Here is a 284,805-nt window from a genome sequence, read left to right on the forward strand (position 1 = left end):
TGCTGAAAGCCTTTTCTTAACAGAAGTTTCTTTTTTCATTTTCTTTATTTCTTTTTTTTCTTTTGCCAAACTAGTATTTCTAGAGGGATCATATTCCCCCAGGCTAACAGTTATGTCTGTCATCTTTACCTAAATTAGCCTGAACTTCACCTCTAGTAGGCACTTGAAATACTAAGGCCCTCCCTCAGCTTACTCTCTTGCCTTCCCAACCACAGTCATCTTTCTTTAGAACCAAACAGCTTAAAACACAGATGGATCCATTCATCAGTTAACAGCCTGACTACTCAGCAAGCTGACGCTGCCATTTTTTGAGGGTTTTTGTTTTTAATGTTTGTTTATTTATTTATCATTTTTTTGGTAGTTGAAAGGCATATTTTACAGAGAAAAGGAGAGCCAGGGAGAGAGAGGCCTTCTCTCCAAGTGGCCACAGGGCCCATCTCCCATGTGGGTGCAGGTGCCAAAGGACTTGGACCATTATCTGCTGCTTTCCCATGGTATACGCAGAGAGCCAGATTGAAAGCAGGAGCAGCTGGGACCTAAACTGACGCCCATGTGGGATGCCAGTGCTGACAGGTGGAGGATTAGCCTGCTACTGCCATTTTTAAATAAGCAAAATTTTGATTGTTTAGAGGATAAGAAAGGAGATGGCAAAGCACATCACCTTGTGCTCCTTGGTCAGGCTCCTAAGCATCCTGGGCACCTGCGGTGGTGACATAGCAGGGGAGGCTGAGCTAGTTAGTCACTCAGCAGTGTCTGTTGTGGCACAGCTAGCAAGCTGCACAAGCCAGTCCTTGCCCTCAAGGAGGTCAGAGTCTGCTGAAGTGGCAATGAAAACCTGGTGGGCATCAGAGTCAGCCCCAGTGCCTGTTAAATGTGCTTTGTCGGGGCTGGTACTCAAGAGAACTGGCATATTTCATAAAGGTTGTCTTGATCACTCGCCTACAGAGGAGCTTATTCTAGATCTGGATTCTCACATTTTAATATCAGCAGAGGCACTCGGAGAGCTTACTCAAGCATGAACTGTGGTCTCCACCTCCCAAGTGCTTGGTGGAGTAGATTGTGAGAGGGGGTGAGGTGTGTGCAAGCACTGCATTTCTAACACACATCAGGTGGTCCTTGCGAGAAGCCTGCACTTCACATTTGGTTTCTCCTGTGAGAGGCTTTCAGGTAATGTCTGAAACCCAGGAACTGTGGTGTGGGAGAATAACTACCCAGTTAGACCTATGGTGGTGCTGACAAGTACTCAGGTGCCCACGTGCTTGGGTTGGAGTTGCTGTTCACTGCATTACCTGATCGTCAGTCTTTGTGGCAAACTTCCCATTGTTTAGGAATGAACTTAGCCTTCACACACACTCAGATTTCCATGTGTTCTCCCAATGCTTGGGTCATTTCTTTTTTGTCCTTAAGCCAATTGCAAAAGTTCTGTTGGCAGACTGTGAGATCTATCCCTGATGAATCCAGTCACAATTTGTAGTAGACCTTTCACTGAAACCCAGTTTCTTCTTTTTTAAACTGGTGACAAAATTTATTTGGCAGAAAACCTGATGTGACGTGATGAGAGACTATAGACCTAGTTTATTTCACGTGGTATGACTGTGCTTACATTCTCTGTAAAGGATCTGATTATCAGACCTCACTGTGTCGTGTAATACACATAATCACTACATTTCTAAAATATCTGCATTTGGGCTGGGAGTTGAGCCCTTAGGCTAACAGGTTAGGGTACTCTCATCCCACCTTAGAGTACCTGAGTTCCATTCTTGGATTTGCTCCTGACTCCTGACATCCATGCTGCTGTGTGCATCAGAGGATGGCTTACCTGCTTGGTTCCCTTCCACCCCTGTGGGAGACCTGAGTGAAGTACTGGCTCCTGGGTTTAGCCTCACCTGCCATTATAAGTATTTGGGAAATTCCCATAGCAAATGGGAATGCTCTCTCTCTCTCTCTGTCTCTACAATTTATTTAGTTTTATTGGAAAGGAAGATGTACAGAGAGAACAGGTCCCAAGGCTTTGGACTATTCTCAACTGCTTTCCCAGGCCACAGGTAGGATGCTGGTCAGGAAGTGGAGCAGCTGGGAAACAAACTGATGTCTACATGGGATCTGCCATGAGCAAGGCAAGTGCCCATATGGGATTCCGGTGGATCTAGGCGAAGATCTAGCCACTAGGCTATCATACTGGGCACTTGAATAAAAAAAAAAAATTTTTTTAAAGATTTATTTTTTTATTATTTTTTTATTGGAAAGGCAGATATACAGAGAGGAGAGACAGAGAGGAAGATCTTCCGTCCGATGATTCACTCCCTAAGTGAGCGCAACGGGCCGATACTATGCCGATCTGAAGCCAGGAGCCTCTTCCGGGTCTCCCACGCGGGTGCAGGGTCCCAAAGCTCTGGGCCGTCCTCAACTGCTTTCCCGGGCCACAGGCAGGGAGCTGGATGGGAAGCGGGACTGCTGGGATTAGAACCGGCACCCATATGGGAATTTTTAAAAAAAAGATTTATTTATTTATTGGAAAGTCAGATATACAGAGAGGAGGAGAGACAGAGAGGAAGATCTTCCATCTGATGATTTCACTCCCCAAGTGAGCGCAATGGCCGATGCTATTCCGATCTGATACTTCTTCCGGGTATCCCACATGGGTGCAGGGTCCCAAGGCTTTGGGCCGTCCTTGACTGCTTTCCCGGGCCACAGGCAGGGAGCTGGATGGGAAGTGGAGCTGCCGGGATTAGAACCAGCGCCCATATGGGATCCTGACGCATTCAAGGCAGGACTTTAGCCGCTGGGCCACACTGCCGGGCCCACTTGAATAAATAAATCTTAAAAAGAAAAAGAAAAGATGGGCTTGAAAGGTGAGGACTTAGTCATTGAGCCTTGGAGCTGAGCCCAAAATATAATTTTTAATGGGACTGCACAGTGCCACAAGCAGGGAGATGGATGGAAAGTGGAGCAGATGGGACTCAAACTGGGCCCCCTATGAGATGCAGCATACCATAGCAGGCAGTGGCTTTAACATGCTGTGCCACAGAATTACAGATCTTTACCTTGATAATCTTTTGGAGTTTGCTGACTCTGGGCTGGTGTATCCTTTTTCATTATGATAAGAACAGCTGCCTGCAGTGTTGAAAAATATCCAGCACTACTTGCTTTCTATCATTTCAATGGCATGATCCCCACCTCCATACAAAGCAGGGTTGATCCAAAGGGTGCAAGGAAATCTTGGTGATAAAAAGTCTAGATTTACTTTTGGGCCTCCCTGAGGAACCTAGAAAATATTCAGAGTCTCTAAATGATCCTCTGCCACTTTGTGCATCAGCGTTTGATTCTCTCCCTGGCAATTGCTATTCCATCACTCCCTCTAGTTTCTCTGTAACTCCGAGATTGACATGTAACAGGGACTGAGCAACTATCTGTGAATGCCAGTTCAAATTAGCTCCAGCGCGTCTGAATGTCCCAGAGTTTAATGAAGCTGGAGAAACGTGGTCATGCAGTGCCAACTTGGCGTCTCAGAGCCTAGACCTTTGTTGTTCAGGCTGAGGTGGAGTGTAGGGGAGTTTGTTTTCAGTCTCCAAGGATAAAGGACAAAATTTGGACTTCAGGGCCTGCAAAGAGAAGCTGGGAATCCCATTACTTTGGGTTAGAAGCCCTAAGGTGTGCTGCACTTAAGTAGGAAGGATTAAGAGGAAGTAGATTACACAAACTAGTTGAATCAGAATCCACATCAGTTTGGATTGAGAGCTCTGCCAGTATTTTCAGATCCTGGCAGAAACTGTCATAAATCCTCCAGAGCAAAACAACACCCTAGACCTCAATTATAAAAGTACTTCTACAAACAAGTCTTCAAATACAATGTCTCCACACAACTGAAAGAAACTTGGAACAAGAAGAGACAACACAACGGGAATGAGAACCAAGAAAAGGAACAGATGATAAAAAGATCTGGGTGCTCCAAATGCTAGAATGATTGTGATTACTTTGTTCAAGTAGTTTAAGTCAAAAGATAAAATTCTGATTCATTTGAGAATTGGAAACCACACAAACCATATAATAGTTAAGTAGTTTCCAAAATGTTTATAAAATTTGAGTATAAGTCAGAGAAATTCTAGAACAGAAAAATGCAGTCATTGAAACTAGGAAGCCGATGGATGGCTTTAGCTACGAATTACACAAAACTGAAGATTGACTTAGAAGCTGAATCAGAAGAAAACTACCCATATTAATTCCTGAACAGTCAAAAATATTGACAGGTTAAGACACACATAATACGGAAATATTTATCCGGAGGTTATGACACTGATGTCTTGCTTCAGAGGACTGAGACCTGATTTCCAACTCCATTCTCACCTCCAGCTTCCTGCCCTGCGAACCCGGGGAGATGGGGTGATGACTCAAGTAACTGGGTTGTTGCCACCCACATGGGAAAGCTGCAGAGCTTCTGGCTTCCAGCTGTTGTGGACATTTGGGAGCACTTTCAAAAAAGGGTGATAAAATGAGGAAATTTATGAATGCAATTAGAATCCTGAAAGGAGAGGGAAATCCAATGAAGAGGTAATTTTGATGATTTAATAGAGACTTTAGAAAAACTGAGGTGTAGGTTTATAGAAGTTCTGTGAACTTTAAACAGGTAAGTACAAGGAATGTACACTGACATATATCATAGTGAAATTGTAGAAAAAGTCTTAAAAGTAGGTAGAGAGATTGATTCACAAAAGACCAAAACAGGAAAAAAAAAAACAATAATTAACCAACTTCTCAACAAAAATATTTGAACACAATGGAGTGGAAAGTGTGAAAGTTCCAAAGTTTTGAAACTTGTCTATTAACCTGGAATTCAGTATGAATCTTCAGAAGTGGCAAGGAAATAAAGGCACTTTCAGACAAAAGCAAAGAGGTTTCATCACCAGGTCATGGTAAATTGAACTTAATTTTTTTAAAGATTTATTTTTATTGGAAAGTCAGATATACAGAAAGCAGGAGACAGAGAGAGAAAGAGCTTCCATCTGTTCATTGACTCCCCAAGCAGCTGCAATGGCCAGAGATGCTCCAATCCAAAGCCAGGAGCCAGGAGCTTCTTCTGGATCTCCATGCAGGTGCAGGGTTCCAAGGCTTTAGGCTGTCCTCCACTACTTTCCCAGGCCACAAGCAGGGAGCTGGAAGGGAAGTGGGGCTGTCGGGGGTACGAACCCGCACCCATATGGGATCTTGGGGCATGCAAGGTGAGGACTTTAGCCACTACACTTCCACCAGATCCAAAATGAGCTTAAATTTTTTTTAAAAGATTTATTTATTTTTATTGGAAAGGCAGATGTACAGAGAGGAGGAGAGACTGCTTTCCCAGGCCACAAGCAGGGAGCTGGATGTTAAACAGGGCCGTCAGGATTAGAACCAGAACCCATATTTGATCCCGGTACGTGCAATGTGAGGACTTTAACCACTACGATATTGCACCGGTCCCCCTGACTTAAACTTTTTTTTTTTTTAAAGATTTATTTTTATTATTTTTTCATTGGAAAGGCGGATATACAGAGAGGAGAGACAGAGAGGAAGATCTTCCGTCCGATGATTCGAGCGCAATGGGCCGATACTATGCCGATCCGAAACCAGGAGCCTCTTCCGGGTCTCCCACGCGGGTGCAGGGTCCCAAAGCCTTGGGCTGTCCTCGACTGCTTTCCCAGGCCACAGGCAGGGAGCTGGAAGGGAAGCGGGGCTGCCGGGATTAGAACCGGCGCCCATATGGGATCCCGGGCGTGCAAGGCGAGGACCTTTAACCACTTGTGCCACCGCGCCGGGCCCTGACTTAAACTTTTAACAATAGTTTTAAAACCTGCATGGGAGACCCGGAAGAGCTCCTCCTGACTTCGGATTGGCTCAGCTCTAGTCGTTGCGGTCACTTGGGGAATGAATTATGAGACGAAAGGTCTTCCTTTCTGTTTCTTCTTCTCTCTGTATGTCTGCCTTTCCAATAAAAATAAATAAATCTTAAAAAAATAGAGTCCCATAGTACAACACAATAGTAGATAAGTCAGGTTATTACTAAAAATGAGAAATAAATATAAAACATGGTAAAATGTGTATGTAAGGTAAAACATAACAGTAATTACATTAAACATAAATGTACAAAATGTCCCAACTAAAAAGCAAGGATATCAAACAATAGAAAACAAAGTCCAACTATTTTTTCTTTTTTAAAAGATTCATTTATTTATTTGAAAGAAAGAGACTCACAGTAGGAGAGAGAGATCTTCCATCTACTGGTTCACTCCCAGATGGCCAGGCACAAGCCAGGAGCTGGAGGTTCCTTCCACCTGGGTCACCACCTGTTGTTTCCCCAGGCCATTAGCTGGGGGGTAGATTAAAGTAGAGCAGCTGGGACATGAACCAGCACCAAATGGAGTGCCAGCATCACAGGTCGTGATTTAACTTGCTACGTACACTACAGTGCTGGCCCATCCACTATTTGCTATTTACAAGAGATATGTATCTAATACATAAGGAGAGATGTGCTGAAAATAATAAATAAATAAGTAACAGGCTGATGTCATGGCACAGCCCCTACTTGGAATGCCAATATTACGTATCAGAATGCTAGTTCAAGTCCTGATTGCCTGCTTCCAATCCACCTTTCTGCAAATAAACATTGAAAGGCAACGTATGATGGTCCGAATACTTGGATTCCTGCTATCAGTGTGGGAAACCCAGATGGTCATCCTGGTTCCTAACTTCGTTCTGGCCCAGCTCTGGCTGCTGTGGACATTGGAGAGTGACCCAGCAGATGGAAGATTTCTCTGTCTCTGTCACATTGCCTATCAATGCAGCATAAATCTGATCCAATTTGTAAATTGCTGTTTATCTTTTACTCTGCCTAATTTATGAACTAAAAATGTTCATGTATGAATAGGAATATTTGATACTTGGGTTTCAGGCATCCGCAGGGGATTTTGAAATATGTTCTCTCTCTGAAAATACAAAGGTACTGCTGCACCTTTTAGCATATAGTAGAGAAAAAAGAAAAGTTAGACACCAATGAATTAAGTATCACCTTGACAATCTAGAAAGGGGTCTTTGCCATTTCTCTGCCCTCCCAAGGCCCGTGCTCCAATGTCTGACCATCACCAGTTTGCTCTTTTCCAGCAGTCCAGGAACTCCTTGGGTTCAGAAATTAGATTTTATTCTTTACATAATCCCAGTGTGCAGCTGATATTTGAACAAGCTGAACTCATCAACAGCATCTTAGGGTTGTTGGAAACCAAGCATCTAGGACTCAAGAGTTTGCTGAGCTACGCAGACAAGAAGCAGAGGGAGGTCCGCTGAGCTGGAATTGGTGCACAGCTCCGCTGTCGTTGGTGCTCCAGCAGCCGCCAGGCTGCAGGGGGTGTCGTGGGCCAGGAGGCTGGCCCTATCTGCTTAGGTGTCCCTGTTTGTTTACAAGAAAGTAGAAATTTGGATTTGATGTGAAATCTCCGTTTTGAGAGTATCGGCAATGAATTAATTGAGAGTGAATGCCAAACTAAACGGCACGGTCCCCTGCCTGCCAGGGTGCAACCTCGCTTAAATTTCACACCTCAGGAGCATGGAGGATGTTTTTTATCTCAATGTCCGGCTCAAGAGCAGCCTCTTCTGCCAAGCATATTTTTGCCTGAAAAAAAAAAAAGGTCCCGGCTGCTTTTCCTAATTGGATTTCTGAGTCCTATCTGTAAGGAGTTTGCAGGGCTTTTTTAAGCTTCTTTGTAGTCGGTTGTTTACCCCAGCTGAATCAGACATGTGCTCCCAGAGCTTTTTTTCTTTTTTTCTCCTCCTTTTGTTGTAACATTCTTAATGATGCATTCTGACTTTTTCACTCTGTTTTCTACACATTTGTCACCACTTCTGCCTTTGGATCTTCATGCTGGAAAATCTGAGGCTTACATGGAAGATTGATTTTTAATGCCCCTTGCGTTGTTTTTCTGCTATAACATTTGCATGCAATTATGACATTTTAAAAATAGGAGACCAGGGGGTTTGCAAAAAGAATCTTCTGGGCGGATGAGCAAATGGAAAGGCCGGCCTTTAATTTTGTTAACATCCCAATTACATCGTGGTAACCCTTGTGAAGATTTCTGTCCCTTGTAATGCAACACCTGGTTTTTGTTCCAGGGACAGCGACCAAGCCTGGCTCACTCCACTGTTTCCCAACCATGGGAATTGATTGGGAGGCTCATGGTTTCTGCTGGCCGGCAGAGGTCACTATTTCAAAGTTAGAGGGAAAATTGTCTACAGTCCACAGTATCTCTTCACTAGGGGGTGAGTTCAGAGTTCTTAATACTGGTAGTAGTTTTTTGAATTTTCTGTACTTTCAAAATTTGCTACAAGATGAGCTATTTTTGTATATTGTAAGGAATTGATGGCTTGGATAGACTTGATAGTCACTTCAGGAATGTGAAGAGGCATCATTTATCAAGCACCTATTGTGTGCTTGGCTCCGTGCTTCATACTCCATGTGTATTATTTTAAATAGGCATTTCCTGTTCAGGGTTGTTGTGAAGTTAACCAGAGGAGCCTCAGGGAAGGAAATGACCTGCCCAGGGTCACACTGTTGCTGAATCTGAAGTCACCCATAGGTAGGTAGGTCAGGCTTTAAGACCAACTTCTTAGGTTTCTTGAGCGTATTTTTTTTTTCCCAAAGAAGGTCTATTGTCAGAGAAGAATGTGTTTTTGGAGCAAAACCTTCTTTTTTAAAAATGTTTTTAATTTATTGATTTTATTTGAAAGGCAGAGTTGCAAGGGTATGGGAACAGGGAGTGAAGAGACAGAGTCAGAGAGAAAGAGAGAGAGAGATTTCCATTCACTGGTTCACTCCTCAGATGGTCTCAATGACCAGGGCTGACCTGGGTTGAAGCTAGGATCAAGGAGCTTCTTCCAAATATCCCACTCTAGTCAACAGTTCAAGTACTTGGACCATCCTGTTACTTCCTCAGGTGCATCAGCAGAGAGATGGATAGGAAATGGAGTAGCCAGGACTTGAACTAGTGCCCATATGGGATATTGGTGCAGGTGACAACTTGATACACCACAACGTTGGTGCCCTGTCTTCATCTTTGAAATGGGAGCTGTGGTGTTCTGTCAGCCTTTGCAGCTTGCTGCTTCTCCCATGAGACAAATGTCAGCATACAGTGTCTCCAGAAATACCCTGTCTCGTGAATAAAGTTTATAGAACTGGAAGTCTCCTAACCTTGGAAAGAAATGGACTGTTTGTGAATGAAAAGATGAACAGATTTTAGTGGACTTTAATTCTGGGTAGATGTTTGGCATACACTCCCACATGCTCTTACAGGTGCCTGGTTCAAGTTCTGGCTCCTCGGCTTCTGGTCCAGCTTCCTGCATATATGCATCCTGGAAGGCAGTGGAAGATGGCCTGAATGCTCAGGCCCCTGACACTTCCATGGGAAACCCGGATGGAGCTCCTGGCTCCTGACTTTGATCTGGTACAGCCCTGGCTATTGTGAACAATTTGGGGAACAAAATAGTGGATGAAGATCTTCTCTCTCATTCTCTCTCCTTGCTTTCAAATAAAATGAAGAACAACAAAAAGATTTTTTAAATATTTTATTTATTTTTATTGGAAAGTTAGATTTACAGAGAGAGAAAGATTTTCCGTCTCCTGGTTCACTCCCCAAGTGGCCGCAATGGCCAGAGCTGAGCCGATCTAAAGCCAGCAGACAGGAAACTTCTCCAGGTCTCCCACGCGGGTGCAGGTCGCAAGGCTTCGAGTCATCCTCCACTGCTTTCCCAGGCTACAGGCAGGGAACTGGAAGAGAAGCAGAGCAGCCAGGACATGAACTGGCACCCACATGGGATTCTAGCGCTTGCAAAGCAAGGACTTTAGCCACTAGGCTATTGCACTAGGCCTAGCAAAAAATATTTTCAGAAGAATCCTCAGGATTCTCCATAAATCTGGGAAATTCTGCCTGTGTCTATTCCTGAGTAAGAAGGGGTCGCTATCTCACATGAGAGCAGGAAGGAAAGGTTTTATGGCTCTGGGGCTTCCACAGCACAATGTTGATTCTGAAGTCTCAAAGTTTGGCCTGGTGGACTTCTTCCCACTATTATTTTTTTAAATGTGGTGTTCTGTGGGTTAATGTTAATCACGATGAAACTAGCTAATTTTTTGTGGTTCACAAACTCAGCAACATTACCTAGGAACAGCAGTGGCTCCCATAGCAGTAGGGGTGCTGTGTGTGGAGCAGGTGACTATAAACCACTCCCTGTACTCGGGTTTTCAAAAAGGCAATGCGCTGTGGTTAAAAGGTTTCACGGTCAGGTGCTGAGACTTTCAATCGGTGACTGCTTACTGAACATCTTGTGTGTGCCATGCTGGGTGGTGTTGTGGGCCAGGAGTAGCTGTCCCCAAGACAAATGAGTGTCCCATCCCAGCAAGTGGTGCTGGACCAGGACTCTGAGGGCACTGTGGGGGTGGCAAGTGCCCGGAAGAACAGGTGCAGAGGGAAGTGTGGACAGTACCCTTGGGCAGCACAGTACCCCGCATGAATGATGCTGCGTCAGAGGCCTGAATGCTGTGATGGAGAGAGGGTTGCAGCTTCCTCAAAGGAGAGAGTCCACAAGGAGCAAGGACAACAGGGTAGACCTGAGGCCTGCTAAGTTCAAGGGTATCAAGATGTAGGTCAGCCAGGCACACAGGGGGAGGGGAGAGTACCGTGAGGTCTGACATGGGCGGGGGTTTGTGGCCTGATCCAACTCCACTCACACTCTGAGTCAGCAGTAGCCATTGGAAAGCCCTGAGCAACACAGGTCGACTGCTGTTACAAATTAAAGCTGCTTGTTCCATAGGAAAGGGACGGGGCAGGGAGAGGGGGTAGCAGGAGACTGAGGAGGCTGCTACTGGTCACTGACCCCCGGGTGAGAGAGAGTGGCAGTTGAGACCCCAGCAGTAGCAGTGTGAGACGTTGTACAAAGCATGTCAGAGATCAAATAGTGCAAGACCAAGTTTTGAAAGATTCATTTCCAGCTTATCCATGAGCCTGGCTGTGCTCTTCCATTGCTGGGAACACTTCCTGTGTAGAGCTTCAGATGACTCAGTGTGTCTGAACAGCACTGCACAGTTGACAAGACGTTGGGTTGCATTGCAAGAGCTTATTTATTTTATAAGAAACACTTCAATAAAGGTTGAATCATCAATGATTCCATTTCTTCTTCCGCATATCTGGTGCCTTCAGCCTTATGGACCTGTTTGTTTTTTGACCCCTGTGATCAATTCAGTCTAAGTTCAAATCCACAGGCTACTTACTGAGCAGGTTGCATGCACTTGGGAACCCCTGCCTTTGAAGAGGTGGCTAGGCAGCACAGAGGGGAAGAAGAACTCTGAGGGCCATGCCTATGGGCCGACCCAAGGAGCGGGAGCAGCAGGGGCCAAGCTGGAGTTTGGTTGGCGGGCTGCATGGAATGGAGGCTACTCAGAGACCTGGGGGAGGGGAGTGGCCAGCCAGGAAAGTACTCCAGGAGAAAGGGACAGTGTTAGGGCATGGCCCAGTTCAGCTGGAGACCAGGTGAGGAGGCTCTGTGGGAAGATTGTGCTTGTTACGGTCAAGCAGGCCTCCAGCTGAACCCCGAATCTGCCAGTGCTTAGCTCTAAGCTCTGGAACCTCGGGTGAGTCTGTTGACCTCTGGCTCTCCTTTCTCTGTATCTGTAGGAGACAGCAGTGCCCTCGTCATAGGATTACTGTCTAGAGTGAATGTGTATAGGTGTGTGTTTCCTGCAGTGGTGGCACAGGGTGTGGCACTGTGTGTCTCAGGGACTCAGGGCCTCATCTCCAGCAGGTGTAACCAGGATTGTCCCTCACAATGCTTACAATTCTTAACACCTCACTGTCCTTACTGGCAGCATTTAATGTGCATTTTATATGAAGCTGATTCTGTTTTCCCAAGGACAGCAATTTGTGAAAACCAAGTGTGTGTAGAGCAGCACTTGTGCAGTGATGAGCGTAGGGCATAGGGCCTGGTGATTGGGACTTCTCTGCTTCTGGAAGCCACCATTAAGGATGAGTGCCTTATCCACCGGCGAGACGTGCCAAACTCCAAAGCTCCCGTCCTTTCAGATACCTGCTCTTGCTTCCCTGAACTCCTGTTGCCTGGGAGCCTCAGGTTTGTCTCCTAACTAAAGCTGCCTTCCAGTGCCCTAGCCTCACCCATACTATCTGCCTTGGCAGCCAGTCCAGGCCCATGGGCACCTCCTTGAGACGTCTACCTGTTCCTCCAGCACCTACTTTTGCCTCTCTCCTGGTCTGTTTTCTGCATGCTACCCAAATCGCTGCTTTCAGAACAGATCTGATCATGTCTGTCTTGAGCCTCAGCTCCTTGATTGCTACCAGGATTCAACCCTTTCCCCTTCTCCCCACCATCCCCTGGCAGGTATCTTGATTCCAGCAGTTTCAGAGCTCTTACACGTAACACTGCTTTGTAGCTGGAGAATGTTTCCTCGGCACCTCAGCGAGTACCTTCTCATGCCTTACATCCTAGCATAATCATCACCACCACCAGAAAGCCTTGCTTGACCCTGTAGATAGAATCAGGAGTCAAGTCCCCCTCTCCACTTCACTTCCTCTCACAGCGCAGAGCGGGTCTCCCCTGGTCTTACTTCTGTTTAAAGTAATGCCTGCACTTGTGCAGTGATGGAATACTCTGTGTCCACCACCAATGCAAGCTCCACAGAACTCTGCCCCCTGGGACAGTGCCCAGCATGTGATAGTATTCAGTCAGCTATGGTGGTCTGCAGACCTTAGGGACTGCTCCTTACATCTTAGCCACTGTCTGATGACTTCTGTGAGTGGGGAATTAGAGGAGGACCTGTCTTCCTTGCAGGAATCCCTTCATCTCCACTTTGTTAACCCATGCGTTCATTCATCTGTCATTTGCAGAGTAAGCACAGACACCAGGCCCTGTGCTCCATACTGGGGCAATAGCAGGCAAGGATCAATTCCTGCTCAAGGGTACTCAGATGGCTACAAGCAAGAGCAATGTGGTTGGGTCACTTACGCAAGAAGTCTACTTGGGATGCATTGAGGAGAATGGGATGGAAGGGCCACTCTTGAGCCAGGAGTTCTGGATGGGCAGCTGGCCCAGTGGTTCCATCTGGACTTGAGGAGGCCTCCAGGAGGCTGTAGCTGTGACTGTGGACGGGAGCAGTGAGGCAGATGCTTAGGAAGTGGGAATCAAAGGCCTAATATCTGATGGGTCAGGGTTAGGGAGAAAGGTGTGTCGTGTCACTTCTAAGGTCCAGGCAGGGCGGCATCAACACTCCTACCAGAAAATACACAGATTGAGTGGGAAAAAGGAGGAGAGACGGAATGAGCCTGATAGGTCTTGGCTTCCCTGGACATTTAATTTACCATTTCTAGAATGATTCTAACAACCTTTCTCTCTCTTGGTCTCTCTTTAAAAAATATTTATTACTTTTATTGGAAAGTCAGATATACAGAGAGGAGGAAAGGCAGAGAGGAAGATCTTCTGTCTGCTGGTCCATCCCCCAGGTGGCTACAACAGCTGGAGCTGTGCCAATCCGAAGCCAAGAGCCAGGAGCCTCCTCTGGGTCTCCCACGTGGGTGCAGGGTCCCAAGGTTTGGGACTGTCCCCTATTGCTTCCCCAGGCCATAAACAGGGAGCCAAATGGGAAGCAGGGCTGCCGGGATCCGAACTGATGCCCACATGGGATCTCGGTGCATGTAAGGCTAGGACCCTAGTCACTAGGCTACTATGCTGGGCTCTGACCAACCTCTTTTATGCAGAAGAGAATCCATCGACTTGACTCTTCTGTTTGTAGTGAGTGTACACACAATGACATTCACAGTGTGTATTAGGAGATGCACAGAGAGCCTTGTAAGTACCACAAGTCCTTCATGCCTTCTAGTCCAACTCCACTTCCTGATACTTCACCCCTGGCAGCCACGGACCAGTTTTCTCTGCAGTTTTGCCTGTTCTGGAACGTTGTTAGTGGGATCATGCTGCAGGTAGGTTTTTGAGTCCGATTTCTATTCTTTATCACAATTTGAGATTTAGCTGTGTTGTTAATGTATATCTGTAGGCAATTTCATTTCATTATTGATATCCCCTTGGGATTATCTTTGTTTGCTCAGGCTGACATGACAAAATACCATAGTTTGAATGGTTTAGATAACCAACATTTATTTGTCTCAGTTCTGGAGCTAGGAAACCCGAGCTCAGGATGCCAGCTGACCTGGCATCCAGGGAGGACCCCGGTGGCCATCCTCTGTGTCCTTTCATAGCAAAGAATGAGCAGCTAAATCTCCTCTCTGCCCTTGTAAGGAACCTGAGTCCATGAGGGGATCTGCCTTCAGGGCCCCCTCTAAAATCCTGCCAGAGGCTCTGCCGCTTCATTCCACTATTCTCAAGGCTCAGAATTTAGACGAACTACATAAACTGAACATGGGTTCTCTCAGAGAGATATTCGAATTTCCTATTTGAGGGGATTAAAAACTTTCACAAAACTTTGTTAAAAACTTTCACAAGCAGGTTCTTGCATAGATGTGGGTGTTAATTTCCATTGGATGAATGCTGATATTGCTGGGTTGCCTGGTGCTATGTTCAACTTTACAGAAAAAAAAAGTAAATTCTTCCAAAGCACTTGCAACTTTTGACATTTGTACCAGATGTGTTTCAGATTTTAAGTCGCTGCCCATCCTTGCCAACATTTGGTATTGTAAGTATTCACTTAAGTTACTTTCTTAGGTGTTATAGTGTCATTTCAGAGTGCTTGCAATTTATTCTTTCTAATAACTAACAATGTTGAGCATCTTCTCATGTGCTTGTTTCCACCTACATATTCTCTGTTTTAAAATGCTTCTTTATTTAGGGGCTGGCACTGTGGTGTAGTGGCTAAAGCTGTTGCCTGCAATGCCAGGATCCATATGGGTGCCAACTCACATCTCAGTCGCTCCACTTCCAATCCAGCTTCTTGCCAATGGTCTGGGAAAGAGAGTGGAAGATCGTCCAAGTACTTGGGCCTTTGCTGCCTACCTGGGAGATCAGAGAGAAGTTCCTGGCTCTTTGCTTTGGCCTTGCCTAGTCCCAGCCGCCATGGCCATTTGACAAGTAAGCCAACAGATGGAAGATTCTCTGTTTCTCATTTTGATGTTTAAATAAATAAGTAACTAAAAAGTTATTTTTTTCCTTAAGGTTTGCTTTTTACTTATTTTAGAAGGAGAGAGGGTCCATGTGCTGGTTCACTCTTCAAATTCCTACAACAGTGGGTGTGGTTGGACCCAGTCGAAGCCTAGAGAGTGGAACTCATCCAGTTTTCCCATGTGGGAGGCAGGAACCCAAAGTCACCACTGCTGCTCCTGGGGTCTTCATTGGCAGGAAGCTGAAATCAGATCCCAAAGCTGGGAACTGAACCAGGAACTATTTTTTTCACTTTAAAATAATTTTGCTTATTATCTTCTTACTAAGTTGTAAGAGCTTTATGTATTCTGAATACAAGTCATCTATTGAGTATATTTGGGAGTTTTCAAAATTTTATGGAAATGTGTTACGGAAAATACACATAAATATGAAAAATTTTTGTGTGAAAATACACTTAGTTTTCAATTCAGTTTTTCCATGAAAATCTTAAAGCATCCTTGTATAACTGGAAAATATTTTCTTCATGGTTTGTGGATTATCTTTCTATTTCTTAATAATCAATGTTTTTTTTGCAGAGCATAACTAAAAATATTTTTGCTAAAGTCCAGTTTGGCAATTTTTAAAATTTTATGAATTGTACTTTTGACAACATACTTAATTGTTCTCTGTCTTAAATCTTAGATCATGAAGACTTTCTTCTAGAAGTTATGCTTTTTTTTAAAAGATTTATTTAGGGCCCGGCGCGGTGGTGCAAGTGGTTAAGTCCTCGCCTTGCACACCTGGGATCCCATGTGGGCGCCGGTTCTAATCCCGGCAGCCCCGCTTCCCTTCCAGCTCCCTGCCTGTGGCCCGGGAAAGCAGTCGAGGACAGCCCAAAGCTTTGGGACCCTGCACCCACGTGGGAGACCTGGAAGAGGCTCCTGGCTTCAGATCGGCATAGCATTGGCCATTGCGCTCACTTGGGGAGTGAATCATCGGACGGAAGATCTTCCTCTCTGTCTCTCCTCTCTGTATATCCGCTTTTCCAATAAAAAAATAATAAAAATAAATCTTTAAAAAAAAAGATTTATTTAATTTTGTTGGTAAGTCAGATATATATAGAGAGAGAGGAGAAAAGACAGAGGAAAGTCTTCCATCCATTGATTCACTCCCCAAGCAGCCACAATGGCCGGGGCTGCTATGAGTACAGGGTCCTAAGACTTTGGGCTCCCAGGCCACAAGCAGGGAGCTGGATGGGAAGTGGAGTAGCCGGGATATGAATTGGTGCCCATGTGGGATGTCAACTGAGCCACCGTGCTAGGCCCACCACACTGTCTTGATTGTTATAGTTTCTTTTAAATTAATTTATTTTTATTGGAAAGGCCCTTAGTGAGAGAAGGAGACAGAAAGATTTGGAGGCACAAAAAGATTTTCCATCTTCTGGTTCACTCCCCAAGTGGCTGCGATTACTGGGGTTGAGCTTTTTCCAGGTCTCCCACACAGATGTAGGATCCCAAGGCTTTGGGCCTTCATCTACTGCTTTCTCAGGCCACAAACAGGGAGGTGGATGAGAAAGTGGAGCACCTGGGCTATGAACCAGTGCCCATAGGGGATCCCAGCACATGCAAGGCGAGGACTTCAGTCACTAGCCCACCATGCCATGCTCTTGGGAACCATCTTCCACTGTCTTCCCAAGTGAATTAGTAAAGAACCGTATCAGAAGACAGGCAGCCAGGACTCCAAATGGCACATGAGAGATTCAAGTGGAAGCCTGACCGGAAGATTGATTTATTTCAAAGGGGTATGCTTGTGTTTAGGGGAGGGAGAGAGAGAAAGAGAGTGAGAGAGTGGGAGAGAAAGAGAGAGAGAGAGAGAGAAAGTGAAAGAGAGGGAGAGAGAGAGTATATATATTGATATTCCACTTTCCAAATGGTTGCAACAGCAGGTCTGATTTAGCAAATTCATCACAGTGTCTCAAGAGTGATAGGGACCTAAGTATTTGGCCGCCATCTGATGCCTTTTTGGGAGCATTGTCAGGAAACTGGGTAAGAAATGAAGTGGCTGAGACTGCATCCAGCACTCTAAGATGCCAATGTCCCAGGCTGTGGTTTAAACTGCCATATCATAGTGCTTTCCTCTAGACTGCTATAGCTTGATAGTGAGTTTTAAAATCAGGTGATGAGTTCTCCAACTTCTTTCTTTCTTAGAATTGTTTTAGCCATTCTAATTCTATTGTTTTTCAAAATAATTGGTAAAATTGGTCTGCTGGGTTCTATCAAAATTCCAGAATTTTGAGAAGAATGTGTGGAGGTAGTACGGCAGGAAAAGCCATCGCCTGTGACACTGGCATTTCACATGGGCACCAGCTGAACCCACAGAACTCCATATCTGATCTAGCTCCCTACTAATGTGCCCGAGAAGCAGCAACTCTGCCTTTCAAACAAACAATTTTTTAAAACAAAAGAATAAACTGGAATCTATAGATTAATTTGGTGTAAACCAACATCTTATCAATACTAAGTTTTCCAAACTACGAAGATGGTATAACTTTTCACTTATTTAGGTCTTCTCTGATTTCCTTAATCATTTATATGTGGTTTTCAGTTTATAGATTCTACAGATATTTTGTTTGATTTATAGCCAAGTTGGTCATTTCTCAGTGTTTTCTAAATGATATTTAAAATTTTTAACTATTATTTATTGCTAGAAAGTGCAATGAATTTTTTTAAGTTTCCAGATGACTTCTATTATTCTTTTTTTTTAGATTTTTTAATTTATTTTTTATTACAAAGTCAGACATACAGAGAGGAGGAGAGACAGAGAGGAAGATCTTCTGTCTGTTGATTCACTCCCCAAGTGAGCACAACGGACGGTACTGCGCCGATCCGAAGCCGGGAACTCGGAACCTCCTCTAGGTCTCCCATGTGGGTGCAGGGTCCCAAAGCTTTGGGCATCCTCGACTGCTTTCCCAGGCCACAAGCAGGGAGCTGGATGGGAAGTGGAGCTGCCGGGATAGAACCGGCGCCCATATGGGATCCTGGCGCGTTCAAGGCGAGGGCTTTAGCTGTTAGGCCACGCCACTGAGCCCTACAATGAATTTTTGAATATTAAATTTGTGTCCTCTAAGCTCGATAAACTCATTTATTAGTTCTAGGAAATTTTTTGGGTGGATTCCATGAAATTTTCACATAGACAATCATATCATCAGACCATAAAGTTTTATTTCATCCTTTGCAGTCTGCGCGCCTTTTATGTTATTTCTTGCCAGGACTTCAGTATGCTATCGAACAGTTATGGTGAAAGTAGATATTCTTATCCTTAGAGAGGAGACATCCAGTCTGTGTTCTGAACTGGCAGTCCTCAAGGTTCTGTTTGTAAAGAAGCATGTTTGGTTTGTAAGATGAATAATAGGTATTTCATTAATAAATAGGTAATTAATCAAGGATCTTCAGTATAGCTCACTATCTGGTTGATTTTACCTTTTCTACCCCTTCTTTTTTTAAAAAAGATTTATTTTTATTATTTTTTTTATTGGAAAAGCGGATATACAGAGAGGAGAGACAGAGAGGAAGATCTTCTGTCCGATGATTCACTCCCTAAGTGAGCGCAATGGCCAATGCTGTGGCAATCCGAAGCCAGGAGCCTCTTCCGGGTCTCCCACGCGGGTGCAGGTTCCCAAAGCTTTGGGCCGTCCTCGACTGCTTTCCTGGGCCACAGGCAGGGAGCTGGAAGGGAAGCGGGGCTGCCAGGATAGAACTGGCGCCCATATGGGATCCCAGGTGTGCAAGGCGAGGACCTTTAACCACTTGCACCACCGCGCGGGGCCCTTCTACCCCTTCTTATTCCACTGTTTTAAATGGCTGTCCCAAAATCTTAACTTTCTGAGAAATCAGACTCTTTTCCAGCAGCTGAGTCACGTTGTATTCCCACAGCAATGTATGAACAATTCCAATTTCTTCACATCCTTTCCAACACTCATTTTTTTTCCCCTAATTATAGTCATCCTATTGGAGCTGAAGTAAAATCTTACTGTGGTTTTGATTTGGATTTCCCTAATGACTAATAATGTTGAGCATCTTTTCATGTGCTTATTGGCCAGTTGTATATCTTTTTGGAAAAAAAAAATGATTGTTCAAATCTATTACCCTTCTCTTTATAGGAACCATCATTCTTAATTTTTTAAAGATTTATTTTATTTGTATTGGTAAGTCAGATAACAGAGAGGAGGTAAGACAGACAGGAAGATCCTCTGTCCATTGATTCACTCCCCAGGTGGCTGCAACGGCTGGAGCTGTGCCAATCCAAAGCCAGGAGCCTGGAGCCTCATTTGGGTCTCCCATGCTGGTGCAGGGTCCCAAGGCTTTGGGCCAACCTTGACTGCTTTCCTAGGCCACAGGCAGGGAGATGGATGGGAAGCTGGGCTGCCGGGATTAGAGTTGATGCCCATAAGGAATCCTGGCGCATGCAAGGCAAAGACTTTAGCAGCAGCTAAAGTCTGCGTAGTAGACCTTTATTTAATATATATTTACATATATTTCCTCCAGTTCTGAATGTTGTTGGTTTACTCTCTTAATAGTGTTCCTTAATGCACAAAAGTTTTACCTTTTGATAAAGTCCAATTTAACTAATTTTTTTGGTTGCTCATGCTTTTTTGGTGTTGTTTTAAAGATCTGCCAAATCCAAGGTCGAAAACATTTTTCTTTATGTATTCTTGTAAGGGTTCAATGGTTTTGACTCTTATATTTAGGTTGTTAGTCTATTTTCAGTTACTCTTTGTATATGGTGTGAGACGGGGGCCAGTCCTGTCTTTCCCATCTCGGTACTATTTGTTGAAGAGATTATTCTTTATTCAATGAGTGAACATGACATTCTTACTGAAAATAGGGCATTGGCATATGCGAGGCAAGATACTCCTGATTGTGAAAACTTTGCAAATAACTTAATTTTGACCTTTTCTCAATTATAAAGTGAGCCTTATCACAGAGCCATTATCAGGGTCAAATGAGATTGTTTGGAGAATGTCAGCCATGGTACCTGGCACAGCTTCTCCTAGCGATTGTTAACCCTTCCTCTGATGCGAGAAACAGAGGCTGTGAAGCATCCACCACCTCTACTCCTTCTTCATGTCTCTGAGAGAGGAGACAGAGACGGACATTTTTGTCTCAGCCATTTGCTGGGCGTATGCTAATACGCCTGCACAAAGCTGGTAGGGAGGGGTCTTGTTAGGATAGGCAGGAACTTAGTTTAGAACTGCAGGCAAGCAAGTGAAGCTGTGGTCAATCTTTAATAATTCTCTATCAGTGCTTAGTAAACATTTACCCATGTTGACTTTGTGTAAGACTCTGGTCTCTTCTGGGTCTGGGAGATACAAAGGAAGAGGCTGGCACTGCTTTCCAAGTGCTCTCAGTCTAGAGACGGAGAAGCAGTTCAACAGGCAGTTCCAGAATAGTGTAGGAATTCTGAGACAGAACGAAGCAGAGAGGGCTGTGAGAATGTACAGGAAGCAACTAATTCTAGCCCGAGGATTCAGAGAAGGCTTATGGAAAAAGTAATACTCAAACTGAATATTTGATTATTCAGAGGAGAGAGCATGAGGAGGGACCAAGGGAGGAAAATGTGAGCATAGGAAACATATACAAGCTACGAATGCATAATGTATGTTCTGGGTTCTAGACAAAAACTGTTGAGTATGGCTGAGGGTGGGATGAGAAAGAAAGGTTTGATGATGTAGATGGGCACTGGGAGCTATTAGGGAGGGACGTGCCATGTTCAGGTCTATATTTCAGAGGATAATGGATAACTGGGAAGCGAAGGAGGATGGTGGCATAGAAGAGAACTGAAAAGAAATGTGATGACAGGCAGAAAGGGTACTGCTAGTAGGATTCTTAAAAAGATTTATTATTTTTATTGGAAAGGCAGATTTACAGAGAGAAGGAAAGACAGAGGGAAAGATCCTCCATCTGCTGATTTACTCCCCATCTGAAGCCAGGAACTTCTTCCAGGTCCCCCACGTGAGTGCAGGATCCCAAGGCTTTGGGCCATCCTCCACTGCTTCCCCAGGCCACAAGTGGGGAGCTAGATGGGAAGTGGAGCAGCCAGGACACAAACCAGCACCCATATGGGATCCTGGCAGGTGCGAGGTGAGGATTTTGCCACCATGCCATTGCACTGGGCCTGCTAATTGGATTTATGACAAATCATATATGGGGGTGTGGAAGATAAGTCTCAGACTGACTGACTTGGGGGACTTTGCCAAGGAGCCATTCACTCAGGTAAGGAGTAAGGAGCAATGTCAGAGAAGAAACAAATGGTGTTTGCTTTTGATGATGGATCCAGATAAGGCCACACAGTAGACAGACTGTATTTGGGTCTGGTGTGCAAAGGAGCGTTTGAATTGTAATGTGGGTTACTATGAAAGTACACAGCAGCATCTGGACTGGTTAAAGGGAGAAGAACGTTTGGTTTCATTTTATCTTGTACTTAGCAATTAAAACATGAGTGAATTTTGTGTAGAGACAAAGAAATATAAAGAAAATTAGAGTCCATAATCCCACTGCCCCAATAATTTACCCTGCTAAAGGCAGGGATGATTATCTATAGTGTTTAAAAAAAAATACAAACAGTTCAGAAGAGTGTAAAAAAGGAAGCTGCCAGATCTTCCCCTGGTCTTCTGCTCCTGTAACCACTGTTAACAATTCTTATTTCCTTCTAGGGATTCTGTTTACCCCCAAAGGATGTGCCATCTGTAGTATTTAAGATGTCGACTAGGGCTGGCCATGTGGCACAGCTGGATAAACCTCTGCCTGTAATGCTGAAATCCCACATGGGTCCCAATCTGAGTCTTGGCTGCTCTGCTTCTGATCCAGCTCATTGCTAATGTGCCTGGGAAGATAGTGGAGGATGACCCAAAGGCAGATGTACCTTCTTGGGAGACCCAGAGGAAGCTCTGGGCTCCTGGCTTTGGCCTGGTCCAGTCCTGGCTGCTGTGACCATTTGGAGAATGAACTAGTAGATGGAGGATGTCTCTCTGTCTCTATTCCTCTCTCTGCAACTCAGCCTTTCAAATAAGTAAATAAGTAAATAAATAAATAAATAATGTCTACTAGATTGAGCAGACTAACCAACTGCCTTGCCAGCTTCATGAATCCTTTGTGAGCTCACTCAGGGAAAGCAGGGCTCCTGCAGTCCCAGGTCAGGTGTAAGTGCTGGTCCAGGCAGTTGCTCAGCTGAAAGTCACCAGATGAGTTGTTGCTGCATTTGGAAATTTATAGAACTATCCTGAAGGCTAAGGGCCTCATTCTACCACAGTTTTCAGGGTCTGCACTACATGCTTAGCGCTCTCTCTCTCCTCTATTTCTCTCTCTCTCTCTTTCTCTCTCTGTTGCAGGAAGACAAGGCAAGAAACTTGCCTTCTGGCCAAAGATCTTATTTCTGGGGGGAGAAATTGAGGTGTGGAATGATGTTATGATATGCCTCAAGCACACTGGCAGCGGGGTTAGCATTGGAACTTGTGTGTGTGTGTGTGTGTGTGTGTGTGTGTGAAGGGGGATGGGAATGTGGCACCTGGGTGTGTGTTGGAGGAGTGGGTGGGCTAACTCTCTTTACTATTTCTTCCTTACAGCCCTAAGAGTGGCACCCATCTGTACCTCCAAAGGCAAGACCTTCGGGATGTCTAGTGAGGTCCCTGGCGGAGCTAAGGCATGGCTGGTGGACCTGTGGCCTATTAAGAGGCAGCCAGGTTGGTACTGGAGGGAGAGCCCTGGACCCGGGGCCAGGAAACCAGGTTCTGGTGCCAGCCTTGCCCCACCCCACCCCACTGCTGCAGGCCAGTCACATCCTGTCTGAGTGGAAGCCAGCATCTATGAGCAACTTCATTGGCCTTGCTACCACAAATGCTCTCTAACAAGACAGCATATTTAATAAGTCATAGGAATAAGGTTGGATGTTTTTACTTCCAAAATGCTATTTTCTCCCCCCTTACCCCCCCTCAAGATTCAAGGGATGCCGCTTGGGTCTCTTTATTTGTGTAGAATCCTGTGTAGGAAGAGGCTTTGTATAGATTTTCAAAGCTGAGACCAAGGCCATAGAGCCCAGACCGAGAGAAGCAGTCAGCAGGACCCTTTGCAGGCCAGCCCAGCAGCAAGCAGTACATGTGAGGGTGTATTTGTGTGCGTGCAGATCCGGTGGTGCCAGGGCATCCTTCCCGAGCGCTGGACCCCCATTCTCACTGGACTCCGGAGGAAACAGGTTTAGACAGGGAAACTGGGCCGCTGGGTAGCCCTACTGCCATATGGGTAGCACTGTGCTCAGGCCCCGCTGAGAACCCGCAGTCGGTGGGGTGGGTCCAGGCAGCAGAAGAACCGAGGGCATGAGTAGTCTTCATGTCCCAGAGCTGTAAAGATCTCCGGGAGCTCTCTCAAAATCCAAGATGGTTGCCCCTACTCCCCAGGCAGTCTTCGGTAACGTGTATCTGTCTTTCAGTTCTTGCGGCCCACTGATCCTGGAACTCCGCCCGTGGAAGACACCTAGCACAAGAGCTAAATTCTACCTCAGAAATGGGCGGCGGGGAGGCTCGGGCCCCTGGCCCGCGTTCCCGCCCATCCGCTAGGCAGCCCGTACGGGGCTCCGAGAGCGGAGCTACCGGTCGGCACACGTGCCCGGTGCCCCAGGCCTGCTCCCTCCGCGCCAACAGGAACATCGCCGCTTCGGGCTGACGGCGGAGAAACTTGGGAGTCCGCCACAGGCGACGGATCCCGCCTTGGACCGCAGGGGGAGGCCGTGGCACCGCCGAGCTGAGCCCCGTTCGCGGGACATCCAGGAGAGCTGGCCCCGACTGATGGTGGCCCGCGATTCGGGCCCGACGGTGGCGGGCAGCGCACGGCTCGGGCCGCCGGTCGCCTGTCAAATCCTCCACAGAGCCCCGCGCCGGCCCCGCCCAGGTCCACTGCCCGCGAGGAGGCCCCGCCCTCGCGCCGTGATTGGCCTCGGCGGGGCGGCCGCAGCGAGCCAGTGGTCGGGGTCGCTGTCCGGCAGCCGTGGGCCCGCCCCGCCGCCCGGGGTGCTGCCCGCGGTACTCGGCTGTGGCGGCGGCGGCGCGGCGGGGGTTGCGGCGCCAGTGGAGGCGCGCCGAGCCGTGCGTCCCGCGAACTGTAGCGGCTGCGGCGAGGTGAGGTGAGAAGGGGCGCGGCTCGCGACGTGGGAGAGGGGACGGTGGCGCGCCGTGACCGAGGCGCGGGGCCGGCGTCCGTGGGACGCTCGTGTCGGGTTTGGACGGCGCCGGGCGCGCTGAAGGAGCTAGGCGAGTTTGGGGGTGGCGGGAGGCAGGCTCTCGCTCCCTCCGAGGTGATGGAAGCCAGAGTTGCGGCGGAGGTGCGCGGGTGGCCGGCGCGGGGCTCGCGGGGTTCGCGCGGCCGGGCGGGTGAGTGGCGCGGCACGTGCGGCCGAGCGTCTGCGGGGGCGTGTGCCGTGCGTGGGAGCGGGCTTTTTTTTTTGCGCGTCCCTGGACTTCTGCGGGTTGCGCGCGCCGGCGGGCTCCTTCGCTCGGATGTGCTGCGCTGGTTTGTGAGTGTCTCGGGTGCGCGCCTTGCGTTCGCGTCTGGGAGTGAGCACGCATCTTCGGATTGCGGCTTTCGCGGTATAGGCGAGTCGCAAGTGAATCTCACCCGGGGTCCCCTGTATTACTATTCGGCCGGCGGACTCATCCTGCAGCCCGGCCCCATCAGGGGCCACCCTCTCCGCGGCTTCGCCAGGGCCCTCCTTGCTCAGAGAACCCTCCTCACCGCCATCTCCCTGTCGCACTGGACGACACTGGACCAGCGCCTTCCACGCTGCAGGCCTCAGTTTCGCTATTCGTCTAAAGAGGGCTAGGTCTGCGTTGGAGGACGCAGCGGCTTCGCGGGGATGTGCGGCGGCGGCGGGTGACAGGGGTTCTCTGCGTGCCTGGGGAGGCAGGTGGGTTTGAGCTGCTGTCGCACTAGGCGCGGTGGTAGCTTAGCCCGGTCCAGGAGTCGTCGAGGGGGCGGTGACCTCGCGGGATCCGCTTCCCGCGTTCTGATGCGTCTGTGCTGTCTTCCGCAGGAACCCCGCGCGACCCCTCCGCTCCTGAGCCATGCACTGCGAGGTGGCCGAGGCACTCTCGGACAAGAGGCCCAAGGAGGCCCCCGGCGCGCCCGGCCACGGGCCCTCCGGCCTCGGCGCGCACATGGCCTTCAGGGTGACCGCGAACGGCGGCGCCTGTGGGGATGGTGGCCCGCGGGATCTGTTGTCCCGGCCGCCTGCACCACCGCCGCGTGCCCACGACCTCTTCCGGGCCCGGAGCCCCCGAGACTACAGCGCGTCCAAAGTCGCTGTCTCCGCCGCCGGGAAGGGTGAGTCCGGCCCTGCCTGTGCGCCTGGTCTACGGGTGCAGGGAGATTCGGGCCGCAGGGCTTTGGGGGAACTTGGTTCGGTGTTCATTTCTCTCTGGCCGTTTGGAACTCGCCTGTCAGTCTGTAACTGCCCTAGGAAGCAACTAATTTAAACTCAAGAAGCCTGTTCTGGGGGAAATGTGTGTGTACGGAGGGCTCAGATTACACAGTTTTGCTTCTGTATGTTTTTGATGAAAGTTGTGTCAAAATTTTATTACATATTCCAGTGAGTAACAACTCGTGTGTCAGGTCTCGCTTTCTGAGCTGCTGAAGGCCTACTTTGAAGTGTTCCAATCTTCTTAAATAACAAAAACCAGAGGTCCTTCTGCAAGAACTCCCGTTACCTTTTGGGACCTTAGTTTTCCGTTGTGTCAGGTGAGGAATTGATTATGACTTTGGGATTCCTGATGGAACGTTTTTCTGACTCTGTCCCGCCTGGGCCAAAGCTCTGACTTTAGAAATGAGTTTTCTGTTCTGGTGTTGCGGCATCTCAGGGATTGGTCACCAGTTGTCTTGCAGAACCTAGTTTTACCCAGTGGGGCTGGAGCTCTGTTAGCCACGGGCCCCAGCACAGAGCAGGGGCTCAGGGTGGGCCGTGCTGCAGGGGCTCTCATGAGTGTGTGCTCGTCCTGTTACTGTTAATGATTATTGAGTCATCATTTATACGTTTCATGTTGACAGATAATTAACCAGAAAGGGAGAATTTGTCAGGGTGCTACGCTTCTCCCTCCTCTCCTTCCACCGGTAGAAACCAAGGCTTTCAGTTTTGGAAAGCTCTTGCTTTTCCCAGGCAAGAGCTACTGCTTAGTGTGGGGCCAAGCTGTTGTTAGAAATGAGGATACCTTGTGGTACACAGCCCCGGCTCCCCAGTTCCAGCACTGGGGAGATGCAGTGAACCACAGCTGGGTTTTTTTTTTTTTCCTTGTTGTTTTTTTAAAGAAAACACCTGACTTTGTAAGGTAGTTATTTCTTGTTGTTTTGTTTGAAATGTCATCCCCTTGTTCAAGAGATAGAGATCTTTTCAAGAAGCAAAGATAGGACAGAAACTCCTGCAGTGGGACACATGGTGGAAAGGATTGGCTGTGCCGCCTCCGCTGAGCCAGACCCGGTCCTGCTGTGCCCTGCGTTTAAGGCTGTCATTGTCCCCAGCACCCTGATGAAGGACTGTCCCAAACACGGCCTTTGCTCCATGCTGTGCCGAGACCTGTGGAAGGGATGACTTTGGGGACCAGCTTCCCACTTCCCTTCCCCCGTACTGTAGTTATTTTTATCCCCATCTAACGCACGACTACGATAAGAGATCTTCAAAGTCAGGATTGTTTCTGGAGAAGGCAGAGAATAAAAGCATGGGACAAACTGTTGCTTCTTTGTATTTTAGCTGGGCTCCCTGGTTAAGCTTTTTTTTTTTTTTTGAAAAAAAAAAAGGATTTACTTATTTTTATTGGAAAGGCAGATATGCAGAGAGGAGGACAGAGAGAAAGATCTTCCGTCCACTGATTCAATCCCCAAGCAGCTGCAATGGCTGGAGCTGCACTGATCCAAAGTCAGGGGCCTGGAGCCTCTTCCAGGCCTCCCATGCAGATGCAGGGTCTCAAGGCTTTGGGCTTTCCTCGACTGTTTCCCCAGGCCACAAGCAGGGAGCTGGATGGGAAGTGGGGTTGCCAGGATTGGAACTGGCGCCCATATTGTATCTCGGTGTGTTCAAGGCGAGGACCTTAGCCACTAGGCTACCTTGCCGGCCCCCCTGGTTAAGCTTTGGCCAAGGGATATTGAAACTGTTTCCTTCAGAATTGTGAGGCTGGTGATGAGGTGGGAGGGAGAAGTAAAGATGAGCAAACTGAGACCTGAGAATGGGGAGGGTGGGATATGTTGCACGTTAGGGGTGCCGCAGAGCAGAGCTCTGGCATAAACTGCCTTGGGGAGAAGAAAGTGGCTTAGGAACCTGGTTTGGCAAGGTCTCTGACCCAGCCTTGATGTGACTGTGGGCAGGATCCTTGCAGTCAAGGCAGCATGCAGTGAGACAAAACTGGTTTTCTCCTGCAGACCTCTGAAAAATGGCACCTTCTTGCTGCTCTTGCCCCCACCAGACTGTTCCCTAAACTATGCAGCCCTTTGAATGTTTGGTGTCTAACTCTGGGCTTATTGGAAACAGACAAATAGAAATACCAATTGAAAAATATTTATCGACTGTGCTGGATACTAGAAGACCTTGCCCACGATCATCCACAGGAACTTGGATGGGGGAGGGAGTTAATTCATTCCTTTGGAGCCTGTGTTCCCTCGTCTGTCAGTTGATCCTAGACTTAGAAAGACATCAGGAGCATTGGGGATAAAGAAGAGTGTGATGTGTGCCGTCAGTGCCTGGTGGTTCTTGGGATTGTTCTTGTCAGTACCTGATGCCATTGACCTGTGGTTTTTCATTTTCACAAGAGGTGTGGAAGGGTGACTGGAACAGGAGTTGGGGAAAATGCTTTAGATTCTAAAAAGACAGAAGGGGGTCACTTTGATTAACTTGTGGAAGGCACCGCGTCAGGGTCAGTGATGCTCGCTTAGGGTTAGGAGAGAGGGAAAAAAGTTTGCTTTGTGGGATGTTGAAGGTGAAGGGAGTTGTTTGCGGTGCACTGGCAAGGGCAAGTTGAGAGGGGTGGCAGGTCCTTTGTGGCTACCACTGACCAGTGACCAGGGAGAAGTCAGTAGTGTTGTCTGACTTGGGGCCAGGTGGCAGATGATCTACCTCTGCCTTCTGCGTCAGACAGTCCCTGAACCGATGGAGTGAGTTCTTGAATCCAACAGTCTCCCCGTGAATGTTTTTGGGCCCTGTGTGTTTCCAAACTGAATCGAGAGGCACTGGAGATGGTACGACGTCACGGACTAACATTGTCATCATTTACAATAAGAATCATGATCTGTTTATGGCAGGGGCCCATTTATCCAGATTCCAAACAGCTGGAAAGGTCAAATTGCCAGATGCCGCAGTTTTTTTTTTTTTTCCTTATTATTAAACACCCAACATTCTGCTTTTGTAAGTCCTGACAAGGAAAGAAGGTAAACATCTGGGCTTTCTACGGGCCGGCAGCTCTGTGGTGATGGCCCTGCCAGCTTGCTCTCCGCTCACAGGGCAGTGAGTGTGTGACTGCACACACCCAGCAACTGTGTCCTGCCCACCTGGCGGGCTCCTCTGAGGAGGCACCTAGAGACTGGCCGTGATGAGAGTGGTTCCTGTTGTATAGATCAAGGTGTGAAGGGTCAGGGAGCTGCTCTGAGAGATGGATGGTAAATGGTAGTTTCCAAGGCTTCTGGCTCCAAGCACTTAGTACTGGCTCCACAACTTGTATCTTGCGCTCCTAGCAGAGATCTTCTGAATATTCCCAGAGCATTTACAAACAGTTTTTCTGTTGGTGATTTTCCTGTCCCCAACCTATGGTAATTGGTAAGTAGTATCTCTGCTGAAATCTTTGCCATTTGGCCAGTTGGTTCTGTTTGTCCTGAGTTCATAGAGCAAGCCAGACAGTGAAGTTACTGAGATTCACTGAATCTTTTCCATCTTTTATCCCGAAGAAAGGTTGATTAGATAGGGTAAATAGGAACACTGGTGTTCATAAAAGCAGTGCCTGTTATGGTGGCTGTAGATACCAGAATGTAGTCAAATCTTGTAACTGTTAAAAAAAAAAGCTGTTACTTCAACAACAACAACGGAAAGCAACTGTTGACTCTGTAGGCAGCTGTCGGTGTGGAGGGTAAGGTGTGATGGTTTGGTGGTGTTACCTGGTACTGTGTGGGCATCCGTCGGCGTGGAGGGTAAGGTGTGATGGTTTGGTGGTGTTACCTGGTACTGTGTGGGCATCCGTCGGCGTGGAGGGTAAGGTGTGATGGTTTGGTGGTGTTACCTGGTACTGTGTGGGCATCCGTCGGCGTGGAGGGTAAGGTGTGATGGTTTGGTGGTGTTACCTGGTACTGTGTGGGCATCCGTCGGCGTGGAGGGTAAGGTGTGATGGTTTGGTGGTGTTACCTGGTACTGTGTGGGCATCCGTCGGCGTGGAGGGTAAGGTGTGATGGTTTGGTGGTGTTACCTGGTGCTGCTTCCCCTCAGGAAGAAGTCACAGTGATGTTCGACGAGAGGCTTGGCAGAGGCCAGTGCATCTGTAATAGAAAGGTATGATTTAGTTTTAAAGCATTTTCCCCCTCTGGCTCTGGTGGGCAATTTGCTTGCATTTCATCCATTTTAAAGTGCTGGTCCTCTGATCCGGAAATAATCAGATCCAAATTTTTTTTTTTTTTGGTATTTGAGGTTTCCAATAAGGGGGAGAAAAACCTGCAGGCCAAATGCCGGGCTCCATGAGAGAGAGACAAGTATGTGTGTGGCTGTACAAATGAGACAGGAACATGTTGCATCTACACTCAGGAGAATTGTATATGGATCTGACACTTCTTTTATAGATGGGTAGCGGAAATATAATTCCCAAAGATTCCGTCAGAGGTTTGTGCAGCTAGAATGTCTCTTCTTTGCTGCCTCCTCAGCTCTCTAGAAGCTGCTGCAATTTGGGGGACAACATGGAAAGGGGCAGCACATGCCATCGTCCCTTCATGGGGACCTTGTTGTTTTGTGTAGCTTACCTGTGCTGTGTGGCTGGGTTCAGGCCCCAGGATCCTCTCAGCTGTGCAACCGATGGATGGGCAGTGTTGCCTTGCCTGTGGTTTAAAAATGCAAATATCTTTAAATGCCGTGGTTTTCTCACACTTCTCCTTCTGGAAAAACCAGAGCCCACCCCATCTCGAGTTATTCATCTCCCTGCGTCTCATTTGCGTGAGAAGCTAAGTGAGCCAACACACTTATTTTTACAGTGCGTTAAAATCCCATTACAAGCATAAGTGCCCAATGAATCATTTAAAAAATATATTCTTATGTTCTTTGTTCTGAATGTTGCATAATTATCATCATTTTCTTTGGTTTTATTTCGTTAAGTTTGGCTAGCATCCTAGCAGACGGCAGGGGAAACCGAAGTTTGGAGGAGGGTTTTCAGTCCTTTTTTGGGTAGAATTGAAAAAAAAAAACCCAGCAAACAAATAAACAAACTTTATTTGGAAGTTGACCAGCAACTATGGCTAACTGTGACTTTTGCATAAAGAACATAATTTATTTCTCTCCCATCTCTCAGTGTTCTTGGAAGAGGATTTCTATTTTGAAGCTGTTTGTGGGGTATGTCAACAACCTCACCTTATGTAGATGATTATATTGAAAGTTAAATAGGAAGAATGTATGGTTTGTTATTTTCTTTTCCTAATATAGATTTGAGTTGCAATTAGTTTGGACCTAGAGGGTTGTGTTGTTTCTTTTGGTAGGTAGGGCACATTTTATTTTTGTGTTAAAAGAAACAAAGACATTTAGTTCCAGGGGGGAAGAAATGAAACAAACTCTGCCTTGGTCTTTGCAGCTTTCCCCCCCTGCACAGCTGTAATCCAGAGCGGCAGAAAGGACGGGCCTCCTGTCCTCAAAAAGTTGTGCTGCTGGCCTACACTGTGCTAATGACTCCAGCAGTTTAAAAAACAGACTTCTTGTTTATCAACAGTGTTGCCCAAATTAATAGTTTACAATGAAAAAAAAAAAAAACCTGCTTGTAGCATTGGAAGCAAAGTCCGGGGACTGACAGCTGAGTTACTGAGTAAGGAAAGCAGAAAAGGGGGGAAAACGGCTTTGCGGCTGCTTTGGTCTCCCAAAGCCTTATTTATAAGAAACTGAAAGAAAACAGAGGGCTGGGCTGGGGGTGGAGAGAGCACAGCTTCACCCAGTGGGCTCGCAGTTGAAAGTCACTCAAAGCATCTGGTTTCTTCTTCCCCATCTTCCCCTTGAACTCCAAAGGGTTATTCCTTCAGAAGGTTTCCGGCGGATCGAGGCGGATTGTGCTAGCAATGCTGGCTGTGTTTTTCAAGTCAGCGTTTGAGTCAGATGTACCGAGAGAGAGGAGACCTTCAGTTTGTGCGCTGAATAACGCATTTCCTGTTCTGCCTGGATTTATTTGGTGGTTACAGCCTGGCCTGCCTGGAGCAAACATATGTGCCCACTGCAGGATTTTGATGCATGTGGATCATGCCTGTTTGCTGGGAGCCTCGGTTTGCCATCTGTAAATTGGGAAGCTGCTGGGTGGGCTGACCCCTCATCCCTTCCTGCTCTGATTCTCCAGGATTTCACACTCACTGAGCTGGGAAGGATCCAGGGTGTAGAAAGAGGCTGCCTTCGCCTCTGGCCAGGTTATGGACTTGACCTTCCCCTTGGAATTGCCAAAGGTGAGCAGAAGGGATGGGAAGAGGGAGCCTCAGTGACCTTTGCAGACTACCGCCTTCATGCCAGGCTGGACACTTGACTTCTGTCCAGCGGCCAGAGGAAGAAAGGAGGCATTATGCTGGTTGGGGGAACTGAGGCTTGGGGAGGGGGGGCTAAGTGACTTGTACAGGATGGAGTGGGTTGTCTGAAGCGGAGCCTGCAGTTTGCTCGCAGGTCTGTTTGTCAGCCGAGGCAGGTCGGCCTGTGTAGACCATGTTGCCTTTGAAAGCCAATCTCAAAATCCAAGCAACCAGGAGGGTATGAGTATAGCTCTGCTGGGCGCCGCCGGGTGGGCCCCAACCACAGGGGAGGTGGCAGGGGTCACAGACAACCCAGACAGCTGTCTCCTGGAGCAGTCCCTCTTTCTGTCTTAGCTAACGGGACCAGACAGCACTTTATGGGGAGGCTGCCTGGGTTCAGACCGTGTTCCCAACTCTGCTGCTGAATTAGGGGAAGAGACTGGTTCTCAGCTTTGAGAAGAAGCTTCTGGGAGCTGGTTCTAGGCAAGGGTCCTCCCTGGACCCCACCCGGGAGAAGCTCCTTCTCAGAAGTATGGCTCTCTGTCCGCACTGCTTACTGCAGGTGGTAGTCCCCCGCTTTGAACCTTCCTCCTCGTTTGGGGAGATGCTTTGGCAAGGTCCAGGAGTGGCATCCTTTTTACTGCTTCTGAAGACCTCTGTAGGGTAAGAATGCCTCCTCTCCCTGTCAGAATGCCCAGCTGTAAATATATGCCTCTCCCGACCCCCAGCATGGCGGCTCTGGCTTCTACATGGCAGTTACTCGTTGTGAAGACCGTGGTGTAATGAAGAATGGTGGAAAGGGAGGATAGGCCAGGGTTCATGTTCAACTTGAGAGCTTTGTGTCAAGTGGGTCTTTTGTGTTCAGTGATGATGAGCCAGATCACCCCTGAAGGAAACAAAGATGTGCCCCTGGCCAGGTTGTGTCACACACATGTAGGAGAGCGAGTGTGTCCACGCTCAACGGAATCTTCCTCCTACTGACCAGGAGGCTGCAGGAGTTTCTGCTCCAAGGCATTTTTCCCATCGCGGGTGGACGCTGGGCCTGAGGAAACCCGTGGCAAAGTGTGAGGATGAGCCCCGTCGCAGCCTCTTCCTATTTGTGTCTTCTCAGCAACCAGATTACTCTTTTGGATGTTGTTGCTTTTGTTTTTAAATAACAGGTTTGCTGGAAAAAAAAGGTTTTAGCAAGAAACCAGGGAGTACTATAAACCTGACTTTAAAAATACAGATCCCGTTTGCTGTTGTAAGTCCTCCAGAGGGCCAGAGTTAGGGTTTATTTTGGAACGCCGCTGGACTCCATGAATTACTTCTCTGAGCGTTGGGTATTTAATACCTAGTACAAGTTTGTATAAGAGTTGATGATGTATTTTGCCGACTTTCCAACCCTGTAAATAAATTACACGTGCCGGCAGGGGCTGCCAGGATCCACTGTGTCAATTGAAGCTTAATTTTTATCCCAAACCACTTAATACTTTTGTCCAGCAAACAGAGAAAGTTCCTGAGTTTTGCTCAGCGGCTGGCACAGGAGCCGGCTGAGAGAGGCTGGGTTCAGAGGCTGGGTTCGGGCCTCCACGGATGCAATGAGTTGTGACACAGTTTTTGGTGGTTAAGTAGCTCCAGCCTGCTCAAGTGCAGCCTGCAAGGCAGAGAGTGATAATAGAATTTTAAGTGTATCGTAAAAATGAAACTCAGTTGCTTCCACTCTCCAAACCTGTCTCACTAACCCCCCCATCACCCCCTCTTTAGTGAAGACGGCTGTAATTGTGTGTTTAATCTCGAGACCGCCTGCGTATTTTATCTTATTTGAGTGCAAAGCCCAGGTAGTAATGCTGGCATTTCCAGTGTGAAACAAAATAGGGTTTCTAATTTGGAGACGCTATTAAATATTTCATGCTTCAACCAAACTCAATTCTTTTTTCCTATAATAAGTTTAAATATTAATTCTCTGGAATGTCAGATGCCTAAAGCTAGGCATTTAGCGATGTGCAGTTTCAAGTATCTCGAAGAAGGTTTATGAAACAGGATATTTCACTGGGAGGGATGAGTAGTATGTTTCAGAGATATCTGAATTCACAGCCACGTCTTCTGATTTACTTTTTAAAGGGAAAAGGTCATAAAATAAGTTGGTTTATGTGCTGAAGGATTAAGTGGCTTAGGCTGAAATAACAGCAGAGACTTAACTGTTTTTGCCCCCGTTATATTTTAACAATGCTTTTTGGGGAGGGAGGGAGGGTCATTTTCCCGCCTGCCTGTTTCCTCCCCTACAGTCCTCCCCCCAAACCAGATGGCTTTAATTCTAACCAAATCCCACGCTGAGGCCAATGATTGATCAAACAGTCATTTGTACTTACGTAGCGCTCTTTGTGAGAGTATCTCAACGCTGGAGCTCCTTGCTGGGACAGGCCCTTCATTGGGCCGTCAGATGCTTGATTTCAAACAGATCAAGGGGCTTGAGAGGCAGGGGTGCAAGGGTGGATGGAAAGCAAAGCTGCAAGGCCTGAGTCCTCAGGACTTCTTGTTTTATAACCACATCGACAGCAGGCTGATTCAAGTTGGAAGAATAGAACGACATCTCTGCACAGTCCACAGCAGACGTTATACTTTCAGTGTGTGCTCCTGAAGGAGATAGCTGAATATGGTTGGGATCTGCTGCTTTTAAGGGCTCTTTTAGAGGATCTTTGGTGTGGTGGTTAATGGGGAGAAGCCTGCATCCCCATTTGGAGTGCATGGGTTCAAGTCCCAGTTCTGCTTCTGGTTCCAGCTTCCCGCTGATGTACATCCTGGGAGGCGGCAGTGATTGGAGCGTTTGGGTCATTGTCACACACATGGGAGACAGGAGAGTGAGTTCTGAGCTTCTGGCTTTGGCCCCATCAAGCCCCACTTTTTTGGAAGTTTGTTTATGTATGTATGTATGTATGTCAGATAGACAGAGAGGAGGAGAGACAGAGAGAAAAATCTTCCGTCCGTTGATTCACTCTTCAAGTGGCTGTAACAGCCAGAGCTGAACCGATCCAAAGCCAGGAGCCTAGAGCCTCTTCTGGGTCTCCCACGCGGGTGCAGGTTCCCAAGACTTTGGGCAGTCCTTCACTGCTTTTGCCGGCCACAGGCAGGGACACGAACTAGCGTCCACATGGGAATTTTAGCTGCTAGGCTACTGTGCCAGGCCCATTTTTAAAAATTTATTTTGAAAGAGTGATAGGTGGTGAGGATATAGAGAGGAGGAAGATTGTCTGTTTGTTAGATTACTCCCTAAATGTCTGCAGTTGTCAAGTCTGGGTCAAATTGAAGCCTGGATCCAGGAATTCCACCCAGATCTTCCACATAGGCAGTAGGTACCCAGTACTTAGACCATCTTCTGTTGCTTTTCCAGGTGCAAAAGCAGGGAGCTGGATTGGAAATGGAGTGGCAGACTTAAACTGTGTTCATATGAAATGCAATTGTTGCAGGGGCAGCTTAAACTCCTGTTCCACAGCACTGACCCCCTAATCCCAACTGTTATGGGCATTTGGGACATGATTAGAGCATGGGAGATCTCTGTCTGTGTCTCTGTGACTTTCAGATAAATAAAACTAAGTGCAGCTTGCAACAACACACGCTTTCCAGGAGACCCTGATTTATTTTATAGTTAGCCCTGGGTACATGCTTTGAAACTCCTGAGAGGCTGGCATTGGGGCATAGCAGGTTAAGCTGGAGTCTGATGCTGGGATCCCATTTTCCTGCTGCTTCAAGCCTGTTGTTCCACTTGATCCAGCTCCTTGCTAATGCACTTGAGAAAGCAGTGCAAGATGGCACAAGTGCTTAGGCTCCTGCACCCACATGGGCGACCTTGATAAAGCAAGCTCTGGATCCTGGCTTTGGTCTGTCCAAACCCCAACCATTGTGGTCATCTGGGGAGCGAACCAGCTGATGAAATATCTGTGTGTGTGTGTGTGTGTCTCCCTCTGTAAGTTTGCCTTTCAAATAAATAAAAAAAAGCCAAAAACCAACCCATAAAACTTTGCTGTGGGTTGTAGCTTGACAACCACCTGGCCAATGGGAGACATTTGAGTGATCTGACCTAGCGTTCAGGCTTTCCCTGCAGGTCTGCCTTGCCTCTTGTTGGTGTTTACTTCACTGCTCTCTAGCAGCTGCTGATTCCCTTATTATATGCAACCCTAGACGAGGAGTTGTCTTGTTGTATGTCTGTTTCTGGAAAGCTGTGAGCTTCTTGTTTGTCATTGTGCCTCAAGTCTTTTTGGATAATCCACGTTTGTCCTCTGGATTCCAGCAAAAGGTATGATGTGAAGTGTGTCTGCGAGAGGCACCTTAGGGTGCTGACGGAGGCTGTGGACTCAGGCTACCAGGTTTGAACTGTGGCTTCATGTACTGATGTAGGGTGAGTTATAGAGATTTCTAGATTCTAATGTTTTTGTTTCTTTTATTTATTTTTTTTAGAAGCACAAGGACACAGAGAAAAGAACACTCTTCCACTCACTGTTGCACTCCCCAGATACCCACAGCAGCTGGGGCTATGCCAGGCTCAAGCCAGGAGCCAGGAGCTGCTTCTGGGTCCCTGCTGTGGGCTGCAGGAATCTGAGTACTGCAGCCATCATCTTCTGCCTCCCAGTGTGTGTGTTAGCAGGCAGCTGGATTGGAACTAGACCCAGGATTTGAGCCCAGATACTCCAGTATGGGATAGGATTGTCCCAAGAAGCATCTGAAATGCTGGGGCACAGGTCTGCCCCTTGATCTGACTGTTCTTATCTGTAGAATGGGGATAATAAGAGTAATGATCGCAAAAGTCTGTTATGAAGTTGGAATGAATTAAAACAAGTATGAATGAGGGTCTCACACAGTAACCTAGCAGCTAAGGTCTTCGCGTTGCACACACCGGGATCCCATATGGGTGCCGGTTTGTGTTCTGATGGTTCTGCTTCCCATCCAGCTCCTTGCTTGTGGCCTGGGAAAGCAGATGAGGACGGCCCAAAGCCTTGGGACCCTGCACCTGGAGGCTCTTGGCTCCTGGCTTCAGATCACGTTGCAGCATTTGAGGAGTAAATCAATGGATGGAGGGTCTTCCTCTCTGTCTCTCCTCCTCTCTGTATATCTTACTTTCATATATATATATATGGCAAGTATGGGTGTTTAATATATATATATGGCAAGTATGGGTGTTTAAAAGAGAAAGGGACATGATAAACGTGCAGTGTTGGAATTATAATGATTATTGTGACCACATGAACTTGAAGGGGTTTTCTCTCTCTCCACCATTCTGACTCTGCTTATTCTTTAAGAGGGTACTTACTTACCACCCTCCAGGAAGCCTTCTCTTTCTCTCCGTCCTTCCTTCTGCCATAGCACTGGTTGTACTATGGTGAATTTCTGTTTCCTTTATGTATCTTTGGGTAAGGGGTAGGGTGCCAGTCCCTGAACCCTGGCTCTTTGTGGATATCCAACCAGATTGGGAATGGGGCCTAACCCAGGCCCTGCTGTCATGGAGCCTGAAACCTGGGGAGGAGGCGCTGTTTGGTGGCCTTGTTTTCCCCATAAGAAAGAGATGATGGTGAGCTCTCCGTGTGTGTGGGGCACCACAGTTAGTGCTTCTAGGGTTTTGCATTCTGATACAGTCACATTCTATTGCTGTCACTGTCTTGGGGCTGTTCAAAATGAGGTTTCCTCATCTGTGTGGGCCTCCTTCCTCCATGTCTTTCTGGGAAGAGCTAGCGTTAGTTACAAATTTTCGGAGCGGCTGGGATGCAGACCAGGTGGAGGAGCCTGATAACTGTGCTGATGTGGCCAGCAGGTGGCCTCTGGACTGTGGTTTCTGACGCTTTTTGCTTGACCTCCTTTCAGGCGAAGCCCTAGGCACTGTGGTGTCTGCCTCTTTCTCTTTGTTTTTCTTTCCCTCTCCTCCTTCCTTCTTTCTTTCCTTCCTCTCTTGTAAAATTATTTATTTTTATTGAACAGTAGATTTACAGAGAGAATGGCAAACTGAGAGAAAGATCTTCCATCTGCTGCTTCACTCCCCAAGTGGCTGCAACAGCTAGAGCTGAGCCGACCTGAAGCTAGGAGGAAGGAGCTTGCTACATGTTTCCCACATGGATACAGGGTTCCAATGCTTTCGGATATCCTCTACTACTTTTCCAGGCCAAAAGCAGGGAGTTGGGTGTAAAGTGGAGCAGCTAAGACATGAACTGGTGCCCATATGGGATCCCAGCACATGCAAAGCGAGGACTTTAGCCACTAGGCTACTGTGCTGGGCCTTCTCTCTCTCTCTCTCTCTCTGTGTGTGTGTTTTAAGATTTGCCTGTTTTTGTTTGAAAGGCAGAGCTACGCAGAGAAAAGAGGAGACAAAGATCTTCCATTCGCTGATTCACTGCACTCCCCAAATGGCTGCAATGGCCAGAGCTGAGTCAATCTGAAACCAGGAGCCAGGAGCTTCTTCTGGGTCTCCTGTGGAGGTGCAGGTGTCCAAGGACTTGGGCCATTCTCTGCTGCATTCCCAGGTCATAAGCAGGGAGCTGGGTCACAGGTGGAGCAGCCAGGACTTGAACTAGCACCCATATAGTACAATGAGATTGCAGGTGGAGGATTAGCCAGTTATGCAGTTATGCTGGCGCCTTCTTCATCTGTGGTTTTAAGAGCAGATTGTGTGTGTGTGTGTGTGTGTGTGTGTGTGTGTGTGTGTGTGTGATGAGCAGATGTATGATGGTCTACACATGTGACCCAGATTTCTCCAGGTAGAGATGCTCAGACCATGCATTGGTTTGAGCTAGAGCCAGATGGTTGGGTGCTGGGGTAAAGATTAATGTCCATGTCTGAGATCCCCACTCTGGGACAGGCCAGTGCCTACGAACTGTATCAGCTCCCTGGCCTCTCTGGATACTGACATGGGCTTTAAAACTGTGAAGCTCTGCCCAAATCCTATTCTTCCGCCAAGCCCCATTTGAGCTGAGGAAAAGAGTAAGGTTCTGAGAGGCTGTCACTTGTGCAGTGAGAACTGGTTTGGATTCTGGATATAGCACTTGACCAGACCTTGGGCCAGTTCACTGAATTCTGAGCCTCTGTTTTCCTTGTTTGTGGAGACTAATCCTGCTTTGGAGGGCTGGGACTGGGATTGAAGTGAGAAAGCTGTCATGCATGCATAGCACAGGAATTAGCACACAGTAAGGATGTAACAGATGCATGTTGGTGTTGGTTGATTTGGGTGGCAGAGCTGGGACTAAGACCTAGAACTGATTGATGGTTTCTGTTAGGGCCCTACACTGTGACACCCTATTCTTCCATTCACTTTTCTTTCCCTTTTATTATAATTAGAGGAGTGAGAACTTTGGAGTCAGAAGAGGTTCACAATTCAGTGTTTGAAGATACCCATCTGACTGGCTAGCATCTTGTTCTCACCAAAGGCTTGGGGAACGAGTAGTGGTTCTTCCAGCGTGACTCAGAAGTGTCCTGGGCCTGCACAGCCCAAGCTGCTCACTCAAGCTGCTAGCATTTCTGTGTCCAGCCGCATGGTGAGGGGCCCAGACACACAGACCCTCCTGCCACCCTGGTTTGCTGGGTTGGGAGTTTCTCTGGCTTTTGGTGTCTTGCTGGATCACCTGGACTCTTCCAATCTTGGCTGGGTGTGGTTCCTGCTGTGCTGCCCTCATTTCTGGTGCCTGTCTGCTGAAGGGCAGTGACTTCCCTGTGTAGCATGTTCTATGCATAGATGTTGTGTGAGGCCATTTAATTCTCTTTTTGAGAGGTGGACATTATCACTATCGTTTTTCTCATGAGAAACATCCAGCCCAACAGGCTCAGGGATCCAGCCAATGAGCTAGAGTTGACAGGTGGGAGCTGCGGGTCTGACTGCTCTTCTGCACATCTTACCACCTTCTAGTTGTTCCATCAGGGCCTGAGGTCAGGCTGACTCCATTGTCACAGCTGAGAATCTGCTTCTTCTGCACAGACTTTTCATTGCCTTCCTCATCTTTTGGCTGCCCTGTTGCCCCTCTTTTTCCCCCAGGACAATGAGCTCCTTGAAAGCAGGAATGTGATGAATGCATCTCTGAGTTGCTAATAGAGCATGGTGCAGCCGATGGAATGAGCGCAGGACCCCAGCAGGACTCATCTGTCCATTGCCAGTCAAAGGCACAGCTCCCTGGGACAGTCTCCAGCATATTTTAGTTGAGTGACTCTCGATTTTGAGCCAGTTTCCCACTTGCAAAATGGAGAGCATGAATCCTTTCTGGGCAATTGTTAGGAAAATATAGAATGAGAAGATGTGTATGACAACTGTCCAGAAAGGTGAAAGGGCTGTACCCGCGTTTGGTTGGTGGTTAGTTGGTTCATCGGTTCATTGAGTATCTGCTGTGTTCCAGGCATTGGGTTTTGACCCTGGGACTAACAGAACCCTTGCCTGAACAAGTACCCTGGTGAGTAGGTGTTTGTGGGTTCCTTCCCAGGCTGACTGTGTCCCAGCCCTCCTCCGTGAGGTATCACCACCTTATCTTTGGCTCCTGACTCCTGCTGGACTCAGCCCAGTGACCTCAGACAGACTTCCTGAACTTTGGTGTGCTCCCAAGTAAGGTAGGGGAAGATGAGGACGTGGGGTTGGGAGAGGGCTCTGATGATGGACAGCTGCTGGGGCTCTGAGGACAGATGGAGTGGCTCAGCAGCACAGGACATTGGTGGTGGAGAATACAGGTGAGTTGGTCTGTGGCTGGGAACTGTCCTGGCCAGCCTCTTTCCTATACTTGTTGCCAGTTCCCACTTGTTTAATCTTTCTTCTTGGCGTTGATGTCCTCTCGTTGTCTTGGGTGACATAAGCCAAGAGCTAGTCCTCGGGATCTCTCCTTTCCATGCCTGTTCTGCCCATTCCCATTCTTTCATTGACTCTAGCTGCTGTATACTCAGAACGTTAAAACGGGGGCCCGGTGCAGTAGTCAAGTGACTAAGTCCTTGCCTTGCATGCATTGGGATCCCATATGGTCACTGGTTTGTGTCCTGGCTGCTCCACTTCACATCCGGCTCCCTGCTGGTGGCCTGGGAAAGTAGCAGCTGAGGACAGCCCAAAGCTTTGGGACCCTGCACCCATGTGGGAGACCCCGGGGAGGCTCCTAGCTCCTGGATGCTGGCTTCAGATCGGCTTAGCTTTGGCTGTTTTGCAACCACTTGGGTAGTGAAGCAGCAAACAGAAGATCTTTCTGTTTGTCCTTCTCTCTGTAAATCTACCTTTCCAATAAAAATAAATAAATCTTTAAAAAAGATAAGAACATTTAAGTGCTAATTTGCTAGGGAAAGATGGGGCCAGTCTATGGGAAATTGTTTGATTTAGGGGTCCATGGGGCTGTTTGGGGAGGGGTCTCTTCCTTTCCTCCTCTGTCTTGCAGCATCCGACAGCTAGCATTTTTGGAGCACTGCCAGGAACAGGGTCAGTCACCTTGCTTTTGTTTTTGAGGATCATCGTGTTCAGCCTTAAAACTACCCTGTGAATGTGGAAGTGTTCGTCCGTAAGTACACATAGGGCCATTTAAACAGAAATTTAATTATCATTAAAGCTTAAAAATCCAGACTCTGAGTCTTACCAGCTGTGTTTCAAATGCAGACACTCGGGGCCAGTGACTGCCCCGTTGGAAAGAACCGACAGGGGACTGACATGATCTATTGTTATGGGAAGTTGTACTGCACAGTGGTAGTCTAGAATGTCCTCCTTCTTCTTCTCTTTTAAAGATTGATTTTATTTTTATTTGAAAGGCAAAGTTAAAGAGAAAGGAGAGACAAAGAGATTTTCTACCCACGGTTCACTCCCCAAATGGCTGCTACTGCTGGAGTTGGAAGTCAGAAGCTTCTTCTGGGTCTCCCACGTAGGTGCAAGAACTCAAGGACTAAGTCACCTCCACTGCCTTGGCCAGCAGGGAGCTGGATCGGCAGTAGAGCCACCAGTACTAAAACCAATGCTTATGTGGAATTTTAGCATCAGAGATGCTTAGTCGGTTATGCCACCATGCCAGCTGTGAGAATGTCCTTCTTTAAAGTAGTCATTTGTTGCTCCCATTTCCAGTGGCTGTGTCAGGTGTCAGACTCTGTCTTGGGAAGCACATGGTTGAGAGAGCAGGCATCTGGATGTATTAAGCTTTGAGGGGGGGCTGGCCTCGTAGTTGTCAGTCTGGCAACCCTTTGGGGGATACAGACCTGAGCCCTAGGGTTTTGCTGTCGGGGGTTCTCAGGACTGCACTGATAAGAAGGGTCACAGTGGGCTTCCTTGAGAGGTTTTGTGTGGGTTCTGCTTACCCCACAGGGAAGCAGCCCAGGGCATGTGGAGGGTTCCTGCAAGCCTGTCCCTGGGGCTGGGAGTTCACGTGGGGCTTCCTGACTAATGGCTGAGTAGAGGCTTATTCCGCAGATTCCTGACTTAACAACAAATGCCTTGGTCCTGCTTTCTTTGGGAAGTGATGAATCCTTTCAAGATAATTTAATTCATGGGCCCAGCGCGGTAGCTTAGTAGCTAAATTCTCATGTTGCATGCTCCAGAATCCCATAGGGACACAGGTTTGTGTTGTGGTGGCCCCTCTCTGCTTGTGGCCTGGGAAAGAAGCTGAGGACAGTCCAAAGCCTTGGGACCCTGCACCCGCTTGGGAGACCCAGAAGAAGCTCCAGGCTCCTGGCTTTGGATCAGCTCAGCTCTAGCTGTTGCAGTCACTTGGGGAGTAAATCAGTGGACAAAAGATCTTCCTCTCTGTCTCTCCTCCTCTCTGTATATCTGACATTCCAATTAAAAAAAAGATATTTCAGTCATTAATTTTTACCACTTAAGTAACGATTATAATACATTATAATACTACTTCCTGTAGAGCATTTGGAAAAGAACAGAAAGATTGAACTAAAGTCCAGTGGTTACCACTGCTTTCATTTTGATATATTCGTTCATTCTTTTTTTCCGTGCTTACCTGTATTATATATATATATATTTCTATTTATATATTATCTGTATATTTGTTTCCATACCGTTGAGGTGGTTTTAAAATGAAGCATTTATGTATATTTTAAACCTGACGTTCTAAAATAGTAAATCTCCGTGTTATTAAAATTCTTTGAAAATAGTGAAAAACATCTTGAATTTGATCAAATTTGTTGAGTTATTTTGATTCAGTGACGCTGTGGTGAGTAGCTACCTGCAACCGCTTGCATTTATGTCTCTGGCGCACGTGACCAGGCTGGAGGGCAGTAGCGCTTACTACACGTTGCATGCAGGTCTTTTGGAGTTGCATGCGTTTTTGTAGCCGTGGCATTTCTGAATCCCTTCCCTAGTTTGAAAGTGAACCTGACATCTCGTTACCATCTTAGTTTGCATTTCCTTGATGATGAGCATGGGGGAACCTGTATGAGATGTGTGAATTCACAGTTCTCGTCTCCTCTGCAAGTTGGGTGTTGATGTTGAGGTCCGAATATTTTACTTGTAAAATTTTAAAAATCGAGATCTTCACAAATGCTCTTGCTTACAGAGTGTTGATGCTTTAAAACTCATCATATTTGTTGCCAATATTTTTATGAGTTTGCTGTTTGAAGGCTTGTGTGCCGATTTCAAAATTAAAAATGAAAAAATTTTGCATGGTTGTATTTGCAAAGGTGTTCTTCATCACTTCCTTGGTTGTTTTTCTGTTTGTCATTTTCCAAGTCCCTCTGTTTGCTGTAATGGTTAGTGGCCTGTTTTCATTCACCCTCTAGAATGTGGATTTAAAAGTCTAATGTGATAAGCTTCAACAGAGCCCTTTCCTGTCCCAGTGGCCTGGCCTCCTGAGGGGCAGCTGCTGAGACGCCCACCTCTAGGGGGCACCGCGGCTGTGGGCTTGCTGCCTTCAGCTCGCTTAGTTGTTCTCTTTCTCGCATTTCCTTCATCCATTTCAAAATCAAATGTTTTTTACTTTGAAAATAATGAAAGAAGTAGTAGCCACGCCTTCCACGTGCTTCCTCCCATGGCCCAGTTCTGCTGTCAGTGCATCATAATTCCTTTAATTCTCCCAACAACTCCGTAAAGGAGTCCCTGCTACTATCTCTGAGGAAGAGCCAGACCCCTGGGAGGAGAGTTATGTGTATCCAAGGTCACACAGCTGCTGTTCACAGCCTTGTTGGGCCTCTCTGGATGCCATGTCCGTGGCTGCTCCTATGGGAATGAATGGTCCTCACAGCTCCTGCCTGCTGATTAGGATGGATGAGGATTTAGTTCTTCAGCTCTTTTCCCACTCCTTTTAGCCACTTGCTTCACGCCTGCCTCCTTCCATCCCTCAGGTCCTGGTCGCCCTGGTATCCCAGTTCTCAGGTTAAAACCACTGCCCAGCTGGGAACTGTGTGCACCCAATTGGCTGTGTGAGACTGGCTCTGGGTCCAGGCTGAAAGGCAGGAGCCCAGAGGGAGGCCTGCCTGGAGCAGGTTGCTCTGAGACATGCTGCTCCTGCCAGGGTAGGGCAGTCGGAATGCATCCTCTCTGCACAGCTCAGGTGTGAGAGCTTGCACTAATCTAAGAGGGCTTCTCAGAGAGCAGGCACAGCCCCCTGGAGCTGCTGGAGGGAGCCACTGGAGATATGACAGTCAGAAGACCAGGTCAGAGCCCTTGCAGTAGACACAGCGAACTTCCTGACAACTGCGGGGCAGAGCCTGTCTGCCAAGGGACTTGACTTGTAGGGCTGTGGCTTCCAGACCCACCTGGCTATTAGGGCTTCTTTCCCTGCATGGGATGCAGTGGGGGTAGGAAGTGCTGCCAGCCTAGCTGATTCTCCCCGAGTAATTTACAGATTGGGGCCTGGAGAGCAGAGTAGGCACTGAGCATCCAAACCCCGGAACCCTGTTTTGGCATGGATAGCAAGAGGGAATAGGGACCTTACCTTCACCTTGCTGCAGAGTTCCCCCGTCCTGGCAGGCCCCAGCTGCGCAGAGGGAAGGAGCCTGGGTGTAAATGAAGCTTGGAGTCGAGATTATTAATCTGGATGGGACATCTTAATTACTACACCGAGACTGTTCTTGGGACTCTGAGTTCTTGGGACTAAAAGATGTTTTATGACCCAGGAATGATCCAGAGAGTTAAGAGAACTTCCAGACTTCAGGACACTGCCTGGGTGGGCAGTGGGGATAGTGAACAAATCTACAGATTGGTTTTAAAAGGACCATAGGGGGTGGAAGGATGGTAAAGTGATCTGGAGACTCATTTTTTGCAAAATAATGGTTATGCTGAAATTTGGTGTTGAATCAAGTCATGCATCATAGCAAAGTCTCCTTTTTGGTATGACTTTTTATTTTCCTGAGACTAAATATGATTGTTACCTTCATGCACTTGCTTTTACAGTGTGGGTCTCTCACTGTGGCTTCTAATTATGCCACCAGTGTTAAATGCCTTTCAGTCAATTTCCCAAATGCCCCCTCTCGATCTGTTAGGAGTACTTCCGTGCACAACTATCCCTGGTTCCAACCTTTGAAGCTATCCTATAGCCTGATTCACCATGTTTCACAAGCAGTGAGTGGCTTCAGCAGAAAAGGATGCTGCCCTGTAGTTCTCAGAATTTTTTTTTTTTCCGAAGGCTAGAGAACCAGTAGGTCTGCAGTTAGGAACTGAAGCCCAGAGCCTGCCACTGGGCTGTCGAGGGCAGACCCTACCAGGCCTAGCCAACAGCTGGCCTGGCTGCTGCTACTGGGGCTGTGGCTGACTTCTCTGATTTGACTCATGCCAGACTGGATATGCACGATTCCCCCTAGAAGTGGATACTTCTGCTTAGCGGAGCCTAGGTTATGTGCCTGCTTATGCCTTAGCTGCAGGAAAGGATGGGGACACGTACATTTTTATTGAGTAGCTAGCATGAGTCAGGCATTCCTCCAGATATTGGGGAAACAAGCAAATAGGCAAAAATATGTGTGCTCACAAAACCACATGGTCCAGACCAACGCAGGGAGGCAGGAACTCCATCCTGATCTCCCCACAGATGGCAGGTGCCCATGCTCTAGGCTCATCGGCTTCTGTTTTCCAGGTACATTAGCAGAAAGCTGGATCAGCAGCACCTGCACAGGCTGTCGGCAGCGCGAGCTATGGCTTAATGCACTGCATTACAGTCCTGGCTGATGTCTAATTTTCTTATTTTTTTCTTGAATGTCTATCTCTTCATCTGTTCTGTTTTCTGAAAATTTCCTTTGCCTTATCCCACATTTTATTTTTTACTCTAGATATTTTAGTTTGAAAAAGTACTTTGTTGGTCTCTAATTATTGTTTTTACTGCGTTCTCCCTCAAAACTTTTTAAAATTTATTTTTTTTTATTAGAAAGTAGATTTACAGAGAGGAAGATCTTCTGTCTACTGGTTCACTCCCCAAGTGGCTGCAACAGCTAGAGCTGATCTGATCCAAAGCCAGGAGCCTGGAGCCTGGAGCCTCTTTCAGGTCTCCCACATGGGTGTTGGGTCCCAAGGCTTTGGGCTGCCCTCCATTTCTTTCCTAGGCCACAAGCAGGGCTCTGGAAGGGAAGTTGAGCAGCAGATATGAACTGGTGCCCATACGGGATCCTAGCGCATGCAAGGCGAGGACTTTAGCCACTAAGCTACTGTGTCGGGCCCTCCTTAAAAAAAGCTTTTTTTGAGAGGTATTATCTTTTATTTATTTAAAAGGCAGGAAAAGAGATTGTCTACCTGATGGCTTATTCTGTAAGTGCCTGCCATAAACAGGGCTGAGTCAGTTTGAAGCCAGGAGCCAGGAATTCAATCCAGGTCTCCCTGGTGGGTCGCAGTGACCCAAGTGCCTGAACTTTCATCTGCCGCTTCCCAGGGTGTGCACAGGGGAAAGCTGGAATTAGGAGGGGAGTCAGGGACTGTTCCAACTGGTGCAAGCAAAAATTAGAGTGGGTGAGGGTTGGTTGGGCTTTGCCGTAGCATCAGTTGGCAGAGGCTGGCACTGGGGGCTTAATCTGTCAAATTAAACTCCAGACCCACCTGGAGAGTGCATAATCTAAGAGTGGGAGTGGCCTAGTAGGGAGAAAATGGGCACTTCCCTCTTGGGTTGCCACTCCCACTGGAGAGCACAAAAACCAGGACAGGGGCAGGAGTGGCTAGACAGAAAGGCACCTGCCAGTATGTATGTGGGCTGGATAATAGGGTTGGTTGGGTTGTACTAGGCTTCAGTGCCCATTGTCATGTATGAGAGCTGAATGGGATGTGGGACAGACTGAACAAGCCTGTGGTACATACTGGCAAGCATGGGAACCAGGGTAGGGGCAGGCCTGGTGGGGGTTATGGGGAGTTGCCCCAACTAGGCTGCAGTTCCCACTGGCTTGTGGGAGGGCTGAGTATGAAGTGGGCAGGATCAGGCTGGACTACAACACCCATTGGTTCACTTGGAAGATAGAGCTGGAAACAGAACTGACCCAGCAATTGCAACGACCAGCATGTACATAAGCTGATTGGGGCGACGGACTGTACCGGACCCTGTACTGGCAAGCACACACAAGAATCAGGTCTGGGATCACCTTAGATGAAGTTTCTTTGGAGAACCCTCCAACTGAGCTGCTGATCTCAGAACTCCAACTATGAAGGGACTATGTCAGCCAGTGGATTCTGAATAGATTTCATCGTGATTAGAAAGGCAAGATTGGCAGCAGTTCAGACCTGTTGAACTATCAAAACTGCTTGAGCAGGACCCTTGCAGCATGCCTTACATCGGGGACCTGGGATGGGTGGGAGGCTGGGGGGCGGGGGACTTTTCCCTTTGTTTCTCCCCTGACCCCAGATATAGGGGGAAAAATGATGATATTAGTGTGAAAACAGTGGTATTACCCACTTTCCTGTAGCCCTTGACCCTTTGTACCCTAATCAACTAAGTAAGATTATTTAAAAAAAAAAAAAAGTGGAGCCAGGGGTCCAGCACTATAGTCCAGTGGCTAAATCCTTGCCTTGTATCCACCAAGATCCCACATGGGCCCAGGTTTGTGTCTTGGCTGCTCCATTTCCCATCCAGCCCCCTGCTTGTGGCCTGGGAAAACTGTAGAAGACAGCCCAAAGCCTTGGGACCCTGTACCTGTGTGGGAGACCCAGAAGAAGCTCCCGGCTCCTAACTTCAGATGAGCTCTGCTTCAGCCATTGCGGCCATTTGGGAAGTGATTCAGCAGACAGAATATCTTCCTCTCTGTCCTGCTCTCTGAATATCTGCCTTTCCAATAAAAATAAATAAATATTCATTTATTTATTTATCTATTTACTTTAAATGTTTATTTAAAGATAAATATTTATTTAAAGATTTAAATATTTAAAGACTTATTTTTATTGGAAAGGCAGATATACAGAGAGGAGGAGAGACAGAGAGGAAGATCTTCCGTCTGATGATTCACTCCCCAATGGCCGGAGCTGCACCTATCTGCAGCCAGGAACCAGGAGCTTCTTCTGGGTCTCCCATGTGGATGCAGGGTTCCAAGGCGTTGGGCTGTCCTCAACTGCCCTCCCAGGTCACAGGCAGAGAGTTGGGTGAGAAGCAGGGCTGCTGGGGTTAGAACCAGTGCCCGTATGGGATCCTGGTATGTTCAAGGTGAGGACTTCAGCTGCTAGGCCGCCATCCCAGGCCAAATCTTTTTTAAAAAAATGGGGTTTACACCTAGGCGCTCTGATATAGGATGTAGTCATCCAAGTGACCACATCACTGCTGTGCCTAGCATCTGAAGCTGCTTTCCATGTTCCAGCTGTGGTGTGCATGGCCTGACTTGTCTGACCTATCTGTGAAGATCATTAGATTTTTTAGCCAGAATTTCTGTTTCCCCTCTCCCTTTGCTTGTGTTTCCCTTTTTCGCCTCCTGTCTGCTGAGACTCTGTGTTGCCCTTCCCAACCAAGGGTTTTGTTCATGTGTGGGCAGTAGCTCTGTGACCTTATGAGGACTAGTGACCCTGCCTTCCCTTCTGCAGCCTGAAGTCCAACATTATAAGTACTTCCTTCCTCTGGATCCTTGGGCCCTGGTCCCTGCTGTTCTCTCCGTTGGCCCCCACCCTGGTGAAAGCCAGTCTGTTTACACATGCCCATGGAGTGGAGCTGGAGGAAACACACTGTCCCCTACTGGCCTGGTCTGCACCTGGGGTCTTGGAGCTCTGGAGGAGCATGCCAGGCCTGGCCTCCCACTTTCCTGCCAGGTGTCAGCACAGGCCAACCTGCTGGCCTTGTCCTGGGACACTTGACTTCTGCAGTGACCTCATGCAGTGTGCATTTGGCCCACTGCAAGGGGCATTCTCCTTCCACAGCCTGCCGACAAAGTCAGCCTTCCTCAGTCTCCCCCCGCCCTACAACTGCTCCATGTCTCTGCTTCAGCATGCAGTCTCTCACTCCTGTTCTGTGCCCTCACCTGTCTACAGATAGTCTTGGCAGAGTAGCCTGTGGGCCTTCTAGCTTGCGTGGCTGCCTGCATCTCCTCTGTCCTCATGACAGCATTTGATACAGCGCCCCCACCTGGTCGCTCTGGCTGACTCCCTGCACTTGCCGCTTTATCCATGTGTCTGCCTCCTGGTGGCCTCTGGCAGCAGTCCTGACCCTGAACACAGTTTGCATTTCCACTGCCACCTGGCTTATGCCAATCCTGCACCTCTCTTCTAGTCAGTGCAAGAGCCTCCTTGTTGGCCTCGCTTGCCTCTCTGCTCCAGTATGTACCCAGTAGCTGGTGTGAATGCTATTTAAAACGTCAGTCAGGGTGGGTGTGTGGTGTAGTGGTTAAGATGCCGTTTGGCATGTCTGTGTCCCATATTAGAATTCTTGGATTTAAGTCCCAGCTCTGCTCCTGCTAATGTGCACCCTAGGAGGCAGCAAATTATGGCTCAAGTAGTTAGGTCCTTGCCGTCCATGTGGAAGATCCAAATTGAGTTCTGGCATTTCGCTTTGACTGGCCCAGCCCAGCTGTTGGCAGGGACTCGGGGAGTGAACCAACAGACAGAAGATTTGTCTGTCTGTCTGTCTACCTTTGAAATAAACAGTGGCAGTTGTGCCACATTGTCACTCCCTTTCTTGTCCCCTACCCTGTTCTGCAGGGCAGGTGGATGTCCACTCTTGTATGCTGCCCTCCCTACTGTCCCTGGGCCAAAGCTGACCCTCTGTGAGCTTGGTAAACCCATCCCCTTTGCACGGCCTGTTCCCTCGGCCTGGTATGATTGTCCAGCTCCCCTTCCCATGGTAGACTCTGCTTCATGGCAGGTGTCTGCTTCAGTGTGGCCTTCCAGAGAGGCCCTTTCTTTCTTTCTTTTTTCTTTTTTTTTTAAAGATTTATATATTTATTTATTTATTATTACAAAGTCAGATATACAGAGAGGAGGAGAGACAGAGAGGAAGATCTTTCGTCCAATGATTCACTCCCCAAGTGAGCGCAATGGCCGATGCTATGCCGATCCGAAGCCAGGATCCAGGAACTTCTTCCGTGCATCCCACATGGGTACAGGGTCCCAAAGCTTTGGGCCGTCCTCAACTGCTTTCCCAGGCCACAAGCAGGGAGCTGGATGGGAAGTGGAGCTGCCGGATTAGAACCAACACCCATATGGGATCCCAGCGCGTTCAAGGTGAGAACTTTAGCCGCTGGGCCATGCTGCCGGGCCCCCAGAGAGGCCCTTTCTAACCAAATGACCCCTTGTATGATTTTGCTCTGTGGGTTTTTTTTAATCCCAGTGTTTGTTATTACTCAGGACTTCCTTGAGATTCACCCTTCACTCTCAAGAATGAAAACTACATGAGAAGCAGGAGCTGGCTGCGGCTCAGCGCCGTGCCTGCAGCAGTCTGCTCTGTCCATAAGCTTTAGTTTTGCTGCTGACTAAGGCTGGTACACTAGAAATGGAGAGAGGGAGGATGCAGAAGCCACAATCATTGTGGTCCTGGATTCTCACAATATTCATGGCAGGGGCTGCTCCCTAGGCTCACTTGTTCTGTGAAGTAGGGATGGTAACCCATCCCGGGTTCCAGGGTGGCTCATGGGGCTGGGAAAGGACTTGAGCAAATTCTTCTAATGAAGAGTATGTTTGTGTAAGTCCTTTCGCCATCCAAATGTGGGGAAGCTATTGCGTGCTGCGATCCGCATCGTTCTCACCTTTGTATGGCTGGCATAGTCTTCTCTCCAGTGCTTGGCAGGTGAGGTAGCTGAGGAAGGATTTTCTGCAGTTCTTGGAGCTGGTGCAGCTTCTGGCTCAGTCTCCAGCTAGCTCTGGGGTCTCCTTTCTCTTTAGACCAAGGAGGGCAAAGTAGAAGTTGCTGTTCCTGGTTTCTTGCTTTTATTTGGTAACTTTTCGGGGGCAGGGAGGGCTGGATAGTGAAGGGAATGGGAAAAGGACTTAGGAATTACCCTTATTCATCACATACCCAAGCCTGGAGTGCAGGTGGTAGGCAGGGCACGAAGAGGCAGCGAGACATCAGGGAACAGGGTGTCTTTTTAAAAAGAGCTTAAAAAAACCCCCACTGTTTCTCAAATGCCCTTGATGGTAAGAACTGACCCACAGCTGAACTGGGGAGGCAGAAACTTAATTCAGGTCCCCCACTCTCACCACTGCCTCCCAGAATCTGCGTTAGCGGGCAGTTGCAGCCAGGAGCCAGAGTAAAGACTCGAACCCAGATTCCCTGATGGGGAACATAGGCATCTTCACCACCAGGCCAACCTTGCAGGGTGTCCTTTTGTTGCGTTCCCACTGAATCCACTAGAATCTTAGGAGGACTGGGTTGGTCTTAAGCATTATTTTATTAATTTGGAAGGTAGAGTTACAGAGAGAGGGGGAGATCTTTCATTCTTGTTCATTCTCCAGTGGTCACAGTAGTCGGAGCAGGGCCAGGCTGAAAACAGGAACTTGGAGTCTCCCACTTGGGTGCAGCGGTCCTAAGCACTTGGGCCATCCCGCACTGCTTTCCCAGGTGCATTAGCAGGGAGCTGGATGGGAAGTAGAGCAGAGAGGAGTCAGCCCAGCTGCTCATATGGCAGGCCGGCATTGTGGGTGGCAGTTCAGCCTGTTAGGCCAGAGCACCAGCCCCACTGCCTGTGACTTTTTACAGTTGTCGGGGGGTGGAGGGGTGTGAAGGGGGTCCTGTCACTCTGCTCTGTGTGCAGAGCCCTGTGCTAGACTGTGCCCTCCAGGGGCTTCTGATCAGGGTACAGACTGAAGCTGTTCTCTGTGGCCAGTGCTGCAGTGGGTGCTGATGTGCCGTACATGGAGACCCCAGGACCTGTGAGCTCAGGCTCAGCAGTGGGGTGGCCAGGGGCCCTTGAGTAGATGGTGAACAGGAAGAAATGCCTTCAAGGGCGTGGTCCCTGGCTCAGCAGCATCTGTCACCCGGGAGCTTGTTAGGATTGCCCAATCTCAGCCTCACCCCAGACTAGCGGCCTCAGAGTCTGCGGTTTAACAAGACCCCCAGGTGATTGGTGTGCACATCAAAGGATGAGCAGCACTGCTCTAGGCAACGTACTGTTTATCCCAAGGCTGGTGGGGGTGGCGCGCTGCTGTGTTGGGTAACCAGGAGGAATTTGGTATTGCAGGAGCAGAGATGTGGCCGAAATGAGGCTTGGAAGGAAGACTGGACTCAAAACTGTGCTCGGCTTTGAAGGATCTAGAGAGGATGAGAACAGGGCTGCTTTGTGGTACCTGCAACCTTGCGGGCTGCCAGGTCTGCTGTGGCCCTTGAAGGTCCTCAGTCTCTCCCTTCCCCATAGATGCACAGGGAAACTGAAGCCCAGAGACACTAGTTACTTGCTTAAGGCCACACAGCATATCAAATGAAGGATGAAGCTTAAAATCATGGCACTCTGACTCCACAGCCAGTGCTCTTAGAGAACTGTTTGTGATAAGGATGATTGCTAGTTTTGGAGAAGACATTTAGACTGGGCCTTTAAGATCCCTGCATCCCCACCAGTGCTTGCTTCCTGCTTTTGCAGGAGGCAGCAGGTGGTCTCAAGTAACTGGGTGCCTGCCATCCACAGAGATCCTGGCTTCAGCCTGACCCTGCCCTCAGCGTTGCAGGCATTTGGAGGTGAACCGGCAGATGGGAACACTCTGTCTCAATAATAAAGGAAGAAAAAAGAACAACTGCTGCTTTTCAGGGTGACAAGTGATTTCTGTTGGGCTAATGAGAGAGCTCATTTCCCTAGTGGTGATCTTCGTTTTACCAGACGAGAAGCTAAGGTTTCAGCAGGTAAAATCACCTGCCTAGGGAGCAGGGAGGCACAGAGCTGGGCTCTGAATCGTGTGTGACTGACTCCGGGTTCTCACCTGCCCATTGGGCTCAGCCCACCTGCAGGAAAGGCAGACCACAGTAATCTTTGACCTGGAGGCCGTGGGAAGCCACCGGAAGTCTGTGAGTAGGGGAGGGACATGGCCAGGCCACTTGGGGAGGGTCATTCTGCTGCAGCCACCTTTCTCCTGCCTGTGTGGCTTTAGAGGAGCAACTTGCTCCCCCTTAGCTGCCTCATCTGTTGGCGGTTCCCGCAGAGGCTCTTGAAGGCGCATTCCAAGTCGGACTTTGTGTATGCTGTGCTGTGACTGGGGAAGTACTGTTGGGTGGCTGGGCCCGTTTTCCTCTTGTCCAGTAATCAGATGGGAGTAGTTTCAGGCCTGGGCTGGGGGCTAATGGCTGTGTGCAGCCAGAGAAAGGTAGCTTAAGGAAGTTAGAAGGGGTAGCAATTGTGTGTTAAGTTGGGGGGGGCACTGACTAGCCCCTCCAGCTCGGCCACCAGGGCTGGCTCCACCCCACATATGATTCTGATTAGGGGGCCCGTGTAAAAGTTACCTAAACACCACTCTAATTACTCTGTTTAGGAACATTCACATGCGTGGGAGGGTGCCTGGCACTGGCTTCCCACATGTGCTGGGGGTCTGTGGGAGGCATACATTTTGCTCAAGTGTAACAAGGCACTGTGTTGGGGCTGGGGGAGTTCGACTGTCCTCGGCGCCTGCTTGGGCAGGAGAGCCTGCTTGGGCAGGAGAGCGCTGGAAATCTGTCCCCCCTGCGCAGTAGGTGTGATTGTCCCGTGAGGAGTGACACAGCCCCCAGAGGAGTTATCGATAGCAGAGTGCACAGTCTGGCGTCAGCAAGACTGGTTCTGTCACCGTGTGACCTTGGGCAAGTCCCTTCACCTTCCTGAGCCTCGGCTTGCAGTGAAGACAAAATAAGCATCGTAGGCGACAATGTGATGGGGGTGCCTAGGGCTGCTGGCTGCTGTCTCGCTCAGCCCAGTTCTGTTGTGTGACATGGAAGAGGATGTGGGGCTGCTTCTTTGGTTTGCAGTCAGCAGGGAAGACACAGTCTGATGGGATGTATGGGATTCTGAGTCCCCTGCTCCCAGCCACTTCCCAAGGTGGAGAGGGATAGTGTTTGGGGGGCTTGGGAGGGCCTAGGGTAGCACTTACTGCCCTTTGGAAGTTCTCATCCCAGCTGAATGGGTGGTCCTAATGGGGGATCTGCAGCTGGTGGAGTGTGGTGTGTGGGCAGCATGTCATTTGCAGGAAGTTAGGGCATACATAGAGGTCTCTAGTGACTTGTACTCTGCCCACCTGCTCTTCTGTCCCTGCCATCCTTGTGTATATCTGAGGGTGTGCCCATGTCCCTCCTGTCTACCCACCAGACTGGCCTTTTCAGCTGTAGAACTGTTCTCCATCCAGCCCCTTACCCGTCAGGCTGTCCTGTTTGTGTGAACACCCACCTGTTTTCCCATCCATTCACCTAGGTACTCATTAGCCAGACATTCACCAGCCCTACCATGTGTCCTGTTCCTACACTGCAGTGGGACACATGGAAATGGCTTGGAACTGCTCTCTCTGTGTGGGACCACTGGGTAGGGTGGCGTCCTATCTCCATGCCAAGAGAACCTCTCAATACCATAACCTTCCTTGAAAGATGAGTTAGTTCTGAACAAGCCTGTCATTACCATGTGTCTAGCTACCTGTCCACTTACCCATCTGCTGTGCACCTGCCTATCTATCTCACGACTCATCTGTATAGTCATAACCAGACACAGCACCATTGCACTCCCAGGAACCACTCAGTTGCCCTAGTACCCAGTCAGCTACCCAGCTAACTCCAGCTCATTCATTCATCTTCATCCCGTCAGCGGTTGTATTTTTCCTTCCGATTTTAGTATATGTGCTGCCGAAGCGAGACAGTGGCTATATTTTTAAGGTTGCAGTTTATGAGGCTCTGTTTCAGGTTTTGGCATACAAAATGGTGTTACAGATGATCTGATCAGTTAAGTCACTTGGACTTGATGTTTTGGTAAAGGTTTATTTATTTATTTGAAAGGTGGAGTTATAGAGAAAAGGAGAAAGGGAGAGAGGGAGGGAGAAAGATTTTCAAGTAGTGGTTCACCCTCCAGATGGCTGCAGTGACCAGCGCTGAGCCAGGTAGTCAGGAGCTTCAGCTGGCTCTCCTGTGTGGGTCATCTGCATCCTAGGCCATCAGCAGGAAGCAGGATGGGAAGTGGAGTATCTGGGACTTGAACTGGTGTTCATATGGGATGCCTGTGTCACAGGCAGAGGTTCTATTTGGTGTACCGTAACACTAGCCTCTGGACTTGATTTTACAAAGTCCCTTTCAGCATGCGTGAGACAGGAGTGTTACTCTGACTTGTTCTCAACAAAGAGTTCCTGAGTACCTGTGGTGCACCTGATGCCTGTCTAGATGTGGGATGCTCTGATGAACAAGGCAGCCTTTGCCCTTGTGGAGTTTACATTTTAGTAGAGGAGACAGAAGAAAGTCAGCAGATAAGTAAGGGGGTACCTCTGTATGCTAGATGTGAACTGGGCTCCCTGAGGGAGCTTCTGGTGTAGAGGGAGGCAAGACAGGTGTGGGTCAAGATGAACTCCCAGGTTCTGTGCCTGCGTGCTGTGACCCACACTGGACTTTTACTGATTAAAGGGCCAGCCATAGAGAACTATGTGGAGAAGGGAACCAGGGCTCAGTCTTGGAAGGTGGGCCTGGATGAAAGCCAGCTCACAGAACCAGGTTATGTGGCCAAGGGGCCTTCTGCTCCTGAGCTGCCTTCTCCGGTGGGAACTGAGTGCTGACCTCCTGCCAGTGTGCCTGCTCTGGGCCTCAGCTCCAGAACCGCAAAATGAAGGGTTTGTGAAATCTAACACAGTGATGAATTGTGAAATCCCATGGACCATGCCCTGATACCTGTGAACTTAATTAAGAGCTTATTTTATAGTGCCATTCTTGAAAATTCCATTTTGAGTACAAATCTTTGTCATGATTCTGTGAGAGAGGAAGTAGCACCATTTAACAGATGAGAAAACCTAGTCTTTTTTTGAAAAAAAAAAATATATATATAAAGTTACAGAGAAAGAAGGAGTGAATCGAAGAGGGAATGGTATCTTCCGTAAGCTGGTTCAGTCCCCCCACATGGCTGCAAATGGCTGGTTCAGGCCCCCAAATGGGGCCTGGCAGAGACTAGGAGCCAAGAGCTTCTTCCAGATCTCCCACATGGAGAGCACTTGGATCATCCTCCATTGCTTTTCCAGGTATAGCAGTATGGAGATGGATTGGAAGTGGAGTGGTCAAGATTTGAACTGGATGCTGGTGCTGCAGGCAGCAGCTTAACTCACTATGCTGGAGCACTAGTCCCACGAGTCTTCCTTCCTTTTGAGCTGCTTGCCTCCTTTGCTGTTTTTCTGAGTTCAGAGAGAGTCCCCTTGTCTAAAAGCACCAGCCAGAGAGGCACCCGTGCCAGGGCTATGTCACCACTGCCTTTGTCTAACTCCTCATTTAAGTTGGTGAATGCTCATTTTGCCATGTCTTTTTTTTAAAAAAAAGGTTTAGTTTATTTTTATTTATTTGAAAGGCAGAATTAACAGAGAGTGAGGAAGAGGAAGAGAGATCTTCTGTGTTCATTCCCTAGATGACTAGTGGCCAGGGCTGAGCCAGGCCGAAGCCAGGAACCAGGAGCTTCTTCTGGGTCTCCTGTGTGGATTTAGGGGCTCAAACACTTGGTACATCTTCTGCTGCTTTTCCCAGGCCATTAGCAGGAAGTTGTACTAGAAGTGGAGCAGCTGGGGCACAAACTGAGGCCAGTACTGTAGCCAGCTGCCTTACCTGCTGCTGTACCACAATACCGGCCCTCACTGATGTGTGTTTCTTTTTTAACAATTAATTAATTTTTAAATTAATTTTTATTCTTATGGCACTATTCCATAGGGTCTGGGATTGACCCCCTCAAATTCCCACCCCACTGACTGATTTTCCCCATCAGTCTGTTATTTAGGTGTACCCTGACATTGCTGGTAAGACAATGTCACACAGTCCAGCATCCCATTGTTTAGATATGTCCAACAGTTTCATTGGGCTGTTTTTCTTTTGTGGGAGAAAAATCAATACATGTTTAATAGTAGGAACTCTGTAAGAGGACATTTTGCCTTCCTGTTAAATGAGGGTCAAACCAGGTGATGGCAGCAGTGCTAAATGATGGAGCTGGGACACCGGATTGTTTGTCCCAGGTTCTACCTCATTTTCTCCTGTTTATGTTTTAGGGCCCTGGAAGTGGTATGGGAGGGAAGAAGGGGGCTGTGGGGATGAGGGAGGGAGAGGAAGGGAAGAAGAGGCACCTACCATCCCATCCTCACCTGTGTCCCCAATCCGAGGACAAGGATTGTGGAGAGTGCCTCTTTTGCACAAGCAGCTGCGTGGGTTCTCGGGTTGTCTGCAGTAGGGCTGACCGCCTGGACCAGCCAGGAGCATGCTGTGATTGAGCAGGTGCTGCTGAGCAGACTTTTGTTGAAGGGGCTCTGTGCTCACACTCGCACTTATGCAGCGGCCGGGCCCCAGCCTCTCTATTCACTATGGGGATTCAGAAATGTTCCCGACTAGACCTCAAGTTCCCGCTCGTGAAATTCCACAGGTCAGAGGCCACACGTGTTTTGATTTTCTTATTTGAGGTATTATGTGTTCAAGGTAGATTTATGCTACAACCTTTGTTTATTGACTTGTACTTTTCCCTGTGAACCTGATGGAACATGACAGACGATATTTACAGGGCACGTGTTTCTGATTAAATCATGGGAGACATTAAAGCCTGAAAATGAAAGCTCCTTTGAAAGGCCAGGTTCAGAGAGAAGGAGGTAGTCCCTGGTGGGGCTGTGGCAGTGGAGTCACCCCCTCAGCTGGCAGCAGAAGATGCTGATGGTGACAGGCAGTCCCAGGCTGGGATGCGACCCTTGGTTACTTCTTCCCAGCCTGGGATTGAGTCTGTAAGGCATGTGAAAGTGAGAAGCGAGAGCTCTTCTTACTGTGAATCCTCTAGGGAAGAGGAAAGGCACCCTCCCTTTTTAGAGCTCCTACTGTGTGCAGGGCTTTGACCTGAATGCTTTCGTACAGAGTACCCCTGGGGACTGACTGCTCCTGGAGGGGAAGTCACACTGGCATGGGGACAGGAAGTGACTGCGGGTCTGCAGGACACTGCTTGAATCCTTGGCCCGACCTTCAATGTTGACCTTTTCCAAGCTCCTGAGCCTCACTGTGGGACCTTGTCCCTTCATCTAGAAAATGGGCTCAAAAATAACATCTCTGCCTTGAGGTGTACTCCATGATACTTCAGCTAGTGCTAGTGTTATTAGACATGAGCAAGGTCACTGCCTGGAAGAGGCTTGCAGCTAAATGCAGACCTCCAGACTCAAGCCTTTCACGCTCTAGCTTAGAATGCCCTGGTAAGTTAGAGCTCGGTAGGTTAGAGCTTGGGCAGCTGATGGCCGGCAGGGGTGGCTTCCTGCAGACTTCCCGGGAGCAGAAACGGGAAAGCTCGCTGGGCAGGATTAGCCTAATCGGGGGGTCTTTCCGTGGAGGTCAATTAAAGGATTTGGAAAAATATAAAAAGTGGAAACAGCTTGGGATGGGTGGCTCCCCTTCCCCTCCTGCCTCTCCTTCCCTCCCTCCCTCCCTCCTTCTCCCTGTCTGCCTGCTGTTGCTGTAGAAGGATTCAGGGGTGCTGCCCTTTCTGGACACATGGAGGCAGGTGACCTAAGAATTAATGAAAACAAGAGTGGGCTTTTTCATATTTAAAATCTCTCTTTAGGGCTGTGAACTGGCTTGTTGGCTGTTTCGTAGGAACAGGGGTGGACAGTGGAGAGAGAAGCAGAGATTGTATCCCATTGCACTTCACAGATGGAAAAGCTTGCTTTTGGAAACATTAACTCTCTCTTGGAGAAGCTGGGCTGGGCATCACCTGCTGTTTCCCTGGAGACTTGACATTTACTTTTTAAGCCAGGAACCGGTGGGGTGGTGGAGACAGAATTAACTACGATTCATCCTTGAGCAGACTTCCTCTTCTGCCTGGGCATCAGGGCTCTCTTATGATACATAGCCAGTGTGGGTTTCAAGTAGGCCCAGTGGAGGTTTCAAACTGGGACCAAGACTATCAGGTTTGGTGCTGCCCTGTATCTTACTGACTGTGCTCACAGAGTGGTAAGGCCACTGAGCCTCTGAGGGCGTGATGAGCCCATTCAGCACCTCATTATACCAGCGGGGCTAGAATACCTTTGCAGTCTTGGGCAGGCAGAATTCCTTCATTCCTTTTTCACCCAATGTCATGTGCTGGGAGAGAGGGTGAGTTGGACTCCCTCCACCTCCAGCTACAAAATGGGGAGGGTAATCCCTGTGCTGCCTCTCCTGAGGCAGTACAAGTGGAAGCACTTGCAAAGCACAGACTGCAAGATAACAGCAGTGGCCACAGTGACCAAGGGTCACGGGGAAGTTTATAGACAATATGGGCCCTCCGCAACCTCATGATACTCTACTGGGCTGGGTGTTCTCCCACCACGAGGCGGTGCCCCAAGGGGAGGTGACTTGCTTAAGGGTTGGGAGCCACTGGGTCTGCAGAATCAGGTGCTAAATTGAGGTTTGTCCTGCTGCATGTCGGGCATGCTCCAGGGTCAGGGAGACCCGGAACCACTGGAGACAGATGACTTACAAGGCAGGATACTCTTCAGGCTCCCTCTGTCCCATATTAAGTTCCTTCTTCCCTGAAGTCTGTCTTTCTGCAGTTGCTTCCCTTTCCCACCTTCTTCACTGCAGTTTGTGCATGTGGGCTTAAGGTGGCATGGCCATGTCCTGTGAGTGCAGTGTCCTCTGGATTGAAAACTTTGCAAGAGCAAGGCAGGTGGTTATGCCTAATGTGTATGTACGTGGACAAGGCATTTTCTCTGTGTGTGCCTTGACTTTCCTCATCTGTAAAATGGAATTGCTAATTCTTGCTTTATTCCTGCTAAGAATTTATTAAGTAGGTTTAAAAATAGTGCTGATAGGGGATGCCATTGTGGCATAGCATGTCACCTACCAGAGTGGCATCCCATATGAGTGCCAGTTTGTCTCAGCTGCTACAGTTCTGATCCAGTTCATACTATTTACCTGGGGAGAGCAGCAAAGGATGTCCCAAGTGTTTGGGCCTCTGTCACCCACCCTAGATGAAGCTCCTGACTCCTGGGACATGAATGAGCAGATGGAAAATCTCTCTCTCTCTCTCTCTCTCTCTCTCTCTCTGCCTCACCCTCTCAAACTCTTTCAAATAAATCAGTGTATCTTAAAAAAATTAGTGCTGATGGTAAGTGGACAGGAACCAGTTACAAGCACTCTTCTGCAGATCATTGCTGTTAAGTGTGGTCTTTGGGGTCCTGGATGCCACTGAGTGCACTGCAGCCTTGGCAGTGAGAAGTCCTTTCTTCCCAGGAGGGAGTGGGCATTTTCTGAAGGCCTCTTGCTATGGTAAATGCACAAGTGATGCTGGGGGATAAGGTTGTTTCCTAAGTAGGTAATGCTGATTCTGAGAACACGCTAAATAAATCTCCCCCCCTCCTTATTGAAGAATGTTGCTCAGGGCTAGGCTTGATTAAAATCGGAAAATGTAAGAGGTTTAAATGTGTGTGGTTTTAGTTGTGGCAAGAGCAGGAGTGTTTTGCCCTGCTCTGCATCTCACTGACCAGACTTAGAGTCATGAGGCCCCTGAGGGTCCGAGGCAGTGGTAAGCACCTCCAGCACCCTGTGTCACTGTGGGAAAGGCCCTGGGGATCCTGGAGAGGCAGGATTCTGAGCTCCTTTCCTCACACTTAGATTGTTGGGGACTGTCTTTTACCCCCTCAGGATTCCTGAGTCCTGCCCCTCTATTCAGGGTGGAGAACTCAGGCTTTTGAATTGCGACGGGTGCCAGGGCTGGAATGGGCAACCCTTTTTGTGTATCTCCTCCCTCCTCCTGCTTCTCAGTCCTCATCTGTGGAATGGGGAGGAGTTGCTGCTTCAAAGGGTGGTGATTAGAAAGTGCATTAGTATAGTTACAAGTGGTGTGGGCAGTGATGGGTACAGGACACATGGGTGGCCAGTGTTGGCTGCCGTGAGGACACTGCCAGGAAGGGAGGTTACTTTTTTTTTTTTTTTTTAACCTGTGACACATACGCATCTTTGGAAAGTTACCTGCTTGTGCAGGTGAGGAGCCCTGGGTGTGGGTGTGGGTCAGCCTCCAGGTACGACTGACTTTGAAGCAACAGTATACTGGAACAGACAAGAGCTCTAAGGCAGCACTATGCAACAGGAGCACCCCAGAGAGGCGCTGCATGGTGGTGGTGCCATGGCCCCTGGGTAGGTGAGGACAGGATCTGAGGGCTGGGGAGGGGGTTGCAGGCTTCATCTTATGGCCCTACAGACAGCATTAACTAGCGTTCTCCATCATTCAGGTCCCCAGGCAGATGGTCCCTTGCTGATACAGTTGTCCCTCATTCATTGGGCTGGTTTGAGTTTCAGGCCAGACTTCCAGCTGGCTGCGACTCCTGCCAGGAGAGCAGCACTCTGCACTTGGGCCTCGCCAGGTGGTGTGGCCATTGGGGATACCTGAGGCCTGGGTTGTGAGTGCAGGGCAGAGCTGTGAGGAGAAAGCACTGGCCCCGCAGCCAGAGGGCTTGAACTCTGCAGTCTACCTCCTTGGTTGTTCTTCTGCAGCCAGGAAGTCCTGCCACACCCACCCCTGCCTCGGCCAGCGGCACGTAGCAGGGGAAGCCTTCTTCCTGGAAGCTGCGTGTCTGCCTTGCTCTCGGCATTCTGCGTATGAACTCCCACCCTGTTGAGTGTCCTCATCCCACCCTGCAGGCAAGGAGGGCAGCCTGGCGAGGGGAGCAGGGCTGAGCTTGGAGCCTGGCCTTGGACTCCTAGCCTCAGCCTTTCTCCACACTCCCGCACCTGCTGCCTTTGCTGGAGGGGAGCAGTGAGGCAGGGGGGATGCAGGTGGAGGTCAGCTGTGTGAGCAGGTGCAGGAAGGAAGGAAACTGGGCAGTCTGCCTTCCGAAAAGGCTTCTTCATTGCCAAGGAAGCTGTGCTTTCCGAGAGCAGTACTGGCTAAAGGTGGTGCAGTTCTTCATCTTTTCAAACACCGCATTTCCAGCAGCCTCCCTTCTGACCCAGGAGGCACAACATCCTGATAGTTAAGAGCCAGATCCCTGGAGCCAGACTCTAGTTTAAGATTGAACCTTGATTGTAGTGACTGCCTTTCTCTGTGCTTTCTTTTTCTTTCTTTCTTTTTAAAAATAATTATTTTTATTGGAAAGGCAGATTTTCAGAGAGTAGAGGACAGAAGAGGAGAGGGGAGAGAAAAAGAGAGAGAGAAAGAGAAAGAGATGTTCTCTTTGTGGTTCACTCCCCAAATGGCTGTAACAGCTAGAGCTGAGCCATTCTGAACCAGGAACTTCCTCTTGGTCTCCTATACGGGTACAAGGTCCCAAGGCTTTGGGCCATCCTTTGCTGCTTTCCCAGTCCATAAGCAGGAAGCTGGCTGGGAAGTGGAGCAGCTGGGACACGAACCAGCACACATATGGGATGCTGGTGCTTGCAGGACGAGTGTTAGCTAGTTGAACTATCTTCCTGGCCCCTCTGTGCTTTACTTCTGCATCCATAAAATAGGGCAATAGTGTGGCTTAGAACACATCATGGTGCTGGCACATCACACTGTCTCAGTGAGATGGGAAGGAGGAAACTGAGATGGAGGCTGATCCTGGAAGCTCTCAGTTCTAGACTTCCTTTGCAAGGGAGAGACAAACTGACCTGAGCCAGGAGTTGATGCTCTGCCTAACCCACATGAGATCCCACTCCACTGCAGTGGCTGTGATCCAAAAAGCAGATAGGAATGGGAAGTGAGGCAGCTGCTGTGGAGAGTGGTCTTCTGGTTCCTCACAGTGGTAACTGTCTAGTTACTCCTTGATCCGGCACCTGCATCCCAGGTGTATGTCCACAATAAATGAAAATATGTCCACACAAAATTTCTCATCATCACCCTAAATTGAAAACCACCCCAGATGTCCATCAGCTGATAAACAAAATGTGGCATAGCCACTGAATGGAACATTGCACAGCCATCAAAATAGCAAAATACCAACACTTGGTGTTGAACCATAGGAACATAATACTGTGTGAAAGAAGATAGTCACAGAGACCTGGCAAGGTAGCCTAGTGGCTAAAGTCTCATCTTGCAGGCTCTGGGATCCCCATATGGCTGTTGGTTTGTGTCTTGGCTGCCCCACTTTCCACCCAGCTCCCTGCTTGTGGGCTAGGAAATCAGTAAATGCTGGCCCAAAGCTTTGGGACCCTGCACCCGTGTGGGAGACCTGTAGGAGACTCTTGGCTTCAGATCAGCTCAGCTCTGGCTGTTGTGGCTACTTGGGGAGTGTATCAGTGGATGGAAGATCTTCCTCTCTGTTTCTTCTCCTCTTTGTATAACCAACTTTCCAATAAAAATAAATGTTTTTTAAAAAAGAAGAAGAAGATAGTCACAGATAGTCACCTGCTCTATGGTTTTATTATGTATTATCCTGAATAGGCAAATCTAGAGATCTATAGCAGATAAGCAGTTCCCAGGGGCTGGAAATAGGGAGACATGTGGAATGACTGTTATCAAGCATGGGGTTTTGGTAATGAAAACTGTCCTGGAATTTCAGGAGTGGGAAACTTTTTTTGTTCAAGGGCTGTTTGAATATTTATGATAGCATTTGTGCACCTTACAGAGTTATCCACTTGAAAATTGGTCTGCTATAGATTTATTAAATTTCAGGTCCTGCCTACATTTGCCTCGGCAGGGCCCAACCAGATAATTTCATGGAGCTTCTGTGGATTGTGGGCTGAGTGTTCCCCACCCCTGAATTAGATAATAGGGATGGGTGTACAGCTTGTAGATGTGATAAAGCCACTATAAAGGCTATACTTCAAGAGAGTGAATCTTGAGGCGAATAGATGTATAAGAAAATCATAAGTAAGAAACCAAAATACCCCCAAATCCCCTGCTTCTTCTGCCCCCTGCCCTTCCAGGACAGACACCTTACCATCCTGGGTTTCTAGCCCTGATAGGAGGGGCTGTCTCATCTTTGCTCAGGCTGGCTCTATCCCCTCCCATCCTGACGGCCTGTCTTGGGCTGGGATGTCAGCCAGCACTTGATAGGTGACATCATGGAAGAAACCCAGAGCTTCGGGGCCACAGAGCCTTGTCCTTCCATTCACACCCCCTTCCCTCGGGTCTCTGCTTCCTTACCTGGAATGGGAAAGAGGATGAGGGGCATAGACTGTGGGGCAGGACTGATGGGGTCGGGGGAAATGCGGGCAGACAGCAACCCTGGGTAAGGGCCGGCAGTGTCATGAGCACAAGTACCTGACGGCTTTGTGTTGCATGGCAGGTGTTCCAGAAGGTTGGATCAGTGGGCAGGGCTAAGGCCCTGTCTGACCAGGTGGCTGGACTCTGTCATCCCCTGATAGAGGCAGATCAGGGTGGAATCCCAGCTCTGGGTCAGAATATCTGGGTGTGAATCTCAGCTCTCCTGCTTCTGGCTGAGCAACCTTTGCAGGTCACTCAACATCTTGGTGCTTTAGTGTCCTCTGTAGGAGGCGGCTGCAGTTGTCTTGTTGTGGGCTGAGCTATGTCCCTTCCCCAGTTCCCCAGTGGAAGCTCTAACCACAGTGTGATGCTATTTGGAGATGGACCCTTTGGGAGGTGTTGAGGCCTAGATGATGTGAGGATGGGCATTCCACCCCACCCCTTGATGGGATGCAGGTCCTCAAGAAGAGACACCGGAGAGCTTGCCTTCTCTGTCCTCACCTCAGTCAGAAAGTGACTGTTTACAAGCCGGGAAGGGACCCCCTCCTCCAGATCTCCACCCTGCTGGCACTTTGATCTTGGGCTTCCAGCCTTGGGCGCTAGGAGTACTAAGGGAAAACACTTCTGTTGAAGCCGCCCAGTCTGTGGTATTCCACTGTGGCTGCCTGAGCAGACTGAGATAAGGCAGCAGACTGCTGGTGGGTGTGGCACAGGACACAACCTGGGTCAGCACATCTGATGTCGCTACTGATGTCTCCTTTGATCATCATGATGCTCTGCTTGAGCAGCTCAGTTCACTTGCTGAGTCCATTTTGTCCTCAGCAAATGGGGCTCAGGTGCTACCATGAAGGGATATGATAGGGGTCAGATGAGATCACATAGATCAGGGGGCTTGTGAACTGTGCAGTGGCGTGGTTGTGAAAGGGATGGAGCTGTCTGGGATGGAGGTGATGGCAGGAGACGAGGAACAGCATGAGCATCTCTGTGGTGGGCTGTAGGTCCCCAGGGTACCCTGGCTGGGAAGCTCTTTGCCTGATTTCCTCAGGAAGTGGCTGTGTCCTGGCAGCAGCCATCAGTCTACCTGTCCTCAGGTGGCAGAGACCGAATGGAGGTGCCTGACCCCACAGATGTCTTGTACCAGGGTGTGTCAGCAGGCCAGGACCCCTGGTAGTGGTCCACGTAGGAGGAAAAGAAGAGTGACCTTCTGAAGACAGCTCATTACCTATTGTTGCGGGTGCCTGCTCACCTGGCCTTTCAACTTTAGCAGATCCTGAGAGCAGGAACCCTGGGTCATAGAGAAGCCTCATTGGCTGCAGCCAAAAGCTGCATCAGGACACTGACATTACAGTCTGACTTGGCTCCCGCTGCAGCTACCTGACATCAGGGCTCGCGGAAGTCTCTCTCCACACCTCCCCACCCCCAGGGAGATTGCTGCCAGAGTGCCTCTGTGTCACGCTCTGGAGTTGCTGCTGGGGGACCCGGCCCATTGCCACTGTCCTCAGCCCCAGTGCGGATTATTGTCCTGCAGCAGTGGGGAGGGATGTATTCCCCGGATGCATTTAAGGGATTTTTCTGGTCAGTTATTTAATTGTGACCTGTTTGTTTGCTGTCTAGTCTGGGAGGGTGGAGAGGCCTCGGAATGTCAGTCTGGGCGGTGTGGAAGGCTCCTCAGGACAGAAGGGGGTGGATGTTGGGAGTTGGGGAGGTTTCCAGCTGGCGTAGGGGATTTGTCCCCACTCTGACAGACCCTTGTACTTTATAGACAGGTATTGGTTACAGGGGTTAGAACCACTGGCTCTGAGCCCAGTCCCTTTGCTGGGGGGCTGTGAGACCTCAGCACATTGCTTCACCTCTCTGCTGCTGCCTATACAGTTATAAATAGTGATGGCACCTACCACGTCATTCATGTTGGTGAGGACGCATGCAGAAGCATTGAGAGCAGTGCCTGGCAGAAACTGTGCTAAGTCCGTGGTAACTGCGTGTGCCAGAGATGTGCCCGGTGGGCGGGGCCTCCCTACGGAGCTGTTTTTCCTTCCTCGTCTGCTGTTGAGCTCCATCGGTGCATCCTGAGCCCTGAGCCTGGCCAAGCAGTTGGCTGAGGAAGAGCAATCCTGTGCCTGTTATAAGCCTTTGGTTAAGGGGTTCAGGACGGAAGAGGGTGGGATCTGGGTGGTGACACTGGACTGTGCTTTGGATGAAGAGAGGCACCTTAGAGTGTGCAGCAACTGAGGAGGTGACACAGTACACAGGAAGTTAAAGTGGGGCCCTCAGAAGCTGTGAGTGAACCTTGGAAGGTTTTGGGGAATGTGAGCTGTCCCACTCCACATTGAAGCAAAGAAAAAAACTGTTTTCTTTAGCAAGATGCTCACGGTGTCACTCTGAGGATGTCTGCCACGACGCTGTCTCCCCACTGCCTGGGTGACGTCCTGCCTCCTCTGAGCTCCTTTCCACCCTTAAGAAAGTCGTTGTGTTGCAGTATGCACTCATTCACACAGTGAGTGTAGACTTACCTGTGAACACTAGGCTGGTCAAAGGAGCTCCCTGTTGTGAGTGTTCTGTTCCTGTCCGAAGAGGGGTATCCCAAGGTCAAAAGGGGAAACTTCCGGAGTTAGAGGGCTGGGGCTGTTGTTGTGGCGTAGTGGATAAAGCTACCACCCACATTGCTGGCATCCCATATGGGCTGCGCTTTCGATCCCCCTTCCTGGGAAAGCACCTGGGAAAGCAGCGAAAGATGGGCCAAGTACTTGGGTCACTTCTCCCAGTGGGAGATCTAGAAGCAGCTCCAGTCTCTTAATTTCTGCCTGTTCCAGCTCTGGCCGTCGCGGCTGTTTGGGAAGTATACCAGCTGGTGGAAGATAGCTCTGTCTCTCTTCTTTTTGTGTAATGCTAACTTTCTTCTTCTTCTTCTTCTTTTTAAAGATTTGTTTATGTTTTATTGGAAAGGTAGATGTACAGAGAGGAGAGAAAGAGGATGATCTTGCGTCCGATGGTTCACTCCGCAAGTGGTTGCAACAGCTGGAGCTGAGCCAATCCGAAGCCAGGAACCTCCTCTGGGTCTCCCACTCGGGTGCAGGGTCCCAAAGTCTTGGGCCGTCCTTGACTACACTCCCAGGCCACAAGTAGAGAGCTGGATGGGAAGCAGAACTGCCAGGATTAGAACCAGCGCCCTTATGGGATCCCGAGCACATTCCAGGCGAGGACCTTAACCACTATGCTATCGCACCAGGCCCGTAATGCTAACTATCAAATATGTATCTTAAGTATTTATTTATTTGTGTTGGAAAGTCAGATTTTTCAGAGAAGAGAGACAGAGAGAAAGATTGTCTGTCTGCTGGTTCACAATCCAAGTAGCTACTACAATCAGAGTTGAGTTGATCCAAAGCCAGGAGCCAGGAGCTTCTTCAGGGTTTCCCATGCAGTTGCAGGGTCCCAAAGCCTTGGGCCATCTTCTACTTCTTTCCCAGGCCACAAGCAGGGAGTTTGATGGAAAGTGGGGCAGCCGAGGTATGAATTTGTACCCATATGGGATCCTGGCGTTTGCAAGGAGAGGATTAAGCCACTAGGCTATTGTGCTAGGCCCAATATATGAGTTTTTAAAAGATTTATTTATTTTTATTGGAAAGGCAGATTTACAGAGAGATAGTGATCTTCTGTGCACCGGCTCACTTCCCAAGTGGCTGCAATGGCCAGAACTGAGCCAGTCTGAAGCCAGAAGCCAGGAGCTTCTTCCAGGTCACCCAGGCAGTTGCAGGGTTCCAAGGCTTTGGGCTGCCCTCTACTGCTTTCTCAGATCACAAGCAGGAAGCTGGATGGGAAGTGAAGCAGCCATTACACGAACTGGTACTCATACGGGATTTTGGTGCATAGAAGGCAAAGATTAACTGCTGAGAGACATCATGCTGGGTGGGGACCTGATGTAGTAGCATAGTGGCTAAGGTCCTCACCTTGCATGTGTCAGGATTCCATATGGGCACCGGTTCCTATCCCAGCAGCCCTGCTTGTTGCCTGGGAAAGTAGCGGAGGATGGCCCAAAGCCTTGGGACTCTGCACCCCTGTGGGAGAACTGGAAGAGGCTCCTGGCTCTTGGCTCCTGGCTTCAGATCAGCTCAGCTCCAGTTGTTGACAGAAGATCTTCTCTGTCTCTTCTTCTTTCTGTAAATCTGACTTTTTAATAAAAATCAAATAAATCTTTTTTTTAAAAAAATGACAGGGTTGGGGAGTTCAGAGTGTTGCTCTGTTGCAGCTGTGGAAATCAGAGATGGATGAGTGAAGGAGGGAGGCCTCTGGGCGTCTGTCCGAAAGGGTGTCCAGGTGGCATGACCAGCTCTGGTCATGACATAGAGGTGGGAAGACACCCGACCTGTGTGAGGGGCAGCCCTGAGAGTTGCTGGGTGAACTGCAAGACCATTGCAGGCAGGAGATAAAAAGAAGCTGGAAGGGTTTGAATACCAGCTCAAGTCCTTGAAGTGTGGGAGGGGAACAGAGGAGGTGGGGTCTGGGCGATCCTGCAGTCTTAAAGCCTTTGCCACACTGTACAAAATGGCACCTGATGTGCTACTACTAGAGTTCTTGATCTGCTGGCCATCAGGTCTGAGAACTACTCATACTGATCTTGGGTGGAACCTGTAGGATGCCACATTGTTGCAATTCACTGAGCCAGAAATGAGTTCACTCCCAGCTCAGTACATGGGTAGTCTTGTCCCATAGCCTTTGTCTCCCTACACAAATGGTGCCTGATTTGGCTTTAATGCATGGAGTGGGCTGTGAAATCCACCCTGTTCCTGCACTGCCCATCTGAGACTTGCTGCTCTGTCTTTGCTCCTAGTCAAAGCAAACAGACCAGCAGGACCGGCAGTTCTTTGTCTGGGTTCCCTCCTGAGCTCCAGGTGAACACCCCTTCCTACCTTGTTAGTGGTGGAGTTCCAGCTGCTGGTGGAGTTCAAATTGCCGTTTGCTGAATGCCACTGGGTATCAGTCACTGGGTAGCAGACACTGTTGTGTCTGCTGCTTTCCTGTGTCTGTCATTCTCCAGGTGTCCCTGTGCTGTCATTCTGTCCTCTCCTGTTTCCTGGAATGCGTCCTCTCTGCTTCACACTGGCCAATGTTTCTCTGTTTGAATGTGTCGTTACCCTATTCCACCATCTTGATTCTCTGGTCTGGGCGATCTTATTTCTCTGTAGACATAGGGGCCATGGACACTGTGTAGTTGAGGTTTAGTCAGGTCAATTTTTATACACTGTGGCTCTTTGGAGAAGAGGGCAGAAAATCAAAGAGTCATCTTGGGAGAAGGGAGTCTCGGAGGGGGCTGGGCCAAGGGGGAGGAACGCCCTGCTTTTGCAGAAAGGTAACCTGTGATATGAAACCATCCTCAGAGACTGCTGCCTTAATGAAGGAGGCCTTATTTCTCCCCTGGTTTCTTTAAACCTTGGGTTTCAAGCAGCAATAGCGGCACATAATTTATTTCTCCTGGTGCTTGATCTGTGCTCCCAGGGGAAAGAGCAGGAAGGAATTAGTGAGCTCTATATTACAATTTAATTGCTTGAAGGAAAAATATTATTTTTTATTGTTAACCATTAGCTGCTTCTAGTTTTATTAAACCCAAGCCTGTGCCCAGCACTGCATTAGTCAGGGGAGCCTGCTGGCTCCCTGAGGGGAGGAAACCTGCTGGACTGTCCCACCTTGTAAATCCAGGCTTCCTGCTGGAATCCCAGCAGCCCCAGGGATTACTTGCATTTTCGGGCACCTCTGTACTCAGAGTGCAGCCGGCAGGCCGTGGGTTCTCTGTGCGTTCTCTCGGGATCAGTAGGTCAGAGGCCCGGGAGGGTGCAGGAAGACTCCTTGAGCAGAAAGGCTGGAGTCTCACAGATGAGTGACTTGGCTGCCTTCTTGGGTTTCTGTTTCACACACAGAGAGCTTTTATTTCCAGGGATAGATTCTTGGGCTGCCCATGTATGTATGTTAGCTGAGTGTTCAGTTATCCAGCAGGTGCTCCATAACGGTCAGTTTGTGGGTACCAGTGCTGAATGCTTCCTCAGGGGCCATCTCCTCTTCATTGTTTGGGTTCCAGGCTCTCAGCTTTTATCTACCAGAGCCTGACCCGAATTCACCCATATCCTGCCTACTTTGGGACCTCCAGGTACACAGGATCTGGGCAACAGGCCCAGTGATCCTGACTCATCTGCTGGGCTGGGCTATCACTCCTTAATGTTTAATGCTTGTTGCATGCCTGGCACTTGACTGCAGGTAGCTTCCAACTTTATGAACTCTGGTGGGCAGGGCAGCTGGGAGGCCTCAGAGTGGGGCTCTGAGAGGACCAGTAGAGGGTGTGAGCCTGGTGGGGTGACCCACAGGCCATCCGCCTCGAGCTAAGTTTTTATCTGGCCCAGTCCTGAAGTGAGGTTCCTTGCCCTCTGCCCATCATGTATCTCGTCCTTTCCTCTTCGCCTGCAGCTGGTATCCCACGTGTGTACTTGGCCTAGGAAGTCATCCTGTCCCTTTTACAGGCGGGAGCAGAGCTCGTAGGGCACAGGTGACCATGACCCTTTCCCTCCCGTGGCTGCAAAGCTGAGAGCAGAGGAACCGGGGGATGGCACTTCCCTCTACCCTCATAGACTGCTGTCTTGCGTTGTTCCCTTGTGTATGGAAGGCTTTTTATTTATTATTACTTTTATTCATTTGAGAGAAAGAGAATCAGAGAGCTTCCACCAATTAGTTCACTCCCCAAGTGCCCTGTAACTCAGAACTCAGTCTGGGTTTCCCTCGTGGGTAGCATGGACCCAATTATCCAGGGTGGGCACTGGAATCAGGCATAGAACTGGAACGCAAAGCCAAGCACTGCAGTATGGGATGTGGAATCTTCACTGAGTTAGCATGGTTTGGGGATGGCTCCCCCTGCAGCAGCCGCATCTCCCCCTCCCCCAACGCCGCTGCATATCCTTGGCTGCCCCTCTGCACCAGAACTATGTTCTCTACAGCACCTCACTTTCTAAGAACCCTGCAGCCTGAGTTTACTGTGATTGTGAAAACTTCACTTCTGCTGGTGAACACTTGTGATGTGTGCAGATCTCTGCCCAGTGTCCTGACTAACTCACTCCCTTCAACTCCCAGGCACCTGTCTGAGCCCCTGAGTGACCCACTCTGTGAGAGGCAGAACAGGGACCTGGTCAGCTCCTGCACAGCCTGGCTTTCCTCTTGGGTGATGCTGCTGCCTCATCAATGTCCCTGAAGTGTGAACTTGTTATGGAGCCCAAGATATCAGAATACTGAAGCTTTCCTGTCACCAATAAGAACACTGGGTCCCAGGCCACCCAGAAGGCAGAAGGGGGACAGGCTAGGCTCATCTGGTTTGTAGAAAGGGAGTGTGAGTTCTTTTTTTTTTTTTTAAGATTTACTTATTTTATTGGAAAGTCAGATATACATAAAGGAGGAGAGACAGAGAGGAAGATCTGTCTGATGATTCACTCTCCAATGAGTGAAGTGACTACAATGGCCAGTGCTGTGCCGATCCGAAGCCAAGAACCAGGAACTTCTTTTCAGTTCTCCCACGCAGGTGCAGGGTCTCAAGGCTTTGGGCCGTCCTCGACTGCTGTCCCAGGCCACAAGCAGGGAGCTGGATGGGAAGCAGAGCTGCCGAGATTAGAACCAGTGCCCATATGGGATCCCAGCACATTCAAGGCGAGGACCTTAACCATTACGCTATTACACCAGGCCTGAGTGTGTTTTAAATTGGAACCTGAGTCTAGAGGGCTAAGTGGTTTGGTGAGGAGAACAGCATGTTTAGAGCACCTACAGTGTATGGTCATCTCTCTGTGTCACCCCCTCCTCCCAGAACTCCTACCGCACAACCTACAGGCACCACACACTGTCTTCGTGCTGATACCCATGCACTCTGCCCAGAGTGCCTGCTGCCTTCCTCTGGCTAACCTGTGCTAGCCTTTGAGACTCATTTCAAGGCTACCCTAGAAAGCCCTACACTGACCTCCCCAGTTTGGCTCAGAGCCCCTTCTCCGGGTCCTGCCACACAGCACAGCGCTGGCCACCTGTATGTTAGTTGCCAGTTCTGCATCCTTCTCCCCCACCAGGCAGTATTTCTCAGGGCCTGGGAACACGTTTGTTCTGTCATCAGGCCTGGCGTGCGGCAGGTGCTCCAGGAGGACTTGCTTTGCTTGGTAGGCCTGTTACTACAGGTAAGGCGGTGATGTGGTCTCCAGGTGAGGAAGCTGCCTAGCATGAGGGTGGTGGAGCCTGACTTCCCTGACCATGGCTTCCTGTGATGAGCTCCTCTCCCCTCCCCATGCCACGGGTGACGCTGCTTTATGGTGCCCACACCCTTGGTGATCCTGATGTCTGTACTGATTGAGATCAGATTGCCTTTCTTCTCGCTGAGCTCATGCTGCTGAGGAAATGGAAATTTAGATTCATGGGTGGGGGTGACAGGCTGGATTGGGAAGGCTGATTCTGATGGGATGCTGTAGGACCAGCATTGGGTTGGGGAAGCTGAAGAAACGTGCTAGAAGCAGACATAGTTGTTCTGGCCTCTGGCCCCAACACCACCTCGAATAGTTGGCAGATGCTTGTCCCATGTCTGGGTGTCCAGAGGCTTTGCATGGTTTATGGCAGCAGGGAAGAGGGGTCAGCTTGGCCTGGCCTTTGGAGGTTAAGTTTTCCACAGTGGTAGCCTTTGGAGAAATAGTCCCCAACCTACCCCTCCTACGGCCCAGAAAGCCTGAGCTCAAGTCTTGGCTGGTCAGAAATGCCACTGCCCTGCTTGGCTTTGCTCCACTGTGAGAAGGGGCTTGTAGGAGTCTGAGCAGGACTCCAGGGAGGAGTCCATTGCTGAAGGGTTCCTGGAGCACACTGTGAACCGTGGTGGTCCCTGCTCTGCAAGTGGCACTGCACTCCTGGGGCTGCCGTGTGGCCCAGGTGCAGCACTGTGCACACTAGTGTGCTGTGCACCTCGGAGGGGCTTGTCTGAGAAAAGAGGGAAGTGGACAGACGGACAGAGTTGGCTTTAGTGCTATTTCCTGGGAGTTAACCCTGGGGCAGCCAGCCATAAGGGGCCAGTGAGGCCCAAGCAGCTCCAACCCAAGTCCAGGACAGGACCTGGTGAGATCCAGGGTTCTCTGGGTGGCAGTGCCTGTCCAGTGAACTGCATCTGCAGGGCTCTTGGGCAGGGATATGGTCCTAGCCTGGCAGGGAGAAAGGAAGCACAGGGTGGCATGATCATCAGCTGAACCTGGAACCAAGGATAGTCCCAGGCAGGGTTGTCTGAGGGTTATTACCCTCTTGTGGGGGTGACGTAAATGTTACTGTCTGTAGAGCCTATAGTAAGTGCTCTAATTGTTAGATTGTTTTAACTGTTGTTGTAAGTTCTTTGCATGATGACTGCATTCTTTCCACACTCACCTCAAGTATTTTGCATCCTGCTTATTGTTTTATGGTGGGTACTTTTATCCTTCAGGCCATGGGGAGCAATGAAGAGTTTTTAAGCATGAGTATGACATAGAACTGGTCTCCAGGATGATTAAACTGGCAATGGGCTTAAAGCCTCATATGTGGTGTGGTGAGCTCAGAAAAGAGTTTATTGTTTTATGGTATTTTTAAAAATAGCTTTTGCAAACCCTTTCCTCTTTAATTGGGGTAAAGAGAGGTTGGATAAGAATGACAAGAGAGCTGTGTTAAGAAGAAAGGAGGCAGTTTGGGGTACCAGTTGTCTACAAGGAAGAATTGCACAAGGGACTGCACTGGGGCCTAAGATTGCCAGACACCATCTCTAGGTCAGGCTGTGGGTGAGAAAACCCCCTACTTCATGCCCCGTATCCCCACTCGAGTATGGGCCCCGAGAGCTGCTGCTGTGTTGGGACTGGTTGTTGGGAATCATTTTTGTGTCTTCAGAGAGGCAGGCACCCGGGGTGTCATGGATGTTGAATCCGCCAATACTGTTGTGTGTGACTGGGATTGTGGTGGGGATCAAGATGGTTGGGTTGGCCATGAAAGGAATATAGATTCCATTTAAAGAAAGGGAAGTGGCATGACACAAAGCCATGCAGAGATGAAGCGCTCTTGTTTAGCATGTGTAGAGTCAGTGTATGTGGTTTGATGCTGGCTGCATGAATGCAGGGAGTGCCTGATGGAAAAGGCCTAGAAGTTCCTGGGAAGACAGGAGACCCCGGTTTGAGGGGAATGGGAGTAGGGAGGAGGATGGAAGAGGAGCTAGGTTTGGAGTAAAGTTCAGCGTTCTCAGCAGGGATTTCAGTTCCTCCCTTGTGTTGCACTTGGAATCCAGGGCCCAGGGGCTCTGGACCATCAGCAAAAGACTGGGTTTGGAACAGCACTGATTTGGACCTGTGCTGGTGGTAAAGGGGACAATGAAACAGGCAGGGTTGGGCCATAACAGGAGTCTGTGGGCAGTCCGTGATGAGGGGCTGGGTCTAGGCGCTGGGAACACCATGGTGGATACAATTGGTGGATGGGTCCTAATCTAGCTGGAGGTGGGGGGGCCTTGCCCAGGTAGGGGAGAGCTTTAGCAAAGTTTTGGAGGGCTTTGGGTAGAAGACAGTTGTGGGTGATGATAAATTGCGGATGCATGGCGATCCTATGCCTGGGCAGCATCAGAAGAGGGAATGAGAAACTGAGAGGTAGAAGCAGAAGTGCCCAGCCAGGAAAGCAGCAGAGGACCAGTGTGAGTCTGACTACAGTGCATGGCAAGGGCCCTGTGAGAGCTTGCCTGGAGGCTGAGGTCAGAGCAGGACCAGGTGCTACCTTGCTGGCCTCTGCTGCATTTCTGGACAGCTTCACTGGTGTGGGAACAGAAAAGATGCCTGTTCCTTCATCTACTTGTCTGCTTATGAACTACTAGGTAAGGGTCAGGACTGGATAGGGCACGTCCATAGCTCTCTGCCTTGGCAGGCAGCAGACCTAAACTGACAAACTTGGGGCCATTTCTTTTTTTTTTTTAATATTTATTTATTTTTATTGGAAAGTCAGCAATACAGAGAGGAGGAGAGACAGAAAGGTAGATCTTCCGTCTGATGATTCACTTCCAGAGTACCTGTAATGACTGGAGGTGAGCCAGTGTGAAGCCAAGAGCCAGGAGCTTCTTCTGGGTCTCCCACGCAGATGCAGGGTCCCAAAGTTTTGGGCCATTGTCCACTGCATTCCCAGGCCACAGGCAGGGAGCTGGATGGGAAGCAGGGCCCCAAGAAATGGCCCCAAGTTTGGGCCTGGCGCAATAGCCTAGCGATTAAAGTCTTCGCCTTTAAAGTGCCAGGATCCCATATGTGCACTGGTTTGAGTCTCGGCTGCTCTACTTCCTATCCGGTTCCCTACCCGTGGCCTGGGAAAGCAGTGGAAGATGGCGCAAACCTGTACCCACAAGGGACTCTGTACCCATGTGGGAGACCTGGAAGAAGCACCTAGCTGCTGGCTTCAGATAGGCTCTGTTCTGGCCATTGTGGCCATTTGTGGAGTGAACCAATAGATGAAAGATTATCCTGTCTTTTTTTCTCTCCATTAATGTAATGTTTCTTTCCAAGAAAAATAAATAAATCTTAAATAAAAATAAAAGCCTTAATGGTCTCAGTCCCACCCACCTTGCTGGGTGACTAAGGGAAAGAGACCCTGAACAGAGCAGGATGCGTCAGCTGCCCTGCCGGTTCTCGCCTGTTCTGTCTTGTCCATCTCATGATGGAGAAGTCGAGGTTGGGAAATGCTTACCGTGTTCGCGCCCTTCCTCTGTCAGGGGCCTGGCGGTCAGTGCAGGCAGAGGCCATTTGAGGTTTGGTTCTGGGAGATTGCTGTGTCTCCACAGAACTGGCTGAAGTGTGTCCTGCAACGTGGGTCTTCAGAGAGGGAGGGACTTTGGGGAAGACCCCCTGTTCCCCTGGTGACATGGGGAATACTGGATCCCAGGAAGGTAAGTACTTGCTATGGTTTTGTAGGTACGCTAGCCTGGTGTGCAGTGGGTGTTGGGGTAATACCTCCCTTCCTGGTGCTTTGCTTTGCACACAGGCCAAGGTGGGGCTGTGATGTTTGAGTCCTGTTGTTCTGGACAGTGTTGGATGCCGGCGACTCTGTAATGAATCAGTTCAAGCCTCAGGGTCTCAAGGAGTGCTCAGCTGAGGCGCCTAGGCTGCGGGTATCAGATAACGGCCTCAGAGGCAAACAGGGGAGAGGAGCCAGTGCAGGCTGTGAGGAAGCTTCATCCTGGATGAGATGGGCTTGTGCTGCCCTGGCAGGATGGGGACAGGTGTTTCATCCAGCAGGTGCAGCCCTGGGGTGCAAAGCAGTGGGCAGATGGAGGCCCCTGGGCAAGGCTGAAGGGCATGTGTGTATACAGGGGAGCAGACAAGCAAGTGAGGGCCAGGACAGGGCCCTGAATGTCAGGCTGAGCTCCTGGACTTCATCTGTAGGGGTTAGGAAATGCCTCCCAGTGCAGCCTGTGTGGCAGCCGTTCACTGACACCACCCTGCTAGCCCGGTTGCCTTTCCTGGGAGCCCAGAGAAGTGCAAGTTTGTCCTCCATTACATGGGAATTGGTGATGCTGGTGGCTGGGTGGTTTGAGGCTTCTCTTGGGCTTAATGCTGAGATTGAAGACTTGGGGAGCACTTACCCTTCCAGTTTTCTCAGCCAGGAAGGTGACTGTGTAGTGCAGTTGCAGGGGCAGCCTTGCTGAGGATTCCCTACCTCTATGACTACCAGCTTTGCATCCAGGACCACCACCCCTTCCAGCCAACTCCAGCCTGTGAAATATCTGCAGGGATGTAAGGGAGTAGCAGGAGGGGCAGGACTGCCAGCAGCTGCTCTCCTGTCCAGGCGAGTGGCCTTTGCTCCCCTCCTCTCTTGGTGGGAGCCCTTTATCCTGTCCCATGCCCTAGGCAGATTGCCTGCCATGCCTTCCTATCACAGCCCTTCGCATCCACACCTTCCTTGGTCTGCCTTCTTCAATCCCCTTTCCTGTACATTTCTTGGATCATCAGTCCCTGGCTTGCTGCTCCTGGTAGGATGAGATCAGGCTATGTATGGGAACCACCTCGGAACCAAGTTTAGGATCTGCAGATCTTGGCTGTTACCAGGAACAAGCACACTCCGGAGACAAGAGGCTATTCTCAGAGGGTGCAGGAACCCCTGTTTCCCTTGTCTAGGAGACCTGAGGGAAAGTCCTAAGACCCTCATGGCCTCCAGGACATTTTTCTGTTGGAGTGTTGGGGAGCATGCTATGGGTGTGATGGCCCACCCACAGCACAATAGGGCCTGCAATGCCAGTGACGGGGTCCTCTCTGAGTCCTGTGAACTGTGGGCCATGAGGATCCTTGGATGGATCCTTGGATGGATCCTTGGATGGATCCTAGTTCCTTTCACCACCTTCTTTGGAAAGAAGGTCAGCTACCTGAAAGCATGTTCACTGAGTCCAGCAGGTGTGTGCCAAGGTCTGCCAGCAAGCTACCGCCCGCTCACTTACATCCCACCCCACAGAGGGCCTTTACTGCTGCCCTGGGTGGTAGTGGTAGGGGGCAACTCATGCTGGGTTTATGGGGCCTGCAAACCAGCATCCTGCTTCTTCATGGACAGCCAGGAGCTCTGTTTGCTCTCCCCAGCTCCACTTGGGCTTCCCTCTGCTCTCTCCCCATAAAAGTACAGATGCAGAGGACTGCCGTGGGTCCACGTGACTGGGTGTGCAGACCTCGATGCTCTGCCACGCTGCCTCTCCTGCAGCAGGTGGGCACTCTGTCCTATCCTTTGTCTATGCCCATTCCCTCTGCCTTGGGTACCTCTCATTCTATTTTGCCTGAGTGCTTCCTACCAAGCTTTCACAATTCTGCTCAGATGTTATCTCTATGAAGTCTGCCCTGAGGCTTCCTTTCCTCTGGTTGGGCCTGTGTGCTTACCAGGAAGGGAAATCCCACTTCTATGTCTTCCTCGTGTCTATCCGATGAGTGTTTACATGAATGGACCAGCTCTGACCTCGGGCTGGTCTCTGAGTGTGTCCTGCTTGCCCCGTGCAGGTGATCTCTAAGGAGGCAGACCAAAGTGCTTGGTTACCCTTAAGTACACCAGCCGTGAAGCTGGCCCTGTCAGCTTGAACATCACCACTCTTATTTGGAGGGGGAGGGGGAACGTAGCTGGGAGGGGGCACGTAGCTGGTACCTGTGCCAGGCTCCTGCCAGCAGGTACCTCTGGAGGCCTCATGGTACTCACAAAGTGAATTCTCAGCTCTTTGGCAAGACCAGTCACTCAGCAGAAATTTGAAAATGGCATTTCCTTGACACTCTGTGGGTGCTGTAGGCCTGCTTGTGAGGAACTTACGGTTACCGCAAGTGCAAGACCAGGACAGAGGAATGTGTTATGGAGGCTCAGGGAAGGAAGCTGTTGTCCCAGTCATGGGAAGCCTGTGAAGATTTCATGAAGGAGGGGGCACTTAACCTGGACATTGAAGAAAAGGCACAGCTGGTGGTGAAAGGTAAGGAGAGCAGATAGGGTGGGGAGGGAGGCAGGTGCACAAGTGTGGAGCACACCGAGGCTCGTTTTGTGGTACAGCCGGTTAAACTGCAGCCTATGACACTGGTATTCCACATTGGATGGTTGGAATCCTGGCTGCTTCTCCTCCCATTCTGTTCCTTGCTAATGTGCCTCAGAAAGCAGTGGAAGATGTCCCAAGTGCTTGGATGCCTCCACCTGTGTGGGAGACCTAGATGGAGTTCCTGGGTCCTGGCTTCAGCCTTGCCCAGCCCCTGGGCCATTGTGGCCATTTCGGGAGTGAACCAGCTGGTGAAGGCATCTCTGTCTGTAATTCTGCTTTAAGCTAAATGTGGAGCCCTGGGAACACCTGGCAGTCCCTGGTGAGGGCCCGCTGACTGCCACCTAGCTGCACAGGACCCCTGAGCTGCCCCCTGCTTGCTCCCTTTCTCCTCTCCTATCTACCTCCCCTAGAGCCCTTTTGTAAGGACCAGCTGAAATAGGATTTGCATTCCTGGGCATAGGAGGGAGCAGCGGTAAAGAGGTATTTGCAGAGAGTCTGAGGAGAGTCTGCAGGAAAGCTTTCCTTGCCTGCTGCCCCTGACAGCTGGAGGGGGCTGGGGGACTGGCTCCTTCCAGGCTTAGTGGTTGGGGGGCTTTGGCTGCTGCTAGGATCACTTCCCCACAGGGCTCTGTCTTACTCTGTGACACAGCTGCCATCCCCCTGCCCCTGCGCTCAATTGTGGTGACTGACCTTTTCAAGGTAAAGCACCCACACTGGAGACCTGTACAATTGGAGCACTTACCTCCACTTACTGGGGACCTCGAGTTTGTGCTGAGAACACCTGTGATTACTCCAGTGACCTGGGACTCCACTGGCCACAACTCCTGCCTCCTTTGTGGCGAGGAGTTGCCGGGACGGTGCAGGGAGGACCCCAGGCAGGTGGGGGGTGATCCAGTGCTGGTGCTTCTTAGCTGTGCTGAACACATCCTCAGGCTGGCAGAAAACACAAGGCTACCTCTCCATGGAGCACCCTCTGGCAAGTTCCTTGACTCCAGGAAGTGTTGTGGGGGATCCAGCCCCAAAAGGGCAGCCACAGGGACTTTGGAGCTTCCAATTTTGGTGAAAACAGTGTTGGATGGCTGAGCCAGTGCTGGTGTCTTAGATTCTTGAAATGGCTGGGAGTAAGTCATTCATTAAAGAACTTTGTGAGAAGGTCCCCGGTAGAGGTGGGAGGGAACTACTCCATATTCCACGCTGCCCCCAGGGAGTGTCTGGGAGACCCAGGTGGGCAGGCATCCCCATGCAGGGTGTGTAAGGCCTTATGACTGGGAGCTGGTCTGGTTCTCCTGCCTGACTCTGGTTCTAGCTCCCCCTTTGCCTCTGTCCTAGGGAAATCTTCCCTTAGCTCCAGACAGTGCTCCAGGATTCCAGTCCAGGCTTTGTTCTTCACAAGCTGTGTGACTGCCACCAACTCACTTGGCCTCTCTGAGCCTGAGTGTCCTTACTGGTGTGGAGTAGCTCTCGGGAGCCCCCTGCCCAAAGCTTTGGGATCCTTTGTGTGTAGAGGCCACGAAAGCACCTCATACTCAGGAAATTTCGTCCTGTTGGCCTGCAGGATATGTTTGGGGCTCCCAGCATAATGGAGGCTGTAGTGCACTCACTGTCTGACCCTGCCTGCCGCCAGGCCACCCTGAGCCTTTCCCATACCCAGCATGTTCTCCTGCTTCTGCTGTAGCACTCAGAACCCAGCACAGGGGGTTCCCTCTTTGAACCCTTCCTAACTCTGTTTTAATTTATTTGAAAGGCAAAGAGAGAGAACAAGGGAGAGAAAGATGTTCTATCTGCTAGTTCAACCCCAGTGGCCTCTGCCATGGAACCTGTGTTCTTCAGGCATGGTGAGCTTCTTCCACTCTGTTCCTTCTAGGAGGGAAGAGACAATGTTGAGTGGATGAGAACGAAGCAGTGCCCTCCTTGGGGGGCCTGGGAGTCAGTGGAGTGGGCAGCGGAGCTGAGCCAGGGAGGGCAGCAGCTGGACATGAGGAAGAGGCTGTATGGTAACCCAGGAGTAGGCTACCTCCAGAAGGGGCTGCAAGCAAACCTGCCTGCCCAGCTTCCCCCTTCCCTGAGCCCCACAGTAAGCATTGCTGTCCTTCCTGGCCACACAGTGGGGACAGACTGGCAGAAGGGGCTCCCAGTCTGGTGAGGTATGGAAGAATCAATGACCTCAGTGGACAGCAGACCACTACCTGGACCCTGGGAGTGAGAAAGCAAGGATGATGGGTGAGAGAAGGGAGTTAGGTGAGGGTGGGGCAGGGTGAGGCAGAGGGCAGGTTCTGACAGAACCCCAGCCCCAGGGTCCAGAGTGGGTGGGGCCTTGGATCTGTCTGGGGGGGGGGGTCAGCAGGAGGCAGTTCCTGAGGCCCTAATCAGATCGAGCCTGTGGTGGGTGTCGAGTTGGGAGGTGGGGTGAGAGGGAGGGTCCCCAAAGCCTGGGGTCCAGCCCCTGGGGAGGGGATGAGAAAGGTCCTGCCTGTGTGAGTGGGTGATTGAATGTGAAGGAGGAGGATGAGCTGGGAGGGAAGTGACAGTTGTCTCAGGAAATAGCTTGTTGGAAGAAGGGGGAAGAAACACCAGGCCCTCAGCAGGGATCTCTGCAGCGCCGAGTAATTTTGGCTTCGGAGAGCCGGCCTGCTAATCAGATTGTAAAAATCAGGTACCGGGGTTTTTGCAGAAAATGAAGCAGATCAAAGCCAGGGTCGATTAGGCCCTGATTAAACATTGCCGAGAAGGGTCAGACTCATTACCGAGGAATGTACACAGGCCGGCAGCACTGACGGGGGATAATAACAGATCGCGCCGGCCGCGCAGACACCACGGCGCTCTGGGGACCCAGTGCTCCGCGGCAGCGGGCGGCCACAAGGAATGGCACGTCCGCGGGCCACGATGGGAACGAAGGTGCGGGGGCGGGGCAGCACGCGGGGTCAGCGCGGCTCTCGCCAGCTCTATGCAAACTCTTGGGCGGGCTGGACCGCACCCTGCGGCGTCCGCGGGCTGCACAGAGCCCTGCCTATGACCCCTGTTCACACCTTCAGCCCAGTCCAGGTCAGGTGTCTCCTCTGGGATGCTGCAGTCCCCATCTCTCTGGCTTGTCTCTCAGGCTCCCAGCTGCAAGTCCTGGGAGGCAGGGAGCCTCTTCATGTCCTCTGGGTCCAGGTCAGGGCAAAACATGGAGCTCAGGTGAGGCGGGGTTCCCATGAAGAGCAAGGTGGGACCAGACTCTAGTTGCTTGCCCTGCTTTCAGTCCCCAGACTTCTGGGAGGTGATCCTGGGGATGGGGACTGAAGTGCCAGAAGCCTGCAGGCTCAGTCACCTCACCCACCTGCTGCCCAGCTGAGTAGGGACAGATGGCTCCACCAAGCTGGTATAGCAGCTGTGTGAAGGAGATTTGTGGGAGGCAAGAACGGCCTTGACTTAACCATGGGCACTGGGGAGCCACTGAAAGTTCTAGGTTTGGGGAGGGGGAAGTAGCTACAGGAACTGAGCTGTGCTTCAGGAGGCAGGACAGGGACTTGTGTTTTCTCTAGTGAGGGCAGGTTGAGCATCAGCTGCCTTGACCTCTGCTTATCGCTTCCCCTAGCAGTGCACAATGCGACTTACCTGCAGAAGGCCCCAGGTGATGTGCCCTGGCCAGCTCTGGCCACAGAGAGGCCACATCGGCTCAGGAGCCAGAGGGGACAGGGAGACCTCTAGAGGCCTTTGGGCTTTCCAGGCTTTCCTAGGGCGGGGCGTGCTGAGATCTGAACTTGGTTTCTGCATTCCACAGCCATGCATGCGTGTGCGTGTCTCCCCCCCTTTCCCCCGTGTGGATCCTGGGATGCTCTGAGGCTCTGGCTGCCTGGGTCCCTCTAGTGAAGGGAGGAAGGGCTGAACCCCAGAGATATGGGAGGGGTCCATGCTGACCCAGGAGGGTCCTGGGAGAGGCATGGGGATGCACAGGTCTGACTGGGAACTTTACTAGAGTTTAAAAGGAAGTAACGCAGAAGTTCTAAATTTCACGCTGGAGTGTGGCCCCTTTCTCTGCCCTGCTCCTCTTTCTCCTCCAGACTGTGGATGTTTAGTCTGGGGAGAGGGTTCTGCTGCAAGTCGCAGTAGAGTGAGATGAATAAACTGAGCTTCCGAAAATTGCCCGTGCTCTGGCAGGGTCATCCAGAGGGGACTGTGTACAAAGCTCCTGTCTGTCTAGTTCAAGTCTTCACAGGACCCAAGTCCCTTCTGCAGCATCCCCAGCCAGTGAGCACGTGATGCGTGCTGCAGTGTCTCAGTCACTTATGTGTTCTGCAGTGTCTCAGAACACTTACGTGTTCACTGTCTCCTTGCCCCCCGCCACCAGGTGCCACACTTCGGATTGTAGTACTCACTGCTGTCGCTGCTCCTGCCCTGTGCGTGCCCTGTGCATGCCGGAAACATGAGACACTAAAGATGGTTCTGGCGAGCAGTGTATCGGGATGGTGCTGAATTAGAGGGAACATCTCATTGGACTCATGTGGTCAGTGGCACCCTCCTTATCCCATTACCATGGATAAGACCCATTGAAGTAGAGCACCCCATCCAGGTTCCCAGGGTGCTCTGCAGGAAAGCAGAGCAGCTGGGCCTGCGCCTTAGCTGCTGCAGTCTTTGATCTTGGTCACCTGTGCTCCATGGCAAGTCAAGAGGCCTCGGCTAAGGGGTTTGGGCTCTGGCAAGTCTACCTGCATGGTGTAAAATCACACCCACCCGATGGGAGGGCTCTCGTAAGAGTTCGTGGGTGTTAGTGCTCAGGTGGGTGCGTAGCTGTGGGTGAATGTTCGACATGTTTACCTGCAGCACAGCTAGGGGTGGAGAAGAGTGGGGAAGAGCAGTACTCTTCCACCTTGGTCTTTTTTTTTTGAGATTTTTTTAAAAGATGTATTTGTTTTTATTGGAAAGGCAGATTTACAGAGAAAAGGAGAGATAGGGTTCAGAAAGATCTTCTGTTGCTGGTTCACTCCCCAAGTGGCCACAACAATTGGAGCTGAGCCGATCTGAAGGCAGGGCCAAGAATTTCTTTCAGGTCTTCCACGCAGGTGCAGGGTTCCAATGCCTTGAGCCATCCCTCCACTGCCTTCCCAGGCAACTAGCAGGGAGCTGGGTGGGAAGTAGAGCAGCCAGGACATGAATTGGTGCCCATGTGGGATCCTGGTGCATTCAAGGTGAGGTCTTAGCCAATAGGCTATTATGTTGCCCTCATCCCCCTTTTTAAAGATTTATTTGTGGATCTCACAGAGAAAGATCTTCTTTTGTTGGTTCACTTCCTTAGTGGCTACAGTGACTGGAGCTTAGCTGATCTGAAAACCGGAACCAAGAACTTCTTCTAGATCTTCCACATAGGCACAGGGTCCCAAGGACTTCTCCTCTGCCTTCCCCTGCCACAAGCAAGGAGCTGGATGGGAATTGGAGAGCCTGGACACAAATCGGTATCCATATGGGTCCTGGTGCTTGTAGGGGGAAGATTAGCCAGTGCAGTCTTCCCCTCAGGGTCTTGGCAGGGCTTTTCCTTGGCCCTGGAATGCGTTCACTGCTTGCATGCTCATCTAGTATTGCACTTCATGTCTCAGTCTGTGCCTGTTGGGCAGGGGAGCCAACCCCAGTTCTGGCATGTGCTTCCGAGGAACACCTCTTCATATGCTTGCCAGTCTGGTGCTGTCCCTCACTAAGTGCTAAGTGCAGGCAGGGACTTCTGCTTTGCTCAGCACATTAGGTGCAGCCCTTTCTTTTTTTTCAGCCTCAGTCTTTCCATCTGTAAAGTGGCAGGGGAATTACTTCCTAGTTTGTGGTCTGATTTAGTGAGTTTTTGGTTAAATGACAGGTATTCCTAGATTAATAGCAGGCCAAAGGGCCTCTCCTGATTGGTGTGCCTCACCTCTGTCCCTGCAGTAACTGCTCAGGAAGAATCAACTCAAGCGGGAGACAGGCAAGTGATGCTAGCCACCCTGGAGAAGAGTTCCTGACTGTAGCCCCAGTGACGTGGGTTGCTGGGCCTTCTGCTTGTGTCCCAGCATCTCTTATGCATCCATGTTGGAAGTAACCCAGGGAAGGAAGGCCCCGGGCTGGTGAGGGCCCTTCGAAGAGAATGTAGGACCTGTGTCAGAGTCGCCTTTCATCACGCAGGGCAGCCTAGGGCCTGGTGCCAGGTGTCAACTGTTGGTGCCTGTTGGGGCTCCCTGACCACCTGTGCAGGGCTGGTGGTAGCTCTGTCTGGAATGGTCCCTGCCGTCACATGCTGGGAATTTATTCCATGCAACCCAGTGATTTTAAATGTCCTTTATTTTCCAAGAGCCCATATTAGTTGAAAGATTGAGAACACTTGCAAAATGTGCTAAGATGAAGTCTGCAAAGTAAAGTGGGTATGGGAGGAAGGCCATCAGAGAAGGGCCTGAGAGAAGGGACCTGACTGCCTGTGTCTATGTGGCTTATGCAGGAGGAGACAATGGGGCATCAGAGCACAAGGTGTGGGCCCCAGCTGCTGCTTCTCCTGTCAGCAACAAGCCTGCTTCTGGGCCTGTTTGGGAGAATATGAGGTGGAGGTAAGGTCCCTGGGGGCAGGTTGTTTCTGTACTTTAGGTCCCTGGAGCAGAGTGGAGCCGTGGCAAGGGTTTGCAGGATGAGTGGCCCCTACTACTGCCCTTGCTTGATAGTCTTTAAAAGGAAGCAACATCTGGAGCCAGGGAAGGTTCTGGAAATCTATCCACTGCTTTGTTAACACAGTGACTATGACAGTTCTTTCCTGGCTGCCTGTAACTATACACATTCACCCAGCTGGCTATATCCATTTCGCTCAGTTTCTTGTGAATTTTCCCAATTCTCTCTCTTGGGCCCAGGCCCCTCTCCTGGCTCTGACCAGCATAGTCTACCCCGTTTGGCATCATCTCTCAAGCCATGAGGCCAGAGGGGGCTGTTGCAACAGCCCAGACAGGAGAAGGCCTTATCCTGAGGCTCTGCCTCTAACTAGTTGTGCCCGCACGGGTTTTGCTGCCATCCTGGTTTTGCGGAGAAGGGCTTACCATGTGCCCCAACTCACATGCCTCACACTTGCAAGAGAGCCCTGCCCCATGGGGCTGTTACTCCCAGGGCAGTGGATGGGTACTGTCCCCCTGTTTAACTCAGTTTTACGGACATGGAGGGTTGTATGGGCACAAGGCTGGGAAGGGAATCTGCATACTGACCTCTGACTCTGGCGGGTGGTATAGTTGAGAATTCCTTATCAGAAGTGCTTAGATCTAAAAGTATTGCAGCATTGAGGCTTTGGAATAGATGCATGTGCATAATGAGTTATCTTGGAATGGGGATCCAGGGCTAAACATGCAGTTCATGTAGGTTTCCCTTATACCTTATGCACATAGCCTAAATGTAATTTCATATACTATCTGAAAGGATTTTGTACGTGAAACCAACCTTTCATGTTTGTGATGTCAGTGATTACTTGTGATCTGGATTTCAGGATTTTGGGTTAGAGACACTTGATGGGTGTTGGCAGTTAGACCTGAGGCCTAGGAAATGTTGATCCAGCCTGTCCAGGTGGAATACTCGGGCAGCAGCCACTGCAGGGTGGACGCATGGCATGTGACTGTGTTGGCGGATGTCTGCACCATCTTTAGGAATAGTTCTCCTGGGCTAAGCTCTGGTTCGTAGTGCATGGCATCCCACCTGCTCATGTGGACATAGCCTCTGATACTTGACTTCTGTTTAGGTTTTAGAGAGCATAGTAGCACCCAAGGGGATGATGGCTTTGGGTGTCACTTGCTCATCTCTCTGCAGGTATAGCAGGAGCAGTACACACAGACTCACCTGGACCTGCTCCCACCTGATTTTTCTTTTCTTTTCTTTTCTTTTCTTTTCTTTTCTTTTCTTTTCTTTTCTTTTCTTTTCTTTTCTTTTCTTTTCTCTTCTCTTCTCTTCTCTTCTCTTCTCGTCTTTTCTTTTCTTTGTTTTCTTTCCTTCCTTCCTTCCTTCCTTCCTTCCTTCCTTCCTTCCTTCCTTCCTTCCTTCCTTCCTTCCTTCTTTCCTTCCTTCCTCCCCCTCTCTCTCCCTCTCTGTTAAACAGATGTATTTATTTATTTGAAAGGCTGAGCCAGAGAAAGAGGTAAGGGAGAGATTTTCCAAGCACTTGGGTCATCTTTCATTGTATTCCAACTCACATTAGCAGGGAGCTGAATCCAAAGTGGAATAGCCAGGACCGAAACTGGTTCTCAAATGGGATGCTGGCTGCACAGGCAGAGGCTAAATGTGCTGTGCCATAGTGCTAATCTGCCAGTTTGTTTTCTGATGTTAGCTTTAAAATCTCACCTGATGTTGCAGGATGGTAACCCCTCTGTGTCCATGTTGCTCATAGTTCAGGAGCACTTTATCTGCTGTTATTTCATTGAATGCTCTTAAAAGGGGATTTATTGTCTCTGTTTTGCCAGAGAATGAAGTGGCTCAGTGACATTCAGTGTCTTAGCCAAGGTGACCCAGCGTTGTCAGAGCAGAGGCCTATGACTGTCCCCTCTTGCCTCAGTGTTCTTCTTGCCTCAGGCTGGCACTGGTGCTGTAGGTGGCAGGTGCCATGCTCAGGACATGGACAGTGTCTATTCTGTGCCAAAGAAAAGGGTTTGTGGAGGATAAGCTTTCTTTCTAAAATCTTGACATTAGAAAGTGTATCAGAGAGAGTGAGTCTAACACTCTCGTAATACTGTCCAAATACCCAAATGCCCACAGTGGCTGGGTGGCAGGGACCAAAGGCAGGAGCCTGGAAGTCAGTCTCACCGGAGTAGCTGAGACCCAGTCTTCTTGAGCCGTCTGTCACTGCTGCCTCCTGGGGGCCACATCAGCAGGAAGCTGGAGGCCCGAGCTGCAGCTGGGGAGGAAGCCCAGGACACAAACATCTCAATGGCTGGACTCAACAGCATCTCATTAGTACTTACCTGGAGGTGGGGATCCACTTCATCTTGGTGGGCCCTGTGTGTTCTCTTCTGTGAAATCTCGAGGGATAGTGGTGGAGGTGCAAATCTCCCTCTTTGCCTGTTCTTCAAGTGCTGCATTTGATGTGAAAAAGGATTCGCCTCTTATTAGCTGAGGCAGGAGATATGAGCTATGTCTGTGGAGCCTGTTTAGCAAGGCAAGGGGAGCCCTCTCTGAAGCCTTCACCCTGTGTGGAGGCTCAGTGTCCAGTGTGGGCCTGGGCACTAGACCCGGAGAATCCTGCCCCGTGGCTACCCTGGTTATTCCTATGTACTCTAGGGTGCTGTCATCTTCTGTGTCTTACTAAGCGAGAGTACCCTGTGTGCAGTGAGTGGGGGCTCCTGTGCGATGGCTGATTAAGGACATGGAATCACAGTGGTGCAGAGGCTTGCCTGGGAGGCCTGGCTTGGGTCTGGACTCTCATCATTGTGATGCAGAAGCTCGGCTCTGCCTCTCAGTAGCTGCCACTGGGCTCCATGTTGATGTGGGAAGTGGTTTTCAGAGGCCAGATCTCTGCGAGGGGCTGGGTAACATGCTGGTGGGGACAGGATCTGGGTCTCTTGGGTCGTCACTGCCGCGTTCTTGGCCTGCCCCTTGCCCAAGCATGCCAGTGCTGCTGCCCGGGCAGCAGGGGGCTGCAGGTCAGCCATTCAGCCTCACATCTGCTCTCGCTCCTGCTTTCATCTGAAACCAAACTCGGATCGTCCAGTAAACAAACAGTAAATCCAACAATACAATCTTCTCCAAATGCCTTGTAGTTATTTTAAGGCTGTTGGGGGGTTTATTTTAATTACAGGCCCAGCTCCCACAGTCATCCAAGCAGTTGCTGGGGGGGCATGCTTGGCTGCCATCACCCTCTTCTACCTCCTTGTGGACCCCTTCACCTCATCCCACGCCAGGAGCCCAGGTCTCCTGGGGGTACTGGAGGTTGAGAGGGAGATAGGAGGCTGCCTTCTCTTGTCCTGTGCAGTTGGCATGAGCTTAGGGTGGGACCTGGGCCCAGAGGGAAGGAGAAGCAGAAGGTGAGGGGTTATTTCCCAGGCTGTAGAGGGGTTGGGACTTGGCTTTACGTTTGCACCCTGAGAACTAGGACTGTGGGCTCACCCTGCTGGACAACAAAAATGGGCCAGAAGGCCCGGTGCGATAATCTAGTAGCTAAGGTCCTCGCTTTGGACACACTGGGATCTCATATGGGCGCTGCTTCTAATCTTGGCAGCTCTGCTTCCCATCCAGCTTCCTGCTTATGGCTTGGGAAAGCAGTCGAGGATGGCCCAAAGCCTTGGGACCCTGCACCCGTGTGGGAGACCTGGAAGAGGCTCCTGGCTCCTGGCTTTGGATTGGCGTAGCTCCATTTATTCCTGCCGCTTGGGGAGTGAGTCATAGGAAGGAAGATCTTCCTTTCTGACTCTACTCCTCTCTGTATATCTGACTTTCTAATAAAAAATGGATCAGAAAAAGCTCTTCACTTTCCAGGGTAAGGGGACTTAGGTCCCAAAAGGCGGCTCTCTTCCCCCACACTGGGTTTCTCTGCAGCTCTGCAGTCTCAGCCTTGGGGCTCCATGAAGGCAGGTCAAGGTTTATCCTCAGGCCACTGGCTTAGGTGCTGTGTCCTCAGCACATCTGTACAGCCCCCTTCCCAGTGGCGTCTTCTAGCTCCAGATACCAGCCTTTCCTCCTGTGTGTGAGTGCAGAAGGCTAGGGCTCAGCCCAGAGATCTAGCTTTCAGCATGGCACCAGGTGTGTGCTCAGACCTCACTATACCTTGGATTGGGTAGTGTGCCCAGCTGTGCCCCTTTTGGAACAGTGCCTTCCAGCCTGCTTGAGAATGGAAGCCCCATCTTTATTTTTGCAGCTCTTGGTGATACTGGGATCTCTCAGGGACTGTGGCCTCCAGCAGGGCTGACAGAGTGAGGGAGCTGATACGGAGTGCCTATTGACTGGGAAGTGTGGGCAAGACCAGGCTCACCTGCTCTGCACTGTCTGTATCCCACATGTTTCCCAAGATGACAGCAATGCCAAGAGAAGCCTTGTCCTTCAGGTCTACTTTCTTTTCTTTTCCTTCTTTCTTTGATTTCTTCCTTTCTTCCCATCCCCTTCCCCTTTCTCTTCTCCCCCCTTTCTTTTTTTTTAATTTCTTCCCCCTCCCTTCTTCCCTCTCTTTCTAACTTCCTTTTTTTTTTTCTTAATTGGAAAGACAGATTTACAAAGAGAAGAGACAGAAAGATCTTCGTCCACGGTTCATTTCCCAACTGACTGGAATGGCTGGAGCTGAATCAATCCAAAGCCAGGAGCTAGGAGCATCACATAGGTGCAGGGTCTTGAGACCTTGGGCTATCTTCCACTGCTTTCCCAGGCCACAAGCAGGGCTGGATGAAAAATGGGGCAGCCAGAACACGAACTGGCACCCATATGGAATCCCAGCGCATGCAAGGTGAGGATTTTAGCCATTGGATTATTGTGCCAGACTCCAGGATGCTTTTTGAGTGACAGGAATTTAGAGATTTTTGTTCTCATCATACCACTGGTGAGGTCGTCGTTATTTCTGTTTGTATTTGAGATGAGGCTCAGGAGGGAGCATGCAGTGTGGTAGCCTCATAGCACAGAGTTGGGAGGAGGACTGGGTAGGCAGTTGCTGAGGCAGTGATACGAGAGGAGAGAGAAGCCACAGCAGACCCCCGAGAGGACGTGAGAGCCAGAGAGAACAGAGGGTGCCCACGCCCAGCCCAATAGAGTGCGCCCAGGCCTTGGGAGGTGTCTCGTCTGAGCTTCTCTATTTATTTGGACATCATTGATATAAACTAATTTGTTTAGCAGGAACGATCATGCTTTTCCTCCAGCTGTGCATTCCGAGGCGATGGCAGGCTGGAGCAGTGGTGCTTTTGGAAACAGGCTTAGGTATCGGTGAGGCCAGGCTACCTCAGGCAGCCTCAGCCTGCCACTGCTGCTGTGTGGCTCTGGGTTGCCACCTAGGAGCACCACCCATTCTCCAGGGAGTCAACCTGTCAGGGTTGGGCAGCTTTGCTGGTTGGCAGTGCCCCAGCTCCTGCTGTCAGTGATGGACCCTTTTTAGTCTGCTATGCAGGGGATAGCCCAGCGGGCATTTGCAGGGGTGGAGCTGGGTAAGGCAGGAGAACTGGGGAGACGAAAGCCAGTCTCTGCTTCTCAAATGTCATGACGCATAGTCCTTGGGACCCTGCATAAAAGGTCTGACATTCCCATTCTTCAGATAGGGCCCAGAGAGGCTAGAGTGTCTGCATGGCAGGAAGTGGGATTTGAAGGCATATTTGTCCAAAGGTTGACTCCTTCTGGTCTTTAGCAAGAGTGAGAGTTGTAACTTCAAGGGCTTATCTGACTGCCCCTGAAAGAGAGGGAGAGGGAGGAAAGAGGGCATTCTGGGAGGTCAGGGTGCAGACATAGGAAACTGGAAAATTGGGAAAACTAGGACATTTTCAGGGGGTAGGGCACAGGCACAGGAAACTGGAAAATTGGGAGGCTTAGTTCAGGTGGAGTCTTCTTGAGGAAGGCAGCTGCCACAAGGCTGGCAGTAGGTTTCTCACTGTGTCCTTGTTGTGGCCAGACCTTGCCAGGCACAGGGACCTACTGGACCCCCTGCCCAGGGCAGTGGAGAGGACTGGGATCATTGCGGAGACTGGGATAGGGTTGGTGGGGCTGTGGTTGTAGATGCCTGGGAGTTGGGGCAGGGCTGTAGTTGTGCCCTAGTTGGGGAGGTTGGGCAGGTGAAGGAGGATGCCCCTTAGCCTGAAGGAGGGCAAGGACTCCATTGTGGGCATCTCTGCAGAGTCCCTCTTCCTCAAATGGAGCCATTGAGACCAACGCCTTGGGGACCTGTGGAATGGGCTGTCCCCACTGCCAGCTTCCCATAGACTTGACTGAAACCTCAAACCCCAAACCAGAGCAAATGGTGCTAATTTGCTGAATCCAAAACTGAGCTCAAGGATTAATTTTTTTCTTGAACCCAGTCTGTGATTTTTTTTAATTTGTCTTGAACATGAAGGACCATTCTGTTTAAGAAATCTTAAATCCTGCCCTACTTCCCTTTTTTCTCTTCTCCTGCCTCTCCCCTGTCCTCCTCCATCTTGCTCCCCTCCCCTGCCACTATGGCAGGAGACATTTCCCTTGCTGTTTCCCACCCCAGTCCTGTCAATTAAAAAAGAAAGAAAGAAACCTGAAATCCTAATTATGCCTCTCCACCCTCCTTCTACTCTGCCTGGGAATTCTTGGACAAGGTCCTGGTGGCTGCTGGCTCTAGACACGACTCTCTGGGCCAGGTAAAAAGAGGCAGTGATGGTTGGGCATGGCTATTTCATGGAGAGTCTATGGGAGGAGGTTTTGATGCAGGAGGTGGCAGGCCAGTAGGAGCCCTGATCAGAAGTAGCTAGAAGACTTGGGTGCAGGTGTGCATGTCCGCTATTCTGTGTCTGCGTGTAAGAGCTGTGCCACTTCAAACCCTGCTAAAATAAGGAGCAGCATTTCTCCTTGCCATTGAAGATGAGAAATCCCCTGGAAGTATCTTACTGTGCCTCAGGACCAGATGATCCCACCCTTCTGCACAGGGCCTGCTTTTCATCATCTCAGCCATCCCCCAGCAGACCTGGGATGGAGGTGGTACTCCCCCCAGCTGGCTTTGCCGAATCTGGGTTCGCTCCAAGTGGGACTGTGATTTACCCAGGTTAAGCCCTGTTTGGGGACTGAGCCTGGTACACACCCCAGCTTCAGGGTCAGAGAAGCAGTAAAGGCATGTGTGGGTGGAACCCTGGCTTCAGCATCAGCCCATGTTACTTGGACGGTGTGCCCACAGGCAGGTCACATAACCTCTCTGAGCTGCCCCTCTGAAAGCAGAATAGGACTCCAAGGGTTTGCGTTTCTTGTCTTTTTTTTCTTTTTCATGTTTGATGATATTTACATAGTTGACCAGGGTGTGAAGGGTCCAGGACTTGGGGAGTGTGAGTGAGATCATTGTTTCCAAGTCTTCCTCTCTTCCTCCTGTATCTGGGGGAAGGGGAGAAATTAGGGGGAAGCCATACCCAGCCTCCCCCCAGTCCCAGTACCTGGGAATGGGGAATGGCCACCTGATGCCATCAGGTCCCTGATGTGGGGTCTTCTCCGAGGATTCTGCTCAAGTGGTTTAGGTAGTACTGAAATGCTGTTGATCTCGCTGATCCAAGGATGAGGAAACCCTTCCAAGGTCCATTGGCTGACATAATCCGCCTTAGAGTCACCTTTTGCCCAGATATTTGCTGTCAATGCTTGGCTGGGGTAGTTGACTAATTTCTTCATTCTTCTTTCCTCTGCTGTGGTACTACATGTCTTCTGTAGGTCCCAATGGACTGCCACATCCTCCATGTGCATCTGAGTATGCTGTCTACTACTCCATCTAAGCCACTGAGGAGGCCCAGTTCTGATACATGTGTTCCACGGTCAGACCATAGCTCCTGCGATTCTCCCCATGGTTGGAGCTCTGAATCCAGTGGTTCAGTTGGGGGGATCCTGAAAAAAACCTCATCTGAAGTGATCTCAGATCTGGCTCTTGTATGTGCCAGGGGGTCTGGCACTGTGTGTCACCCACTTCAGCCTGTGCACACACTGGCAGTTGCAATTGCTGGGTTGATTCTGTCTCCAATCCCATCTCTTACATTAATCAGTGTATGCTGTGGCCTAGCCCAGCCCTGCCCACCACACACTCAACTCTCACATTCACTAGTGGGAGCTGCATCCTAGTTGGGATGACTTCTGATAACCCCTGCCAGACCCACCCCTAGTCCTGATTCCTCTGCTTGCCAATATGTGCAGCAGACTGGTCCAGTCTGTCCCACATCCCATTCAGCTCTTGTATACATCATTGGGCATTGACGTCTAGCTCAACCCAACCAACCCCACTATCCAGCCCACATTCATGCTGGTGGGTGCTACTGCGTGTCTGGCCAGGCCTTTCCCCAGCCCTGATTTTAATGCTCATTAGTGGGAGTTGCAGCCCTCAGAGAGGTGCCCACGGTTTCCCTAACAGGCCTAAAGTTTTACATTTACTCTGGTTCATGCTTGCCCCAGTGGAAATAGTCAGTTAGTCCAGCCTGGCTCTCCCTTGAAACCAGCTCACATCCAGACCAACTAGCAGGCCAACATCTGCAGGTGTTGTAGCTGTGCCTGGCCTGGTCTGCTCTTAGTTCTAGTACTCGTGCTCACCAGTGGGAACAGAGGCCCAGCAGGAAAACCCCCGCAGCTCCCCATTTGGACTCACACTGCATCCGCCACTCTACCCCCAGCTTTCATGTACGCTGATGGGTACTGCAGCCAAGTCTGACATGACCTGCCTCACTTCAGCATTAGCTGTCAGATGCCGTAGCCTGGCCCAGTCCAGCCTGCCCCCCAGTTCTAGCTCATGCTGTTGGGTATTGTAGCCCAGCCCAGCCCCCAGTGTATGGCCCGACTTGGCTTATCATGCCAGTGGGTGTCAAGGACTGGCCCAGACTGGCCTGCCCCCAGACCAGACCCATGCATGTGCCAGCAGATACTATGACCTGGCCTAGTCTGGGTTGCTCCTAGCCATGGTTCTTATGCCCTGCAGGGACTACATGCAGACAAAGGAGTTCCCCAAGCTCCTCTATCAGGTCTCATTCTAATGGCAGATCTCATGCACACCAGTGGGTCCTTGGCCCAGACGAACTTAGTTCACCTCCTGACCTGGCAGAACAGTGGCCCTGCCCAACTGGCTCATCCCTGTTCCAGTTCTTACTTTGGGTGTTAGAGCCCAGCTATACCTGATCCAGCTCTCATGTGGTTCAGCAGGTGCCAAGACCTAACCCAGCCTATCCTACACCCACTGGCTCTCATGAGCACCAGTGGGTTCTGGAATCCAGCTGAGTCTGGTGCACTCCAGACACAGTTCACACTTGTGCCGAGGGGTACTGCAGTGATGTCCAGCCCAGAATACCCACCCACCCCCCCCCGCCCCTGTTCTGGCTGTTGCATTCACCATTGGAAACACAATACAGCCAGGACATCCCCTTAGCTGGCCTAATCAGTCCTGTTCCCAGCCACAGGTCTTGTGCGTGCTAGTAGTTGCTCTGACCCACCTTGGCATAGCCTACCACTTGTCTCAGTCTTTGGCATTGGATGCTGTATCCTGGCCTGACATGTCCCGGCCTACCTCCAGTCCCAACTCTCATTGGCAGGTGCTGCAGCCTAGCCCTGCCCAGACTGCTCCCATCCTTGGCACATGTAAACCATTAGGTGTAATAGCCTAGCCCAGTGTGACTTGTGTTTCTGCTTGGCTCCTGCACATGCCAGAGAGGTAAGGTTGGTTTGACCCTGCCCAGTCTGCCCCTCTCCAGAACCAACATATACACTTGCCAACAAGTATATCTACTTTGCCTGGTCTGACCAACACCCAGGCCTGAATCAGATGCTCAGCAACAGGGAAGTTTCCCAAGTTCCTCCACCAGGCCCACTCTCAGGCCCAGGTCTCACATGTGCTGGTGGGTACTAGGCCCTTATTCAGCATATTTTACCCCCTCCATCCCGGCTTTGTATGAGGATGTTGTGGCCTGCCCACCCCACACTGTTTTTTTAGTGCGTCTGTGGGTGCTGCAGCCTGGGCCTGCCCAGCCAGTTGCCAAACCCAGTACCCATGAGTGTTGGTGGGTTCCATGGTCATCCTGGCTCAGCCTGTTGCCACACTTCCCGCTGCTGCTGCCGCCCTCCCCCCCCCCCGCCACTTCCCTTCCCGCCAGCTCTTAAGCAAATCAGTGGAAATTGTAGTTCCACAGGGGTGGGCTCACATATCCCCCACAGAATCTGCCCCCAGACTTGGTTCTCTCGCATGCTGGTAGTATCATGGCCCAACCTAACATTAACCTGTCCTCTAGGCTGATACTCACTGGCAGGTGCTACGATTTAGCCCTGCTAGACAGTCCCCCCGCCCTAGCTTTAGTAAGTGTTGGTTAGTGGTGGTTCACTGTGGTCTGTGCTAACTAGCCCAGCTGAGATCTCCCACGTGGGCAGGTACATTGATCTGACCTATAAATGTCCTGCAGCTTCCCCGCTCTGAACTGCTTGGTCTCAGCCCCCTCACTTACTTGCAAGGCTTTGTCGATGGGATTCCCTCAGAAGTCATTCCTTACCTGCAACATATTCCCTCAGCGGTCTGCCCTCCCATGCATCTTCTTACCCCCTTGCCTGACCAAACCATTCCCATGCATGTGATCTACCTGCCTGGACATGAGGCCTAGGTCTCCCCATGCCCCCGCTGGAAGCATCCCCTAATTCCCGCTCAAGCCTGTATCCCCAGGCTCCCATGAGTACAGTGCTGGGCCTTTGTACCCCACGGGCAGCCAGTCGCATTGTTTCTTGTATTTCTTAGGATTAAAAAGTCTGGTGTACCAGGGATACTTACAGTCATTGATGAATGAATGAAGGAACAAGCGCACACTGTAAAGTCAGGGCTAGGGAAGGAGACTGATTTATGAGGTTGTCCAGATCCTAACCTTGGCGCCTAGTCAAGCCAAGCTGAGGGCCCAAGAGAACCAACTGTGTCAGGTGAAATGTGGTAACTTCCAACCCTCACATGAGGCCACTGGCTGAGAGTGGGTCAGGGATACTGACTAACTTAGCAGTACTGTGGAGGGTGGCCTGTGCCTGCTGCTCATGGGTGGTGGGCAGGGAGGGTCCTGCAGGGTACTTTCTCTGGACATCTCCCTAGGAAACCGTGTGCCAGGCTTTGCTCTCCCCACACTGCTCAAGTACCCAGGTGCCCTCTGGGCCTCCATTTTTCTCTTCTGTGGAATGAAATGTGTGGATTGCTGCTGTTTCTCCTGAGGATAGTCAGCTTAACCCTAAGAGCATGCACATTGACCCCAGCCACACCACTGGAAGCTTCCTCACATACCTACTGGGGGTCTCTTCTTCCAGAGTGTGAGTGCTAAAAAGTAGACCTGGGCTGTGTCTGTTACTACATCCTTGCCAATGTCCTTCAGTGTGTGGAATATGGGGCTCCTGGCTGGGCTCTAGTACAGCATCAATCAAGACTTGACAGGCCTGCAACTCACACATTTACATATATTCCTGTCCTTGTGGTAGACAGGTGGAAGCCAGGGCAGAGTCCTAGGGTAACCTGGACCAATGCTGGGACTCAGTCCTTTCTGAAATGCTTCTGTGCAGGCCCAGCTCCTGGGGTGTTGTGCCCAGCAATTCTCTTTCTACTGAAAGGGTTGATGTGAGATCTGAGTTTTCAGGTGTTACTTCTGCTGTTGAACTGTGTACTGCCCTTGGGTGGTGCTGACCCCATCCTCATCTTAGCTGGTCTTAGCCACAGCTTCATGTAGAGGAACTGGGCTGTGCCATCTTTCCTTTGTTCCTACCTTCATTCTCATGCTAGCCTTTACCATGTGCCAGGCATGTGCTGGGCACAATGGGCAAGTAGAGTTGGGGGGCATCTTTATTTGTATTCTAGAGAAAAATAGGCCTGTGTGGTTCAACTCATCCATCATCTTTCTGTCCATCCGACAAATGCTCGCCAGTGCTTTTCATTCCCAGGCTCTGAGCTGGGTGCCTGAGAACAGGTTCTTTCCCTTCACTGGAAGACAGTCTCACTGTAGGAGGATAAGCATGAGAAACTTGAGGAGTGGTGGGTGCCCAGAGGCAGGAGCTGTTGAGAGGAGACTCAAGGAAGGCTCCCTGAAGGAGGTGACTTGCCTGAGACTACATAGCTGAAGATGTAAGAGTCAGAGCATGAAGCCAGGTCTTCCCTGCATGGGTCTGCCCCTCTGAAAAGCTCTTTGGCTCATTCTTTCAACACACTATAACTAGAAACATGAATTTATTTGTTTTTTCTCTCTCTGGGGCTGAGTTTTCCCTGGGCAAGTGGCTCCGATGTTAATCCAGGCCCTTTCAGAGCCGTTTTATCATCACTATCTCTAAAGCATGCCAATGTTCCTCTAACAACAACAAAAGGCTGTGGGGATGGTGTGGACAGGGGGTTAAGGACATATAGCACTTATGGTCCCAAATTGAGTGTGAGCCCAAGGAGACAAGAGGCTCCTGAGGACCCAGACTGGAACGAGGTTTCCATGAGCACTGGCGCCACGATGGCCTTTACAGGCAGCAGACTGTGGGGAACAGGGAGTGCTTGCCAGCTCAGGGGATCACGCCCCTAACACTGCTGTGACCTGGCTGCATGGGGCTTGGGGGAACCTCGCACTGTCTTGGCCTGGGTCGGGTGAGGAGCACCGAAAGCAGTACCAGCAGAGGGCCTGTGAAGAGATTGCTTGCTGCCATGGGCTGCTCGATTGAGCAGTTACCATCCTGCCATGCAGCCAACCATAAGCTGGGTGCTGCAGAACCTAGAAAGTGGAGAGGAACCCAAGATTTGCCTGGGGTGGTAGAAGAAGGGGGGCAGGTGGGACACCCTAAGGGCGTGCCAGAGGAGTGCCAGAGGCTGCAGACAGACTTCACAGCGTTCTGCCAACAGCAAATGTCAAAGCCAAATTGGGCTTGACTGAGTAGAGAGGCCTTCATGATGGGCCAGCTCCTCATTCTGTGGCTGGACATACACTTAGTCTCCTCCAAGGCTTGCAGTCCAGTGATCTAACGTTAGGGGATGTTGTGACCACAGAAGAAGCACAGGGTAAGAGCTCTGGACTGTGAGATAGGAGGAGATTAGGGAAGGCTTCATGGAGTTGTTGTTGTCAGAACCAGGCCTCCAAGGATGTGGAGGAGTTCATAGTCAGGAAGGTAGGAGGGCATTGCAAGCAGAGTTGGCACAGGTAGATGGAATGGTCCTGTTTTGCAGGTTTTCGGGAGATAGCGTTAAGTTTGCTCAAGGCAGTGGTGGCTAGCTAGCTCTTTGCCTCATTCCTCCTCAGTGTTCTACATTCCAGGGATCACAAGGCCCCAGGAAGGATTAGGGTGTGTCCTGGGCACCCTAATGGTGGAAAGGTCTGGCCGGGTGGGTGCAGGGTGGCCTTGAGTTGGCTGCAGTCCCATTATACCTTGTACATGGGCCAGGTATAGCTGACCAGGCTGTAGTTGACAGGAACATTAGGAATTTCCTCTTACTACAGTGTGGGGGGAGTCTGAATAGACCCACATTCTGGTCTTGCAAAGGAGTGAGATATTTATTAAAGATCTATTTGTTTTTATTTGAAAAGCAGGAGAGAGAGAGAGATATCTTCCATCTTCTCGTTCACTCTGCAAAGGACCACAATGGCCAGAGCTGATCCGAAACCAGGACCCTGGAGCTTCTTCCAGGTTTCATATGTGAGTGTAGGAGCTCAAGGACTTGGGCCATCTTTTGCTGCTTTCCTAGGCACATTATCAGGGAGCTGGATCAGAAGTGGAGCAGCCAGGACTTAAACTGGAGCCCAAGTGGGGTGCTGGCATGGCAGGTAGAGACCTAACCTACTAGGCCATGGCACTGGCCCCCGGAGCGAAATATTTAAAAAGTTAGAAGCTGAGAGGCAGGGGAAGGAGCTTGGGAGCTGGGTGGATCTGGCTTCAAATCCCTTGCCTTTGCCTCAGCAGTCTTTGCAAACTGAAGCAAACCATTTCATTTTCCCAAGCCTCAATTTCCTCATCTCTAAAGATTTGTGAAGACGCATTATATTTAAAGTACATGCATTATGTTTATTTATATTTAAATATAAATGCATTCTAGTTTACATAGTTACAGAGTAAAGATATGTTCTATTTCCTATACCACACATGAAATTCTGCCTGTCTGCCTAAATGTTCCCCATGGAAGGTCTCCAGGCTGTCTCAGAATTCATCTCTTGATAGGGCACTTGCTATTGTCAAAGATTGTTCCTTTTCTTTTTAATTAAAAATTTAAGGGAGTCAGCATAGTAGTGCAGTGGATTAAATTACAACCTGTAACAACAACATCCATATATATATATATTGTTGTTGTTGTTATTATTATTTAATTGGAAAGGCAGATTTACAGAGAAAAGGAGAGGTACAGAGAAAGATCTTCCATCTGCTACTTCACTCCTTGGCCAGTGCTGAAGTCAATCCGAAACCAGGAGCCAAGAGCTTCTTCTGGGTCTCCCACATGGGTGCAGGGTCCCAAGAACTTGGGCCATCCTCTGGTGCTTTCCCAGGCCATAAGCAGAGAGCTGGATTGGAGGTAGAGCAACGGGGACATGAACTGGCACCCATATGGGATGCCATCACTAGCAGGTGGAGGATTAGCTTGTGAGCCACTGTACTGGACTCTGACCTTTTACATTTAACAAAGAACCAGTAAACGCATCCTATGGGTCAGGTGATATCCTGGGTGCTGAAGAGCATGGATGAGCAGACCCTCTGGGAGGAACATGGTTGGGAGACAGACATGTGAGCAAGTACTATGGCTGTAGTGTGGCACCCTGCCCACAGGAATTTATACAACTGCTGGAGTGCTGCTGGGAGATCACAGAGGCCCAGCCAGAGCAGTCTGAACCTCATCACAGAACTCGACACTTACTACGTTGGGACTCCTGGCTGGTGTCTGCAGGGGCTGAAGAAGGCATTCCCAGGGAAAGAACTGCTGAAATGTGGAATCTATATGTTGAATGAAGCACTTGCTGCATTCTGGGATCTGAAGCAGGAAGAGATGTAGGCCTCATCTCTGAATCAGTCACAGTCCCGTGGGGAAAGCTGCAAAGACATCAAAGATGACTTGTTAATAAATCAGTGGGATCCAGAAAGGTGGTATCTAATTGGAGTTTGTGGGAGCAGCCTTGGTTTCTGGGGACATATTGTTCAGAAGGTTGTTGTTTGGAAGCCTCACACAGTCTGAATTATTCTGCTGGCCAGTGCTGTGTGACTTGGGGAAGCTGCCTGCCCAGGCTGGACCTTGCTTGGGGAGCACTTGGGTTCCTGCAGCTGAGCTGCTCTGGGCCCAAGATGGTTTAATATTGAATCCAATGGATTTATTCAGTACTGCAATAGGAATCCTGCCTGGGCTGTGGGTGCAGAGCCACTTTTGTTTTATGCTTTGGGTCATTTAGATAAAGGCTGATAAAAAATCAGACCAGGAATCTGTGTGTGTTGCCATGGAGTCTGTAGAGCTTCACCCACGGCTAGTCTGACAAGGCAGTGCTGGCTGGCCTTGGCTCACTGCACCCTACCCATGTCTGAACAATCTCCCAGAAGGTTGTCTTTTAACATGTGATCCATTCAGTAGATGATCCACTCCATTGCCAGACTTGTGCTGGGAGGACATAATGAGGAGTCAAGCTGGCCCCTACTTTCAGGAAGCTCCTGGTTGGATGCATTCCCAGGCAGTGATTCAGGTTGGAAGGCTGGGCCTGAGGAAGGCATGAGGGCTGTAGAACTGGCCACCCTGGCAGTCTGTGAGGCCTGTGTGGCCAGGAATGGGTCTGGCGTGTCCTTTGTAGCACCACAACACTTTATTATTATTATTATTAATTACATTGCATTATGTGACACAGTTTTATAGGCACTGGGAGTTCCCCCACCCCTCCCCAAACAGTCCCCCCTTGGTGGATTTGGATTCCTCCACCTTGTTGCATTACCACAGTTCAAGTTCAGTTGAGATTCTTTCATTGCAAGCATATACCAAGCATAGAGTCTAGCATCTTATTGTTCAGATAAGTTCAACAGCTTCTTGGGGAGACCTTCTCTGGTCTGAAGATAGAGCTGGCAAGGTATCATCCCGATCAATTAAAAGCCATAACATAACATCAGCAATAATTTATAATGTTATGGAATTAATTGACGTAGTATTGAGTAACCAATATGTTAAAAAAATGCAAGTTCTCAACCACACCCTGTGACTTCCTCACTGACATTTCAATTTTAGTTTATATACAACTGGCTTTTATGCACCTTAAAATGGCTCTGGATTACTATTCAGCTGTCTCGTGTCTGTTTCCATTATAGTATTTAGCATTTTATGGTGTTGAAGCATAATTTTGCTGAACCTGGCTGTTTTTCGGGCAGTCTAGACTGGCTTATAACTCTAACAAGACATATGTCAACAGTTTAGGTCACAGCACCTATTTATAAAGTGGTGTCTAGTCAGTGTTTGCTTGCATTGTGTCACTATAACTGAAGCACCTGAAACAGGCCACTTATGAAGGGAGAGAGTTTAGTGTGATTCAAGGCTTTGGAAGTTGCCAGTCTAAGATCCAGTGGCCCTGTTGTCCTATACATCAAGAGTTTTGTAGGTGGAGGGGACATGCACAAAGGAAGCATTGCAGGGCCAAGCTGGAAATAAAAGACCGGGGAGCATGCTCACCTGTCTCCATGTGGGCTGTCTTTAGAGAGTCACCTTAATTCCATCATGGGGCTCTGCCCCCAACAACCCTGCCCCGTTCCCAAGGATACCACCTGCAGACACTGTAATAGGATCAAGCTTCTTTACCTTGTAAGTACCATCAGTCCATGACTTTGGGACTTAAATGTCTGCATGTGTGAGAGCCAATTCCTGTTCAGACTGAAGCAGCGTTTGTGAAATGAAAGATTAGGAAGTGTTTAACCTAGTCTCAGTGTGCAGGTGGAGAGGGTCAAGTCATCCTTTAGCCTTACCTGGTGGGAAGAACTCTTTCCTCCCTCCTTCTCTTCCTGCCTTTCCTCCCTTTACCCATTTCCCACCTCTTCTCTCACAGCACCTGCTGGGATCCAGGCCCTGTGCTGGTGGCTGGATCTGCAAAGGGTGGTTTGTGCCCTCAAGGAGAACAACCCTTTCTTGCACCTCTGTGTCCATGCTGCTCACCTGCAAGCCCCTTCAGTCTGGAGTCAGGTCAAGAGGATATGCTCAGAGGAGGTGTAAAAAAGGGCTAAAGAAAGGGCTGCTTTAGGGCATAGCAAGTAGAGCTATAGCCTGTGATGCTGGCATCCCATGGGTGCCAGTTCATGTCCTAGCTGCTGTACTTCTGATTCAGCTCCCTGCAGATGGCTGGGGTGTTTGGGTGTGTGCAACCCACATGGGAGACCTGGAAAAAGCGCCTGGCTCCTGGCTGTAGCTTGGCACAGTGCTGATTGTTGTGGCCATCTGAGAGAATGAGCCAACAGATGGAAGATTCTTTCTCCCTTTCTCTAACTCTGAGGGCTGCAGAAACCCTGAGAAAGACTGAATTTGTCATGGGAGATCCCTGGGTTATGCAACCAGCCAAATGACTTCCTCTGACCTATGCCTCAGTTTGCTCATTCCTTTTTTTCAAGATTTGTTTATTTGTATTGTGGCCTGGGAAAGCAGTTGAGGATGACCCAAAGCACTGGGACCCTGCACCTGTGTGGGAGACCTGGAGGAGGTTCCTGGCTCCTGGCTCCGGATTGGTGCAGCTCCGGCCGTTGCGCTCACATAGGGAGTGAATCCTTGGATGAAAGATCTTCCTCTCTGTCTCTCTTCCTCTCTGTATATCCAACTTTACAGTAAAAATAAATAAACCTTTAAAAAAAGAAAGAGGGAGAGACAGAAAGACCCTATTCACTGGTTCTCTCACTAAATAGCTACAAATGTCAGAGCTTAGCTAGTCCAAAGCTAGGAACCAGGAGCTTCTTCTGGGTGTCCCACATGGGTACGGGGTTCCAAGGTTTTGGGCTATTCTCCAGGCGATAAGCAGGGAGCAGGATGGGAAGCGGAGCAGCTGGGAGATGGACTGGTGCCCAGAGGGGATCCTGGCACTTGCAAGCAGAGGATTAGCTTGTTGAGCCTCAATGCTGGCACCAGTTTCCTCATTGCTAATGAGGGGTGCCTCAGGGACTTTTGGGAGGGTCAGAGGAGAGAGCAGGTAGGAGAGTACCTTGGAAAATAAGTGCAGTGTGCCTTTTGAAAGCTAGTGGGACCTGTTACTGGTCCTATTTTTATAATTGAGGGATCCCTAGAGCACTCATGGAAATCGCATATATGAAAAAACATGCATGGGTTACACAATGTCTGCCCCCACATAACCTTATCTTTTCATTCCATTTTCCAGAAACTTTTGAATTGCCCTCATGTGTAGGGTGAGCAGTACAGTAAATGTTCCTTAGGCATGTGAGAGGAAGGTGACATTTTTTTGTGGATGAAGGCAGAACTGCCATCTGGGCCGAGACTGCAGAGGGGTGAGGTTACTGAGAGTGGAGGTGTTGGGTGAGTGGCAGAGTCTGATTTAGTCTCTTCTGCCTTGCAGGATCTCCACCCTGGCATGGACATCATCCAATGGGGAGGCATGGAGTAACCAAATATTGAGTCTCCAAGGCACCACTATATTGCTGTGAAGGGCTCAGAGTGTGCAATGATTTCCTTCATCTAGGACCTGCTGGGCCTCAGCGCCTCTCTGTGCTATTGTTGGCAGTTTTGAAGAAAGATGCTGAGATTTTAAGTCTGCTACATTTGGGTTTGGATCCTCAGACATGACTAGGGGGAAGGAGGAAGGTGGGAGGAGAAGATGATGGGGTTGGAGAGGAGGCAGGCCTTTTTTTTAGCAATGGGTTATTCATTGTTTCATTTAGTTTTCTTTCGTCATTTTAGTGTGACATTCTCCGGTTTGCCTTTGGTTTTGGTAGGTGTTATTCCTCTTTGTCAGCAGGACATCTTACAGTAACATTTGTAGGGCAAGTCTGGTAGAGACAAAGACTACCTGTGTCACCTACTAGAATGCCAGCTCTGGGAGTGAGGGGGCTACCTATTCTCAGGGCATAGGATGGTTCCTGGCACCTGGTAGATGCTTAATAACTTTGTGTTGAATGAATGCAAGTATAAACTGCTTAGAACTTGGCCTGCAGGTAGAGAATGCTCAGGTGACTGCCCTTGATATGTGCATGACGATGCAAGGGCTGTTGTCAACTTCCCAAATTTAGAGAATCCATTTGTCCTTTTGCTAAGTTGTTTAATGAGCACCACCACATGTTAGGTATTGGACAACAGCCAATAGCACCCCACACTCCGACCCTGTCCTTTGGACAGGAAACACCAGACAGGCTTCCAGAAGGAGGTGTGGAGAGACACTTCAGGCTTGGAGCCAGCAGGAATGGTGGGGTGTGAATAGTCACCATGGTAGAAGGAGGGTGTGACCTGGCCTCTGCTGTTGCAGGGGTTAGGGTGTAGCCAATACACGCTGCCTTCCCTTGGAATGGGTGCTGGGCAGACTCCCGACCTCTCTGGCCGGACACAGTGAAGAGCAGGTTCCAGCTGCCTCCCTGATCAGTTGGACTAGGAGCAGCTGGGGAAGGCGGCCTGCGTGGGGGCCTCCCAGCTCTTGTGCTGTTCCCCTCACTTCTTCAAGAGTTGTCTGGAGCCACATCAGAGGAGCCTTTCCCAATGTGCAAGCCATAAATCCTGGCTCCTTGTAAAGGCACCGCCTGGGGCCGCCTGGACCAGAGGGAGCCACAGCTCTGCCTCCCTGTATGTTGTCCCTCTGACCCCGAGAGTGCTCCATGGAGCTGGGGCAGCTGGTGCTTCTTGAGTTAGCCCTGTGTCAGAAATGAGCCAGTGACACTCATGCTTCCAGTGGTTCCATCAGCATTCCAGGAAGCAGCTGCTTGGCCTGCAGGACAGATGAGAAAACTGAGGCATACAGCAGTGAAGGCCAGAGGGGTGGGGACACATTATGCCGATGGCTCACCTCTGGACTAGAGAGGGACATCCCAGCTAGTGGAGCAGGTAGAACCTGAGCTGTCCAGTGGTACTGTTGTCCTTGGGCTGTGTGTGTGTGTGTGTGTGTGTAAGAGAGAGAGATTTGGCAGTATATGAAAAGTTAAATGGCACTGTCCGGTGCCAGGCACCCAGGAACCATTACTTGCTGCCTGTGCCCCTTCCCTGGTCCTAGAAGCTCCCAAGCCCCCAGAGGGGGTTTGATTTGGTTCGCTATAACCCAGTGCTCACTGATGCCTTCCTATTAGAGACCTAGAGAAAAACCAGACAGGTCCCAGCCTTGGGACCTGTTACCTGGCTGTGGGAGGCAGGTTAAGGAAGCAAGCAAGATGTGTGGTGCTATGACCTGCACACATACAGTGGTGGTAGTGGTTGTGGAGCAGAATGGAGAGAGGGGAGAGGCATTTGGGAGGTGAAGAGGCAGTTTCTTGGCCCTGGGTTACCAGTGAAACAACGTTCAGACCCTGGTTCTGATACTTACCAGCTGTGTGACCTTGAACAGGTGCTTGCTTTTTTGGTTTCTCAGTTTTCCTCATCTGTAAAATGATAGGGCCCTGTGATATTTGCTTTACGGGGCAAGTGGAAATAGGTTCTGAAAAGGGGTTAGAACAATTTCAGCACATACAGGGATATTCCAAGTAGCTTGCGGAAAAATGGCATTAAGAGATAAATTTATTCTGGTTCAAAAACATTTGTAAATCTGGAGTGGATGTTTCACATAGAAGTTAAGATCAGTGACTCATATTGGAGTGTCTATGTTTGATACCTGGCTCTAATTTTGACTTCAGCTCCCTGCTAACGCACATCCTAGGGGGCAGTGGTGATGGCTCAAGTACCTGAGACCTTGGCAAGTAGGGGAAGCCCTGGATTGAGTTTCTAGCAGCTGGTCTGGGCCAGCCATGGCTGGGGTGAATATTTGTGGAGTAAGCCATTGGTTGGGAATGCTCTCTCTCTGTGTCTCTCAAATAAATTGTTTATCTAAAAATCCATGCATAGGTTTTCCATAATATACATTTTCCATAGACTGAAACCCCATGTGTGCATGGATTTCAAAATCTGTTTGCATCAAAATGAATGTCTTTTAATTCCATCCTCTGCGAACTGATTCCCCCTCGTCCTAGTGCTAGGGGAACCTTGGCTCTGTCAGGGTTGGTGATTGATGATATTGGTGAGTGGGACTGGGGTGGAGTGCTCTGAGGGTGGGGAGGGGGACAGCTGTGGGGTGGGTGTGGAAGAAGGACCAGTTCAGCCTGGCTGGGGTCTGAGGCACCCACGTGGTGTGTGGCAGCTGACAGAGTTGTAGAAGCCATTCAAGGTTGGCCAGGCATCCCAGCTACCTCCATAGCAGAGGCTGATGGCCCCACATGTGATAGGTCAGTCTTCAGAACCCACAGGTTGATTCCTCTGGCTGCATCGTGTCCCACGGCAGGAATTGGGCGCACAGTGCTCATCATCATCATGATAATGGCAGTGATAACAACTACCATTTGTGCCGGGGTTTACATGCTGCAGAGCGCGTTCCCATCCATTACCTCATTGAGAACACATGGTTCCAATAGGCGGCGGAGGATGCCTCTCTCTGGGGTCCTGTGGGGCCCGTCTCTGCAAGTCTGTTTCAAATAATAATGACGCTGCGCATTTTTATAGCGCTTTGTACTCTGCAGTGTGCCCTCCTGGCTGCGCACTCGCTTGGCCCTTGCCCGGACTCCTCACGTGGCCAATGCAGCCAGGAGGGAGTGTCCCTTTTCATCAGTGGAGATCGGAGATTGCCCGAGAAGCCCAGCACCTTGCCTGCATCTCCCTGTCTCTGAGGCTGAGATTGAGGGGGTTTTCATTGTTAAACTCAGTTTCATAATTACACACTTCCCTGGATAGGAAGCTCACTATCTGTGTTGAGTGGAGGCCTGTCACCCCCATCCACCACTCTCTGTCCCTCCCTACACTGGTGTTAACTCTGGCCTGGAGACGTTGGGACAGCGTGTCATCTCCTCTGTGTGCACCGGGCTGTCATGCATGTGATCAAGTGGTACCCAGCTTGTCCTCATCTTCAGTGTTTGTTCCACTGCCCCTGCCATCTTGTCCCGTGTTCAGGTACATCCCTCAGGCTGCCCCAGAGAGCAGGCAGCCCAGAGACGACCAGTCATGGGCAGAAGGGGCCTTGGCGGCTGTCTGGAGGTCTGGGTTCTGCTTGACCCTAGTAAGCAGCCCCTTCTCCAGGCCTACTGGAGACATGGGTTTAAAGGTCCCTGGGAAGGCCAGCAAGCCAATCATGTCTTTCCCAGTCCGTCCCCTTTAAGATGATTCCAGTTACCTGGGCCTGTGTGGAATGGTCTAGAGGAGCCTGGTACACTGGGTATTTGGGAAGGCCTCTATGTTGGGCAGGTGTTCCTAATGAAAGTGCTTTAGGCCTTTAAAAAAGATTTTGTTTAAAATATACAACTGGGTGAACATGCTTGGCCTGCTTGTCTTGCGCCCTGCTTGTCATTCTACTCTGCACATGCTGCCCACCTCTGGAGCCCCCAAAGAGCTGTGAACATGTCTCACTCACACCTTCTGTTGCTTGTGTCCTGTGACCCAAGTGGTGCACCTATGTATTCACATTGTTTAATCTGGCAGCCTTGTTGGGGTCATTGCCCAAGCACCATTTAAGGGATGGATGGGGGAGGGACTCAAACCAGTGTCTGCCCTTGTAGAGACTCCAGCTAATGGAGAGGCCTCAGCTGGGGGATGGTGCTGTGATTTGCAGAGACCCATTGCTCTCTTTGTAGTGTCTACTCTTCATTCCCGTTAACCTGAGCCCTTTTGCAGTCCAGGTGGCCAAGATGAGAGGGAGGAATGTCCTTGCCAGGCTCCGACTCAGGGATTCCAGTCTCCATGCAGCCTCTGGGCAACCCTTCTCCCTTTCTTATCCAGGCCCACCAAGGTCTTCCTGTTCCCCATCCCAGGCCAGTCATCGAGATTTCTCCTTCCTCTATCCCTGCTCTGTTTGGCGGTGCCTGCACATGTGCTTGTGTGTGGGGTGTGGACCTTGGACTGTAGTTCCTTTTCTGATACTTACTTGGGCATTTTTGGACAGTTACTGGGACAGTCTGGGAAGCTTCTGAAGGTGAAAGGCCTGGCACACGGTCAGTGCAGAATGGACAACTGCTTCTTACTGCACCCAAGAGAAACCAGCTGCTGCCTTGCTGAAAAGAGAGGGTGGCTGGGGTTTGGGATGAAGTGAGCTCCAAGGAGCTTGCCAGAGTTCTGCAAGATGCAGATGAGGCAGGTCGTCCTTGGCCTTTCCCAAGCAAGGCTGCCTTTTGGGATGTCCCCTGAGCTTGAGGTTCTGAAAGAGGGGTGAAGTTTCTTGTGTGCTGGTGAAATAGCTCCTTGGCTTAGGGAATGTCTGGGAAGGGCTTGCCAATGTGGTGAGCTTTTGAGCCTATCTGGACCTTTGTGATCAGGTCACTGAAGTCCTCACTTAAAATAGAGAGGAGAGCCACTGCCACCAAGGGAGGGAAGTATCCCATGACCATGGGCAGAAGGACACAGGGTTGGGGCCTTCGTGTTTCAGGTGCCTGAATGGTTAAAGGTCAGTAGCTGACCTCGCCTCAGCCCTGATTCCATCCTGGGCTGTTTTGAGCACTTCTTCTTAGGCATCCCCACGGAAACCTTCAGAGGTGGACCTTCTGACAGTGCCCTCTACAGGGGAACAGAGAGCTCAGGGCTCCAAGGGCTAGTGCTGGCTGTGGTAGTTGGAGGAGTGAGGCAGACCTCTGGAGACTTGGAACAAATCAGTGCAGAAGGGCTGAGCATGCCCAGAGCTTCGGCTCAGCAGTGCCCCTGGAGGTTGGAGGGAACATGGCTCCTAGGGACCCAGAATACCAAGTGGGGACCCAGGCCAGGATGATTCTCCAGGTTGAGAGAAGAGATGGCAAGAGGAGGATCCTGAATGGCTCAGGAGGGGTGTGGATGGAGGGTCCATGAAAGGAGCAGCCTAAAGCAGTAGCTTCTTCACTGCATTAGGAAGTTGGAGCCAGGTTTTTCTGGGTACTTTGTATGGAAAGAGATAGGAGACAAGCGCCCAGGGTGTCTTCAACGAGGCAGACAGCCCCTCTTATGAGGGGTTGAGAGCTGCAGCAGACAGGGAGGCTGCCAGGCTTCATGATGAGGCCCAGCACTGACTGATATCAGAGCAGTCACTGCCAGGCCAGATTCAAGAGGCGGGGACATTTGTCAAGATGGGGGCCGTCTTCAAGCCACCGCCTTTTAGCCCATATCCTGATTGTCACTTGGAGGGCTCCGAGTGCTTCTGAGGACTGCAAGGTGGAATTGTGCAGGTGCTGGATGTCAGCTCCTTGGGCAAGAGCCAATGCCGTGTAGCACAGCTTCAACTTTCTGACCTAATAGCACACATTTCAACTATTGGCACATTACTCAAACCCAAGCTCTAGGGTGTTCATCTACATCAAGGCCATCAAGAGTTTAGGTACTTCATATTCAAATCCTGTGTATATGTTGTGGTCCAGCTACCAGCCCATTCCAGTGTGTCCACCCAGGCTTCTGTTCTTCACCCAGAGTTGGCCACATGCTCGTGCCGGGTGCAGGATGGTATTGGGAAGGTGCTTGAGTTCAGCAGAGGAGAAGGATCAGAGCTATGTCTGCTGTGTCTCAGGTGTGGCAGTATAACACCACCATCCCTCATCCCTCATCTCTCTGATTCTGTCGCCCTCTTTCTTCCAGCACCTCCCAGACCTCTGCTGTTCTTGGGCTCCATGCACAGCTCTAGTCAGTCACATAAATCCAGAGCATGGGTCAATAGGTGGGCATGCACCTGCTGCTGCTCCAGAAGTCTGCTCTTGTGTCCTGCCCCCTAAGCTAGTGCCACACAGCTGGATCTCCAGCCCTTTGGTGGTTGGGTTTCAGGTGGGCATGCTCTCTGACCTTTCAGCAACAGCCGTACCTGTGCCAGGTCCGCGCCTTCTCTCTGAGTGCCAACACCAGCTGTTATCAGCCTCACACCCTATTCCTCGCCTTCACCGTCTCCTGCTAGCCCCCTCCGACCTCGTTCTCAACCACTGAAGGTTTAATTGTTGCAAATGGAATCCGTGTTCTACAGAAGTCCAATAAATCTGCAGTCTGTCTTCCTGGTAATCCATCACAGATTGCAAATCGCACGAGGAGAAGTCTGTAAGATATGTTCTTCATGTCTAGTATGTTGGGTTATTTTCATGTCTTGTGGTTTGAATTTGGCCACTGTCATTTTAGAGGAATTTCCTGCCATCTGCATCCAATTGAATTTTCTCACAGATTTGTGCTTGCTTGTAAATACTAGGGGCTGGCAGAAAGGGGAGCTTTGTTCCTGGTGACATCCCAGAAAACCTTACTGCGGCCTCACTGGCAGGGCCTGGCTGCAGAGGAGGTGCAGCTTCTGAGGCATCCTATGTTTCCCTGCAGGGCTGGTGTGGCCTTGTGTGCTCACACCGGCACTGCTTCCCTCTGCCTCTCATGAGGCATGTGTGTGTTCCTTTGCCCAGCTCTGGCTCTTTCTTTGTTGCTAGGAGCAAGAAGACAGACTGAGAGCCAGCCTTTGTCCCCTGCATGTTCAGGGGCCAGGGATATATTCTGGGCTGACGTCCCTGGAGTGATGGAGCAAGGCACCCACTGGCCCTGGGCTTAGGTATTACTCCCACTGTGACTCATGATGTGATCTCAGACAAAGCCACTTACTTCAGGGTCTCTGTCTGAAAGGAAATCCTGGGACTCCTGGTCCCCTGCTCAGCAGCAGCCATGAGGACCATGCTAGGCGGCTGACAACTGGACTGCAATCATGAGGTTCCTGTGATCTGTTTGCTCTGCCAGGTCCTCTGCTGGACATGGGGACCAACAGGATGATACCTTCATCCCTGAGGACCTTGGAGCTGTGGCCCAGTGTCACTAGGGATGGTGTCCATGGCTACCAGTGGCATGGGAGAAGAGGCACCTCTAGGATAATGAGAATGAAAATTCTATATGCTGGGCACTGTTCTATATGCATATTTGGTTTAATTTTGATTTTTTAAAGATTTATTTTTATTATTTTTTTATTGGAAAGGTGGATATACAGAGAGGAGAGACAGAGAGGAAGATCTTCCGTCCGATGATTCACTCCCTAAGTGAGCGCAACGGCCGATGCTATGCCGATCCGAAGCCAGGAGCCTCTTCCGGGTCTCCCACACAGGTGCAGGGTCCCAAGGCTTTGGGCCGTCCTCTACTGCTTTCCGGGGCCACAGGCAGGGAGCTGGAAGGGAAGCGGGGCTGCCGGGATAGAACCGGCACCCATATGGGATCCCAGGTGTGCAAGGCGAGGACCTTAACCACTTGCACCACCACGCCGGGCCCTAATTTTGATTTTTATTATTTTTAGAGATTTACTTATATGAAAAAGCAGAACCAAAGAGAGAGTAAAGGAGATCTTTTAACTGCTAGTTTATTCCCTAAATGCCTACAACAGCCAGGACTGGGCCAGGTCAAAGCCAGGTGCTAGGAACTTCATCTGGGTCTGCATGTGGCAGGGGCCCAGGTAATTGGACATCTTCCTCTGCTTTTCCAGGGATAGGACAGGTAGCTAGATGGGGAGTGGTTCAGTTGAGACTTGAACTGACACTCCTATGAGACTTGAACTGGCAATCCCATGTGGAATACTGGATGAAAATATAGGTTTAATTCACTGTGCCATATGCTGGCCCCACACTGCTTTTTAATGCGCTCAGTCCTCACAAGGGGACCATATGAAATATGTGCTCCTGTTATCCCTCAGTGTATGGATGAGGAAAGTGAGGCACAGTGAGGTTTCTTGGGCAGTTAAGCTTATGAATAAGTACATTTTTCCTGATAGGAGATAAAAAATGAATTGAATGCTGCTGGTCTAGAGCTGTAATGGTCAGACTTCAGTGTGGAAAGGGTTAATATACAGGTGCCTACCCTACCCTTTCCTTGTGGGGCTAGAGGAGGTTTCAAACCTGGTGACTGGTGAGGAGAAAATGCCAGGCTACACTTCTCTCTCCAGAGGCAGGTGAGCCAGTTTTGGCCTCATATTCTGCAACTGAAAAATAAGGACAGCTCCTTTGCCCAGTCAGCCTTTGGGGTGTGTGAGTGGCACACTGGGCCCTGCCTCTTCAGCTCACTGGCATGGCACCTGCTGTCCACCTGTTCCTGCCTCTCTTTTGCTGAGTCATTCCCACACCCACATAAGTAAGCCAGACTAGAAGCCAAAACAAACCTCTCACCCACGTCCCCTTCCGGAGACCGCCTCTTTCCCATCCCTTGAGTCAGAGTCGGCTGTGATCTTTGTCCCACTTCTCTCCACTGTTCTCTAGGCGTGCTTGGCTCTCACACCCACAGCTGTGCTGATGCTGTCCCTGAGAGGGTCACCAAGGCTGGGGCTGTCTCCACTTCTCTGTGTGCCAGTGCCTTTGCACCAAGCTCACCCCGCTCCTGGGGGGTACAGCCTCATCACTCTGTTCTCCCAACATCATACCTGTGTTTCTTCCCGGACCTCTCTTCCCACTACCACCACACACCACTTCCTGTTTCTGCCTGCTCACTGGCCTTTCTCACCCTCCTGACAGTGCCCTCCAGCCTATGCTTTGAGCAATAACCATTACTGCTGATTCTCAGCCCCATATGTCCAGCCAGGTGTTCCTGAGGGCTCAGGCATGTCCCTGTATGCACATGTCCAGCTAGTAACCCCAGAGAGCAGGTGTTCAGAACCAAGCTGGAGCTTCTGGCCCCAGTCCTGCTCCTCCCACCATAACTGGCAGGATTGTGGTTGCTGTCCCCTGTTCTCTAACTGCATCAGTTGCTTGTTATCTCCCTTGGAAGACAATGCTCCACAAAGCAGGCACTTTTTCTGTATAGTTCACTGCTCCATCTCTAGTACTTAGAACCCTGCCTGGCATGAAGGAGTAAGTGGAATGGAAGATGAACAAGAGGATGGATGGTTGAGCATGCGAGGGTCTTAGGAGTACAGATGCCAGGCTCCCCTGTGCAGGCGACTGGCATTGTGGTTGTTCTGAGGGGTCTTGTGTGTGTTGATCTCAGACCCACGCCAAGTAGCTTTGGCCCTGTCCTTCATGGGATGCCTCTTCTATGTGCCCCATGACAGGTAGCAGTGCCCTGACTGGGGGTACCCTGGTGTACTTTAAATCCAGTGATCCTATCACTCCCTGTTTCACAGAGCCTGTTCCTGGTGGAGAGCTTACCCCTGGGATTTTCCTTTCTTCCCTGGGCTGTTGTTGGCAGGTAGGCAGGCTAGAGGCAGGGCTGGAGAGGAGTGAGGTACATGGGATGGAGGGTAAAGCATGGTAGAAGGCCCAGGCTCCCCCCTGCCCACTCATGACCGGGTCACAGCTGGCTTCAGACCACACCTCCTTTCAACAGGGATGTCTTTTTCACCCTGCTGCTCTTGCTGGTTACAAGTGTGTCTCCCTGGATAGAACATCTGCAGACACACCTGTGCCTGCGGGAAGCAAAGCATGCACAGGGGATTGGGGAGACAGACAGGCAGTGGGGCCAGGGGAAGGAGAGGGGTAAGGAACAGTGGAGAAAGACAAGTCTGCAAAAAGCAAGTGATCAAATGGAGAGACTAGAGAGAGTGAGTGAGAGAGAGAAGTTGACAGAGCAGGGAGGATAGAACTTTGGACAGAGGTCGCTGAGCTGTGACACAGCTTGGTTTATAGACACTGCCATTCAGGGTGTGGGACTCTTGGGGCCGAAGCCACAAGCCACCTCCTTGGGAGGGGGAGGACCCACCACCTCCAGATTTGGATTTTCATTTGCTCATTTGCCATTATCTATGTGTCCACCTGCCTGCCCTTCTTCTCTGGCCAGCATTTGCTGAGATTCCATTCATGCTAAGTCCTGTGTTCTCAGCTGCCTTTCTTTTCCTCTGCTCCATTCAGTCCTGATGGTGCCGAGGACCCACACTTGCCTGAGCCCTTGGGTCCACAGGGCTGCCTAGGGTAGGTAGGAGGAGCATCATGACATGTTGAGAGGCAGGAATGGAGAAGGAAAGAGCAAGCTACCTGGTGTCTGGCATATCTCGTTCTCTTCTCTGTCAATCCTGTCTGCAACCCAAGGAGACAGGAATTGCATTTTTCTTGTCTACCTGCAGAAGAGGAAACAGAAATACCATGACAGTTAGTAGCTTACTAAGAGTTACTGCTAAGAGCTAAGAGCTGTCATGCCCCTGTTCCTCTTTGGTAGCTTTAGTTGTCATCCTAGAACTGGCCCCAGACTGTGGGTCCCTTGTGCCACCATGGACCTTAGTGTGAAGAGGGGGACATGTGAGAGGCTTGTGTAGCCTGAGGAGCCAAATGGATGAGATCAGTAAGATCTCATTTATGAATGAGCTGAGTTCTGAGCTTGGCTCAGCCTGACTGCCCTCTGTGGACTCTAGGCCCTAGGCTTGGGGACAAGCACAGATAAAACGTCCATCCATTGGGGTCTTCTACAGAGCCCTTGGCCATGTTGGCACAGCCTGGCCTGCCTAACTGTCCCTGTTATTTCTTTTCCTGGTAAATATCTGTTAGCCAGCTTAGAGTACCCCTCAGGAATGATAGGGGCTCTATCCAGGCCTCAATTTCTAACCTCTCCCTCCTGAGCTCCCACAGCCTGGGCACCTCCTGCTCTGAGAAGCTGTTTTTCTACTGAGGAGAGGGAGTATCCCAGGGCAGAGCAGGCCCAATCTTGATGACTGCCTGCTGTCCCACAGGAACATGCCAGGTTTCTATCTGCAGGGACACAGCGAATTCACAGAACCATTTTATCGATGAAGACACTGAGATCCTCTATTAGGAAGTGGCCTGAGATTTAAACCAGCTCTACCTGACTCCTACCCCTGCAGTCTTTGTCCTGGGCCAGCTGTCCCCCAGTGCAGACATCACCAATTGTTGCTAACCTCTTCTCTGGGAACCTTGAAGTTTTGCCACTGTCCAGTTCATGCTGCACCATCCCAGCTCTCAAGCCTCAGGTGGAACCCAGGGCCTGTGTGGTCTGCTTGTCAACTGACTGTAGAATAGTCTGAGAACAGTTCCTCACTCAGCAGTCCCTTGGTACCCTGCAGCCCGCTGCCCCACCAGGACCCACTGAAGACAACATCACAGGACTTCGGGTCTCATGTTTTACTGGGTCCGCATGCACCTCCTAGTTAGGTGTTTCTGGAGAACAACATGGGAAGAATGTTTTTGGAAATGTTGTGGTCGACTTTGTATTTTTGTTGAGGGAGAGCTGGGAATAGGAACCCTTTTTAGTATCAGTTTGGAAAATTTGGAAAAAAAAAAGTACAGAGGCCTTCACGGCCAACTGCTTAACAGTTTTCATTGAATTAATTTTAAAATGAGAACCTTGTTTCCCTTATTTAATAGTAGAAAACGACTTCCACATTCTGCCCAGTAACAGCCCTGGTTATGGGCCCTGCACAAACAATGCACACATTAAAGGCAACACTCTGCCCATATGTGGAATGAATAATTTTGTGCAAACTATTTATTATAAGCGCACGATGCACTTAAACTTTTTTTAATTTTTATTTTTTACTGTCGTGGTGACAGATCCAGCCCAGAACTGGACTGTTAAATAGCTCAGACTTGGGCTCTTTCAGGCTATGAAAAAAGACTATGGTTTCAGAAACACCACAGGACTGGAAGGAAATTGTTAACTCATTTGGTCCAGCATCTCTAGTTCGCTGGGCCAGTGTTTGGATGCTTGAGAGAGGACAGCCTTGTAGTTTTGGTGGAGGCTGTGCTAACTAGGCAGATACCAGCTCAAAAATAATCCTTAGGGGCCCAGTGTGGTAGCTTAGTGGCTAAAGTCTTTGCCTTGAACATGCCAGGATCCCATATGGGTGCCAGTTCTAATCCTGGCAGCCCTGTTTTCCCTTCCAGCTCCCTGCTTGTGGCTTGGAAAAGCAGTTGAGGATGACTCAAAGCCTTGGGACCCTGCACCTGCACAGGAGACCCGGAAGAGGATCCTGGCTCTTGGCTCCTGGTTTCAGATCAGCTCAGCACTGGCCGTTGAGGTCACTTGGGGAGTGAATCATCAGATGGAAAATCTTCCTCTCTGCTTCTCCTTCTTTCTGTATATCTGACTTTACAATAAAAATAAATAAATCTTTATAAAAAAAATCATCTTTAGCAAGGGGATGCCAGTGTTGGGCAGGGCAGGATGCCAGCACCCGAGCACATCCTAGATCTGTGTACTCATTTGTCCACTTCTCCATTCAGTGCTCACCTGTCAGAGAGGATGGCTCCTTGTTCCAGATGCTAAAAAAAAAATCAAGAAAACAGTAACTTATGCCAGCTGTAAACAAGCACTGCAGTTCTTTGTTGTCTCCTGATCCCATGAGGTGGGCTGTGGTGTTCTGATCCTAGTGATCTCTTCCTGGAAGATTAGTCTTTTTAATGTATTTGTGTTTTTTAACTGGAATGCACAGAATTGGGTTGAATGCAGTATGGTTTTGTGTCTTTGGTTCATTAATAAGCCTGTCATGTCTGTGTCTATCATCTCCAGCCCCCACTCGCTCCTCTGTGTCAATGCAGTGACCCACCAAAACTATGACTTTGAACTAGCATCATGCATTTGCTCTCCCTTAGGTTGTCTCCTGGCCTATGTCTGGAGGTAATCACTTCACTAAATATTCTGGTTGTTCTGTTTTTTTTTTTCAACTATCTTATCTTGAAAGTAAATACTTAAAAGGCAGAGAGAGAGAGTGCTAATGTCTATTTGCTGGCTTACTGCCCAAATGTTCACAACAGCCAGGGCTGGGCCAGACTTAAACAAGGAGCCCTGAACTCCAGTGGGTCTCCTGTGTGGGCCATCACCTGCTGCCTCTAAGAATACGCAGGAAGCTGGATCTGAAGCAGAGCAGATAGAACTTGAACTGGTACTCTGATACAGTATGTCAGAATCATAAGCAGCAAGTTGACCTACTGTGCTACCCTGTCACTCTACTCTTAATTATAATTTATACTGAAGTACATCATGTATGTAAGCACGGTATGAATTGCAAATATACAGTTGATGAATATCACATGTGAATGTAACTGTGAAACTAATACTTAGGTCAAGAAGTAGAATATGGGGGCTGATGTGGAACCACAGCAGGTTAAGCCTCTACTTTGCAATGCTGGCATCCCATGTGGGTGCCAGTTTGAGTCCTGACTGTTATTACACTTCCAATTCACCTCCATGCTAATGGCCTGGGAGAACAACAGAAGATGACTCAAGTTTTTGGGTCCCTGCCAGCCTTGTGGGAAACCTAGAAAAAGCTCCTGGCTCCTGGTTTCAACCTGGCCCAACTCCAACCATTGTAGCCATTTTGTAGTGACCTTGCAAATGCAATAGTTTACACACTCTCTTTCTGTAACTGTGCCTTTTAAATAAATAAATATATTTTTAAAAATAAGTAGAATATTGCCATCTCCCCAAAGAGACCCATTCTATGTCTCCCTTCCCAGGGTAAGCAAGGCCTGTTTCCTTACACCATGGATTGAGTATGTGCTGTTTATATAGCTGGGATCATACAGTACATGCTCTCTCATGTAGTACTGGTACCTACGGTATGATCATACAGTACTAAGTACTAGATCATACAGTACTGGACACTCTCAGTGCAGTGCCTAGCACTGTTCATGTTATATAGTTGTGTTTCTTCCATTTCTACTGATGTACACCTTTAGCAATATATTTAGTTCTTCTGTGCCTCATTTTCTGTAGCCCTAATATTGGAATAATAATAATAACTCCTTTGTGAGACTATGGGTAAAATGAAATGATAGAATTTAAAGTAACACCTGATGTATAAGAGAGCTGTTAACTATTACAGCTATCGTTGATAGCTTTAGCAAAAGTTATAAATCTTTTCAGTAAAACAGCAGCATAATTTCTTAAGCATTAAACTGGTTGATAATATCACTTCCAGAGGATATTTAAACATCAGTTTGAATTTTCAATGTGAAGAGTAGTTTGGTATTAAATTTTTCATTTCTGAAAATGTATTTCTTGTAGGTCTGTATACTTTTAGGGTTTGTGTTTTCCATGCTGGTGAACCTTGCTTTGTTTCCAGCTTTTGGTGGTTCTGGGCACTGTAACTGTGACACACATACATCCTAGATTATATGTAGGAATCCCATTGCTGTAGGGCAAAGGAGTGCTCTCTTTCGGTGTGTGATGCCAAACACTTGTCCAAAGTGGTCCCACTGCCTTAGCTTCCACCTGTCAAGTTAGTAGAGTTTCCCTTGCTCGCTGTCCTTGCTGCTTGTTTTTAATTTTGGCCATTTTGATGAGGTCTTCCTGTGGTTTCAGTTTGTACTTTTCTGATGACCAATAATATTGAGCACTGTTTAAGTGGCGCTTTAAAAAAAAAAAAATCTCAGTATTCTTGTTGAAGTACTCATTCAAGGCTTTAAAAAAAAAGTTGCATTATCTGTCATTTCGTGAGTAGAAGAGCTTCTTGCTTGCTTGATGCTCCTTGCTAGTTGGGCTACAGGGATCTTCCACCCTGTGACCATCTTGTCTTTTGGGGAGTATAAGTTCTGAATTTTAAATCTTCACTTTTATGGTTAGTACCCTATGTCCTGTTTAAGCAATCTTTGCCCACCTCGGGTTGGGAAAATCATCTCCTTATTTACTTCTTGAAACTCAGTTTTAAATTTCAGTTTTGGATCTGTAACTCATCTGGATTTGACTTTTATGCCAATTTATTTGGATTTGAGTTTTTGTAGGGATCAAACTTTTGTAGTACAGAAATTGGATTGAAGCAGCAACTTCTGTTGAAGGCTCTATCTTTTCTCTGTTTTTTGAAGGATCACTTCTGCCATAAATAATATAAATGAAGATGTTCATTTCTGAATTTTCTCTTCTGTTCCACCAGTTTATTTGTCCTGAAGTCTGTGGTTTTGAGATAGGGTCGGACACCTTGGAGTGATGGTCCCATCCTGTTCCTCAGCTATTCTTGACTGTTTTCATTTTAATATAACATTTAGAAGCAGCCTGATAATTTCCATATACAGAAGGAACCTTCTGGGATTTTAATGTGAAATAAACATAAAGATAATTTGGGGAGAGACATTTGAAACTTCAAAATCCTAGATAGGTTTGGAATTTTTGAATTCATCCTTGGCATCTTTTGACCTATGAATGTGATTTATCCCTTAGCCCACTGAGATTTCAAATTCTTCTTAGTAATGGTTTGTCCTGTGTGGGGGTCTTCCCTATGTCTTATATTACGTTTGTCCTAGATGTTTTAAGTTATTCTGTTATACTAAAAATCTTCTCCTCTGTTTATTTCAGATAGTTATACAGATGGTTTTTGAGTATTCGCTTATTAATGGTAATCATTTATTTCTGTATTCTCTTTGATTTCTCATGATCCTGCAAACCATAGCAAGTTTTCCCGTAATTTTTACTTATTTTGTTTTTGTAATCCGTATGTATCTACTAGGCCTAATTTTATCTCTTACTTTACATTTTTTCTTTTTGAAATTATTTAAGAGACTGTGAGGTAAAACAAAGACAGGCCTGAACTCCCATCTCTGATTAACTCCCCAGATGCTTACAACAGCTGGGTCTGGGCCAGGCCAGCCAGGAGCTGGGAACTTAATCTAGGTCTCCTTTGTGGATGGCAGGGACTCAGCTGCTTGAACCATCACCTGCTGTTTCCTAGGGAGCATATTATCAGTAAGCTGAAATTGGGACAGAGCTGGGACTTGAAAACAGTACTGTGATATGGAATATGATCATGTTAACCGACTTATTAACTATAATACCAGCTGTCCACCTCTTGGTGTATTTTTTAAAAATATTTATTTATTTTTATTGGAAAGGTGGATATACAGAGGGGAGAGACAGAGAGGAAGATCTTCTGTCCGATGGTTTACTCCTCAAGCAGCCGCAACGGCTGGAGTTGAGCCAACCTGAAGCCAGGAGCTTCCTCCAGGTCTCCCATGTGGGTGCAGGGTCCCAAAGCTTTGGGCTGTCCTCGACTGCTTTCCCAGGCCACAGGCAGGGAGCTGGATAGGAAGTGGGCCTGCTGGGATTAGAACCGGGGCCATATGGGATCCTGGTGTGTTCAAGGCGAGGACCTTAATCACTACGCTATTGTGCCAGGCCCACCCCTTGGTACATAATTGTTTTAATCAAGTAAATGAAAGCAGTTTTCATCCTAAATATGTGTGCCTAAATAATAAGTTCTTTGGTTTTAATTGATAGTGAACTTTCTTCAATGTATTGAGAGTTGTGTCCAGTTCATGCATTTTCAGTACATTGTCCATTGTGTGACTGTTCCCAGGGTTTCCTAGTGCCATGGTGTATATACTTGCATGCATGTCTTGGTACACAGGTGCAAGGCTTTCCCTAGTATGTGGTTCTTAAATGTTGCCTGAGTATCCTGGGTACTGTCAAAATCACTGAGAACTTCCAGAGACGTTTGTGCCTGAGGTGTGTTCAGGTTCCAAGTTCTTGGACCTTCCTCTGCTGTCTTTCCAGGCATACTATCAGGGAGATGGATCAGAAGCAGAGCAACCAGGACTTGAACTATGTGTGATGCTGGTGTCTTAGGCAGTGACTTAACCCATTGGGCCACAATGCTAGCCCTTGGCTTCTTCATTTTGCTTTTCAAAGAGATATACATTGGTTCCTTGCTCTGGTTCCATGTCCCTGAAGTGAGTCACAAAGAAGACTTTGCGCAGTCTACACTCTGCCCTTTGCCCTCTGTTTCCGCCTCATCTTCCAAGGCTTGCCTGTGGTGAAGCCTCTTGCACCAGCCTCTTGCCTTAAGTTCCCTGAGAGGCTCTCCTGTACAGCCTAAACCCCAGCTCCCTCATTTACTGCTGAGTTGCTCAGGACTAAGATGCAATGGGATCAATAAACTTTTGATTGAATAACAACTGAGTAAGAATCTAGAGAATTTGGGTCAGATAGATCCAGATTCAGATCCCTGCTCTGCTGCCTCCCAGATTCTGTGATCTGGGAAAGTTACTTAGCTGCTCCAGGCTTCATTTCTGCCTCTGAGTGCAGTGGTGTGAGCCACTTCCTTGGGGCCATCTCCATGACTCACAGTGAGACATCTTTGTCCCTCCTGCTGTTCCTGCTTGCTGTTCTGAAATGGCCTCTCAGACCCATCTTTACTTCTTTCCTCCTTATTTCCATGCACTGCAGCCCAGCACACTGCTTCCTCACAGCTCCTGCCCCATCCATTCCCTCTGCCTGGAATGCCGCTCCCATTTGTCTGCCAGACCAGTTCTTCCCCTGTGGTCCATGATGTTCACCCCCAACACCCTATTCCAGGGTGCCACCCTGCCCCAGCCAGCACCTCTGAGCTCCATGCTGTGCTAGAGTTTTTTCATAGGCCTTTCCACAATCTGATGTGGTATGTATTGTGCTGGCTGATGGTGTTGGTTCTTTGTGACTTGTCTCCTGGCTACCACATGTGCTGCAGGAAGCCAGGGATCTCACCTATTTTCTTTACTCTCTTCTCCCAAATGTGCACAATGGCCTCTAGACCAGTGTAGGTGCTTAGCACAAACTTCATTGCAGTGGGTGTGGGGATGTGATAAATCGGGATTTAGTCCAAAGCAAGGGGAGAGGCTGGAGAGAAACAGAACAGGGGTGATGCCTTCTTAGCTGGGAGCTGCAGGGTTCTAGAATGATGACATCTGAGCAAAGACTGTATAGGGACAGCGCTGTAGAGCAGGAATCCAGGCAGCATCACTGCGGTGATGGAGTAGAGCAGGACAGGGAGAAATAGACAGATCAGCTGGCTATCATTGGGGTCTTATGGAGTCATTTTCCAGGGTGTGTGAGTTGACTCCAAGACAGACCATTGGGCCCTGCATGGTGGCCTAGCATCTAAAGTCCTCGTCTTGAACTCGCCGAGATCCCATATAGGCCCTGATTCTAATCCTGGCAGCTCCACTTCCCATGCCGCTCCCTGCTTGTGGCCTGGGAAAGCAGTCGAGGACAGCCCAAAGCCTTGGACCCCTGCTCCCATGTGGGAGACCCGGAGGAAATTCCTGGCTCCTGTCTTCAGATCAGCGCAGCACCAGCCATTGCGGTCACTTGGGGAGTGAAACATCAGACAGAGGATCTTCCTGTCTGTCTCTCCTCCTCTCTGTATTCTGACTTTGCAATAAAAATAAATAATTCTTAAAAAAAAAAGACAGACCATCATCTTCTCTCCCACCTTGTCCTTTCATTTCAAGCATGTTGGCCTGGATAATTTTGCAATGGACAAGAAAAAGGGGCTTGTGATGGGAGTCTAGGGCTGGCTTCCAGCCACTGGATTACCACCTAAGTATTCTTGCTCCAAGCCTCACTTTCCTCATCTGTGAGATGGGGACAGCATTTGTCCTTCCTGGCTTGTCTAAGGGCAACTATTTTTTTTAAATGAGGGTTTTTTAAAAAAATAATTATATTTTCTCTTTTTCTTTTTAAATCTTTTTAAGTTTAAAAGTCACAAGTGGGGTGGACACACAGAGATCTTCCATCAGCTGCTTCATTTCCTAAATGCTCCCAAACAGCCAGGGCTGGGCCAGGCTGAAGCTAGAAGCTTGGAACTCAGCCCGTATCTCTTACCTGGGTGTCAGGGACCCAAGTTCTTTGGCCCTCACCTGCTGCCTCCCAGACAATGCATTAACAGGAAGCTGGAATCCAGGAAGGATCTGGGCCTGGAACCCAGGCCCTCTGGTGCAGGATGTGGGCGACCCAAGGAGTGTCTTAACAGACACCCTTAATGCCTGCCTGCCCCTGGGGTGGGTTTGGAAGGTCCTTGTTGTACTTAGTAACAACATCTGACAACTGAGGCAGGTGGGAGATCACCGGAGCAACCTGCCCGGGGGTTAGAGCAGTTCATAGTGCTGAAAACTGATCCACAGCTGTCTCATTGAAGCCCTGTGTGTGACAGGTGCCATCTTTATGTTATCCATCATATTCACAGTGTGGAAAGTGAAAGAGGGAGTTAGGAACTTGCCCAAGCCTTGTGGCTAGGAAGACTCGAACCTGCAGTCATTGTGTTATGCTGTACCCATGCACATTGGCACTGGACCTGCCTCACCCCTCCATCCCTGTGAGGTCCAGACAGGGAACAGCTTGTCCAGAACATCCCGTCTATATGTCATGGAGTTTGGACTTGAACCCAAGTTTCCAGGTCCTTGTCCTTCAGGTCATATTCAGGGACCTTGGCCACAGGGTTACTCAGAGGTCAAGAGCATCTGGACCCAGCCCCAGTCTTAATGGACAACTTCCTGTGGCTTCCAGGGTCTGTTCCCAGGGCTGCTGGAACATTGATGAAAGTTTGCAGGAAAGAAGAAACCTGAGCGTAAATCAGGTTTACAGCCGAGATAATGAATTGTTTGCTGAGGCTGACTCCTTGATTCTCTGGGTCCTTTACATGGGAAGCCCTTAACTTTTGGGTCATGGCAGACCTTGGTGGCATCATGTATCTGTCTGGGTTCTAGACAGGGCAAACAGGACGTGTACGCCTGGGCTGGACCTAGCTCCTTAGCTATCTAGTGACAACGACAGCACACATTTCTAAACAGATTCGCTGGGCCCCTCTCCACTGCCAGGCCTGTGATGGACAGGTCACAGGTGTGTAAGCCACAGTTCCAATGCCAGGGCCTGGGGACAGGGCCCTGGTGGATCTGGTAGGATATCAGAAGAAATGACACAGCATGTGAGACAAAAGAAGTGAGTGGGGGTAAGGCTTACAGGGCAAGGGTGTTCCAGGCAGAAGGAATGGCATATGCAGACAGGAGAAAGTGGGATGGGTACTTAGCCCATGTGAAGCTGGAGGAAGTGTTTTGCTGTATTGCATGCTGAGAAGGCTCCCTGAAAGAGATGGCATTTGACCTGGGTGTTACAAGATGGATAAGAATTCATCAGCAGTGGGGGCGGGAAGAGTGATCTTTGCAAAGATCTGGCAGTATGGACTGGTGGGGGTGAGTGTGGGTGAGGAAGAGCCATCCCAGCAGGGAGTTAGGAGGGCTGGATTGGGTCAGTAGTGGGGTAGAAAGCCTCCCAGTGCGCAGCTGGCAGAGTCCTGCGGGGAGGGGACCCTCCTGCTGTCACCTGGGATGTCCAGAGCAGTGTCTCTGCCACTCCCCCTCCGTCAAAGTGACACTGCTCTCCGATCCCAGCCTGCTGCGTTGCTGGTGTTAGCCTTGTCACCTCCCTTGCTCATCTGACTGCATTTACCCGCTTCATTTGAAAGGCACCAGGCCTGGGATGGGGAAGAGAAGCAGGGTAGCGTGTTGCTTGGTGATTGTGGAAGGACTGAGTGGACATGGCCTGGCCCTGAGATGGTCCCAACCCCAGTGGCAGACCTGAGTTGAGCCCCTGGCCCCTGGGCCTTGCTGGCTGCCTGGTGAGATGATCAGATGTGACTGGCCCCTCCCTGCTCAGAGCACTCAGGCTTGTTCACTACCTTACTTTGTTTGGCTCAGCTGGGCAGATGATCTGCTCTTTCTCAAGGAGCTGGAGGAGAGGTGCAAACAGGCCAGGAGGCATGGTAGAAGCATCACCCTTACTCTACCACCATGCTGGCTTCACCCAGCACTTTATGGTCTTCACCACCCTGTTCCTGTGCTGGCGTTGCTGTTCATACTTCACTAAGCACTGTCATGCTCTCAGCCGGTACTCGGGCTCTTTGACATTGTAGGACCCCTGAGGTATTGTCCCCTGAAAGGCTATCTCTTCCCCTGCTTCCCAGCAGAAGCATAAGGACAACATAATGGTGCTGAAGAGTGGTCGGGGAGGGTTTCCTGGAGGAGGTGAGCACTGGAGCAAACTTGCCTGCATGAGTGTTCCAAGGAAATGGCTATTCAGACAGAGGGACTTGGTCTGGGCTAGGCTGGGAGGGCAGCCTTTGCAGCAGGACAGGGGTGGCATTATTTGTGGAAGAACAGTAAGAGTTTCCCAGGGCACTCTTGTTTTGTTGCTCACAGATCCCTTTTGGCAAGGACTTGGGAGAGCAAGTCTTGCTCTTTTTTTTAGATGGATGGGCTAGACTGGGGACAAAGTCCTAGGGCTCCTCCCATCAGGTCTGGGTTGAGATCTCATCCTGCAGGTGAGAAGTGAGGTGGGAGAGCCCTGCAAAGGTGGGACCTGGGTTTGGGCTGCCATGAGGGGATGTCTCTGGAGATTCCCAAAGCAGGATTGCTGGGATTCTTGGGCTTGTGGGTTTAGACTTCCCTGGGCCAAGCAGAAGTAGGGACACTAGTGTCTGAGCTGCTCCAAAGAGAAACTGTTGACCAAATGCACTGGGGCCAGGGGAGCAAGAGAATGAGCAGGGCTTGAGTTGGGAGGTGTTTCTGATTGTCAAGAGTAAGAGAAACTGAACGCTGAGGGTAGTTCCTGGGCAAAGAGGGCACTTAACCCCTTCAGGATGTTTGCTCAGAGCCCAAGGATGCTGGGTTACAGAGTTTGCTTCTCCTCAGAAAGCCGGCTTCCCCTCAGGTCTGTGCTTAAACGCACTGTGGCTCCTGGGCTGCCTCCCACAGCACCTTGAATGGCAGGCAGCCAAATGGCCAAGCACAGCACTGGGGTCAGACAATTAGGGGTTTGAGTGTTGCACCGATTCCTGCTGTGGGAAGCTCCCCACACAGGAGCTGGATCCAGGGGTGCACCTGAGAGTCCCAGGGCCTGGCCTTTCCATTTGTCCATCTGCTGGATGTTCTGTCTGTCACTGGAGCCCGTGCAGCCCAAGACTCCGTGGAGCCAGGAGGCCTGGATACTGTGGTTATGGAGTCCCAGCTGGGCTGCTGATTGTTCAGAAGAGCTGGGGGCTTCTTCAAAGGAGACTGCAGTCAATTAATGCAGAGTGGAATTCGAAAGGCCCAAATCCCTTTCTTCCCCCAAACTTCAAATCTGGTTTTCGTCAGTGGCTTTGAAAGCAAATACCAAGAGAACCCTTTTTTTTATTATTATTATTTTTTTCCTTCTCTCTTCTCCCTTCCCTCCCTCTCATGCTCTTGTTTCTTAAGCTTTTATCCCTCTACGGAGTCAGCTCTGCAGCCTGGGCTTGTGGTAACGAAGCAGGTGCCTGTTGGGATGTCACAGGCCACTGCTTTTCCAGCACATCCCAGAGCCACTCCGATTCTCCGGGTGGCTGCTGGGAAACCCAGTGGGACACAATACCCTGGGGTTTCCAGCACCTATCGTGAGCCCCTTTGGTTCATTCCATGGCCTCTGATGTCTGTGAAGATGCCCTGCAGGAGACAGATGGGGAAATGCTGTCGGGCTCAGAGCTGTGTCTCTCAGTGCTCCCTAGCCACCAGTGTCTGCACCATCCTTCTGTTGAGTCACTGACTCCTTCTTGCCACACACACTTTGGGGCCAGAGCCTGTGCAGGGTGAGCCTACATAGCAGTCCCCAGAGTAGATCACAAATTTGCCAACCGCAGGGAGAGTGACTGGAACTGAGAGTCTGGCAGCAGTAGGAGCTGGGAGAGGCCTTGATCTGGCCTTCAGACAAGCTGCCTGGAGGAGGTAGCAGTTGAACTACAAAATGGCAAGCAAAGGGGATGAGGAAAAGGTTCAGAGGTCAGAGAAAGGGTTAAGAGAGCACAGGCCCGAGGCAGCATAGACAGACTGTCCCAGCAGCAGTTGGCTGTGCCTACGTCCTGAGCGTAGGACATGCTGTGTCCTGTGTGATGAGGAGTGGTCAGACGCCAGGCTCTGTGTCTGTCTCTGTCCTGGTTCCTAAAAGGGAGTGTGGCCAGGCTGTCTAGTGTAGTTTGGTCCCCAGGACAAACTTGTTAGTGGTTTTTCTCATTTCCAGTTTACACGTGAGGAAACAGACTCAGCAAGAACAAAGACTTGCCCAAGGCCTGGCCCTGGTGCCTCTAAGGGCATGAGCACCTTCCATGAGCACACCCTGGCTGGGTACCCTGGTGGCTCCAAGAAGAGTCAGCAGTGAGAGTCCCACACCTGGGTGCTCCAAGCACCTGGGGACCCTTTGCACGGAGGTGTCTGCTACAGGCACTTGGGTAGGTCTCCAGTGTGCTTTCTCTGCAGGCTCAGGTCTGAAGCACCCTTTGTCACCCAGTGGGTCTCTCTGTGCCTTTGAAGACCTTGCTCTGCCTCCCAGCAGCAGCTCTTGTCATCTGTAACATAGTCATCCTGCTCTGCTGCCCAGGCCAGCTCAGACCCGGAGCTGCCTCTGTGTGGTATGAGTGGTATGTGTATGCATATGTGTGCATGAGAATGCTGTGTGTTTGTGGGATGTATACGTGTGTAGTGTGGTGAATGCGTATTACAAATGTGTGTGGTCTGAGTATATGGTGAATGTGAATATGTGAATGTAGTATATTTGAGCATGTGTGTTTGTGGAGTGTGTGGTCTGTGTGTTTATGGTATGTATATGAACATGTCCTGTGGGCTGTGTGATCAATGTGTGTGTGTGAGAGACAGCATATGTGTATGTGTGATACTGCAGTGAAAGTGTACGTGGGAGCGTGTTTCTGATAAGTGTATATGTAGTGTGTAGTCTATGGGAACATAGACGATGTGTTTGTGTGTGATGCGAGCATGTGTTAAGAACAAGTGTATGGTGAGAGTGTGCAAAAGCATGTTTATATGAATATGTGGTGAGTCTGTATGTGAGAACACATGTTTGAATGTGTGGTAAGTATAAATTGTGTGTGAGCGAGTGTGTGTGACTATGTGAATGTGAGTGTAGTGTGTGTGTATATAAGAGTGTGTGTGATATGACAAAAGTAAGGGTGTGTTTGCATATTTGAGTGTGCATGTGAGTGGAGTGTGAGTGTGTGTGAGTGGTGCAGTCGGGTTAGGTGCAGCAGAGTGCCTCAGGGCAGAGGCTGGTGTTCAGAGCCTGGTTTGACTTCTTCAATTGCTTTGGGTGTGCTTTGCTTATCTTTCCTTGCCTGTTTAATGGGCAGTAATGGGTCTCTTGTTCTGTGACTGGCTGTTTTGGTCATTGGATTCCAGAACCCACGAAACAGGCAGGTTCAGTCTTCCCCAGCAGAGTGGAGGGACAGAGGCTCTAGAACTTCTGCCTTTCAGCCACCAGCTGTCAGGTGAGAAGTGGAGACCCAGTGGGGAGCAGGGCAGGACATGAATCATGAAAGTGTGGAGAGACTGACCTGCTTGAGGCCTGGACTTGCGGCCTTTTTATGGCCTTTCTATTTTTATATAATTGCTGTTCGGTTACAAAAAAAGGAGCCAGATCACTAACATCCTTCCTGGGTGTTCTTCTCGAAGGGTATTTGTAGAACCTTGGAAAGATGAGCTGGTATTTGTCCTGCCTTAGCCTGGTTGCCTGGGAAGCTGACTGAACCAGGCTGACTTTGGGATGTTACCCCCTGCTTCCCAGGGAGTCTCAGGGGCACAGGCTGCTTTGTGATTAGTGATTACGGCTTGCTCTTAGCAATCAGAGCGATCAGTATTAACAGTGACAAATTTATGGAGCAACTGAACTGTGCCATGTAAGACCCATAGAGGTAGGGGACCTTCAAAGAATTCCTGGGAAACACTATTGTCTTTTGTTAATTAGAAAAAAAAAATGTTTATTTTCATTTGATTTGAAAGCCTGAGTGATAGAGGCTAGGAAGACAAACACAGATAGAAAGTCTTCCTTCATTGTTTCATGTCCCAGATGCCTGCAACAACCAGGGCTGGGCCAGGATGGATCAGGGAGCCAGGAACTCTGTCTAGCTCTCATATGGGTGGCAGGAACCCAGGTGCGTGAGGCCTGTGTGGGAAGCTGCTACTTCCCAAGGCCTGTGTCAGCAGGAATCTGGATCGGAAGCAGAACCAGAGCTTGAATAAGCCATTCTGACATGGGTTGCAGTGTTCCAAACGTTGTTCTTAGCCACCAGGTCAGATGCCTGCCTTTCACATTGTCTTTTTTTGGGAAAAGATTTGTTTTATTTGTTTGAAAGGCAGAGTTGCAGAGAGAGAGTTCTTCTATCCAACCAATTCACTCCCTAAATGGCTGCAAGGGGGTCTGAGCATTTGGACCACCTTCAGCTGCTTTCCCAGGCACATTAGCAGAGAGCTGGGTCAGAAGTGGAACAGCTAGGACTTGAACAGGTAGTCATATGGGATGCTGGCCCTATAGGTGGTGTCTTAACATACGGTGCCACAATGCTAGCCCCTGACGATGTCTTTTGATTCCATTTTCCAAGAACGTTTTGTAGCCCCTCGTGTATTTTCATTTCACTTTTCCACATTGTGTTTGTTCAGCTGGTTGTCCCTATTTCTATTGAGGTACAAAGTGAAGATCAGGCAAGATCAGACTTGGGATTTGAACCCAGTGCCATTGGCAGCAAAACCTGGGTCTCTAACTACATCCATACACCGTGGTGTTCTCGATGGTGTAGCTGTGGGGACAGCAGGGCCCTGTAGGGAAAGGCAGCTGCAAGGACACAGTGCCTGCCCGCCGTGCTCATTCCTGGCGTCCCCAAACCCAGGGGTCTATAAATATTCACTGAGTAAACCTGGGGTTGCTGGCAGCCTGGGGTACAGGGCTGGAAAAAGAACCCCACCCTGTCTCGGAGGTAAGACAGGAAAGAAAATATTATCGTCACCCTCTGGTGGATCCAGCTCCAGGCGTCTGTCCGTCAAACTGTGAATCACCTGCGAGTCTGGTTTCACCGCAGCCGCAGAGGAGGACCAGGGTTCCAACCAAAACAACCGTCGTGCATCTGCTTGGAATTTATTGATTGATTTATGGGGTGCCTGTTGCCAGCCTGGGGAGATGGACAGGCCTCTGTTGAGATGGCTGCTGCCACCCTGTGGGCAGCAGGAGGGGGGACAGCCCTTGGGGTGGAAGTGGAGGCCCAAGGAGAGCACTTCCCATGAGGCTGGGACACTGTGGCCTGACCTGATGGCATCAGATTTAGTGCAACTGAGAGAGGCAGCTATGCAGCAAGGCCACTGTGCCTGCTCCCTGCCAGCTCCTTCTGGTTATGCCTTCCATGGGGCTCCCTCAGCCTGCTGCTGCAGAATGCAGCTACTAGTGGGTACATGCTGTGAGCCGCCTGGTACAGTTGGTCTCTAGAATAGCTCTGAGGAGGTGAGGTTTGACTTGCATTATCCCCATTTTACAGGTGTGTAACCTGAGGCTTTCAGGGCCCAAGGACTTGCTCAAGGGCAAGAATTACTCAATGACAGATTCTGGGGTCTTGGATTCTGAGGTCTGTGCTGCCAATGACTGTGGAGCTGAAAGACTCAGGAAATCACCTGGCCCTGTCCAGCCCCCTCCTCTATATTCCCTGCCCTGCAGCTGTGGATCTGAAAGTCCAGGCCCTGAGTGGGACAGTGATCTCCCTGAGGCCTTCCAGACAGATGAGGCAGATGGAGACCTCGGCAGCCCTTACAGTCAGGCCCCAACTCTTTCTGCAGTCCCTGGCCACTCAGTTCCATTTCATGCCCACCTTTGGCTTCTAGTTTAATGCTTCCTTCTTCAGCTTCTGGGTGTGTGTGATGTAGGGTTGGAAGGGGCTTGTTGATGTTGAGGGGAGCTGGTGCATGGGACAAGGACACAGGGCCCCTGCTTCCAGACTTGGGGACCCCTCCTTTTCCCAAGAGACACTGTCCCTGCCCCTGCCTCCTTCTCTTCCCCCAAGCACATGTGACCTCTGAGGATGAGACCTTATCCTCAGCACAGCATGGACCCTGTGCTGCTGTTGCTGCGTGGCAGTCGCCACCAGGCTTTGCCTCCTTCTGCAGTCCTGGCTCTCTCTCTCAGGAGAGCATCCAGACTCTGGAAGCTGGTCCACAAGCCTGCAGTCTCCTGGCATGCCCAGCCAGGCATGCACTGGCTTCTGCAGCCAGCCAGGCCTGGGAAGGCATGCTTTTTCCCTGCCGTGTCCTCTGCACACACATACCTCTTCCGGGAACACCTTTCTCTCCCTCACTGGATGGTATATCCCACACAGTGGAGGCTCAGTGCAAGGCCTGTGCCAGGCATGCTGTGCTTACTTCCCCTAACTTGGATCGGCAGGACCCTTGCCACATTGGATGGGGAGTGTTGGTTCTAGCACATCAATCACAAACCTGGGGATATTACTTTGAGGCTTGGCCAAAGCCATATATGAAAGTAGGCAGGAAATGAAGCTCAATTTCACTTGGTTCCCCACTGAATCCACATGGTTTGATTTTTGCCATCCTCAAGATACTGTTCTGATTCTTGAACCCAGGGGTCTACAGGTAGGCTTTAAGGCAGGTGCAGTTTTATGAGTGTGTTCCAGGTTATCTCAGGGGAAAGCGTCCACAGTTTCCAGGGCTGTAGCAGCAACTTCTCTGGTGTCATTGCTCTCTGTTGACCCTCACATTTCTGTACTGTACATTTCCTTAGCTGTTCATTCCTTTGATCCTAACACAACACCCATTGTTGATGGCTCCATTTAGAGACTCCCTACTCCTGGGTACCCCTCTCCTTGCAGGCTAGACAGATAGACACCTGTTTGCTCCAAGGCCTCCTTAGGTCTCTCACGGTGTTGGGTCACCAGCGAGGGACTGACTCGCAGTGCCCACTGTGGGGCCAGCACAGGAAAGCTACTGAGCTGCCCCAGAGACAGCATCTATCTCATCACTCCGCAGCTGCCCTCTGGGCTTGTTGCTGAATTGGACACAGGGAGCTGAAGGAGGAACAGTGCAGCTCACAGGCTCACAGAGCAATTCAGGAATGGTTGGTACACCAGGAGCGCAGCCTGTCAGGCAAGGAGTTAGAAACACTGTGAGTGGAGAGAGGCATTGGGCAGGCAGTCCTACGGCAGTCAATGAGTAGCTTCTAGGAGGCCTGGCAAGTGTCTGCTGAGTGACTGAGTGAGGGAGTAGGTGGGTTGGTGGACTGAGGACAGCTGAGACTCAGGTCAGGGTCTGACTTAGGAGTGCCTGAGTGGGCAGGAATCAACATTTTAGTGCATTTTCTATTGCAGTAACAGAGTACCTGAGTCTGGGTGGTTTGTAGAGATTGGTTTTTGGCTCCTGGTTCTAAGTGGCCGAGTTTGGATGTCACATTTCATGAGGTTCTTTGTGCTGCTTCCAGGCACACAGAAGAGAGAAAGGGGGTTAAGCCCTGGAGAGAGCTTGCCTGCTCCCTGTTTAGGGAGCTCATTCCCCCAGACTCAGGTACATCCTGTAGGTCCCACCTCCCCCACGCTGTCACTGTGAGAAAGTAGGGGAACAACCCTTGTTGTAAGTCCTTAATCTTGTGATTTCTTTGCTTTTCCATGCTGGCTAGCTCCTGCAGGAAAAGACCCAGTAGCAGTGACTTGCAGGGTTGAAGGGAAAGTTTGCTAAGTCTGCCATCAACCAGGATGTGTGCTGTTGGTTCTTTCTGAGTATTCCTTATCACATTAAGGTAGTCCCTTTCTTTTCCAGGGTAACTGGCAATTTTCTTCTCAAATGCGGAGTGGGTGTTGGAAAAGTAGATTTTGCAAAAAGACAGAGAGAAAGATTTTCCAACTGCTGATTCACTCTGCAACAGCCAGAGCTGAGCCAATTTCAAGCCAGGAGCTTCCTCCAGGCATCCCATGTGGGTGCAGGGTCCCAAGGCTTTGGGCCATCCTCCACTGATTTACCAGAGAACCACAAAGAGGCGACCTGGACTGAAAGTGGAGCAGCCAGGACACAAACTGGCACCCATGTGGGATGTTGGCACTTGCAGATGGAGGATTAACCAGTTGAGACATTGTGCAAGTCTCTGAATTTTTATCAGACTTTTTTTCTGTAGTTGTTGAGATGACCATATTATAATTGTTTGAAATTTAAGGTGGTGATTGCAAAAAGTGGTTTTATAATGTTAAACCAACTTGGAATTCCTTGGATATTCCCAATCTAGTTATGATGTAATTTTCCTGCTTGCATACCACTGGATTCAATTTGTTAGTATTTTACTTAGAACTTTATCATTTATGTTCATGAATGAAATAATTTTCTCATTTGTCCCCTGTGAGGTTTAATATCAGTGTTTTCCTAACCTTACATAATAATTTAGGGAGTATTTCTCTTTTCCTAGAATCTGGAAGAATGGGTTTAAGATCAGAATTATTTCTTCCTTGAATCTTATGTAGAAATCACTGGAAAAGTCTCCTGGACCTAGAGTATTACTTGTGGGAAAATTTTAAGCCATTGATTCAATTATGTCTGTGGAGTAACTATTTGAGTTTTCTATTTCTTCTTTAATCTGTGCTGGTAAATCCTATCTTTCCCCAAATATTTGCCCATTATTTTTACTGTCCCAAAATCATTGGCACAGATTCTGACAAACTGTCTGTGTTATCAAGTATCACCTCATTTTTCATTTCTGATACAGATTTGCACCTCTTCATGTTTTCCTGTGTTCTTTCTTGTCAGTTTTTTACTTTTGCTCATCTTCTCAAAGCACCAACTTTAGAAGGATTTATTGTGTTGTGCATAGTACATGCACATTTTATGTATTACTGGTTTGCATGTGTATCTTTGTAGTTTCTCTTTTCCTCTTAGTTTCTAAGATGAAATATCCCAAATAGATTTTTAGGTCCTAACTTTTCAATCCTTTTCTAACACATTTAAGACATTATTGTGAGTTTTTTTTTTCTAAATACCACTTTGGTGGTATCCAGTAAATTTTGATATCAGTTCAGAATATTTTCTGATTTCCATTGGTGCATGATGGGTTATCTTTCTGTCGCTTAGCAAACCCCAGAGAGAAGCTGCTCATGAAGGAAGGTTTTATTTCAGCTCATGGTTTTAGAGGCTCCTCAGAAAGGAGGGCTTTGCTGGTCTGGCATCTGATAAGGGCAGTGAGTGGTACAGCAGGTGTGCACAGGGAGAGCCCGAAGGAGCAGGACACGGAGTGCCACAGTGCCTTTCCTCTACATTCGCGGGTCTCTCCGAATAAAGCCCCAGCTGATCACTTCCCTGAGGCCCCACATTCAGACACCACCATTAGATTATATCTCCTCTTAATCCATTCACCATTCATGCACATAAGGCTGGTGGACCACGCCCCTGATCTGTGGGCCTCTGGAGGACCCCAAAACAATACTCACATTGTGTAGCATGTGGTTAAGAGATTTGTTTTTGATTTTCAAACATGTAAGATCTCTAATGATCTTTTAAAAAATACACTGAAAATATTCATTTATTTTGTTTGACGGAGAAAGATGGAGAGACCCTCTATCCACTGGTTCACCCAAAAATGGCCACTCTGAAGTAGTGAGCCAGGAGCTTCTTCTGAGTCTCCCCACAGGTGCAGGGGTCCAAGCACTTGAACCACCCTCTCCTGCTTTCCCATACCATTGGCAAGGAGCTGGATTGAAAGTGGAGAAGCTAGGACTCAAACTGGTGACCTTATAGGATGCTGGTGCTGCAGGCAGAGGATTAGCCATCTATCCCTCCACACCAGCCCCTCTGACGAACTTTTTGATGTTATAGACATGATTTATTCTATGTATTCCCTTCCTTTGCTGTGTGGTCCAATAGGTGGTCAGTTCAGTAAACTTTGCTTTGGGCCCTTATCTCATTTGCCCCAGGACACACTTGTTTCAGTGAGTCTCCGCTTTTCCTGGCTTCCGTTGTTTGCACTCACCTGGATTCCTGCCATCAGCACACAGACCTGCTGTTGTCTCTGGCATCTTAGGAAGAATAAAGACCACCTCTCTGGATTCAGCATGCCCCTTTAGTCTTCTTCCCATTTGTCACAGCCTGGCTTCACCTGACAGCAGAGATTTTTATGGTCAGGTGTGGGTGGTTTCCTTGGGAGATGATCCCACGAGCAGGAAAGAGATGGGGAAGTGAGTGAAGAAGGGCAGGGGTGGTCAGTGCCTTCGACAGCTGCTGTGCCTCTGGAGGGGCCTTTGGAAAGTGCATCACAGAGCACCATCAAGGAGGGGTCCCCTTCCCCATGGGTCACAGGTGATTCCATTGGAAATATCAAGCCCCACCCACTTTGGGCTTGGCCATGTGAGTTGGGTGGTGGACAATGGTGTTGCAGTTGCCATGACCTGAGGACCTGAGGGAAGGCCATAGGAACTGCCTGCAGCTGCAGCCGCAGGTATGGAAAAGGGCCACAAGAGGAATTCTTTCACTGTTGCCAGGTGAGAGAGCAGCCTGCACTCGGGCTCAGGTTTCTCTCCTTCTACTTCCTAAAGACTTAGTTGCAAGCCCGAGCTCGTCCCTCGCAGAGACAACTGTCATTGTCTGTCAGCAGCTGTGGGCACAGGTAATCATTGTCCACTTCCTCAAACTCGTCCTTCTTGCAGTTGCAAGATGCTTGCCATACTTAGCTTTCCATCTTATCTTGCTCCCTGGTCTCGAAGCATTGCCGAGCCCAGGGTTTAGTCCTTGGACCATGTTATGTTAGTACTCCTTCATGGGCTTATCCGGAGTTACTGATGCCTCCATACTCATGGTACCTCCAGAATTCAGCCACTTCATCCTAGCTGGGTCTGCCTTTACCTCTCCTTGGTGCATCACTGTGACCTGTTAACCCACCATCCTCTGGCTCTGCCTCACCACCATCTGCTCAGTAGTCAGAGTGGTCCTGTTGGGACCCTGGGCCATATCTGGAGGCATTTTGATGATAGTGCCTGGGGTTGCGTGCACGGCCAGAGATGCTGCTGTTCACCTTCACTGTAAAGGACAGCTCCCAGGACAAAGAACCATCCAGTCCCAAATGCAGTAGTGCTGAAGTTGGCAGACCCCGGGATGAAACAAAAAAATGTGCTTTTTCCCCCCCCCCTTTAAAATTCACCCAGACTCTTTACTCTTTCAGATGTAGTAGTAATGCAAAATCCATCCAGAGGCCTATAGCACCCTGCATGATACATACCACCCCCTCCCTTAGTTCTCTGTAGCTCTTTCCTGCCCTTTGGTTCTCTCTACTCCACCTTGGTGGTTTCTTGTTGATCCAGAACATGAAGTAGGCCTGCTGCTGCCTCAGGGTCTTGGCAGCTAGCCATCCGCTCTGGAATGCCTCTACTCCTCGGACACCTGGCTGACTCAGTCCCACACCTGCTTTAGGTGCTTGCCCCAGTGACACTTCTATGTGGGGCCTTCCAGAACAGCCTATCTAAAAGTGCGTCCTTCCCTGAAAACTTCCTCTCCCTCCCCCCATTTCACTTGTTCTTCTTTCCTTAAGATTTTGTATCATTCTTAAGTTCCCCTATTAGATGGTGAAATTCCATCAAAGTAGAGATGATTCTTTTCTGGTCACCCCTCTGTTCCCTGTACCTAGAATAGTTCTGGCACATAGATGCTCAGCCAAGGCATGGCGAATGAAGGATGTTTTGTGAAGTGTTGAGTGCATACATGTGATGCATGTGATCATCATTACTATGTGCTGCTACTCAGAGAGGCAGTAGAAGCTCTGTCGTAAGAACCTAAAGAGAGTAACACAGATGGGGATAATTGGTTAGCTGGGAAGAAAAAAAAAATAAAGCCAAGTCCTTACCTATGTTATCTTGCAAAATACATTCCAGATGGATTAAGGAGTTAAGTGTGAAAAATGAAGCCATGCAAAAAATTAGAAGGTGTTATAGGGAAATGTTTATCTGCTGTCATGCTGGAAGAGAACTAGCTTTATATAAAGGCCGTGGGAGTGATTGTAGCTAAAAGGGACTTGCTAGATGAAACTGCTTGAGGACTTGGAATGTTTTTACCTATAAAAATTTATAAATAACAAAAAGGCAGTAAAAAATTGGGGAGAGCATTTACTATAAAGAGAGAATGTGATATCCTTAATATATTTTTTAAAAGTTCCCACAAAATAACAACAACAACAAAAAAATGCATAAAGGACAGGAACAGGCAGATGGCAGGAGCAGAACTGCAGATAGCCAAAAAAGTGTTTTCAAATATTTGTCTGCACGAGTAATGAAGTCTAAATAAGAACGAAGAATCATTGCCATCTCGCAGATGAGCTAGGATAAAGGAAATCCTCTCACTCGTCGTTGGCCTGGCCAGCGAAGTTGGCTGTCGCAGTTGCTGGTGGACGTGCCTTCCAGGCCTCTCTTTCTGGAGGGCAGTTTGAGAGTGTGTTCCCTGAGCCTGGAAAATATTCACCCCCTTTGGCCCTGGAATTCATCTTCTTGGAAGTTGTCCTGGGGAAGCATTTGGAGATGCAGACAGTGATTTATGTGTAAGGCTGCTCATCCCAGCATTATTTATAGCAGCAAACACTTGGAGACAACTGAAGTCTAACAACAGGGAATAGCTAAGTAAATTATGGTGTAATTTGTGACGGAATACGACACATCCATTCGAAGGAGTGTTTGGAGACTTCCAGTGATAGGGAAGTGCTTACAATTTGATCTTCAGTTTAACAAATAGGAAACAAATGTCAGAGTGTAGTAAGGAGCCAAATGTGTGTGTGCATACACAGGTTCAATCACATGCACAGGTGCAATAAAATATATCAAAACCTAAGCAGTGTGGAAGATGGGATTCTGGCATTTTCTTTCCTGTGATCTTTGAAGCTTTTTCTTTGCTCCTCCCTATTCCCTGTCCAGTTCTCCCTCCACAAATGGATGTGCATGGTTAGCCATATCTCCCAGAAAGGAAAAGCCAAGGTGCACCTGTCAGGTCTTGCATGGCTTCCTTGAGGCTAATTGTGTGTGTATGCGCGTGTGCGTACCCGCAGGAATGATCCAGAAGCTTCTACAGGCTTTCCAGAACTCACTCATTCTGCAAATACTGAGTCCAGCGTGTGTACCTACCCACCCAGAGCTCAAGTTGCAATATGGCAGACAAATAGTGAGCAGGTCTGAGAAAATGGAGGTAGCTTGTGTTTGATGCCTGTGCTGAGAGAAAAGTAGGGCAGACCCAGAACAGAAGGACAGGGTGTGGGAGGGCAAGGCCTCTTGCAGCGAGGGCAAACATGATAAAAGTGCCATGTTTGGACTGCCCAGGCATTGGACATGGGCAATGGCTGATTTATTGGCCATAATGAAGAAGGAGGTGATGTACAGTGGGTCGAAGTTGTGAAAATTGGCCAGTGTAACTGTATGTGGCAGGGAAAGGCAGAACAAGGTGCCCAGCACTGCCCTCTCCCTTTCTGCCTTTGTGTTTGGACCAAAGCCTATTCTCCAGATCATACCATACCATGTTCGCTTCTAGGGCACTATTCTGAGTCAGGCGGTGAGCTAGATGGACAGCTGCAGAAAGGCTCAGGGACAGCTGGGGCCATCCAAGCTGCAGTGCGAGGCTGCTTCCTGTGGGGACCTGCTGCAGGGCTGGGAAGCGTGAAGGAGATCTGGGAAGGCTTCCTGGAGAAAATGTTGGAATGGGCCTTGAAGGATGAGGCTTGAATTAATCAGGTACAAGTGGATACAAAGGCATTTCAGGAACAGGAATATCATAAAGCATGGGATGGGGAGGGGCCTCCATGCTGAGGTGTCATTAAGAAATTGGTTAATAGTGGTTGCCCTAGACCAGGTGGTGATGGGCTCTGTGTGATTGTATTTATATACATGTGCATGTATATAGGCAGGAAGTCTGAGAGATCAGACCTAAGAGTTGATTTGGCTAAGTTTTCTAGGACCTTGAGTGTACCAGGCTGAAGAGGTAGGACTTTATTTTGAAGAGTGGTGCTGGCCAAAGACTGGGTGGGGCTGGCACCAGCCTGGCAGCAATAGGATTCTCAAGAGCACTCAGGAAAGTCCATCTCCCCCTGAGACACTGATTAGGGCAATAATTCATTTCTGTCATCTCGAGCATGTTCTTCAGAGCACACCGAGATCCAGTCCTGGTGTTAGTGGGCTCAGGAAGTGACCACTAAAGACATCCTAGGGGGAGAGCAGAGCAAGGCTGGAGTCCTGGTGGCAGGCAAGTGCACGGGTTAGTTAGGGACTGGTCCTGCAGGGGCTTAGGGACTGCTCCAGCTTAGGGGCCCCTGCTGTCCTTGTTGCTCTGTGCTGTCAGGTTAACTATCCTTTTTTCCTAGTCTTGTTGGGTAGAAAGAGCAAGGGCTTCAGAGTTATGGCCTGGGAGATACTGGAGTCCTCATCCATAAAATGGGCACAGTGTTGTAGTCATCTTCATCTGTGGTATTAAGACTTAAAGTGGGGCAGGTCCTGTCAAACCTGGTACCTGGCACACAGCAGGTGCATACTTGGTGCTTGTTCTAAGGTCCCTCCTCCCTCACGTCCCTCCTATTCTCTGGCTGATAACTCAGCTTCAGAAAGTCCCAGTGGATTTCCTAGTCAGGCACACCGGCCTTGCATTCTGCTATCTCCTTGAGATAATAAATACGAACAAAACCGAAATCCATTATTAACTTCTTCTAGACTGTCTGTATGATTTATGGCTTCAAAGTGTCTCTAGTTAATCTGTCGAAAGGGATTTTAAATTTCATCTGTCTTCCCTGCTGGCAGCCTATCTACCTTGAATTCAGCTGTTTGACATGTCTAGTACCGGGGTCCCATTTAAAAAACATTTACAGTGGGCCCGAGGAAAAAAGCTTGGAGCCAGAGCGGCAAGCGGGAGGCTCAATTTGGCACATCTGCTTTGAATTCTACGCATCTCCACAAGTGCAAATAACTTGAAAGTTCGCCCAGGGAAGTGGTCTGCCGTGCCCACGAGGGCTGCCTTAGGTGACTTTAAAGGAGAGAGGGATAATTATTGAAAATGAATTGTCACTGAAATAGAAACCTCCCGATGGCTGGCCCTGCCATCTGCTGCTCACATGTGCACACTGCTTGGCCCCTCCCTCTCCCAAGTGGAGCCCGGAGCTCCAGGGTTTTTTTAACCTCTGCCTCCCAAGCTGTTCAGGTAAGGGATTGCCCAAGACTTAGGTCTGCTGGCGTACAGACTGCACAATCCCAGCTTATGGCTGTGGTTGTGGGCATAGACAGGTATAAACTATGTAGTGCTCCTATCAGCAGACCACGTGGGACTCTGCCTGTCAGACCCTACAGAGAGAAAGAGAGGGAGAGAATGAATGTATAACTAGTGTTTTCAAAACCTTCCACAGTTGTCAAGGTGGAGAATCAGAGTCCATCACTTGTTTATTCAGGAAAGATGCATGGAGTCTGCATGTGGACTGGCTGCTGGTTAGGTGCTACACACTAGGGTGTGTTTGCCTGGGCCCTTCGTCCAGCATGGAAGAGATGTAATGGGAGGGGACTGCGGCGTCTGCACTTCCAGGAAGTGGGCAGTTCAGAAAGGTGGTATTACATGTGTCCTTGAAGCTGAGCCTCACGGGGTTCATGCAGTAACAGGTTCGGTGGGCTGTTGATAGAAGCCACGAACCAGTCCGAGTTCTCGCTTCTGGGAAGTGACCAAAACAGAGCAGGCTGAGCAGGAAACAGGGCTATCAGTGAAGAACAAGATGGTTATGAGGCTTTGTGGAACTCTGAGGGAAGGGCCCAGGGGACACTGCAAGGAAGGGAGCACCAGCTCTGGGCGCAAGTGCCACAGCAGGGGGTTCCCGAGGCAAGAGGCAGGGTGGGGAGTTGGGGCTGTCGAGGACAAGCCTGGCAGGAACTTTAGGGCAGGGTGTCGGGTGAAGGGGAGGCTGCCTCTTGGGGCAGTCCTGGGTTGTGCCTGCTGTTTGTTTATTTGACTTGTCTCTAACTGGATTAACGACCCCACTGGCTGCAGTAATGGGAACTTCAGTATTTGGCCAGCATCTGGTCACGCTAAAAAGTGTGGGCTTGGAGTGGAGGAGGTTGGAACCTTGGCACCAAGCCCTGCCCCCCTCCTCCACTGCCATCTCCAAGAGCAGCCCCAATTCCAGGCCTGGTGGTTCTAGGGGATAGTGCAGTTGCTCCTGGTGAGTGGTCCAAAGGCTCAGTCAGCGAGACCAAGCCAGTGCTCTGACAATTCCTGGGCTGCTCAGCCGCAGCAGCAGGGGGCCGTTCCACCTGATGCAGGGGGCAGACACTAGCAGACCAGCGTGTGTTTCTCCAGGCAGTGTCATGGTTGTGGTGTCCTGTGTTCGTCATGGGCTCAGCCCTCAGCCTGCATAGAGGGTTGGACCAGTGTGAATAGCAGTTTGGGAGTCAAGCTTGGGTTTGACTTTTTTTTTTTTTTTTGCACTGAGCTTTTCAGTTTCTTATCTGCTAAGTAGAAGAAGCAACATTTAATGAGATTATGTCTCTAGTGTCAGGCCTAGATCCTGGCACATAATTAGAGATCACCCCATAGAGGCTGCATACTCCAGAGAAAGAGCCGTGAGTGGGATGGGGAGTGCCTTCTTGGATGGGAACACAAGAATGTCAGCAGTAGATGGTGCAGCCAGCATTTGTTGAATGAGTCCTTGAGTCAACTAACACATGAATGAATGAATCAATGAATGAATGTGCTCACTGGGATTTGGTTCATTTGAGGCCAGGTCATACAGTCCATGGTTTCATCTGGACGAAGAATGAGATCCAAGGTTGCGGCTGTAGCCCTTAGGCTCCAGATGCACCAATCCCTGCTTCCTGGGCTCTGAAATGTTCAAAGCCCCCAATGTCTCCTGCTGTTGCATATCTCTGGCTGGGTGCTAGTCTTGCACTTGGGATGCTCTTCTTGCCCTGTTTTCTTGGGAAATAATCTTTCAGATTTAGTTTATGAGTCATCACAAACTAAATGATTAAGCCACTGCTTGGGATGGCCGCGTCCCACTTTGGAGTGCTGATTGGAGTTCTAGCTGCTCTACTTCCCATCCAGCTTCTTGCTAATGCATCTGGGAAACAGTAGATGTTTGCTCAAATGCTTGAGTCGCTACCACCCACATGGGACAGCTTATTTCTCACTCTTCCTGGCTTCAGCCTGGCCCAGCCTTGTCTTTTGTAGGCATTGGGAAGATAGAGTATGTGTGAGGGAGATTGCGGGGAAAGGTGTGGTTAACTAGTAGATGGAACGTCTCTCTGTCACCCTACCTTTCAAACAAATAAACAAATGCATAATGATTTTCTTTCTGGAAAAAAAGATAATCTTCTCTGGATTTGTTTTTATCTCTTTTCTGCCTCGAAGCAAGTAAAGAAGGTCAATATTAATGCAGCCAGGCCTGCCTACAGAGGGAGCTTCCGGGAGCTGGACTTGTGTTTTGTTTTACCTTTGGAGCTAGCTGCCAGGAATAGCACCCTTCAGGGAGAGCAGCTAGCCCTCCAGTGGGAGTTTGGTTTTGGAGGTTCAGGTGAGTTGAGGTGAGCATTTTTGCACCTTCTCATGCACACACACATCATCAGCATGTGCACATCTTCTTTGGAGAGATGTCTGTTCAGTTTTATGAATTCTGGTGAGAGTCTTGCTAGGTGTATATATAATGGAAGTATTTCTCCCATTCTCTGTTTTAACTTTTCATTTTCTAAACAGTGTTTTTCAGTGGACAACGGTTTTTAATTTTGGCTCAGTCCAATTTTTTTTTTCTGTCTGAGAAATCTTTTCCTGTCTTAAGGTGTGCTCTCTTTGAGAAGTTTTCTGGTTTTTGATTTTCAGTTTAGACCCATAATGTTCATATGGTGTAAGAAAGGGATCAAGTTCAACTTTTGCATGTAGTCATTTAGTTTTTCTAAAATCTTTTGTTGAAAAGATTTCTTTTTCTCATTTGATTGTCTCAGCATTGTGTTAGGGTGGATTGATTTGTAGACTTCTTGTTTGCCCCATTGATTTATATGACTGCCCTTATACCAACATCAAGTTGTCTTGATTACTGTAGCTCTCTAGAAAGTTCTTGAAATCAGTTATCCTGAGTCCTCCTGCTTCCTCCTTTTCAATATTTTTGCTATTCCAGGTCCTTAATATTTTCACACATACTTTAGAATAAACCTACTAAACTTCACAGAAAAGGCTGCTGGATATTTTTTTTTGAGAGTTTGTCCATTTACAGATAAATTTGAATAGATATACCTTCTTAACAACATGGAATCCCTTATCCACAAATGTGGGATCTCTCCCTAATTAAAAGGGCATCTTTATTTTTTCCTAAATAGTATTTACTATTTGGGGGGGTAAAGGTCTTGCATAATTTTTTTGTTAACTTCATTCCTAAACATTTTGGGTTTTGGTTTTTTGTTTGTTTGTTTCTTTTTTGCTGATGTTGTATGTTGCATTGCTTGTAAATTTTTGTCATTTCCTATACTATGTAGAGCTATCATGGATTTTTATAGGTTGACCTTGTTGACCTTGTGTCCTATGACATTGCTCATTATTTGCTCTGTTTTGTCTCTAGAGGCTCGTTAGGACTTTCTGGGTAAGCAGGTGCATCATCCGAGTCCAGAGTTTTGTTGCTTCTTTTTCTAATCTCATGCTCTTTCTTTTCCTACCCATTTCAACTAGCTAGGACTTTTCATACAATCTTGAAGAGAAGTAGTGTGTGTGTGTGTGTGTGTGTGTGTGTGTGTGTGTGAGAGAGAGACAGAGAGAGATAGATCTTTACTTTGTTCCCAATCTTGCAGAAGAGCATCTGGCTTTTTTGCATTAAGCACAATATTGTAGTTTATTAATATACTTCATAACATTGAAGATAACCCTTTGTTTTTCATATGTTGTATCTGCATCCTTGAAAATGCTTAGAAGGTTCTTGTTTCTCCTTATTTTGACTTTGTGAGTGAACCTTACATTCAGAGCGAACTGCTTCAGACCCTTTTTATATATTCCTGGATTTTATAAATATTTTTAAAGGAAGATATCAAATGTGATACACATTAGTGCTCAATATGAAATTGTCAAGGAAGAATTTTAAAAGCCAGTTTTAATCATAGAAAGTTCTGAAAAAATGGATAAATTCAGAAACAAAGGAAGAAGTAGCATAAGCACCATATCAGAGCTGCATGCTAATGGACAGAAATAAGGTTAGTAACATTCTTGAGAAATTAGCAGAGAAGTCCTTTAAAAAAGTTGGAAAAACAGAAAATGGCAAAAAATAATGGTTTTTAAAGTGCATACTAGTTCCCAGAGGCTCTTCTGACAGATCGTCACAAACTTAGCCAGTTACAGCACAGAAACTTTAAAACAACTGATACTTATTCTCTGGAGGGCGAGTGTCATGAATCAGGGTGTTGGCAGTGCCATACTCCCTGGGGAACCCTGGTGGAGCATCTGTTCCTGGCCTCTTCCCAGCCCCTGGTGAATGCAGGCTTTCCTGGACTTGTGGCTGTGAAGCCCAGGCTCTTGCTCCTCCTGCTTCTCATTGGGTATTGGGCCACCTCATGGTCCAGGGTAATCTCCTTTCAGAATCCTTAATTTCATCACACCTACAAATGAGATTGCCTTCATGACCTCTGGAGACCAGATGAGGATGTAGCTTTTTAGGGACCACTGTTTAACCTGCTACTCTATATAATGTCAAGATTTTATATGAAACATCAACATTTGATTACTGGACCAAATGAAATAAACTAAATAGTAAACACTGAATAAGAAGGCTAAGCCAACCCGTGATCCCTGATTTTGAGCAATTTAGTCTTTCTTAAAATGATGCCATGAACACAATGAAATGAAAAACGTATTAACTAAACTAAAACCCTCTCCTCCAACATAAATTGTTGTCATCTTAATAAATGGCTAAAATAAACAAATTTTGGGTAACTGTTTATTTGGAAAATTTGGGAATGTAGCCATTTGGCACAGCAGTTTGTGGCTAATTGGCTTTTGATGAATTGGTCATTTGACATATTGAGTTTTGGCCAGCTGGCTCTTGGAGAATCGGTGTTCGTCAAATTGGACTGCCTCCCACGTGGGACTGGGGCTTGATGTCCGGGCAGGGTTCTGAGGCCCACACGGGCGCCAGGCAGGCTGAGTGCTTGGTCTGAGATCCAGAGATCACTTTAGACCAGGCGTCAGATCCCAGAGGAGTTGGCCAACCCCCAGCCTTGGCCAACATGCATCCTCCTGAAAGCCTGCTCTCAGTGAGGCTGTGGGACACGAACAAGGACAAAAAGGAGAGTGACCCTTCAGTGACTGTGTGCCAGGCCCTGAGCCAGGTGCCCTCTGGGGGCATTATCTCATTGAATTTTCACATTGAGCTCACATAACAAGGAGGGCAATGGGGGCCCAGAAAGGTTAAGTTACTTGGCTAAGACCATATTAGTAGGTGAGAAGCAAAGTTCAGATTCCACACCTGACCATCTCCCCCGGAAGCCTGTGCTCTTTGGTCAGAGGTTGTTTGCATCTTCCAGCACCTATTGGCCCTGTCTGCCATTCCTGCATCATTTCTAGGGTCTCCATGCAATCTGATGGTGGTATCCATTCCTACCTGTCCAGAGGAGGAAACTGAGACCTACTGAAGATTGCCCAGTGGGTCAGCATCAGCTAGAGCAGAGACCAGGCAGGGCCTATTCCTCCCTCCTATGGTTCCATCCACCTCCAGCCTGGCTCTGGGATTTCTGCTCCTTTGGGTTCTTGTCTCTGTGAGTTGGAGGACAGCCCCTGCAGTCTCTCGCCGCCCATCCCCCAGCCTTCGTTGTTTATGTCCACATTAATGGGCCTTTGCAGGCTGGCCCAGCTGTGGAACAAGAGCCAGTGAGCCACCTGGAGCTGTGACTGCCGCAGAATGTTTACGGCGCGTGGAGCTGAAACGAAACAACATCCATCTTGTTGACTGGTCCCAAACACTGCACTCATTCATGGCCAGGCTGCTGATGGGGTCCCCGTGCTTGGCAGGGAGCTGCCACAGCTTAGCAGCCGCACACTGACAGCAAGATGAGGAGAAGAAGCAGGCAGGTCTAGGAGAAGTCATGTCCTGTGCCCAGGCGGCCAGGTGGCCTTTATGTGGACAAAAAATGTCCCCAGCCAGTGCATGGTAGAGGTGCAGTGGCAGGCCTGTCTGAGGAAATGGCGCCATGGAAGTACAGGGACAGCCCTGGCCATGGGCCTTGGTGGGGACTGGGTGAGATTATCCGTGTCAAGGTGAAGTGCCACATCACGGAGGATAGTGGCCTGGTAACTGGAGAGAGCTTTTCCACGGACAGGCCTGGCTCAGATTTTGGCACGGCCCTCATCACTCCCTCCCTGTCCAGAAGGGTTAGTGCTAACCTCTGCCCAGCAGGACTGATGGGACATACTTGGCACCCAAATTGTCCCTGGAAATATCTGCCTCTCCCTCAGTGTCACAAGAACAGTGTGTGCTCTGACCGCCTCTAGGAGACAGCAGTGAGGCACTGTGGAGTGACTGCCTAATGGGACTCTGTGGCTGGTATGACTTTGGACTCCTGTGGTCTTGTCCCTGGGCCACTCTTGTGCATGTGAACAAGAAGCTGAGATGAGACCGTCGTATGGCTGTTCACAGTGCTGATGATGGAAGGTGCTCCTCAGGCTGAGGGCAGGTCCCTTGGGCTGGCTTGGGTCCATGGCCTGGAATGACCATCTCTGGCATTGGTCGGGAGATGGCATTTCAACCTCCTGGGCTTTGCTCTCCCCATCTGTAAAGTGGGCCAGTTAAAGCCTATCTGGCAAGACTGTTGAGGGGCCTGGGTGAAACATTAAGTGCAGTGCTCTGCTCCCTGGGGGCGGACAATAACACCTGAACTACCTGGTAAGGGCGGCAGGAGAGGGCTTCCCAGCATTCACAGAAGCAGCTAGCCACAAAGGAGAAGGTGGCAGGTCAGGGAGGGCCTCGTGGCAGCAGTGACCACACTGGAGGAGGGACAAAGGAAGGCATGTTGTGCCCTCACCCTTGGTGGTATTTTGGGCCTGATGCATCACAGGCTTACTTTCTGTCGAGGAGTCTGTGTTGCTTCTACAGACCAGGAGCCTCTGAGGACAGTGGTGCAGTGTATGACTCACCTGTATGTCCTGGTGCCCAGTCAGGGCTGGGGTTGCGGTAAGAACAGCTCAGGGGTTTGCACAGTGCATGCTGTGGCCCATTCCAGTGAAAGTTGTGCAAAGGTTTAGGTCCTGGAGCAGGGAGAGTGGGTGGCCCAGGACCAGCTCCTCTTTTGGGCAGGGAGCTCTTTGGCTGAGGGCTTCTCAGTGCTGTCTGAGATTAGAAGAGAACTTGAACACGTGGAGACACCCCTAGCATATCTCCTTTGTTTTACAGAAAAGGAAACCAAGGCTCAGGGCTAAAATGCTGGGCTCTGCTTGCTGTCCATGGGTCCTCTCCCTGACATCTTGACCTTAAGCTGGAGGAACAGGGCTGGGAGTCAATGTGGGTGCTGATCATTTTGCCTAGGCAGCTGACTCTCTCCCTGATGGAGGTGAAGTGTGGCCTCATGTGCAGGCTCCTCCTTGGTGGCAGTGACAGCAGTGGTGTCCCTGAAAGCACCACCCTTCATCAGATGGCCTTGTTTGGAACGGATCATGCAGCATCAGAAGTCAACGGAGTGTGGCCCTGCACAGAGCTGTGGGCTGGGCCGGGCTCCTGCCAATCACAGAACCCCAGTCTTCCTTGGAATGAAGACTCTGCTGGGTGCCAGGCATGTTTTCTCAAACATATTTTTGGAAATGTTCATTGTGTCGCTATTCACCTTCTCTCAGGGGAAATTAGTGGGGTTCAACCAAGAAAGCTGTAACAGCTGGAGCAGGGTCTGTGGCCAGGCCAACCCACCCTAGAGGGCTGCATCGCAGAGAAAGGGCTTCTTGTCTTGCCTGCTTTTCGGGCTTGGTCTTGGCTGGCAGCAAAGGCACAGCTGTTGTTGAAGGCCCAGCCCATCTCCTGTCTCTCTCTGATTTCTGCATTTGTCCTTCAAATTGGCATATGAGCTGGAGTGAGGAGAGTATGAGGGTAAGGGCGTGCCCACGGGCTTTGTGGCTCAGAGGGTAGAGCGAGGACACACCAGGTATTGCTCAGAAAGCATGGGCTAGGGCAATGGAGCAGGAAGCAGAGGGCAGGGCCAGAGAGCTGTGCTTATTTGGGGGTATGTGGAAACTGTCAGGAGATGGGCTAAGCAGTGGAGACAAACGGAAGGCATAGGGTCTTGTGGTCTGGCTGGGTGTTTAGAAGTCATTCCTGGGGAAGCCAATGAGGATCTCTCTGGCTGGGATAGGGTCATGGGTCACATTCAGGGAGGCGAGGGTTGCCTGGGTGAAAGGTGATGGTTTGAACTGAGGCAGGGATGGGGAGCAGGGGAGAGGCTGGGGCAGAGAGGAGGGTAAAAGAGCTGAGACGGAGATTTCTGGTGGCCAGTGCCCAGAGGCTACTTCTCCTTGGAGTTTCTAGGGTCTGCCTGAACACAGCACGGGACATTCCCCAACCTCATGCCCCTTGCATAGGACCTGAACTGCCTACATACCTCCCTGGGGAGTCTGCATGGAACCATATGCCTGCCTTTTCTGCCTTCTCCGGTCTCTTTATGTTCACTGTCCTGTCACTGAATCCTGAAGCAAAGAAATCAAAACACAGTCCTGCCTTCAGTGTGGCTGGCACCAGTAGAACTCAATACTAACCCTGTGAGCCCCGGCAGAGTGGTGGGGTGACCTCGCTTTCTCCATCTGAGGAACGAGAGGCTGGCCTGGGCCATCTTTAGCCTCCTGAAAGGAATGTCACCCATAATGTAACCTGCCTGTATCTAATTTCAGTAGTCACACACACATACACACACATACACACAAAGGAAATGCCTTGTAAGTGATGTTTGCTTCCAGAGACACAGGCTGAGAGGTGAGACTGTGCTGGAAGGTAGAGTTGAGGTTGTTAGGACTCAGTATACAGCACCCCTAAACCCATGTCACAGTGAAGTGGCCGAGGGTGACGTGATTTTTTGAAATGGTTCAAAAAGCTGGAAGCTGGTCCAGCTCCAAACAAAACACAGTCGTCTCCCTCAATTTACAGGGTAGTTTCATACATGGAAAATCCAGTATGTGCTTAAAACTGTGAAAAAAGTCCTTTGTGTTTATGCATGAAGTGGATCTATGTTCTAGGCCTAGTTGACTGGGTTGCTTGTTTGCAGATATTTTGCATATCTGGCAAGATACTAGGAAGTGAGGGTAGGGCTGACCCATTCCTGGCTCATGGGGCAACAGCAGTGGCTCCCAGTCATTGTGACCACCAGATATATTCTCTGTGATCCTCTGTGAGCCCCCTGAGAGCTGGCATGGGGATGTCTGAGGGTCCTTGATGCCTGAGGCTGAGGGAGGGCCAAGGAAGACAGCAGAATGCCCCATTAGGTTAGGGCCATGGTCAGGGAGGGCTTCCTGGAGGAGAGGCTTTTGGGAGCTGGCTGGCTTCAGATTTGGGATGGAAGTAGAGGGGTTCCCCCCCTCCTTCAGGAAAGGTTTTGTCAGCATTTCTGGCTGCTCTGGAATAAGCACCTTGGAAAGTTGAAGTCTCTTTGAGACATAGGACCTTTCCTTTTCCCATAGTTCCATGTCTTTCCTGGAGCCAGGAGGTTTCTGAGTCTCCCCGGGGCATGCTCTCTGGTTCGTGGTTGGCTGTGTGTCCCCAGAAACTCATCATGAGTCAGAAATGCATTTACCACCACTGACCAATCCAACATTGGCAACACGTGACTGTGGAGTGGCCTTGGCTTCTCTCATGGCCGTGGGTGGAGTTGCCATTTTCTACACAACTAACACAGCAGGAGAGGACTGTGCCATGTATATACAGTATAGCAGCCTGCAAACCAGAACTCAAAATCCAGTGTCTTCCAAATGTGTATCGCTGTTGCTGTCATTAGTCGAAACATCCCAGCTGAACCCTCATCAGTCAGGAACACTCTGCATTTTCTCAGATCTGCATGTCCTTCTCATGGGCACCAGAAGTGGCACCAGAAGGGGCTTTTCAGATGTTGCTGTCACTGCCCGCTCATTGCTAATTCCTTTTTTGGGTTTTATGTACCTTTGAACCATTTGAAGGAATATTTCATCAAGTAGGGTAAAGAAAACCCACATGTGCCATTGGCGTTAGCTAATTAGCTTGATTTAAGGGGATGAAGGTAGAAGAGGAAAAAAAAAAAAAACGACCAAACATGAAATCATAAATACAGACCTGACACAGTATTTATGGCCTTGTATTTCCTGAAAAAACACAGATGGAATATGTTTGTGTTTGAGAAGGTTTTTTTGAAGGTTTTTTTATGGATTTCAGCAGCCAGTTCCTTTGGATTTCTTGTCATCTCATTACTGTCCTGGTTACTTTTGGCATTGGGTTGAAAGGGAGGGTTTGGAGGCCCCCTCACTGTGGCTCCTTGATGAGTCTGGCAAGGGCTCCTGTGCAGCTCCAGGGCGTGCCAGGGAGTGGCAGGGCAAGGGACTTCACAGCCTCTTGTCTCGTGGCTGTGGTCGACTCTGAGTCCTGTAGTAATTGAGATGCTTATTAGTGCTATAAAATTACATCATCTTAGAAGGAAAGAATTTGGGAGTCTGAGAACCCCAGAGGCACAGACATTCTGAGCCTCAGAACCATGATAGCTCTGTGAGTTTAGAGCAGTTTCTGAGAGTCGGGTGGGTGTCAGTGTCAGTATCAGTGTGCCCCTCCACTCAGGGAGACAGAGCAGTGTGCTCAGCCCATGCCATCTTTCCCCTTTGTCATGGGCCCCAGCCCTGCCCCTTCCCCAGCTGGCCTATCCATGGTTGTCTATACCTGGACGCAGTGCAGGTGAGACAGGCAGAGGCTACAGAGGGCAGAGGCTGCCGTGGACCCACCTCAAGCAAGAAGAGGCCTTGGACAGCACTTCCATCCTGTCAGCCACCTATCTCACAGGAACATTGTCAACCATGGAAGGCAAGGGTGCCCAGGGTGGTGTCCTCACCTGGGCTGGGAGGGATGGTGCCCAGAAGGTGGTCAGTGCCAAGTGAGGGGCAGTGGTGTAGTCCAGCTATACCTTTGGTTTTCCTCAAAGATCATCTTTTCTGTAGCTGTTTATAATAATATGAAATATGTAGGAATCTATAAAATAGAAATTGTTGGCTGTAAGTGCACGTGTGTGGAGACTCACTGTGTATGAGCGGCTCTGAGATCTGACACATGCATCGTGTTGTGTTATCGCACCAGGTCCTCTGGTTTTTGGGTTTTTTTGTTTGTTTGTTTGTTTGTTTTTACATACAACTCAGCTGACATTTCACACCCCAGGTCAGGTCTGATCACCCATCTCCTGCCTCCCTCACCTGACTTTCTCAGCTCCTGACATGCCTGGCCTTCATAGGTTTCTGCCTTGATCTCAGGGCCCTTGTCCTTGCCCATCCCTCTGCCTTTCTAGGGGTGCTCCCCGCCAGGTCACCCACCCCAGGCTCCTCTTTCCCTTCAGCAATCACTTGGCTCAGTTGTGCCTCCAGGGAGAGACTGTCCCTATATATCCCCATCTCTCTTCACTTCTAGCTCTAATTCACACCCATTTCACTATTTGAGAAGATAGTATGTATTTGCTTGCTTTTAGAATTTTGTTCCCCAGCCCAGCATGGTAGCCTAGTGGCTAAAATCCTCGCCTTGAACATACCAGGTTCCCATACGGGTGCTGGTGCTCATCCCAGCAGCCCTGCTTCCCATCCAGCTCCCTGCCTATGGCCTGGGAAAGCAGTCAAGGATAGCCCAAAGCCTTGGGACCCTGCATCTACATGGGAGATCTGGGAAAAGCTCCAGGCTCCTGGTTTTGGATCAGTTCAGCACTGGCCGTTGTAGCTACTTGGGGAGTGAATCAATGGATGGAAGATCTTCCTCTTCCTCTGTCTTCCTCTCTATATATCTGCCTTTCCAATAAAAATAAATGAATCTTTTAAAAATAAAAAGAAATTTTCTTCCCTGTCCTTGGAAAACTAACATCATAAGAGAAGAAATTTGCCTTTATCATTCCCTGTAGCATTCCCGATGCTTGGCAGCTGAACATTATGTCTTGTGGCATATGGCCAGGACTCGGTGTACACATGTTATATGAATGAACTACTAACACTTTCCATTCAGGTAGTTTTTAATGCATGTGGAATTATGGAGCCTGCCTTTTTCATTGATTTTTTTATTGTTATTTGTTTTGTTATTCTTGTGATGTGGCATATTCACCTGAAGCACGGTTGTCCATTGGCGTTTGCAGCTTAGGCAGGGCCAGTTCCTTTGCTTCATGGGGGTAGGTAGGGCAGATGGGATGGGACGTGATTGCTTTCTAGTCATCTGTGGCTTTTCACTTCCATGTGTACTCTGTGCTATGTGGTAAGTTGCTGTTTCTTACCGTTTCCCCCCATCTTTTTAAAGAGCTGTTATATTATTTGAAAGGCAGAGTTTACAAAGAGAGATTTTCCATCTTCTGGTTCACTCCCCAAAAGGCTGCAATGGCCAGGACGAGGTCAGGCCAAAGCCAGGAGCCAAGAGCTTTTCTTTTTTAAAAATCTCCTACATGAGTAGCAGGGACCTGAAGACTTAGACATCTTCTGCTGCTTTCCTGGGTGCATCAGCAGGGAGCTTGATGAATGAAGAGTAGCTATGACATGAGATGCTGGTGTTGCAGGCAGCAGCTTTAGCCATATGGTATAACTCTGGCCCCTATTTCTTATCTTTCCAAATACATGAAAAATATTTTTTCCTGCTGAATAACTAGATAATCCACCAAAAATGTGATTTTTTTATTTGACTGCATAATAATACAACTCTGCATTTTTAAGTAATTGAAATTATTGAATCACATTTAATGCATGATAGCAAGGTTATATTTTATTTTTAAAAAGATTTATTTGAAAGGCAAAGTTACAGAGTTGGGAGGGAGGCAGAGAGATCCTCCATCTGCTGGTTTCACTCCCTGAGTGACCACTTGGGCCAGACCAAAGCCAGGAGCCATGAGTTCCAGTGTAGTCTCCCATGTTGGTGGTAGAGGCCCAAGTGCTTGAACTGCCTTCTGCTGCTTTCTTGGTGCATTAACAGGGAGCTGGATTGAAGAGGAGTAGGTGTCACACAACACCAGCCCCAAATTTTGCATGCCGTTGGACACCATTCTATGTTTGGGAAGACATAAAGATAGCATTATAGGAATATGTATTGTATGATTCCATCTGGTTTTTCACCCCTGTAAATAAACTTATATCCAACTGTGCAGAATATGTAAAATAAAGAACATACAGTCATGAAATGTAAATCATAAATATTGTTTAAAAGGACTTTTTGCATCCAGCTCTGGCCAATTGGCTTTCCTTTTGTTTTAATTTGAAGCTTAGGCCTGTTCACACTGCTGTTATGTACAGACTTCACAGGCTCCTCAGTTCTGGAGGGTCAGGGGCCAGCCCTTGATGGAGGACCCTCTTGGAGCAGCATCCTATGACAGAGGGCATCAAGTCAGCAGTCCGAACAAGAGGAAGAACAAATGAAGCTAGCCCACTCCTGTGGTCCCAGCATCCAGGAGGGCCTCAGCAGGAATTTTTATTTCAGATTTTCCATATGGGTGTCAGGGCCTAAACAACTGGACCATCTTCCATTGATTTCCCCAAGCCGTTAGCAGGGATTCGTATGAGAAGTAGAGCAGCCAGCACACCTGCCAACAATCATGGGATGTCAGCATTGCAAACATTGGCTTTATTACTGAGCCAGATCAGTCCTAAAATTGTTTTATTGAAATGACTTATTTGCAATAAGATGTGTTTGAAAAGGCAACAGCTTGAAGAGAGGATTTTGAACCTTCTCAACAGCCAGTTAAAATAGACAGTCTTATTTGATGTTACTAGTGTAAGATCTTTCTTTAAAGCATTTTCCGTGGGGCCAGTGTTGTGGTGCAGTAGTTGGAGCACCACCTGTGATGCTGACATCTCACAGGCTGCTGGTTCCTGTCCTGATGTTCCACTTTCACTCTATTTCCCTGCTAGTGCACCTGGGAGAGCGATGGGGGGAATGGCCCCAAGTACTTGGCTTCCTGCCACCCAGGTGGTAGACACTGATGAAGTTCTTGGATCCTGTCTTCAACCTGGCTCAGCCGGTCCTGGCCTTTTTGGCATTTGGGGAATGGAACGGTAGATGGAGTATCTTCCCCTCCAAAGCCCTTCCCCGCCTCCTGCCTCTGTCTCTTTCACTCCTCCCTTCTCCCCATTCTATAACTCTGCCTTGCAAATAAACAGATCTTAAGAAAATATTTCCATTTCAGAAACTAAGGAAAACAAAGCTATTATCTTTGGAAATCACTGGGAGCCTGAAGTTTCCACGAGGCACAGTTGTGGGAGCATGTGGGGTGACTTCTTTTATGGGTCTGTTGGATGAACGTGGATTTCACAGTTCTCCAGAGGGGCATTCAAGTCTTGTTAAGCTGGAGAAACAGAGAGATCGGAAAGGCCGGTCTTGGAGAAAAGAAAACTGAACAAGGTGTGAGTATGAAAAGTCCAATTCTAAAAGAGTATCCCAAACAGAAGAATTACGATTTTCCCATTAAGAGCCCAGATTCACTTTCTAGCTTTTGTAACAGATGTACTCATCTTTGGGTAGCAGAAAAGAGTCCCAGGGGGAGAGATGGCCTTACATGTGTTTGTATAGATACATGCACATATGCATACCTGTAGCCACAAATGTGCCGGCCCTGAGCTGCCCACCTCCTGGCCCTGGCTGGGACAGAGCTGTGGCTTGCTTGGGGTTTCCTTTGTGGCGCCGTCCTGAGGTGAGCCTGCTCAGATTTTACTGGCCCGAGTCCCTGTAAATCTAGCTTAGCTTTAAATGGGGATTTATGAGGTTCTTGCGTTTTGGGATAAGAGACGGCAGGCAGCCATCAGCCTGGCATGAGGCCTTAAGCATCAAGTGCTACCTAGTGCTTTGAAGACCCTGTGGAGGCTACAACCCCCGCCCCTATGGCCTTGAGTGCCTGAGACCTTGTGTAACTTGTCCTGCCAGGCTGTGGAGAGCAGAGAGAAAGCCCAGGTGCCTAGCTTGCCACTTCTCTTTGAGAATCCCCTGCTGCTCCTTGGCCTTTGGGAATGTGAAGAGGGACAGTCCAGTGAAATGGAAGGGCTGTGGAAGGCAGATGCAGCCCAGGCTCCACCTCTGCTGGGTGTGCTTATATGAACCACTACCCACTCTGGTCCCGAGCAGCAGGAAGCACCATGACTGCTGTGGTCTCTGGCCCCTTGGGTGTCTCCTAACAGCATCTGGCAGGCAGAAAGCCTAGCCCCAGCACACCCACTGCTCAGCCTGGGAAACTGAGGCTCATCCAGAGGTCCGCACCTTTGTCTTGCTCTGCCTTGCCCTGACTAAGCCTGTAGAACCTGTGCTCAGACCCCTGGTGACCAGTGGTGGCCATTCTGTGACTATGAGTACACATATTAGTGGGACAGTGAATTCAGGACAGTTCTAGCCACATGTACCCACCTGAAGCTTTCATACACTTCCTATGGGCCTAACTGCAGGAGAGGATAGCTCCAGTGGGCTCAGGGGCCTGAAAAACCAATTCAGCTCTACCCCTGTTTTCTCTGTGTGTTTGAAGGAAGTTGGACAAGATCACACCCTGGAGCATGCTAGCATCAGCAGCTCTGGGGCTGTAGGCTGCTTTCCCAAGGCTTTCATAGCAGTGCAAGTGCAGAGGGTCATGATCCAGCTGCATAGGGGCAGCGTGAGTACTTGGAGATAAAGTATGCCAAATATCTGGCATGTGTGGAGTGCACAGCAGTTATGTACAGGAAATCCTATGTGCTGTGAGAGATGGAGAACAGGGAAATTGCCCCAGATGCACTTCCACTGAACCCCAAGGGCCAGGAGAGTGTGAGATGTCGAGTACTCTGATTGGATAACAAGGACAGGCAATGGCAAGGCATAATTAGAATACAAGGGACTGCCTGGTGGATGGGTGAGCCTGGGCTCTGGGGCACCCAGAGCCTACTGAGGGCACTTCTGTGTCTTCTTCCAGGTCTCCCCTGTGGGTGCAGGGTCCCAAGGCTTTATATGGGATGCTGGTGCTTCAGGGCTAAGGATTAGTCAGCTGAACTATCATTCTGGCCCCCAGTAATGCGTTTTTCTAAGTAAAATTATATCAGAACACAATGCCAAACATTTATTTCTGTATTTTAATACATTTTTAAAACATTTATTTGTTTTTTAAAAAAGAGATAAGAGATACAAACAGAGATCTCCCATCTGCTGTTTCACAAATAGGCTGGCCTAGAGCAGGAATCAAGAACTCTACCTGGGGTCTTCCATGGGAGTGGTAGAGACCCAAGTATCTGAACCATCCCTTGCTGCTTCCCAGGGTGTGCATTAGCAGCAGACTGGAGTAAAGAGTGGAGGTGGGACTCCAACTTGAGATGTGGGCAACCTGAGTGGTGTTTTAACTCCTGCACCAAACACCCTCACCCCAGTTCACACACTACTTGCGGCGATTGTCTTTTGCAGTGTGGCTGGTGGCTGAATTGAGTGGTGGTGGCAGAGACTATGTGGCCCACCAAAGCTTGGTCCACTAAATCTTTGTCTCATCATTTATACAAAGTTTTGTAAGTAAAATGATTGAACCAGGCAGCCCAGGCTGAGCCCCACGCTTGTTGCATAAACAACAATCACTTGCAGCCTCTGAGTCTGCCCAGCAACTGCCAAGGGATACGCCAAAGCCCACAGGTGATTAAGCTGTGAAGTCTGGTCCTCTCTCACAAGCCTGGCATCTGGGGGCACCACGAGCCTGCTTGCTGGGGAACAAGAAGAAGGAAGTAGGCCTCCCCTCATCCAGATGCTGACTGCTCCCGAGGCTGAAGGAGGCGCATCTGCGCCCGAGATGCTGAATGCATCATTGTCCATTCTCTTGCAGACTTGGCAGGTTTCAGCATAAATTAAAATTCTTGTGGGGAGTCACCTTATATGTGGTGCGGCTTTATGGCCAAGTCATTACGGTAATTTGCAAAGCTCTCTGGTGTGTAACTGGAGCCATTCGTTTTGGGTTTGCCGGCTGTGACTTCACTCAAGCTGCCCCGACATACATTTTAGGCAAACCCCAATGTTTGGAGGTTTGTCTTCCTGGGTAGGGCCTTGAGGGCATCCAGATATGACCCTTCTCGGGAGGGACTGGTTGTCACACGAGCCTTGCCTCTCTGCCATGAGCTGGAGAGGAAATAATGATCATCACATTGCTTTTCTTTTTTGTGTGTCTATCATGGGAATTTAAGATTCTTAAAACTGTTTTTGTTTTTACTTGAAAGGCAGAGAGATAGGGAAAAAAAGAGATCTTTCATCTGCTGGTTCACTTCCCAGAAACCTGCAACATCTGGAGTTGGTCCAGGCTAAAGCCAGGAGCCTGAAACTCAGTTTGGATCTCCAGCTCGGATGGCAGAGACCAAAATGGTGGGTGTATCACCTGCTGCCTCCCAGTGTGCAGGTTAGCAGGGAGCAAAAAGTTGGACATAGAATGGAGACTTGAACCTAGGCACTCTGATTAGGATGTGGATATCCCAGATGGAGGTTCAGACTCTGCTTTAGAACCCACCCCTGGGCTGGCACGATAGCCTAGCAACTAAAGTCCTTGCCTTGCATGCACCAGGATCCCATGTGGGCGCTGGTGCTAATACTGGCGGCCCCACTTCCCATCCCGCTCCCCGCTTGTGGCCTGGGAAAGCAGTCAAGGATAGCCAAAGCCTTGGGACCCTGCACCCGTGTGGGAGACCTGGAAGAAGCTCCTGGCTTCTGACTTCGGATTGACTGAGCTCCAGCTGTTGTGGTCACTTGGAGAGTGAGTGATCAGACGGAAGATTTTCCTTTCTCTTTCTTCTCTGTATATCTGCCTTTCCAATTAAAATGAATAGATCTTAAAAAAAAAAAAAGAAGAGTCCATCCCCCTCATGACTTTTTAAATGCTTACTGTGCCAAATGCATTGTGGTCATAACCTCACTTCTCACCATGACCTGGTGAGATAGGTGTTAGCACCATTTTATAGATGAGAAAACTGAGATCTGGTAAGGAAATAAAACCACATTTTTACCTGGCTTTAACAATGCCCGTCCAGGCTCTGCCTTGGATTTGCTGTGCAAGTGGGTCAGGCCCTCGGCCTTGGTGAGCCTCACTTTCATCTGCCAACGAATCAGATGGTCTGTCAGTCACAGCCCTGACAGGTCAAGGTTTCTCACCCACTTTTGACACAGCACACAGACGCCAGCACTCTGCAGGTCTCCCAAGGAGCTTCCTTTGCATGAGGGAGATCCAGGTCTGAGGTTTGCTTCTGGCTGCTGGCTATCAACCCTTCCCAGAAACTGCTGCACCTGCCTCAGGACAGTAGAGTGAAGTGAGTAGGAGTGGGCTTTCCCATCCTGGACTTGCAATGCACGTGGGGACGAAGAGGCTGGACTCTAACAGGCAGGAGGCGTACCCTGGCCGACTTTGGCTCAGGCTGGGCAGCAGCAGTGGTGCCCATGTCTTTCAGGTAGCATCGTTGTCATGAGATGTACATAACAGCCTGAGAAAGCAGGCAGCCTGTGGGGCAGAGCCTGGCATGGGCGTTAGGAGGCCCCAGTTGAGAACGTCAGCAGTTTCTGTGAGACTTAGAGGAGCTGTCTGCCAGCTCTGATGCCCAAGTGTCCTTTGAGGAGACTGGAGGTCAAAGCTTTTGCAGGATGCTGTGAGGGTCAGCCGACAGAGGCTTATATGGGTTTAGAATGCAAGACTTTGGCCTGGCATGGTAGGTAGCCTAGCAACTAAAGTCCTCTCCTTTCATGTGCCGGGATTCCATATGGGCACCGGTTCTAATCCCAGCAGCCCTGCTTCCCCTCCAGCTTGCTGCTTGTAGCCTGGGAAAGCAGTCAGGGATGGCCCAAAGCCTTGGGACCCTGCACCCACATGGGAGACCCAGAAGAGGCTCTAGGCTGCTGGCTTCAGATATGCTCAATTCTGGCAGTTGCTGCCACTTGGGGAGTGAATCAGAGGACAGAAGATCTTCCTCTCTGTCTCCTCCTCTCTGTATATCTGACTTTCCAATAAAAATAAATAAATCTTTTAAAAAATGCAAGACTTTCAGGTCCTCTCTTCCCAGATCAGTGTGAGCTGCTTATTACAGGAAAGTCTCTGCTGTGTCCACGGGGAAGAAGCTGACAGGCCCCAGTCATTATTTGAGAGATCACTCTTTTCACGGAGATGATGGGCTTGATCTTAGCTCAGCCCATCACTCCCTGTCTGATCTTCTTTGAAGACCCTGAGTTTGCTTGAGATGCCTCAGGATATCTTTGAAGTCCAAGAGAGCTGGGTTTGAGTTTGGGTTGTGGTCCTGCTTCTTACAGACCCCCGAGCTTGGTCAGAGACACCTGATGTTTCTGAACCTTGACTGTTTTCATCTGTAGGATGGCTGTACTTGGCCTGCCTCGGCAGTGAACACTCAGAGGGCTTGGTGGATGCTCGGCTCCCCTCCTGTTCCCAGCAGGGTTCTGAAAAAAGCTCAGACCTGTGTCCACCCCGCCGACTCCAGGAAAAAGACCCTGGCAAAACGGTCCTGCGTGATGATTAAGCGCTCTCTGCTCCAAATGCTATTAATGGTCATAAAATTATCCACAGTTTTTTGAGGCCCAGTCCCAGGGTCTGCCTCAATGGGACAATAAAATAGCATGCAGAAACGATTTGGAGAAGGCGAGGCCAGCCAAGTGGAGATGGAGTCAAATGAGCTGCAGCCTGCTCTCATTAACTTGGGCCATTCACATTTGTTACCAGGGATTTCTTTTTAATTAAAAAACAACCACGTTATTAAAAAATAAGCCTGTGAGGGATTGGCCAGGCAGTGCTGAGGCCAGTGCAGCAAGCGTTTCTTGCAGCAGGATGGGACGGGGCTCTGGTGGGGTAGTGGTGGGGAGCAGATGTTCGTGTGAGCCTTCTCACCTGGGCCTGGCAACCTGGAGACTCTGCTGAGCCTCTCACCTGCCCCAGGACCTTGAGAGAGTTACATGTGCTCGGGCAAACTGGTGTTCCCAGCAGGTGAATGCCTGGCACCTGTCCAGGCTGAAGCTGTGTGGCTGCTTAGCACTGAGTGGCTCAGCATGGGGTAATCTAGCAGAGGATCTGGGTTAGAATCAAGGGTAGAGGAGGTGGCCCCTTAGGGGTGGGCTCTCTCATAGGCCACCTATGATTACGTAGGGATTACGACATGGGATTTCGGTTGTCAGATCTGGGTCAGAAATCTGGATCAGGAGTTCACTAGTTGTGTATTCTCCGGTGAGTTGTGTAACTTTCCCCAGCCTCTGCTTCTTGTCTATCAGATGGGGATATTGGTACTCACCCCAGGCTCCAAGGGCAGTGGGGAAGCTCACGTGGAACAGCCTGCCTGTCCTGCTCAGCATGGGCAGCTTCAGTTGTTGCTATCATTGATATGATTGATGTGTTCTGGTGTCAGCCATGCCTGCATCTTAAGGATTTCTCCTGCTCCACATTAACAGCTCTTTGGCAATACTCAGGCCTGTTAATGACACTCAATTACATTGTTAGGGCATTATGTAGGTTCTGATGCGCAGCTTGACAGTAAGAACAGTTCCTAGTCCTGGTGTACCTGCCATGTGCCAGCGCCATGCAAGGGCTGTGTTCCTCTTCCCCCAGTTCTCTGGAGAACTGGTATGACTGGCCCATTCACACAGGGAACCAAGGGACTTGTCTGTGTGACAGGCCCGACTCAGGGCTGAGTCAGGCCTCACACCGAGGTCCAAAACCTCTGTCCTTTCTTAGCATCACCCTGTGAGCTGGCAGGGCAGAAAGCTTCAGAACAAAATTCCCAGATTAATGGCTCTCATTAATGGTTCTGGGGCCCGAAGAGGTTAGGAAGCATATAGCAACCATGCTTAGCATTCCTGTTACATTTCATACAGTTTTTTAAGGCCTTTCACATCTACTGCTTCAACCACTCTTTACCAGATAACCTGTAGTCAGGCAAGGCAATGCCATTGGATAGTTTGTGTGGCTGCAGATCCATGGAAGGTACAGGAATGTAAATAGCCATGCTCTCCATTCTGTAGTGTCATGCAACTTGGAAAGCAGTGTGGGATGAGCTTGGGTCCTAGCGATGACGGATGCTAGTTGGTGAGTCCCTTTTTGCGATATGCCTCAGTGTACACAGTAGCTGCAGCTCTGTGTCCACCCACCCCAGCCTGGGACTGGCATGCTGTCTGGTGGCCAAGCATGAGTGGCATGGGGGTGACAGATTGAGCTTATTTACTAGGATTTCCCACATGGCACACAGTGAGCATCATATGCTGTGATCACTCTGAGAGCCCTAATTTCTGTCTCCAAGAGCTGAGAGTTTCAATACCGATCCAGCCAAGTGGTTATGGGAATCCTGCAAGGTCTCTTGGTGCCTCTGGGGTACTGCTAGCCTAGGGTGCCATACCCCCAAGATCCCCCTGCTTACTGTCCCCAACTCACTTTGTGCCCTCTGTGTACCTCTCTCTCTTTGCCCAGTGAACGGGAGCTTCAGCCACTGCACCCCGGCCTCAGAGAAGAGCCTGCTGGACCTGGACCTTGCTGAGGGCCCTGGCCCTACCTGCCGCCAGAGCCTTTTTCTCCCTGCGGGGTCACCCACGTCCCGAGGCCACCCCCCTGCCTGTGAGAGGCTACTGCATTTCCCCAACCCCAACAGGTATGTGCCCACCCCAGTCCCAACTGTTCCCTATGTACAGAGGCCAAAGACCAAGGGCCCCACCGCCGCACCAAATTTGCCTCCTGAGGAAGACACTCAGGGAAATGGAGGCAGCTGAAGGCCAGGGCCTGGTCACAGCCTGGTAGCACACAGATGGCTTCTAGGTCTAGGCCTGCATTGCCAGCACTTTTTGAGGACACAGGGGGTTTTCACTGAGATGCTTCTCCTGTTGTGCATCTGAGAAACTTTTCAGCATACAGTCAGCATGAGTCAAGCATCCCTACTCTGAAAGCTGGAAATCTGGGATACTCTAAAGCCTGAAATGCTTCACTGTCCAAAACTCCTGTGGCATGGTGCAGTCAGAACACAGAAAACATGGTATAAAATTATCCTCAGGCTGTGTATACAAGAAAGATGTGAAAGTCTGATTGCTTTTCTATTTCAACTTGGGCCCTTTCCCCAAGGTATCTCATTCATTAAATCTAAATACCCCCAAATTCAAAAACACCTGAAGTCTAAAATGCTTCTCTTCCAAACACTCTTCTAGCAAGCTGACCACCTCCCTGCACCATCTCTCAACACCATCAGCCTGGGCACCCAGCCTTCGGCATGGGAACCCTTGAGGGCAGATGACATAGAAACCATAGGAGGATACCTTAGTGCACTCAGAGTGCTGTCATCAAAAACCCACCGACTTGGGACTTCAACAGAACTATCCCATTAGAAATTCAAGACCAAGGGCCAACAGATTTGATTTCTCCTGAAGTCTCTCTCTTTGGCTTGCTGTGTTCTCACATAGTCATTTGTTGTTCTGCCATATGCACCCTGATGTAAATTTTTTTTTAATCTTCCATCCACTGGTGCTCTCCCCAGATGGCTGCAATAGCCAGAATTGGGCTGGTCCAAAGCTGGGAGCTAGGAGCTTCTTCCGGATCACCCACATAGATGCAGGGACCCAAGGCATTGGGCCATCTCCCACTGCCTTCCTAGGCCATAGTCAAAGAGCTGGATCAAAAGTGGAGGAATGGGGACTCAAACTGGCGCTTATGTGGGTTCTGATCTCCTCTTCTGCTAGGAATTGGTCAGATGTCTTACATTAGGACCCACTTGTAACCTCATTTAACCTTATTACCTTCTAAGATCCATCTCTAAACAGAGTCACCTTGGGGAAGGATTTCCGCTTCAGGATGTCACAGTGCACAGTTCGGCCTCTGGGGAGAAGCAGCATCTTTAGAGCTCAGGCCAGGCACTGAGAGGTGACTTCACATGCACCAGTTAGCATGGCCATTGGCTGAGGGGCCAGCAGTCCCAGATCCTCCAGGGAAATCTGTTTGATCTCAGGGTAAAAGCTGTGTGGATTCAAGAAAGTCCATCTTCGAAGCCTTATTTTTGTTGGAGACTATCAGAAAAATCATGTGTCATTTCAAATGTCACATTGACAACTTAATACATAGGAGTCTGCATCTAGAATCCTACACCGGTGTCCATATAAACCGCTGGTGCCCTAAAGTGGCTAAACTTTCACACACCTTTATTTCCCTAAAGAGAAGGCCACAGCCCTTACCCCACATTCAATCTGAATCCTGCCCCCTCACCTTGGATTACCTTGTGTTTGGAGGTCCCTGCTCTGGCTTCTGGAGTCCCCTCTGGATCTCAGGCTCTTTGGTCCACACTCTGGGTCCTATAGTGGCTGCCTCCCAAGGCTCTTTTCTTCCAACCCAACTCTAACATTTGTAATAAAGCCAGTTTCCACAGCCAAGGACCACAGACCCAGGAGGCCTGGTCCTGCCACCAGTGGGCCACAGTGTTGGCTTGGCTCTTTTCAGGAACTGAGGCTCTTAACCTGCAGCTGTCATGAAGTGGAGGAGCTTAGGCCAGAGGGACCATGTGGCCAACCCACAGACATTCAGAAGCTGTCAAGAAGCTTTAAGTGTACTCAGCAATGTCTTGATCCTATCCTTTCTGTGTGTATAGTGGCTGTCCATCATCACTATGGTTAGTAGAATGTTTTCAGTAAGGGCAGTTTACATCCTAACCCTCTGGGTGACCTTAAGCCAGATGCTAAACCTGCCCAGGCCTTGTTTCCATCCATGTAAACTGACCACAGATACAAAGTGAGCAGGCTCCTGACAGTATTGGTGGTGGGGAGGAGGGGCATGATCTGACCTCCAGTAGCTACCCTGGTCCTCTGCCCAGTCTCACCTCTCAGCCTTTGGATATTACCTGTTTTGTTTTCTTCCCTGACCCCCTATCTCTTCCCCACCTGTGGCTAGAGCTGGAGATGCCACAATTGCAGGGAGCCAGCAAGGGAGAGGCAAGCGCTGCAAGGCCACCTTGGACCCAGAGGGGCAGGCAGCTGCTGCCACAGCTCTGGCTGCAAAGGCCCCAGAAAGTGTGGCCATAGCCTTTACCCTGCTGTCCCTTTCCACAAGGCTGTCATGAGGCCTTCTCCCTCTGAGGCAGAGAGGCAGGGTCCTTGTTTCATAGGTGAGAAAACCAAGGTTCAGGTGGGCTGAGACTATGTGGGCTGTCCTAGTCAGACCTTGGCCATGCAACCCAACGTCCCTTCAGCCCAGCCAGCTAGAGGGAGCTATCTCTGGCTTGACCCATTGTCACCTGCCTGGCCTCTCTAGTGATGGGCAGGCCCTGATGATCTCTTTCTGCACCTAACCCAGGATGCTGCATGCTTCTGTGCAGGGGTCCTTGTCTCCAAGAAACTTGGCCTCTGGAAAGCAAGAAGCAGAGGTTGCTTTCAAGCATCCTGTGTGCCAAGTACATATTGAAGGCAGCCATGGTGGAAAACCCCAAGCTGCCCTTGGGAGGACCCCTGTGATGTGGCCTGAGTGTACACAGTGTGGATGAGGCTGAGCTGGCCTCACATCCAGGCTGCCTACCCAGTAAGCTGTCCTGCTGAGCCTGCCCTACAACCTTTTTCCCACATTGTAGTTCTGTGTCTAGGCTTGCTATTCTGTCCCTTCCCCACCACCTTTCACCAATGTCCCTGTGCTTCAAACCCCAACCCACCTGTATTGACCATGGAAAAGATGGTTACTCTGACACTTTTAGAAGTGAAGGAAGGTCACAGGGAGCTTAAGGAGAATTTGCAACACACTGGACATAAGTATTCTCCCTCATGCCAGCCTCAACCATCCTCCTTTAGAACTTGCTAGAAGATTACTGGAAAAAGGCATGCCTAGGAGATTCTAGGAGGCAGTGCAGGATAGCACCAGGGCTGGAGAGTAGGGCTGGGTTTTGGTAAAAGAATGAGACAGTTCTTCTTCCATGGCCACCCATGGAACTCCTTTCACTTCCTGTCGCTCTTGAGTCTGCCCAGCCCTGCTTCTTATTCCCTCCCCCTGCTCCCTCTCTATACAGGCTTCTCTGTTTTGCAGACAACCTGTCTCTCTTACTTGTTCTCTGCTTTCAGCCGCCAGCCTCCCTCCAGAACCCTGTTTTGGACCTTGCCATTCCTCCTTTTCACCTGCCCTGTCAGCCCTGCCTGACCCTCACTCAGAACCTCTCTTGCCACTGTCTTGCAGGTCACCTGGATCCCAAGCTGCATATGTGAATGGTGGCCTCCCAGCCACACAACGCATCAAGCAGGAGTCCCTGCCTGACTACCAGGGCATGGCTGAAGCCCACATGCCGCTGTCCCCCCACTGCCGGGCCCCACCAGCCACTGGCCTGCACACAGACCTGGGCCTTCAAGGTCGAGGCCTCACCAATTCCACACCTTCCTGCTACCTTTTGGGCAGCGAATCCAGCTCTGGTCTTGGACCCCAGCCTGAGGCCCCACTTTCTGAGGGCCCCTCGAAGCGCTGTTGCCTCTTGGGCCTGCCCTCCACCTCCTTGGCCTCCTCTTCATCATGTGCCTCCCCCGATAGCACCCCCATCATCTGCTCCTCCCAAACGGCCTTGGTCACCTGTGTCAATGGACTTCGGAGCCCCCCACTGCCAGTAGACCTGGGGGGCCCTCCAAAGCGGGCCCGGCCAGGCCTTGTGTCCACTGAAAGCCACGAGGGAAGCTTACAGCTCGAAGCCTGCCGGAAACAAGGCTTTTTGAAGCAGGAGCCTACGGATGAGTTCTCAGAGCTGCTCAGGCCTCAGCAGCAGGGCTTGCCACCGCCTTACCCGCTGACCCAGTTGCCACCAGGCCCAGGCCTTGGGGGACTGGGGCTGGGCCTGGCAGGCAGGATGGTGGCCGGGCAGCAGGCATGCCGCTGGGTGGACTGCTGTGCAGCCTATGAGCAGCAGGAGGAACTGGTGCGGCACATCGAGAAGAGCCACATAGACCAGCGCAAGGGCGAAGACTTCACCTGCTTCTGGGCCGGCTGCGTACGCCGTTACAAGCCTTTCAATGCCCGCTACAAGCTGCTCATCCACATGAGGGTGCACTCGGGTGAGAAGCCCAACAAATGCATGGTGAGTCCCTGACAGCTGCTAGGCCTCACCGCGGCCTGATCTTGCACAGCAACACCTATTTTGCAGTCCCAGGGAACTGGGATCCACTGGGTTGAGGAGGGAAGGCCTGATGCTGTGCATGTGGCCACTGGTCAATAAGGGTAGTGCTCCCATCGCTATAATCTGTGATAATGGCACAGGGCATCATCCTCCAGGTGCTGTGTTGCCTGTGCCAGGCCTTGGACGTTTGAGCCTCATCGTGCCACATAGCCTGATACCATGTGTACACAGGTTCTGAGGTCCAGCAGGCTTGGCTGGTCTTCTCACTGATGCACATATACTTTGTGTCCCCCTGCAATAGCCAGGTGAAGCTGGAGAGACTGCTCCCTAGCATTGCACCCGTACCTAACATTCCTTCCCAGGGGACTCCCTGGGCCTTTTCCTGGACCTGCCTGCTGTGTGGACTTCCATAGGAACAGTGGTACTTTATGTATATCCAGCATGAGATCCCTCTCCAGGACAGGCTTTGAGTTAAAGTCAAGGGCTAGTAGCTAAAACCTTGCTTAGTGCCAAGAATATTTTGTGGCATGAAAGAGATAGATCCACACATATGCACATAAGAAAACATATGTGCACACACACATGAACTGACTGGTTCTTTCTCTGTTGAGCTCTTGTGGGTGGAAGTCTCTGTCAGAGTCTGGAGCTTGTTCTGATTCCTGATATCCTTGCCTACTACTATGGCCTTAGATCAGCTGACCCACCAGGAGAGGAACTGCTTCGATGTGGCCAGGCAGGGTCTCACACTTTGTTCCATGAAACAAAGAGTATGGGTTGCCTTGGCCACAGCTCAGTCTCCTCAACTGCAGAAATAGCAGCACGGTGAGTGTGCAGGGGCCAGTCTTGTAGATCAGGTCCAGTCGTACCACACTTGCATGCTGCCACTGTTGCTGGGTGCTTTGTTATGGCATAGTCTGGGAAGGGGTGTAGCCTCAGGTGACATTTTTGGGAGCTGGGTAGGAAGTATTGACAAGGAGCCAGCAGTAGATTCCATCCTCCTTGGCCAAGGGTGGACCCTGGAGCTCCAAGGAGCTGTGAGCTGGGCATCCGGTGTTGTTGGCTTGGAGGAGGTTGGGTCTTGAAGGATGAGGAGCGTGCTTGCTAGGTGAATGAGCAGCAGGGACAGGAAAGAGCAAGGAGCCTAGGGTCTGTGATCTGGGGTATGAAGGAGTGATTGGGAGAGACTAAATAGAACAGGCTAAGAATTTGACTTTGTCATGTTCCTTTGTGTTTAATGTGCTGCAGGACTGATTGGTAGCTGGCCCTGTCCCTGGGATTCCCCAATTTATTTGGGCTCTTGTTGACATGTGGCATGTTGGAAGATATGCCTAGAAGGAGATAACCCATAAGCAGTGCCCATGGGCCAAGGCTGCTGGAAGACAGATGGGCCTCTGTCTCGACCCGAGACCCTGGAGTCTGCTTCCTGTCCTCTCTCTTGTGGGTGAACCCATTGGGGCCTAGGTGGATGGAGGCTGTGTGGCCAGAACAGATGTCATGATGTGGTCCATGTCCCTCTCATGGTAGAGCATCCCAGGTGGAATCATAGTACCCAGGAGTATCCCTGTTGGGCATTTGAACTTTGGAGATGATCTTGACCTTCTGGCCCAATTTGCAGCTTGGGAAATGGGGGCCCAATGAGGACCCCAAGGGGTTTGGGTTACTCAGTGTCATGCCTGTTTGGGACCTGCCACAAGTATTATTTGAGTCATTCCTAGAGGCTCCACAGGACTTGGGCTCAAGCCTAATTCATGCTGGACTGGGGGACTTAGTCTTGGACTTGCTGTGTTTCCATGACCTGGGTAGACACTTGTGCCCAGGTATGGATCCTTGAGCTAATTGGGGTCAGCATGAGTAATGAGTCTGGAATAGGATTTACATAGACCCTGGGAAAGGAGGCCAAGAGGGGCTTCCTGGAGGGAATTAAATCTGAGCCATGTTTACAGTCATCCTGCAAATGTCCTATAAAACCAAGGGAAGAAACATAGGCTCAACAGGGTCCACTTGACCTTCCCTTTGCTCCTAGGACAAAACCAGAGGTTTAGAGCTGTGGTGCTGAGTGCTTCTGAGTGCTGACTGTGCACAGGTGCTATTCTCAGTGGAAACTCTATGCTGTCCTCACCGCAGCACTATCAGGTAGATGCTGGTAACTCCCACTTTAGAGATGAGGAAACTGAGACCCAGAAACACTGCCTAATTTGCCACAGAGCACACAGCTAGCTAGAGGCAAGCAATAACAACTGCAACAAGAATAAAAGAAGCCGAGACTCACAATCAAGGTAACTTGCCCAAAGCTACACAGCTAGTAGCCACTTGAGTAGATTTTGAATCCACATCTTGCTAACCTGTAAAGTTCAGGTTTGTGTAGTCCTTTGGTTAAGGGATTCTCCCCTCAGGCTGGTCCTACCCTGCTGGATACTACCATCTGGAGTCAGCAGCCTCTCCTCCATCGCCTTGGCTTTCTGAGTCACTCCCAGAGTCTCTTGAGGCCTCCTCCTGCCCCTTGGGGCCTGGGATGCACCCCCGCCCCCACCATTGCTGGCATGGTCTCAGTAACCAGGGGAAAGGGTGGCCCCAACCTGCACCCAGATAAATAAAATTTCCCTTCTCTGTAGAATTATTAATTTCTCATGACAGCCTTGTGCTACCATACGCCGTAATAGACAAAGGAATTTTGGACCCAGAGCCTCTGGAGAACAGGAAATAGATGAGACATTTTGATGGAAGAGTAAATGGCCCACTAAAATAGCAGTTAATCCTTTTATTATCTTTCCAGCAGCCGTTTCCACAGTTCTTTCATGAGGTAAGCCTCCCCCAGCCCATCCAACTGGAACACTCCCATCCCTGCAGCTGGTTCAAATTTATCCTGAGCAGTCTCGCTCTAGCATGGGCCGGCCTCACTGTGCCCACAGGAGCAGCTCACTCCGGCCCGTGTGGTCATCCTCAAGCCCAGCCGTGGCCTGGGATGCGCTGGCTCTGGGCAAAGCTGCATCCTCCACCCCGCCCCGCACTCTGCACATCCTGGCCCTGCTGTCCGCAGGAAGTAGCCTAATCTCTGTGCAATATCCTGTTATGTTTCTTACGTTGCTGAGTTGTCTTAGCCTTATTAAATTTGGGGCTTCATCTGCGTTACGATAACAAGGTTACATCCAACCCAAATACTGACGCGACGCCTCGAAAACGTTAACTTTGGGAAGATTAATTTCATGCTTTCTTAGGTTGGTTCTCCCAGACGGGCGGAATGCTGATTGTCTGGGTCCGCAGAGGAGAGCAGACAACGTAGCCTCCTAACAACGCCCTGTCCTCCTTGGGTTTTGTGCATAAGGCGTATAGGGAGGAACTCTGGAGTGGGAAAGAGCTTCACCAAAGCTTTATGTGTATGTGTGTGTACAGGTGTAAAAGCCCAGACCCAAAGTCCCATACACCTGGGGCCCAGCCTGGCCTGCCCCTCACTGGCTGTGTGACTCAACCCAGGTGATACTCCCTTTTGGAACTGTAGAAGATTCAGTTGTGAAATGGGGCAATAGCAGAACTTGCTTTGTGGGGTGATGGTTGCTAGGGTGGAAAGGAATGGCATACCCCAGTCACATGCTTTCACATCAGTCAATTCAGGAAATTTGTACAGGAATCCCTAGAGATGAGATGGGATCATATGTAATTATGTTACAGATAAAGAAATGGATGCTCAAAAGAGCCAGCTGTCAGGGAGCCTGGACTTGACACCAGCAAAGTGGGCTGCAGGTTTCATGCAGGTGCCCCCATGGAGCAGTTTATCAGCTTCAGCCCCCAGCATCTACTAGGCAGCCACAATTCTCTGCATCTTGTTGCACTCTCAGTCTCTTGCAGGCGACCTGCTACCAGTCTGTGTCTGCACAGGTGCCTGGAGCCAGAATGCGGCAGTTAGGCTGTTGACATGGGGATTGGAGGAGGCTCTAGTTCATGTGCCTCTTCCCTACTGCAACCCTACCCCTGTCCTGCTGGGCAGCTAAAGTCTCAGGGTTGGATTTCTATCGTATGCTGGTCCACTGGACACTGGGCTCTAACCATTGTGTCCCTCTCCTCTGCTTCCAGGTGTGTCCCTGTTGTCTTTGAGCCAGGGACCAAGGAAATGCATCTAGTTTAGAGTGAACATAGCCTTTACTAGACTCAGAACAACAGCCAGTTGGCTGAGCCTTAATCTGGCCACCTCCTAGCCTGGCCAAACTTAATCTCACCACCTGTATGAGTCAGCTTCTTATTACTACAACAAATGTTTGCAAGAAGCTACTTTTGGTTTGGGAGATTCACTGTTCAAGATTTCACAGGTTCCATTGATTGAGCTTCTGGTGGAGGCTTTCCCTCAGGCAGAGTTTGAGGGGCAGCCCAAGGCATCACAAAGCAAGGAGGAGCGCCCACATCTGAATGTGTGTCTCACTAAACAGCTGATAGAGACCATCATGGAGGCCCCATCTGTGGGACGTAATCCAATCCACTCAATTCCCAAAGGCCAATGCCATTCATAGTAGACATAGGGGACCAAGCCTTGATCCAAACCATGGCATGTTCCATAATCTTGGAGCTCTGGCTTCTAATGCTGTATCCCTTTAGAAATGAAACTGGGTTCAAGGAGAGGTGGGTGGGATGAAGAGGTGCTGTCCTTTGAGGAGGTGGTATTGGGACAATACTTGTTCCCCAGGAAAAAAGGCTCTGTTTATTGCCATCTAAGTCCTTTACTTCAGGCTGTGTGAGATTCATGAAGTTGTGACAGTTTTTACACCTCAGAGATGGTCATGTCCACCCCCTGATCTGGTGCTTGGAGTTCTTCTCCAAGAGAGCTCAAATCTGAACTCTGACTTTGCTACCTGTTGGCCAATGATTGTGTGTAGGTGTAACTTAATTTCCATAAGTGTCAGTGATCTCTCCTGCGTGTGTGTGTGAGGGGGGGTCTGGTGGAGCTCCCGGTCAGTGGACACAGGGAGTTTATGACAATGGTTCTGGACAGCTGGCACAAGCAGAAGAGAAAAGGGAGAGTGAATAAATAATGGCTTACCAAACATGTTAGAGTGAGGATGGAAGTGAGCTGGACAACAAGACTGTGAAGCAGGATAGGTGAGGATTAGAAGGGTTGGAGGCTGGGTCTTGAAGGAAGTGCTTTTAGGTTCTCCTGGGGAACCTAACCGGAGGAGCACACCTATGAGGCTGACCCTTTGGGCTACAGGAGTACAGTTCTTTTATTGGAATGAGAAAGTCAGATAACATGTGTAGAAAAGGCTGCTAGAGGTCCTGGACTGGCTCTGTGACCTTGGACAGGTCATGGGGCTGTGCAAAGTGTCAGTTCCCTGAACTTGAGATAGGCTGATGTCCAGCACTCAGGGTTGCAGTTAACTGTGTTCAGCAGGGGCCCACTCCATGCTAATGCCCTTTCCAGTCTCAGCCTTAAGGTTCCAGCTCCCCAGCTACATGACTTACACTGTGAGGCTGTCCTCCTGCCTCTTCTATGTGTTAAAAACCAAGGTCAGGGTGTTTTATAAGGAGAGGCTCCCTAGAAGGCAGCATCCTCCCATTTCTCTAGCTGTGTGGTAAGCTCAGAGCCCTGGCAGCCCTGTTCTGGCCACAACTTGATGCAGATGGGCAGAGGAACTGGAGACAGATAGAGTGAGCGATCACAAGGCACTTGACCCCAAAGGGTCTCTGTGAGGGGTACAGGGCCATGCTCCAGCGATGACCCTGGGCCCCAGCTGAGCCCCTGACCCCTGTTGTACTCCTGTAGCCCAAGGGGTCAGCCTCATAGGTGTGCTCCTCCGGTTAGGTTCCCCAGGAGAACCTAAAAGCACCTTCAGGACCCGGCCTCTAACCCTTCTAATCCTCACCTATCCTGCTTCACAGCCTTGTCCTCCAGCTCACTTCCATCCTCACTCTAACCCTACCTTGTTTTTTCTCTTGACCCCCTTTTCCATGTTATTTAAACTCTGAGCCAGAGATTTGTCAGCCAAGGTGGACGCAGGGCTGAAGTGACCACAAGGGTTCAGGTCCAAGCTTTGCCCTGAACCAGTCACATCACATGGCTGTGCCCGTCTCTGGGCCTGAGCCCTGGGGCCCTGTGTGAGTGTGTGAGTAGGGAGAATGTTGTGAGAGCTCAGTGAGATTGTGGATCTGGAGTGCTTACCTGGTGTCTGGTGCATAATAAATATGTGCAGACAGCAGCAGGAGTCCTTGTTTGTTTTAAGTCTTCAAATCCAAGCTGTCACTGAGTTGTGGGTTCTTGGGAACACCAAACTTGAGGGAATAGGAATGCTGGCCAAGTTTTGTGAGCTCAGCGCAGCTTTATGGAATATGAAAAAAATTAAGGATAAAAAGACAACCTTCTGAATTGAATTTAAAATAATAAAAGAAAAAAAGCTTTGAATTCAATGTCATTGAAATTGAAACAGTTCTTCTATTGGAATGAGAAAGTCAGATAAAATCAACAGTGCTGCTAAGAAAGGATCCAGACTATGTCTCAGGTGGACCCCCTGGAACTAGCCTGCTGTGTGCTTGAGCAGGGCTGGGCTCTCCCTCCCTGAATGGCAGGCAGGTGGTTTAGCAGGGTCTGATGTGTGCGGGCAGTGGTGATGACAGACCTCAGCACTCTGCCCTCATCTCTTCAAGGGGTGATGGACCAGCCTGTGGTCATGGCCATGTGAACCAGATCCCCTGGGATGCAGAGTGGGTGGAGGGTTTTTCACAGGTAATCATGCAGGTAGGGGCTTTACAGGAAAGCCTCTCAGGGCAAGGGGTGAGCCCAGGCAAACACTTTGAGATGCGAGCCTTGACATACGGGGATGGGGCTAGGTAGCCTCTTAGATGTGCTTTGTAGACGTGAAACTGAGGGCTGGAATTGGGCCTCCAAGGGCCTGACAGTCCAGCATCATGAGCTTGGGCTCCATCCTAAGGCAGCATAGAGTCCCAGCAGGATCCTGAGCAGAAGAGTAGCGTGTTCAGAGACATTTAGTCATGTCACAGGGACACAGGAGGGCTGCAACATGCACAGAGGAGGACACAGGGCCTAGGAAGGAAGATCTGTCCCAATCTGGAGCTGTCCTCAGCTGGAGCCCCTGGAGTAGCCAGGGTCACAGGGCCCTGGTACACTTTGGCTGCCAGCCTGCATCTGGGTATCTTGGGATCCAGGATCAGTGAGGCCAGGGCATACCACCTGCACCCTTTGAGAAATGGAGCCCAGTCCTTCCTTGGAACTGATGTCTGCCACACTGGCCACTGGGAGATGGGAGCATTCTTTCTCATAGTGTGGCTCCATGAAGTTTGCAAAGCTGTTCTTTATTTTCCATCAGTCCCCACAATGAGTCTTCCACTGTTGCCAGGACTGTGTGGTCTGTAAGTGATTAGGGTGCTGATGGGCGTAAACCTGCCTCCTCGCCATGCATTTTTCCTGACATCAAGGGCAGTGATAAAATGAAAGGCCATCTCTGAAACTCCATTGCCTTGTGAATAGCAATTTCCCCTGGCTGGTAGGTGGCTACCTGCTCTTCTCCCTCCACATAACCACCACCAGTACCCCTTAGTGAGCCTGTGGGGTACAACCTCAGCACAGAGGTACCCTGTGCTACACTGTGGTATCCTCTGCTGTACAGGGAGCAGGGATGCACCCAATTTTGGTGGGTGAGCCATCTATGTGCTCCTTTGTATTCTGATATTCAGAAAGCAGGGACATTTTGAGCTGCAAGTAACATTTGTGCCTTGCTGGGCAGTAGCCTAGAATGCAAGAATCACATTTCCTGTGTTTGAGGACTGCACAGGCAGGGGTCTCTCCATTTTTTATGGCTGTCACTGAAATCCAAAGAGGTCACACCTGAGACTCCACGTCCTTGGCCTCAGCCCTGTCCCATTGCCCACACCTGTGTGTTGCAGCATCGGCCGAACCCCACAACTTGGGAATCAGTTTGACCCCTTGTGGAGTGAGATACATTTCCGATCAGACTCAGTGACCAGTGACTCTGATAGTGATGGAAGCGCAAGAGTTTGACCTCAGGCAGAAAACACCAGTCTGTTGTACTTCAGAGATTTCTAAGACCCCCATGCCCTCACTACCCACTCCCATACCCTCTTCCCACAGACACCCAGGGCAAGGGAAGGTGACTTGTCCAGGCCACACAGTGTCTCCAGGCCTGCATTTATACTTTTTTTGTTTGCAGATGTTGGGAGGTTATGGCTCTTCAAAGGTAGCAGAGCTGAGAGCTGGGGTCCCACATCCTGTCTTCCCAGCCGGTGTCCTGCCTATTGAATAGAGCTACTGCCCTGTTGAGTGCCTGTGTGCCTAGTCAAATGCTGAAGAGCACAGGCTCAGCTCAGACACTGCAGCCTGGGGAAGGAGCTCCAGGGCTATGCCCCTCCCTGCCTGCCACATGGGGTCACAGGGCTGGGGTGGGAAGGAGCCTGCTGGGAGCCTGTGCAGTGCACATATGACAGAACCACCTTCCCTGGCAGCAGGGTGTAGTTCCTGAATCATTGTCTCGCAGGCTCCAAGGGCACCATACATAGCAGTGGGTTTCAGACATCACAGCTTCTTATGGGTATTAGACAGGCATGGTGATTGGTTGCTGTGGGTGTGAGGCTGGAGCTTTCTGCTTACCTGGCTTATCCCCACTTCCTCTATTCAGGCACATAGAACAGTGCTCCATGTGGCATCGTTTCCGTGGGTGATGAGGACTTTGATTAAACTTCACAGCCTGTCGGCAACACCTGCGTCACTGTGTACCCCGAGCCAAGCAGAGGGACTAGGGTTACAAAAAAGACAACACACAGTGGGTCATTCTTATAGAGAATGCCATTTATTTGAACTTGGCCTGCCTTTTTATAGTCTGCCTAGTTCCAGTACTTTTCCAATGCTCAAGCAACTCCTAAGCTCCCCCGGGGACATATTGAAAAAGGGGAAGCAGGGAAGAGGGAACTTGCAGTCAAGCCAGGGGCTAAATGTATCAGGCCAAGATTGCCCATCCTGTTACCTCTTGAGAAACAAGCTAAGCTGTGGAGTTAACCATTGGGAGACCCGGCCATGCAACAGCCCTCTTAGACCTCAGGACCCTGATTCCATTAGTCTGGGTTGAAATCCCAGGCCACCTTTTTAAGAACTGCCTATGGTTCTGGACTTTAGTGGTCTCATCTGTGAGGTGAAAGACTTGAACTCAGGGATCCCTGAGATATTTTGAGCTCAGCCATTCAGATGCTGGTTGTTTTCCTTCTGCCTTCCTGGCATGGCACAGGGGTAGAGGGAGATGGTGAGCAGAGAGAGGGCAGTTGTGGGCCCAGCTCAGCAAGCTGACCAGTTCCTTCACTCTCCTCTTTGCTTTTCTGGCCATGCTCACCTCCTGGCTGTTTCTGAAATATAAGCTAGTTCCTAACTCAAGATAGATCTATCTATCTTCTTTCCTTCCTTTTTCTCTCTCTTTCTTTTCTTCTTTCTTTGTTTTGTTTGTTTTTGTTTTTTGTTTTTTGAAAGGCATATTTACAGATAAAGATCTTCCATCTCATTCCCCAAACGGCCATAATGGCTAAGGCTGGACCAGGTTGAAGCCAGGAACCTGGAGCTTTGTCTGAGTCTCTGATGTAGGTGCAGGGGCCAAAGAGTCTGTTTCATCTTTCACTGTTTTCCTAGGCACATTAGCAGGGAGCTGAATCAGATGTAGAGCTGTCAGGACTTGAACCAATGCCCATATGGGATGCTGGCATTGCAGGCAGAGGCTTAACCTACTGTGTTTTGGCGCCAGCCCCTTAACTCAGGCTCTTTATAGAGCTGCTGCCCCAGCCCAGACACTCTTGTCCCAGCCAGCCACTATTCACTGAGGTGCCTGTTGCCATGTTCCTTCTTCTAGGAAGCCTCCCTTGACCACCTGTCTGAAAAGCATCTTCAGCCCATCTTTGCCCCCTTTCTGCCCAACCTCCTGTTACATGTTGTATCTGTAATCTCTTTGCTGGAGCATAGGCTCCATGAGGTCCCAATCCTTTCTGTTTGGTATTCTCTGCATTCTAGTGCCTTGGCTGATCCTTGGTACAGGATGTGATCAACAGATACTTGCCACATGCCAGTTACTGATGAAAAGAGAGAGCAGCTCGGGGCGGGGAAAAGGGATAGAAGGTGTTGGAAAGGGCCCAGAGAGTTGAGGGTCTCATCCTGTAAAATGGGATTTGCAACAGCTCACAGAGTTGTGCGGTTGCTTCCCACCAGTCATTTCTGGTTTTGCTGGGTGGAACCATCTGGCCTAGGAGCCCAGCCTGGTACCTGGACCATGGTAGGTGCTCAGCGTTCCCACCATCTGTGGTCCTGTCTCCCTCTTCCTAGTCCACACATTCCTGCAATGGCAGACCCAGACAAACACGTGGACTCCAATCAGCACGATATCATTTCCAGATCTGGAAACTGAGATCCAAGGATCCAGGCTCCTGTCTGTGCACTTGCGAGGAGAGGTCCTACGAACTCCTCTGTGTGGCTGACATGCAGTCAACCAGCTGTTGCCGCTGCAGCTGGTCATCATTACTTCCTCTCAGTGGATTGGCTCTTATGGCCCTGGGCATGGAGGTGGGGCAGGAGTACCACTGTGTGCTAATTGGTGACAAAAGGGCTGACACAGCCAAGAATGCGGCAGGGGAAACGATTAACCCATTCCAGAGTAGCTGCTTTATTAAAGTGTCAGGGAGGAGGGAAAGTGGCATTGATAGTGACAGGCTGGCTTCCAGGTGCCAGGCTGAGCCCGGGTTGCATGTTGTCTCAGTAAATCTTGTGATGTTGTCATTGCTGTCCTATTTTGTGGACAAGGAAACAAACTCCTGGAACTATGACTTCAGCCCCAAGCCTCACTTGCTCTACTTGATCAGCATGATTTCTGAAATCAAGCACGAGCTTCTTAGTCTTTGTCACCTCACTTCTGAGGACCCCTCACGACACATCTTCATCTGTTGCTGCAGCTCCTCAAAAGCAATCACATGAAGTTTGCACTTTTCATGAACCTGGAGCCAATTCTGCTACTTAGCTTGTGCCATGGAGGTTTTGTTGTATCTAGACAGCATCAGGCCCCAACATCTTCACTGGGTGAAAGGAGCTGGGAGGGACTTGGGGTCTGTTGAGAGTGAGCAAGGGAAGCAGGTCAGAAGGGAAGCAGCTGCAGCTCATGGCTGCCTTGGTTGGCACAGGGACCGATGGGCAAGAGGCAGAGCAAGGACTTGATGTGAGGTGAGCCTGCAGGTGCACCGGCCACTTCCTGGGAACACCAGGCTCTGCCCTCAGGCTCCTGGAATCTGGGTTCTGCCTCCAAGGCCTTGTGTGACCCACTGTTCATCATGATCTGAGCAAGGCTTGCCGTTTGTTTGTTCAGGGTTTCCGTTCACCTCTCCATTCAGTGAGAATGATAAATCTGCTGCACCTGCCATGGGTTATCACCTTTGCCCTCAACATTAGCACTTTTGCCCTCATGTGATCACTTTTGTCCTCACATGATCACCTTCACCCTCATGTTAGCACCTTTGCCTTCATGTTATCACCTTTGCCCTCATGCTATCTTCGTGACAGCCTCACATCTTTGGGAGCATTGCCTCACCAGAGGAGGATGGAGAGGTGGAAAGCAGGTGTGTGTGCTGTTTCAGGGAGAAGGGGAGGTGGGCCAGGAGGGGAAGCCCAGGGCAGGTGCCCCTGGGTGGTGGTGTCCATACCTCTTTGTGTGTGCTGCTCTGCCTACAGTGGAGTCTGACTCGTGTTTTGGGAAAGATGAGGTGTGGTCCTGGAGGGGCGAGGACTGCTCCCGGCTCCAATTGGTAGGAACAGAGGGTGTGCCGCTTGCAGTCAACACCTCTGTTGGGAGGCTGGCAGCCTGCGCCTTCAAAGTGCCGGCTGTTAATCATCTCCACATTGTGAGCCCAGCAAGGTTTATCCTGACAAGTGCTTGGCGAGGTCAGCCAGGGGCTCCCCTCCCAGTGCCGTGGCGGGCTGAGTCTTTCAAGAGCTGTCTGGGGTGGTTCTGCAGGGGAGAAATAAGATTCACCTGGCCACGCTCCACTTCTGGCAGGTTCTGCAAATGCGGAACTCTGCTTGCCTTGGACCCTGCTGGAGAGAGCAGTGTAGGATGGGCAGAGCCCCAGGAGCCAGCAGGTGACAGGGAGGAGCGTCTGGTCTGCATTGGCCACAGGGGCAGATTGGGCAGGGCTACTCTGTGAGGTCCTTGGAGCCCTGGTGCTTAGGCCGACAGACCTTTTTGAACAGTACTAAATGTTCTATTTAACCACAGCATTGCTATAAAGATAGTGTTGGCTATTAAAATATATTCAATCCTTTTAACCTAAGAGTTTATCCCCATACCCACCCAATCTTGTCAAAAATGCTATCACAGGTCTTCAAAGTATTGTGGACTCTGGGTGCCACCACCACTGTACCCATTAGTGTCAACCCTGAAAGCAAGGCCTGTGGAGAACAGAGGGCTCATGGTACAGTCCGTGCCTTGCTGTGTCCCTTCCTTTCTCTGGGGACTCAGTCCCATCCTCTTTGGAAAGGGTAGGTGGAGGAAATGCCAAGAAGTCCTATTGTGATAGTATCGTCTGTTCCCTTCTGTTCCAGACTATTTTGTTCCTTATCATTGAGTTCTTGTCTTCCTTTAAGAACTCCAGAGTTCTTCTAATGATCTGTGTACCTTGAAATTTGACATCGATGAGAAAAAAAAAAAAGATACAATTACAACAAGCTCACTTAATTATCATGATTGAACTGGTATTTTCCTGGGGCTTCCTGGTAGCCAAGACAAAGAAGGAAACTTGTTAAGTTGCAGGCTTCTTTTTGTCTGGGAAAGGGGCCTGTTTTGTCTGGGTACTAAATCTCTATGGAACCCTGGTGAGAGTCATGGAAGCCGATGGCTGGAAGAAGCTGCACAAATGGGAGTCACGAAGGACCAGATAATATAGAGCCACCAACAAAACGAACTCTCTCCACAAGTGACTTTGCTAATGTGTTTTGAGATAAGCCAAGGGCAGTGAAGATATTTATGTCCAGACTATTTAGAACTCTTAGCCCATTGCTATGTCAGTCTTCACAGATGGAGGCATTGAGTCCCAGAGAATTAAAGTAGCTTGACTGCCCCCCCTCATCTACCACCACTCCCGTGGGACTGACTTCAGGCTGCTAGAGCAAGCAGCTTGTGCTTATAGACCTGAGGGTTCAGCCAGTTACTAGAGGACAGATGCAGTCCTTTCCTCCATAGCCTGAGGGGACCCTCTGGGTCCTAGACAGGAGGGGCAGCCTTGTGTGCCAGGCTCTCAGAGTGCTTGGGAGAGGAGGGGACCTGGGGCCAATGGAGTTTGGAGCAGCATCCATGAGGGTGTGAAGCCAAGTGTGCCAAGAGGAGGCAAGACCTTTAGTCTTCCCAGACACACGGGAGTGCCTCCCTGCCTCAGCCCTGTGCTTTCCCTCCAGGCTAGGGCTGCAGTGGGGCATCCCATGGGCCAGGTTTGTAGCCATTCCCCAAATTGGAGGAGCCTGGGGACCCCTCTTTCCATGGGGCTTGGGAAGCAGGGTTCTTCCTTGTTCTCACACAGAGGCATTAATGCTGTAAACATACCAGGCAGCCGGTGAAATGGGTGCATTTGTCAGATACGGCTAGGGGGAGCCCACGCCAGGGATCCTGCCGTCTCTGGGCTGGCTTCATAAGGAGATGCACACACAGACTCCATGGCATGTGGCAGGGGGGTGTGTGAGTTGGTTTTGGGTTTGCTGGCTAGGGAGGTGGCAGCCAACAGGACTCCAGAGAGCTAAGGCTGTGCAAGGTTGGGGTTCGCAAGGTAGAAGAGGGGTGTTGTCAGTCTCAGGGTAGACTTCAAAATACAAGACCTGGAGGAGCTGCTCTGTTGAGGGGGTGCAGTATAGAGAACCCACAGGGGGCTTAAGCCTTTATTGCAGGCTGGGGAGGGACAGACGGAGGGAGGGAGGCAGAGAACTGTGCTCATGTGGTTGGGTGGTCATGGCAGGACTCTGAGAATGCTGGGTGAGTGGCTGAGGAGTGGAGTGATGAATGAGAGCAGCTGGAATGAGAGAGGGTTTTGTTTTGAGTAGAAAGGGTCTTGGATTGAAAATCAACATGAGAAGGGCTTGGGGAGATATTGAAGTTCTGAAGTGGTCAAGGGCCAATCTTGGGCAAGGTGATCACATGCGGATCAGGGTGGGTTGTGTGGAAGAGGATGGGGTCCCAGGAGAGCTCTTGAGCCAGTGCTGGCCCAGGGTGTGTGTGTATGGGCCTGTATATGTGCCACATGCTTGTCTAGGTGCATGTGTTTATGCATATATAGGTGCACTGTGTGTATGTGTACACGCATGTAAGGACATATGCAACTTTGTGCGCATGCTGTGGTCCTTCGCCCTCTTGGCAGCTGGGATCCTCATGGGCACAGCTCAGAGCATAAGATTGTAATAGGCAGCAGTGGAGAAGGCCAAGACAACAGGGAAAGCTCACTGAGCTGGGCAGGGAGGGAGGCTGAGGCCGAAGAGGCCCAGCAGGTGGGAGATGGGAGGTGGGTAAGTGAGCCTACCGAAGGAGAGCTCACTGGTCAGAGGGATGTGCTGGCCAAACTCCCAGAGCTGCTGGACCATTTCACACAGATCATCTCAAGCTGTTAGCTGGGGATTGTTCTCTCTTTTGTGAATAAGGAGACAGAGGCTCCAAGAAGTTAAGTAACTTATCCATAGTCACACAGCTTGTGTTGGAGCCAAGCTTTATTCACACAGCTTGACATACTATAGGATGTGTGAATTGGTAGCAGTAGGGAGTTGCAGAGGGTGGCGGAGGGAGGCAGATGTGGCAGTAACCAGGTGGAGGCTGGCCCCAGGCTGGGGAGGAAGTAGGTGTGTCCAGGAGCTATGAAAACCAGGACTGTGTGTGAGGATACAGAGGAAGCTGGGCTGCAGCCTGTGCTGGTGCTTAGAAGCCCTAGGGTACTATGTAGTACCAATACATGGGTTGTCCATGTCCCCTGGGCCTTCTGGGAGCTCTCCCCACTCTCCCACTGACTGTGTCTTGCTTATGGCATCTGAACAGGTGGTAGCAGGCAGGCAGACAGCAGGGAGCCTCCTCAGTGTGGGTGTGATGGAGGTCATCACAAAGTCCCCCAGGAGTGGTCCCTCTGGCCACCATCCCTGGCTCTGAGCAGCTTCTGTGTGTGCATCCCTGCATGTGCATGTGTTCATCCACTCTTGTGTGCTTTCATTGTCATAACACCTGCACCATGTCCTGCCCTCACAGGCAGAGGCCCTCGGTGATAAGTTTGTGGGGTGCAGGGCTGTAGGCACCTGTGCGTGGGTCAGAGCAAGGCTTGATGTGTGGGAACATGGATGCTCCTGTGTGTACTGTGCCTCACTAGGCCCAGCACAGGCACAGTCAGGCCAGGGCGTTTGGTGAAAGCAGGTGCTAACACAACTGAGAAGCTTTGCCAGGAGCACAGTGTCTGGTTGCTATGTCCAGACTCCTTCATACAGGCTGCTGGGAAGCCCTGTGTGCAAAAGCAGCTGCCAACCTGGCCCCAGAATCTTCTGTGCTGAGCCAAAGTGTCTAGGAGCTGATGAGGCTGCCCACTCAGCCCTAGGAGTGACAATGTGCTGATCACACTCCCAGGAGTGACAGGGAATGTGCTCGTGAAGGAGCCGGGCATCCCCCCTCCAGGGCTCAGACCCCCTCCCCCCCAGGAATATAAACACCTTCTCTGCACACAGGATGCTGCAGAACCTCCTGGGACAGGGCCAGCGCCACCCCCACTGCAGCCCACAGGAAGACTAGTGTCACATCAAGAGCACTGGATCTGGCGGAAGGGGTGGCCTGGGTCATTGCCCTGCTGCTGACTGTGCTGATTGCTACCTATAGTGGTAATCCAGGAGCAATCATCTGCTAGTTTTTAATGCATGTCAGTTACTGTGTTAAATCGGGATTAGCTCCCTACACCTGTGAAGGAGGGAGAGCAGCTCCTAAGGCCACTCCCTAGGAAGTTTAGACCCCCCAGATGTGACATGTACTGTTCAGGGTCAGAGCTTTTGCTCTTGCTGAATTTTGTTCGTTATGTCATACTTGATACATTCAGAAAAATACATGGATATCTATGTGAGTAACGAAGCGTAACCAAGTGAACATGCATGAATTCCTGGAACCACTATCCGTTTTCTGTTTAGCATTCTCTGCTTTTGGTAACATGGTTCCACCACAGACACACCCTTCAACAGTGCATGGTTTAGTTTTGCATCATTTAAAGCGTCATAAAAATAGTATACTCTATGTGGGCTCTGTAGTTTTTTTTTTCATTTAATATTATGTTTTTGGTATTTTACCCACATGATTGTTTGTAGCTATAATTCACTCATTTTTCCTGCTGTGCAGATTGTAGCTGTAATTCATTCATTTTCCCTGCTGTGTACTGTTATGTTCTGAATAACCCATTCTCTTGTTGATAGACTTGTGGGTGTTTCAGTTCTCTTAAATAACAAGCTATGCTGCTGCAAAAATTCTTGCTCATGCTTCTTTCTGGAATTCTGGAACAGTTTTCCTAGAATGTGTGCCTAGAAGTAAAATTCACTGAGCTAGGGAATACAGGATAATACTTAATTGTTTTCCAGAATGGTGGCTTCAATTTATATTCCCGCCTACAATATATAGCACATATGTACGTGTCAGTGTTGTGGCATAGCCAGTGAAGCTGCTGGCTGCATTGCTGGCATCCCATATGGGTGTCAGTTTGAGACCCAGCTGCTCCACTTCCAGTTCAGCTCCTTGATAATATGCCCGAGAAAGCAGTGAAAGATGTCCCAAGTGCTTGGAATCCTGTCACCCACATGGGAGACCCAGAGGACTCTTTGAGCTCCTGGCTTCAGCCTGGCAGAGCTCTGGCTGCTATGACCATCTGGGATGTGAACAGGAAGATGGAAGATCTCAGTCTCTCTCCCTTTCTTCTCTCCCTCTCTCCCTCTCTCCCTCTCTCCCTCTCTCCCCATCTCATTCTGCAACTCTGCCTTTCAAGTAAATAAATAAATAATTCTTTAAATATAGTATTGTTCCACATCCTCAAAAACACTGTTACACAAATTTGTCAGTCTTATAGATGTCAAAATGTATCTTCTATAGTGAAATGGCAAGCTAAGCCTGTGGCACTGGCATCCCATAAATAAAAATAAATAAATCTTTCACCAAAAAAAGGAGTTTTATGGTCTTAATTTTCACTTAATGATTTTTTCAGTTTATAAGCCATTCATGTTTACTTTAATGTAAAATCTCTCTCTCCTTAAACATCTGGTTTTTTTTTCCTTGAAAGAGTTTCAGAGAGAGATGGAGAAACAGAGAGATCTTCCATCTATTGCTTTACTCCCCAAATGGCCACAACAACCTGAATTGAGCTGGTCTTTAGCTGGGAGCCAGGAACTTCCTCCAGGTATCCCACAAAAGTGTAGGGACCCAAAGCCTTGGACCATCCTCCACTGCTTTCTCAGGCCATTAGTAGGGAGCTGTATGGTAAGTTGAGCAACCAGTGCCTGTATGGTATGCCAGCACCCTAGGCAGAGGATTAGTTGGCTACACCACTGCATGAGCCCCTTTGAAAGTCAGAGTTATACAGAGAGGAATTGGCAGGGAAAGGAGAGAGAGAGAGATCCATGTATTTCCCAAATGGCATCAACAGTGGGGCTGGGTCAGGCTGGAATCAAGAGCCAGGAACTTTTCTCAGATCTCCCACATAGGTGCAGAGGTCCCTACACTTAGACTCACTTTTGCTGCTTTTCCAGTTGTATTAGCAGAGAGCTGGATCAGAAATGGAGCAGTCAGGTCTCAAACTGGGATCCACAGGGGATGCAGGCATTGTATTACCAGCCCACAACCCCACAGTGCCAGCACCTCTGAACAATCTTATATAGTTTTTGCTCACTTTTGTTAGGTTGCCTTTCTCTTGCTATTTATAGGATTTTTAAAAAAATTTCTGCCAGTTTTTGACTTACAGTTTCAATTTCTTAGAAGATTTACATTTTAGAATCAAACTTAAGTGTTCCTTTGCATTTTTGTATTTAGGGAAACATTCTCTACATTGATGTTATAAATAAATCCTCTTGTATCATAGTGTAGAACCTAATTTAAACTTTTATTCTCACACTTAAAATTTGAATCTGTTGGTAGTGGAGTGTATGGTGTGAGGTAGGAAGCCAATTTATTTTTTCCATTTGGCTATCCAGTTATTCTGGATGCCAGTCATTGAATTTTCCATTCTTTGTTCAACAATCTGTAATACTACCCTATCTCTATGTCTGTGAATCCACTTTAAGGTGTTTATGTTGCATTGGTTAGTTCTCTATTTCTGTGTCAATGCTATACATACATATGAAACTACCATAGTTTTATATGTATGTATAATCTATGCCTTTTGTAAACATTTTCTCCTATCCTATTGATCTGTCTTTTCATTCTCTTAGCATTATCTTTTGCAGGAAGATTTTTTTTAATATTAATGAAATTCAGCTTATGAAAGATTTTTTCAGGGATCATGTCACTCGTATGTCTAAAGAATAATCAGCAAACCCAGAGAGATTTTCTCCTTTGTTACCTTCTGGAGTTCTGTAATTTTGTGTTTTACATCCATTGTCTGGAATCTGTGTTTTGGTATATGATTCTCAAGTCGTATCAGAAAGATTGTCTTGCCTCCCTTGTGATGCCTTTGCTTCCTTGCCATGGACCAGTGGACTGCAATTGTGTGGGTTTGTTTCTGGGGACTCCCTGCTGTTCCACTGCATACTGCACCATTTGACTATTTTGTGCCTTTGTAGGAAGTCCTAAAAATGAGTAGGCTCAGTCCCTAAGACTTTGTTTTTTTCTGTCAGTATTGTGCAGGGATTATGGACCTTTTGCTTCTCCATGTAAACTTTAGAGTCAGTTGATTAATGCCCACAAAATAACTCGCTGGGGTTTGATTAGGATTACATGGAGCAAATCAAATTGGGAAGAGCTGACAGATATTGAGTCTTCCTGTTAATGAAAATAGAACATGTTTTATTTGATTCTTCTTTGATTTCTTTCATCAGATCTTTGTAGTTTCCCTTATTTAGCTTTGTATAGATGCATCTCAGCCAATAATGGGGTTATATGGTCCAATAAATCCATCATAAAGTTGAAAAGATTCTAACTTGAAGATTGTATTTTGCTAAATATATACCTGTGTGCTTAATTACTATTGAATGCTCTTTCTAAATTTATTGTGGTTGTCACATATGTGTTTAAATATTTCAGTTGTAAAAGTGTAGTTAAATATAGAATTCAATTTGCAGATATTTCTGATGTTAAATCATTCTTGGGATCACCCATCTTGATTATAATGTGGTTTTTGCTCATAACTCAATGCATGATGTTTATATCTTTTCTCCTAAGTGCTATTTGCCTATAGCCGTCATCTCACATACTTTTCTTTCCTGATTTTCAGTCATATTGGTCTCCTAGAATGAGTTGAGGCATATTCTCTTTTTTCTTATTCCTTGAAAAATTTGTGTAAGGTTGGGTGATGTATACTTTCAACATTTGGTAAAACTTGCCTGTAAAACTGTCTTTGGTCTGATGCTATCTTTGTGGAAAGACTTTAAACTCCTATTCTAATTACTTTAATAGACATAGAACCACTAAGGCTGTTTCTTCTGAAGTTAACCCCCTCTCCCTGGGATTTGTCATTTTGTATATGTTTTTGAGTTTATTGGCATCAAAATCAATCATAGTGTTCTTTTAATTTTTAAAAATTTTTGGTAGATCTATAGTTGTGCTTCACTTTTTATTCCTAATATCATCCCCTTTTATGTCTCCTTTTTTCTTAATTCACTTAACTTATTATTAAATAATAAGGCTAATCTCTTACTAGTCTTTCTTAGAATTAATTTCTGGCTTTGTTATTTCTTGCTATTGTATCTTTGCTTCCACTGCCTTAATTTCTGCTTTTATCTTTATCTCTTTGCTTTTACATTGCTAGTTTATTTTGCTGTCTCTTTTTTTCTAGTATAGTCACTAACAGAGTAAATTCCATTTGGTTCTGCCTTTTACTGTGTTTCAGAATTTTAGTATGCAGAACTTAGTTCAGCTGTACATATCATAAATATTCATTATCATACTTTGATTGATGCAGTATATCATATTCCAAACATGGAGATATTCTTCCCCTTTTGTCATTGAATTTTAATTTAATTTCACTCTTGCTGAAGAACTTTATTTATGTGATGTGTGCTTTTTCCTTGGTATGTGACAGGCTTTTTTGACCGTGTTTCATGTGGACTTGAGAAGAATGAGTGTGGACTTTACTCCCTGTAGATTAGTAGTCTTGTTATGTTCACATTTTCTGTAACATTACTATTTTTTTTTCCTACATTTTACTGGATCACAACTGAGAGAAAAGTGTTAAACTCCCCATCAACATCAATAGGTTTCATTGCAACATCATGAGGTTTCCAGAAGCTTAGTATTTTTTCATTAGAGGACCCTACCAGCTGGAGTCCTTGCCTTGCATACTCCAAGATCCCATATGAGCATCAGTTCATAACCCCGCTTCCCATCCAACTCCCTGCTTGTGACCTGGGAAAGCAGTGGAGGACAGCCCAAAGCCTTGTGTTTCTGCACCCACATGAAAGACCCGAAAGAGGCTTTGAGCTCCTGTTTTTGGATCTGCTCAGTTCCGGCCGTTGCAACTGCTTGGGGAGTGAATCATCAGATGGAAGATCTTTCTCTCTGTATCTCCTTCTCTCTGTGTATCTGCCTTTCAAATAAAAATAAGTCTAAATTTTTTTCATTAGATAGTAACTCTATTCCTAATCATTTTTGGCGCAAATTCTGTTTCATCTAGTATTAACATGGCTATGCCAGTTTATTTGGCGTAACGTTTACATGACACATCATTCTCTATAACTTAACTTTCAGCTTTTTCATGGCCTCGTGTTTTAGTTGTGTTTGATGTAATTGGCAAAGAGGGAGTGATTCGTTTTGTTTCTGTGTTTCTTTCCAGTGTGCTCTCTTAATTTCATTTTATTATCTTTTCAATTAGTGTGGTTACTGGTGGATTTTGGATATTTTGTGATAGTTTACATCTTCTTTTAAGATTTATTTGTTTGAAAAGCAGAGTGACAGAGTTCTGTGCACTGGTTTACTATCCTAGCAGTTACCCCAGCCAGAGCTGCACCTGGCTGGAACTATGCCTGAAGCTGTGTCTGGGTCTCTCACTGGGGTGCCAGGGTCCCCTTGCGTTACTTTCCAGGCTTGTTTAACATGGTGGCAGGGAACTGGATCAGAAGCAGAGCAGCTGGGACTCCAGCTGGAGTTCTGATGCAGGGTGTCTGCATCACAGGTGACATCTTAACATACTGAGCCACAACGTGGGCTTCTCCATCTTATTTTCTACTTCTGTTTTTCGTCTTTTTGTTTATTTGTTTGTTTTTGTTTTTCATCTATCCTTGTTAATAAAAAAATTGGAATCCTTTTCCACTTTTGTTGCTGCCTTTCCTTCCTCTGTTGGTTTGAAAGTTGTAGACCTAACTCCATTTTCTCAGTGATTACTTCTGAATTTTTACCACATGTTTTTAACCTGAAAGAGCCTACAGTTAATACCCTGACCCCCTTTCTGAAAGCCTTAGGGCCTGTCACCCTTCAGTTGTCCAGTTTGCTGGTTCTGGTCTGTTTTCAAGGCCACCTGTAAAAGTGCAGCATCGTTTTTATAGAACAGAGTTTGTTCAGTTCTCCCTTCGTGTTTAAAAATCCAGCTGCTGCTCATTGATATTTCATGCTTTCTTATGGTTCCTGACATTCATCCTTGAAAAAGTCACCCTCCTCTTGGAGAGTGGTTGTGGGCGTACCCACTTGCAGGAAGACTCCTCAGTGCAGAGACATTGCCTCAGCCCCCCGGCCCCATGTAGAAGAGACGCCTGGCTGTCATGCTCAGGATTCACTCATTTGCTTGCTGTGGCTCCTGCTTGGTGGTGTTCTGAGTGTGTCCTGCTCTGTAAGTTAATGTGATTTCGTTTCTTCCGCCCCCCTCCCCCAGCCCCTCTGGAAAGCTCTGGATGGACTGTTACCTTTTCACCTGGTACTTCTTTCTGTACCCTCTTCTCTCCTCCCAGACTTTGGCCCAAGATGTGTTGCCAGACACATGACTGTGCCCCCCACCTGCCTTATTTCACCCCGTCTGAGGTTACTGACAATTGTTCTGTCATTTCTTCCAGTTCCACCATGTCACAATTTCTCTTTAACCCATCTTGTTCAAATATTTTTAAAAATTCTTAATTAGGGGCCCAGCATAGTAGCCTAGCAGCTAAAGTCCTTGCCTTGCATGTGCCGGGATCCCATATAGATGCTGGTTCATATCGTGGTAACCCAGCTTCCCTTCCAGCTTCCTGCTTGTGGCCTACAAAAGCAGTAGAGGACAGCCCAAAGCCTTGGGACCCTGTACTCGCGTGGGAGTCCTGGAAGAAGCTCCTGGCTGCTGGCTTCAGATTGGCTCAACTCCGGCCATTGTGGCCACTTGCATGGGATCCTGGCACATGCAAGGCAATGACTTTAGCCTCTAGGCTACCATGCTAGACCCAATATTTCCTTTTTCATTTCCGGAAATTCTGCTTGCTCCTTTCCATGCTCCTTTCTACCTGTTTGGTTTAATAAGTGCCTGTCACTTGCTTCTGTCCTGTTGCTTTGAAATATATGGGTTTATATGCCAAGTCTGATCATTTTAGACTTGAAGTCCTTGAGGCATCTGACTCCATGTTCATTGTTTCCTCAGAACCCCCTTTGTTTGCATACTCATGTGTCTGAAGTCTGAGAGTGTGAGCACAGGGCTGGCCTTTGCCACTAGACACACTGTTGGCCAAGGCGAGGGTCTATTGTGGAAAAGTATAGTCGTCTGCTTGTGTCCATGGGAATTGGTCCATGGCCTTCCACAAAGCCAGGTCAAAGCCAGGAGCTTCTTTCAGGCCTTCTAGATGGGTACCAGGGAGCCAAGCTCTTGGGATATTTACTGCTGTTTCTCTCAAACCATTAGTAGGGTGCTAGAAAAAAAATGAAGCAACTGGGACATGAACTGGCCAGTCCTGTGGGTTGCTGGCATTGCAGGAGGTGGCTACACCACAACACAGTCTCTGCCCTTGGATTTCTATTTTGGTTTTGCCCCTGGTCCCTATGACTTTCCCTGGCTCCTGTAACACAGGAGCCACACAGCAAGGTGTGTGATGCAACCCAAGGGCCCAGAAGCAGAACTTTTCAGTGTCCACATCTGTGAAATGGTCAGCAGGAAAAATAAGGATCACAGGAAATTTTAAGTGGCAGAGTACTGTGAAAGTGCGGTTTAGGATAATTACCATCTAAGGATCCTTTACAATGCAAGGTCTGCACACCGCACATTGTTTCATGTTGCCCTTAGCAGGTTGGTCCTATTATCACCTCCCGTTTTACAGATGAGGAAGTGCAGGTTCCAGTAATTAGGGTTCATCTTGATCACTGTTATCATTATGTTGCTGATGTTGTGGACTGGAGAAGTGAAATATCTGTGAGTACTAGGGTACATGGTGTAAGGGATCCAGGGGCAATATTGACTGGGATTCAGGACAAAGGGCAGAGCTGCAGCTCTAGAAGGTTCTTGATCGAGTTCTTGGGCAAGCTCAATTTGCAATCTGGGATGCTAGTTGCAATTAGCCTTCCCTGCTGACCACTTTGGAACAGAAGAGTGAACTGTGGGGGCAGGAACATGTCCCTATACCAAAGTCACCACAGACCTATGGTCCCTGAGGTTGCAGCAGGAGGGCAGCTCCTATATGGGGTCTCTGGTTTGTTCTGTGCCATTTCTCTGTCCCTTCAGCTAAGAGTTGCACCTACCATTGGGCTCCTTGAAGGTAGACAGTGATTGTTATCTTGTTGCCCTGACAAGGACCGGGTGCCCCACAGCTGCTCAGCAGCTACTGATTGAGAAGAACTGGTACTGGATCTACCCCTACCACCTCCTCCCGGACCCCCCAGGTAGCATCTTTGTGAGCTGAGGTCCCCTGGCCTCTGCTCACTTTTCCTAGGAAGCTCCCTGCTCCCCCCGAGTGCCCTGTTCTGGCCTCCTCCCAAGTTCAGATGCTCCGTCCAGCCACCCATTGCTGGTGGACAGGATGCAGGTCTGGTGAAGATGATCTCTGAGATCCTGTCAGTCCCAGGTCCTCGCTTTGCATGTGACATGGAAAGAGACTTTAGGTTCAAGCTGTAGCTTCACAGCTTGCTGATTCTCAGGAGACAAATGGTGTCATCTATATGAGCCTGTCTCCTTGTCTCTGCAATGGGAGTAAGGGGCCTGCCACCCAGGGGTGTGGGAAGATGTGCATACTGGGAGTTCACGGTTTCTCTAGCCTCCGTCTGAACCTGCTCCGTCTACCAGTATGTTCCCTTCACCACCCCCAGCCAGCACACCTTGGCTCCCCTGGGCCTAAGCTTCCTTGATATCACACCTTAGAATGACTCTCCCTAAGCTGCTGCCCTCTCTGCCCTCCCCTGCCCGCCCACTACTGCTGCCAACCTCTACCAAGCCCAGCATGTTCTGAGGCTTCCTGAGAGTGCCGTCCCCACCCTAGGCCCACTGCTTACATGGCCAGGAGGCAGCTGCCAGCCCAACTGTTTACGCTGGGAACACCGTCTCCTCTCCTGCAGTGTTTGCCAGCCACAGAGCGAGGGCAGATTTATGAACTGGGTTACACTGAAATTATTTAAGTCCCTGTTCGGCCAACAATAATGTAAAGACACACAGTGCCTGTTTGAAAAAAGATTGCATTTAGGTGCCCACACTTCGGTCTGATTTACAGCGCAGGCTAAGGATCCAATTAGCAATCAGAGCAGTCTTTTAGCTGAAGCCCAGCGCCTTCCAGGATTATGCAGACTTTCCAAGTCCTGGGCGATGATGAAATTATAGCTGGAGGCTTGTAAAGTCTCGCACCATTTATAAATGCAGTGTATTCTTAACTGCTCCACTGCTCTTGCTTACCTGAGAGGCCTGAGCCCCACAGGGCCAGCTGCTTGTTAAAAGCATCCCTAGGAGATGACTGCTGAGGAGGACCTGGTTTCAATCCTGGCTCTCCTGTACTTCCCATGTGAGCTTGTGCAGGGGCTTGGCTTCTCACAGCCTGGTTTTCTTCATCTGTGATTTGGCTATCAAATAGGACTTGGGAAGACTAGTAGATCCTGCCTCATGGGAACCAAGTAAGTCAGGTGATGACAGCAGAGAACCCATCACCGTGCTGAGCACATAGTAGCTGTTCAGTAATAGGGTACAAGTTAGAGATCCTCCAAAGTCAAATACCCAGGGTATGGTTGACATGCTCTCTGTTGCCCCAGCTGATTGAGGGGCAACAGAGGCTAGGGGACATGATGGAATAGGGTAGGGTGATGGAGTGTGGTATTCGGGCAGCAGGGCCTGGAGCTGCTCCCATCCTGGAGTGAGCCCAAGGATTCAACACCATCACCATGGGCTGCTTCTAAGGAGTTCACTGAGCCTTCATAAAGCACCTACTGTGTACACAGCCATCCAGTGCTTACCACAGTGCTTGATGCTTAGCCCTCCACAACTGAAAGCATGTTAAAGTTGACTAGGCCGTTAGACCCTTTAGCCAAGCACACAAGTGTGGATGCTGTCTGCAGGTGTCCCGTGCCCTACCTTGTCCTCCCCACTTCAGCTCCCACTCATAGTGGAAGGTGGGACAGGCTAGCAGGTGGGTGCTGCAGGAAGATAGATGCCACACTAGTGTATCGCCAGTCAGAGCTGCCCTCTGCACAAGAGGGAACTCTTGCCCTGAAGTGAGGGGATGAGGACAGGCTTGGCTAGCTCTGGTGTTCTCTTTCTCCAAACGGATTGTGGTTGCTACCCCAGGGACAGCACAGAGTGGACTCTCCTTTGTGTGGCTTCTTTGGTAAACTGTGAGCTCCAACTGCATGCTGAGTTTATTTGCATGTTCCTATCAAGGAGGCACTCCCTGCACACAGGAAGGCCCCAGTTAACACAAACATGGCACTACTGCATATGTATATGTTGGGAATACAGCAGTGAGAATTCAGAATACCCCTGGAGGAGGAAGCAGTTGCACTGGACCTTGAAGGATGAGGGGAAGGGCTGGTATGGGTATGTGTTATGTGTGAATGTGTAGGAGTGTGTAAGTATATGTGGGTAAGCATGTGTATGGATGAATATGTAAGTGGATGCATGGATGAGCATGTGAAGGAGTTTGCATGTTGGCTTCTGTAGGTCTCAAAAAGGCCATTCTGAGAGTGAGGGACTTGGGAACTGACCCCAAGGGGGCTGATGTTGAGCAGGACCCTGGACTGCCTTGCGAAATGACTGGTCACCTCTCTGCTTTAGGCCCTTTGACCATGGTCCCTGCCTCCCTCACCCACCTGTCCTGCTGCACCTCCAGGAACAGGCTGTCCTTTGCATGGCTTGCACATGGTATGCATTTGACTGTGGCACTTCTGGCCTGACAGGCAGTGTCCACTGCTGGGCTGCTGCTGCCAGCTCCACCCGATCCCATCCTTCATCATCCAGAGCCTGAGTCCTGATCTGATTAGTGCTCCATTCTGCTTTGATTTGGAGCTCGTCTAATGACATCTGATTGGCAGTAACTGGAGCCAACCCCAAACTCATGCAAAAGGGAAGATCATTTGTTCCATTCCATTCGCAGTGACTTCAGAGGCACACATGGAGTAGATAAAGGATTATTTGGAAATCAAAAAATTTTCAAGAGACTGGAGACAGCTTGATAAAAACCACTTAGGTACTATAATATGCTTCATTTAAAAAAAGATATATATTTACCTAGTCTGTCTGATTTTCCAGGAAGTAAATTAGCAGAGGTATTCAGAAATGTAATTGGGGTGACAAGATCAGCAAATGAGGAGGTCCCACAAGAGCCAATGAAGGGAAGGGGTACAACCCATAGCCCTGCTGTGGGGTGGCCTTCAGCCCAGGCCGGAGTCCTGTAGCAAGACTCTAGGGGAGTCCCTCTGTCCTCTTTCCTGTTTAGGGACACCTAGGAGCATGTCAGGTGACTGCTACTACATCTCAGGGGGCTCCATGTCCAGCACAGCTGGCAAGTGCTCTGAGCTGTAGCACCTGCCCTGGTCACATTCTCTTCCTGATTCTGTCTCTTTTTCTGCCTCAGGACCTTAAGCACTGGCTGTTATCCTCCTCTAGAACTTTCTGTTCCCAGAACTTAACATGGGTGGCTCCTACTCAACAGTGAGTTCCCAGCTCACATGCCACCACTTCCTCCACAGTAGCCTCTCAATTACATGATATGGTATTACCTTATTTATTTTTCTGTCACTGGAGTGTGAGCTGCACAAGGGCAGGCTGTGTACCCTGTTCATTACCTGTCATTGGTGGTGGCAATGAGTGGATGGATGGATGGGAAGTGCTGCCCCAGCATGCATGTGAACCAAGGCAGGGGGACATGGTGTGGATTTCTGACCTAGGGGAAAGTAAAGAGAGGTAACCCCATAAGTTCCTGTAGCCCCAAGGTTGTGCCTGGCCTAGTTCTATGTCTACCAGGGCTCACAGGGTAGGCTTGGCTTGTAACTTCCAGATGAGCCTTCTGACAAGGATGCATGAGGACAGGGGGGCTTGAGGAACTTGAGGATCCCACAGCCTGAGCTGTGAATTGCTCTGCCTGTGCCATGGTTGAGTCAGCCTGTCGGTGATTGCCTGGGACTCAATGTTTTTTGCATGGAATGTAGAGAACACCAACTAGGGCCTCCCTCCTGGAGTTGATGCGTGTTGGGAAGGGCTGACTTTAGGGAGATCTGCTAGTCTTGACCTGGGGTGATGATAAAAATATACAAAATGGAAAAGTGCTTGACAAGATCTCCAGAGGCCTCAGGGGCTGCTGGCCCATGCCTCACAGTGGACCAAGGGTTCTGGGGAGGCAGTCTTGGAGGGGACAGCTGGTGAGGGCTGCTTCTATGAGGCCATGGGAATGCTGGCATTTCTTCTCTAGCACATCACGCAGAGGAAACCAGAGGGTCTCCAAACACATCTGCTTGGTTTATTTTAAAACAGGAAAAAAAAAGACAAAGACAACAATCTTGTAGTTGGCTGAAAAGTATTTCAATCATCAGAGAACAAGGAAAGAATAAAACCCTGGAGCAGACAGGCAGGGGAGCTGAGAAATAAAATTGGAATTGTAGCAGAGTGGGGTGGGAATACCTGCCTGGGCCCTCACCATTAAGGAGGTGCTCTCCACATATACAAGTGTGAGGTTAGGATGTGGTGAGGGCTGGGGACTTGGTGGGGAGAGTCTAGGGGGCTCGTTGTGGGGTTGAGGTCTGGGGGATATGTCAAGCTTTGGGGTGACTAGATCTGCAAAAATGTGTGGGGGTTGAAGTCATGTGCTTGGTTACAGAGGATTATTTGGGCTGGGAATGACTAAGATACAAAATGTGGTTGGGTGAACCTGGGTTTTCATGTGGGACAGGTGGTATAGTTAGATGAATGTCTGTTGAGTGGGGTTGGGAGAGTGTATGATGGATACAAATATACCTTGTACACCAAGTGTAGTCCTATATATCAGCACCCAAAGTACACCTGAACACACCTAGCACCTTGCATGTACCCTCTATAACAACACATATTCCCACAACACACACATACCAACCAGTATATGTGCGTGTATACAACTGGATTGAGTGAGTGTGTGTGGGTTTCTGTTGGAGTACATGTTGGGTTTGTGTAATGGGGGGGGATGTGATCATGACCAGTGCTTATGTTGGGAGAGGGTGGATTGAGAGTGTAGCATGTACAAGCATTGGGTGTGCATATATGGTCCAGGTATGCATGTTTGGAAGTGTTGCGTGGATGTATTAAGTGTGGGAAGGTGAGCTGATGTTGGACGTGTGTGTATGTGTTCAGTCATGCGGTGGGATGTGTGTATATGCACTGGACTTGTGTGTAGTGTGTATAGGCCTCATGCCAACTGAGAAAAGGAATCCTCTGGCAGACCCAGGCTACAGTTCAAACCCAGGAACCAATGGTTCCAGCTATTTCCTCCTGAAATTGAGACTTGGAGGGGGCATGTAGGAAGACTTTGAGAGATGTTATTGTGTAATACCTGGAGAGGTCGTTCCAGACAAGGCACAGGTCTGTGCTGAGCCTGGAGACAAGAGTCCACACACTTCCAGGGAGGATAATGGACATGGAGGGGGTTGGGGATCCTACTGTGTGGAACCTGACAAAAGGGTTTGGAAGACTAGGCAGAGAGAGACAGCTAGTACAGGGCACAGCATGAATGCCCAGCAAGGGGCAGCTTCCAGGTGACTGCTGCCCGGATTCTAGAATGAGAAGGAGCTAAACTTCAGTCACCTCCCTCTTGTTGGATGAGGTGGAGGTGCTCCTGTCTCCATGCCTTGTGTTCCCAATGTGATTGGCAAGAGGATTGGGAATGATGATTAGAATGCAACCGTCACCTCAGAGCAGTGTTGTGGGCCATCATGTAGATTGTGTTGCGATTTCCTCTTTTAAAAATGTTTTTTACTGAGCTTCTCTTGTCATAAAGAGAAAATTTCATTGACTATCTTCCCGCCTAAGGTGTGTCCCATCTCCAGCTCTAGCCTTGGGCAGGTACCCAGAACCACAGTGCCAAATGGCAGTTTGGGCCTCTTGTTTTGAATCTGTGTTCACACCAGGCATGGTCACAGCAAACTCTTGTCCCCTGAGAACAGGACTCTCTGCGCTCTGTCCTCACCAACACGGCCTGCTTGCAGCCCAGGCCAACTGCAGAGAAAGACCAAGCGTGCACACTTGCTAATGTGTTAATGGGCTGAGCCCTCTGTGGTGCTGACATCGTCATCCGGAAACATCATCATCCATGATTTGCAGTGGGTTGGTTCCCGGGCCAGAGTCTGGAATCCCTTGTGGGAGAAAATTCCTTTTCCACCCAATTTGATATGTACGCCTATAAGAAACCAACTCTTTTCTGAATAAAATCTAATCCAGACTCCCTGAGGTTGGCAAGGGAGAGAGAAACATGATGAGGCAGTCTCTACCTGGTGGCCCTGCCCCTTCAGCGGGCTCTTGCTGCTGGCCCATGACAGCCCCCAGAGGCACCCCTCTTCCCAGATGGTGTACCAATTTAGGGACAGGTCATGACCTTCCCTAATGCCCCAGCTTCCTCTCTGGCACTTCCTAGGTGAGAAATTGAACAGGTACTAATCAGTGACTCTCTTTGCCCATCTGTAATATGGGGATGATATTAGTAGCAATAATAGCAGTAACAATGCTCTCTCTCAGAGTTGCTGTGGGACTAACTCAATTTGTGTGAAGCACCTGAGATGGGGCCCAGCGTGTAGTAAGTACTGTATCAATGTTTGCTGTTGCTTTAGCTCAAAAAGTTTTTTTCAGTTGTCTATCAGTAACTTAGCCCTATACTATTTTAACTACCATATAACTTAATAGTAAAGCAGAGCCGTAAGAAATGGCAAAGCACTGGGATAGCCAGTCCAAGATGGGTGGCTAAGGGCACATCAAAGGGGTACATCAGCAGGATAGCATAGGCAGAACTCCCATGAGACCATGCACACCGATCTGTGTGGCTACAGTCCCAGTGGGAATCAAGCACAAGGAAAAACTGGGACCCACACCTGTTAATGACTGTGAAACAGTGTAGTAACTTAGCAAAAAGGGCAGATCCTTGAGTGATTAAATACAGTTTCCATATGATTGGTCAGCTCCACTCCTAGGTACAGAGGGGTATGGGTAGATGCCCATACCAAAACCAGCAGGGCAATGTTCCTGGAAGCATTGGTCCTCACAGCCAATAGGTGGAACCAATCTGTTGTCCCTGAGGGATGGCAGGACAGATGAAGGGCAGGCCATCCATACAATGACTTAGCAGTGAGAAGGAATGAGACACTGAGTCAGCTGCCACACAGTGAGCTCTAACCTGCGGCTGAGTGAAGGAAGCCAAGCCCTCATATTATGTGATTCAACATACATGAGGTTTCAGGAATAGAAAGCTTATAGAAAAGGAAAGTAGATTAGTGGTTTCTAGGCGTTGTAGAGAAGGAGGACTAGGGAGTGAATGAATAACTGCTGGTAGGTACAGTTTCTTTTTGGGGTGATGAAGATGTTCTAAGATCAGTTGTGGCAATGACTGCAAGAAGCCAAGTATCCTCAAAACCACTGGATTGTGTGCTTTAAATGGTTGGGTTGTATGGTATGCAAATTACATCTCAACAGAACTGTGAGGGGGAAAAAAGGCTTTATACCAATGACATATGCATGACCACAGGGAGAGATACTCATTGTAAAATCAGTCAGAAAAATCTGCCCCCCCCCGACCTTTCTCCCCTTTATAGAGCAAAAGCTGTCTACATGCAATGCTTCCCTAACCAAAGTGCCTCTGCAAAGCCAGTCCCCAAAAACCCGGCCCAGACTCTAGTTGTAGCAACAGTCAGAGTGTTACAGTGGCAGTAGCTTAAGTTGGGATAGCACTGGTATGCCACAAGGTGAGCCAAGGTCCAGGATTGGGTCTCCTCCAGAAAGGCATCCATTTCCCCTTTCTGGTTCTTCTCCCCTTCTTGCCATGAGGTGTTCCTGACCTCACCCATGATACAAAGCAATGTGAGTAGCAGCCTGCTGAAAAGCTGCATAGAGAAATACTCAGGCTGCCAGCAGACCATCTGCTCCTGAGATGCACAGAGGAAGATCTCCTGTTGGGCAGGTGACACGCCAGGATTGGTATGACAGAGGCCACAACTCACACATCTGAGCCCTGATTTCAGGTTTCCTGGGACATGCATCGCCTGGGACGACTCAGAACCATCCTTATTTTACAAATGGGGCAACAGAGGCCCAGAGAGCGGTTTTGGTAAGTGGAAAAGAGGATATACAGATAGTTCAGGCAGACTTGGATTCAGGTGCAAGTCTTCCAAGGCCTCCTGGGCTGGTCTCAGCCAAGTCATCCTTTCAGTGTGGAGTTGCTGAGCAGGTCAAGTGAGTGCACCCTGAGATTGATAAAGTTTGGTGGCTGGAACTGAGTCCAAGCCTGTATTCATCAGAAATTGCCCCTGTATCAAAGCAGAGTCACAGGAGGCAAGCCAGCAGCAGGAGGAAGCGAACAGAGAAATCAGCACTTGAATTTTGAAATTGAATAGGTGTGAAAATTTGACATACATGTTGCAGAGAACAGAACATTTAGGGAAGCGTGAATGAGAGACAAGAGTCCTTGTCAGTGCCCTCTCAAACAGTCTCAGCTGGACCTTTCTGACTGCTGCTGGCTGCTGGGATAAGACAGCGGTGGAAAAATTATGGCCTTCTGCCCTGGCCATCTCTGAGAGCAAGGCTTGACCCAGCAGGAAAAGAAGTTGGGAAGAAGGATCTGTGAGACCCAATCCAAGCCAAATCAGGGCATGTAATCATTCCATGGGTGGTAACAACCCAAGATATGTTTCAAAGCAGCTATCCTTACCCTTCAGGATTCAGTGGGCCTGTGAGGTGCACAGGGGAGCTGTGAGTGTTGGAGAAGTCCAGGTGGAGGGGCTTGATAGGTATACCAGGTAGGGAGCTTCCCTGGATGAGATCAAGGAATAGAACCCCACAGAGAGAAGGAATAAGAACACACCAACACCAGGTTCCTCCCTGAAAATGTAGTTTTGACAAAGCTACCTTCTGCCTGGGGCTGGTCAGGTCGGAAGTTTCAAAGCTCAGGGTGCAGGTGGTAGACTGGGTGATACTGCCCACTGCCCACTGTTCTTCACCTTCAACACAGTAGGTATAGGAAGTAATAAGTAGGAAGTAAATAGAAAGTAAAAAAGCAAACAACAGGAAGTCACCCCAACTGTATTACTCTGAAACAACTGCTGAGTTTGGAATCAGCTTTCCAGACTTTTCACTGAGCTCTGCAGCATCATAGAACCATGTTAAACTGACTGACAGCTCTGATGTGCCAGGGGACACCCAGAACTGTAAACTCTGTAGGCCCAGGGCCTGTGTCCCTGTGCTGTCACACTCTGTGTTCCTCTAAAGCCAGGGCCCTTGGTGTGTCTGTCTGCACAGGACATGCAGGTGCTGGTGAGCTGTGCTCCTGCAGTGTGTGAAGTGCCATCCACAGCCCTGACACTGTCATTGACATCCTCACAATGTAACAAGGACAATGACTCCCAGAAACGTCAGGTGGCGCTGCCCCTCCCAAGTGTGGAGGGGAGTCAGGCTCTGGGTCATTGGGTCCAAGCACGCCAAGACCTATCCAGGCCTCCAGAGGCCTGCACTCTGCCAAAGCTGGGATTACAGGCAGAGCTTGTGGCTTTGGCAACTTTGCCTTCTCTGAGAGGTGTTGGTGTCCCTACCTGTCACACAGCACCTCACAGGCCCTGCTAGTCCTAACATGGTGTGACTCTCAGGTGTCTGTGCAGCCCACCTAGCTGGGCAGACCCAGAGAAGAGCCCACTTAGGACTTGCCTCAAAACCCACGTCTCTATGAAGGAGCCAGCCTGGAAACCAAACTCTGACACTATAGGAAATGCCAGGCTGAGGGACTAGCATATGTGGAGGTACCGAGATAGGCAGTTCCAGGAGCCCAAGTTGTCGGCATAGAGTGAGGAACCAGCCACACCGGAAAGCCCACAGAGGTCAGGTGACACGAGACTGAAACTGCCCCACTGAGGGGCTTGGGTTGTAGCTGAAGGCAGTAGGGAGCCATGCTTAGGTTTGGAGCAGTGACGGGGCAGACTTGCTATACAGCATTCTCTCTGGTTAAAAGGATGCCGATGGATTTGGGCAGCAATGACTAGAGACAGGAAGGCAGTGAAAAGGGTGGCAGATAGGTATGTACCTGGCACTGCCTTGGCCTATAGAAGGCCTTGCCCAACCTGCTTCCCCCTAGATGGAGCTGCAGTCTCTTCTCTTGGTCCTTTAGCCTCTCTCTGGCAGTGCCAGGTCCCAGCTGGGCCCAAGTGCAAAGCAGCAATTTATTTTCTGTAAGTTATTGGTGGTGCCCAAGTCATAGCTGAGTGGTTCAGCACAATGGCATCCTTCTCCTTTCTTTTGTCTTCCTTAATTTTAGAAGCCAGAGCTAAATGTTTTAATTTTGCATTATTCCTGACATCACACTGATGAATTCCAGGTGTCGCCCTGAGCCGGGCAGTGCAGCTTTGCTGGGCCAGGCTCCCCGGAAGGCGCCCTCAGTTCTCAGCAAAGGGCCTCAGTGTACTTCTCCTTCAGGACCCCTGCCTACTTGGCCCCCTGGATGTAGCTGTTATTGTGGTGAACATGGGTTTGTGGGTCTTTGGGGGAGGAGAGTTGTTAGTCATGGAGTATTTCTCCCTGGCCTGAGACAGGGGGGCTAGCAGCTGAAGGCACCCTCACCCAGCAGACATCTGGGAAATCTCAGGCACAAGTGCAGCAGGGGAAGCCTCCTCCAGAGCCTTTCCACCCTGAGCTTGGTTGTGAGCTGGAGCTTGGGGAGCTTGAGGCTCCCAGAGAGAGCGGTGCTTGGCTTTGATTTCTTCTTACTGCTCCTGTGGTTGACATTGGGCTCCTTGTTGACATTCTGTCCCCATAGTCTGGTGTGTCTTAAGTGTAGGTCAGATGCAATGTGGGAATATAGGCGAGGTCCTTCCTGATGCCACACCTGTCCCTGGGTGCTGCCATTGGAGTGCTCTGGAGGGTGACCAGAGCAGTGCCCAGAGAGGCCATTTTCCTCTTTCCTCTCTTGTCCATGTCCCGATGAAGGGCCACTTGTGGTCTTTATTTTACCTGCGTCAGGTCTGACCTGGAAGTCTATGTGCTTGGGTGTGAGCATGAGAAAAGAAATGTACCTTTAAGTTTTTCTTGAATTCACTTTCTGTCCCGAGTTCAAGCACTGGAGCCAAATCTTGGGTGGTTCAAATACCACTGCCTGTCTTTTCCCTTAGTTGCACTGAAGTACTTGAGTGGGGGAGGGATTACATGGAGCTGGGGCAGGAGGTCCTCAGAGTTTTTCACACCAACACCTGCTGAGGCCAGAATCCTGCATCCAGTCCCTAAAAGACTTTTTGGGGTCAGCCAGACTGAGAGGCAGGTCCTCCCTCAGAGGAGACCTCTGCTCTCCCCTGGGGGTGCCTTGAGGAGGTGGGCTGAGCTCTGCCTGTGGGGAGATCTGCTTCAAGTCCTACAGGCCCAGATGTTTCGAAGAAGGGAACTTGCATTATTTTTAACATATTGTTTACCCAATACTATGTCAATTAATTCCATAATGTTGTATATTGATACTGAGGCCTTGTTGGGGCTTTTAACTGACCGGATCTTTACTCTGTTAGACCTATCTTCAGACCATAGAAGGTCTCCCCAAGAGGCCACTGAACTTATCTGGACAATAAGACGCTGAACTTTATGCTAGGCAAGTGTTTGCAAGCAATGAATCTCAACTGAACTTGAACTATGGTTATGCAACAAGGTGGAGGAATCCACCATGGGGGGAGGGGTATGGGAGGGGTGGGGGGAATCCCCAGTGCCTATAAAACTGTACTACATAATACAATGTAAGCAACAATAAAAAAAATAATAATAAAAAAAAAATAAATAAAGTGCAATGTGGTAAAAAAAAAAAAAAAAGTCCTACAGGCCTACCAGGGTATCACTGTCAGCCTACTCCCTCCCCAGGACTGGTCCTGGCCGAGGCCTGAGAAGGCTCAGTTCAGAGCCCAGTGTAGGATCCACCCCCGCCCCTTCTCCATGCATCTTCCTACCCCTCCAGTCCCTGTTGCAGGCCAAGCATGGTCTGGGATCAGGGAGCATAGGAAGCTTCACTCTGTTTCCCACAGGATTTCTCCTGCCTGCTCATTTGGGAGGGTGCTTCTGGTACCCTGCTGCCTCCCCATCCTGATCCCAATCCCTGCATTGACAATGACTCAAGGACATCCGCCCTGTGCTGGCCCCATTTTGGGGTGGTGGATGGGGCTGTGGCAGGCGTTTTGTTGGAAATATTAAGTGCGTGTGACTCACCCCTTCTCCCCCCCCTCCCCATCAGCAACGTTCTTTCCATGCAGCCCTGAGGCCTGGGATTTTGAAACCCACAAGCCAGGAAGTCACTCTTGTCCACTCTGCTTTCTGCTAAGTCATCGCCTCCCCCAGGCCGTTGAGTCAAGGCTCATTGCAGTCCTTCATATTCCCATTCAACAAAAGACAACCTGACCTGACTTGCCAGGGTTACCTGGCTCCCAGGGGCCAGCCTGCTGGTCAGCAAATGTCACTGTGGATAGTGAGGGTGTGCAGGCAGAGCTGTTGGCAGCAGCCATCAGCACTGGCTGGCCTCTGAGCCCATGGCTTTGGGCCTTCTCCCTGCCTCAGCCTCCACAGGTAACCAACAGGCCACTCTGTTGGCACCAGCCGTGTGAGAAGCCTCCAGACTTACTGTGTTTCAGGCACTTTGCCATCACTCATGGCCAGATGATGCTCAGACTCCCTAGATGCTCCCCTTCCCCATTTGGTGCCTCAGTTTACCCATCTTAGAACCAGAGACCCAGCCCTTCCTCCCCCCAGGGTGCTGTGATGCCTGTGGGACCTTGGAAGGGAGACATCTTGCCAACTGGGATGCTGAGCAGTTGAAAGGGCTAACACTTTCCTGACTAGCATCTGTTTCCTTCTGTGGATGGAGTGTCTCAGTTGGCTTGTGTGTTGTTGGCTCCTGAGTGTCACTAGCTCAAGCAGACACACAAGGTGACTCTCCAGGTCTAGGTTGTCATCCATTCCCTCATTCTGCCTTACCAGGCATCCTCCTAGGATTCAGGCCCTGGGTTCTGCTGAAGGTAGGAAAGTGTGATGCAGGGCCACTTGCCCCTTTGCAAGGTATAGCCCTGAGTTGCCAGCACAGGGCTGGCCCACCCTGGGGCCTCTCAGTTGATTTGCAGCAAGCACTGTGTGGGTATGTGATGATGAGGCTGAGACAAGTAACACTAGCCCTAGGTGGCAAGTGCAACCCCATTTGGACCCATTGGACAGCCCCTGAAGGTAACTTCAGGAATCTCTGCATACCCTCCCAAGCCCTTGGTGCACTGGTCTGGGAACATGAGTGTCATTCCATTTTGTGGTGAGAATGTTGAGGTTCCCAGCAGCAGAGAAGAGGGAATGGGACATGACTCCCAAACTCTCTGGCCAGGAGGAGTATATCCTGCCCAGACCCCTGGACATGTGTACAGGGAGATTGGAGACTGACAGTCCCTCTTCTCCAGAAGGGCCTCTGGTCGGGTACCAGCACAAACATGCACAGGTGTCCACCTAAGCAAACAGGAGCAGGCTTCTGCCCCACAGTTTGGCTGTGCAGGTAGGGTAGGCTGCAGTGTGCCCACCTCTCAAGGTGGATCCCTGCAGGCCACTGGGCACTGAATGCCGCAAGGAGTGTACAGGCCATGAGCAGGGAGATAGACAGGCAGTTCTGGCCCCTGTGACAGCAGTGTAAGACAAGGTCCATAGGCATCCGGAGAAGGGTGCACAGGAGGGCTAAAGGAGTCCTCGGAGTAGGGCTGAGGCTTCATCCATACCTAGAGGGATAGAGAGGAATGGGCAGCAGAGGGAGAGACACTGTGAGCAGATGTACTATGGACAAAGGCCTGCAAAGAGAATGGTCAGGCTGTACACAAGAGGTGGCATTGGACCAGAGAGGACAGCAGGGCTGGAGGATGGCCTGAGGTCTTCTCAGAGCATTCTCTCAGGCCACGGTGTCTTCCCCAAAGCAAGGCATGTCTTGGGCAGTGAAGAAGTTCTCTGGGTCCCTCCCCTCCCACCTACAGGTGTGGAACAATAGAGGGCAGCATGGGGGAGTGTGACTGTTGAAGGATCTGGCTCTGCTGGGGCACAGGAGGTGTGCTGACCTCTTGGCAGCCTCATCTGAATGTTGACTCCGGGTGCAGTGTCTCTCCCTGGCTGGCACACACCAACCCCTGTGAGGCCACCACACCCCAGTTCTAGGCATGGGCCAATCTGTGTGTCCTGTGTTAGGAACTGGGATGTGTGGGTGGGTGTCCTTGAATATAGGTGTGAGTTTGTGTCTCAGTGGTGTGAGAGTAGCTCTGGGAAATGTGTGTGGAGGTAGGCGAGGTGTCTTGGATCTCTGTGTCTCTTACTCGGGGCTGTTTGGGAGAAAAGGTGCAGCTGGGGGCTTTGTGCATTGTGGTTCCAAGCTAGCTGCTAGTAGCCTAGCCTCTCTCTGTATCCCATGCATGTTTAGCTCCAACTCAATGTAGGTACCACAGTTGGACCCCAGTAGAAGCAGATTCAACTGTTCAGTGTACCTCTTATTTTTCAAAAATTTATTTACTTGAAAGGCAAAGTTACAGAAACAGAGACAAGGAGAAAATGAGATCGTCTATCTACTGGTTCACACCCCAAATGGCTACAAGGGCTGGAGCTGGGCCAGTCTCAAGCTAGGCGCCAGAAGCTAGGAGTTTTATCCAGGTCTCTCGTGTAGCTACAGAAGCCCAAGTACTTGGGGCTATTTTCCACTTCTTTCCCAGGCTATTTACAGGAAGCTGGATCAGAACAGGAGCAAATGTTAGAACCTGAACTGGCTTGCTACATTACAACACTGACCCCTTTAATGATTTTTTGTAGTATTTATTTTATTTATCACACCTCCTACATTCAGAAGCTCCACCCACCACATTCTCCCGGAGGAGTAGCCTGGCCCTGAGCATCCCTGTGGCTGGCTGCCATCACAGGCCTCCCTCAACTGCTGAGAACAGAAATCCACTGATCGCTCACTCAAAAACTCCAGAGAGAGGCCTGGCACAGAGCCATGAGTGGACTGCTGAGAGCAAGCGTCAAGGATCTGCAGCCCCTGCCCACCAGCCTTGGAACCCTCTCCACAGGAACAGCGACCCTTAGGTAGCTCAGGGTGGGTGGGAGGCATGTGGCCCCTCTGTCCTGACCTCTTTGCTTTGCTCTGCTTCCCAAGCCTCCTCCACCTGCAGCTTTTCTACAGTTCACCAAGGCATAGTGAGCGTGCAGAACAGATGATGGGAATTGCCTATGGCGGACTACTTGGCAGAGCACTGCACTGTAGGCCTGGGAACTGAGCTCAATGCTGAGCAAACCCAGGCTTCATTCCTCAGGAACCCTGGGACACTCATGTGTAATCTGGATTCCCTGGGCCTTAGCTCCTGCCTCCATAACCCCAGGGTTGAAATATACCCACCTGCTGGGACTGAAGAGATGATGTTTAAGGAGAGGTTAGCCCAGTCCATGACACAGTCTCCCTCCTGCACACATATGTGTGGATGGCAGTGTGAGCCCAAAGCTTAGGCCCAACCCTCAGGGATCTCACAGTTCCAAGCATAGACTGTCCCTTCTCCTGCCACACTTTCCCCCGCCCCCAGGATTCTGTTCCACATCTACCCCTTCCTTTCTTGCCTCAATACCCCATAAGAACTGATGAACCTTGAGGCAAGCCCACAGGAGCCCCAAGGGGACTCAAGGGCAATAACTGCAGAGCCAGCCAGCATGCCCCTCCCATCATGTGGGACTGAGGAACGGGCCTCAGTGCCCGGCCGGCTGGCCTTTAAAACTGGCCAAACACACAGCTCTGTGGCATCTTGGAGAAAGATCTGGCCCCGCACATTTCTCCCATCCAAATCATTATTGTAAATAACTGAAAAGTTTGTACCAAAATGAGAAGTCGATCCTTAGTGGCCTGCCAGACTGCTGTAACCCAATATATTTTACCCTTAAACCAGAAATGTGTTTGTTTAGAAGCAAGTCAATGACAAATGCCAAAACTGGAGGCATTTCCTTCCCTGGCCCGCCTCGTGTCCCATTCTCCCAAACCCACTCTGTACTCCCTGTGTCCACATTGGCTGTGAGAGCCTGGGAAACGGGTCCGCCCTCCTCCCAGAGCCATGACCGCCTCAGGGACCATCTTTGCCATGCATCAGGCACCAGCTGTGGGCCAGTGCCTATGTTGGCATTTCCTTTGATTTGCTTCTCACAGCTGCTTGCAGAGGCCCCATTTTAGAGAGGAGAAAAATGAGGACCCAGATGCGAACACGACTTTTCCCAGTGCTCATGGTGTGTAACTTCCTGCCTTTCAGCTTGCAGCTCCGGGTCACGGGATTCGTCCAGAAGATAGCAGTTGCTTCCCAATGCAGCTATGTGCCAGGCCCTTGCAGGCCTGATCTGCAGGATCTGAGCCTGGAATGGGCAACCTGCAGGATGCCCTGCAGCTGCTGATGTCCCATTCCATGTCCAGCTCATCCTGGGCTTCGTCCCCCGCCCCAGCAGAACACTGCAGGGTCCCTGGGCTTGGCCTGGGGAGCAAGCTGCCACCCCCTCCCCAGCTCCCATGATGGCTGCCCTCTTTCATCTCCTGCCCTGCATCATGAAGCTGCACGCAGCAGTAATGGATTGCAGTGGACTTTTTTCAATTAGGCTCTGATTTTCCCCCTCCTGTTACTATGAAACTCCAGATGGTCTGGGCCTTCACGGTTCCTGGGGTATTTTCCCCCATTATTTTCATCTTCTCTCTTAACACACTCCACATGTGGGGACCGCACTCCGTGGATCCACTGGGCTTTCTTCTGCTTGGTGCCGCCTGCTGCTCCCCTGTGTGTCTCATCACCAAGGGTACCCATGTCTCCAGCTTCAGTCCCACATCCACACAGGACCTGTCCCCAGCTCAGGAATGGCACCCATGAGGGCCCAGTTGGAAGTCTCAGCTCACAGTCATCACTCTTAAGGGACAGCTTGCTGTGGCTGCTTTAACTGGGGCTGCTTACAACAGTGCTTAAGGTTGCATAGCCACATCTACCAGACCCAAGGTCAGATCCTAGCTTGACCTGTGCCAGTAATGTCATCTTTGCAAACCTCAGTTTCATCATCTGCAGAAGGGGCTGGAAAGCAGCTTCACGGATGTGGCACGTTGTCTTGACTCAGTGATGCACCCTTGGTGCCCGACCTTGACAGGTGTCTGCAGGCTAGCTCTGCCAGTTAGAAGATTCTGAGTTCACTCCAGTTTCATCTTTGGATGTATTTTAATATGTGTGCCTTTTAAAGGTAAAGAAGGAAAACCTGACCACCCCTTCAGTTTTCAAGGCCAAACGTGTCTCTATGTTGGCCTCTCCCCTCCATCCTCCCCTTGCCCACTCTCCGTGGTATGAACATCTTTCCTTGGGCCAATGGAGCATGTCAGGGCTTAGTTAGATGAGCCTGAGTATTCCAGATTCACCCTGAGCAGGAGATGTCCACATCATGTGGTGGATGGGCATAGGTGGTCACAGGATGCTACCTGCACATCGAGATTTACAGAGAGTGCCCAGGTGTGCCCCTTTGTACGTGAGCAGTATCTGGACCATGACAAGTAAAGTGAACTCATGCGAAGTCGTACAGGTAGGAAGTGTTGCAGCCAGACTAGCACTGAGGCCACTTTGATGCTGAAAGGCAGTGGTGTGGTTGTATAAGTGCCATATAGATGCTGCCATGCCAGAGTATTGGGTCAGGATTTATACCCGGGGAAGCCATGTGAGGTTTGAGCAGGGAGATATCGGGTCTTTTTCTTGGACACTCATGGGAATAGCTGGGAGGGGTGGAGAAGGGCTCCAGTCTGGCAGCCTGGACCGGGACAGTGGACCTAATGAGAAAGTAAAGAAAGAAAAAGGTGGCATTTCCCTGCTACAGGGCCAGAGAGAAAGGCATGGGGTCCTGGCCCAAGTATCCAGATGGAGGGTGTGAGTCAGAGACCCAGGTAGTCTAACAGGTAGACAGGGCTCCAGAATCTACCTGTGAATAGCCTGCATTCTCTCTTCTCTGGGCCATACCAGTCACTACACAGAGGGGGGGTCTCAGTCACCGCTCTACTCACGAATGGAGGAGTCCAGACTCCCTGCTTGCCTTCACTCTGGCTCAGCATTCCAGGGTGTTCTGTGCTTTTAGAATAATGACCTCCCAGCAGTTTCGCTGCTCCTACTTTGTCCTCCACCTGAAATGCCTGTGCCTCTGCTGGTACCTTCGGTCCATGTCCCTGCTAGGCACCAGGTTCCTGCATCTCCCAGAGGACCCCCTAAAGCAGCCCCTTCCCAGGGCTCTGGGAACTCTCTGCTTCAAGGCCACATGCCTTCTGTGCCTGCACTAAGCATGCCACAGGCACTCAGAAGGCTGCAGAGGGAGGCAGGAAGATCAGACCCAGGGCTCCAAAAGCACAGGAGAGGCAGGGAACCCGGAGGTGTGTGGATATAAAGGTGGGCAGGTATCCAATGGGAGATGGGGTAGAGGGAAGCCGCTGCCTTGTGCTCCAAGTGAGTAATCCAGTGGCTTCCTAGAAGAGATAGAAGGACTCACTGTGGCTTAACCCAGATTCTGCCCTTGGTGCTGTGGAAGCAGTTGAACTCCCTGACTCCTACATATAGGTATCCAACTCTTATGCAAGGCTGGATATCCAGACACTGGCCATAGGAGGCAGGTGCCTGTTCAGGACAAAACCTGCCCTAAAGCATGAAGGGCCTGTGGAAGGGGAGGAGAATGCTGAGGAAACTGCTGCCTAGAAAGCTGGGGCAGAAGGGCAGGGCCTCCAGCTCCCTGACTTCCATCCCTAGCCAGTTCCAAGGCCCTAGACTGGGCAGAGCCTGGTACCCTTCTCTCACCTTATAAGCCAGGATATAGAAAGGAGATTGTTCCAGGCAGCAGGCAAACGGAGAGGGGTGAGGGGTGAGGGAGAGGGAGGTCGCACACACATTATACTTGGCTCCTACCTCTGCAGTGGGGCAGCGGCCAAGGTAGCCATCTCCAGTGGAATGCAACACCACAGCTTCCCTGCTATGTCCTCAGGTGATCCCTGCTGTAATGGGAGCTGGCTGCCAGGATCAGCACTTGCCATGCCTGTGCCTTTCAATCTTTACAACCATCTTCCATGGTACATGGCATTCATCCCATTTTACAGATGGAACACTGAGGCTCAGAAAATTGACTGGGCATGGGCCATTCAGTAAGTGGTACAGTTAAGACATAGGCTTCTAGTCAGCCTAGTTCTGTCACCACTGAGCTACCTCTGACAGAGGGGACAGTCATACCTGTCCAGGGGGTCAGTGGAGAGGAGGCATGACATCTGTGACAACGCTGGGCCCAGCAGAGCCAAGCACACAGTAGATATTGACCCAGTGAAGGCTCCCATCCTCTGCTTCATGTAAATGTTGAGGAGGAGCCCATGGCTGGTCCTGGTGTGGACATGCTTGTGCCTGGAGTGCCTGCAATGTGTTCTTCCTAGACTTGTCTTAAAGGGGGAGGGCCAGTACCACTTCACCAGGGTAGCCTGGCCTGCACATGACAGTCCAGCCTGCACCCCAGCTCTAGGATGTTTAGAAGCCGAGGGGTGTGGGGTGCAGCTGGACTAAGATCCATGGATGCATGGTCCATTGGCATCCAAGTGCATAGACGTGTTGCGGTACTTTAAGGAACACTAGAGTGAGGAACTCTACACTGGTGTTCATGATCCCTCATGCCCAGCAGTCTTCATTATTACTCCTTCTGAAATACATCACACCTCTTCATTACTCCTATAATTACACAGAGAGAGAGATGCCTATAGTGGCCAGGACTGGACTGGGCCAAGGCCAGGGACTCTTTTCAGGCATCCCACATGGGTGGCAGAACATCAGCTACCTTGGGCCATCCCAGGGTGCACGTTAGTGTTGTAGTCAAGGGCCAGGGATGGGAATCAAACCACCTGCCAGTGGTGGAACACAGGCATCTTACCTGTTAGGCTAAACATCTGCTCCCTGGATTGTACCGCTGAACCCTGCGATTGAGATGTCAACCCTGCCCTCAGAGAAAGAACTGTCAAATTCAGCGTGGAATATGGAGAGGAGGGGTGACTGTGCCATGAAAACCTACCACACAAACTCAGAGGAGAGGATGGAGATGGTATGTTGAGGCAGGTGGTGCTTCATCGATGCCGGCTGAATGAGAGCATAAAGAAAATGCATTCCAGGCCAGGGAACAGCCCTAGCAAAGGCCTGAGTGTGTGGGAATTCCTGGCAGGTGCAGCAATAGCCTTGACTGCTTGCTGCCACCACAGCTATGGTATGATTTGGAGAGGGGGCACAGACAGGAGAGACAGGCCATGTTGAAGACCACGAACACGGAGCCATGGATTCTGGACTTCTGGGAGATGTGGGAGAGTCAGAAGAGAAGGTGTCCCAGAAGGAGCACAGGACAAACAAGCCTGGGGCAAGAGCAGCTGGGCTGAGATGGGAGAATTGGCCCCAGGAGTTCCTGCTGGGGGAGTAGATGATGCACCTGTCTCCAGAGCCTGGCACATTCTCAGGAAGAACACACCGCTCAGGAGGAGTCTTTGCCCTCTGCCACAGTCTCTCCATACTGTGCAGCACCAGAGGAGCAGTGGGGTGAGCTAGCTGCTGAAAGGAAGCCCTCTTCTCTTGTCCACATCCCTCCATCGCACAAGACACATGTCAAGCAAACAAGTAGGCTTGAGCCCTCTCTGCGTTCTGAACAGTTGAGTTTAGATGCATGGAAAAGGCATAACATCTGGAAATGGGAAGTGAAACAGCCTCCATAACCCAGCTGCCACTGGCTGGCCTTGGACCAGCCCCAGCAGTCACAACCCACAGTGTGGCTGGGCCTCCAAAGAGAGGCAAGGAGGAAGTTCACCTGGGACCTGATTCCTGTTCCTGGGTCCTTGTCTTCACATTTGGACAGTCCACCTTGTCCTCCACTGCATTCACTGCCTGAGCCCTGGACTGGGCCTCATCTCTCTGGCACAGCTGCGTTCTCCTTGTCCCTCTGCCAGCCCACACCTGCTGCCAGCAGCCAGAGGGGGCTTATCTGTCCCTGTCCCCTCTTAAAGCCCTTCCATGGACCCTGCTGTGGCCAGGATAGTGTGAGCCTGGAGTTTGAGCCTGACTGTCTGGATCCTGACCTCTCTGTAGGCTCCTTGCCCACTGCAGCCTGCCCTCCCTGGGTTTCAGCGTCCATTTTGCCCTATGGTCATCTTTGGATAAACCACATGGGTCCTAGATTCAGACTCAGACAAGCCAGTGATTGAATAACCCAGATGCTTTAGTGTTGGGTAATTGACTGCTGTGTTCTCCACACCTCCCACCCCAGCCCGGTGCAGTCATCTGTCCCCTCAAAAGCTTCCTGCAGCCCCTGTGCTGGCTGAGATGTCTCAGCCCTTGTATGTGCCTCCATGACAGCTCAGCCATGATGCTGTATGCTGGGGGTGGGCTGGCCATGGTGTGTGTCACCCTTGTGGGCTCTCAGCCGGAGGGAAGACCCTGTGTCTGTGTCCTCCTCTCACATCTTGGTTCACCCAGCCGGCTGGAGTCATTCTGTCCAAATGAACGGGCCTGCACCACAAAATACTTCTGGGGCACCGATCCCCCAGGTGGACTGCAGGACCTGAAAGCTGCCAGTGCTCTTCTCCAGCTACTGTCCCCACCCTACTCACGAGCAGATAAGGTGGTTCTAAAGCTGGGGAGGGTAACAGAATGTGGTGCCCAGCTCTGAAAAGAGGGAGATCAAGGGGGTTCTAAAAGTGGATGTGAATAGGAGCCTGTCACTCCTTCCTCTCCATGCAGATGAACCCTCCAGAGAAAGAGTGTGCAAGAGCAGGCTTGTGGAAGCTCTAGGTACTGGAACATAAGACTGCGCCCTCTTCATTCCAGGCCATCTGCTGTTGGAAGCCCAGACTGACCGTGGTTCAGAGGGCTGGGGGCAGTGTTTCTAATACACACCGATAACTCCACCTGGGCCCTGGCTTGGAGGAAGGGCCTGCCCCTGCTGGTGTCTTCTTCTTCAGGGGTCACCTCCCCCTACCCAGTCACCCCTGGGAAGGTGGTGGGTAAGCACAGCCACCTTGGCTTTGATGTGAGATTTGGCCTGAATCCTGTTTTTGTCATGTCATAACCCTGTGAACTCAAATAGGTCACTATACCTGAGAGAGGGTGTTGAGACACACATTTCAGGATTGTTGTGTGCTACAGGTGCCTGCATGCAACCAGAACATCAGCCTGGGAACAGATTCAGGGGCAGGCTTGCAAAGTGTGGCAGGGGTGGGAAGAGGCAGAGGTGCTCACACAGCAGTCTGCTGCCTCCTCTGGCCAGCATTGAAGCTGCACTTTGACAGCTGGGGGAGGGAGTGCGATGGATTGTTCCAAGACAGAAAATTCTTTGCTGAGCGAGTTCCATGAACAAAGGCTCGAAACTGGCTGGGTCCTGATGTTCTCTGGTACTGTTGGCCTAGAAGAGAGGCAGGAAAGCAGTTTGAGTACCAGGCCAGAAGTACTTTAGACAGAACTATAGGATCCCATCGCTACATCAGCAGTTTCCTCTGAGTCCACATGAAAAGAAGAGAGCAGCAGGAGGCAGGGAGGAATTAGAAGTTAGGAAACTCCTGGGAGAGGGCAGAGCTGGGTAGAGGCTTCAGGGATAGGTGTCCTGGAGGAGGGTCTGGGTAGACAGAGCATTCCCTACAACCCCTGCCTCCTGACACACACACTTTCCTTTCCTTTCCCTTTCCCCTTTCCCTTTTCCCCTTTCCCCTTTCCCCTTTCCCCTTTCCTTCTCTTCCCTGTCATTTATTGCTGCATCCACCCCCCACTACCCTCTGACAGGGGGCAGGCAGTGACACAGTTGAGCTTGTGCCTCATTGCCCAGCTCAGTGCTAGGCATAGGTGTGCACTGAACAGCCAGATGGCCAGATGATAAATGGAAGATGCCTCAGGAACAAGAGTGTTGGTGATTCTGAGAGCAGTTGGTATTGATGCAGGTTGTGCCCTACATGTGGACAAGCTCCTTGACATTTAGCAGCCCATACCACTGGGCTCCACACAGGATGGAGGCTGCACCATCCCAGATGTGGAAAAAGGAAATGGGTTGAACGGTGAAAGTTTTGCTGGACAGAGCTTGGCACAGCTCCATGCTTCAGACTGCAGATGCCAAGGCTGCTTGGGCTTCATTGGGCACCTGCCCTCGGAGGCCTGAGTGGGGTTTCCCATGGCCATGGCAGCACGTAGTTTGCAGGTGGCCCTGTGAAGGGGTTCTCTCAGGGGTACAAGGGGGAAGGGCCATGTTCTCCCTGGCCCTGGCTAAACCATGCGCTTTCTGTCGAGTCCTGATCCCTTCTAAGGGAGGTGAACCAGTGGTCCTGGGACCTGGATTAGGAGGGAAGGGAAGGTGGGTGGGGAGAGGGGGTTAGGGGAGTGCCTGTAGGCCTAGAACCCTCCTCACCAGCTGTTCCTGTAGTTTGAAGGCTGCACCAAAGCCTTTTCACGGCTGGAAAACCTCAAGATCCACCTGCGGAGCCACACGGGCGAGAAGCCATACCTGTGCCAGCACCCGGGCTGTCAGAAGGCGTTCAGCAACTCCAGCGACCGCGCCAAGCATCAACGCACCCACCTTGACACGGTAGGCCCCCACGTGTCCTGGGAGAACCAGTAGCCCTGCACAGACCCTGCCTTTGCCCTCTAGCCACATTGACATCTGGAGCGGAAGAAGTGTCTTCAGCAGGGAGGGTCCTGTGAGTTATTGGATGTTGGCAGTTACCTATCTACCATCCTCTAGACAGAGAGGAGACAACTTCCATCCCCTAGGGGCAAGAACCCATCATGTCCCTGGCCATTGCCAGATGTCCTGGTTGTGGGGGCGGCACATTCATCTCCAGTTGAGAACCATTGTTTTGGCCCATGGTACTGGCCAATGCACCCAATGGGGAAAGTAGGCTCCCCCTGGAGCAGCCCCTACCCTGCTCATCCCCTCCACAGTCTCCTGTCCTTTGAGCACTGTAAGTGAGGAGTCACAGCAGGCAGCCCTCAGGACTCTAGGCTGCTGCCATCGTGACCTCAGATGCCCATTCTTTCCATTCCCTCCCCTTGTTTGTGCCAGACCTGGGAAGCCGGCAGCTGTGTGCCAAGGAGGGGCCAAGCCCCACCATGTGCATAAAGATGGCAGCACTGGACAGGCTGTTCCCTAAAGCAGCATGCCAATGCTGTTGGGGGCCTGAGGAGGCCAATGCCTGCTCACAAGTACACATAGCCTGCACCCTGGACCAGCGCTGATCTCAGAAGAGCTGGGGCATCCTGCTGGCTTACTCGCTATGGCAAGGCTGATCCTCATGGGGTAGGAGCAGTACTCCAAATGGTCATGGATGACCAGTGCTTGGCAAAGTGCCCACATGAGTGAGCTACCCTGACCCCAGGGCTTTGTGAGCCACAGTGGACCATTCACGCAGTGCCTGGCCAAGCAGGCTTGTCATTAGCAAGAGACCTTGTAGCCTTATGGGGACTGCAGCCTGAGGTTTGGCTCCTGGCTTGGGGCAGCTACGGGTATCCTGAGGGCACCCAGGGGAGCTGGGCCTGAGGAATGTTCTGCACACGCCGGGCCTGGAAAGACAAACACAGGGACAGACCTTGCTGCCCTGTTCCAGGCGAGCAGGCCTGCATCTGCTGAACTGTTTGTTTGCTTTTTGAAAAATCTGTGTAGATGGGTATCAGCTTCTCCACAGGACAGAGCAGGAGACTGGCTCCAGGACAGGACCCTGAGAAAAGAGGGAGAGTGAATCTGTGTGTTAGGTGGGGTCAGGCCTCAGAAGAGGGGCCGTGCGTGGGGCTGGAGGCAGAAAGTGGGCAGTTCTCGGCTGGCCCTCCCCACCTCTGCCCCGTGTCCTCCCATCAGCCTCAGGGCTTCTCACTGCTCTGTCTCTCTCTTTTTGCTCTCCTCCATTTCTTTACCTGGCAACCCTCCAACGGCAGCATCAAGGTACGATCATCTTCTTGGCTTTTCCCTTCCTACCCCCAGCTAGGTCCCTGGGTCCAAGGTCAGAGCGGCCTCTCCTTAGTCTGGCAGGGTGGAGGGCAGATCCATGTCAGCCCCAAAGTCCCTAACACCTATTGCAAACATAATGGTATCCCTTGCAGCCTTGGGAGGGAGAGGGTACTGTGGGGCCATAGCCACCACAAGCCCAGGAGCAGCTGGAGGTTCTAGGCAGGGCCTTGTAGAAGCCCCTTAGTAAAGAATGGGAGCCACAAGCCCCAGCTGTGCCTGGGATACTGTGGAGCCCAGCGGGGAGGAACATCACTGTACACAGAGCATGCACAGGCCTGGGAGTAGGCAGGGTGAGCAGTCCGGTGGTGGCTGAGTGGACATGGGGGCAAGAGTAGGAGCAGGGGCTTGCAGGGAGGTGCTGGAAGGTGGCCCATGTTCTGAGAGCATGGAGTAGCATGGCCTACTCCAAAGGGACTGCTGCCAGCAATGGGGAGGAGCACAGAGGCCTGCGGGCAGGAAGTCAGCTGAGGCAGTGGGATAGTTTTAGGGTTGCTCTTATATGTTCTGGTGGTGGATACTAGGGGTCCATGGGCAATGGACATGACCTCCAAGGGGTCCAAGGCCTGTGGTTTTCTGAAGGCCAGCTCCCTTCTGGCCTAGTTTTTGGGAGGTGGGGCTGTGTTTCTTATTGCTTAGCGAGCAGTCTGAGGACTCTGGTCCCCTAGAGTCTGGTCACAGCTCTGAACCTTGCCCCACTCTTCCCTCCTCCCCCGCCCCTGCTCATCCTCTTCCCCCCACTGCTAGATGCCTGCCTCACTTTACTCCCTGGGCATTCACTGCTGCTTTTCAGCTATGGGCTATAACAGCAACACTGTCCTCAGATCCAGTGTAGAACTCAATTAGCCCCAAACTGCAAGGAGAAAAGTGAGAAAGAAGGCAGCCCACCAAGGTCCCAGCACCCTGGTAGAGTGAGGACACAAGCCCCGTCTCCTCACCAGCCCATTCTGCTCCCCATAGGCTAGGCTCCTTGCCAGCCCTTATGGAATGCCACCTGCCTTCATCCCTCATCCTCTGCACAGCATGTCACACTACAGGACCTTGGCCCTAAAAGGGGCCCCTCACGACTCCTCCTGTGCCCTCTGATATTACAGAAACCGTATGCCTGCCAGATCCCTGGCTGTTCCAAGCGCTACACAGACCCCAGCTCCCTCCGCAAGCATGTGAAGGCCCACTCGGCCAAGGAGCAGCAAGTGCGTGAGAAGGTAAGATGGTCTCTGTGCCAGGCCCTGCTCAACAGACAGCCACAGGGCCTCACGGTCACCAGTCATGTCATGTCAGGTACCCATGCTCCCTGACTGCACTCACCAGTCCTTTCCCCTGGGAATGCCACCATCCTTCTGTCCATCTGCTTCCCACCAGAACCCAGGTGTGTCTGCCCCACAGCCCTTCCTTCCTTATCCGCCGACACCCAGGGGCTCCCCACTCTGTGCTCCTTCCATTTACCATAACTTGCATCATAAATGTGTTGCGCAGCCCTGTTAGGCACTGGGAATATAAAAGGGAGATGGCGGGGTCCCAGCATTCAGTGCCTGGCGGGTGGGACAGACATAATGTGATGAAACAGTATATTAGGATAGCACAGCAGTGAGCAGGAGTAGTCAGGCACACTACTTCTTGGTAGAAACAGGAGACTCTATGGAAGAAATGGTCCCAGGGCTGAGTGCTCTGAGCTCTGGAGCTAGCCAAGGAACCCTGCACTGCTGGCTCAGAGTTGGCACATGCCTGCTTCTTATTGCTCCGCGTCATGGTGGGAAGCAGTTTAGAACCACACAGGCCGGAGATTGAAAAACTCAGGATGGACGGGATGCAGGTTCTCACATTATTGAGCAGGGCAGTGGAGGTATGAAGTGCATGCTCCAGAGAGAGACCAGCATCGAGTTCAAACTGGAGCCCAACCCCTGTGGTTTGTACAGGACCAGCAGGCACTGGCTGGGCAGTGCAGGGAGGAAGAGGAGTAGCCCAGACTATGTGCCCTGAAGGAGTCTTAGGCAGAGAAGGGGCCCTGTCACCTGGACAGATGGCTCTGAGACCTGGGGAGAAAGGGTTGAGATGATTGGAGGGAAATCTGAGGCAGGGAAGCCACTGCTTAGGGGGCTGAGAGATGGTGGGGACCAGCCTGGGGCAGAGTAGGGAGTTTCAGAGGGATGGGCTGGGCAGGATAGGGAGCACAGCAGGAGTCCCAGGGCCAGGCTTTGGGAGACAGGAAGGGCAGTGTGGTACCTTTCCATCTGCTCAAGATGGAAAATTTGTAAGAGGAGCAGGTTTGCAAGAACAAGCAGCAGCTTCCATTTGAGATGAGGACTGTGCGAGCTTCCAAGGCAGCCTGGCCTCAGGTAGACAGCAGCAGCTTGGGGCAGAGCCTATAGCCTGGGCTTAATGCAGTCTCCGGAGGACCACACGAGAGGAGGTGCTTGAATGTCAGGGAGGTTGTGGGGTAAAGGAAAGCACCAGAGACCCAGGTTGGTAAGGGAACGGGACACTAGCAGTACACAGAGAGAGAAAGCAAGAGCTCAGTTGTTGCTCAGCAAGATCTTTGGAGCACCTTCTGTTTGCAAGCACCATTGCAAGCACCATGGATCTAGTAAGGGGTGAAGCAGCAGGTCCTTCAGGCTGCCGTCATCACGTGGCATGGGGCAGGCAGAGGTGGGTGCTGAGAGTGCACAGACATGGGTAAAAAGGTGATGGGGTGAGGGCAGCCAGCTCAGGACTTTGTCTCCTACAGGCAGAGGAGGTCAGCACCTGTGCGGAGAGTTCTCTGTGGAAATGCCACCTGCCTGGCCATGCTGGAAAAGGAGGCTGAGCACTTGCCCTGGGTGCCTCCATAGCTCAGACACTTCCTGTGCTGTAGCTCATTTGCTCCCTGCTGTAAGCTGAGCAGTAGCCACCATTCTTGTTCGCATTTTGCAAGTGTGGAGACTAAGGCTGAGAGTGTCAGAGCTTGGGCCCCGTTGGCTCCAGGGCCTGAGCTTTTCCCACCACTGTCAGGTTGAGGAGCTGCAGTAAGGGGCAAGGAGTGGCCAAGCCTCACTAGGCTGGGGCTCCCAGGCCAGCAAAGCTGGTGTCCCAAGCCAGCAAACCTGTGCCCGAGGACCAGAATCCTGCCCTGGTTTTCCCAGGCCCTGTACTTGGCACACACAGAGCCCCTGGAGGCTCAAGGCCACAGATATGTAAGCTTCCCAATGCTAAGCATCCATTAGGAGCCCTCAGGATGATGTATCTTTCTGGGTAAAGCGACCCTTATATTATGACAAGTCCTTGGCAGCCCTGCTGCGTTTCAGAGAGAATTAGAAATGCTTTTCTTCCTTAATTCTCCTCTCCTGCTGCTCCTAATCCGATCGACATTGCGGTCTGCAAGAACATGCTTTGGCTCTCTCTTGCCAGAAACTTAATTTACATGGAAAACAGCTGCTGGGTCAGGGAGCCGAGTGCCACGGCCAGGCTGGCCATGCCTTCCCCACGCCCGCGACCTGGCCCTCTGCTGGGAAAGTGGAAAAACCCTTGGGGCTAACTCTCGGCTGCGGAGTGGCTTGGGACGAGGCCCTCACCTTCTCTGGGTCTCTTGTGTCCCGGGGCATTTGGGGCAACCAGTCGCCAGGACTCCTGGCTGTAGTAGCTGAGCAGTGGGATTTCTCTGGGAGGAAAAGGACCCCTCCCATGCAAGTGTCTGGCCACCCTCCATCCCGTTCCTCACCCAACATCCTGAAGATCCCACCTATCCCCTACACTGGTCCCGCCTGGGAGGGAGGGAGGTGGTGAAGGCCACCCAGGGTGACTGTCATTGGGAATCTCCCAGAGTTCTTGGCTGGGGACTGTTCAGGTTCCTGGGCACATCCTAACCTGCACTTGCCCTAAGTCAAATGATCTTGAGTCCATAGTTCCATCCACAGGGGCCAGCAGCATGCCACCAAGTGCAGTCCAGCTAGGCCTGCACAAAGTGTCTTCCAACCCCTGTGTTGTTCCTCTCTAGCAGCCCAGGGCAGGGTGGCGATACCCAAAGAGGGTCAGTCCTCTGTTCAGTGTCCCTCAGGGAATAAGAGGTGGAGAAGGCTTTGAGGCCAGTTCTTCTGGACAGTAACTGTACTACAAAGGAAAGAGGTTGGAGGGAGGAGCTTGGGGGGAGGATCAGACCCTCACTGCCTGCCTACTGTGTCTCCCTCCCCAATCTGTTTTCACTTGGACGGCCATGCCTCGCAGCTTACTGTGGGGAACCCCATTCGTGCCCTGAGACCACGCCTCCCACAGGCGCTCCCAGCTAGTGCCTCAGAATACAGGCTCCTAAGAGTCCCATAACCCCTACCCCTGCTTCTGGCTCCCTGTGAACGCCCTGACTTCCCATCCAGGAAGACTCTATCCACCCCTTCTTTCTCCCTGCTTCCTTGGGGTCCCTTCCTGGCTGGCCCCCATGTCTTCATACACAGCACTTTCTTTGAAAATCCTTACACATCTTGGTGTCTCTGCTTTTCAGATGACCCAGACCAGCATGATCTTCACAGTGGGCACAGTTAGCCCCATTTCACAGAGGAGGAAATGGAGGCACAGTGACCAGGAACACCATTCCTTCCTGTCCTGCCCCCCTAAGCCGACAGACAGGTGGTCTCACACCAGCACCCTCCCCCTTTGCTTACTCCCCAGCTGCACACGGGCTCCAATGCCGAGGCCGACGTCCTGACAGAATGCCTGGCCCTGCCACCGCTCCAGGCATGTACACAGCTGACTGCCAGTGACGGGAAGGGTGGCCGAGCCTTGGGCCAGGAGCTGCTGCCAGGTATGTGTGTGGGGAGGCAGGGCCAGGGCACCACCTGGGAAGGACCCTTCTCTGCCATCCCTTCCCGTGGGAGAGCCATGAGGCTCCGTGGGGCACTGCAGGTAGGATACCCACTCCTCTGGGTATGGTTGCCTCCCTGCTGCCAGCTCCAGGCTTCTCCATCATCTTCTCCCAGGGACTCTTGTCATGAGTCAGTGTTCCTCCACACTCCTCCTCGCCTTGCCCTTGGCCTCCTGAGGGCCTCTTGTCCCAGCCTCAGGGTGCCGGCCCCTGAACATTCAGCTCCCTCTGCATTCTCAGGCCACAGCCCGCTAAGACAGCTCCTGTCCTTCCTTTAAGTCCTGCCTGCTTGTCTCCTCCTACAGGAAGTCTTCCTCTGGGCTGTCAGCCTCTTTGCTGTCTGGCTGCTCAGGCCCTCACTACAGTATGGGTCATGGGCAGAGCCAGGCAGGGAGAGGCACTGCTCCTGGGGTTTGCACTCCGGGCCCTTCCTCATGGCCCATGTTGCTCAAGGCACCCCCAACGAGAAACTGCCTTCCAGAAGGGTCTGTGTGCCTCAACCTGAAATCCACTTAATCCCCACCCCGAGACGCAAGCCCCTTCCAGCTCACTGTGAGGCTCTGAGGCCCTGCAGGGTCCTCTGCCAGCCCTGCAAAGCCTCTGGTACAGCCACGGCAGGCAGCAGTTACAGGGCCATGGGTCAGGCCTTGGGCCACAGCAGGAATCCAGCCCAGATAAGGGCAGCCTAGCCTTTGGATTCCAGCTGCCATCCTTGTGCTCTACCCCCCACTGCCCCTAAAGAAACCGCAGTATCCCAGCAGAAAGCTCTGCCCACCCTCTGGGAGTTCTTGAATTACTCCAACGATTTTCAACTTTGTAAAAAATTTTCTGATGTTTTATTCTTTCCCCATCCACATTGAAGCAGCAGCAGATTTAAAAATATGTCAGAGCACTCAGCAGACAGCCCACGAATGAGAAGGTTTTTGACTCTTTCTCATAGACCCCTCTCTCCAGAGGTCAGTGTTCAGGCATGAGTAGGGACTCACCCGGAGAGAAGGTGCCTGAAGGAGGGACAGCCCCCTACAATATGCCCCTATTACAGGCTGCCTCTTGCAGTGTCAGAATTCCAAAGTAGCAGGGCTAAAAGTCATTGTTGAGATGCTCAGCCCAACCTCCCAGCATCTGGCACTGACTGCCTGGGGAGGAGCAGTGTTAAGAAGGAGCCTAAAGCTGCAGGGAAGCAGGGAAGTCAGCTGCAGCTGACCCACAGTGACTGCTCCCCACGGGCAGAGGTTATAGCTTGGGAGAACGCAGGCCTAGGCCAGGAAAAGTCTTGGTCCCAGGTCATCCAAAGAGTTTGAAAACCTGTCCCCCAGGTGCCTCCTAGGGAGAGGGACAAGGCCCACAGCACCTGTGTCTGGGACATGTGCCTGGGCAGTCACTTCACCCGTAACATCTTGTCCAGTCCCTAGCCAGGACGCCTTGCCAGCACCTGCTGCTCCTGCTCTGGGACAGCCAGGAAGCCATGTCTTCCTCTCTCTGGGCCTCAGTCGCCCTCCGTGACCTGCTAAGAGGACAGCTGCAAGGACGTGTAGCAGGAGTACATATGTGGGCATTGCTGTGATCCCCACAGCAACCTTGTGAGGCACACACTGCCCTGAGCCAGCAAGTAGTAGAAGCAGGATTTGAACTCAGTCCATCTGTGTACTGACTGTGTTCTTAGCCAGTCTGCTGTCCTCTTGCTGTTTACTGAGCACTTACTGTATCCCAAGCCCTGTGCTGCAGCTGCTTCCAGTGCCATGATGAGAGACGAACCAACCAGGCACACCAGGGGTCTGGGCCCTCACCCCGCCCTGTCCAACTCCGGGCCAGCCAGGTTCCTCCGGGTGCTGCATAGCAGACGCCTGCAGCTCAGTTGGGAACAGATGTGGGGGCCAGAGGTTAAGCACTCATGGCTGATGATTGATGACACTGCTCCACGTCCCTAAGTGGTGCATCCCAGAGCAAAGTTGGACAGGCCCGAGGCATGCCCACACCCACGGCCCCCTGCAGCCACTGAATCTTTCCCATCCATGCAGTACCATCCACAGGCTTAGCACCCTCCCTGCACCCTCCAAGGCCTGCACGGGCAGGGGTGGAAGCAGAGGATAGAGAAGGGAGACTGGTACAGGAGAGATGGCCCCTGGCAGACTGTGCAGAGCTCCTGTACTGCATGCCCACCTCCCACCTGCCTAGGAAACCTCAGGTGCTTACCTGCCGGCGCATGTGAAGCAGATCCAGGGCAATGGGACTGATGGCCAGTGAGGATGTGCAAGGCATGAGGTCAGCATGGCAGAGGGAGAAGGGCTCAGGATTGCAGAACTTCCCAGCTGTCAGGCCTCCAAATTGATTCAACAGGGCAGGAAAGGAGGTGCTGAGGATAATGGTGAAGGGGTCTGAGCCAGGCTCCCTCCTACGTGCCCCTCCAGATACCTTCCTGCTTCCCCACCCCAGGCCCCAGCAAGGGGAGGGGTGTGTGGGCAAGGAAGGCTGCAGAAGAGGGCCCTGGGGTGGGCAGTGCTGCCTCCAGGAGCAGAGAGAAGGCTGGGGCCTATGGGCTGAAGGAGAGAGTGGGAGGATGCCTGGGAGGCCACCCCAGCAGCCAGTCAGCCAGCCATAAGAGTCATGGCCTGTGTGTGGTCCCAAGCCACACACCCACACACCCGGTCCCAGTGGCAGTCCCAAGCCATTTCACTTGGGAGACAGGCCAGGAAGCTGCCCACTGTGGACTTGGGATAGGCAGTTCATTTTGGTAAAATTTAGTCTCTTCATCTTAAAATGGGATCACTTTGTTTCCCCCATTCATCCTGGCTGAGATGGTTGGAATAAATGGATAGCACAGAGCAAGAGCTTGGACTGTACTACATCAATTAACAGGAGCTTTTGTCTTCAGAGTAGTCTGTCCTAATGCAGCCCAGCCACAGGGAGCCGCTGCTGCAGCTCCAGCCAAGGGCCTATGATCTGTTTGGTCTCAGCTGCACAGTGGTGGTGGTTGTTGGCTTCAGGGAGCATTCTCTCCACTTTGCCATAGTCCTCACTGCTCCCTATGGTGAGCTCTTGGAGTTGCACTGTTTTGCACCCTGTCATGCAGCTGAAGGCATTTGGGCTTGCTGTCCCTGTCGCAGTCCAGCTGAATTCCTGAATTGCAGACCAGGATTGGGGGTGGGGAGACATTGAAATCAGCATGGCTCAATGAAATGGGCCCCTGTTTTCAGATAAAATCAGGAGCTTCATGACTTACAGCCTTGCAGTGCACCTGTCAGACAGAAGTTCATTTTCCCCAATAGGAGATCCTTAGTGAAAACATCTAGAAGTCTTTGAAATTCACAACCTCCACTAGGCACCCTGGACCATTATCTGACTCTGGCCTTGTGCCTAAGCCTGCCTGGTTAGCCTGCCCATCTTGATGGGGCAAAGGTGGCAAAAAGGGTGTCATCTTCAGGGTTAGAAGCTGAGACTAGGGCATGGCTGGAAGCTTGCGTGTGTGCAGCCCGTGCACCCATTCCTGGTGGCCTTGCTGCCCGTTTTCTGCCCAGCGCTGCAGTCATCCTCTCTGTGGGAGCCTGCCTGGGGCTCCCGAAATGGGCTCCCATACCTCTGGGGATGGTGAATGTGTTCTACTTGGGGCAACAGCACAGCCTGTTGGAAGGTCCCACCATGCTCAAGGTTGGTTTCTACCTCTCTATTGAAGGGTCTCCATCTCCAGGACTATCCAGAGCAAGCCTCTTATTATCTATGTACTGCTTTTTTTTTCTGAAATGTTCCCATAGAGATTTGAGGCAACTGCCCCATACAGGTCCCCAATATAGACCTGGGGCCTAGCCACACCATGTCAGCCCCCATTCTTGATCAGGGTGGGTCTCAGTCACAGATACTGCCCTTATCCAGGACCTGAACCAAACAGAATAGGGCCATCATCGCCTTCAGGGGACCCCTGAACTTCTGTTAATGCAGTCTTGCTTGTTTCTTCTTGTCTTTCTCCCCCTAGGCAGGCACACACAGCTTCTGGGCCAGCCATGGCCATCTCTTGGGAGTGGCCCAAGCCCAGCTACATTTGTTTGATTCCTTACAGGTGTGTATCCTGGCACCATCACTTCCCATAATGGGCTTGCATCGGGTATCCTGTCCCCCACGCATGAGGGCCCTTCCAGGCATCACTCACTGGACGCCACTGCCAGTTCGCACCACCACCTGTCCCCTCTGCCCGCAGCCGAGAGCACCAGGGACGGGTATGTACCCCTGTCAGGTGCCCAGCGCACTGTTTGGCTGTCACTGGTGATGCAGAGAACCACTGTGTATGCAGCACATTCTGTGTGCCACATCACTGGGGTCTCCCAGCAGCCCCCTGAGCCAGGTGGTCTGGATGCTCACTCAAAGCTGCCCTCACCTCATGCACCTGTCCCTCCCCACTCAAGGACCTTGAGGGGCTGACGTACCCCCACCCTACCCTGCCTTCTGAGTTGCCTCCCCTGACCTCAGGAGATGCACTCTATCTTCTCCACAGTGCCCCCTTGCATTAGATGAACAGCCTGCCCACTGTGGCACCCACCTGGGCCTGTGGCCCTGACAGTAGCCAGGCTGCTAGGGCTGGTTGGGAGCCCTTAACTGTGGGAGCACTGCAGAGAGGGTCAGCCTCTTGTACAATATGGTTCTCATTGCTGCTGCTTAATTGGCTGGGAATGACATATGTGTTAATTGCTGGCCCTGGTGCAGCTGAAATCTGTTTTTCCTGCAGATGAGCAGGGGGAGGGGCTCAGCTCCGCCCACCTGTACTCCAGACCATCATTGCTTATCACCAACAATGACTTCGCCTGATTTGTCCCTGGTGCCTTCCTGCCCTTCCTGCCCTTCCTGCCCAAGGCTACTCAAAGCCTTGGTTCACTCGCACCTAGGGTTAGTGTGGCCTGATCTCTGAAGTAGTGGTCGCTCCTAACTGAGCGAAGCAGTGGTCGCTCCTAATCGCTCCAGCCATTGATTCCATGGGTGGCATGGGGTTGCCAGTGACTTCCCATGCTGAAGCAGCTTAGTGTGAGGACAAGGAGACAGACAGACTTGCGCAGGCTGACCACCTGGGGCAAGGACCTGGCAAGAGGAAGCAGACAGGGCTGTGGAAGCTTAGAGAAGAGTCCAGTAGGAAGTGAGGGGAGCAGGTTGGTAGGAGGGGTTTGGGGAGGAAGAAGATTCCCAAGGAGATGAGAGAAGAAACTGGAAGAGAGGAGCAGGCATGGTAAGATCTTTGGGTGTTCTGGGGAATGTAACCCGTCACATGGGGCTATGGGCTTTGGTGAAAAGCCACCACTAGGCCAGGTCCCAAAGCCCAAGAGGGGACTGTTTTCTTAGGGTTGCTGAGCGGTGGTATGGACAGCCTGCAGTATGGGTTGGGTTGCAGCATGCAGGATGAGAGCCAGTACCAGGGCCGCACCCAGGGTGGGGAGGAACAGGAGTGGTTGGATAGTACAAAAAGCCCTGGTGTGCAGAGAGGTTGTTGGTGGAACATGGTGAGACAGTGCACACGGAGAGCACAGGGAGACCTTGAGAATGGGGCCCTGCTGCACACCCTCCCTCTGCCAGAAGCATGAAAACAGTCTCTGCCAGGCTCCACTGTGCTACCTGGAGTTCAAAGCCCCACCCTGCTCAAGCCACCTGCTCACCCACCCACCAGCCTGCGAACACCTCCCACCCACCCGAGGAAAATAAACACAGAGCCCTTTTCTGCACGGCCTGCATGCCCTGTACTGCCTCATTCATCATCTGCTGCCGCCTGTGAGAGGCACAGTGATGACAAGACGGGGCCCCTCTGTGCCCCCCACCTTTGCCTGCCATGGTGAGGGGGCCTCAGCTGCACCAGCTCCTCCGGCTGCCCCTGCTAAAAAGGGCCCTCACACCTGCTTGGAAGGGTTTGGAAGCTTTGTGGGGTTTTTTCTCCTTCCCTGAAAAGACAGTGGGAGGCAAGTCCTGCTGCTTCCCCAGCCAGCCAAAGTCAACAGGGATGGGCCCCTGGGGCTCCCCGGTGGCTTGCCTGACAGCATTATCTGATTCTGTCAGAAATAGGCGAAGAGGGCCTGACTTCAAGACCAAATGTGTTTACCCTGGCCCAGAGCAAACGCCACATGCCCACAGGGTAGGGTTTTTTCCTTCCCTCAGCCCTGTGTAATGTATGAAGTCCATCATATTCTTTCAGTCCAGTGAGGTTTTATCCTAACTTTTATAGGATGCCATTGGTGCAAAATATTTGAATTGGGGATCATTTGCATCACTCAAGTGAGGCACTGCACACAGCCCATCTTCTTGCCCTGGAGCATTCAGGTAGAGCAACAGGACTTTGTGGCTGCTGCCACAGAATGCTGGCCGTGGTGTTTGGCCAGCTGTGAGAAGGGCAACAGTGGTTATTTCCAGCAGAGTTGAGGCAGCAAAAGCAAACTTTGGAAATGCATGTGTGCTCTCTGCCAGATTTGGTTCTCTTTTTCTTCTGTAACACTAAGAGCGCTGGCTTCAGAGCAGAATGATCCAGAAGTAGTCCCTGTTTGTTAGCATTATCAGCTGTCCAGCACTGGCCCCAGGTGACCAAGGGGGCTGTGAGCCACCTGGAGAGAGCAGAGCTGTGTCCAGGTGAGGAGGGAGGACACAGGCACTGGGCGCACTGGCCTGCAGGAAGGAGGCTCTATGCTCCTGGCCGTGCCCCATGCCGAGGACACTGAGTTCCACCCAGCTGTCCACTATTTATAGCACATGAGATGGCCCTGGGAGACAGGCCTGCGAGGACAGTGGTAATGAACTCATGGAAACCTGGCAAGGAAGCAGCTCTTGACCTTTCAAAGGAGACATGTACCTAGAGAGCATCCCTGCCCTGCTGAGTCCCCATCCTCAGAGAGCTCATGGTGAGCTGCAGGATTGAAGCTGCCGTCCTGATTCTGTCTGCTCCCCTTTCCTCCAAGAGAGGCACTGAACTGTCCCATCAATGCCTCGGGTCTCCAAGGCAGGCTAGGCTAGTGGGCCTACTGAGAAGTCACCTGGGGCCGGCTGAGTGGAGTGTATTCTGATGCGAATAGACCAACAAACCCAAAATTCCAAACTCTGAGCTCCCACTCTTTCTCTGCAAAACACGTAAATGCCTCCTTGGCCTAGTGCCCAGAGCCCCAAAGCCCAGCTGACCCCCAGCATCATGGCAGTCCCTGAGAATGGGCACAGAGGCTTGGGAAGACAGCGCCAGGGGGCTGCAGGGTTGTAACTCCCAGCTCCCAAACGCCTGTTCTCCACAGCGTCTGTTCTTCCCTGAGTTTCCAGGGATCAGTCTTGGGCCTGTTTCCTACAGGCTGTACATGATGGACAGTAGTGAGCCCTCTGTCACAGGAGGTATGCAAGTGGAGGAGAGGTGGCCACAAGAGATGGGAGAAGGTCCCTGACATACACTAAGAAAGGCCAGCTTGGACATTAGACCATCCCTTATTTTGACAGCAGTGATGGTTGGAGGAAGCGCTCAAACCACATTGTCATTCTGAGTGTGTTCTCTGTGGTCATGTTACCTGGGAGGTCAGTGCTCTGGGGCCAAGGGTGTCTTGGCAACCTCTCTGGACTTCAGGTCTCTGATCTACAAAAAAAGACATAAGGACTCTGGCTTCTCAACGCCGGGGCAAGGTAGGGACCAGTGTGCAATGATGGGGAATGCATGGGCTGGTACCAGTGCTCTCAAGGTCGGAAATGGGGGCAGTGACGAGTCACTGCCATAGGTCCCTTTCCCAGGCGTTCTGAGTATCCTGGACAGAGCTGGAGCACCAGGCACCCCGCAGGGATGGCTGCTATTTAGCCCTGAGTGGTGAGAGCTGCCACATGCCGATGGCGAACACAGTGCCAGGCAGGGAAGCCCAAGCCCAAAGATGCCCCACAGCCTGCTGCAGGGGAGCAGTGCGGGTCTGTCCACCTTGCCCTGCCTGTAACCTCTGACCTGCCTGTTCACGTTTCCCTCCATTGATCCTGCTAGATTCTAACAGGTTGTGAAATACCCTTCCAACATGAACCTACTCACCAGTAAAAAGTTTCTTCTCCCTCCTGCACCCCTGTGGGTCAGGCTGGGGCAGCTGAGGTCCCCTGGCCCCGTACGCTGAGCCCTCACTCTGACAGTCCCCTCTGCTCTCTCTCCAGCTTGGGACCCAGCCTCCTCTCACCCATGGTGAGCCCACTGAAGGGAATCGGGCCTCCATCCTCCCAGAGCCATTCTCCAGGGGGCCAGTCCTTCTCTGCGCTACCCAGCACGTCGACCTACCCACCCTTCCAGAGTCCTCCACCCCCACCTCTGCCCAGCCCACAAGGTAAGCCCTGGCTTGGGCCCTTCAGGTGGCATGCATCACCTCCTGCTCTGGTAGCTGCCTGCAGAGGCTGGTAGGCACCAGAGAATGACAGGCCAGGAGCCAAGGGGGTGTGTGTGCATGGTGGGGGTAGGGGTGGCGTCTGGCATTGGGGGAGACACTGGGAGACAGATGGCTTCAAGGTCCAGGCAGGGACACTTCTGGAGGAGAGGCAGGTATCCTGCATCCCAAGGGAGGGAGCAGCATTGGCAGTGGCAGGTGCAAAGAGTGAGGGATGGGGCATGTAGAGGGTGAGTGCTCCCTCTGAGCACTGCTTCAGTCACAGGTGGTTCAGCTGCAGCCCTCCCCTCCTCAGCTTTCCCTCTGGTAAAGCAAGGAGACTTCTGGCATCTTCCGTGCCCTGGCATAACCCTTCCTCATTCCCACCCAACATACCCACACTCTACCCCTCTCCCTGAAGTCCAAGTGCTTCTTGTTCTTTGGCTGACAGCCCCTGCTTCCTTCCCCACAGGCTACCAGGGCAGTTTCCACTCCATCCAGAATTGCTTCCCCTATGGTGACTGCTACCGGACAACTGAGCCAGCAACCAGTGGGGACGGACTCTCTGGGGAGGCCCACAGTTTCCCCCCATTGCGGCCAAATGGGTACCACAGCCTCAGCACACCTTTCCCTACCACAGGTGAGCCCTGTCTGTCTGCCTGGGCACCTGCTAAAGCCCCACACTGTGCTGGGTGCTTGATGCACCTTGTTCTACAACATTGGACAGCCCTTTGTGAGAAGGCTCATCCCCACTCTATAGATCGGGAAGTAAAGGCTCAGAAAGGTCCCCAGATGCTATGGATCTGCAACCTGCTTGGCTATAGTTCCTGTTCCTTCCACAAGCCGCCCATGGGTTTCTGAAGACACAGGGAGGTATCAGCTGGCAGGTTGTGCCCTCACTGATGCTTCCCTCTGAGTGTTTGACAGGCTCACCAAGGCTCCACCCCAAATTAGCCTCAGGGTCTAGCTGGGGACCCCAAAGGCTGCCTTGGAGGCCTCCGTGTGTGCTTAGAGTATGTGCAGCCAGGGTAGAGGGCCCAGGACATGGGGCTAGGTACTGAGGCCGTAGCCGAACTCACATAGACCTCAGGTCTCCCTGCGAACAGGTCCGTGTATGCACATGTAAGACCCCATCATGTGTCTGTGCACATGACTGGCACATTCTGTCTCCCCATGCTTGGGGACACATCTTAATGTGCATGAGCATTGTGTGACTGTGTGAGTGTAATGTGCACCCATGCCTGAGGGTAAACACGTGCCACATGCGTGCACAATCCAGGTGTACATGAGGGCCACCTACACAGGAAGTGATCTGTGCACATTCTGATGGCACCTCACTGCTGACACCCACCCTCAGCCTCCCCAGCTTCCGTCCAGCACAGACCAGGGTTCTCAGAAGCAAAGCCTGAATCAGGTGGCTCCCAGGGGAGTGACTTCCACACTCCTGCCCCTCCACCAGAGAGACACTTTAGCCTGCCCCTCCATATTGCCCACTCCCCTTACTGCCACCCACCTACACCTGCGTGTCAAGACAAAAGTCAACACACAGCACTGTATCTACACTGGCAAGCTGCTAGGGCCACAAGACACTCAGTTCAACCCCATTACATAGATGGGAAAACTGAGGCCCACTTGTCTTAAGCCACACAGAATCACAACGGCAGCTGAGGGACACCCTGAAGGTCTCTGAGCAGTGACCACAGCCTGGAGACAGCATGTCCACTTCCCCGGCTTACCAGTCCTGTGTCCTTAGACAGAGCCCAGCTTCCCAGCCAGAAAATGGGAAGATAACTGTAGTCTCATGGGCAGGCTGTGCAGCGGGAGCCTTCTGTGCACTGGGTCTCAGGGGAGAAGGAAGCTGAGAGTGCGGGTGGGGAGGTGGGGAGGGAGAGGGAGCCCACCTCTAAAAGCAGGAGCTGCAGGCAAGAAGCCCCACACAGCCAACCCTGGGTGACAGACTTCCCCCCCACCCCTGTCCAGAGTCATTCCTCACCTCCCCCTTCTGTAAGAGTAGAGACATCAGAGCAGGCCCACCAGGCAAGGGGCTGCTGGGAGAAGGGCCCCCCACCATCAGGCAGGGCTAGGAATGAAAGCTGGGCGAAGACCAAAAGGCACTGTCCATAGCCCTGCAGCCTGACCCTCTCCTTCCACCCACAGGCTACGAGGCCCTGGCCGAGACGCCATGTCCCACTGTGCTGCCACCACAGCCATCTGAAGACGTGGTGTCTGGTGGCCCCGAGGACTGCAACTTCTTTCCCAATGGGGCCTTCGACCACTGCCTGAGTCACATCCCCTCAATCTACACAGACACCTGAGGGAGGTCCCGGCCACCTGCCCCTGCCTGCCCTCCCTGCTCATCTGCTTACTGCCCACCCTGCCCTCCGTTTGCCAGGTTCAGAGCAGTTGGGCAGAGGCTTGGTGGTGCTGGGCGCTGCAGCCACCGCCTAGCGCTGCCAGGGCATTAGTGTTGAGCCCAAGCCAGGTGTTCAGGTGCCCACTAGGGTCCATGACCCTGTGCCCCTCCCTGGAGTGTGTCTTCCTGTTTTTCTTCCCCTACCACAGTTTTGCAATCACAGACCTCGTGTATATAAAATGTACAGAATATGTTTTCCGTTCTCCTACCAGTTTTATATTTTTGGTTTTACAAGAAAAACATTAAAAACTGGAAACAAGACTCGGGCCTGGCCCTGCCTTGTGGTTCGGCGTGGAGGTGATGACCAAGGGCAGCCTCCGAGGAGGGGGAGCCCGTACCATGGGGCTTGGGGCCACATATGAACAACAGGCCCCCACCATGCACCATGGACCTAGGATGTCCCCAAGGGGTGGGCTTCCCTTAGTAGACACAGGAGGGGAGGCATTTAGTGGGCAGCTCCGGGCTGCACAGTCAGACGAAAATCCATGCAGCTCAGATTTCAGAAGGCAGGGCACAGGGAGCAAACCATGACCAGCAAGGGCATTACTCCACCCTGACAAGCTGAGGCCCAGGGGAGAGAGATGAGCCAGTTCTGAGGGTGCCTCCCTGACTCTCACACACACACACACACACACACACACTGCCTGTCCCTCTCCCTCCAGCAACCACTTGTGCAGGTCACCTGAAGGTCACCTGGTAAAAATATCCAAGGAAATGCTTGCCGTCATCACAGCTGGGCCGCAGTGCAGTGAAGGGAGGCCATGTTTCCTGTACCCCCTGGCCTTCCCCTTTCTGGACACATCCCTAGAGAGGGTCTCCTCCTTCCCCACTAGAGCTGGGAGGAGCAGCCAGTACCCAGTTCAAGCCCTGAACTGCGCAGCTGGCTGCAGAAAGCAAAATAAGGCAGAAAGAGCCAGTCTGTCCCCTTCTTCATAGAGGAAGAAAGGTGGGCTGCAGAGAAGCCCCTGGGCCAAGAAGACAGAGCTGTGCAACAAGCCCGTCCCCTGCCCTGGCCCCTGCCTCACACCCCTGTTCCCTGGCTCCTCCCCAAACCCCACACCCCCAAAGGCCTGCCCCACCCACCATGTCCAGGGCTGCCCTCAGTGTGTGGCATCCAGGTTCGTTCCAGGTGGCAGCCCATGGGAGGGAAGGTGACAGGGAGTGTCCCCTGGGTGTCTGCGTCCTCCCCTGCAGGTCTCGGCTCTGCTCAGGCCACCCTCCCCACAGCCCCCCATCCCAGATGGGGAAGGCCAGGCACTACACTTTCTGTCATGTTTCTGCCCTGACTGACTGTGGCTCAGCCCCAGTGCTCACGTCTGTGGGAGAAAAGGTCCAAGGAAGAGACGCAGAAAACAGGTGAGCAGGGAGGCCGGGTTTGCAGAGAAGGACACACGTGGAGGGAAAAGGGCATTCACAAAGTGGGGGCTCTCAGAGGAGAGGGAGTGCTGCCCATCTCCATGCCCCTTTTTTTGGAAGAATCCTGGAGTCAAGGTGCATGATAGGAGTCTGTGTCCCAACAAGGAAGTTTTAATATAATTACAGTATAGTGACCTGAAGATCACCCAGGAGCTCGATCTGCTGTTGTGTGGGATGTTTCTAGCAGGTGTACACAGAGGGGGTTGGGCTGCCCCTGGCACCATCACTGCGCTTGTTGCCTCCATTCTTGCATCAGTGCTTACTGCACTTTATAAACGGTGAATTGACAGCTTGCCTGCAGTACCCAGCCAGCAAGTGGCAGAGATGAGGTTCACCCTCAGGTCAAGGCTCCAGTGCCCACACTCATCCTCTGTACCTGCTTGTTCCTGGCAGATGTGCCAAGGCTGGGTTCTCACTTGTCCCTGAGCCCCAGCCTTTGCCATAGTGGAGAGGGAGCAGCATCCCTCAGCCCACTGTGGCTCCTACCTCCTGCCCCATCCGCTCTGTGGGCACCAAGAATGCTGCAGCTGCGTTCTGTTCACAAGACAGCTTGGGAACAGATCCTGCCTGCCTCTGTGCCCACTGAGTCCACAGCAGAGAAATGGGCAGCGAGAACTCACCTCTGTCAGGATCAGAAGGGCTGTGCTGCAAGCAGACCCCACAGGAAGCTGATGGTTGGATCCCATTTAACTGAGAGAGCAGGAGAGGCAGAAAAGGAGACCAAGCTGGACCTCTCAGGGAACAAAGAGGGGCTTCAAAACAAGACAGGGTGGTGGGAGCTGCAGAGGAGGAGGGGGGCACCGCCAAAGCCTGTGCAATACACTGCGCGACAGCCATGGCGACCTCATCGTCTCCCCTCCAAGCCCTGGCTCCTCTTGGCACACTCAGGACCCTACACTGAGGCCTGAAGGATCTTGGGCTTCATCTCCAGTGCCCAGACCACAGGAACCACTCCCCTAAAGCCAGATTGCCTCTTCCCCTTAGTTAGAAACCCCCATGGATCATCGCCCCTTGGAGCTCTGAGGCTGTGCGGGCCCTGGGCTTGCAGGTTCCCATAACTGGCAGGGAGGCCATTGTCACAGGCCCTATCTCAACCCAGAGACAGGCCCAGGATCCCCTCCCACTGCTGGTCCTATCCTCCAGCGACCACTCTTTATTTAAAGAACAAGGTTCTATTTATTTGAAAGTAGAGTGACAAATATTGTATCTGCTGGTTCACTCCTCACCGGGCCATAACAAGCCAGGGCTGGGCCTGGCCAAAGCCAGAACCCAGAACTCCATCCTGATCTCCTACATGGGTGGCAAGGGCCCACGCACCTGGGGCATCTTCTGTTGCCTTTCCAGGCACAGGAACAGGGAGCTGGGTTGGAAGCAGAGCGGCAGGGACTTGATCCAATGCTCCAACTTAGTATGCTGGCATCACAAGCAGTGGCTTTATCTACTGTGCCACATGCCAACCCTGAGGGATGATTGCTGTTCTGGCAGGTCCTGGAGGTTGGTGATCCTCAACCTCTCCCCTATACAGGCCCACAGAGATTGCCACCTCAGCCTCACCTCCTAGTTTGCCCCCCTGGAGAACAGGGACTCAAGAGGTAACCAGGGCATGCCAAGTCAGGTTCACACCTTGAGCTGCCCAGGGAATAGGCCAGCGAAGCCCCCACTGGCACCGTGGTCCTGATGGCTGATGGCTGCTCAGCTCCTACAACAGCAGGTGCCCAATGCCTGCTTCTTAAACACATCGTGGGACTAGAGAGCTGAGCCAGGAGTCAAGGGCCTACCTCTGCAGAACACTGCACAGTAGGGCAGCAACATGCCTGTGCACTTGGATGTCCCATGACGTGTGCCTAGAGAGAGCAGGCAGTGGCGGGCGATGGAGAAGCCAGGCACCAGCCCCATCCTGCCTGCCTCATGCTTTCCATCCAAAAAAAAAAAAAAAAACCCACAATGCAGGCCACACTCGCTGCCCCCTGAGGTAGCTGTGTGCTGTCACATGGTTCTCACACAGTTACTCTGTCTTAGCTGACAGATGATCCTGACAGGAGCTCACTTGAGACCGAGGCAGAGGCCATACAGAGTTGCAATCCTGGTGCAGACCCGGGCACCAGCGCCAGCCACCCTGCGCTGCTGATGTGCAGCCCACACTAGGATGTGGTGCCCAGGGAGCCGCCCCCAAGGATTCCTGGCACACGCCCCTGGGCTCTGTCCAAAAGGGACCATTACACTTTTATGAGTCCCAGTTTATATACTCGCCTGGGCCGCTAACCCTGCCAGGGATTTATAGGTTCCTAAGTGGCCCTGTCTCTGAGGGAGGTGCAGATGGAGCGTCAGCTGGAAGGACCCGCCAGCCCTGGCAGCCTGCACTGCTGCCCAGGCATTATGCATTGCTTCCTGGGCCCTGGGCCAGCCTCGCCACGGAGTGAGTCCTGTCCAGGCCAAAGACAAGACCATTGTTGCTCACAGGCACAGGAAGGACAAAACCAGGAACCCCAGCAAGCCACACTACAGCGTGATTTGGAGGGGTCGAGGGCAGGAAGGAAATGGAAATGACTGTTTCCATGGGGTCCCTTGGAATATTCCTTGGAGTTCCTACCCTATTCTCTCTATTATTGTGTATGCTTCAAAAGTTCCAGAAAGGAATGTAACTGGTGTGGCTGGGCTGGGGGGAGGCAGGGCGATGAGTCTCCTCACTTGCCTGGCAGCTTGGGCAGGTCCAAGGGGCTCAGTTAAGCTTATCCAGTCTGGGACTTGAGTGGGACAACATCTGGGGCTTCCAGGGGTAGGAGTCACCTCCAGAGTGTAGGGTTCTCCTGGTAACGTGAGCTGAGGTTTCCTCTCTTTAGGTAGCACTGAGAAGGGGCAGCAGAGTAAGGGCCTCTTAGATAGCAGGTGCTCAACAATCAGCCCTACTACAATGTCCATCCCAGGGCTGCCCCTGCAGACACATGCCCTGCGTGCCCCTGTGACCACATCAAACCCTGGGTTCCAGGTGGGGTGGCAGCCAGGAGCCGATCTGACGTGCCTGGGGCCAGTGACCATTCAGTGGTGGACCTGCGACCACCAGACCCCCCAGGGTAGTGCTGTCACCATTCCCACACTCCCCTGCACAGAGGCCTCCCTGGCCAGCACAGCCCAGCCTGGTCAGACAGGGTCTGGGACCTTGATTCAAATTGTAAAGCCGTAGACAAGTTACACACCCTCTCTGGGCTTTAGCTGAAAAAAAAAAAAAAATGGAAAGCCACAGTTACACATAAGGTGCTAAAACCACACATTGGTGACTGCAAAGACATGGACAGAGCAGGACAGGGACCAGCCTCCATCTGGATTCAGCAGTAGAGCCATTCGTTATGCTCTCAGTGGATCTGGACTGCCTGGGCATTGGCACCCAGGCCGCCAGGGTCAGGTCTTGCAAATGGGGCTTCTGGCTTGGCACACTGAAGTATCCCCATGCTGACCTCCCCTGTCGGAGCTTGCAAGTCTGGTCTCTTTTCTCTGTGTACTTCATGTGTTTTTGACACAGATGTCCCTCTGTGAAGTTCTCTTCAACAACCCCAGGACAGCATTGCTTTAAGCATATTCCTCAGGGGGGTGGAAGTGCAAATGCTGTTATGGGCAGAAGTGGACACAGCACCTGGCCCCACCCATGAGCAGACCAACACACTGACTGCATCCCACCCAGCCTACTCCCTTTCCATGGCCACGACCCACCCTTGTCACTCCAACTTTCAAGCCATGCTGGAGACACCAGTAGTGCCTTCAGCCACTCTGCCAAGCACCTGATGCACGTTAACTCATTCAGTCTTCCAGAGAAAGGTGAGGGGAGAGGCTGTGCAGGTTCAGGGGGCCCTGAGATGGCTCTTGCTTCTCTAAGTGCAAGCTGCCTCCAGCTTGGTGGAGGGAGCACCTCCCAGCATCCTCTCCACGGACGTCCAACATCAGTTCAACCCTGCAGCTCCCAGCACTCAAAACGGCACCACTCACCAGCGTCACGTGCAAGGGCTCTGGAGCAGCTCACAGGGCCTGGGGGGGCTCAGAACCCAGAGATGAGGCAAAGAGAGTTGCCTTCCAAGACCCTCGGACAGTGGGTGGGTGACAGAGGCTGGACTTCCGGACTCTAGGACTCCTGAGCTGGCCAGTTTTCTATGCCCTTTCTCTTGGGCCATCCCTCTCTCAAGGCCAGGCCACCAAGTCTGCTTTCTATACAGATGACAGCTCAGGTGCCATATGAACTGAATCCCCACAGGATGGCTGGTGATCCTTTGTGGCTGTTGGGGCCCACCTAGGAGATGGCTCCAACTCCGAAGTCCCAGGGCCCCCAAATTTCTTAGTCTTCAAGGCTCAGAGATATATCCAGGCCATCTCAGAAGGGCCTGCAGGAGACATAGTTCCACCCTGCAGCATGGCTAGGCAGGCGCATGCCTGAAGAAGAAAAACAGACTTAACCACTGAGTGTGGGACCTCGGCCGGGACACTTCTGTGACAATTCCTTGGGCAAAGGTTCCAGTCCCAGAAGACACTGTGAAATCAGCTCTTCGTTTCCCTTTGAGGTCCCATGGCTCATGGTGACCCATTCAGAAACTTGTCTTAGAGTCTTTTTGGAGCTGAGCACAGGAAAGCAAAGTGGCTCGGGCTGGTCCCAGCCTTGGGGCACCTTCCAGTCACTAGAGAGCCTGACTCACATCCAGTCCCAGGAGAGACCACATCACGTTACATGCACACAGCGCTGTGCCCACACGCCCCTGCCTAGACACCTACAACCACTACAGTAGCCTTTTTCATCTTTGTTCAGCAGAAGGACAGGAAGAGACCAATCTTCCACGTGCTAGATCATTCTCCAGATGGCGACAATGGCTGGAGCTGGATCAGGCTGCAGCCAGGAGTCTGGCACTTCTTCTGGGTCTCCCACTTGGACCATCTTCTGCTACTTTCTCAGGCACATGAACAGGGAGCTAGATCAAAAGTGGAACAGCCAAGACTCAAACCAGTGCCCATACAGAATATTAGCACTGCAGGGGGCAGCTTAACCCTCTATGCCACAGTTTTGGCCCTCTCACAACTCAATTTTAAAAGTAGTGAAAGTTCTGAATCAATATTACTCCAAAGAAGACTCCAAAGTGAGCCAGCAGCACATGAAAAGATGTTGAGTATTGTAAACACAAACTGAACACAATGGGATCCCATCGCACAGCCAGCAGAAAGCTGGCATCCAAACATCAGCTTCTGAGAAGGGCTGGGGGTCTGTGCAGCAATGGGAACCCTGACGCCTTGCTGACAGGCATGCAAGATGGGACCTCTGCTGGGCAGGCTGCTCCAGGAACCCCTACGTCGCTGACCTAACCATTGCACTCTGGGCTGGGAATCCCAGGCAGAATCCCAGCATGCCCAAAGGAAACCCCACTTGCAGAAACCCACAGCGGCATTCTCTGCCACAGTCAAGAAAGGGAACCCGCCCTAGTGCACATCCATGATTCGTGCATGTGCCCAATGGGGTACACTCACACAAAGGTGCATTATCTGGCAATATAAGGAAATCAAGTACTAACAGAAGGGGTCTTTGAAAAGTTCATGTAAAGGTGCATTTTAGCGCTGATGGTATGAGGCAGTGGTTTTAGCTGCCATGTGGGACCCGTGCACCCCATATTGGAGCGCTGGTTCAAGCCATGATTGCTCTAGTTCCTGCGAATTCCCTGCTAATGCACTGGGGAAAGCTTGGGCCCCTGCCACCCATGTGGGAGACCCAAACAGCACTCTGGGCTCTTGGCTTCAGCCTGGTCCAAGATCACTGTGGCCATTTGGGGTGTGAACCAGTAGATGGAAGATACCTCACTCTCTGTCTTCCCTCTGTTGACTCTGCTTATCAAACAAAGTAAATCTTCTTTAAAAATTAAGATGAGGGCCCGGCGCGGTGGCGCAAGTGGTTAAAGGTCCTCGCCTTGCACGCCCGGGATCCCATATGGGCTCCGGTTCTAATCCCGGCAGCCCTGCTTCCCTTCCAGCTCCCTGCCTGTGGCCTGGGAAAGCAGTCGAGGGCGGCCCAAAGCTTTGGGAACCTGCACCCGCGTGGGAGACCCGTTGCGCTCACTTGGGGAGTGAATCATCGGACGGAAAATCTTCCTCTCTGGCTCTCCTCTCTGTATATCCACCTTTCCAATAAAAAAAAATAATAAAAATAAATCTTTAAAAAAAAAATTAAGATGAGGCAGCACTATGGCACAGTGGTTTAAGCCACCACCTACAGTGCCAGTGTCCCAGTTGCTTTACTCCTGATCTAGCTCCCTGACAATGGCCTGGGATAAGCAGCAGAAAGGTAACTCAAGTGCTAGGGTCCCTGCGACTCATACGGGAGACCAGGAGGAAGCACCTAGCTTCCAGCTGGCACAGCACTGGCCATAATCATTTGCACAGTGAACCAACAGATAGGAAATGTTCTCTTTCTTTCACCTTCTCTCCATGTTTCAAATAAAGAAATAAAAATTAATCTGCTTTAAAACAAAAGAAAATGTGTACTTCCAAGAAAACATACATGAATTTCAAAAGAATTTTGTGCTAACATGAACTTAATCCTTCTTAAGTGTTTATTTACTTTTTTTGACAGATAAATAGGCAAAAAGAGAGACAGACATTTAGAGCTCTCATCCACTGACTCACTCCTTCAATGCCTCCAGTGCTCCAAGCTGGCCAGGTGGAGCTGGCCAGGATCTTCCCAGGTGGGGTCAGGGAAGGATCCCTGCCTGGGATGGAGCACATTTTGAGAATGTGCTAGATCACCCTGAGAATGTGCTGACCTGTACACCATCCATGGTGTAGATTGCACCATGATGAAGCCATGGTTTTCAAGAAAGACTGTGCACTGTTCACAGTGTCTGTACACTGATGAGGCGGCCATGCGCAATGCCAAATGCCCGCTCACATGCCTGGCACTGCCTTCTCCCCTGTCCCTAGCTTGTCAGCTGGTTTACCCCAAAGACAGAAAAACCAGCAGGTCAAGTGCTGACTGCAGGAAAGCAGCTTTTCCACGCCAGCCAGGGCAGAGCCGGAAAGCCCACCAGGCACCTGCTCAGGCTCTGCCAGCTTCCTCCTCAGAGAACACAACGAGACACCCCAGAGAGCAGCTCATTATTCCAGACACATACACGCGAGGCTGGTCAGCATCAGCGTTTGCTGGTAGTGAGTGTCACACCCTGACACCTGCCAGGGACCATCAGGAAAAAAGCTGGTGGAAGCCGACCAGGCAATTAGCAGAGTAAAATGAAACACACTAGTAAGACAGTGGAGGGAAACTGCTAGTGTGGAACTTGGAAGGTGAGCAGCCACCTGGACAGGAAAATGAGAAGCAAACGGGTGGGGTGATTGGAGTACCTTTCTGGGAAATCAGCAGCTGACCGTTAATAGTTCTACAAAGAGAGAAGTGAAAGCGGGGGGGAGGAGATGGCCGGTGACAACTGGAGAGGAGCTGCCCACACAGCAGGCCAGGAGCCTCCAGCTTGCTGGGGCTTGCTGTGGGTGGGCAGAGGACTGTGCTGATGTGGTCACTAGCCGCCAGGATGCTCTGAGCCTTGGCTGCTTCCTGTTGCCACCCCTTCAGGAATGGTGGAGGCTGCAGGTTGGTCCAAGCTAGCAATGTGGAGCTGGGACCCAGCCCTGCTCCTTGGAGTGGACCCTTGGCACAGCAGTGAAGATGTCACGTGGGATACTTGCATTCCATGCAGAGTGTCTAGGTTCCAGGCCTGGTTTCAATTGCAGCTTCCTATTTGTGTTCACCCTGGGAGGCAGCAGGTGATGGCTCAAGTACGTGGGTCCCTGCCACCCATGGGAGACACCTGGATTGAGCTCCAGGCTCCTGGATTCAGCCTGGCCCACCCCTGGCTGCTGTGCAGATCTCTGTGCATGTGTGTGTGTGTTTGTGTTTGTGCCTGTCTGCCTTTCAAAAATATAAGTCTATATACGGGGCCCAGCACAATGGCTCAACTGGCTAATCTTTGCCTTGCAAGTGCCAGGATCCCATATGGGCACCAGTTCATGTCCCAGCAGCTCCGCTTCCCTTCCAGCCCCCTGCTTATGACCTAGGAAAACAGTGGAGGACGGCCCAAAGCCTTGGGACCCTGCACCCATGTGGGAGACCTGGAAGAAGCTCCTAACTCCGGCTTCTGATTGGCTATGCTCCGGCCATTGCATTCACTTGAGGAATGAACCAGTGGATAGAAGATCTTTGTCTCTCTTCTCTGTGAATCATCCTTTCCAATAAAAAAAATAAATAAATATTTTTAAAATAAAACGACTTGACTGCTAGATTGAGATGCTCTTGCGGGGGTAGTTAGTGTGTTAGTAACTGTGCTGGACCCATTTGTGTTCAGCGTTGTTGCGCAGCACATTATGCCACTGCTTTCGACCAGACCTTTTTATTTCAGAGTGCCGATTTGAGTTCCAGCTGCTCTGCTTCCCACCCAGCTCTCCGCTCTCAGGCCTGGGAAAGCAGAAAATGGTCTGAGTGCTTGAGCCCCAGCTGTGGGAGACCCAGATGGAATTTCTGGGTCCTGGTTTTGGCCTGGCTCAACCTGGGTTGTTGCCACCATCTGCGGAATGGATCAATGGAGAGAAGGTCTCTCTGTCTTTCTATCACCCCACCCCATAACTCTTTCAAATCATAAATATATTTTTCAAGCCCCGTGTCAAGGTATATCATAGAGTATCTCAGAGCAAAATTTGAATACAGAAAACTCTAGAACTAAGGCCTTAGCAGTTCTGAATGAAAACACTTTGAACCTGGAATTCTGGGTCCAGCTCAACTGTTAACCAAGGTAAATATTGTATAAGCGTATTTTTGGACATGTGAAAACACCCCCCGCCTCCCGCCAAAAAGTACTTTTATAGTGCTCCATTTTAAAGGTTCCCCAGGACAAGCTCCACCATGCTGAGGGGCTGGCCTGAGAGATACTCCAGTGCCCATCAACGCCTTAAAGCAGAATGAGAGGACAGCTGCAGGCTGAGGAGCAGAGCTGTCCCAGGATGGAGCCAGTTCACGGCTCCCTGGTCAGTTGAGACATGCCACACAGATGTGTCATACATTGCTGTCAGAGGGTTTGGGAAGAATTAGCAGCAGTATAAACAAATAAGAAAACAAGGCAATTACAAACTCCAGGAAAGAGGAAAGGCAAGAGCAAGGGAACAATGCAAAAGGAGAACCATCAATAATGCCTGGGCCAACAGGTGCAGCGCGGCTGAAAGGACCCAGGTGTGAACCATGGCCAAGGGAAAGCCTGGGAGGTGGAGTTGGGCAAAGTGGAATGCAGAAGAGAGACAGTGAGCAGTGGCCGCCCCTCCGGGACGGTAGAAGGTGCTAGTTGCTCACAGGAAAGAGTAAGAGGCACAGTGGTCCAGGATCACGGCAGCAGCATTGGCAAGAAGTCTGACTGAGACTGGTATCATAACAGGGCCACTGGCTTGCTATCTCAGCCATGATACCAGCTTTTTACTGAAACTGTGTGTTTGTATTTCTTTGAGAAAAGCACAAATTAATGATCAGATGTCATGAGGCTCTCTCAGCAGTGGAGATACTGATCAGCAAGACTCAGGGTGGCCCCAGACCCTGATGTGGCCGAGTCAGACAAGGTCCCCGAGCCCTTGTAGATCACCTGTCCACTAGCGGGCAGTGCCAGTGCCCGCAAGAGAAGACAGATGGGTGTTGGGCACAGCCACTTGAGCTGCTGATTAGGGAGCCCACATCCCCATATTGGAGTGCCTGGGTTCAAGTCCTAACTCTGCTCCAGATTGCAGACACCTGCTTTTCTGTACGCTGGGAGTCAGCAGGTGCTGGCTCAAGTCCTTGGGTCCCTGGCACCTTCATGCGAGTGCTGGCTGCAGTTCTGGGATCCTGCCTTTGGCCTGGCCCAGCCCACACTGTTGCAAGCATTTGGGAACTGAACAAATAGAAGATCTCTCTCTTTCTCTCTTTGAAAATAAACAATTTAAAAGTTTTTTTTTCTTTTTTTAAGATTTACTTATTTTTATTGAAAGATTTGCAGAGAGGAGAGACAAAAAGATCTGTCCACTGCTTCATTCCCCAAGTGCCCACAACGGCCGGAGCTAAGCTGATCCGGAGCCAGGAAGCAGGAGTTTCTCTCAGGTCTCCCACAAAGGTGCAGGGTCTGAAGGCTATGGGCCATCCTCGACTGCTTTTCCCAGGCCACAAGCAGGGAGCTGGAAGGGAAATGGAGCAGCCGGGACATGAACTGGAATCCATATGGGATCCCGGAGGATGTAAGGTGAGGATTTAGTCACCAGACTACTGCGCCAGGCCCTCTTTTCTTTCTTTCTTTCTTTCTTTCTTTCTTTCTTTCTTTCTTTCTTTCTTTCTTTCTTTCTTTCTTTCTTTCTTTCTTTCTTTCTTTCTTTCTTTCTTTCTTTCTTTCTTTCTTTCTTTCTTTCTTTCTTTCTTTCTTTCTTTCTTTCTTTCTTTTTTTCTTTCTTTCTTTCTTTCTTTCTTTCTTTCTTCTTTCTTTCCTTCCTTCCTTCCTTCCTTCCTTCCTTCCTTCCTTCCTTCCTTCCTTCCTTCCTTCCTTCCTTCCTTCCTTCCTTCCTTCCTTCCTTCCTTCCTTCTTTCTTTCTTTCTTTTTTTTTTTTTATGGAGAGATGAAAACTGTGCCACCAGCACCCACCAGAATCTCGAGGGGCAGGACTGTGGTTCCTCCCCCATGGGAAGGGCAGCTGAGAAGTGACTGCATTTGTTTGATCCCAAATCTTCCTTTTCAAAGAGAAGGAGAAATATGGGACCAGGGGAAATTCCTCTCAGTGACCGTGAACTCCCAGGCCACCAATTTCCATACGACTCCACCTGACTCAGTCCACGTTTTCCAGCGGCCTTTGATGTCGCCATGGAGAAAGCAGCCCCCAGCTAAAGCAAATCAGCTGCTCCATGCCCACCTCCTCCCAACCCCCTCCCCATCCACCCCTCCTCTTCTGCAGCCCTGCTTCCCTCACCCCACTCCCCTGTTCTCTTCCAGCCTGTGTTCCAGCAGGGGCAGCTCATCCCCCAGCTGTGGGATTCAAGGGCTCCGGGCTCTTGCCAGGAGTGGGCACTCAGCATTGCTCTGCCACAGGGGCCCCATGAATCGGGATGATGCAGGCAGAGCCGTGATGGAGCCCCCCAGGCCGGGGCTCAAGTTCAAAGGGCTTGGAATCCTCTGGCCGTTCTGTCCGAGCCTTGGGGCTCTGGCCCACTGCTGCGCACACTCCTGCTTCCCCAGGCCAGCGCCTTTGAGTTCCCTTTGGCTTCCAAGCCTCCATCTGTGCTGTAACCTCTGCCAAGGACACCATTCCTTGGAACTCCCAGTCACCGGAGGCTGAGCTTTGCATGCTGCTGTCCTACTACTCTCTCCACCTAGCCTGTGAGCCTCTCAAAACTGGACATTGGCCAAGTGTCAGGGACAAGGAACTAAGATGCTTGCTTCCCACACTGAAGCACCTGGCTCCGAATCCTGGCTCCTCTGCTCCTGATCCCACTTCCCACTGATGCACACGCTGGGTGGCAGCAGATGATGGCCCCCGCGCCCATGTGGGAGACCCCTACGGGGTTCCAACCTCCCAGCTTCAGCCTAGCCCAGCCCTGGCCATTGCAGGCATCTGGGACATGAACCAGCAGATGAAAGATCTGTTTCTCTCTCATATGGAAACACACCTTTCTATAAGAAAGTAACAAGCCCAGGCCAGCCACACAGGGAGCTGTGAACAAATCTGCATACGGGCCACTACGGGCTTATTTGACAAGTGGCAAATGACTTCAGAGGTTTCCACGGACCAGGTCTGTGGGGAATGTGGAGGACATGTCTGGGTCAGGCCGAGGCACTGGTCCATGCACGGGAGCTGGGCCAGGCTAGGTCACATCACATACGGGTGAATGTGAAAACCTGGGCTGGGGGAGAAGATGGGCAGGGCTAGGCTGCAGCACCCACCACTGGGGCTGGGAGTGGGACTAACTAAGCTGCTGCACCCACCAACATGTGCACTGGCTGGCACAGAAGGCCTAAGCCTGACCTTGCCCTAACTAGCTCACGAAAGAGTCACGTCTGAGAACTTGGCAGGTGAGCTTTCTTAGTGTGCTCCCCAGCTAGACTGCAAGCACATGCGATCCAACCCTGGAGTGTGAGTTGCAGCACTGGGCATCTTCAGTTGCTGGTGCCCCATTCAACAGAAAATGCCCAAATGCACATGAAAGGTATGGCAGCCAACTCATTGAAGCACATAGAAGACACTGAGTACCTCACCAAATGATGACAAGCAGACAGGTGGACAGCTCTCCTGGCCAGGCCTTGCAGTGAATGCCAAGGTCTGTGGATACACTGTAGTATACACCTGGTCAGCCAATAGGCGCTAGAAATATTCTCAACCCTGTTCCCAGTGCAATAACCTAGTGGCTAAAGTCCTTGTCTTTCACATACCAAGATCCCATATGTGTGCCAGTTCTAATCCTGGCAGCTCCACTTCCCTTCCAGCTCCCTGCTTGTGGCCTGGGAAAGCAGCAGAGGACAGCCCAAAGCCTTGGGACCCTGCACCCGCATGGGAGACCCAGAAAAGGCTCCTGATTCCTGGCTCCTGGCTTTGGATCAGTGCAGTTCTGGCCATTGCGGCCGCTTAGGGAGTGAATCAGCAGACCGAAGATCTTCCTCTCTGTCTCTCCTCCTCTCTGTATATCTGACTTTGCAATAAAAAATTTTTTAAAAATGTTTAAAAAATTAGAAATATTCTCAACCCTGGTACAATGATGCTGACAACGTCTCAGAATCATCAAGGCCACTCAAGTAACCTTTGGAACATTCTTCCCCACACTGGGTCTCTAAGGTCATCAAGTGACCATCCCCTGTCCCTGGCTGATGTAGTTTGACAGTGATATGTGGCCCCCTTCCCTATTCTCTCTGCAGACACAGGAAAAAAGAAAGGAATTATTTGTCCCACCCACCTTCCTCCATACCCTGACCCTAAATCAGAGGCCCATATGGGTATGCAATTCTCTCACCTGTGTGAGCAATATTACAAATAACATAAAATTGCAGCCAGAACCATGGCTCAATAGCTAAATCCTCCCCTTGCATGAACCGGGTTCCCATATGGACGCCAGTTTATGTTCTGGCTGTTCAACTTCCCATCTAGCTTCCTGCTTGTGGCCTGGGAAAGCAGTGGAGGACGGCCCAAAGCCTTCAGACCCCGCACCTGTGTGGGAGACTTGGAAGAAACTCCTGGTTCCTGGCTTTGAATTGGCTTAGCTCTGGCTGTTGCAGCTACTTGGTATGTGAACCAGCATATGCAAGATCATTCTCTTGTTTCTGATCTATCTTTCCAATAAAAATAAATACATCTTTAAAAACAAAATAAAATTATTTCTTAGAAAGAGAAAAGGAAAAGCCATAACTTTGGGGTTGGCGGTAGGGGTCCAGCCCAGGCAGCTGCCTTCACCTACAGAGTTGTTCTCACAGGGTCCCTGGCAATCCCATGGGATGACTGCCACACATTCAGAGACCCCCTCTTGAAGACCCTCGAGCGAGGGCAGCCCCCGTTCCAGGACTGTGCCTGCCCTCACCTGATGACAGCCTGCTGCCAGCCCCTCCCCTGGGTGACAGGTGGCTGCCTGCCCCCACATCCCAGGCAGTGACTTGAGGGTGCTTCATCTCCCATTCCTCCAGAACCATCGGAGCTCCTACCCTGACTGCCAGGGGACCCTGAGGGCTAGGCCAGTGTGGAGAGGCCGCCAGTGGCTGTGTAGGCTCCAGGGAGAGGGAGGCAGGCAGACCCCAGTGAGCCTGTTTCTAGCTGACCCTCCTGTGTCTACTGCCTATGCCCATCCAGTTAAGGAGGGCACCACCACCATGGATCAGTGGGGAAACTGAGGCAGAGACAGAGCTGGGGCTCGATCTGGCCTCCGGCCGCCTCTCCAGTTCTGAAAAGCCCCTGCTCTCCTGCAAACCTCCAACCCCCCCTTGCAGCTAATTCCTCCTTCCTGCTCTCCTGCAAACCTCCACACCCCCCCCACCCCCACCCCCCGCAACCCTTGCAGCTAATTCCTCCTTGGGAAGACTGAGGGAAGAGCTCTGAGCGCAGCCTGCCAAAATCACAGGACCCGATTAGGCTGTGTCCTGCCGCCCCCTGGTGGCCATTTACGGGACTTTCCCCACTGGACACTGCTAGGCTGGCCAGACACGCAGGCATAGGAGGCCAGGCTGCAAGGGGGCAGTCCTCAGGGAGTGAGGCTGACATGTTCCCTACACACACACACACACACACACACAGATTTACCAAGTGACCTTGAACAAGCCCATGGCCACAGACAAATCTGTCAAGGAAGATACAAGCAGAAGGAACTGGGGTGGGAAAGGGGGGACCTACAGACCCCAGACAGGGGGACACCTGCCGCCAGAGCCGCTGGGGAGGGCACAGCGAGGGCCGGGGATTCCTGCCCTCCCTGGCTCTCACCGCACCTGACGCAGTCCGTGGTCAACTGCTGTCCTCTCGCCGTCGGCAGCCTTTCTTTACAGCCCTGGTGGGATCCAGGGCATACTTTAAGTCCCACTTAGCCCCACTGGGACCTCTCCCTCTCTGGGGCTCTGGGGCCGCCACTCCCACCACAGGCCGGGGACCTGGAGGTCTCTTTGCCTCTTGGCTTATGCTCCCCTAAGGAGGAAGCTAACACATTCTAACCAGCCTGGCGGCCCCAGAGTCCACACAGCACATGGCTCGTCCCATTACCTTCAATCTGGCTCCTTCGGCGGCGCCTGTGGTCTCTTCCACAGGCTGGGGAGGGTGTGGGGATTCCTGGAGCTCCCTCTTGACGATGGACGGAGTGGGAGGTAAGCCCTGGTTGGGGGTACTTCTCTGCACACCAAGCCCACCCCACTCCCTGCACTCTGTGCTCCAGGCCTTTGCAGATGCTGTTCCAGCAGCCCAGAACACCCTTGCTCACAACACCAATGTCTCATGCCTTCACACTAGCTTGCAGGCCTGGCTGTCCACCCTGTCCTCTCACTAGCCGGGAAGCCGTATCTGTCTCTTCAGCTGACCTGGGGCCTCCTGTAGTCATCCTGGGTCCCAGGCTCCCAGAGGGACAGGGCTGCTCCTGCAGGTCACAGTCTCCTGCAGGAACAGTTCAGCCCCTGCCAGCATGGCTCTAGCGGGCTGTGATTAGGTACTTGGCTGCAGCCGCCCTGGGCCGTGGGTAACGACCCTCGTCAGCCCTGCTGTGCTGATGGGGGAGCTGGGCCCGCTGTCTCCCACCCACCCCCAGACCCAAAGCTCAACAAGAACCATGCTGCCTCCCACCCCACCTTCCAGCTCTAAGTCTGTTCCAACTGGAAAGCAGCCGGAGACCAGGGTGTTGGCGATGGCCCCCTTGGTGCTGGGAGTACTTCTGAACAGTTTCTGAGTTTTGCAAGACACTCAAGGCCCAGAGTGATGTTAACATGCTTCCCTGGAGAAAGACCACGGGGCTGCTGGTCCCCCATGCCCGGTGGCATCTCTCCTGCCCTGCCCGCGAGTGCAGCTGGCCCCTGGTGCCCGGCGGCGTCTCTCCTGCCCTGCCCGCGAGTGCAGCTGGCCCCTGGTGCCCGGCGGCGTCTCTCCTGCCCTGCCCGCGAGTGCAGCTGGCCCCTGGTGCCCGGCGGCGTCTCTCCTGCCCTGCCCGCGTGTGCAGCTGGTCCCCCGTGCCCGGTGGCATCTCTCCTGCCCTGCCCGCGAGTGCAGCTGGTCCCCCGTGCCCGGTGGCATCTCTCCTGCCCTGCCCGCGTGTGCAGCTGGTCCCCGGTGCCCAGTGGCATCTCTCCTGCCCTGCCCGCGAGTGCAGCTGGTCCCCCATGCCCGGTGGCATCTCTCCTGCCCTGCCCGCGAGTGCAGCTGGTCCCCCGTGCCCGGTGGCATCTCTCCTGCCCTGCCCGCGAGTGCAGCTGGCCCCTGGTGCCCGGTGGCATCTCTCCTGCCCTGCCTGCGAGTGCAGCTGGTCCCTGGTGCCTGGTGGCATCTCTCCTGCCCTGCCCGTGTGTGCAGCTGGTCCCCCGTGCCCGGCGGCGTCCCTCCTGCCCTGCCCGTGTGTGCAGCTGGTCCCCGGTGCCCGGTGGCGGCTCTCCTGCCCTGCCTGTGTGTGCAGCTGGCTATGGAGAAGCTGAGCAGTCCAATGCAGGTCTCCTGGCTCCAGGCTGCTTCCCGTGCTCCTTGCCACCCCTGAGCGCATCCTGCCTGCCTTCAGGACCAGGAGAGCAGGAAGGTGCCATGTCCCCTGCCCCTGGCACACTTCCCTCTGTCTACACCAGCATGGGGGCTCTGGGAGGGCGCGGCATAACCTCAGTGTCCCTTCTCTGAAGAGCAAGACCAGGCCCCAAGAGACAGCGCGTGCCAGAGCGCAGGCTGGCACAGGTGTTCACGCTCCCACGAGGCTGCACTGCTCTGTGCGGGGACTCTGTGGGAGTCAGCCACGCCTCAGGTGGCCTTGCGGAAGCCTCCAGAACTGAGGCTGCCTCAGGCTAATGTGCCTTCTGCAAGCAGAACTCTCAGAGTTGAGCACCTCAGTCTAGATGGTGACCCTTCTCTCTGAGGCGGGAGACAGGGACCTGTCTTCCCCAGGCACCCACACAGGACTGGCCCTCTGCCGAGGCCCTGGAGGTGCGTGTCTTCTCCCTCCCCGGACATCCTGCCACTCTGCACAGCCTTCCTGCACCTGCCCCCAAAGGGCTGACCGTTCCCCCCTCCCCCTGCAGTCCCTCCCCCTGCAGCCCCTCCCCCTGCAGCCCCTCCCCCTGCAGCCCCTCCCCCTGCAGTCCCTCCCCGAGCCCTCCAAGGAAACTAGGGACTCTAGGGAGGGGCTCAGGGGGAGGAGGGGAGGGCTGCAGAGCCCAGTAAGAAAGTGACAGAGCCAATCCTGGAGGAAGAGGAGGGTGGGGGCGGTAAGCAGCCAAGGAAAGAGCAGGGCTAAGGCGCTGACCTGGGACAGGCCTGGGGGTGGGAACAAAGGCCAGAGTGGTGCAGCTGGTGCCCGCTGGGACTCTCACAGCGCCCGCAGCAGGGGCAGGCTGAGCAGTGTGGGGATGAGCCATCAGCCGAGCCCGGAGACCCCGGCCTCTGACTCCTCTGGAAACTCTTGTGGGATAACATGGGATTTAAGGGCTGACGAAGGGAGGAGGCAAGGGCATTTGAGGTGCTGGACCCCCTTTGGTCAGCAACAGTGGACTCAGGTGCTAACCACATTACTGAAAACAGAAAAATGGCAGTGAGCCAGCCATGACCAATGACCAGGAGGTCTCATGTGCCACCTGGGTCGGGGCTGGGTGGGCCAACCACCACGCTGCAGCATTGCTGGGTTACCTGAAGATCTATAGGTGCCACTGGAGGGTCTGCCACGGAAAGGATATTCTCACAGCTCCCTGGTTGCCCAGAGCTTTGCTAGGAAGAGACCCCAGGAAGAGACAAGGCCTGCTGTCTTCACCTCGCCCTTGGCTCTGTGCTCTGGGGGTCCTGCCTTACCCTGGCGCTGAGGAGGCAGGAGCGCCACCTGCTGGCACCTGGATGAAGGCAGGCGACCGAGGCACTGGGGTGCTGGGAACGAGCCCCCCGCGGCGGCTCCCAGCTTGGGGAGCTCCCTCACAGGTGTGCTAAGCAAGGGGCTGCGCGCTCGCCCACCCTTCTCCCTGCCCATCGTCCCGGCGGCCGCTCGAGGCAGCTGCCAACACCTTACCTTAGCCAGGCTGTATGAGGCAGAGCTGGGCTGAAGGTGGAGAGCTGGGTTCCTGTGCACACGCACCCCTGGGCTCTGGCAGAACCCAGTGTGAGTGTGGGGAGTCGTGGTGCCCCTCAGGGCGCTGCCCAACTTCAGGCCGCCCGCCCTGGCTGGGTTCCAGTGCTGGGGACAGACCCAGTACAAACAGCAGCTCGTGCGGGTCTGGTGCCCGGAACTGAGCTCACTTGTAAACTGCATCTGTTCTGAAGAGTAATCAAAGAACCATGGAGTTGCTTTTTAAATTATTTTTATCAATTTAGATAAAGCAGATTTCACCTTTTTCATGATACATATTCAGAAGCGGTCCACTGTCCTCCTCCCCTCCTCCATTATCTTTTCCAATTATTACAATAGCATATGGATTCACCTCGTGACAGCAGGTTTAATTTTCTGATATTGAAAGGTATCATGACACAGCAAGTAGAGGAAGGAGAAAAAAGGGGGAAAATCAGATTAGCTATAATAGAAGTAAACTAAACCAAAAGCCCTCGCAGCACACGGCAGTTCATCCCAGGTGGTCGTCTCGCTCACAGACGTCACATTCTCTGAAAACCACCGGCCCCTTCACGGATCTGCATGTCCTCCTTGCCCAGGGCCAAGTTCATCTTCGTCTCCCTCCAGAGTCAGTATCTGCACTGCCAACGTGAGCACGTGGAACTTTTAAAAATAAATATGAATCAATCTGCAAAGTCTAAACGCTTTCCTATTTTCAGTATTTGTGCTTTTAACTCAAATATACCCAAGAAGGCAGTTTCTTTTCATGACACTTTTTTCTTTCTTCAGTTTGTTTGTTTGTTTAATAATTCATGGTGAGAACCAGGATCCCATATGGGTACCGGTTCATGTCCCGGTTGCTCCACTTCCCATCCAGCTCCCTGCTTATGGCCTGGGGAAGCAGTTAGAGGATGGTCCAAGGCCTTGGGACCCTGCTCCTACATGGGAGAACTGGAGGAGGAGGCTCTTGGCTTCAGATTGGCTTGGCTCCAATCATTGTGGCCACTTGGGAATGAACCAGCAGATGGAAGATCTTTGTCCCTCCTTCTCTCTATAAATCTACCTTTCCAATAAAAACAAACAAACAAAAAAACCTTTAAAAATATGATTTGTAATAAGTCAAAACAATGCATAAAGGTGTGACCCATTTCTGAGTGTGAGCTAGAAGTGGCTTTCTCCGCCTCTTTTACCCAAATCCTCCCTCCTCCTCCTCAGACTGCCCCTCTGCTTATGTCTCCTTCCGCACATGACCTCTACAAATCCATGTTTTAATTAAACTGTGAGACAATTTTGTATTTGTGTGCAACTATAAAGAATAATAATCACACGCATGCATCCACCCAGCTTCCCACAGGTAGCATTGCTCAAGACCGTTGGCCCCGGGCCACCCAGCTCAGCCAGGGGCAGCTCCACACCTTCCCACTGGAGCTGTTTGTATTCAGTGGGGAGTGGGCTCAGCCTCACTAGACACCTGACCCTGGGTGTCTCGTGGCTCCAGCAGCACACGCATAGCCCTCTAGCATTTTTGTCAAAAAAGAAAAAGAGAGAGAAAGGAGAAAAGAAAGAAAGAAAGGGGAAAAGAAAGAAAGAAAGGGGGAAAGAAAGAAAGAAAGAAAGAAAGAAAGAAAGAAAGAAAGAAAGAAAGAAAGAAAGAAAGAAAGAAAGAAAGAAAGAAAGAAAGAAAGAAAGAAAGAAAGACACATACTTAAGGGGGTCTAGTTATGGATCCTCTGCCCCGTTGCCTCTGTTTCTGTGGTAGCACAGTACGCTCATGTTACTGTGCTCCTTCATTCTGGGCCAGGACTTTGGAGCCCGTGTGTGTGTGTGTGTGTGTGCACTGCACATCCCTCTGCCGGCCAGGAAGCCCATGGAGCTGGATAGCACGTGTCACAGTGGAGACATACACTGCTTCCGCTCCACATGTCCTCTCCGACACACTCACTCAGTCACAAGACCCAGCAGGAGGTCTACTGTGGGCAGTGGCTAGAGGAGCACCACGACCGACCCTTCATGATGCTTGCACTGACTGTCAGGTGACACACGAACAGCTATGATTGTTAGTGTGTTAGTGCGGACCAAGTTGCAACTCGTCCCACTGGGTGCATGGCCTGCATTGGCCATTCAGGCAATGCTGAGTTGTAGTTAGAAGTTGATGAAAATTAGGTGTGTTCCCCATCTACCCTACCTACCCCATCCAAGTTTAGACGCTTCTTTCTATTTCTCTCCTCCCTCCCTCCCTCCCTCCCTCCCTCCCTTCACTTATCACACAGAGAACACTCCTCCATCCACTGGTTCACATTTCACCTGGCTGCAATAGCTATGTCTGGGCCAGGCTGAAGCCAGGAGCTAAGAAAACTCCATTTTGTTCTCTACATGGGCTGCAGGGACTCAAGTACTTGGACCATCTTCCATTATCTTCTCACATGCATTTGCAGGGAGCTAGATTGGAAGCAGAGCAGCAGCTGGGACTCAGACCTGCATTATAGGATGCCAGCATCACAGGTGGCCGCTTAACCTGCCCCACCACTATGCTGGCCCCTGACTGAATAACTTACAAGCCTCTCCTGTAGGATTCCCTTCTCCGGTAGGGCCTTCAGAGGGACCCCTGGCTCTGCAGAGGGACCTTGCCAAACAGGCTGTGTATCCCCTTCCTGGAAATGGCCATCATCCATGCCAGGGAACCCTTTGCCTCTCCCCTCATACCTACAACCAGTCCCAGGGAGTGACAGGTCAGGTAGGCAGGCTGCATTGGGCTCCCCAGGCGGGGTGGCATCCTGGGAGCAGAAACCAAAAGGTCCTAGGCACTTGGTGCCTGTTTGATGATCAGCATCTCGCTGGATGCTGACGACTCCAGTGTCAGCTTTCTCTTCTGAGAGAGAGCAGGCACGGCCTGTGAGGAATTAGCTGCCGGGTGGTGTCTTCATCTTTTTTTTTTTTAATTGGACTCAGAAAATCTGTTCTTTCTTCTTGGTAGTAGATGCAGTCCTAGAACCTTCTGTATGGACTTGGCTGTCTTTCCAAGTTCATGGGCAGCTAAGTTCCAGCTATAATAATCTACTTACCCAGCAGACACTGAGTTGCTGCCAAGTGCTGTCACCCATGTTTTGGAGCAGTTGCTCCCCACCACACTTCCACTCCCACACCTCCGGGGAAAGCCTGAGATCCTGGCGTGTGGTCCTGATGTGTGAACTGTACCTGGTTTTGAAATCCTGGCTGATGCCATTGTTCGGCTTTAATTAAGGCAGGGTTTTGCTACATCTGGCTCTTGGGTTTTCTTTTCCAATTTGGAGTGCATGTTTTGCCACCACAGCAGACTCAGATCAGCCGTGGAGTGATGTCAGCAGCCATCTCCGACATCAGACGCTGCCTGTGACCATGCCAGCAGCAGCAGCAGCGTTAATTGGGTGCCTACAATGTGTCAGGCCTGGTGCTGGGCTGTTGCGATGAAATGGCAATTTCCTTTATGCATCTTGGCGTGAGTTCTAACACCCACATCCGAGCGCTGCCCCACATAAATCTCTCCCACCTCCTCACTGCTCTAGGACAAAGTCCCAGCTCCCCAGGCAGGCCTGCACAGCGTCTGTCGGCCCCCAGCCCAGCAGAACATTATCGAGTCTTCTCTGCCCCTCTCTCCCAGGCCGGCTTGAGCCTCTGCCTGTGTCACTTCCCCTTGGGCGTTGGCTCAGCTTCCCCCAGTGCGGCCTTGCTTTTCTTCGCTGCCTGATGTCTCCTGCACCTGTCTCCCCAGGACCTCACTGCACTTGCTCCCCACAGGTAAAACCCATCTCTGACTCAGCCCCCGGTCTTGCCAGCAAGGCCCTTGTGGCTGGCTCTGGGGCTCAAGTCTCTGTTCTTGACACCCTTGGTTGGCTGCCACATTTTCCACATTCTTCTCTGCACTTCCCAGACAGCCCCCTCTCTGCTTCCTGCCCCCAGGGCCACTCCTTCTTCCTTCTGCACTTTTGCTGCTCCCCCTCCTCTGCCTGTTCTCTCCCTTTTTGGTTGAGATTCATTGATTTATTTGGAAGGCAGAATTACAGAGAGAGCCAGGGTGGGGAGTAGAGATCTTCCATCTTTTGGTTCACTCCCTAAAGAGCCACAACAACCACGGCAGGGCCAAGCTGAAGCCAGGAGCCAGGAGCTTCCTCTGGGTCTTCCATATGGGTGCAGGGGCCCAAGAACTTGGGACCATCTTTTGCTGCCTTCCCAGGCCACGAGCAGGGAGCTGAATCAGAAGTGGAGCTTCTGGGACTTGAACCAACACCCAAAGGGGATGCTGGCATGCAGGCAGGGGTTTAACCAGATGGCTCCCCCTGGCGGATCTGCGGATGTGGCCATTCCAGGCATATCTGTTCGTTCTCTCTCTCTCTGGGCTCCTCCGCCGCCAGATCCATGTTTTATGTTACATCTGGTCTGCAATCAGAGCTAGCCTGGGCCTCACCTGGACTCTCTAGGGAGGGTTAGTTTTGTCTCTGGGTGTGCACCCCTTTGTGGACTCAGCCTCTCTGTGTCCTGTAGTGGGGGTTTTGGTGGGAAACAGAAATCGATTATGAAGGAAGTTAGCCTGGGGTTCCTGAACCGGAAGTCACAAGCCCTAATTGTCTATCAAAACACCCCCTTTTCCTGGCTGCTTCTGATTCCTCCAGGACCTAAGGGTAAGACACCTCTGTGAACACAGGGACACGGAGCTCCACGTGCACCTCCCCCCCAGAATGGAGGGCAGCCCTAGGAGGGGTGCATGCTCTCCTGCTGGGGACCACAGGCGAATGGGGCTACCAGACACCCCTCTACCTCCTTCCGCTATGGAAACACACCACCAGGGTCTCCTCCAGAAAGGAAGAACCTTTATGTGCTGCAGAGGGTCCAGCGGAGATGAGCCCAGAATGGCCAGCCCATGGACTACGCTCCTGAGATATGGGAGAGCAGTTACCTGAGCTCTTCCCACTGGTGGGGGCAAGTGAGTGGGGCTGCTGAGGCAAGCACGGGTCCTCAGCTGGGCTGTTGCAATCCTGGGAACTTCCTGAGTTGTTACAGCAGCCAACCCTTCCTTATCTGCTTGCTTATCCTGGCCCTCTTATCTCTCCCTGACTGGCTGCTCCTGGGAACCTGGTTTCCTGCTACGTGACCACCGCCATGTCCTGCAGGTGAGCTTGGCTTTTACTCACATCCAGGCCGCTCTCCACTTCGCCCTCTCCCAGTCCTTCCCTTGGGCACATCTAACCAGGGCCCACTCACAGTGTGTAGCTCCCACACTCAATCTCTGTGTGCTCCTTTTTCTCACCTTCTGAATAAAATGTATTATCACTTCATGCACCTTGTGTTTCTCTGCCTGTAGGATGCCTCTGGGGAGGAGGAGCCGGCATGGTAGTAAAGTATGTTAGTCCTCTACCTGTGGTGCTGGCATCCCATATGGGTGCCAGTTCACTTCCCCGCTGCTCCACTTCCCATCCAGCTCCCTGCCTGTGACCTGGGAAAACAGCAAAAGGCTGCTGAAAGCTGTCCCTTCACCCCCTGGGAGACCACGAAGGAGCTCCCAGCTTTGGGTCAGCTCAGCTCTGGCTATTATGGCCATTTGGGGAGTGAACCGGCAGATGGAAGATCTTTATCACTCTTTCTGTAATTCAAGTAAAATAAATGCAAGAAAAAATAACCTCATCACTCAGAGGGAGTCAACAGGGGTATGCGGCATGAGGAGCCCATTCGCACCCCTTGGTGCGAAGGGGAACAGCGGTCACCCAGAGCCAGGGCAGCCACCCCAGGCGTGCAGGAGGGAGGACTATACCTGCAGCCCCACCCCAGCAGGCCTGGAAACAGAGGGGTGGAAACAGCTGCCCACACTCTCCTTCCACCTCCCATTGGTGCCTCCAATTGGCCAAACCCCAAAGGAAGCTGGACACACTCAACAGCTCTCCAGAGGTGGGGGAAGCCCGGATGACACAGAGAGCACTGGGCCGGTGGGAGGGCAACCAGCCCCAGAATAGTCCACCCTGGCTCCTGGCTTTAGCTTATCCCAACCCTGCTGTTGCAACCAACTGGGAAGCTAGCCAACAGATCCATGATATCTCTTACTCTGCCTTTCAGAGAGATGTCAGAGACCTATCTAGCCAGCACTTGGATTGGGACTACTGACTCCCAGGTGTGTAACACACACCTGCTATTTAAGCTACCCAGCTGCAGTGGCCTGTGGGGTCCTCCGGAGCAGTCCAGGACACCTGCTCTCACAGTCAGAGTCACAGGATAGGGCCAGCTGGGGAGAGAGATGACTGATGTCCACAGGATGGGCCATCCCAGGAGCATCCGCCACAGGGGTTACTTCCTGGTGGGTGTTTATGAGAGGCCCGAGTACCTTCCCACGCTGCATCTGCTGTGAGAAGGGTCTAATACGTACTGGCTTGTCCCAGCTTTCCAGGCCCCACGAGCATGCTTGGGTCCTGCCCACGAGGCAGTGTGAATCCACAGCTCAGGCTGGCTCTCCTTCCCCGGAAGTGGGTGGTCCCAGAAGTGCGAGCAGAAGCATCTTTCACAGCCTCCAGGCAGGGTAGCCAGGGCTGTGCTAACGCAGCCTCCCTCACGCTCTGGCTGGCAGGTGCTGTGCAACATGTACCTGCCTGTGTGTGTCCACAGGCTTGTGGCAGCCGCTTCTCTGCCATGTCCCACAGTACACAAGGGCAGGTTCCAGGGGACTCAGAGTCCAACGTTCAGTTAAGTGACTTGTGCCTTCTAGACCCACTTCTATCTAGGGGATCAAAAACCAAACAAACAAACAAACAAAAAGTACCAACAAAAACCTTGCTGGGCCCAGCACGGTGGTATAATAAGTTAAGCTGCTGCTGTCAGCATCCCATATGGGGACTGCTCCTAGTCCTGCTGTCCCAGCTGCTCTACTTCCGATCCAGTCCCCTGGGAAATGAAACTAGGAAGGGCTAAGTCATTGGGTCTGTGTACCCACATAGGAGACCTGGATGACGTTCCAGGCTCCTGGCTCCTGGCTTCAGGTTGTCATGACCCTGCTACCGTGGCTATATGTATGGAAGATTTCTCTCTCTCTCTCTCTCTCTTGCTCTGCTTTTTAAATAAATATTCCTAAAAGAAGGATAATATATTGGTTTAAAAAGAAAACCTGGGCCCAAGTACAACAGCTCAGTGGCCAAATCTTCACCTAGCGCAGGCCGACATCCCGTATAGGTGCTGGTTTATGTCCCAGCTGCTCCCTTCTCATCCAACTTCCTCCTTGTGGCCTGGGAAAGCAGCAGAAGATGGCCCAAAGCCTTGGGACCCTGTGTCCACGTGGGAGACCTGGAAGAAGCTCCTGGATTTAGATTGGCTTGGTTCTGGCCATTGTGGCCACTTGCAGAGTGAGCCAGTGGATGGAAGATCTTTATTTCTGTCTCTCCTTCTTTCTGTAAATCTGCCTTTCCAATAAAAATAAATAAATTGAAGGTGAAGCCCATGGTGGCAGAGCATGTACATAAATTCTCAAGGGAAAAAAAAGTGTGATCCATGTCCTAATTGATTGGAAGCGATGATGAAACGGAGGCCAACACTGCAGACCTCTGAATCAGTTAAGATCACACAAATTTGACCCAAACTTGGAAGTGGAGAACACTTACTGTTTAAAGGGAGGCAAAACCGATGCCAGAGCCAAGTTTCCAGTGGAAATTGAAAACAAGAGGGATAAAGATCCTGACTCCACATTTCTAGAAAGTACTGGAACAGGAGACAAAACCTGGCTTTACCACCATGATCCGTAAGACAGGCACAATCAAAGCAATGGCTACCAAGGCTGGACATGGTCCAATCCTGCAAACCCATACTGCTGGAGAGCAGAAGTGGCAGCAGTGTTTCAGGATGCCCAAGGCATTCTGCTGGCTTTCTGGGAGGTCCAAGAATGACAACGGTGCCTTACTGTGGCAGTGTCTGGAGAGTTAACCAGTATTGTAGTAGAAAACTTAGACAGCTTCTCCTGAGAGTCCTTGCCCACTGGAACACTCTTGCTCATCCTTCTCAAGAAAGTGCGATTTTGCAAGGGTTCTAGCAGGAAATCGTTGGGTACCACCTTGCATTCCTGGTTCTTTGTGGCTTCTGTTTTGTCTTCAAGGGGAACATTATTTTTTCCAGTTAATAATGTAAGAAGGACTGCACCAACATAGCTACATTCCTGGAACCCTCAGGAATGTTGGCAAGTATCTTGAACTTCATAGTCTATTGAGGAACAAGGCTTATATCTCTAATTCTTTTAATTTCATTTTTTTTAAAAATTATTTATTTATTTATTTTATTGGAAAGTCAGATATAGACAGAAGAGGAGAGACAGAGAGGAAGATCTTCCATCTGATGATTCACTCCCCAAGTGGCCAGAGCTGAGCCAATCCGAAGCCAGGAGCCTGGAGCCTCTTCTGGGTCGCCAGTGTGGTTGCAGGATCCCAAGGCTTTGGGCTGTCCTCGACTGCTTTCCCAGGCCACAAGTAGGGGGAGCTGGAAGGGAAGCAGGGCTGCCTGGTTTAGAACCAGTGTCCATATGGGATCCTGGCGTGTACAAAGTAAGGACTTTAGCTGTTAGGCTATTGCACCGAGTCCAGTTCCTTTTACATTTGGATTTTATTTGAAATGTAGAGCAATAGAGACACAGAGGGATCCCTCAGCCTCTCCTTAGTCCTCAAAGGTGCACAGAAGACAGGCCTGGGCCTGTCTGGAAACACCACCCTGGGTCTCCCAGGATGGCAGGGACCCAGGTACGTGAAGCATCACCCACTGCCGCCAACATCCTCAAGAAACTGGATGGCAAGTGGAGGAACTGCAAGTTGAAAAGGCTCTCTGATCTGGGATGTGCAATGCCTGCTCCTCCATGAACTTGTCCTCCTGGCTTCGTCTCATCTCAGCTCTGGTCATCACAGCCATTTGGGGAATGATCTGTCTCCTTTTCTTTGTAAATCTGCCTTTTGAATAAAAATAAATAAATAAACAAATAAATCTTAAAACAAAACCTCCTACTGGCGCCCAGAGGTGCGGTGACACTGGGGTGCAGCCCGGGTCACATAGCCTGGGTCTCTCACAAACTGGCTGTGGGCAGATCACCGCCACGCAGAGGACACACACTGTCCTTAAGCAGAGGGCTGAAAGACCCAAGGGCCGCGCATTGTCAACACTCCAGGGAGGCCCACCGTGGAGGGCACAGGAGCCAGGGCAAAAACATGTGGCAAAAGTCGCGGTAGTACGTTACCCGCCACCCCTGGTCTACAAGATGCCCGAAAACCCTTCCATGTGTTCCCAACAGGCCCTGCATTGCTGCCGGATCCCCCTGAGCCCAGCGCCATGTCGGGAGCAGGCCACAGCAACAGCAAGGTCCTGCCATGCGTCACGGGCGCAGGAGGGCGGAAGAGGGCCAGGCGCGCAAGGCAGCGCCGCACAGGGAGGCGCTGAGGCGGCTCCTGCGTGGGCCCAGGCTCCTGAGTGCTCCCAGGTCCATGCTTCCCGGGGAGACCCCACTACTCCAGTGGGAGCGGCACGCCCGGCCTCGGCCTCGCAGTGTGCGGCATCCTCCAGCCCCGCGTGCGGAGCCACACCCAGCTGCAGGCGCGCGTTCCCGCAGGCCCGGTGTCTAGGCAACGGGCCCTGCCCACTCCCAGCCCCGGTGTCTAGGCAACAGGCCCTGCCCACTCCCAGCCCCGGTGTCTAGGCAACAGGCCCTGCCCACTCCCAGCCCCGGTGTCTAGGCAACAGGCGCTGCCCACTCCCAGCCCCGGTGTCTAGGCAACGGGCCCCGCCCGACCGGCGTGGCGGGAGGGGTCCCGGGCTCCCCCTTCCGGCGGCGCCCTGCCAGTGCATTCGAGGTAGGCGAACATTAACTGTCCACCTTCCAGATCATTCAAGTGCATGGGGAGGGCATGCATTACTAAAGGAGTGAAGGACTGGGGACAGGCTGGAATGGCGGCCGCTGAGGGCTTGTTTGACACATATAGGATGATTTCTGGAGGCTCACTGCACCTGACCACTGCACCCACAGGTAACTGAGGGAGCTCAGATGGGGTGGATCAGGAAGGGGAATCCAGAGGGCCGCTCTGGATCAGGCCAAAGCTCTCCCATATGCACAAATTGGAAAAAAAAAATTACAGGAAAAAAAAAGATGCAGCTGAGAGCATTGTCTGACCACCCCAGCCTTTACAGCTTTGATCCAGCCCCGTCTCATCAGATTATTGGTCACGTCCATGTTCCTCTGTGGCAGAACTGGAGCTAGCCATGGTGTGAAGGCAGGAGAAACATGTGATGTTTCTTAAAGGAAAGCTCCAAGGAAACCAAGGAACGAGGCCCAGGGCCCTGAAACAGCACCATGAGATCAAGCTCTGCTTGGCAAAAATGTGCCCCCTCTACCCTCCCACAGCCACCTGGATGGAAGCTAGATGGAAAACTGAACTCTTGACAATGTGTTTGTCCACATTGGATTCCCTTCAAAGGTATCTGCTGTTTAATCGGAGCAATAAAAGAAGTAGAGACATCCACTGGCCTGGCCCAGCACTCCTGCTGGATAACCAAGGTAGAGGGCCCTGCCTGAGCTGGGACATACGACAGGCCAGCAGGCAACAGGCCACCAACCCCGACCCAACCCCCTCCAGGCTCCTAATGCAGCTTTCAATGGGTGGGAAAGAACAAATCATGCACAAGGATCTCCACTGTACACTTTTATTGTAGAAACCCCCATACCCAGAGACAAAACCATTGACGTCTCATAAGTGCTTGGGAGCAACCTGCTTTTTGAAGTCAGAAACAGCTATAAAAATATCAAAGATCAAACTAGATTTTCTAAAACCAAAAACAATGCCTATCAGGACTTAAACGTGGCTCCGGGGGTCAGGATGCTGGCTAGTGGGATCCCCGCGGACAAAGAGGAGTATTGGCCAAGAAGGAGGAGCAATCAACACCGGACGCTGCAGAACCTGCTGTCAACGCCCTTGGCCGCTCGTGATGGACTCAAGGGGCTGAGAGCTGATGCCAGTGGTTCTCCAGTCCCCTGGGGACCAGGCAAATGCAGCAGAAGGCTCAAAAATAGATGGCACCTTCAGTGCTGAGTGGGGCCAGAGGAATTCATAGACTGCTGCCGGAGCTGGTTCCCTACCCAGCAGCACACTGGGACAGCTAAATTCATTCCTACACGCAGGCTTCCAGCTGCGCCACTCCCTGGTGCCTGACCCTCTGGTGATCCCATTCTGGGCTGCCAGATTCTGGATGTCACCCTCCTCCCGCCTCCCCCCAGACAAGAATCAACTTCTACCTGCCTACACATCATTGAATACAGATAAGAAAACTGTGGCTGTCACCTCTTCCCCTCCCCTCCCTCCCACCCCCACTCTCCCACGCGCTGGCCCAGTAGTGGGCTGAATTTAGTTGGAGTGCTCCTTGCACTCCACCTGATGGTACTCCTCCCAGATCTGGGGCTGCTCCAGGGTATGGGGCTCCTCCTGGGTCTGGGCCTCCTCTGGGGTCTCAGCCTTCTCCATGGTCTGGGCCTCCAGCTCTTCTGTGGAGGAGAAAGGAGGTGGCTGTGATTAGGCAGAGCAATTACACCTGCTTCCAGGTGCAGACCTCTGTGAGGCTCCCATGTCATCTCAGCCCTATGGAATATGAATTTGAATTTGCTCTGCATCCTGAGCCTGGAACTGCAGCCCTGGCCATAGGGTACACTTGCAGTCTGGCCCATCACACAAACTGGCTGGCATGTATCCGGCTAGGGAACTCCATAGCTCTGATGCTTGCCCTCCTGCAGAATGGGCCAATGCTTTTTGGGGACCAGGTGACATACAGGTGACATACAATGAGTCAAGTTCCACTCATGCCTTCATCAACTTTAAGCTCTAGTTAATTCTCAGTGACGTCACAAGGAGAGGGACTATTATTAACCCATTTTTGCACATGTTGAAGCTGAGGCACCCCAGAGTAAATGACCTTGCCCAGGGTTCCCCAGCTGATTAAAGTGCCTAGAGTGATTCAAGCCAGCCTACCACCTCCCCAGCTAAGGAGGTGAGACAGTATGTGCACAGCAAATATGCAACAGGCCTCTCTGGCTTCCCCTCAGGAAAATGGGAGTGACATCACTAGGCCACTGTGTGCTGACTCGCCATGAGTTAGCTAGACCTCTGCATATAGAGGCAACTTGGAGGAAGACTGGGAGGAAGAAAGCCCTAGATGCTTTGGGCAGCAAAGCCCTCAAAAAGGAAAATCGACTGAGAGCATTCTCACTTTCAGAACTTCACCTGCTCCTCACTGAAACCTCTCAGGGGAAACCAGTGCAGTGCTAAAGAGACTGACCTGTGAGTGCCCAACAGAGCCCCGGGCACCAGTGGCGGAGCTGCCAAGAACAGGGTCGCTCCACAGTGGTCTGGGCAGAGGGTCCAGTCCCACCTGTCCCAGATTGGTTCCTGCTGTTGCAGGCTCAGCCCGATACCCAACACATGCATACCCCTTCACGCATAGGACCACCATGCTAAGGGTGGGCACCATGCTAAGGGAGTGGGCATCAGACTTGGAACCAGAGAGCTCTGTGCACCTCCCAGCTCTGCCATGTACATCCTCCAGGACCTCTCAGGGCACGTCCCGAGGCCCTGAGCTCACCATCTACTTGGCTGTAATGAGACTCCCCATTCTCCACAATGGCTGGAGGTCCAGGAGGGGGGACCCACTTACCAGGATTTTCTCTGTCTGTGTCAGACAGGATGGTCAGTGAGAAGGAGGGTGATGGTGGTGGTGGCGGTGGCGGCGGCAGAAAGTGGAGCGCCGAGAGGAAGCCTGGTGGCAGGTACGGGGGCTGCGGTGGCTGAACAGGTGGCAGTGGCAGCGGGTAGAAAGTCGGCTGGAAGTCTCCCACTGGTTCTGACACCTGTATGGCATGTGTGGCCAAGAGGCAGAGGGGGACAGTGAGCCAGGGGCCCGTAGGTGTGCCTGTCATTTCCCAGATGGAAGTCCCCCTTCAGGAAAGCACCGCCTCTAGTCCAGAACACAGGGTACAGAATCCTGTGGGTGCGGTGTTGTGTCAACCCCTGCTGAGTGATCCAAGGCAAGAGACAATGCAAGCATGACGACTGGATCTACAGCCTCCTGAGCCAGCCAGGGCAATGGGGTGTCACTACTGTTCTCCCAAGAGGACGAAAAGCAGATGCAGGGAGATGAAACCACAGGCCCAAGCCACAGAGCTGGGAGCTGGCAAAGGCAGCTGCAAACCCTACCCATGTGTGAGGCCACTGCCCACTGATCTGTACCATCAGGTGCCACAGAAGGTTCTGGGGTCTCTCAAACCCACAGACTGCTTCCTGTTCGGCCCGACCCTGATCCAGACTCCAGAGGCAGCAGATGAAGACTGGAGTACTCATACCCAGCCAACGAGCTCCTGACTTCAGCCTGGCCTGCGCTGGTCACCACGGCCATTTGCGGGCTGAACCAGTAGGCAGCAGGTTTCTGTATTTCTCTGGCTTTTGAGTGTATTTTTAAATGAAAATAAAAGACAGGATTCTTGAAGAAACTGTTCTCCTCTAAGTGAGGCTGAATGCCCCACATGCTGAGTCACCTGGAGGGGCTCCTGGCAGCACCTTAAAAGCTCCAAGCAGCCTGCAACCAGCTCCCTCTGGGACGCCTATCCTTCCTGACCACAAAGGAGTAAACAAACTCCCCACCCCAAGGCACTTGCAACGTGCCAGACCCTGAGTGAGGCGTCTTAAATGCACCACCCCTTGTTATTCAGGGCCCCAGAAGTTAGGTGCTCCTGCCCCCACCCCAGGTGTGGTTGCCAGGTCACTCGATGGAGAAGGGATCAAATCTCAGGGTCATGAAGAGGAGACTGTAGGAGACAGGAGAAGGCTGGGGCATCCCTGGGGCCCATCTCAAAACCTAGACAAGAGACACAGCATAGGCAGAAAGGAACCCATGGGTTCTTGGTTTCAAAAAAGTCTGGCAAATAAAGGCCTGATCTGCACATGAGGGGGAGGATGGGGGAATGTCAGTGCTTCAATTCTGGGCTGCTCAGCCAAGCCTCCCTCTCCCCTCCCGGATCACAGCTCCTGCCTGGGCCTGTGAGGGATGCCTGGCCCGGCCTCCCAGCTGAGATTGCACTTGGCACAAAGGCATCTGTCAGGCCTGTAGATCAATAGCCAGCCTGGACGTCAGGCCCTGGGATTCCGCGTGAGCAGACGGTGCTCAGGGCCCCGCTTGGCCAGAGCCCCTCTTTGTGTGGCGGCTGCTGGGGACATCTTGCTTTCTTTCCCCTGGGCTGGAAGGGGAGCAACCAAAGGAGTGCCCACGGATCACAGGCCAAGGTGCAGTCATGAGGAGGACTGGGGGCCACACCTGCCCTCCTTGGCCTGAGACTTGCCTGGGGCAGCAGAGAGCTCAGGGGACCAGGTGTCCCAGTGACACCACCAGCTGTGTTGTCTGGATCCAAGTCCCTCATGCCCCAACTTCACAACCTTGGATAAAGGCTGAATTCGACTGAGCCTTTTCCCACGACTCTGCCTGGCATCCTAAGACTCCTCTGAAGGCTCTCAGAAGGGCCGGAAGACAGCTAGTGTTCTCAAATGTTCTTCCCTTGCATCAGTGGAATGAAAACAGTATGCGCAGCAGGCAGGAAAGAGGCTGATGGGGTAACACAGGAGAGCAGGCATGTGCCCTGGAACCCTTGGGATCCACTACAAGACTACAGCCCAGGACCTGCATCTCCTGCTGCCTTTGTTAAACTAAGAAGCCCACATGTTTCCTTCATGCCTTTCCACCTTCCTGCAGGGGCAGTGTCTGGGATCCCCAAAGGGCAGGCCTTTAGGTGACAGCACCTGAAGAATGGTGGTACCTGTTGTAGTAACTGTCCACCCCCAAAGGCCCAAGCTCGGGGGACCCCAGCCAACACTGGCCTCTCTCTGGGCCCCAGCTCTAGCAGTCCTCCTCCAAGATGGTCAAAGTCTAAAGGCCCCATACCTATCCTGATCTGGTAGCTGGCATCTGAAGCTGCAGAATCCAGCCACATGCCCCACCCAACAGGGGTGACCTCACTTGTTACATACATTGCAGCCAAGCCTGTGTCCTTCCTACTGGGAAACTTGGTGCAGAGTGGCTGTCCTGGGGGGATAACAGTCACTTCCTCATCTGAGCAAGGGCAGCAGGGACAAGGAGGGGACTCACCAGGCCTCCACTGGGATACTGGGTGCAGGACACATGCCGGAAGCCAGCCTGCACTGGCAGGCCCGGAGGTGGAGCTGCATCTTGGTAGCCTAGTGGGAATGGGCGGAAGGGGTGCATGCCCACCGAGCAGCCTGGGTACAGCTTGCCAGGCTCTCGCTCCAGGTACTCAGGCCCAACAGGGCGATCCATGTTGATGTTCAGAGCCAGCCCTGAGGAAAGCAATTGGTAAGACGGAAGTTAAGATAGGTGGACCTGGGGCCCCAGCAGCACATTCCAGCCTGGGGTAGTAGTACAGCCTCCCTTGGACTGGGCCCCTGAATGACACCCCCACTCCCATCTCCCTTACCCATCTCTGCCCCTTCCTACTCCACCAGGCTGTTTCTGCCTCCACTGGGTCCTGCTGGGCAGCAGCACCGGGTCAGAGCTCCCAGCTAGCTCCCCACTGCTGAGGGAAAACCCTCCCCCCAGCATCCCATTGTGTCCTGCGCCCTAGGCCACAGTGCCCAGTGGATCAGTACACTTGTACCCCCTCCACCTCTGGCACTTGCTATGATGGCTCAGCTGCACAACATCTCTACCAGCCCTTCCTGCTCTCAGCAGAGCTCTGTTGGTGGACTCCTGATGGGTGACCAGCATCCCTCCAGAGCCCCAGGTGGCCAGCAGTATGTGCCCCTACCTGTTCCTAGGTGCCAGTGTATGGGGCCTGCTGCTGCACAGCCACCAACAGCACTACCTCTCCGGAAAAGAAAGCTTCTCCTAGGCTTGCTGGGAGGGGGTCTGTTTTCCCACCAGCTGGCTAGCTCCCTGAGACATAGATTTTCTGGGTAAGTCCCTGGAAGAACCTGTCCAAGGTTACAACGTGAGAGACCTCAGACGGCACACCCTCTCTACCATGTCACCATGGGAGAAATACCAAGAACACGTGTCACAGTAAAGAGAGAGAAACAGGCTAGATTTTTAAAACTCTTCACACATGAGGGCAGACGGTCATGTGGGAGCCCGGCATTACGTCGGGCAGAGCTGGGGTTCAGCTGCCGGCTCCCCGGCTTCTGATCCTGCTTCCTGCTAAGCTCAAGCACTTGGGTCTGGACCACCTACACCCGGTGACCAAGACTAAGTGAGGTATGGCTCAGCCTCCGGCCGCTGCGGGCATTTGGGCACTGAACAGTACACGGAAGGCTGCCTTTTCCCCTCCCTGTAGTCCTTCCAAAACACATAAATCCTCAGTGACAAAAAAAAAACTCCAAGAAATTCTTCACCAGACTTAAAACTGTATATAAAAGCAACAAGACATGGGGAACATATAGTTTACGTACAAAATGGAGCTGGAAAAACAATCACGTTTTGGTACACTGTTCTGGAGAGTAGGGGCGGCCACCTCTTTTGCTCCCACATAGGACGGAAGGTTGGCAAGGTGAACGCTGGTGCACACTGGGCCAGGGTGCAGCAGAAGGAGAAGCCGCTTGGCCAAGGAACGGCAGAAAACACCTGCCAGACCCACAAACGCTCCCGGGAACGTTCTGGGCGCACAGCCCACAGCCTGACAAAATGGCTGACAAAATGGCGGAAAGCACCGCACAGGCGCAGGAGGGGCCTCTCGCCCCCGGAAAAGGGAGGGGATGCACATGCGTATTCACAGTTGTGCGCCTTCCACCTGTCTACCAAAGGCCCCCCTCCAGAAACCAGCAGAAAGAGGTGCGCAAGCGCAGTGCTGCAGATCTCGCTCAGCGTGCCCAGGGGGAGCCACTGCTAAGAGGGCGACGGGGGCCATCTTTTTTAAAGACAAAACTACAACAGAATGTTAAAAGTCCTCTGGATCACCCTTTCTCTTCGTCCTTTCTATAAAAAGACACCGACCCAAATCTCTGACTAGAGAAAGGCTGCTCAGAGCCAAGCGCTTTTTCCCCTCCTCAAGACTCTAAGGCCCCCTAGCCCGGCAGCCCATTCCAACGGGATCAGGGCCTAGGCCGCAAGTTTGGGACGCAGTGGGCCTGCAGCCCGAAGGGGAACTGGACAGCGGCACCAAAGCCAAGCAGGGCCCTGGGATCTTACCGAAGTTGGCGAACGGCGGGCTTGGTGGAGGCAGCAGCGGTCTGCACAACTCCTGGTGGCCAGGGCCGCCTAGGCCGCCTAGGCCGCCTAGGTCACGCAGGCCTGGGGCCTCCAACCCGAAGTGGGCCGCCATTTGGCTGCGGCCACTCAGGACAGGCTGGAAGGCACTGGGGCCAGGGCTAGGACCTCGCGGTGGCCTCTCACAAAGGTAGACTGCCGCGCGGCCATCAGGGCCCGGCTCAGGACCTCCTGCAGCAGGCAGTGGAAGCAGCGGGCAGAGGCTTGAGCCCTGGCTGGTGGCCACGGCCGCGGCCCCAACTCCGGTTGCAACAGCCAGCTCAGGCCCCCGGGGAACCGGGCCTGGGGCCTGGACCTGGGCAAGCTCCTGCTCCTCCTCCAAGCCCTGCTTCTTGAGCACCTTCTGTGCGGCCATGATCTTCTGGCGCTCTGTAATCAGGTAGCACTTGTCGCAGGTGCACTGCTTCCAGTGGCATTTGCCTGCATGGCCCTTGACAGGCACCAGGAAGCCATGGTTGCGGCACCTGGAGCATTTGGGGGTGCGCAGAATCTTGTCGGCCAGTTTTGCAGGGTCCGCCTTCATGCTGCAACCGTCACCTCTGGAAGCTGCCGAGCAAGTGGCGCGGCAAGGCACCACATCCCACAAGTCCCCGGTGCGGGGACATTGGATACACTTGTAACAAAACGGCGCACAGTATGTCCCAAGAAACGTCCAAGGACGGCCTGCAAGAAGACCCTTGCATTCTTTCACGCCCCTTTTCAATGCAAACTTGAGATTTCTGGGTTTTGGGTAGTTAGATGCAAGGGATGGGTATTAATTTTTATTGGCATGTGTACCATCTAGAATATCTGCAGGGTTAGACATTTAATTTTTCCGGACTTGGTATTCCCGCCATTCTGACGAGACAGGAGGTATTTTGTAATTTCAAAAAAAAAAAAAAAAAAAGGCGGAGGGATACCAACGGTCCGCGAACTTAACACTGCAGAAAACTCGCCTCTGAGTAAACCTGATTCGGTATTAAAAAAAATTGTGAGAGGAAAAACAAAACAAACAGACCAAAAATGTGTTTTTCTTTCCTGAAGCCACTGCTACCTGGTAAAGTTTATTTCTCCCCTGCAGAGAAGCAGCCAGTTCCAGGGAAGCTTCCAGAATTTTTTGCGGTGTGCTTCCTTGTGCGATGGTTGATGAAGGGTGTGTCCTTCCGGCTGCTCCTGCGGTGGAAAAGGCTGGGCATAGGAGTGTTTTTCTGAAAGGTGGCGCCATCTTCCAGAGGTTGAGCACTCTGACTTAAAATAAACAGGATTTTTTGGCACCTGCTTGAAGCATCATTTAGAGCTGCTATCTCAGAAATAATCCAGCTCTTCAGGAAAACCACCACAGGCTTCACAATTTCCCCGGAGGTACTAAATCAATTCATATGCATATGATCTATATTTATAATATATTGACAAATATACACTATATAAAATATAATGTACAACATAAATATAAGATATTTATAATGTTTATTACAATATTTTTAAAAATATATATGATATTTTCAACAGAAATTGGTGAATCCCTGAAGTCTTCTTATTTGAGATTTAAAGAAAAAAAAAAAAAAGGAAGAAAGAAAGGTCGGTACTGGCCCAAGCTTACCAGTGTGCGATGAGTGTTACTTCAGGAGGCAGTAAGGGTCATCACTGGCTAAGGCCAGGGCGGACGGTGTGTGTCACTGTGCTTTGCCCGGAGCCCTCTTCCTGGTCAGATGAAAGGAAGTAGCCAGGCTTACTGACCACTGCGTCTGAGGGCAGTTGCATCGTCAGGTACCTGCGGTAGGAGGCAGTGGCTTTTCTGAGAAAATGGAAATAATGTTTACAGTCTTTCTGCATAAAAAAAAAGAAAAGAAAGGAAAAGAAAAAAAGATTGCCTGGCACGGTAGCCTAGCAGTTCAAGTCCTCGCCTTGCGTACTTTGGGATCCCATATAGGCGCCAGTTCTAATCCCGGCAGCCCCGCTTCCCATCCAGCTCTCTGCTTGTGGCCTGGGAAAGCAGTCAAGGATGGCCCAAAGCCTTGGGACTCTGCACCCACATGGGAGACCTGGAGGAAGTGCCTGGCTCCTGGCTTCGGATCGGTGCAGCACTGGCCATTGCAGCCACTTGGGGAGTGAATCATTGGCCAGAAGATCGTCCTCTCTGTCTTTTCTCTTCTCTGTATAGCTGACTTTCCAATAAAAATAAATAAATCTTTAAAAAAAAAAGAAAAAAGAAAAGAAAAACTAATTCTTCATCCTAATAATAACTGCATTCTCTGAGAAGTTTACTGGTACTTTGCATTCATTTAAAGAGGGCTAGGTTCGTCTCTGCTTCATTCTAATGCTTTGTTAATTTTTAAATAGTTTATTAATATTCATTTTAGAGTCAAAATGGCAGATGGAGGTCCCGTCCACTGGTTCCCTTCCCTTTCAGTGTCCATAGCATCAGGCCAAAACCAGGAACAGGGACTTGTTCTGGGTTTCCCTGGGACGTGACAAAGCATCAACTGCTTGAGCCGTAACCTGCCACCTCCCAGGGTGTGATTTAGGAGGAAGCTGTGGTCGGGAGCAGACCCAGACTTGAACCAGACATGTCCAGAGCAGTGCAGGCATCTTAACACGCATCTTACCATCAAGGCTAAACATCCACCCCTGCATGTTCTCAATCCACCCATTTCATCATATGTGTGGTCTTCCCCAGACCTTGTCATTGTTCAAAGGCGCTTAGGGATCTGGGGCCAGCACAGTGGTATAGTAGGCTAAGCCTGGCTTTAGTGCTGGCATCCCCTGGTTGGCTCAACCATTTAAACAGTGATCCAACTGGTGGAAGCTATCTCTCTATCTCCTTGGCTTGCTCTCTCTGTAACTCTGACTTTACAGTAAAATAAACAAATATTTTTTAAAGTGCTTAAAAATCATAGTTTCAATATTGCGGTCAGCAAATCTGGGGGCACCGGCTGCATTGTGGCATGATACTACACTCTGCCTTATGAAAGTTAAATATAAGTTAAATATAAGCATTGGGTAGCAAGGTCTGAGAATCCAAGTTACTCATTTGCATTTCATACTCGACCACCCAAGCTGTCTTTATTTTCTCATTAATGATTTAATAGAAAATCTTATGGAAAGCAAGCTATCTGCATTGACATATTTTAGCCTTGTTAACTACAAAATGCTTCCATATTCACGTGATAACTTGGAGTGAAATATACCTGCGGTGAATTTGCATAATGCTCTGAGAACATTAGTAAGCGACCGTATATCTTTTTATTTAGTCGTCACATTCTAAAATGTAGTCACCCCAGGGTTTATACAGTAAACAAATTCAAGCCGAAAAAGACTGTTTTATTTCTGTCTTCCCTCCAAAGTCTCAATTTGTGTAGGTAAATTTCAGCAGAGCTTTATTTATTCCACTCTTGGAAACTCAGGCAAATTGGTAGTTTTGTTTAGGTTGGTGACTGACGATTTCCTGAGATGTTGTTTTAAAAGAAATGTGTGCTGTACATTTAAAAAAAATTGTGCTGAAAAAGATGGTGAGGCCCAGCAGCTGGCTGGTGGCTAAGAGGCTGCTTGGGGTCTGCCTCCGCGCTAGCTTCCTGCTGTGCGCATCCTGGAAGGCAGCAGAGAGTAAGTCAAGAAGTTGGATCCCTGCTACCTGCATGGGAAAACTGTATTGAAGTCCGGACTCCTGCCTTCTGCCTGACCTGACCCCGGCTGTTGTGGGTATTTATGGCATGAACTAGCAGATAGAAAATCTCTCCTGCTCCCTTTCTTTTCTTCCTCTCCCTCACTTTCTATAACACATAATTCTTTAGTTAAACAAGTTAAAAGATGATGATGGTGATACAAAAGCAGAGGAGTAGAAGTCATGAAAGATGAATATGGTGGACTCAGTGTAAGGCTATCCGTTTAAAAGTGCCAGTTTAGAGCTGCTGATTCAACACAAGAGGACTGCCTGGTGGTGGCTCTGGCTCCTCACTTTAGCCATGTCCCCCTTTCTAGGTAGGGAGAGGCAGCTCCCCAAAGCCTCTCTGTGCAGTTGCTGTGATTGCTATTGGCACCATTACAGAGTGCCCAGGGTGGTCATTTACGGTTCTGAAACACCATATGCACCTACTGTACGTGCACAGGGGTGGGGGAGGGCTGTGTGGCCTGTAGCATCTTTCCCCCTGCAGCTGTAACTCAGATTCCCTCTTTCATTTCTCAGCCCTCTCTCTGTGATCCATGGAAACTGAGAGGTTTCCCAGGGGAGGTGGAGGGACAGGTTTACTTGACACATCCGATGGCAGATGCTCTGACACTGGCCCTAGGCTTCCTGCACTCTTTGTGGTCCTCTGATGGGCTACAGCCCCTGGAAGGTGTCTCCTCCCCCCCACCAAACCCCAAATGCTGGTTCCTCTTTCCTTCTTGATTGCTTTGTCGGCCCCAGCAATTGGCTCTGGCTGCCTGATTTTCCTTTTGTCTAGACCAAAACAGACAGGTGGTAAATGCTGATTGAATGGGTAAGTGAATCCTGCCTCCCTCTCTCGTGCCAGCGTCAAAGTCATCTCCTCCTCCACTGGCATAGTCCGTTAGCTTGTCTCCAGTCACTCACTCCAACATGGCACAAGTCCTTGGCACAGCAGAAAAGCCCATGGTGACCAGGATCATTCTACTAAGCAGGACTGGGGTGGAAGGGGGGTCACCCTTGAGCTCTTCCCAACCTCTACTGGTCCAACAATACTAACAGTGATTGTTATATGTGCCCTTAAATCCTTTATGTGTGGGCATCTAATTGTATAGGATCCCATATTCACTCAATGTTTACACCAACCTTCTAAGGCAGGTACTGGTGGTATATTACAGGGGGAAGAAACTGAGTTCCAGAAAAGTTAAGAACTTCCCCACGTTTCAGGGCCATGATTCAAAAGCAGGAAATGTGTCCTCAGTGTTCTCAATCACGTGCTTGCTAACCCAAACACACATGTTTCTTGTCAACTAAACAGCGTTCTCATTCAAGGAATCGTGGGTGATGAGCAGAGATGTCCTTCTCTTACGGAGACTTCATTACCTTTGGGGTAAAACGTGAGAGAGGTAGCAACCTGGTGACACTCCCCAGAAAGGCCCGCTCTGCCCTGCCCTGGCCAGTGTTCGTAGATGGCAGCTGTGCTAAGACAGTGTATACAGAGGCAAGCAACACACAGGAACCTTGCCTTTATCTGGGTTTATAGTCCAGCTGGCAATCCAGAAACAATGCCAGGGTGATGAAGGCTGCAGAGAAACTTGGTGTTCTATGGGTGAGAAACCCAGGAAGCCTTCCTTGAGGGAGTGGCTTTCCTAAGGAGTCAGATGGAAATGAGCCAAGTGCAGCCCCACGAGTTGCAAAGCCTGTGTGTGCCCCTGGCAGTGAGATTGGAAGGCTAGTGAGAGAGGGCTGGAGCGGAAAGGGGCAGTCAGCTTGGGAGAGTCCCTGGGGACAACTGTGGGCTTCACTGTCTAAGACAAAGAAAATAAATGGCAGAGTCCAGCAGACTAGACCCTCGATTGCTTCTTTGGAAACTGCTACAAGGAGAGACTAACATTCCATGTGGATGTTGCAAGATTCCAGTGTGGGGTGGACCCCACCCCCGGTGGCACAATTGGCTCAGTTGGCTAATCTTCTTCCAAGTGCTGGGATCCCATATGGGTACCAGTTCACATCCCAGCTGCTCCATTTCCCATCTGGCTCTCTGTTTATGGCCTGGGAAAGCAGCGGAGGATGTCCAAGGGATCCTATATCACTTAAGAGATCCAGAGGAGGCACCTGGCTCCTGGCTTTGAATCAGCTCAGCTGCAGCCATTGAAGCCATTTAGGGAGTGAACCAGTGGATGGAAGAGCTTTCTCTCTGTGTTTCTCCTTCTGTCTATAAATCTGCCTTTCCAATAAAAATAAACTTTAAAAAACAAATAAAAAAAGACCTCATGGCAGGACAACAGGGTTTTCTTTGAGGCTCGTTTTAGAGGCTAGATAACCCACTTGCAGCAGCCCTGTGCCGCGCAGGGCTTCCTTCTAACCCAGCACCACCAGGGACCCCCTCACTTCACTTCTAGGAAAGGTGAAGTGATGAGGCACAGAGCAGTGAGAGGTGAGCTGCTGAAGAGGCAGTGTGGGCAGAGATGGGGACCTGGAGTGGGTACCCAGGCTGTGCAGCCTCCAGACTGGCACCATTTCAGACCCAACTCACTGACTGTGGCTTTTGCTTTCTAATGGAATAAGAAAATATTTCTACATACACATAAGAAGAGAAACATTTATATTATGTATAACCAGCTGCATGCCTTTTGATAATGCTACTGAATGTCTAGGGATTTCAAAAAGGTTCCAGTATTCTGGCATGGCAGGAAAAGCCTCCTCCTGCAGAGCTGACAACCCAAATAGGTAGTGAGTGATTTGAGTCCTGGTTACTGCACTTCTGATCAAGCTTCCTGCTAATGGCCTGGGAAAGCAGCAAAGGGTATCTCAAGTGCTTGGGCTTCCTGCCAGAAGAAGCTCCTGGCTCCTGGCTTCAGACCCGCCCAGCTTCAGTCATTGTAGCTGTCTGGGCAGTGAATCAGAAGATGTTGCTCTGTCTTGTCTTGTCTCTTTCTGACTCTTCCTTTCAAATAAATAATGACATCTTTTTAAAAAAAATAAATTTCAGGGTCTATTGCGGTGACCTGGTGGCTAAAATCCTCACCTTGAACACATCAGGATCCCCTGTGGGTGCCAGTTCTAATCCCAGTGGCCCTGCTTCCCATCCAGCTCCCTGCTTGTGGCCTGGGAAAGCAGTCAAGGACGGCCCAAAACCTTGGGACTCTACACCCATGTGGGAGACCCAAAAGAGGCTTTGGGCTCCTGGCTTTGGATTGGCTCAGCTCCGGCCATTGCAGCTACTTGGGCAGTGAATTATCGGATGGAAGATCTTCCTCTCTGTCTCCTCCTCTCTGTATATCTGACTTTGCAATAAAAATAAGTAAATCTTAAAAAAATAAATTTCAAAAAATTTTTTTCTGAGAAGGGGCATGTGTCTCTATAAATATTGCTAAAAGAGAATACTAAACCTGTTAGTATTAGATAAAATTTTTAGAAATCAGATCAAAAGGGCAAAGAAAATTAATCTTTTTCTGGGTATGTTCATTGTTTCTCAGAACATTAAACTCACTTACATATATTTATAACTTTCTCCCACATTGTGTTTCTCTGTGAACGGCATACACATATCAGGAGTTTCTCTCTCCAGGGTGCTTTTTGTTTCATGTCACAGAGTCAGGACAAACTCAGTTCACGTGGGGAGTGAAAACAGATGGCGAGACCAGTGCTCAGGAGACAGGCCGGCCGGGTGTGAATGTGGTCATTAATCAGGAGCTGTGCCGTCATGGTGACAAGAGCTGTGTGATGTGTTGCCAGCTTTCAGAGGGTCGCACCTCCCGGCGGTGCTAACACCAATGAACACTTAACGTTGTGCAGGTGTGTTCCTCCCTAACCCACAGGACCACGTCTGTGTGGGAGCGGTTTCACTGTGTCTGGCAAACAGTCACACTGAAGTTTGGAGTCACGTCTCCCCCAGGCATGCAGGGCGTGAGGGAGGGCCGTGGGGCCGGCCACTCTGCCACAGGGCCATCCCTGAAGTCTTTCAGTTACCTCACCAAGGAGAGGAAGCCCCATATCCTTGCAGGATAAAGGAACCTGTGCACCTGGGATGCCTTGCGGGCTATCAAACCATAGGATGCAGAAAAAAATAATAAGAGTACTAGCTCAACAGTTGTTTTATGTAGATGACATAGTAAAATAATATTTTGGATCTATTGAGTTCAACAACACTTTAAAATATTTTTTGATTACAGAACCCCCAGCCACTGGTTCATGCCTCAGCTGTAATAGGTCAGCAAAGCCAGAAGCCAGGACTCAGCTGACCCTGCGCATGCGTGATAGAGACCTGACCACTGCCTCCCAGGGCCTGCACTCACAGACATAATCAGGAGCCGGAGCTGAGCATTGAACTCAGGCCCTGATGTGGAGCACAGACATCTTAAGGGGGCGCCTTGCTCACCAGCCCAAATGTCCATCAGCATCTCATTTAGTGTGATTCTAATTTTAAAATGTGGCTGCCAGAAAATGCAAAAGTGCATGAACTTTGTGCCTCATTTTTCTCTTGCGTGGCACTGTGCTGGACTTGGCTTGCTGCGTCCTCCCTCCATGTCCAGGTGTCCGACAGCAGTTCAAGGTCAGGCTGTTCCGTCAGCTGCTGTGGCTGCACGGCCTTCCCACCTCTCTAAGACCCTGGCAGATGCCTTCACTGGCCAATCTCCACTCTGCCACTTAGGGATGTCAAACAGCATCGTAATGCTGTCTCGTGCTTCGGGACTGTCCATTTTAGTCAGACTACTGGAATATGGCAGCCGGAAGAGTGCGCTACAACGCGTTTGCGTTTTGAATATTCAGACATATTAACTTATTTTTATAGGGCTGTTTCCATATGTGTCTTTTTGGGTATGACTGTCCAGTAAAATGCTGTGCAGGACAGAAGCCCGCCATAGTGAGGCTTACAGGTGAGATCTAACCCACCGGTTTTACCTACCAGAGGCCCGGGTCAGTGGTGTCCCTGCAGCTTGATAAATGCAGTTCCCCCGACTGTCAGAGTTGTTGAAGAACTCTAGGAATTTAATTTTGAAAATGCTTGATTAAGGCCCTCTGCTGCCCTGGGACCCACAGCAGGTAGCAGCTGCTGCCTCTAGGGGCGCTCGTGTTGCTTTGCACAAATAGTTCCTCTGACAAGAAAAGGCAGGACGACTGGGCAGGGGCGCGCTCTCAGCGCAGACTGCCCGCCCACAACATCTTTCAACATGGTTCAACTTAGTTTAATCAGTTTGGGGATTGTTTTCCCTCTTTAACTTTCCAGATAGATCAGAAATATTTATTTTAAGAGACAGTTTAGGGAACTCCGTAATTCCCAATCTGTCAGAGTTTTACAAATAAATCTCGGTTGAATGCCTATCATTGTTTCCAATCTGGTGAATCAAAGAGGGGGGGAAAAGTATACAGTTCATCAGAATAATTAGTTGATTGGGGTTGAATAATTTCAAGAATAAACATCTGATCCCCTGGCACTTCATAAACCACCTAGAGTGAGAAGGGTTGTAAATTAAACACACGAGACATAAAACGGTCCAAATACACACGTACCATTACTGCGAGCATGTGGGACACATTAGAAAAGTTAAAACCGAGTATGGGCTCCGGGTTTGGCCATCCTCCATCAGCGGCTTACTAAGGCTTTATTTGGTGTGAGGCGGAGTTGGATGGGGCCAGGCTGGGAAGAAGGCAGTAGTGGCAACAGCGCCCCCTGCTGCCCCATTGCCGCACAGAACACACTGCCCAAAGGGGACCATTTGGGCTCTAACTTAATACCACAAGTTCAGCCTCGAATAACGTGTGATGAGGATACTGAGGTTCGGGACATTGAAATAACGTTTGCAAATTCCATAGTCAGAATAGAAGAATCCAGAATTCGAAGCTAGCCATACCTGGCTCCCAAACCTTGCATGCTGCTAGTAGCTGGAGATCACTGAGCTTGAGGCTGCAGGGCTACCAGGGACACTGAACTTGCAGCACAAGACCAGGACAAGGCGCCCTCTGTTGCTAGGATGCTACTGAACAAAGCACAAGGCTGGAAGGTGGGAGCGGAAGAAAGCTGCCCAGTTGGCTGTCCCCCCTCTGCGGTCTGGGTGAGCAATTTCTGTCACACTTATTGTATGTCTTGACACATCCTAGGACACTGTCAAAGAAGCTCACATCGCTGCCATTTACAATGTCTTCAGTTCTGCCCCAGATCATCAAGTCAAGAGGGGCCAAGCTGCCTGCTGCTCCACTCCAGGGAAGGGGAGAGAGCGGGGCTAAGGCATTCAAGTCACCTGAGCTGTGAAGGATGAAGGGCCAGCAAGGGAAGGTGAGGAGCAGCCCTGGGGCTCCGGATGCTGGCTCCCATGCAGAACACTGAGCTAAGAACTTTATGCACATTCCCTCTTCACAGCAACCCTCAGATGGAGCTACAATTAACCCAAATTACGAGTTAAAAACAAATTAAACAATCTCAGAAGGAGGCTAAGAGTGCTGGTGCTGTGGCACAGTGCGTTAAGCTGCCACTTGTGGTACCAGCAATTTCAGAACACCTGTTTGAGTCTCAGGTGCTCTGCTTTGGATCCAGCTTCCTGTTAACGCACCTGGGGAGTGAAGCAGCAGACAAAAGAGCTGTCTCTGTCTTTCCCTCTCTCTCCCTGTCACTCTGTTTTCAAATAATTAATGCCACCAGGGTCACACAGCTGGAAAAAAAAATGCAGTTCAGAATTTACGTCTGCTCAGAGCTGTGCGACTCCCCCACCACTTCACAGCGTCTGGCTTTGACACTGATGTAGCCTTCCTCCTGGTTCCCGGCACAGAGCCTGTTGGTAATCTCTGGAGTACCGGGTGACAGCCACATCTTATGTGATAGTTTGCCTCAGCCACAGGTCCGCATGTCTCTGGAGTAGAAGCAGTGCCCTGTGGCATGAGCTCCTGGGAAGACTGCTGATGGAGTCTCCTGGGTGGCTGCAGGCTGGGGCTGGCCACCAGGAGGCCTGTCATCAGTGGGGAGGACATTTTAGCCCCACTCTGCCTCTGGAGAGCAGAGTGCTGCACTGAGTTAATCACTAGTGGCCAATGACTTAACTAGTGGTGCCCAAGAAGTGAGGCATCCTAAAACCTAAAACCTAAACCTAAGACCCTAACTTCAGGGCTTGAAGGATTTGGTTCCCACCTGGTGGATATCCTGATGTCTGGCAGGAAACAGGACAGGCCCCTATGCACCCCGTTGTCCCTCCCATATCCTGCATGGACATTTCTCCATCAGTTGTTGCTTTGATAACAAACCAGTCCATTTGAGTCCTATGAGGAAGTTGTCAAGCATGAGGAGGAGAGCTGGGAGCCCCTGGTTTATAGCCAGCAGGGCTGGAAGTGTGCTGGTGCATGGGGAGAGCTAATTGTGCATCTGGTACCTGCTGTGGGGCAGCCTTGTGAATCTGAGCACATGCCCTGTGGGTCTGACACGGACGCTGAGCAGTTAGGGCCAGGATTGGATTGCCTCCTTGAATGTTCCACTGGGGTCTAGGAGTCAGAGGACTGGGTGTGGGACTGGGTGTCAGAACTGTGAGTAGAAACAGGTCATGGTGCTGACTCACAGCAGGGTCAAAGAAATCACTGTTCTCCTGCCCAACAAGTTTCCAACAGCTTAAATGTATTCAATCCCATGTCCTCCTCATGCTTTTAAAACTAAACAGTATTTCTCCTCCAAACCTGTGATGAACCTATAGACCCGCAGTGGGGGATGAAGTGACAATTTAAGATTCCCTCCTTGCTTCTATGCTAAAACTGAGAAAAACAAACCAGCAACTCCTCCAGCTTATGTTCTCACTGGTGGGTACTGCATAGGACACTGCACCTTTAGATGACAACCAACAAAGTCAGTGAGGTACTCACAGGCTTGTCTGATGTGTTAGTGACACAATCCCAAACCAGAAGTCGCCCAGCCCAGATGTCATACAAGTGAAAGCCAGGCAGACTGTCCAGACATCAGCAGCAGGCACACGGGAGATGACTGACCAAGGTCAAGTTTCCTGCTGACCCGCTTTGCCCCCTCCTCTCTACGATGACCCGCGTTGGCAGAGGCAAGTGGGTGGGCTCACACGAAGCCATAGGCACAGGACCAGGGTGCTGGGCATGGATTTGTATTTGTGTAACTGGAATAGAGACGCATTTAAGAAGTCCAAGTACTTATGGCTGAAAATCTGATACCCCGCATGTAAATCAAGATGTCATGAGGACAGAGAACATTTGCCTGAAGAATTAGGGTGTCTGTTACCAATGGCGTGTTGGGGGTGGTTTTTAAAGTAGACAGTGACTGCCTGTGGCACACTGCAAAATAGGAGGAATCTCCAAATTGAACTGTTGCTGTAGGATTAGAGATGTTTAAGTGAACTGGTTAAGACTAGGTTCTCAGTAAGTGGTCTGTTACCGTTCTGAGAACTCTCTGATTGTTTTAGAGTTTCTGAAAAATTCCATTTGGGGATAGTGTGAAATATCAGCTTTGCTTTGGTCTAGTAGTCCAAATATGCTTGGCGTAGAAAGGCACTTACTAAAAATCTGTTCAATGAATGAAAAAGTGCATTTTCAGTTTGTAAGTGTAGCAAATAAAGACAACATAGAAGTCTACATCTGGCCATGTGCAAGGAAAGGTTTACTTAACTTATCAACTCAAGTTAGCAGAAAGAACACGGGAAAAGTCAGGATTTCAAGACAGATGCTGCCCAAGAGCGTGTCACTATCAAGGAATTAAGCCCAACAGGGGCGGTTGTATAATCTGAAACGGGGCCATACTCTTACAGGCTACTTGCTGTTGCCACTGACTTTATAACTGTTTTTAGTAAGGCTATTGAACTGTGAATTATCCATGAGAATTTTTACCTCAAAGATTCCTTGACTATTTTCTTCATACTCATACAAATGCATTTTCTCTAACAATATAGAATGGCTTGAATATATCTCTCAGAGTTGTGTTTTAGAAACTTGACCCCTGAAAGAGAGAATCAAGATGGCAGAATAAGGTAAGGACACATTTAAACAGATGAGGAATCATTAGCCAGAGTGAAGCAGAGACAGCAGATTCTAGAAAACAGGAGAGGGCTGGCCGATGGCAGAGGGGCACCTGGAGACTGATGGACCCAGGAAGCAGCAGACACAGCAAGGTGGTGCAGTGACCTGATATACCAGGGGCAGTCAGCAAGTAATGAAGTGAGCTCCTCTGGTGGCCAAAGCTCCACTGATAGCCAGGTGGGAAGGGGAGTTCACCAGGAGCTCAGGAGGTGAACCAGGGCAAAGAACTGCCCATCCTGCCGATCTGTTTGATCCCACCAGGAGGAAAAGCAGAGCAGCAGACCCCAAGTAGGTGGTGCAGGAACAAGGTGGATTTCACAGCCCAAACCCCAAGCAGTGGCACATTGAGTGCCGTTTTGTGTAGTAGAGCCAAAGCTATGGGACTGGAAGGACACTAGCAAACTGCACATGTGCTAATCTGGAAATGAACTCATTTTTGGCTGAGTGCATTGCACTGGTCCCACAGGGAAAACAGTACCAACGGGGCATCCTACAGATCTACCCAAAATAGGTCAGGGTAGCCCCCAGACCAATGGCCAGCAGATCCAGAACTCAACCAGCGCCATATCACGTGCCATTTTGTACAGTGTGGCAAAGGCTGCGGGACTAAAAGGACAGCAGTGAGCTGCACATGCGCTAAGCTGGGAGTGAACTCACTGAGCTCACTGTGTTGCACTGGTCCCTTAGGGAAAATAGTACCAACTTTGGCATTCTATGGGTCCCACCCAAAACAGATCCAGGTGGGCCTCAGACCTAATAGCCAACAGGTTCTAGCAAGAGCAGCACCACTGACAACCCAGCTATTTAGGACACCTGGTGTCTCCCTAATTCACAGAACTGCTCAAACCAGAAGTAGAGGAAAGTTTGTACAGACAAGAATGCAGCCACAACATGGGATCACAGGAGGTTGAGAGTAGTGAGCCAGGAGCTGGGGCTACAGAGACCGTGATGGAAACCTAACACAAGAGCCCAGGCCTGAAATTTGCTGGAGGGAGTGGCACAAGTGACTACAAAGAACTGGGGTACCAACTTCAATCAGTAAAATTGAACGGTAGACCTGTGGGTGACACAGCTTAGAAACCAGTCTAAAGAGAAGAATCTGCTAACCAGAAGTGCAATGACCAAGAGCAAGAGAAGAGACAGAGGCACAACGAATATTACTGAAGACTCCCCTGCGAAGGGGCAAAACCCTTTGCCAATCTCAGAGTTAGCTGAGAAATACATCGAGAAAATGGGGATACAGAATTCAGAAAACTGATTATAAAGCTTCTTATCAACAATGGGAAGCACATACAGGAGTTCAAGGAATTTAAGGAATATGCCATGCAGGAAATAGCAACACTGAAACAAAATCAAGAATTATTAGAAATGAAGGACACAATGGAGCAAATCAAAAATTCAATGGAAAGCCTCAACAACAGAAAGAATGAAGCCACAGTGGGGAAACAATCAAAAAGCTGGAAGCAGAGCCGGGTCAAGCTGAAAAAGTACTCAAAAATTAAAAAATCAAAATTTAAGAGCCATATATAAGAGCTATGGGAGTTCCAGAAAGTACAGAAAGAGAATCTGGGCTTAAAGATTATTCAATGAAATAATAAACGAAAGCGTCCCTAATATGAAGAAAGAATTGGGAAACAACATCCAGGAGAACCACAGAGTTCCCATTAGGATTGCCCAAAAACGATCTTCACCACGACATATGATAATCAAGCTTTCTTTAGTTGAACGTAAGGAAAAGATCCTTAAATGTGCACGTGAAAAACATCAATTGACATATAGTGGAACTCCAATCAGATTTACAGCTGACCTGTCAAAGGAAACTCTTCAGGCCTGAAGAGAATGTAGTGACATATTCCAGATTCTAAAAGGAAAAAAAAAAAAAAAAGTTGTCAACCCAGAATAACTTACCCAGCAAAGCTTTCCTTTGTCTTTGAAAATGAAATGAAATTCTTCCACAGTAAAGAAAAGATAAAAAAATATGCCTCTTCCAGACCTGCTCTGCAAATGATACTTAAAGACGTTCTATTGACAGAGAAGAGGAATAGCACCTACTAAACCAAAGGCAAATGTGGAAAAGGTCCTGGTAAAATGACAACAAAAGACTAAATTAAACAATGAACAACCCATTGCTATAATGTCAGAACCAGGCGTGGGATGGTAACCTAGTGGCTGAAGCTTTCGCCTCGCATGTGCTGGGATCCCATATGGGCACCAGTTCATGTTCCAGTGGCCCTGCTTCCCATCCAACTCCCTGCTTGTGGCCTCGGAAAGCAATCCAGGATGGCCCAGGGTCTTGGGACCCTGTACCCATGTGGGAGACCTGGAAGAGGGTCCTGGATCCTGGCTTCGGATCGGCACAGCTCTGGCTGTTGCAGCCACTTGGGGAGTGAATCAGCAGACAGAAGATCTTCCTCTCTGTCTCTCCCCCTCTCTTTATATCTGACTTTCCAATAAAAATGAATAAATCGTTAAATATGAATCTAAAATTTAAAAAATTGATAGGACCAAATTACCACATATCCATATTAATTTTTTTTTTTTTGGAAAGTCGAATATACGGAGAGGAGGAGAGACAGAATGGAATCTCTTCCATCCTTTGATTCACTCCCCAAGCGACCACAATGGTCAGAGCTGTGCTGATCTGTAGCCAGGAGCCCAGGGCCTCTTCTGGGTCTCCCATGTGGGTGCAGGGTCCCAAGGCTTTGGGCCATCCTTAACTGCTTTCCCAGGTCACAAGCAGGGAACTGGATGGGAAGCAGGGTTGCCAGGATACAAACTGGTGCCCATATGGGATCCCAGCGCATGCAAGGCAAGGACTTTAGCTACTAGGCTACCACGTTGGGCTCCACATATCTGTATTAACTCTGAATGTAAATGGCCTAAACTCTCATCTATCAAACATAGATTAGTAGATTAGTGGACTGTATCAATAAATAAAACCCATCTATCTATTGCCTACAGGAGACACAGCTCACCAACAAAGATCAGTGGAAACTATATCTCATGGATTTCCATGTTTTTGTTTTTATTTTAATTTCCTTTAAAAAATTTATTGATGATATTTACATAGTTGATCAGGTTGGGAAGGGTCAAGGATCAGGGGATAGTATGTGAAACCCTTGTTTATACATTTTTCTCCTTCTTCCCTTGTATGGGGGAGAGGAAGATACCAGAGAAGAAACCACACCCAGCCTCCCAAACATTGCATCCCCTGGGGGATGGGGAACTGCCACCTGATATTATCCCAGGGTCCCCATTGTGGAGCATTTTCTGAGGATTCTATTCATGTGTTTTTGATGGTTCTGAGATGCTGCTGATAGATAGCACTGCTCCAAGGATGAGGAAATCCTTCCAAGATCAATTGGTTGTCATAATCCACCTCCGAGTTGCCACTGGCCCAGAAATTTGCTCTCAAGCTTCACTGGGGTAGTTGATCAGTTTGTTCTGCCCTCCATCCTCAGTAATCCAACGGGTGCTGCGGCTCAGCCAGCCCTAGCTAACACATACTTGGCCCTCATATACCACAGGGGGAGCTGCAGTCCAGTCAGAGAGACCCCCAATAACTCTCACGGGACTGGTCCTCCAGCTCTGGTTCCCGTGCCTGCCAACATGCGCAGTGGACTGGTCTGGTCTGTACTACATCCCACTGAGATCTCATATACATCATTGGACACTGAAACTTATCTTAACCCAACTGACCCCACCCTCCTGCCAGTGGGTGCCACTGCCTGTCCAGCCATGCCTGCCCCCATTCTTGGTTCTCATGCTCACCAGTGGGAGTTACAGCCTATCAGAGAGGAGCCCACAATTTCCCTATGGACCTACTCTCCACCCCAGATCTCGCATTCTTCAGGTGGTTCTGAGCTCTAGCTTGATAGGATTTGCACCCCCAGGCCCATCACTTGCCAGCTGATGCGGGAAAGCCTAACCTGCCTACCCTTATTCTGGCTCATGCCTGTAACTGTGAATACAATTGACTACCCCAGCCTGGCTCTCCCACTAACTCAGTTCAAATGTAGGCCAACAGGTATTGTAATCCTGCCTGGTCCCAGCCCCAGTTCCAGCTCACACTCACCAGCATTAGCGGTGACCTGGCAGTGGAGTCCCCACTCCCGTACCAGGCTCATTCCCTTGTCCCGGTCTTGTGTGTGCTGTTGGGTGCTGTGGCCCAGTTTGACATGGGAACAGTTGGTTTTGGTACTAACCAGCATGCAAGAGAACTGGGTCTGGGGGCAGATTCTGTGGGGGAATCTGTGAGCCCACCTCTGTGATCTGCAATTTCAGCTGGTTTCCTTGGAGCTGGAGGTGGTGACAGGCTGAACTGGGCATGACGATGAAGCTCCCCCACCCCCGACACTCCCAGGTACTGAGGTTGAGTACAGGCTAGCTTGGTCCAGGCTGCAGCATCCACAGACACACTCATAAATACCATGTGGGGTGAGCCGGGCCACAACATCCACCACTAATACATATGCAGGATGGAGGGGATAATCAATGACCAGTAAGGGCCTACCACTCACTGGCATGGGTGAGATCTGGGTCTAGGAGTGAGTCTGATAGGGGAACTAGGGAAACTCCCCTGGTGGGCCATTGTTTTAACTCATGAGCATGTGATTCAGGCCTGAGTCTTGGTCAGACTAGCAGGGTAGCTACAAACACGTGGGGTGGTTTTGCAAGGGGTTGAAGTGGGCAGGGCCAGGCCAACTTTAGCTCACTGGCAAGCATAGGAACTGGGCTGGAATTTGGGTCATGCCCAGCTAGGCTATCACACCTACTGGTTTGCATGAGTCACAGATGGGAGCTGACTGGGTAGGGCTAGGCTATAGCACTTACCAATGAGAGTTGGCACTGGGAGTGGACCAGGTCTGGCCAGGCTGCAGCATCTGATGGCAAAGGTCAAGACAGGGGATAGGCTATACAGAGCTTGTCAGAGCAACCACTGGCATGCACAGGATCTGGGACTGGGAACAGACCTGGTTGGGGAGCTTAGGGAAGGTTATGGTTCACACTGGTAAGCACGAGAGCCAGAGTTGGGGTAGTGGTCTGGGCTGGACATGGCTGCAGTGTCCTTCGACATGGGCGTGTACAGGCTCCGGGGTATGCCAGACTGGGCTAGTCTTCAGCACCCACTGGTGCACATGAGAGCCAGAGTGAGTGTTGGGCAGGTTGGGCTAGGTTTCT

General features: G+C 50.5%; 2 protein-coding genes across 4 annotated transcripts; one reads left to right on the forward strand and one right to left on the reverse strand.

The window, feature by feature from the left end:
- The first annotated feature begins 25,216 nt into the window (after positions 1-25,216).
- On the forward strand, positions 25,217-230,453 carry GLIS1 (GLIS family zinc finger 1). Of its 3 annotated transcripts, XM_040978664.1 has the most exons (11): positions 25,217-25,475; positions 161,571-161,748; positions 165,288-166,170; positions 168,986-169,009; positions 213,415-213,576; positions 216,084-216,194; positions 219,625-219,757; positions 223,869-224,025; positions 227,936-228,102; positions 228,611-228,778; positions 230,296-230,453. In XM_040978664.1, exons 1-11 carry the CDS (start codon positions 25,217-25,219, stop codon positions 230,451-230,453), a joined length of 2,400 nt encoding a protein of 799 aa, XP_040834598.1. The 3 variants fall into 3 exon arrangements, with proteins under 3 accessions (XP_040834598.1, XP_040834599.1, XP_040834600.1); XM_040978665.1 differs by lacking the exon at positions 168,986-169,009; XM_040978666.1 differs by lacking the exons at positions 168,986-169,009; positions 228,611-228,778.
- Positions 230,454-261,079: 30,626 nt separating this feature from the next.
- Positions 261,080-267,510, reverse strand: DMRTB1 (DMRT like family B with proline rich C-terminal 1). The gene is made up of 4 exons (XM_040978612.1): positions 266,910-267,510; positions 264,858-265,066; positions 262,380-262,572; positions 261,080-261,216 (listed from the first exon to the last, which is right to left on the reverse strand). The coding sequence occupies exons 1-4, from the start codon at positions 267,508-267,510 to the stop codon at positions 261,080-261,082; spliced, it is 1,140 nt and encodes a 379-aa protein (XP_040834546.1).
- Between the last annotated feature and the right edge of the window lie 17,295 nt (positions 267,511-284,805).

The sequence above is a fragment of the Ochotona curzoniae genome, unplaced genomic scaffold (assembly GCF_017591425.1).
Source record: "Ochotona curzoniae isolate NIBS_2020 unplaced genomic scaffold, NIBS_Ocur_1.0 contig_291, whole genome shotgun sequence".
NCBI lineage: Eukaryota > Metazoa > Chordata > Mammalia > Lagomorpha > Ochotonidae > Ochotona > Ochotona curzoniae.

Bases quoted from the DNA above. Each gene is read 5' to 3' on its own strand.
- DMRTB1 (XM_040978612.1), bottom strand. From the start codon at position 267,510: ATGAAGGCGGACCCTGCAAAACTGGCCGACAAGATTCTGCGCACCCCC. The intron at 265,067-266,909 runs GTAAGATCCCAG...TGCTTTCCTCAG, and splicing joins CCCGCCGTTCGCCAACTTCG to GGCTGGCTCTGAACATCAAC. The intron at 262,573-264,857 runs GTGAGTCCCCTC...CATGCCATACAG, and splicing joins AGTATCCCAGTGGAGGCCTG to GTGTCAGAACCAGTGGGAGA.
- GLIS1 (XM_040978664.1), top strand. From the start codon at position 25,217: ATGCACTGCGAGGTGGCCGAGGCACTCTCGGACAAGAGGCCCAAGGAG. The intron at 166,171-168,985 runs GTGAGTCCCTGA...TCTTTCCAGCAG, and splicing joins AGAAGCCCAACAAATGCATG to CCGTTTCCACAGTTCTTTCA. The intron at 216,195-219,624 runs GTAAGATGGTCT...CTTACTCCCCAG, and splicing joins AGCAGCAAGTGCGTGAGAAG to CTGCACACGGGCTCCAATGC.